General features: G+C 37.9%; 1 protein-coding gene across 6 annotated transcripts; it reads right to left on the bottom strand.

Annotated features, from left to right (window-relative positions):
* Window positions 1-59,211: 59,211 nt before the first annotated feature.
* On the bottom strand, window positions 59,212-160,547 carry NRIP1 (nuclear receptor interacting protein 1). 6 transcript variants are annotated; one of them, XM_015133110.3, is made up of 5 exons: window positions 159,344-159,599; window positions 138,491-138,572; window positions 110,901-110,982; window positions 109,594-109,716; window positions 59,212-63,509 (listed from the first exon to the last, which is right to left on the bottom strand). In XM_015133110.3, exon 5 carries the CDS (start codon window positions 63,177-63,179, stop codon window positions 59,712-59,714), a length of 3,468 nt encoding a protein of 1,155 aa, XP_014988596.3. In that variant the 5' UTR covers window positions 63,180-63,509; window positions 109,594-109,716; window positions 110,901-110,982; window positions 138,491-138,572; window positions 159,344-159,599; the 3' UTR covers window positions 59,212-59,711. The 6 variants fall into 6 exon arrangements, with proteins under 6 accessions (XP_014988596.3, XP_077852018.1, XP_001082571.4 ...); XM_077995892.1 differs by lacking the exons at window positions 110,901-110,982; window positions 159,344-159,599 and adding an exon at window positions 160,336-160,547; XM_001082571.5 differs by lacking the exon at window positions 110,901-110,982.
* Window positions 160,548-252,289: the final 91,742 nt, after the last annotated feature.

The raw sequence follows: 252,289 nt of genomic DNA, 5'->3' as shown, positions 1-252,289 counted from the left end.
GTGTGTGTGTGTGTGTGTGTATGTGTGTGTGTGTGCAAGTAACAGAAGAGGTGGGAGCCACGTAGATTCCTGATGGTGTTGGAGTCTCTGTTTCTAATGGTATAACAAGTCCAGCCATGTTTCTACCTTTGAGTCTTCTAAACCTTCCGTTTTGCTTAAATTAATTTGAATTGGATTCTGTTACATATAAGCCAATGGGTTCTTATGAATAAAATTCCTACCATCTAAACTTATCAAATGCAACATTAAGCCTCAAAGAGGTCGGTGCACTTGTCAGAAACATGTAGAAAGTAACTTATGAAAGAAAAATGAACTTATGAAAAGAAAAAAAATCACACATTAATTTCTTGTCAATGAATCTGACTGGCTAATTTTCCATTTCTAGGATGTTGTCTTCAGTGGCAGGAAGGTTTAAACCCATCATTCCCATTCGAGTTTACACTAGGAGCAATAATGAACCTTAAATGATTTTAAAACATGGAATCTGAGTGGAGTCAAGAACAGAATTATATTTAATTTTCATTTTAAAAGCTACGTGAGCCATATTTATTCTTTTAAAATGGAGCAAAATGTTCTGAAACCCAAAAAGAGGTGAGTTACTTAAGCAAGCCCAACATGACTAGGCCAGTACTATCAGTTCAGATGCTCATAGCCATCACAGGGACATAGAACACATTCCAAAGTGATTTCTATCAATCCTAGTTTCCATTTCTCACCTGAACTTTCTACACTCTCTTTGTAGACCTTGACTTTGGGTTGTGGAGCCAGACTGCTGGGTTTCCAGTCTCCTGTCTGCCACTTACTATCCATGTGACCTTTTCATGAATTACTTAGCATCTCTGTGCCTCAGTTTCGTGGTCTGTAAAATCATATGAAAACAGGGCCCCCACAAGTGGTAGCTGAGAATAGTAAATGAGTTAATAGATTCAAGGGAATTGGAACAAAACCTGGCAGATAATGAGCGCTCGATAATGTTAGCTCTTATTATTAAGAGGCCATGAATCACTTAATTTTGTAGCTTCAAATGAAGCACTCACACAGACACAAACTGGCTGGTTACTTAAAAAAGAAAGGAAACATAAATCAACAGAGTAAATTTTAATTAAATCAGTTAATGGCACATGGATCAGTTGGGAAAATGAGTTTACTTCAGAAATTATTTCTAAGAGTGTTCCTCATAAAACAATATGACCACATTAGATATATAGTTAAGAGAAACATTAAAAATATATAATGTGTAACCTCTCAATTTTCACTTAACAGCTGCCTTTATATTATTATTATTCAAAGTGATTTTTAGATTAAGGGGACTTATGAATGATTTTCTCAAAAAACATCAATAACAGTTTGATCAGTTTTGGGGATCACTGGGTCATAGCAACTACCAGTACTCAAACATTGGGGAATTGTTCAGGGAAAAGGCAGTGGCTTTGAAGTATCCTCAAGAATAAGAAGGGCATGTCGAAACAATTAATCATAAACAAGTCATTAAAATTAAAAGTGTATTCTTAAATAGTTTCTTGATTAAGAACAAATGCCTCATTAATCTGGAACATATTGACTTGAGAACACAAGTAAAGTCAAAGAGAGTAATGACTGACATGACATGGAACACAGCATGCTGTGTGTTCCCATTACAAAAGCTTTGCAGGAACAGATTCCACAGAAGGTCACTGGAGACAGTGAACTGAACAGAAAACCCAGCATCACCCAATGATGCAAAGGTAAATTTTTAAAAATCTAGAGTGCAGAGAACATTGGGTACCATTAGCACTGACACTATTTCCATCTATAGATTCTGAATATATTTCATTTATTTCAGGCATGCAAATAAGTCTAAACCCAAGATCTAAAAAATAAAAAATAAAGATATAGCTAAAAGAAATAGGCATCTAATTTTAAAGAAACTTACTGTCCTTCCCCCCACTCCCACTTCCCAAGTTTTAGTTAAGTATGTGACTAGAAGTTAAAAACCAACACAAATAACTTTGAAGAAAATTCTAGTATAATAATTAGATGATATTAGATTGGATATTCTTTGGATCACACTAAAGCTACATTTCTTAAAGGAGTATATATAGTACCTGGTAAATAAAATAACAGATGTGAGATGTGCATAAAAATCACACACATAATTTTTAAAAACAGATCAGACATTAAATGTTCATAGGAGGATGACTATGCAGTTTTTAAAGATTAAATCTAGTTTTGGAATAGTCGTCAAAATATGTCTCATGTTCTGAAAGGCTTTATGATTTCATCTTCTAGAAGGTAAGCTTCATGAGGAAAGGGACTTTTTCCCATCTTGAACAATACTATATACTCAGAACAGTGCTTAGGATGTAATAGATACTCCATATATATTTAATGAAAAAGTAGCTTCAACAGTGACTGAAATCATAACTTGGATATATCTGTTGTGATTACAGTTTTAACAATTGGCCCCAGGATTTTTTCTTGCAGTTGGCCTCTTATCCATGGCCCCCTCACACCTTCCCTGTACTCAGCATGACTTCCACCTAGATGTCTGCTTATGATGAAGAGGAAGAAAATCTCCATGAAAGATTATGGATGGTTGGGATGAATATTATGTGCAAAGAATTTCCCAAATTCCATTCTCTAAAATTACTGTCATATTTCCAATACCAGAATAAATTCTTCTGAAGACAAAATTTAACATAATTTATAGAGTCAGATTCTAGATATGACTATATCATTTTTACTTAAATAACATACTTCATTTCAAACTTCAAGACAAGGAAAAGAGAATTTTTTTTCTAGAAAGAAGAAAGCAGCATAATGAGAAAACAGGGAAAGTAGAGGTCCACCACTCTAAGTAGCTATAATCAGACTTTGTTTTCAGAAATGTTTAAACCTTATCACTCCCAAAGTTTTAATCTTGACAGCAGGATGGCAAAGGAAAATATTGGAAAATAACCAGGACTAGAACATTTCTTATTCATTTGATCTACACCCAGCTTGTGCTGGAATATAAATTATCATATCCCCTGCTCATGAAAACAAATAATCCAGTTAGAGGTACAAGGCTAGCAAACAAGAAACATAACTATATACTGCCTTATATTCACTCATGTACTACATTGTGTGGAACAAATCTTAATGTTATACAGCCTAGAGATGAGAGGTAATTCCAGCACCTAGCACAGTGTCCCGCACATATTAGACATGCGATAAATACTTGATAAGGAAATGAAAGCTTGAATGAGAGAATGAATAAATGAGTGCTTTTAGAAGAGGTGAATCTTGTTTAGAATCCTGGGAATGATGCTAAGCACTTGACTGGTATCTTCCACAAATGACATTTCAATGTTTCCGAACTCTCCGTCTTCTCGCACATGATAGAAACTGTATCAACCTTGTGCAGAAAATGGAAGAGAAGGAAGAAAATTCAATTGTTTTCTTTTTTTTTTTCTTTTTCTTTTTTTTTGAGGGGGGGACGGAGTCTCGCTCTGTCACCCAGGCTGGAGTGCAGTGGCGCGATCTCGGCTCACTGCAAGCTCCAAGAAAACCCAATTATTTTCTTAATAATATTAGTAGTCTTGGAGACTTGACCCGCAAAAACTATTTATTCAATAGGGTTGATTGTCCATAGGTCTACAGTTTATAATTAAATCGATTTACAATGGGAATACTATATCATAATGCAACCAGTAACAAGCCCATCAGAGTTAAATATTTGCTAGAATCCTCATTATAAATCCCTGGTTTCAATTATTCACAATTAGGTTGCAGAGGTTTTATTTTTTTCTTTATATACAATCATGAAGTTTTCATTTGGCAGATATATTTCGTAGAAATTTTCTAACTATAATGTGTGCTGCTCTTAGGAATTTTCAAAGAAAGCAATGAGAACAATTTTCAAGAAAAATGACTAAAACCAATTTTCAAAATTCTTAAAATCAATCCAAAGAAACTTTGCAAATCTCAATCTCTATATCAACGTTTTCCCCCCAGAACTCATGTCTCTACAGTTCTTTTGAATTATTTCAGAATCTGTAAAACCCCATGAAACAAACTCATATAAGAGCAATTCACTGTGTCTAGGAAACTGTATCCAGTAAGGGTCCTTGGCATACCAGGGAATATACTGGACTTGGAATTAAGAAACTTGGGTTTACTTCTACTCCTAATTAATTAGTTAAACTTTAACAGGGCCCTTTCACTTTTCTGGTCCCCTTCCTTATTTATTGAATTAGGGTATTGGAATGGATAATACATAGGTCCTTCCTAGCCTTAATTAAGTATGGGAGACAGTTGTCAATACAGCATAGTTAGATATTAGAAGCAATTGTAATTAGAACTAGAATCCCTCTGCTCATATCTGAGTTCTCTTGCCCGGCACATACTTTATCTCTCTACATAACATTTTCCTCATCTATAAAAAGGGAGTGATAACAATACATATCCCATGAGAGCTCATCATGATTAAATGAAATATATAGCACATGAAGCCCTCATCGTAGAATATGGCACCTACCAGTACTCAATGCTAGTTGGCAGTTTTATGTATCTATAACTTCCTTCGGTTTTCAGAAAGAACTGGGAGAATGAAGTCTTATCATTGGATGTCAAGAAATCTTTCAGCCAGTTGTTAAATTTGTTTACAGCTGGCAGACCTGCAACACCAATAATCAAGGTATTCTTGTATAGGTCCTCCATGATGCAAACTCTTTTTTGCCTTTAATTCTTTTGAAGGATCCCAGGTTTCAAAGTTCATATCCCTTTGATGGTTATAAATCCCTAATATTTTAGTTCCAAAACCCATAATGGGCTAAAAATTAAAACCTGTCTGGGCTGGGTGCAGTGGTTCATGCCTGTAATCCCAGCACTTTGGGATGCTAAGGTGGGCAGATCACCTGAGGTCAAGAGTTCAAGACCAGCCTGGCCAACATAGTGAAATCCCATCTCTACTAAAAATACAAACAAAAAAAAAATTATCTAGGCATGGTGGTGCACACCTGTAATCCTAACTACTCGGGAGGCTGAGGCACAAGATTTGCTTGAACCTGGGAGGTGGAGGTTGCAGAGAGCCAAAATCATGCCACTGCCCTCCATCCTGGGCGAGAGAGCGAGACTCTGTCTAAAAAAAAAAAAAAACCTGTCTGAAGTGTTGGCAGAAAATTCAAATTGTTCTTCATACTTCTGAAAGTAGGGGAGAAAAAAAAAGAATTAGGTCTCAGCAACATCTATATCTTGAAAATAGCCTCAATATGTAACATCAAGAGCAAGCAAATGAAGAATTTGATCTGCAAAACCTGGTTTTGGTAATCCATTCAAGTCAGCATTTTAATGGGGCTATTTACAATTTCCAAAATGTTTGCCCACTTCTGGCCATGCTTCACTAATACCCAAGTCACCAAGCAGATAGCACTATGTAACCAACAACTGGGGTCCTCTGGTAACCGGTGTCCCTGTACCAGTAACACATGCTGCCAACGTTCTAGGGCTTCAATGATGATGACAGAAATTAAGAAAAAATGGAGCATCCTTTTTTGGATGGAGAAACACAGATAGTTTTATGAGGGAGACACACTACTGAGGTAACCACAGAGGGCTAATTTAATAAGATGGAACTTATTAAATTCCAGGATGTAAGAACCCTGGATCCTATATTTCAAATTGTTTCTTAGTATTGACTGTTATCCAGCATGCATCAAGCATTTAAAGGGTGAGATGTGATTACCTTCTTTCTCAAAATGCAGAAAAGCCTTTGTTAAGAAAAACATCTCTACAACATTCTTGGTAATAGTAAGAAATGTAAGGTCTCTGTGTTTGTAACCACTTCTGTCTAAACAACCATGTTCTGTGAAAGGTGATCCATCCCATTTCCTGGCCATAGCTGACTGGATGTGGGGAAAACAATGACCCACCAAATGACTCATCCATAGATAAAGACAGCAATCTGTGACTCCTGTGGCCTAGCCAATCAGATTCTCCCTCTTAGGAATCAGTTCTAAGAGATTCAAAGGGCTATGTCCAATGAACTGTTTTCCTTTCATGAAAGGAAAGTTTGAGGCTGAGGCCATGAAAAAATCAGGGTAGGTGCAGCCATCTGGGGTCTGTGAATAATAAATGAATAAGCAGAAGCAGCCAGTTGGGATAGACAGAGTACTAGAAAAAAAGTAGATTACGAGGAAACATCCAAGGCCAGACACAGTGGCTGACACCTGTAATCCCAAACCTTTGGGAGGCCAAAGTAGGCAGACTGTTTGAGCCCAGGAATTGGAGACCAGACTGGGCAACATGGCGAAACCCAATCTCTACTAAAAATACCAAAAAATTAGCTGGGCATGATAGCCAGTGCCTATGATCCCAGCTACTCAGGAGGCCATCACCTGAGCATGCGAGGTCGAGGCTGTGATGAGCTATGATCCCACCACTGTATTCCAGTCTGAGCAAAAGATCAAGAGTGTGTCTTAAAACAAAACAAAGCAAAGCAAAGCAAAATTTAGAAACACATAGCCCTTGAAAAGAGACATCTGGAGAGATGAGTCAGTTTTGAGAGAAGGACTGATTCAGTTCTGTAGGTTTGGGGTTCAGTTTGATCTGGATTCCCGTGAGATCTCTTTCTCTCACTTAAACTACCTTGAGCTGGTTTATCTTCCTTATAACTTAAAAAGCCCAATTCAAACACTTCTCTTTCAGTAATATATTCTTTCTTCCCATTGGAATTTGTTAGTATTGTCTTTCCCGAGCTTTGGATAACAGAATCATTGGCTTAAAAGTTATTTTTAAAAATCATTTCAGCTATTTGGTTACCCTAAGAGAGTCCACGTACTTCTATAGGGTTTCACAGAAATTCCAAGAGAAATTGGAATCCAATTTTAAATTGTTATCAACCAAACTAAGAATTATAAGAATACTATCTATAATATTCAAGAGAATGTTTTGGACTAACAACTGAAACATTTATTGAAAAGAAATGTTTTATCAGTCTTATAGGGCTTTTTGTGTGAATTTAGCAAATTTAGCATGTATATAAGGCAGAAGTACCATTGGAAAAGTTCTAGAAAGAATTAGTTATGTAGTTATTTCATATCCACAATGCAAGGGCAAGGTTGAAAAGAACTGCCCAGTGATTTTCCTTTTTTTTTTTAGTGCTTTGTTGAAATGGCTTAAGGGCTCCACTGACTGACGTTAACCCCCAGTATGCATTGACTGTTGAGTGTTTTTTTGTTTTACTCACCAGTCCATGAGGACCGTGTTTAATCTGCACACCACAGTAATGCGAATGATCTAGGTTATCTCATATAATGGTTTGCTATAGGACACCCAAACCTTCATCCCAGGAATACTTGGAACAAGACCAAACAAGATGAGTCACTTGTGGTGAAGCCACACTAACCGTGCTGCCAGGGCCTTACTGTACTTTGCTCCTGGAAGACCTCATGAAGCAAAGGTGCCAAGTTACATGCTTGATGAGGAGATAGATTCTTGAGTCCTTCCTTACAAGCAGAGTGTCTGGGTAAGAACCAAAGACCTCTGAGTGGAACCTATCAAAAGTCATGCATAAGAGAGTCACAGGGTAAGAGGAAGTGAAATCTGAAGTGGCCTTTCGGTGACCTCTTCACCTATAAGAAAGAAAAGTCTAGTAGTTCTGTTCTTGGAATATTTGTTCTGTTAAGATTTAGCAAAACAGTATGTCCAATAGATTCTTAAGGTTTCTTGCTGGTTCTCAAGCCATAAGACTGCAAACAAACTCTCCTAAGGTCAGATATGCTGAGGTATTTATGCTACAGTCAAAAGGGTTGCTTATGCCTTGCTTAATATATGCATAGACAGATCCCAAATTACATCTATAATTTTCCATAGAACAAATCAAATTTGACCCATAAATAAAGAAGTCAACTTAGGAAAGTTACAAAATAAATTTGTAAAGTTTTAGAACTACTAAAAATATTGGATCTGGAAAACCAAGTCTAATTCCACACTGAGAATACTGGATGTACCACGTGTTTCTGGCTTCAAATCATGTGTCACTGAAAACAAAAGAAGGAGGTTTTTAACATTATGTTCCTGGTCGTAAATATTTGCAGATCGACATGATTTCTCTTTTTAGTTATTTTTTTCCATGTGATGGATGAAACACTGTACTTTTCCTTCTTTAGTCATGAAACCCCAATGTCATCAAGCCTCAGTTTGTGACTGGAATGAAGGCACATTAATATATGCCCACAAAGTTACAGCCTTCTTTCTGCTCCCTGCTTCTCGAAAAAACTTAGGATTGGAAGAGTTTCTCCCATCACCCAAGAAATTCTGGCACTTTCCAGAGAATGACTTTACTGGTGAAGAGACAGCTGGTTGTGCTGGTTTGAATAAGTCTCGTTTTTTGCCATGGTTCGTGGGAGATAAGTGGTCTAAGTCCACTGATCATTAAGAATATTACCGGTCGGGCGCGGTGGCTCACGACTGTAATCCCAGCACTTTGGGAGGCCAAGGTGGGTGGATCATGAGGTCAGGAGATCAAGACCATCCTGACCAACATGGTGAAACCCTGTCTCTACTAAAAATTCAAAGGTTAGCTGGGTGTGGTGGTGCATACCTGTAATCCCAGCTACTCAGGAGGCTGAGGCTACAGAATCACTTGAGTTCGGGAGGCGGAGCTTGCAGTGAGCTGAGATGGCGCCACTGCACGCCAGTCTGGGGACAGAGCAAGACTCTGTCTAAAAAAAAAAAAAGAAGAATATTACCTTATCCAGGACAGCTCCTGGTGTCCCCAGTGCTACACAGCAATGTGGCACCATCACGGCACTGTCTTTCCTTCAATCTTCCTTGCTATGTACGTGCTGGATTCCATCCAGAAATCAGAAAAAATATGTCTAGTTCCTGAATTCACAGGACTGGGCACTATTCATTCACCCCTTCCAGGAAGTCAGTGCCGTATTATCCTCTGCATTTCCTACATTCTCATCTCTCAGAGCCCTATCGGGCCTTCAGATGTAAAATGTTCGCTTTCTCCTCTCTTCTTCCTTCTCCAAATGTAAATCAGGCATGCAAATATATGCCTGGGAGAATTGCCGAATCCATAAAGCTGTTCTCAGTTTAGGCTAAGCAGAGATCACAGTCTATATCTACATTTGCTCTGTTGGAACATCAGCTTACAATAGTTAATAAAGATAAGATACAGAGTAACCTTTACACCTTATGCTTTTGTATTTTTCAGTAAGAAGAATGTCACAGTTCTTCCTAGCTTGCCACAGAAATTGAATAAAAATGTACTGAAGTAGGGGCAAAACTCTGTGCTGGCTAGGTAAAATGACATGTGATATTGTTCACAGGAAATAATGGAAAACAGAAAGATTTTCCATCTTGTCAAGCAGATGGAATGGGCTTGGATGGAAAGAAGAGAGGAAAATGTAGAATAAACACCAGTTGTGAACTCCAGTAAGAGAACTGGTAGGTTTTATATATCAAAGAGATGGGTTAAAGTGGTTTATAAGAAAACGTAATCTATTTTTCTAGTGTAATTTTACATCATCTGGTATTATACATGGCATATAGAGTGCAAGAAATGTGAAAGTGGAAAAAGTGAGGTTTTCAATAGAAATGTTGAGCTGGCTCATGATCCTGGATGTACTACAAAATAGTGAGATGACTCGGGAGCAGCTCAGGCCAAGGAGTGACCCACTGGAAGACTGTCAAAGTGGAAGCTGAGACAGAAGAAAGAAAGTAGATGCTTGAATGAAGGTCACAACAGCCATAAAGGAAAAGAGAAAAGGAAGAATACATATTGAAAAATGATGACTCCATTGACAGAAAGAGAACATTAATTTAGAAGACAATTTGTGTGCTCCGTAAATCTTCAATTGTCTCCACAAAGAGGAAAGTTTTCTCTGTTCTTTTTTTTCTTTTTCTTTTTTGTGGGTACATAGTAAGTGTATATATTTATGGGGTATGTGAGATATTTTGATACAGGCATACAATGCATAATAATCACATCAGGATAAATAGAGTATCCATCACCTCAAGCATTTATCCTTTCTTTGTCTTACAGACAATCCAATTATACTCTTTTAGTTATTTTCAAGTGTACAATAAATTATTGGTGACTACAGACACCTGGTTGTGCTATCAAACACTAGATCTTATTCATTCTATAAAACTATAATTTTGTGCCCATTAACCATCCCCATTTCCTTCCCTCACCCCCACCACGACCCTACCACCCTTCCCAGCCTCTGACAGCCATCATTATACTCTCTATTTCCATGATTTCAATTGTTTTCACTTTTCTCTCCCACACATAAGTGAGAACATGCAAATTTTATCTTCGTGTGCCTGACTTATTTCGCTTTACATAGTGTCTCCCAGTTCTATCTATGGCATTGCAAATCACAGGATCTCACATTTCATGACTGAATATTACTCCACTGTGTATACGCACCACATTTTCTTTATCCATTTGTCTGTTGATGGACACTTAGATTATTCCCAAATCTTGGCTACTGTGAATAGCGCTGCAAAAACACAGGAGTGCAGATAGCTCTTTGAGTCACTGATTTCCTTTCTTTGGGTATATACAGAGCAGAGGAATTGCTGGATCCTATGATAGCTCTATTATTAGTTTTTCTGAGGCAACTCCAAACTGTTCTCCATAGTGGTTGTTCCAATTTACATTCCAACCAAAGGAGTACAAAGGTCCCCTTTTCTAACCATTCTCATCAGCATTCATTATTGCCTGTCTTCTGGATAAAAGTCATCTCAACTGGAGTGAGATGGTATCTCATTGTAGTTTTGACTTTTATTTCTCTCATGATCAATGATGTTAATTAAGCACCTTTTCATATTCCTGTTTGCCATTTGTGTGTCGTCTTTAGAAAATGTCTATTCAGATCCTTTGCACATTTTAAAATCAGATTATTACATTTATTCCTATTGAGTTGTTTGAACTCTTCATATGTTCTGGTCATTAAGCCCTTGTCAGATGGGTAGCTTGCAAATATTTTCTTCCCTTCTGTGGGTTGTCTTTCACTTTGTTGGTTGTTTCTTTTGTTGTGCAGAAGCTTTTTAACTTGATGTGATCCCATTTGTCCATTTTTGCTTTTGTTGCCTGTGGTTGTGGGGTATGACTCAAGAAATCTTTGCCCAGACCAAGGTACCAGATAGTTTACCACATGTTTTTTTTAAGTAGTTTGAGAGTTTGAGACCTTAGATTTAAGCCTTTGATCCATTTTGATTTGATTTTTCTATAGTGATAGATAGAGATCTAGTTTAATTCTTCTGTATATGAATTTTTCGTTTTCCCAATGCCATTTATTGAAGAGGCTGTCCTTTCCCCAATGTATGTTCTTGGCTTCTTTGTCAAAAGACGGTGTGTCCTCTTCAATGTTTTGCATCAATGTTTCAGAGTTTACACTGTGGAGATGTTTCACTTCTTTGCTCAAGTTTATTCCTAGGGTTTTGTTGTTGTTGTTTTGTTTTGTTTTTGAGATGGAGTCTCGCTCTGTCGCCCAGGCTGGAGTGCAGTGGCGCCATCTCGGCTCACTGCAAGCTCTGCCTCTCGGGTTCACACCATTCTCCTGCCTCAGCTTCTCGAGTAGCTGAGACTACAGGCGCCCGCCACCACATCTGGATAATTTTTTGTATTTTTAGTAGAGATGGGGTTTCACCATGTTAGCAAGGATGGTTTCCATCTCCTGACCTCGTGATCCACCCACCTCAGCCTCCCAAAGTGCTGGGATTACAGGTGTGAGCCACCGCACCTAGCCATTCCTAGTTTTCTTTTTATCTTATTTGTAGCTATTGTTAAAGGGATTACTTTCTTCATTTCTTTTTCAGATTATTCACTGCTGTCAAATAGAAATGCTACTGATTTTTGTATGTCCATTTTGTATCCTGCAACTTTACTAAATTTGTTTATCAATGCTAATAGTTTTTATGGAGTCTTTAGGTTTTTCCAAAAATAAGATCATGTTATCTGCAAACAAGGATAACTTTACTTCTTCCTTTTAAATCTAGATGCCCTTTGAAATATTTGTCAAATTTTTCTAGCTAGTGCTTCCAGTACCATGCTGAATAACGGTGAAAGTGGGCATCCTTGTTTTGTTCCAGATCTTAGAGGAAAATCTTTTGGTTGTTCCTCATTCAGGAGAAGACTAGCTGTGTGTGGGTCTGTTGTAGATGACTTTTATTGTGTTGAGATATGTTCCAGCTATATCCAGCTTTTTGGGAATTTATAACATGAAGAGACATTGAATTCGATCAAATGACTTTTCAGCAACAATTAAAATGATCAGATGGTTTTTGTTCTTTATTTTGCTGATATGATGTATCACACAGGATGATTTGTGTATCAACATCCTTGTATCCCTGGGAGAAATCCCACTTGGTCATGATAAATGATTTTTATTAATATGTTGTTGAATTCAATTTGCTAGTATTTTGTTAAGGATTTCTGCATCAATGTTCATCAGGGAAATTGGCCTATATTTTTGTTGTTGTTGTGGTTGTATCTTTGTCTTGTTTTGATTTTAGCATAACACTGTCCTTGTAGATTTCGTTTGGAAGTATTCCCTCCTCCTCCACTTTTTGAAATAGCTTGAATCAGATTGGTATTAGTTTTCTTTTAAATGATTGCTAAAATTCAGCAGTGAAGCCATTGGGTCTTGGGCATTTCTTTGCTGGGAGACTTTTTATTACAGCTTTGATCTCATTACTTGCTGTTGATCTGTTCAGATTTTGGATTTCCTCGTGATTCAATCTTGGTAGGCTTTATGTGTCTAGGAATTTATCCATTTCTTCTAGATTTTCCAACTTATTGGCATATAGTTGCTCACAGTAGCCTCTAACGATCCTTTTAATTTTTGCAGTATTAGTTTTAATGTCCCCTTTTTCATCTTTGATTTTATTTATATGACTCTTTTTTACTTAGTCTGGCTAAAGGTTTGTTGATTTTGTTTATCTTTTCAAAAAGCAACTTTTAATTTCATTGAATTTTTGTATTTTTTGTTTCAATTTTATTTATATCTGATCTTTATTATTTCTTTTTTCTAGTAATTTTGGGTTTGATTTTCTCTCTCTTTTCTAGTTATTAAAGATGTATCACTAGGCTGTTTGAAGTTTTTCTACTTCTTTGATGAAGACACATATTTATAACTATATACTTCCTTCTTAGTACTTCTTCTGGTATGCTTTTTGGTATGTTGTGTTTCCATTATGATTTGTTTCGAAAAAGTTTTTTAATTTTCTTCTTTATTTCTTCATCGACCCTTTGGTCATTCAGGAGCATATTTTTGATTTTCCATGTGTTTGTATAGTTTCCTAAATTCCTCTTGTTATTGATATCTAGTTTTATTCTATTATGGTTAGACAAGGTGTTTGATATGATTTCCAATTTTTAAAACATCTTTTAAGACTTGTTTTGTGCCCTAACACACAGTCCATTGTTAAGAATGATCCATGTGCTAAGAAAAGAAATGTGTATTCTGCAGCTGGAAAAATTGTTTTGTAAGTATCTATTAATATTAGGTCCATTTGGTCTATACTGCTGACTAAGTCAAATGTTTCTTACTTTATTTTCTGTCCACATGCTCTATCTAATGCTGAAAGTGGGCTGTTGAATTCTCCAGCTATTATTGTATTGCGGTCTAGCTCTCTCTTTAGCACTAATAATATTTGCTTTAAATATCTAACACTCCAGTGTTGGGTGCTTATACATTTACAATTGTTAAATTTTCTTGCTGAATTGACCTCTTTATCCTTACAAAATGAGCTTTCTTGTCTCTTTTCATAGATTTTTGTCTTGAAATCTATTTTATTATATATAAGTGTAGTTAGTCCTGCTCTTGTTTGGTTTTCATTGGCATGGAATATCTTTTTCCATCCCTTATTTTCAGTCTATATGTATCTATATGTATCTTTATAGTTAAAATATCTTTTTTGTAGGCAACAGATTATTGGGTCTTGCTTTTTAATCCAGTTAGTCACTCTATGTCTTTTGAATGGAGAGTTTAGTACATTTGCATTCAATGTTATTCTTGATAAGTAAGGATTTACTCTTGCTGTTTTATTGTTTTCTGATTGTTTTATGGTCTTCCATTCCTTTGTTCCTTCCTTCCTATCTTTTTTTAGTGAAGGTGCATTTCTCTGGTGGTATGTTTTAATGTCTTGCTTTTTATTTTTTGTGTAACTGTTGTAGGTTTTTTTATTTGACATTATCATGAGGCTTGCAAGTAATATCTTATAACCTCTTATTTTAAACTGATGGTAACTTATCACTGATTATATAAAGAAACTAACAAACAAGCAAAAAAACATAAAAACCACATTTTAACTTTATTCCTCCTTTTTAACTTTTTGTTGTTTCTATTTAGATCTTATCATACTGTCTACGTCTTGAAAAGTTGTACATCTTATTTTTGATAGATTCATCTTTTGGCCTTTCTAGTCAATGTATGTGTAGTTTGCACACCACAATTACAGTGTGATGATATTGATGATATTTTGTCTTTCACTGTGTCCTTGTCCTTCTTTTTTTTTTTTTTTTTTTTGAGACAGGGTCTCACTCTCCCAGGCTGGAGTGCAGTGGCTCAGTTTTGGCTCACTACAATCTCTGCCTCCCAGGCACAAGCAATCCTCCCACCTCAGCATCCCAAGTAGCATGGACCACCACACGTGGCTAATTTTTTGATTTTTTAGAGATAGGTTTTGTATTTTTAGGGGAGATGGGTTTTGTGTTTTATGTAGGGATGTTTTTTGTAGAAATGGGTTTCCTCATGTCTCCCAGGCTTGTCTCAAACTCCTGAGCTCAAGTGATCTTCCTTTCTTGGCCTCCCACAATGCAGAGATTACACCATGCCTGGCCTGTACTTACTATTAACAGTGAGTTTTGTACCTTCAGATGATTTCTTATTGCTCATTAACATCCTTTTATTTGAGATTGAAGAACTCCTTTTAGCATTCCTTTTAAGACAGGTCTGGTGTTGAAATCCCTCAGCTTTTGTTGGGCTAGGAAAGTATTTCTCCTTCATGTTTGAGGGATATTTTCACTGGATGTACTATTCTAGGATAAAAGTTTTTTCTTCATCACGGTGAAAATGTCATGCCACTCTCTCCTAGCTTGTGAGGTTTCCAATGAGAAACTTCTCTGCCAGGCATATTGGAGCTCCTTTGTATGTTATTTCTTTTCCTTTGCTGTTTTTAAGATCCTTTCTTTATCCTGGACCTTTAGGAGTTTGATTATTAAATGTTTGAGGTAGTCCTATTTTGATTAAGGTGTTCTATAGCCTTCTTGTACTTTATAATTGGTATCTTTCTCTAGATTTCAGAAGTTCTCTGTTATTATCCCTTTAAATAAACTTTCTACCCCTATCTTTCTTGCTATCTTCTCTTTAAGGCCAATAACTCTTAAATTTGCCCTTCTGAGGCAATTTTCTAGATCTTGTAGGCATACTTTTTTCTTTTTTATTCTTTTTTCTTTTGTCTCTTCTGACTATGTATTTTAAATAACCTGTCTTCAAGCTCACTAATTCTTTTCTCCGTTTGATTAATTCTGCTGTTAAAAGTCTGATAAACTCTTCAGTATGTCGATTGCATTTTCAGTTTTAGAATTTCTGCTTGATTCTTTTTAATTATTTTAATTAATTTGTTTAATTTATCCGATAGGATTCCAAATTCCTTCTCTGTGTCATCCTGAATTTTGTTGTGCTTCCTCAAAACAGCTATTTTGCTTTTTTCTATTTTATTTTTTTGAGACAGGGGCTCACTCAGTACTCCAGGCTGAAGTGCAATGGTGTGATCATTGGTTAATGCAGCCTCTACCTCCCAGGCTCAAGCAATCCTCTTGCCTGATCCTCTGAAGTAACTGGGATCACAAACACATAATATCACCATACCCAGCTAATTAAAAAAAATTTTTGCTAGAGATGCGTTCCCACCATTGGCCAGACTGGTTTCAAACTGCTGGGCTCAAGTAGTCCTCTCGCCTCAGCCTCGCAAAATGCTGGAATTACAGACATGAGCCACTGCACCCAAACAAACAGCTATTTTGGATCATCTGTCTGAGAGTTCACATACCTCAGTCTCTCTGGGACTGGGCACTGGTGTCTCATTTAGTTTGGTGAGGTCATGTTTTTCTGGGTGGTCTTGATGCTTGTGGTTGCTCATTGGTATCTGGGCATTGAAGATTTAGATATTTATTGAAGTCTTTACAGTCTGTGCTTGTTTGTACCCATCCTTCTTGGAAAAGCGTTCTGAGAATTCAAAGGGACTTGAATGTTATGATCTAAGCCTTTGATCACTGTAGCCATGTCTCCATTTAGAGGACATCCCAAAGCCAGTAACACTGTGGCTCTTGCAGACTCACAGATGTACCATGTTGGTGCTCTTGGGTAAGATCTGGAGGAATTCCTCGAAGTACCAGGGAGAGACTCTTGTGCTCTTCTTACGTTACCCCAAACAAATGGAGTCTCTCTCTCTCTCTCTCCTTACTTTCCCCTAGACAAACTGGGTCTCTCTCTGTCTCTCTGCTAAGCTGCCTAGAGCTGGAGGAGGGGTGACACAAGCACTCCTGTGGCCACCACCACTGATAACTGTACCGGGTCAGACTTGAAGCCAACACAGCACTTGGTCTCATGCAAGGCCCCTAGTGATCACTGCCTGGCTACCACCTATGTTCACTCAAGACCCAAGGACTCTAAATAATCAGCAGGTGGCAAATTCAGCCAGGTTTGTGTCCTTCCCTTCAGGGCAATGAGTTTCCTGGGGCCCTGGGCAGGTCCAGAGATGTTGTCTGGGAGCCAGGGCCTGGAGTCAGGAATCTTAGGAATCTACCTGGTACTGTATTCTACTGCAGCTGAGCTGGCACCCAAGCCACAAAACAAAGTCCTTACTACTCTTCTATCCCCTTTTCTCAAGCAGAGGAGTGTCTCCCAGTGGCCACCACTGCCCCAGGCTGGTGGTAAGTAATTCCTGGTTACCTCCTATGTTGACTCAAGGCCCAAGGGCTCTGAAGTCGCTTGTAGTAAATGCTGCCAGGCCTGGGTCTTTCCCTTCAGGGCAGTTGACTCCCCTCTGGCCCAAGGCTTGTCCAGAAATGCCATCCAGAAGTCAAGGCCTGGAATCAAGGACCCCAGGTGCATGCTTGGTGCTCTACCCCACTGTGGCTGAGCTGGTAACCAAGCTGCAAGATACAGTCCCCTTTACTCATTCCTCTCCTTTTCTTAAACAGAAAAAAAAAATCTCTCCCTGTGGTCACTACAGCTGTAAATGTGCTAGGTCACACCTGAAGCCAGCGTAGCTGTGAGCCTCACCCAAGGCCTGCAGGAGTACTGCCTGGCTTCCACTATTGATTATTCAGGACCCAAGGGCTCTTTAGTCAGCAGGTGATAAATCCTGCCCATTCTGAGTCCTTCCTGTCAAGGCAATGGGTTCCCTTCTGGCAAAAGGTGTGTCTACAAATGTCAACGGGGATAGGGTCTGCAATGAGGGGCCTCAGGACTCTGCCTGGTCCCCTGTTCTACTGTGGTTCAGCCAGTATCAAAGTTGCAAGACACAGTGCTATTTACTCTCCCCTCTCCTCTCTTCAAGTGGAGTCTCTCCTGGAGCTGTGAGCTGCATTACCTGGGTCTGGGGGAGGGGTGACTCAAGCACTCCCTTGGCCTCACCAGTTGGTGTCTCACTAGATTGTGTACATCCCAAGTCCACTGCTCTGAACCAAGCACAACACCAGGACTTACCCAGGAATTGCAGTCCTTGTGGCCTGGGCTACCTTTCAAGTTTATTTAGGACCCCATAGCACACAAAGTGGTGGGGATTGCAGGAACTCAGGTTCTGACAACTAGAATGGATGATTTGCCTCTGGCTAGGGCTGATCTAAATGCTCCCTTTCATGGGTACTGGCTGATTTCTGCCCCCTTTTGCTTTCTGCTATAACAGGGTAGCACTGAGCTCCAGTGCAAAGTCCCACGATCAATACGTTCTCCCTCTCCAACATGCACAGATTCTCTCTCCAAGCCACATGGCTGTTGCCAGGCAATGTGGTAGGAGTGGCATTGGCAATTCAAGACTGCCTTTTCAAGACACAACAAAAAAAGAAAATTTAGGCCAATATCCCTGATGAACATTGATGTGAAAATTCTCAATAAAATGCTGGCAAACCAAATGCAGCAGTACATCAGAAAGCTTATCCACCACGATCAAGTTGGCTTCATACCTGGGATGCAAGGCTCGTTCAACACATGCAAATAATAAACATAATCCATCACATAAACAGAATCAATGACAAAACCACATGATTATCTCAATAGATGCAGAAAAGGCCTTCGACAAAATTCAACACCCCTTCATGCTAAAAACTCAAAACAAACCAGGTATTGATGGAACGTATCTCAAAATAATAAGAACTGTTTATGACAAACCCATAGCCAATATCATACTGAATGGGCAAAAACTGGAAGCATCCCTTCGAAAACTGGCAAAAGATAAGGATGCCCTCTCTCACCACTCTTATTCAGCATAGTATTAGAAGTTCTGGCCAGGACAATCAGGGAAGAGAAAGAAATAAAGGGTATTCAAATAGGAAAAGAGGAAGTCAAATTGTCTCTGTTTGCAGATAACATGAATGTATATTTAGAAAACCCCATCGCCGCAGCCCGAAATCTCTTTAAGCTGATAAGCAACTTGAACAAAGTCTCAGGATACAAAATCAATATGCAAAAATCACAAGCATTCCTACACACCAATAACAGACAAATAGAGCCAAATCATGAGTGAACTTCCATTCACAATTGCTACAAAGAGAATAAAATACCTAGGAATACAATGTACAGGAGATGTGAAGGACCTCTTCAAGGAAAACTACAAACCACTGCTCAAGGAAATAAGGGAGGACACAAACAAATGGAAAAACATTCCATGCTCATGGATAGGAAGAATCAATATCATGAAAATGACCATACTGCATAAAGTACTTTATAGATTCAGTGCTATCCCCATCAAGCTACCACTGACTTTCTTCAAAGAATTAGAAAAAAAACTATTTTAATTTTCATATGGAACCAAAAAAGAGCCCATATAGCCAAGACGATCCTAAGCAAAAATAACAAAGCTGGAGGCATCACGCTATCTGACTTCAAACTGTACTACAAGGATAGAATAACCAAAACAGCATGGTACTGTTACCAAAACAGATACATAGACCAATGGAAGAGAACAGAGGCTTCAGAAATAACACCACACACTATCAACCATCTGATCTTTGACAAACCTGACAAAAACAAGCATGGGGAAAGGATTCCCTATTTAATAAATGGTGTAGGAAAACCTGACTAGCCATATGCAGAAAACTGAAACCGGACCCCTTCCTTACACCTTATACAAAAATTGACTCAAGGTGGATTAAAGACTTAAACCTAAAACCTAAAACCATAAAAACCCAAGAAGAAAATCTAGATAATACAATTCAGGACATAGGCATGGGCAAAGACTTCATGACTAAAACACCAAAAGCAATGGCAACAAAAGCCAAAACTGACAAACAGGATCAAATTAAAGTAAAGAGTTTCTGCACAGCAAAAGAAACTATCATCAGAGTGAACAGGTAACCTATAGAATGGGAGAAAAATTTTGCAATCTATCCGTCTGACAAAGGGCTAATATCCAGAATCTACAAAGAACTTAAACAAATTTACAAGAAAAAAACAAACAACCCCATCAAAATGTGGGTGAAGGATATGAACAGACACTTCTTAAAAGAAGACATTTATGCATTTGATAAACATATGGAAAAAAAACTTATTCATCACTGATCATTAGAGAAATGCAAATCAAAACCACAACGAGGTACCATCTCATGCCAGTTAGAATGGCGATCATTAAGAAGTCAAGAAACAACAGATGCTGGAGAGGATGTGGAGAAATAGGAACGCTTTTACACTTAGTGGGAGTGTAAATTAGTTCAATCATTGTGGAAGACAGTGGTGGCAATTCCTCAAGGATCTAGAACCAGAAATACCACTTGACCCAGCAATGCCATTACTGAGTATATAACAAAAGGATTATAAATCATTCTACTATAAAGACACATGCACAAGTATGTTTATTGCAGCACTGTTCACAATAGCAAAGACTTGGAACCAACCAGAATGCCCATCAATGATAGACTGGATAAAGAAAATGTGACACATATACACCATGGAATACCATGCAGCCATGGAATACCATGCAGCCAAAAAACAGGATGAGTTCACATCCATTGCAGGGACATGAATGAAGCTGGAAACTATCATTCTCAGCAAACTAACACAAGAACAGAAAACCCAACAGTGCATGTTCTCACTCATAAGTGGGAATTGAATAATGAGAACACATGGACACAGGGAGGGGACATCACATACTGGGGCCTGTCAGGGGTTGGGGTGCTAAGGGAGGGATAGTGTTAGGAGAAACACCCAATGTAGATGACCGGTTGGTGGGTGCAGCAAACCACCATGGCACATATATACTTATGTAACAAGCCTGCATGTTCTACACATGTACCCCAGAATTTAAAGTAAAATAATAATAATAATAAAAATGCTGCCTTTTCTACCCTTTTCAGTGCCTCTTCCTTAGTAGGATGTGAAAACCAGGTACTATAATTGCTCACCTGATTTTTGGTTCTTATGAAGGTGGATTTCTGTGTGGATAGTTGTTCAATTTGGAGCTCCTGCAGGGGGAACAAACAGTGGAGGTTTCTATTTGGCCATCTTGCTCCACCTCCCACTGGAAAGTATTTTTACGCTAAGCAATTAGAAAATATTTAGATGAATAATTTTTAAATAGAGGAAAATCTCTACTCTCAAATCCAAAGTCTTCTGAGTCCATTCTGTTTTTTGTCATGCTAAAAATATGAGGCTTACATATTTTTTACACATGCCAAATTCTGCTCAGTTAAATACAGCAGATTGTTTAGATTGGTATCTTAAACACAAACTAGATAATCTGGTTCCGTTGCTTCCATGGCATCTGAATTGGTGTCATCTTCTTTTCCAGAACAAATATCTGAGGATGTTTCCAAGGCATCACAATATTACATTGGCCTAGTTAAAACAGAAGTGTCATCTCTAAATCTCACATGTGTGTGTGAATGCAAGCACGCTTACTGGTAGAGAACCAGGAAGTCCTTGGTCTGTAAATATCCCAAGAAAGAAAACAACTGGTAGCAATGTTATAATGCATAAACTAAGCATGATCTTTTTAAATATAATTCACACATCCAAGTGTGTCTTGCTGCTTTTACGGTATACATTTGGGAAGTTGTGCATTTATTCTAGTAAGATTGGCATTGTTCAAAACATGTTTTGGAGTTTCTTTTCAACAATGATCTTCATTGTCTGTGGCACATATTTTTGACTGCCCCTATGGTAAAGTATCTTTATCTTTTGTATGTAAACTTGATTTCAAAATAACCAAAAGTAAGTCAGAAGTAAATTTTAAGAACAAGAAGACAATTAAATTGGGAAATCCCATAAACAGGTGAGGCAGGCATTGCAGAAGCTTTATTTGGATGTATTATTTTGTATATATTTACCTTTTGTGAGTTATTAATTTTGCTATACCTCATACAGTCAAGTCTTTTTTGAGACAGTTTTGTTGTCTTTACCTTCAGAAGTTATATTAGGTTGGTACAAATGTAATTGTGTTTTTTGCCATTAAAGGTAATGTTATTAATAATATCCTGAATTTTACTCTTGACATAAAGCATAGGTTTTATATTATCTGTGTATATGAGAATGGATGAATGTATTTTCATAACAGAATGAAAGCAAAAATTCTATAGAATTCAACCTTTTATATTTAGCAAAAACAAATATTCCATATATTGTTTAATTCAGCATTGAATAATTAAGCAAAATACTTGCAACTAACTTGCACATAAACTTCTTAGAAGATATCACATCAAAATATAAGATTTCTTTAGGCTAGGTCTTCAATATTTTATGCAAAGATCTGCTCTGAAAGATGCTTTGGCAAGAATTTTAATAATCTATAAATATTTTTCTTTAATCTTTATAATAATCTTTATATAATCATATTACTTTTGTTAAATGTTTTTCTCCCTTTCAAAATATTGTTTTATAACTTCTCATGCTATTCAATTACAATTAATACTTATAAATTTTTTCTGTGATTACCTGTATGAGAAATCTTTGATACCAAACACAGTAAAATAATGTTTTCCCTTAAGTTTTAGAAACTGAAGTTCTTATAAAACCGTTCTATTAGGATTTAAATTATATCACATCAGCCAAACTTATTTATGCAAATGTTTTCTCCCTACCACTGTGCTCATTGAGAAGGACTGCTGACCCAGGTGTTTCATAACTTTAAAAATAATTGTTCAATATGATATTAGGTTGTAGAATGTGGTCACAAATTTCTCAAGTCTAGAGAAGCCCATTCCAGAAGTCTAGGATGTCTGTTCCACTGTGTCTCAACTTTATTATGCTCATGCTTGACTCTTATGTCTTTCCTAACTATGTAACTTATGTTATATAACGTAGAACATATGTTTTGAAAGTCAAACCATACCAAAGTCAAACCTGGGGGAGTACTACAACTGTCAAAAGGTGGAAATATTCAGTAAGCAGTCAAAGTCTGGCATGGAAATAGACACGGCTGCAATAAGGTACTGAACTTAAGGGCTAAGTTTCCTTGCTTTCATACTTGTATTTAGTGTAGCTAGTTTCCCAAAACACATAAAAGGAAGTTATTTCTCTGCAAAGCAGTCTTTAGAGGAGGGTTTTTCTACTTCAGCATTATTATTTGAGACTGGACAATTCTTTGCTGTGTGTGTGGATGGGGTTGAGAGGGCTGCTGTGCTGGGCATTATGAGATGTTTAGCGGCATCGCATCCCTGGTCTTTGCCCACTAGATGCTATTGACATCCCTCCTCCCCATTGTGACCACCGAAAGTGTTTCCAGACATACCTAAATGTCCACTGGGGGAACAAAACCCTCCTTCCTCACCATTTTTCCTCCTCTGTAGTTGAGAATCACTTCTCTAGAGTACCATTTCAAGATTCAGCGTAAGTTTCTGACAGTGCTGTGATAGACGGCCATTTTCATCATTGTTATTTATTATTTCATGTTAGTTTAGTGGTTTACTACAATTAACCTAGGGTCAAGGAAATACATCCAATTCATTTAATATGATTCTTAATCAACTATATTCCTAAGTTCTTAGGTTTCTTTTAATCTATGAACCTATGTTCCTACTGTTGCCTGAAATAGTCACAAGAGGAAAAATGTACTGAGTATAGACACTAAAAATTTTAATGTGGCCAAATATAGCATATATTTAACATTGTAAAGCATATCTCAAATATTTGCAGCATTTCATGGCAACAAAAGCGGCTACAGAATAAGTGGGTCAGAATTACCATCAGGGAAGTAGTACTCAAAATACCTTTGGATTATTATAGGCCAGGCCAAAGCAAAATAAAGCTCAATTAGATTTGTGAGGCATTCCTTCCAGGCTGCTAAAGTATCGCCAGTCAAACAGCATTTACAAGAAACCCAGGTCTGAGATAACCAAGTGAGTGCCCTAAATAAGACTTCAAATGTTCTGAGAACAAGCTTCACCGTATTTATGCTCGCAGAAATTTCAGATCTGTTCTTGCTCAGGCCTAGAATTTTAGTCAACTAGCAGCAAAAGAAGATGAACTTGAAATTTCACGTCGAGAAGTATTAGGCTTTATGGAATATAAAAGTAATTCAGGAGCATAGAAAACCATGAATAATAAACAAACTCTCATAGAAAATAAATAAAGGAACTCAAGGAATTGCCTTCCAATATCCTTGGCAACCAGATAAGCAATCAATGAGTTTTAAAACTCCCATATACACATTCGGTGCTCACAGATACCTGAATAATAAAGAAGACAATCATGCAGAGTGACAAAGTACAGATAAACACACTTCAGCATTGCAAGTACAAAACCAGTTAAAACCAGTTAAAACCAGTTATTCTACTCCGGAGGTTTCATGAGTAGAACTTTACACATGTACTAGAAGCCACAGTGAACTGGGTGAAATTTTGTTGGGCCCGGGGAGTGGGAAACTGGCTTAATAACACCAGAGTCATCTCAGCTTGTGACCCCTGGCAAACCATGCTCCTGAGAAGACAGCAGACGGAAAAGGTTGGAAAAGGTTGCTTTACCAAAGGTTAGAAATACAGGCATATAGAGTGTGTGCATGCAAGCTACGTGACTTATGTTGGCTGTTACATACCAAAGCTGCTTCCAAAGTCGGTGGGAGAGGCTGGTCCCATCAGCTGGATGAGCATAGCAAAAATAAAGATGGTTTGATATCCACATCTCCAGTTGCTTAAGTTGTTTACTCTGTTCCATCTGAATCACATCGCATCTTATTTTCAACTGAAACATGGAAACCTTTCTGACCTAATGCTTCTTTTCCAAATGATATTTATTTTCGTGTGGCATTCATCTTTTTGTACTAATTATTCTTGGGTGCAGCATATTTTGTAACCACCTAAGCACACACTGATCCAAAGCTGAACATCATAAATAGTTATAATCACATACATCAAAAAGTTCAAAGTGAGAGTGGGCTAAAAAATAAGTAGGAGTTAGAAAGAGAGAGTAGGAGATCGGGTAAAATGATAAAATAATGAGGAAAAGAAAGAATTTCTATGTATCGGGTAGGAGAGGGAAGCTATTTCCTAGGGCTGTGGGGGAAGTAAATTTCCCACACTGAAGATGGAGTAGATTGAAAAACCGATCCAGATCGCTCTTCACTCCTTCACTGAGATTCTGAAACTGTAGGCATTGAATGCTGTGTTAAAGATACATGTGCATCTTATTCCTCATAAGTAAATTACATTGTTTTACTACTACAGTGTGTGCCCAAAAGGCAAGCAATAATTTTTAGTGGCTGAGAAGAAATTAGTTTCACAAACAAGGGGCACTTTGAAAAAACAAATGTAATCAAAAAGAGAGTGTTGCTGTGGGCTTTACTTAGATTTAAATTCCAAAACACGCTCAAAACTGCAGAACCAGTACTCAAATTTGGTGCCCCTTCTGCTCATCCTTACTAAAGTCACCCTTCACACACAGATCTTTCCACCCTCCTTCTCCAGGCACTTTAAATAGCTGCAGGATTAGAAATTGCAAAACAGATGCCTCTGGCCAAAAGCACCAAGTTTTGCTGAGAAATTTTCCTGAAATCACACCAATGGAAAAAACGGAAGACAGAAGTGTACATTTTATATTCAGCCGCTAAAGTCTCAAATCTCAGGTTACAAGTAAATTATTTTGTGACTAAATCCTAATCTCGTCAATTGAAAGAACCAAAAACCTGGCTCAATAATCCACCACAATCTTACCTTGAAAATGTAATTCTCTTATTTGAATGTCTTCTTCCAGTGCTAATTCGATTTCTTTTCCTGAAAATTCTGCCACATGGTGCTACTTTCAGACATTTAATAGATTTCATTTATAATTACTCTCACGTGTAAATGGTATCTTTAAATAATATGTGCAGGAGTTAATACATTTTCACAACTCTCCTTATGAAGCGAAGCTACTCATTTTTAGACAGTTTGAATGTTTTGGTGTTAATTTGATAAATAACAGCTATTGGACAACGGAAGAGAATAACCACTCACAGGCAATCTTCTCTTTGTACTTGATTTTAAAATATTAATATTTCATTCATGGTGTCTTCTCATATTAAATTTCTCGGGGTCACTGGACCTCAGATACTAAAAGGACAAAGAAAAGGGACAGATGAGAACAGCTCCGAAGCGATAGTGAAAACATATGGTGTCCATCTTGCAAGCATAAGGCTCCCTGGTATTGCTGCCACTCTCCCTGTGTTGGGGAAAGCTGGAAGAAGCCAGTAGGCAATCTGGTGTCTCGTCAGAAGAGTGCCAGAAACAGGTGTTGCTGACCTAACCCCTTTCCTTCTACCACAGATTCTCTCAGTAAATCCTACACTTGTTACCATAGCATTGCTTTCAAACACGCTTATCAGATGAAAACCGAGTGTTCCAAAATAACAGTTTATATGGAGTCAAAATGCGGGAAATTGCTGTGATTGGTTTTTTTCTTTTTTTCTTTTTTCAGTTTTTACAATCGGGTAATTTTAAAATTACAATAAAATGCACACATTTTAAGTGTTCCCTGCGTGAGTGTTGATGGTTGTATACGCCGATGTAGCACCACCCAAAAACAAGATATAAAACGTTTTGGTCACTTCAGAAGTTTTCCTCCTTCTCCTTTCCAGTCAAACCACACTGTACTGATTTCCTTTGCCATAGACAATTTTGTCTGTCTTTGAACATAACATACTGTATATATTCTTTTTTTTTTTTTTTTTTTTTTTTTTTGAGATGGAGTCTTGCTCTGTTGCCCAGGCTGGAGTGCAGTGACCGGATCTCAGCTCACTGCAAGCTCCGCCTCCCGGGTTCCCGCCATTCTCCTGCCTCAGCCTCCCTAGTAGCTGGGACTACAGGCGCCGCCACCGCGCCCGGCTAGTTTTTGTATTTTTTAGTAGAGAAGGGGTTTCACCATGTTAGCCAGGGTGGTCTCGATCTCCTGACCTCGTGATCTGCCCGTCTCGGCCTCCCAAAGTGCTGGGATTACAGGCTTGAGCCACCGCGCCCGGCCCTGTGTATATTCTTTACATCTGGCTTTTTTTGCCAATATATATTTTTAAGACTCATTCTTATTGTTGCATGTATCACTAGCTCATTCCTTTTCATTACCGAGTAATATTTAATTGTATAAATATACCACAATTTGTTTACTCATTTTCCAGGAAATGGATATTTAGGTGTTTCCAGATGTTCTTGGAACAGTCTTATATAAGACTTTGTGTAGACATATGTTATCATACCACCTGGATAAATACCTAGGAGTGGAATTCCTGAGACATATTATGTTCAACGTTTAAGAACATGGCAAACCATTCCCCACAACCGTTGTAACATTTTACTCTACTGACTTGTTAGTATTTACCTTTCTCCATATCCTTGTCAATATTTGGTGCTGTCAGTCTTAGCCATTCCGGTGAGTGTGAAATGCTATCTCATTTTGATTCTAAATTGCATCTCTCTGATGACTTACGATGTTGAATATCTTTTCACGTGTTCATTAGCCTCATCCTATATAGGATGTCTTATTCCCAAATTTTCTTTTGCTAAGTATCTGTTCCAGACTTTGGCCCATTTTTTACTGAGCTGCTTGTCTTTTTATTGTTGGCTCGTACAAGTTATTTATATATTCTGGATATGAGTTATTCATGAAAAATAAGTGATGAGAATTTTCACAGTCTGTCAATTGCCTGCTCACTTTCTCTTAATGAGCAAAAATATTAAATTTTGATGAAAATCAAATATTCTTCGACAGGTGAAACGTTTTTAATTCTAATACATTTTTGCATATCCCAGGATTACAAAGATATTATTTGTTTTCTTCAAAAAGCTTTTTGATTATAATGTTTATATTTAAGTTTATAAACTATCTCTACATAATTTTTGTGTTTTGGGTGAGGTAGGATCAGAGATCATTTTTTGTTTTCTACTGGATATCCAATCTTTCTTGCATCATTTTTGTTTGTTTGTTTGTTTGCTTGTTTGTTTTGTTTTTCTGAGACGGAATCTCACTCTATCGCCCAGGCTGGAGTACAGTGGCGAGATCACTTCTCACTGCAAAGTCCCTGCCTCTCAGGTTCAAGCGATTCTCCAGCCTCAGTCTCCCAAGTAGCTGGGACTACAGGCCTACGCTACTGCATCCGGCTAACTTTTGTATTTTTAGTAGAGATGGGGTTTCACCATGTTAGCCAGGCTGGCCTTGAACTCCTGACCTCAGGTGATCTGCCCGCCTCAGCCTCCCAAAGTGGTGGAATTACAGGCGTGAGCCACCGTGCCCGGCCACATCATTTGTTTTAAAAAAATATTTTCTTTAGTAATCTAATTTGCCACTCTGGTCAGATATCAATGTATGTTTGTATGTATGTATCATATACGTGTGTATATATCACATATATCTGTATATATATGTGTATATATCTGTATATATGCCAATTTCTGGATTTTGTATTTGACTCCATCAATCTATTATTATGCCAACATCACATTCACTTGATTACTGTAACATTGTATTAAGTCCTGAAATCAAATAGTGTAAATCCATCAACTTTGTTCTTCTTTATCAATATTCTTTTGGTTAGTCTAGGTTATTTGCATTTTCTAACTCACTTCAAAAGAACCTGTTTCTAGGTATTTAGGGTTTTTGATGCTATTGTAGACAATGTTTGAAATAGCATTTTATAGTAGTTTATTGTTAGTAATTAGAAATACAATTGATATTTGAATATTAGCCCTGTGTCCAGAGATTTTGCTAAATTCACTTATCAGTTCTAGTAGGTATTTGTTTGTATGTGGATTACATGGAGTTTTCTTTTTCTTTTTCTTTTTTCTTTCTTTTTTTTTTTTTTTTTTTTTTTTTGAGACGGAGTCTCTCTCTGTCGTCCAGGTTGGGGTGCAGTGGCGCGATCTCGGCTCACTGCAAGTTCCACCTCCAGGGTTCCCGCCATTCTCCTGCCTCAGCCTCCCGAGTAGCTGGGACTACAGGCGCCGCCACCACGCCCGGCTAATCTTTTGTATTTTGTTTAGTACAGACGGGGTTTCACTGTGTTAGCCCAGATGGTCTCGATCTCCTGACCTCGTGATCCGCCCGCCTCGGCCTCCCAAAGTGCTGGGATTACAGGTGTCATCCACCGTGCCTGGCCCACATGGAATTTTTACACACAAGTATGTCATCTGTGAATAATGATGGTTTCACTTCTTTTTAATTTTAGTGTTTCATTTCTTTTTCTGGCCTCATTGCACTAACTAGAAGTCACAGTACAATGTTGAATACAAGCAACGACAGCTATTCAAATATTTATCCTTATCCATATATTTCCCTTTCTGGTGCTTTAATCCCTTTCCTGTAGATCCTGGCTTCCACATGGTATAGCTCCTTCTTAGTCCAAAGAACTTCTTTTAGTATTTGCTGTAGTATAAATCTGCCACAGACAAATTTAATCATTTTTCTTTTAGAAACAATTTTATCTTCATATTTGTAGGATGTCTTTATAGGATATAGAATTGTAGACTGACAATATTTTCTTTTAGCACTTTAAAGATATTGTTCTATTATTTTCTAGGCTTCACTGTTTCTGATACTAAGACAGCCATTATTCTTATCATTGTTCACTTACATGTAGTTATCGCTTTTATTTGTCTATTTATAAGATACTATTTTTTATTTTGGGTTTACAGTAGTTTGACTACGATGTACGTAGGTGAAGATATTTTTTATATACTACACCACTTGGGGTTGATTGCACTTCTTTGGTGCCTTTCACTTATTTTGAAAATTTTCATCTATTATCTCTTCAAATATTTCTTCTACCTCATTCTTTCTCTCCTTTCATGGGACTCCAACAACGCATATGGTAGATCATTTTATTTGGGCCCATAGGTCTTGGATACGCTCTTCCATTGTTTTCATTGTTTTAAAACATCTCTCTCTGTGTTTCCTTTTGGATAATTTCTACCGATCAGTCTTTAAGTTTACCGGTTTCTTTCTCGCTCCGTTCGGTTGTCAATAAGCCCATTGAATGAATTCTTCATTTCCCATGTTATGTATTTCATTTCTAGCACTTCCATCTAACTTTTAAAACACGTCCATTTCATTGATAAAATTGCCAATCTACTTACATATATTATCTACCCTTTCCACATGCTGATCACAATTATTTTAAAATTCCTGTCTGATAATTCCAACACCTGGAACATCTCTGCATTTGTTTCTATTGACGGTGTGCTCTCTTTAACACGGATTATATTTTCTTCTTTCATCACTTGTCATAACTTTTTATTTTATGGTGCATAAAGGAATAGTAATGACAAAAGAAAAACCATATTTTCTCATAGAAAAGTTATGCCCTTTCTTCTGTCTGGTTGTAAGTTTGTTGAACTGAATCAATCTAACCTATAGTAAAGCTGCGTTTGGACATTCTCACAGGTTTAGTTAGATTTAATTTATTACTGGCTTTACATTATGTGACAATAAGATCAGGAATTTCTCTTCAGTGGTGCTTTGGAATTCTAGCACCAGTGATACTCTGGAGATTTCTTTGTTCTTTTCATCCAGCCTCCAGATTTCTGAACCATGGGGCATCTCTTTATTTTTTATTTATAGCCTTGCTACTAGATTTTTGGTCACTGGAGAGTTTTCTTTGCCTTCATGCCAGATTTTCTGAATTTTAACCTTGGACCTATTAATGACTGATTGTCTAACTTGAGTGAACTCACTGAACTTTTTCATCTCATTACTAAAGTAGAATAAGAATCACTACTTCCATGTGTATTAAGGAGTGACCTGACATTCAACAGCCAACATGCATATAGGAGAAGCATGTGTGTTCTAGTTGAACTGAATGTGAAAGTCAAATTTGTTAAGAAAATAAAATACTCTTTTTAGCTCAATCTCTCTCTATCATTAATATTTTGAATTCAGTACTGTTGAACCAAATGCCAAGTCAGCAACTAATTATATTTTTCTTCTATAGGTCTAACATTTTAAAAATAAGACAGTATTAAATCAGCTTGAGTTATTAGAAAGGATAGTGGGAACACGTGATCAAATTAAAAATTATATAGATTCCTGAAATAATTTTATTATTTGCAACTTTCTAGTGACCTCCAGAACTTCATAACCCATGATATTTTAATGCAGAAACATACTGAAAGACAGACAGCATGTAAATTCACAACCTCTGTGTTATAGGCTGCACAAAAGGTAGATGAGAAAAGAAAGAAAAAGAAGAGAGAATACCATGAAGTTAATATTCAGCATTACTTTATCAGTCATCTGCAATGGATTAACATTCATTAATCCAGTATTGTAGCTAAGCAGAGTAGCACAGAGAGTTTCTGTACTCTCTCTGTAACAGTGTTTTAAAAAAAGAAGTTTGCATTGTTGAAATTAACCCATATCCACTGCCAAAAGTACATGATCCAGTGGCTAACATGTAATGATGCTATTTCTAAAAAATGTGTTGCAATTAAATGTCACAGTCTTGCATATATTTCAGACAACTCAGCGCTGAAGTCAAGTCAGGTCACTGATAGAAAGTTATTGGTCAATGATCCCATTAAGCATGTGAAGGGATGCTCTATATTCAAAATGACTTCATCTACTCTAAGGATAAAACCACCACCTGATCCCAAAGGGTGTATCCTTGTCCTCATGAGAACTCCATTAAAAATTAATATCTCCACCAATTACAGTAAGCTGGAAGGAGATTCTACTTTTATTGTGGTGAAACATTTTATAATGAGAACATTGCTAGGAAAAAATATCTCAACAAAGAAGAGTATAAGGTCAAAGAAAGAATTGAAAGCACTTTCCCTTCACCTTATCGTCTCACAATAAGACCTAAGAAAATATTTGTGGGCCAAGATTGCTTGTGATATACACTTTATTCTGAACATATTTGTAAAGCCTCATACTGAAGGCTAAATAAATTCATGAATTGAAATGTTTCTCCTTAACTTGGAGCAAATATTTTTCAGTTTTGTAAGTTCTTCTCATAAGGATGATTTTTGAAAATTAATAGACTACACATACATTTATATCTTCCCTCTCACTCCAAATCACACAAAGTAAAATATTCTATGCCTATTAAAAGTAGAATCAATGAACCACAAATTCTGTGAATTTCAGAGAGACAGACAGCGTATACAATCATGCCTTTGGCAAAATAAAACTGAATGAAACTATAGGCTAGAATACACCTAGAAGAAGCCTGTTGTTGAAGTGGGAGGTTTGAAAGTAACCAAGTCCAGTATTAGCAGTTTTAAAAATTAAGAGAAAAACCCTCAAACGTTTAAAGAGTAATTACTTGGAAGGCTCCTTTTGGAATAGCAGACTAGTTGATTTCTTTCTTTTCTGTCTTTTGTGCTATGTGGGCTTTAACAACTGGCGAGAGAAGAATATTGAGGTTGGAAAAGACTTACAGTGCTAGGTAGCTACTCACTTCCAGGAGTGATGAGAACTTCCACATTTGAAAGATAAGGCTTCCATTCCAAATGTTTCCCCCATTTGTTGGGGATAGATTCTGGTAATGCAAAGAACAAGTAAGCGGTGACTCTCAAATGCAAAGCTATAGGCAGCCAAGATGTGCTAAAGATTTCAAGAAAGTCAGTAATACAGAAGCTAGGCATTAACAAAAAGAGGAATGACCACCCCATCCTTAGAAAGAGTTAATAAAGTTAACAAAACGACTTAGAATAAATATGAACAATTGAAAGACTTGAAAGAACATTTCCTTTATGTAGAAGTATCTCCTACAAAATTTAATTTTAAAATTCTATCTTCTTAGAATTAAAAAAATAAGAAAATTTCAATAGGTAGGCAATAATAGCAGCAATACATACTTTATGGGGAATTAGTGAGTTGAAAGATTGAGCTGAAACATTTTCACATGGAAGAGAACACATGGACAAAAGAAAGGCAATTATAGGTATAGAGTTAAATGACATGAAGTGTATTATCTTGATATTCCCAAAGCTAGATTATAGGAATTCCAGACTGAAAGAAATGAGAAAATGCAAGGATGTATATAATCAAATAAATATCAACCCCCCAAAAATCCTCAGGTCTGAAGAAAGCATAAATCGTCAAATTAAAAGTGCTAAGCCAGATTTTAAAAGAGCCAAAGCTACATGCATCATTGTGAAATTTCAGAATTTCAAGGATAAATAAACTCAGAGAAAAACAACTCGAAAAAAAAATCGAACTCTGAAAATTCAGCCTACCATCAGCATAACTTCTCATAGAGACAACTCAATACTAGAAGAGAAGTAATCAATATCTTCCAAATTAAAGGGGGTGATGATTTTAAACCTACAATCCCATACCCAGCCAAACTAGCATTTGAGTGAAAGAGAATCTAAATATATATTCAGACAAGAAAAGCCTCAAGCTAAGCAATCTCTGAAAGAATTACTTGAGGATACGCACCAAAAAATAAGTAAGGAATCCAGAAAAGGACATCACGTAGTCTAAATATACAAAAGTGTAATAAGCAAATTCAAACCAAAACGTAAATAATTGTTGATGTGCATCACAAAACCAAAACATAATAAACACTTGGAACAAAAATTCCAGATAAACTCAGTATGAAATATGGTAGAATTAATGAAGAGGAAAAAATCAAAGGTGAGATAAGATTTTTACTTTTTGGGAAATAGAAGCAGATAATTATTAATCCTAAATATCAATAGAAAAATATAAATTTTAAAAAGTGTGAAAAATGTAAGAGTAAGTATTAGAAGTGTAAGATCTATAGCTTCTAAATCATAGTATTAAAAAATGGATCTTAGAAAAACATCCAAATTTTAAAGGATCATGCTTCCAGACTTTTGTGCCTTCATGGTGGTTGCCAAATGCATTTATTTTCTGCCAAGAATGCACTACCTTTGCTGAAGTGTTTTCTAGCTATTTGTCTATTAGTATATTATTTTACAATATGTGCTATATCTTGCCACAATGCCAAGAATTCTCCGACAATCTACAATTCTCTGAAGTTAAAGAAGATTATTAGATTTATCCATTACAGGCTGTCACATGTCTTCAACTTTCTTCAAGCTAAATTCAATCACTGGCAGTGCACAAAAAGCTCTAAAAAGCTCAAATTCAAATTCAAGCCATAACTGGAAGTTTGGGCCCTAGCACAGTTGTCCAGATTTTCCAAATGTCCAGCTTGTGCATTCTGGTATAAATTCCAGACTAAAAACATTCCACTGGATGAGGAATGTGTCATAATATGCAGAAACTAGTTTTCTCTTAAGTCCATTTAGACACAAAAACAACAAGTTCAGAAGAGGAAAATCACAAGTGGTTTCATTAGCATCAAATCATAAAACACAGCCATTTACAAAACTAGCTTCTGTCTCTTCCATTGGTCTTAAGAAGTATCCTGGGACAAGAGTGGTCTTGAAAAAAAAACTAACCCTCTGGGGTACCCAGAGATATTGTTCATTTAAGTACATTGTGTCTGGAGTTGTTTTCTTTTAACTCATTGACATAATTTAAATTAATTTTTTAAAGTTCTATGCTACTTCCCAGATATATGCTGTTGAAGTTATCATCACACCATTATTGATATTTTAATCAACTTAACTGTTAGCTAACTGAATATTCACAGACATTATTAATACATACAACATGAGTGGCAAAACTTGTTTTTCCAGTGTTGCCTCATTTGTCATCAAATCCATGTGGAGTGTAAAACAAAAGCTCCCCAGTTGATTTAATGTAATAAAGTTAAGACATAGGTGGTGTCTTCCTGGGACTTGTTGATGAAGTTGACCCAACACTCAGTTCTAGCATTTCCTCTCCGAGAAGAACTTTACTTCATAAAACAGAGAAACAGAGTTTGCATGAACGAACAAATACTCAGTTTGATCCAACAGTATGGAGAAACCTCCTGGAATAGAAGATTCTTTATATATGGAATCCAGGCCTTGAGAAAAAGGAGGTAAGGTTGGAAACTGAGTTGTTGATACTTCTAGCAAGACCCTTTTAATGTGCCCGAATATTTACTAACAACAGTAAACGAGAGCAAGAGCATATAGGTAGTGGTGCTGCCTAATATAATGGGGTGACATGAGGACTTGGGTGTGGGCCTTCTCTCAGAGAACCCCAGGGACTAGGAGGTTCAGCATTGTATCCCAGACAATAGCAATCTTTGAGATTCCTTGCTGTACAGAGAAGGAAAGCAGAAACTCTAGAGTAAGGCCTACTAATTTGTGGTGTAAGCCAACAGTATGCAATAAATGTATCCTTTATCAGAGCTCTCTGATGGAAAGATGAGAGTGTTTGAGGAAAAAAAAAATGAATACATTTGGGAATTTATATTTGGTAGGGTCTTGTTTTGTCTCAAACACTGGATCCATCATGTGCACAGGGACACACATGCTTACTCACACACATACAGACACAAGAATGCCTCATTAATGACTACCTGCATGCAAATCTATATTGCACAAATCCTGGTGATTACTTAAAAATAGCAATTACTTAGATTTCACTATGTGCCAGATACCATTCTAAGTGATGTAGGTATATTAACTCAATCTTTACAACCACCTTATCATGATCCTCATTTGTTTTTTGTTTTTTTTGTTTTTGTTATTTTTTTGAGACAGAGTCTCGCTCTGTTGCCCAGGCTGCAGGGCAGTGGCGGGATCTCCACTCCCTGCAACCTCTGCCTCCCAGGTTGAAGCAATTTTCCTGCCTCAGCCTCCCAAGTAGCTGGGACTACAGGTGCACGCTGCCACACCTGGCTAATTTTGTTTGTATTTTAGGAGAGACAGGGTTTCACCGTGTTGCCCAGTCTGATCTTGAACTCCTGAGCTCAGGCAATCCGCTCGCCTTGGCCTCCCAAAGTGCTAGAATTACAGGCCTGAGCCACCACTCCTCGCCCATGATTCCCATTTTTCAGGCCACAAAACTAAGATTTAAAGTGGTTAAGTCACTTATTCAAGTTCATACAACCAGTAAGTAGAAAATCAAGCTTTATACTCAGAAGGCAGCCTCCAGGGTCTATACTCATGCCCACTATACTCTAAAAATCTCTCAGTATGAGAAACTTCTTCTAACCGAGATTGTGAAGTGACAGAAACATACTTCATAGTTTTTTCCTCTTGGTCGTGGACCAGAATTAAGACAGGGCTTTTCCCATAATGGGCACCATTTCAGTGCCACAGTAACAGCCAGAGTGTGGATTTCTACCTTCCTTCTTAGAATGAGGACACTTTGCAATAACGGGACATGTCTGGATGAGATGCATATTAGTTTTGCTAGGTTGCACCATTGAAACAGGTTCTGAAAACAAGGAGAGTCAGAGCCAAGATCTGTTTAAATTTCTATATATTCATCTGATTTAATCTTTAAAACTGTATCTGTCCTGATGGAAAATTAGCTAATTAACTTAAGAGACTCCTCCCATCCCCTCTTCTCTTCTCAACCAACTGTAGCACTGTGGTTAAGCATGAAGCACAGAAGGTTAAAAAATCCTGGATTCCTTCCCCAGCTCTGCTACTGCATGACCCAGGTCAAATCATTTAACCATCCGTGCCTTGACTTCATCATCTGTACATTACAGACTTCTTCCAGATCAAAAACACTGATATTCTAGCTCACTGCATTCTGTGTGGACATTTCTGTAAATTCCATGAATATTCTAACAGAATAAGAAAAACTTCACGAGAATAGGGACCATAATCATCTTAAACACCATTACACATGCAAAACTTAGCATTTAATACGTGATCTTTAAATATTTATTGAAATTCAGAAATGTAAAAATAGTCCACAAATGTAAACACACAAAAACAAAAACTAAATGTCTTAGAAAGAAGCCCTACATTTGGATCAGTAAATGGGGGAATAGCCAGACATATTTAATGTATAATTTAGACATTTTTGGAGAAAGACCTGATAATGAGCCCCTTCTTTCAGAGATTTAACTTTTAAAAGCTTGCAAAAACCATTTCTCCTCCTGCAGTTTTAAATGTAATTCATTATAAGCTGAAGGTTGCCAAAAAATGTATCTAATGCACATAAGAAAAGGGCTATTACAGCATCATTGTCCTTACTCGTACTGCCCAACCTGCCATAATATAATGGAAAACCAAAATGCTATCTAGACTTATGCATTATCCTGTCAGTAAGCACCTTTGTCTCACTGGTACCTGTACTTCGTAGCACCTCACCCAATTTGATAGGCCAGCATTAAACTTGGGCACACACATACATATCCACATTTAATAGTATCTTTATCTTGGGAACTCAAAATAACCAATTATGGAATGCTGTGGAATCTTGAAAGTTGTTCTGCAAAATGTCTAGGTCAAATCTAAACGACTACAACCTACTTTTTGGCAAATTTTTAATTTTCTATTTCATTTTATTTTTTAATTTGGAAAGGAGAGCTTTATTTCCTATAAAGGGTTGCAGCCTACAGGGTGGCCATCCTTGGCAGATATTTTGAAACTGAAATTGTTAACTTGAGTTTATTATTAGCTTGGCCATAATGGCCAGGGTCTCCATTAAGTTGTACCTAAGGGGAAAAGATAGTGAAGAGGCAAAATTAAGAGGTTGCTATCGTCATGGTCTCATGAAACTTGCAATCTACTCTTTGAGCCAAAAATAATACAGAGAGAGGTAGAACAAGAGAAAAGTGGTTATGCAGTGCTTGTTTCATTGAAGCTCAAGGAAACGAAATAATTTAAATGAGCTGGATAGGTTAAAAAAAAAAGGTATCACAAAGAGGTGGTTCTTGAGTTTTTCCTTGGATAGGACAAGCCAAATAAGAAAGACATAAGGTTGAGAGTGGGAGTGGTATTGGGGTAGGTGAAAGGCAGAACCTCAACTCCACCATAAATGGTGATAAAATGTAAATCCATCAGTTACACAGTAAAGAAAAATTATGGTAAAGTTTTATACCAGCCCTTAAGGAAACTAAGCTACAGAAAAGATACGGAGAAGACAAATCATATGTCACCTAATATGTCCTAAAACACTCTACAGCTTTTAGGGGCACAGTTGAAGACCATCGATCTAATCCAATGTTTTCATTTTATTAATCATGAGAAAACTGAGTCCCAAAGATGTTAGCTGATTCCTCTAAGGTCACATGGTAGCTTTAATGGCCAAGACAGGACTGGAATCTAGATCATTCTATTATATCACTGCATTTCCTGAGTTTCATTTTAGCATGAATACCTCCATTGCCACATACTTATCACAAAATAACAAGATCCCATTATTCTCATCCTGACGGTACTGTCCATGTCTGGCTGAGTTGCTAATAAATAACAAAAATTGTTTCAAGATTTGAATAGGCCCTAGTAGAGAATAGTGCTTAGAGATGTAACAGCAAACTCACAGCGGGTAGGAGTAGGGGACTGGACAAGAAAAAGTCAGTGTTTACACAATTGAGTATAGCTTTCACTGTTGACTGGACAGCTGTTCAGTCTAGAGCTTCTTAACCCAGAAAATTACTCAATTATCAAAAGGGCACATTGATTCACCAGCTGTACATTGCTAAGACTTTCTAATATTTAAAAGTCATAAAGGTTACCATACTTCAAAAGATATTATTGAATGGTACTGTTGCTTCACAGAAATTGATCTTTCACTATTTATTCAACTATTCATTCAGTTGAACTCAGTGAAGAGAACTTCACTGCACTGTAAATATTTAAATGGCTCTTGTCGGAGACAAAGTGAATCAGCCTAAGTAGGCTGGGAGCAACATTGGCTCAATCTGAGAACAAATATTCCGAATAAAGAGCCCAACTTTGCTTTCAGGATGCTAGTCTCAAGCAACTCTATTCTCAAGAACACCTTCCAAGTTCACATTGTCTGTGCTTGAGACACGTGGATGTCCCATTTTAGACTTAAATAAAAGTGCTAAGAAAGTGGTGAGAGGAGTGTAGAGGAAAATAATAAACTCCTAATTCTTCCTAAATCTGAAGCATTAGGAAATAAAGTGACGAACCCGCTTTCCTTTCTGACCTCAAGCAAATGATTGACTTTGGAGCCCACAATGACCTGCTTAGGGCTATTTAGAGTGTCAAGGGCCACCTAGTTTCATGTCACTGAACAGGTAACAAAGCGCAGGAAAGGAGAGGTTTGGGTACTGGGGGATAAAGTTTATATCAAATTACCTCCTGAAATCTCAGCCTTTTCCAAACAAGTGTAAATACTTAGCTGCCTCTGAATCATTCATTTTGAAAACCCAACAGACCTTTTCCTGGGCAAGCAGGACAGATTAAAGCAACAATACCAGATGCTTCGCTCAACTGATTTTCTAGATGGAGCTGACAAAACTGTTCTTGTAGAAATCTAGTCTTGCCTCCTTTCCTTACAGGACTGAAATGCCTCTGTAGGTTACGGAGCAAAACCAACCCAGCGGAAGGGCCAGAGAAATCCTACTAGAGGTGACATACCTAGAGCTGAAAGGTCTGAGTTAGGACCACATATGGATTGGTTTTATTGATGGTACGATAATTTCAGGTTTAGTTTAGCTCATCATCTGCCCATGACCAACTTTACCTGTGACTGGCTCATCACCACGCTGCCACCAACCCACCTGGCCTTCATGTGTTACACAAATGGAGCGGAAGGTCCTAGGTTTTCTTTAGCTGTATTCACTTACTCATTTATCAAATCATTGAATCTCTTACTCTTGCATCCCCCATTTGTTCACCCAACAAGCCTTAATGAGTAGAACAGGCAGGCATGACGCTATAATGGAGATGAGAAAGACAAAACACTTTGCACAGCTAGGTGGTACCTGCCTCGCCAGAGATGGAGAAGGAGACTGGGGGCAGACTGGACTAACTGTAACTTTGCTTAGGAGAGCTGGAAGCCTCCACTGGATCACTGCCCTTGAGAAGTGGTAGAGGAACAAGACAGGAATTAATCCGGAGGAAGGGGCATTCCACACAGAAGGAATGGTAGCTATAAAAGCAAGTGAGCACTGAAGGTCTTGCTATGCTTGGGGAAGGGTTGAAAGTTCTGTATGCCTGGAGAGTAGGCCGAGATGAAAGGAAAGGCACAAGGAGTGGCCAGGGGGTTGAAAGAATTAAGACTAGTGAGATAAGTCACCGTCTAAGGGTGATATGTTTTCACCCCCATCACTCCTCTGAAACTGCTTTCGCCAAGATTACCAATAAACCTTATTACAACAGAATACATGGGTAATATTCAGCCCTCATTTTACTTATCATCTAGGCTAGTATTGTACCAAAGGATGGGAGATGAGAGTAGTTCATGTCAGGGGCAGGCAATAGGGAGTACATTGTCCCCAAATGATTTAAAGACAATAATAAAAACTGACAAAAATTGATCGGCTTTCTATTATCACAGTGCACCCGCAATTCCAAAAAATGTTAGTATAAAAAATTCCTCCCGAAACTCTCGGGTTGATCTTAGTTCTAACCAATTGCTATGCTTACTGTTACATTTTAGCAATATTGTTATATGCACATATTATGTCACATTGTATAGGTATGTATGCCAACTTCAAATAAGCACACTTGTATTACTTATCCTTTAATAAATATCATATATACCTGAAAGCTATTCTCAGGAGTTTGCAGTTACATAGTCTACTCTGGACACACATGGACTTAGCACGCGTCATTTCAAAAGCACACTTCATTTCAAAAGTAAATTCATAACGATTCAGAGTCATTCAAGCTTGCTTTGAGCACAGTTAGTGTTTCCATCTCTGTGCTACACGCCCTGCTGTAAACATGCTATGTTTAATCAGAGGATTCAGAATAAACAATGACAGCACAGAGATTGTAAAGACAAAGAAACTACAAGTGAGTTATTTTAATTCTGTCACTGTGTTACCACTAGGAGTTTTTATTTGTGTTTAAAATTGAAAACAGTGAAAGAGTGCAAACTGTGAGATGTTCATTATTGAGTTGGTTGCTAGGCACAAATTTTAATTCATATGTGAAATAATGTACTGAATCTGAATAATATCCTTAAAGTTGAAATTCATTCTTCTTAAGTTGTACTCATTTTAAAATTAAAGAACAAATTAAGAAAACAAAAATGGTTGCATGATGATAGTTGAAAACAGTTTCACCATACGGTGGAGGGAGTCCCTCTGAGTGTCAGCCACACCAGGTGCACCACAGATCAAGGCTGCATACCAGTCTTGTGCTCACTCCATCCTTCTCCGAACACTCTTTTCCTTTGGTTTTCATGAAACATGCTCTCTCCACTTTTTTCCTAGCTAGTAGTCTCTCCAGCAGTGTCCGCATCTCCTCATCCCTGAAAACATCATATTTCTCAGTGTTCTGTGCTAGCTGGGTCGTCATCTCTTCTTAACCTACAAGGCTTCTGAACTATCTCTTTGGCTCCATGGGTTCAATAACCAACTGTATGCTGACAACTCTCAAATCTATTCCTTAGCTCAACTCTCTCTCCTGAAATAAGCTGTTTATCTAACTCTCCACTGAGCATCTTCTTTTGAACGTAACTTAGACATCTCCAATCCAATTGTCTGAAACCGAGTTCATTAACTTCACCTCCTCCTTGATCAGTCTGGAAAACCAGGAGCCATCCTTTCCTTTCTCACCCCTTGCCCTCTCAATCACCCAGGCTGACAAATATCTCTCCTAAATATCCCTTATCATCCACTTATCGGCTTCTTTGTTGTCACAGCCATTACGCTAGCTGCACCACCACTGTTCTGCATAGCTCCAATAGCCAAGTTCTACGTTGTAGACAGAGCTCTTTCTGAAGAGTGAATTGGATCACATCACCAACCTGCTTAGCACCATTTAATAACTTCCATAGTCTTTATTTATAAGACAGAGGTAAAGAGGTCTCCTTTTACCTTTACAGCCTTATCTCTGAGCTGCTGTAATCTCACTTCAGTTACTTTAATGTGTTTCAGGTGGCTGGGCGCAGTGGCTCATGCTTGTAATCCCAGCACTTTGGAAGACCAAGGCGGGCAGATTACCTGAGGTCAGGAGTTCAAGACCAGCCTGGCCAACATGGCAAAATCCCGTCTCTCCTAAAAATGCAAAAATTAGCTGGGCGTGGTGGTGCTCACCTGTAGTCCAAGCCACTCAGGAGGCTGAGGCCAAAGAATCGCTTGAATCCAGGAGGTGGAAGTTGCAGTGAGCCAAGATCGCACCACTGCACTCCAGCCTGGGCGACAGAGCGAGACTCCGTCTCAAAAATAAATAAATAAATAGTATGTTTCAGATTCTCTCTTGTCTCCAAACCATTGCTTATGCTATTTCCATGTCTGATGTTCCAAGGAAAATATTATTTCCTCTAGAAAGCCCGACTGCCTCTCAGGTTTGAGTTGGGTGCTTTCCTACTGCACCCTGTCGGAGCACAAATTGGTAATCACAGTTTTCTGTCCCCCTTATGAGTCTTGAAATGAATTAGACTTTAAATTCTAAAAGCAGCTATCAGATCTGTCTTGCTCCTCATTGTATTCCTAGGACCTTCCTGTAGAGTGGGTGCTAATAAATATTTTCGTTAAGTGAATGAATGTATGTATGAATCGCTTTGGCTCTAACTAGAATTTGTCTACATCATGGATCACGGATGCTTTCTCAATGGTTTATAATATCAATTGTTCCATTTTGACTTATTTCATTCCTGGAAAACTTGTCCCATGCTTTGTTATTTACAATCACATCAATGATTTATTTCAGAATATATTGTAATACAAAAAATGATACATGCTAAATAAACTCTGGCAGGTATGTTTTTTCCCCACCATTAGGAAGGAAATGGAGGTGTAAATACATTTAAAATTCACCATGTGGTGATGGAATGCAGGACTTTTGGCCAACCTTAAAACTGTCCTTTCAATTTTTAATCCACACACCAACAGAGGGGATAATTTTAAGTCTCTCTTTGTTCAGAGCTTCAGGGGAGAGAGTGTAGAGTGGATTTTTTCTGATTCAAAATGAAGAGATACATGAAAACCACCAAAGTCAGGGCACTTCATAAAGAAAAATATGATGCTTTCATTGCTGAAGAGACCCAACTGAAGTCTAATGAGGAGAATGAGAAAGAAAGGGGGCTTGTCGTATTCTTCAGCCAGCACAACCTTCCCTTCATGTTTACATCAACAGCAGTGGCGCCTCCTGGTCTGATGTTTACATAAAGCTGAGAGTCAACTGGATACTCTGGCTCCATGCTTGCCCAAGGCAGAGCTGACCACAGCAGGTAACAGGCACCTGGACGGGGCTCCCCATGGGCCATCAGGGGTTCTCATCAGCTTCTCTTAGCCGGCAGATTTTGAACAGTGGGTATGTTCCAAATGTGTCAGGGCACATTTTTCAAACATCACTGCAGATTCATTCGTTATGTCTTGCCTGTTTTTAGACCTTGACAATAAAGGGACAGTTTTAACCAAGGAAGGGAAAGAGAAGCTCGTGCACACTGATATTTTATGACATGCTAGGATCCACAGTGAGATTAACCTATTTCTTTGAGATCTTTGGGGTCCTCTTATCTGTGACTCCTCGTTATTTTCCTTTCCACGGCGGCAATTACATCTTCAAAGGGGGAAGATTCACACAACACCTTCGTGTTTATGTGCTCTGAATTCCTATGTATTTCAAAGTGTATACCTCAAGGTAAACTTTGAAAAAACACAGGCCTCTGTACTCTGCTCCAGTTGTTTGTGTGTGCGTGTGTGTGTGTGTGCATGTGTGTGTGCATGTGTGTGCATGTGTGTGTGTCTCAACTTAGAATATGAACACCTCAAGCACAAGAGTCTTCTCTTTGCTTTATTATTCTCCACAGGAAACACTCGATACTAAAATTTTCACACGCACATAAAAAAGACAAAGATCTGTAACATATTTTGTGCACATATAGTGAAGCCTGTACTTACCCTAGGAAGATATTTAGATATGTGAGGAACAGAATTTAGAGAATTAAAATGGACTTTTTCGTATTTCATTATTTTCTATGTAGTAGCAAGTGATGTATTACATTCCTAGGGCTTCTATAACAAATCACCACAAACTTGGTGGCTTAAAACAACAGAAATTTATTCTCTCACTGTTCTGGAGACCAGAAGTACAAAATCAGTTACATGGGACCAAAATCAAGATGTCTGCAGGGACACATTCATTCCAGATGCTCTCAGAGAGAATCTGTTCCCTGCTTCTTCCAGCTTCTGGTGGCTGACAACATGTCTTGGCTTGTGGCCCCATCACTCCAATGTCTGCCTTTGTGGTCACATTGCTTTTTTCTCTGCTGTCTGTGTCAAGTCTCCCTGCTGCCTCTCTGTCATAAAGACTTGTAATTGCATTTGGTACCTGTCTGAATAACCCATGGTAATCTTCCCATCTGAAAATCTTAACCTTAATCATATCTACAAACTATATTTTACCATCTAAGGTAACAGTCACAGGTTCCAGGTATTAAGAGAGGGACATCCATTTAAGGACTATATTCAGCCTACCACAGGTGGTGAAGGCATTGTCTTAATAAAAACAAATTTCCTCTGGGGTGCAAGCAAGCCAAGAGAAATAGAAGATAAGAGGAACAAACTGTGATGGAAAGAACTGCCCTCAATAAAAATTTCATGCCGACCCTATAATTCAGAAATCAATGCAAAAGTAAGTTCCTGACTCTGGAAGAGGATTGTGTTTCAAAATTTTGTGAGTCGTGGTTTAAAGTTGGGATCTTACGTCACTTTTCTACAGAAATAATAATACTTAAGACAATTTTGATTCTAGTGAGCCACTAAATCTAATTAAACATAACTGAGGTATAGAAATCGTTTACTTTTGTCTTCTAAGAATCTATTCTATGGAAATAATCAGAATGCAAAAACTCAAAATGTGTTGCGAAGATGTTTTTAGCCACATTATGTACCATAGCATAAAAAAAGATAGAAGGGAGAACTTAAATATGCAACAACATGGAAAGGTTTATGCAAATTATAGAATATCCACATGATGGAATGTTATGCAACCATATTAAGTTGATGTAACATTGTTAAAGGCATGAGAAAGTGTGCATACAACATTGGAGTGAAATATTGACAATATTTTTTGCTCGTGAATCTGTAATTTGGACAGAGCTCAGTAGGGACAGCTTTTCTCTTCTCCATTTGGCATCAACGGCAGCAGCTCAGGATCTGGAATCATGGGAAGGCTCACTCACTCGCACATCCAGCAGTGGATGCTGCTGGTCAAAACACCCACAGACAGGCTCTCAGTGTGACCTTGCCTTCCTCACAACATAGTGGCTGGGTTCCCAGAATGAAAGCCGGACAAAAAACGTATCACCTTTCATGACCTGACCATTAAAGCCAGCCAATGCCACTTTTGTCACCTTCCATTCACCAAGGCAGTCCCAAGGCCTGGCCAGTTCTAGATGGAGGTAAAATATGACTCCACCCCTTATACAGAGGCAAGGTTCTGACACTAGAAATATTGTCTGGTCATTTTTTGGAAAACAGAGGCTGTCACACAAGGACACAAGCTGTATACAAAGCGAAATCCTGATAATGTTAAACACCAATTCATAATTACCAGCACAGTAGAAGGAAGTAGTAATATTACTTTATGTAAACGGAAATAACTAATTTTCTTTCTATCTTGGTGGTAGAACTATAGGTCATTTTTATTCTCCATGTGCTTTTTTGAATTCATCATAAATTTTAGGATCAAATATATTTGCTGTGAGTGAAAATACAAACAGACTTATTAGAACAGAGAGCGTGTGAACAGCACTTAATACAACACCCCTCTATGTAATATATCATGTAATCCTAGCAATAATCTGGTGGGCAAAGGGGAAAAATCTCATTTTCAGGCCAAGAATCTGAGACTCAGACAAGCTTACAGCTAGTTTGTGGTGGATCTGGACCTCAAATACCAGGCTTTTGACTCCAAAGTCTTACTTCCTAGTGTATTCTCATTCCATGGTTTCTCCTTTAAATGGGCTGGAAATTGCAGCTAATGTGTGTCATCCTTCAGGGGAGAATCTCTCTGCCACCTCCATGCTCTTCATTGCCATAGTCGTAAATGATCCCTCTTCCCTCTCCATAGCATCTGTTTGCCCTAGAGGTAGGTCTTGGGAAAGGGGAGAATGAAAACCTTGGAGAAGCTTCTGAAAAGGTTCAGGAAACAGAGAATGGGGAAAGGCAGAAGTTTGAGATGAGGGCTTAGGAGAATTCTCTTGCAGTGAGAAACGTAAGCAGGAGTATAGGGACAATTTTGGCTCCTGTGGAGTGTGGGCTCAAATAGCACAGGGAGGGATTGAAGCATGCCTTGATCCTTGACCACACTGATGCTGAGATAAGATAGATGAGAAAAAAGAAAGCAGGGACAACTTTCCGAAGGACGGCCGTTTCTATAAGGAAGAGGAGAAGTTTCATAGTATAGAGTAGCAAACGAGTGACTATCCAGTTCCAGGAGCTGTTCGTAAATAAATGAAGGATTTTCATAATGTGAGTGCTGGTAAATCAGAAATTGCTGCTAAATCTGGGGGAAAAAAGGCTATTTAGCTGAAGAATTCAATGAAATTAAATGAATTGAAACAACCCCAAAATTTCTTTTGAGTTGAAATTTGCTTTAGAATGTATTTAGGTTTAAATGGAATATCTCATTTTTTTTAAAAGAAAAAAACTTAGTCATATAAACAAGCTGAAATAAGAAAATCAGTAAATGTATATGGGTATAGAGTTATCTGATACTCTAAGCAAGCATCCTTCTGTTGTTATACTGAGCCTAGATGAAAGAACTCATCCTCATTCATTTTGAGTGCTACAGAGTCAGCAGTACCAAACTCCATCAATCCCTTATTAGACCTCGTCTTCAGACTGCTGCTATCTTCCTTCCAGTATGCAGATAGAGCTTATTTTACAAACTAAGCCTTTTTCTTTAGATTGGTAAATATTGTTAGAGCCCTTAAGCCCTTAATTTTCACTTCTAGCCTATTGTCCATAGTCTGAAGAGGGAAAGCAAACATTAAGATATAATCAAATTTAATTTAGTGATCGAAAGATCAGCATTCTATGCTCCAGAAAATCAAGGATTAAAAGAAGACATTTACTGAATGCTCATCAACGTTTCTGATTCTTCTTCTCCTAGGCCTACTATGTCATTACATTTCTCATCCCCTTGAGGTTGAGCAGACCAGTGCCTTGATTAGTGTAATGCAAGGAGAAGTGTTCGGTCCTTTAACAGTTAGGGCTCCATTCACCACATTCTTTCTCCTCTGCCGTGATAACCAGTGACATTTACAGATCGTGGAGGCTTCATCACCCTCGGCACCAGAGAGAGGATGAGGTGGAACAGAGTCCACTGCCAACCCAAGATGGGCAGGTATTAAAAATATTAAATAAACCTTTGTGGTTCTTAGTCACAGAGAGTTTAGACTTGTGTGATACTGCTACATGGTCTTTCACTGGATTCATACATTCAGTGAAACTGATGGGCTTGGAATTGGTGGCTAAGCATTTCTTGTTTATCAGAGGGGAAGGAAATCTAAATTACTAGAAGGTAAACTTCCAGCCTCTGAATATGTATCGAAAACAAGTGAAGGAAAACTTATCTCCACACAAAACCCTGAACACTAATACCAGCTTCATTCATAATTGTCAAATTGTGGAAGCAACCAAGGCATATTTTAATAAGCTAATGGATAATCCAACTGTGGTACATCCCATGCAATGGAATATTATTCAGTGATAAAAAGAAGTGAGATATCAAGCAACAAAAAGACTGGAAGAAACCTTAAATGCCCATTACTAAGTGGAAGCATCACTCTGAAAAGGCAACATACTGTATGATTTCAACTATGTCACAGTATTGTGAAGGGCAAAACTGGTGGCAGTAATCAGCCATTGTCAAGGGCTTATCGTAGAGATGAAGGTAGGGATGGGTGAATCGCAGGGGAGTTTTAGTGCAGTGAAACTATTCTATTGCCAAAACCCACAGAATGTATAATACAAAGAGTGAATCCCAATGTAAACTATGGACATTACTTAATAGCAAGGTATCAATATTGGTTCATCAGTTGTAATACGTATATCATACTAATCAATATGTTAATTTAAGGGAAACTGGGAGAGCTGGAAGAGGGGATATATGGAAAATTTTTACACTGTCCATTTAGTTTTTCTGTAAACCTAAAACTCCTCAAAAATTCAGCTAGAAAAGCAAATAAAGCATATCTTAACAAAATACCAAAGATCCATTTACATGATTACAAAGTGAATAGGTAAGGGGTGACAGGTTGTTGAATTGAGGGTTGGTCTGGTGGGCTTAATCGTGGAATACTTTGACGCACACACAGGGTTATACATTTGCATAAAATACAGAAGAGGACATTAAGAAAAATGAATGAGCTTCTTGGAAAGAAGAGCATAAAAGACTAAGGTAAACTGTGATAAGAAAAAATAGTCTTGAAAAGTAACTGTTAAGTGATTTTTGTCCTCATGACCAGAAATATACCATCCTATGGACAGAAACAATAACTGCATCAAAACACTGCTTAAGCAAGTTACCCTGCAGGAATGTTAATTCCAGTATACATTTATTTGGTAATCGGAAATAAAGGTAAGTAGGAGAGATTCACTTTGTAATGGCAAAGTAGACCTTTCCAAAATGCCTCCCAGTGGAAAGGGGGTTTGCAGCGTGTGAGGAACTCTACAAATACCCACTCAAGTGCAACAATATAACTGATAAAAATTATTTAAAAAAACAAAAACAAAACCACAGACCAGGCACGGTGGCTCATGCCTGTAATCCCAGCACTTTGGGAGGCCAAAACCAGCAGATCACTTGAGGCCAGGAGTTCAAGACCAGCCTGGCCAACATGGCGAAACCCCATCTCTATTAAAATACAAAAATTAGCCAGGTGTGGTGGTGCACGCCTGTAATCCCAGCTACTTGGGAGGCTGAGGCACAAGAATCGCTTAAACCTAGGAGAAAGGCTGCTGCGAGCTGAGATTGTGCTACTACGCTCCAGCCTGGGTGACAGAGTTAGATGCTGTCTCAAAAGAATAAAACGAAACGAAGCAACACAAAACCGTCTGTTTTGCTAAGGTGACAGGGCATATGAAGAAACACTAATCAAGAAAATTTCTTAAATCTTGGTAAGGAAAAGATCTTGGCACTAGATCTTGGTAACAAAAAAATCTTGGCACTAGAGCCATGGCCTGCTCCTACTCGCCCTACAGTTTAATGTGATGAAGCTCCACTCAAGTTGGGTGTGGCCAGGAAGATGAGGGTCTCGCTCCTCAGTCTCTGGTTAAGGGTGACAGTATCTCCTTGGGATTGGCAGGAATTTCTCATCCCTGTGAAGCTCCATTTTATAGGGGCTACATTCCAGGCAAATTTCTTTGAAAATCAGGGGCTGTCTTCGTCTACCCACCCCGCCTTCTCTTGCCTCCACTCTAGGTGTGCCAGGCCAAGAATACTTGAGTGTCATTGCCTTCACCCCTGCTCAATCTTAGGGTAGAGGTTCCCCACTGGAAAAACAAGCTGAAAAGACCAGAGGCAACTGTCTCTACCCAGCTCCCTGCTTCCAAAGCAGGGGTGTCACTCTGAGAGAAGTAGGCCACTATCTCTGTCCCCAGATCTCAAGCAGTGGCTCGGAAATTTTGCCCAGGGGATGTGGCAGGCCATAAGAACAGAAGGACATACTCTTTTTTCTAATTGCTAAGGCAATTTGGGTACCTAAGCATGATGCTTTGATGGTATATTTCTTAGGTTGCTCTTTGGTTTGGTTTAGAGGAGGGAGAATGTGGTTGATAAGGCCTCTTATCTCTCTGTAGTCCATAGTTTCATGTCCCAGTTCTACCACCATTTTACAGCCTTAACCAAGGGAAAAAAGATGCTGGGAGAAAAAAATTTGATTTTAAATATGCAGACTCAAGAAACTTCTTCTCTTCCATGAGAGTGAAAAAGTTTGACTATCCTCTATGTACTTGGGTTAGAAGTCTTCTTGGTTTGCTCAAGCTAGAAAGGAGCTTATAGGAAGAGAACAGCATAGGGAAGATCTCCCTCAGCAAAGCTAGAGACATGGTAATGTGAACTTCTCCGTCCTCCTGCTAAATACATCTAGCTGTCTCCGTGGTCCTTCTAAGTCCACAGATACCCACAAAATGACCCCTTTATTTGAGACACACAGCCTTGAAGCATGGCCTCATATTGGATAGAGATCATAATGAGTCCTCTTTCTCAGTCTTTCTTGGTGAGGGAAGAGGGACTATTCAATCCCCACTGTAAACAGATCTCCTCATCCCAGATATGCTCTATATTTACATTGTTCAGAGCCATCTGGAATGATCTAGAATATAACAAGAGTGATATCAACCCAGACCTTACTTTCTCTCTCTGGGGTGGGGTGGGGATAGGAAATGAGGTTTTTGAGGGGGGCAAATACAATGTAATAGTTAAAAAATAAAATGTTGATTACATTAATTTCTGGCATCAGAATAAAAGCAAATCATAACTATTAGCACAACTTCCCAGCTACTGGGGAGGCTGACGCAGGAGAAGTGCTTGAACCCAGGAGGCAGAGGTTGCAGTGAGCTGAGATCGCACCACTGCACTCCAGCCTGGGGGACAGAGCAAGACTCTGTCTCAAAAAAAAAAAAAAAAAAAAAAAAAAAGGCATGTACTAGGCACTCACTGAATGTAAGATTAAGAGGATACACTTTCTTGCCTTCAGAAGGAATACAAAATTACAAAGTATGGTGTTAACCATTGTAATAAGTACAATAAGCATTTGGTATTGCAAAGGGCTGAGAAACACACTCTATCCTACAATAGTGAATTAGGAAGGCAGGGCTTCTTTGAGGAAGTAAATGTGTTAGGTTTCAAAGATGAATAGGAGTTTACCAGGTTCAGAATGAGCAAAGGAAGGAGGTATTTTAGGCAGAGAATGTTATGTGATTGAAGGCACTGATGCCAAGAAAGCAGGAGCACTCAGGAAATAGTGATACAAAATAGATACACAAGAGATAAGCTTTTGCTTTCACATCAATTTAATAGACCTGTATTAAGCACCTACTGAATCACCGAAAACCTGGTGGTTTGGTCTTCATAGATAAGTTGCCACCCTCAAAGCCCTCTAATAAAGGAACACTCATGCTATGTGCCAAGTTCACAAGTGACACCGGTTTCTTGCATTTCCATACCCCCACAGACCCAGATTTCCTTGGGGATCTGAAATAGCTTAATGCTAATTCCAGCTTCTATGCTGGTGAGGGTCTTATCATCAAGGAATTAGTTGAACCATACTCGGCAGAAGAGTATATGCTCTGCTATGATTGATTCTGGATAGTTCAGGAGAATGCAATTCTATGAAACATGATATATTCATTGGCTGATTTTCAGGACAGAGCATGAATTCTGATCCCGGGCTTACCACAGTACTATCTTCAGCTTCCCTGCTAAAAGCAAAGCTTCTGAGATGCTCTTGCTATTGTTTGAGGAAGGTATGGTTCAGCAGATAATTAGGGTTTTACTGGCAAAATCTGCAAAGTTCCCATTCTCGTTCAAGAACCAGTTTCTCTTATCACGACTTTCCCAGTAGAGATCATATTTCTGCAGGAGATTTGAGAAGGCAGAAGGGAGAATGTCTGACCTGGCCCAGATAGATCATGAGCCCTCGGCTAGAGGTGACTAGGGAGGCTGGGACTTGCCTCAGGGACGTGGTTGCACCCCTACGTTATACATTACTTCGTTTCCTTCCAGACAGGGAGGGGAGCCTTTCATTTTTTTGTTTGAGATCACCTTTCATTCATTCCCTCATTCGGCATACATTTGTTGAGTAACTGCTATGTATCAAGATATGAACCAGGTGGCTCATGCCTGTAATTCTAGCACTTTGGGAGGCTGAGATGGGCAGATCACTTGAGGTCAGAGCCCGGCACGGTGGCGCATGCCTGTAATCCCAGCTACTGGAGGGGCTGAGGCAGGAGAAGTGCTTGAACCCAGGAGGCGGAGGTTGCAGTGAGCCGAGATCGCACCACTGCACTCCAGCCTGGAGACAGAGCAAGACTCTATCTCAAAACAAAACAAAACAAAACAAAAAACAAAAAAAGATATGCACTAGGTTCTCACTGAATGTCAGATTAAGAAGATACACTTTATCGTCTTCAGAAGGAATACACAGTTACAAAGTATGGTGTTAACCATTGTAATAAGTGCAATAAGCATTTGGTATTGCAAAGGGCTGAGAAACACACTCTGTCATACAATAGTGAATTAGGGAGGGAGGGCTTCTTTGAGGAAGTAAATGTGTTAAGTTTGAAAGATGAATAGGAGTTTACCAGGTTCAGAATGAGCAAAGGAAGGAAGTATTTTAGGCAGAGAACGTAACGTGACTGAAGGCACTGATGCCAAGAAAGCAGGAGCACTCAGGAAATAGTGAGCTCTTATTTGGGAATGTTTGAATATGGAATGATTGGTGATGATGCACAGAATGGTGTTAGAGGGTAGGAGAACGAGTTGAAAAGGTGAAAATGCAGGCAGAGCCAGAAGTCAAAGGAATCTGGAAGATATAGAATTAACCCCATGGACCCACACTGGACATCAGTAGTCATATCACTTTTGTTTGGCTAACACATGGATTTTGCTCATTTTAAAAATATTTGAATTAGAATAGCTTTACGTCCTCCATTTAAAGTAGATGCACCCCTTCCTACAGTATTCCACCAGAAGCCTTACATTCTTTACTACTCCCCCAGGCCCCTAAAGTCGCGTGAGTGTGCAATTTCATGAGCAATATAAAGAATTCAGAGGATTTTAGGCAGATTTAACAGATTTGTATTTTAGAATGATTGCTCTAGCAATAGTGGCTATTACAGTTGGGAAGGGGAGGCAGGCAGGCCAAGTAGATGCTAGAGCAATAACCGAGGTGAGGTACGATAACACTCTGGGTTAAGGTAAAAGATATGGGTTGTAAGCTACAGATTAGGAAAGTCTTCAAAAAGTGGCTACCATAAGAAGAGTCTGCTGAGGACCAACATTTTTAGAAATAGGCAACTTTCCAACAAAGGGATAGAAGAACAAATTGGGGAGAATGGCTGTATACTGAATTCAAGATTGGGGCATGTTGAAGTTTAGCTAATAGGTTGACAAGCTGGATATCCATGAGTGGTAAGAAACAGAAGACAACTAGATAATTAGAAGGAACTTGGAATAACGTGTGAGGTGTTTGAAGACATAGGGATGGCTGTTTCTGCTGAAGATGCAATGAAGGAAGAGACAGCTGTAAGGCAGAATATGGGCAGTTATGGGAAAACGAATCTGTTATGAGACCAGATGAAATTAGCATTAAGAAGATAACTAGGAGACACTGGGTTGTGAAAACCAAAGAGAAAAAATGGGTCAATGGCTTGCCCAGGCCAGAAATGCAAGTAGCAGGAGTTGCTGCTTCTGACCCAGGCCTGCCTGTTTTCTGAGTAATCTTTGATTGCTACCCTCCTGGTATGTATCATCCATAATAGTCAAAGTGGGCCAGACCTTCACCCTTAAGCATCTCAGTCTCCCCAGAACAGGCCTTTCCAGAGTGAACTACAAGCAGGAAATCTCCCCTTCAGAGGGCTGTCTATTCTTTGGCAGGTAGGCCTGGCTTTAGTATTAAGGCCACAAAATTCTCTGGGATGCAAGCAATTCCAAAGGGATCTAAAATGCCATCCCTGCTGCTCACTTTGGAAAGATTATCATGATTATCTTTATTAGCACAGAACTATGTAAAGTGAGATAGATTTTATTCTGGAGGTGAAAGTGTAAGAGCGGGTAGTCATGCTTTACCCCACCAAGCTCTAAATTCATCTACCCTCTGGTCATGTGTAAGTCCCCAGAGTTTAGCCATGTGTAAGTCTCCATTTTTGACTTCACTTAGGAGATAAAAATCTCTGTCGATGTTGTTGGGGGTGCGGAATGGAAGAAGTTGTTCCCCCCCCGCCCCCATATTGCCAACTGCCCTTAGAAAAGCAGGAAAAGAGCAAAGAGCTCTATGGATAAAAGCCCAGATTTTTATGCACACAGGGAAAGGCCACCGCAGCTTTAAAGAAACACTTTCTATGTTGAAGTGGGGTCGGAAATGTAATGGAAGTAGGCAGCAAAACCAAAGGCATGGTCTTATGAGAAAAAGTATTTATTTGTCATAGGAAAGCAATCAGGGAAAAGGGAGAGAAAGGCCTTCACCAGAGATCTAAAGCTTAGTGATCAGTGTGTGTTACGGCATTGAACCCAATGGTATTATTCCAGTACTTCAGTCTCTCCCACAGACTGGATTGAGCCCTTACTTTTATCCACATTAGGGTATCAGCACTCTAAGTGCCTTTTTAATGGATATTTTTCCCCCAAAAGTAAGGTAATTGAAAGGAGAAAGCCATGATTTAGAAGTTGGGGAAGTGGTTAAGGTTTATATTACAAGTTTGGTTTTTGCAAGTGACTACAAACTCATGAAGGGGAGAGAAACGGGATCTCTCCCAGTATTCTCTCAAGTTTTACCTAAGCATTTCTATATATTCAAAGACGCCACTGTGAATCAAACAAGAACATAACAAAACTCAGAAGACACGGGCAGAGAGGTAAAAGGGCTAGGTACGATGTAAAATGTAACGAGGCTAGCTGGTACATCCAACCCGGTGCTAAAAGTCTTTTAAGGACTTGGAGCTTGCTTGTGGAAAGATTAGCTATTAATTGTTTGCCAGAGGCAACCCTTCGGCCTTTAGAGAAAATTGCACTTTTCCAATTATAAGAAAATTACCCCATGGTTCTATCCTTGAATTATTTTATCAATTAGCTAAGGGAAAATACAATCTCAGACAACGCACTGTACTGCACTGCGGCTCTGTTGTGTGGCATAGTTCACGTAGCTTTCCAAAAATGCGGGCTATGACAACTGTAAAATGTTGGGTCATTTTCTTCTCCAGATGTGATCTCAGAGGTGAATGTTTATCAGCTAAAGCGAGGCAAATGAGTATTTTAAAAGGATTGCAGCTTTTCTTAAGGTTTGGAACACATACCAATGAAGTTTGGTAAAGACAACAGAGGGAAAGCAGAAGGTTGTCTAGGACTTTGTGTCAACATGAAGGCTGTACGAAGACTTTTGAATGTCTCAAAAATTTTCTTCTGACTGCAAAGGTATACTGTTTCAAAATTTGGTTTACTGATTAAAAGCTTTATATGCTTACTTTTAGACACTCGTAAGAGGGCATCAAAAGTGCAACAGCACCTCCAAAGGACTGGAATTTATGGGACTTTATTTCCTACTATTCTGCCTCCAACTCAAGTACATAAATTTTGGCTTTTAGAGTGAGAGTCAGTATTTATGAAGATGGAATCTGAAAAATGTTGTAAATAGTGTTGTACCAACCACTTATAGAGAATTGGAGTATTAAATGATGCTAAATGATGCCATAGCTTCCTCTACCAATCGTTATAAGGTGAGGTGGTACTAGATACAAGTTTTATGGAATAAACAAAACAATTACCAGTATGCTTAATAATGAACATTTAAAACCTATTTCCTACAGCCAAACAGGTCATAGTTTAGTGAGACCAGTGGCAGGAAAATAAATTTCAAAATTACTTTTGTTGATGATTTTCCATACTAACAAGCTTGAAATAGAACCTTGCATAGTATGAGTGATTTTAATCTGAATTGAGTTTTAAAGACCCTCCATATTGAAGTCACGGGCACTATTTTATAATCAAGAATAGCTAACTGGTGCTTCTCTTCATAAAAATCCCTCCTGGGTCACTGAGGCACTTGTCAGGGTTTTTCGCCATATAAATAAAAGACATGGTTGTGCATCTCTCATTCTGGTATCAGCATCTATACAAATAGCAAGATGCAATTTTTCAACATGTTAATGATGTACAACAGCAGGAAGTATTTTTATTACTTGAACATTTTTAGACATTTATAAACTTATTAAGAGAGAAGCTGCATGGATTATAATAGACCTATCTGGGTCCCAGGAAACAGAACTCCTCTTTGGGAAAATGTCTTTCTCATAAATTATCATTATTTGTAAAAATAAAAATTCCTAAGCTGTAAGTTTACCAAAGGTTTTTTTTTTTTTTCCCTTTGGAATCCACTGGTCTCTAATAATTACGTATGTATGTTGCTTATCAATTACTTATTACCTATACACATATAGCATTTATTTAAACATGTATATATGTGTACATACATAAATTTCTGGAAAATTATTAAACTCCTTTTGCTTTTATTTAAAATAAACCACACCCATTGAAAACTGTATAAAAGCCTTCTGATAAGTCTTATCCTAAAATGAAGTGTGTATGTATAACACAGTCAACATTAATTTTGAATACTGAGCAAACTATTTTCTAGTTTAAAAATTTACAGTGATCAACTAGTTACACACTGAATCATGGCAGGGAGCGTATAGGCTGATTGTCACTTTGAGTTCTGCCTTAATTACCCTGTTTCTAGTGCACTAACTTGCTAGCCACCTTCTTTTTTGTCCCCTTTATTTTTCTGAGAAGGGCAAAACATCCTTGAAGATCACTGTTATATTCACAGCAATCTGTTCTACGTTTATGGAAAACCTAAAAACCAGAGAAAGTCCACAAAATAACAGTCATTTCAAACCGGAGACAATGCATTTTTTTCTCATTTATTCAAATTCACTGCAGGAAGTAAACACTAAAAGATTAAAAAACAAAACAAAAAAATTCACACTGCAGTATGTACAGTTTCATGACATCATATGAAGAAATTAAATTTCTAATAAAAATGACAAATTATATTACTGAGCAGATCGCATCAAACTTGGTTGTGTAAACACCAGAATTCTTACTATGAATGGATTAATGTGCCTGTATTCCGGTACTGCTAATACCGGGATACTCTTGGAATAATGTTTGCAATGGGATTAAAAAATTCATGAAAGTAGTTGTGTGAATTCTTTATGTTTAAAAGTGGCTGACGATTAAAAAAACTGTTTAAGACCCTTGGATTCAAAGCACATTCTTTCACAAAGCTTAAACCACAGACGTCATGTCCAGAAATGGAATACTGTCATGTTGGGATGAACATCTGATCTGATTTGTTAAGACATTTTGCCAAATGCACAGATGCACAGGGTCCCCCATGCACTTTTCATGCAGCAGGTAATCACAACTTAAATAAAAGGTTTATTCTATACATTTGTCCAGACTTGCAACTGTATACATACATGCACAACTTTTAAACCTGTCTGATTATATTTACACTTATACATGGAATATACAGGAACCAAAGAGATTAAAAGGCTTTTCTGTTGCATTAGAACAATACAAAATATGTATTTTTCATTAAGGAAATCACTATTTACATCACCTTTAAAAACCGATTTTAACATCTTCATGTAACAAGTCAATATATATATATACATATTTTATATATATATATATAAAATATATACTCTCACCAGTTTACTCTTCTGTAAGATGCAGCAGAGAATAAACAGGTAATGAATGCTACCTTACTGATGTCAATGAGAGCTGTAGTACCCTTTCACAAATGACTTTATTAGAAGAAATTGTCTAGATATCTAAAAGAGTCCTTGAAAATGTGTGTATGTGCATCCTTGTATCTACATATGCATAAACAAAGTGAATCTGTGGATGTACACCCTTTCTCACTGTTCTTTAAAATCACCCTAAATTCAAATTGGGGACATTCTCTAGTAAATCAGAACAGCATTCTTTGTGGTCATGTTTAAGTATTACATATTCTCATTCCTTTTTTAACAACAACGAAAACCACCAACCAACCAAAAAGCAAAACAAAACCCATAAGAAAAAAAAAAAAAAAAAAAAAAAAAAGCAATGCTGGCCCTTGACAGTCTTTTCCCTGACCTAAATTTCACTCTCTTGTAAAAAGGCCATTTCCCCCTACCCAAGGGAGAATACCAACATATTTTTTCTGACATACCTCTAAGGCTCCAAATCTTTCACAACAATCAAGAAAAACGACTTGTTTCAAAGCTTATTTATATAGTGTTGACAATAAGATTGTCATAGTATGGACATGGAGTAGAATATATTCAACTGGCCAGTGGAATTTTATGTCAGAATAAGCCTATGCCTTCACTTCTCCATATGTTGCATAATACCCACTCCTATTACTGTATAATATTTCCAGTAGCTATTTACAAATCATTCTGAGGAAAAATAACCATTTAGGGTTTTAGATCATATTAGGAAATCACACCTATTTTTAAGATAAAAATCTTAGAAACCACTTCAAGAAGAACAACTTTAAATCAATATCCTTCTAACTAGTAGTGATCATAGAATAATTTTTGATAGGTCATTTGCTAACCAGGTTCACAATTAAAAACAAAATGTCTGGTGAATGAATTGTGGATTGTACAAACTGAACATAAAAACAGACCTGTTTCACAATTGAAACCCCATGTGGCTTCAAGAATATATGAAGTTCTTCTAAGACTGTATCAACATTTACTTTTCATCACTATTTTAAAATAAAAGATCCAATGGAGTGATTGTGTACAATTCTGTCATGTATATGTGCCCGTTGTACTTTTTATTTAGCCAATCTGAATTTAGTGCCTTTCTTGGGTTTAAACTAAATGTTGTAGCCTTTGTTGGCATTGTTCTTAGGACAATGGTTTTAATAAAGGTTAAGGATGTATTCGGGAGAAGTTTCCAAACCATCCTGGAATCACCTGAGTTTGGTAAGTGGCCCTGTTTTTCCATCCCTAAGGCTAACTAAGTAGATGTTACTCATTAGAACACATAAATAATCACAGATTTTCCTGAGATGTTGAGCCAGATATGAAAGTTATCCCCTCCACCCAATTTTTTTTGTCATAAAAAGTGTTCTGAACCCGATTTCCAAAGACATAACGGTAATATATGAACTACAATATTGCAAATTTTGAGCTGATGTGTGACTGTATTGGGGAAAATAGAGGCATCAAATAGTTTGTTTTGTTTTGTTTTGTTTTACAGTCTCATGTTCTGAGGAAAGTCGTAAGCCATGGTTCTCAAACACAAGAAACACCTAGGGAACGTGTTAAGATGCAGATGGAAGATTCCAGGTCCACTTAGCAGAGATTCTTGTTCTGTAGATCTGAGATGCTGCCTATGAATCTGCATTTTAAAACAAGTGCTCCAGATGGAGATGGTTCTAACGCAAGAGGTCAGAGTTCAGCTTTAAGGAATCCTGGTCATAAGACTCGCAGGTACCACAGGAATGGTGAGAATTAGCTTTTATAAGAGATGGTGAAAACGGTCCAAAGAAAAGCCATTTTGCTTCTGTTAAAAACAATTTCTTAAATATTCAACTTTTCAGGAAACCACCTAAAGATAAATGTTAACTTTTCTAATTCTGTAAAAGGAGGAGTATTAATTTAGTAAAGTAGTTAAAATACAAAAAATGGAAATCTGCCTTTTTTTTAAAGGATCTATCAAACTTCCCTCAATTGTAATCAATTTTTACTAAGTAGTACAAGGTTTAAAGAAATCTATATTGAAAAGGATCAGCGTGGGACAGACACACTGGGAACCACAAAACCTCTTCCAAGAGTTAAAAATAAACACTTTTTTTTTCTTTTTTAGCAAAAGTGAAAAAATGTAAGCATATATTTTTCTAATTTATTTTTGAATTGGATAATAAGCTGTGAATCAGCACTAGGTTTTTTCTTAATTGGATAATTATCCTTTAAAGAGTTGTTTTAACAGTTTGGACTTTAAAAAATGTGTTATGTAGGCTGACTTCTGAAGAGCAAAATAAAAGTACCCTAATAAAGGCAGCAAAATGCATTAATCCACTATGAATGGAGTTTTACATTTTAATTTATGCCTATTATTTATGTTTATAAAAGAATTTCATTCATAGGCTACTCACGGTTGTTATCTGATGCATACAGAAGTGTTAAACAACCAATTGCTAGTTCAGTAGTTTCCTCATGACATCTAATGTTAAGCAAAAATTAGTATGCATATTTAAACATCACCAGTAACCAATACTTTTCAAAATGAAAAAAGTTTCAATTATACCATGCTTTTCTCAAATCATGCTCTTATTTATACAGATCTCAAGTTCATACTCATTATGTTTTAAAAAGATCCCAAACTGGATGGCAGGTACATTTTATTCTGATTCTTTTTTTATTGTTAGCACGTTTCCCAGAAGTCCATAAACTTCTCCGTTTGCACTGTGTGGGCGAGAAGCATTATTTCCCATATGGCTATTGTAAGGGCTTCTTAAGTTAAAGAAAGCAGCTCTCGTTTCTGCAGTAGGAAGTAACTCTTCTTTGATTGTGACCTGTGAGACACTTTCAGCAGATGAAGGCTCCCTCCAAATGTCCTTGTCTTGTGTTTCTCGACTGGTAACAGAATTGCCTCCTTTCTGCAGCATATAATACAGTATGGGGTTGGTTTTGGTCAGTCTCGGAGAGTCTTTTTCGTATTCATTCTTCTCCACATCAGTGATAACCCACTTAATGGGTCCTTTCTCACTGGGCATGGAACACCCATTCAAAAGCCCAGATTCTGGTCTAGACCCTGCACAGCCCAAGTGCTCAGGGAAAGTAGGACTCACAGGAGTTTTTACTACTCCTGGGTATGAAAATGTCCTGTTATCCATGCAACTGCTGGGCTGAGTGGGGCTGTACATCAGTCCATTTAAAGAAGAAATGCTAAATTCAGGTTTGCTGTTGGTCACATTATTTTTGTGTCCTTTCTTTTTACTGTCAGCAACAGAGTTACTTCTGTGCGGGGACAAATCTCGCACACAGTTTTCTGAGAGAAGCAGCTGTTTCAGAACATTGAAGCTTTTGCTCTCTCTGGCCCAACTCCTGTGTTCACTTTCGCTGGCTGAGCCATGACCAGCAGGATATTTAAACTCAAGATCATTTCTGCTAAATTTCAGCTCTTCCTGGTTAAGCAAGGACCCATACAGTACTTCTGGGGCACTGTGATTGTTCGCAGCATCGACAACGTTGTTTTTCATCTTTTTAAATGGATTTTCTAATGGCTCAGTATAAAGCTTCCTTTTCTTAGGGACCATGCACAGATTCTTTGATTCTAGAAGTGCCATTTCATTACTTCTGTGACTCTTGTCTGAATCATCTGCCAGGTAACTATCTGGATTTTGTCTTAGCAATCGACTTAAGAGACCATTCTTTGAGAAAGAAAAATCCTGAGGTGAAACAGGCTCCGATTTAAAGTCTTCGGACACTGGTAAGGCAGGTGCGCTTCTCTGCACAGCAGGAGCCATACCCAAGAATGGAGCACTCTTGGCATCATGGCTCAAGTGCACATTTGTATTAGGAATTTGTAAGTCATCACAAGGCTCAGATTTTATTTTCACCATCAATATTTGTTCACTTAAAGCTCTCTCTGAGTGTTCCTGAGTACTTTCATCTCTTAAGGGAGTTTTCTCTTTCTTTTCATTTTTGCCTTTGTTGGGGTTTCCCAGGAGCAACTGGAGGACGGTACGTCTTTCAAGCAGATTTTCTATTTCAGAACCGGAAAGCCCCGGTTCAGGACCTGTTGGTTGACTACTAAATGCTTGACTTTCTTCAGCTGCATTCGTTTTATTTGAGAGCAAAGGGCTATTTAATCTATCAATCACACCTATCGGTTTATCTGTGTTTACAGTTAACAGCTGTTTGCTGGGTCTCTGCTCTTCCACTGACATGGAAGACTGCAGGCCACATTGTGCTAAATTTTGTAACAGCTTACTGGCACTGAAAGTTGCAGAGTTTTGTGCACCTTCGTTTTGGGCTGGTTTCTCTCCTGGCGTGTCTTTGCTTTTTGTAAGGTCCATTGAGTGGTTAGATGCAGTCTTTTCAGACTGAGTACTGCAGGCATACGGTGGGGAATTCCATTTGATGACCAGAGAGTGTTGAGAGAGATTGATGGGAGACTCTGCTTTGGCTGACGTAAGTAATGGTGGAGTGCTCACTGGCGTAGTCCGATTTGTACTGGGGCTTTCTATCACAGAAGTCCTTGCATAATTTTGTGTACTGAACTTGGTCACATCATTGTGTACTCCCTGAGGGCTGGTGTTTTTTTCTACATTTTCTTCATTCTTATGGCCAAGTAGCAATTGAAGAAGTGTTACTTTCTGGTGTGAGTTTAGCTTAGAATTCTTTGAGGTATCTTGATCTTCTTTGATATCTACGTCTGGGACTTTTGGATCCCAAGTGTTTAGCAAGGATTGAGTAAAGTTATCCAGGGAAACAGGCTGGTCAGATTCGGATTTTTCAGTTCGGTGTTTGCAAGACAAGTCTATGGGAACACAGCTGGAGTAAGAACTTTCATCACCACTGCTGTCATCTGTAAAACTAGGATTGTTATCTGAATATTCATCAATAGTTGTAGGTGTACTACTTTCCTCAAAAATGCTTCCTCTCTCACTGTGACTGTGTCCATTCATTGGCTTAGGTATAGTCTGGCTTTTAAGAAGATGTAAAAGCAAACTATTGTTAGCAGCTTGTTTGATATTGTTTCTTTCCAGTGAGTTCTTATAACCTGCATTTTTAGGGGAAGAAGGAATGATACCCATTGGATTTTGAAACGTTGTAGCACTACTTTTGCTAGCCATCAGTTTGCTTGATGATGTTCTAGCCTGACCATTAAGATGGCTTGACATGGCTTTGGAGAGCTGGAAACTGCCAACATCCTTCTGGCCATTTTCTTGCAATCTGGCCATAGCAGCAAGTCTTTCACTTGCTGCTTGATTTGCATTTTGTGTTTTTAAAGCATGTTCTCGAGAATACTGCTGCAAATGGGCTTCGCTTGACAGAAGTAATGCTAACTGGCTACAAGCAACACTAGGTTTAGGTGAGGTGGCAGGACTAGCCCTTTTTTCTACCATGCTTGCAACAGCCTGTAATCTTGCAGCACATGACAACGGTTCACTCATGACCTTTGTTCCACTTTGTCCAACGTGATGAGGAGATTCTACAAACCTATCTCTGATGAGGTTTTTAGTCACATCAGGAAGATTTGTATCAGGCTTTTGATCTTTAACTTTACTTTTCTTCAACAAAGTTTTTAAGTGACTTGATGCAACACCATAGCACCTTAAATCCTTCTCCACTTTTAAAGAATCATGACTGAGGGCATATCCTTGCTCCTTGAGGCTCTGCCTAATTTGTTGTGACAGAGCAACAGTCTGCAGCCTAGAGCTGAATGACTGAAGCAAAGAGGCCAGTAATGTGCTATCCTGTTTGCCTTTAGGCACACTGTCAACCATGCCAGCTAGCAAAGCTTCCTTCTTTACGTTTAAATTTACGATAGAATCAGACAGCCTCTTCCGCTTTGCTGCATTCCAGTCCTCAGAAGACTGCAACAGTCTGGCTTTTTTGAGGTGCAGCATGCCAGATCCCTGATATGTATGTGTATTGAAAACTGGACCATTACTTTGACAGGTGGGAAATGCACTGCCAGAAATGTTAAAGTTCTGATCCTCTTCATTATTCCCAGCAGACTTTTTGTCGACGGCAGTACCTGATCCCCCTGCTGCCTGATGCATTAGTAATCCTTCTAGGTAAGTTAAAACAATAGAATCCTGGTGCACATCAGAGCCAAGCTCTTCTCCATGAGTCATGTTCAATAGAAGTGTTCACAAGGGCTTGGTTTCTATTCACTTTAAAGAATGGTTTTCTGTGGTGAGTGAGACGTAACTTTAATAAGTGAGTATCAGTTTATCACCTTCCATAGCAATCAGAGAGAGACGTACTGTTACATTCTGTCCAGGATTTCTTCTGGCAATGACAAGATAAATGAGTCTGACCACAGAGCTGATCAACTTCTATGCAAGAAGAAGGAGAATTCCTTAAAACACAGGTCTGTAGCAGTACGCAGATAGAATCCTTAGTGAATATATTCCTTTTCCTTCTTCATCGTTTGTTCCCCATTAAATGCAAGTATCAGTGTTCTAAAAAAAATAAAAATAAGAATAGTTCAGGAGGCAGAACTAGAATCATGTTATACCTACAAGCAAAATAACATAGCATTTCTAAGTGTATATGTATATTACATATAAATAATAGACATATATATGGACTACAGTCACGTTAGTAATTTGTTTTATTGCCATTCCTATTCCATTGAAAATGTCTACTGGAAATCCTGTGGGTTAATCCATACTGTTAAAATGATCAAATCATTAGAGAAGAGAACATACTTTAATGTTATATAACCATCTTCCAAAGCCCGCCAAGTCTCTGAATTTTCATAAGCACCTTTCTGCAAAGTAATGTGAATATTAAGTCTCCTGTATAGCTTTATAGCTCTATAGGGGAACTAGAACCTGCTTCCTTACATTACTGAGCACTTAGGAAGAAACAAAAGTAGATGTGCAGAAAAAGGAAAAGAGATGCAGACTCTGATGAGTCTGATGTGGGGCTGAGGCCAACAGAACAGATTCATTTCTGACATCATCCCCCAAACACCAGACATTCCATAAGTAATTTTTAGAATTTCTGTTTTCAAAAAAATGAAACCACTAACAAGTTGAAGATTATTTTGTGAGTCTGTTCAAAGTGTGACCATCTTAGTCATATTCATAAACATTAAAATACAGTCATATGGAGGAGAGTGATTCTTTAGATGCTTGTTTGGGGCTATCAAGGGTTTAATGTAGTTTGTTAGTAAATCCTTCCTCATGTGCTCTATGGAGAAATCTTAATGTCAGGTCCATTCCTTAGAGATACAGAGGACAGGGAAGGCATAAACATATACAAGAAGTACAATGGAAAATGCCAAAGACATTTTAGTCACAGCTTGAAAAACATTCCAATGGTATTTATTATCTAAGAAGATACCAAACGATTTCCTATCACTAACACATACACAACAGAAGAAGCAAGAACTCATTGCATTTCTGCAAACTTGATAGATAAATGTCAATATTGACCTAAGGAATGGGGCCAGTACACCTTTGGAAGAGAAGCTAGAATAAATTCCAAGAATTTTGTTTTTCAAGATGCCAGAACATTTTGTTCAAGTTATTAGACCTGAAGCTATCCACAAATACCTTGGTCCCTATGGAACTGAAAAGATAAATTTTAATTGAAAGATTACCCTGTAGCTTTTTGAGTACAATGCTTAACTCTAAATCAAACTTTAGGAAAGAATTATCTGATTGTATCAAATTGTTGAATGTATTGATTAAAAGGATATGAAATGATAGCCAAAGAAAAAGATATAGAAAGGAGGCAGCAACAATTAATTTCAATTTGTGTAAGGAGTAGGATGAGAAGAGACCTTCTTGAGATTCCAGTGCCACCATTTTAAAAAGCTTTGCCATAATGTACTTAAGATGGATATTTTAAGAGGTTAATAATGATATAGAGATGAAATGGTGATGACGACTGCCACCAAATATCCATTCTCCCGTTTTCCTTTCCTAATAAAACCCTGACTTGCTTTTCAGGGAGTAGGGAGATATCCCAGCTAAACAGCACTTTTTTTTTCCCCATTGGTATATATCTTACAATTGATGGCATGTTGCTTAACTGGAGGCTTATTTTTCTTTCTTAGTGGTATAAAACGTAAGGACACATTTTACAACGATAACATCTTGGAGTTGAGGAAACAGTTTTCTAATTCTCTTCAAAAACTTAACATGGCCGGGTACCGTGGCTCACACCTGTAATCCCAGCAATTCAGGAGGCCGAGGCGGGTGGATTGCCTGAGGTCAGGAGTTTGAGACCAGCCTGACCAATGTGGTGAAACCCCGTCTCTGGAAAAATACAAAAATTAGCTGGGTATGGTGGCATGCGCCTGTAGTCCCAGCTACTCAGGAAGCTGGGGCAGGAAAATTGCTTGAACCTGGTAGGCAGATGTTGCAGTGAGCCGAGATTGCGCCACTGCACTCCAGCCTGGGTGACAGAATGATACTCCATCTCAAAACAAACAAACAAAAAACAAAAATAACAACTGCTAATAAACAATTAATTCTCAGCTAGTTAAGACATTTAACAACCATTTAATGGGATATGCAAATCTACTGTATTTCTCTCCATACCACTACCAACCTTTCTGTTCTTGGGTTGAGTCAAGAAAGTCAAAATCATATCAGCCATTTGAAAACTGGTTTGTAAACAGCCATAAAATATACTTTATTTAAGAATAAGAATGAAGTAAGGAGCACCTTTGAGTTCATATTACTCCTGTTATTGCTATTCTACTTTTTACTGTGTATAATATAATTTGCAAAGTATTATTCATTGCTTTAAAAAGACTGAATTTACACATTTCTGAATTTACAAAGCAGATTTGGAAGTTGATTTAAAAAAGAATTACCATAGTTTCTTTGCAAAGGAGCTCTAACACTGTATTTTACCATTTATTTACCTCTCTACCATTTATTTCCTATCTTCACAGAGAAAGTAGATGACAGATATTAGTAATAATCATCTCTTAATAATCCTTTTTTGGCAATCAGCTTTCTCAGGTTGAAAATAATCATTTCTTAAATATGAAAATTTTTAACTTCAAGAACAAAAATGACATACACAAATAATTTTATTAAGCTCCTTGGGTCTGAGTACTGTGCTAATCATAATTAGTACAGTGCAACACAGTCAACAGATAACTGAATCTTGGGATACATGAAGTTATTCAATGACCAAATTCCCAGTAGGAAGGAAAGATTTTGACATTCAAACACACACATTCTCTCACTCTCAAAAAATATATAGATGAGATACTAAAATAATTCAAGCCACAAATTTGAAACCACATACTGTAGCTCATCACTTAAAGGAATGACGAGGCAAAGGTCATCCTAAATATTCAATTGTTTATTTAATTTAGATCAATACAACACATTCTTACTGAACTCCCAATCTGCTTCGAGATCTGATCTGTCTTAGGATTGGTGAATTATGTTCATTTTTAAAAAGAGATGTGATACATAGCATCTAGAGAACCAGGCAAGGTGAAAGTCCACCTTTAGGTTTCTAGAATATCCCTAATAATAAAAATCTCTTCTCCCCATGCTATTTCTTTTCACATTTTCACATGACTGTTGTATCACCAAGCACAAAAAAATTAAAAAATTGAATGTGATTTGAAAAATCTTCTAAAGATTGTTTTAAGAGTTTTAAATGAAAATTATAAAATGAACATTTTTAGTTTAGAACATGTGGTTACCATAGTATGGATAAAAGTCACTATGTGTATGCTCTAAGCCGTCACACCTTCTTCTAGAAAAGTGGACCAGTAACACATTTAGAATAGATTTAAAGGGAAGATGAATAATTGCTTCCTAAATATTCTACGTCAAGGTGGTTATTTTTCAGCAATTTCTTTGAAAAAAAAAAATCCTATAAAACGTACCAATTACATGAAGCAGTGGAGAAAAAGGATTTTCTCATGGAGACCTGTTTTTCAAATGAGATAAACCTGCAAATCAAAGACTGTGGTCACTTGGAGAGGCTGCCTCAGGTGACACAGCAGCAACATCTACCACTTGTTCTAGCAGAAAATAAAGTGCCTATCCTAGGAAAGCAGGAATTCTTATACCCCTTAAGGCCTGAATGCACTTTACTCCTTCTATTGAAAGCTCTTCAGGGACCAGAGTGAGCCAAATTTTTTTAGATATCTTCCTTTTCTATCTCTTAAACAACTAGAGAGGGAGAAATCACTAACAATCCTTCTCACCTTTCCCAAGTCTTGCCTTTTCCTTCTATAGTATAGAATGTAATTGAGAAATATAGGAAAAAAAGAAAATGAGGCACGATACTTGGAAATAGTACAGCTTGTTGGGATCTATGGATTTAGGGTATAAGGTAAAATATGACCACTAGCTAATAAATGGACGTTTTAAGGTTAAAATGTTATTTTAAGTTATTCAATATTAGCTTAACTCATTTTCTTTTAGTGGAAGACAATCACATTATTCATGAAATTCCAACACATAGTTCTCTTGCCTGGTTTTATATAAACATAACTTAAGAGTGTTGCCAGGTATATACTTGAGTATATTTAGTTACAAATACCTAAATGTCAACACACATTTAATAATTAGGTTTCCTTAAAGCAGTGGCCCCCAACCTTTTTGGCACCAGGGACTGGTTCCGTGGAAGATAATTTTTCCATGAACTAGTGGGGTGGAGGTGGTTTCGAGATGAAACTGTTCCACCTGAGATCATCAGGCATTAGATTCTCATCAACGGTGGGCAACCCAGATCCCTCGCATGTGCAGTTCACAACAGGGTTTGCACCTCTATGAGAACCTAATGCTTCCACCGACGTGACAGGAGGCGGAGCTCAGGCGGTAATGCTTGCTGGCCCGCGGCTGGCCGCCTGCTGTGTGGCCCAGTTCCTAACAGGCTTGGCCTGAGGGTTGGGAACCCCTGCTTCAGAGAATTGCAATTAATGTATATTTCTGAAACTGGAATAGTTTATAAAATATTGAATCCACTGGTTTGTCATTTTCCTAATTTCAATGGTGATTTCATTAGCACTTGTGCATGTGTCTAAAGATATTAAACATTTTCATCACAGTAAGGGAGACTTGCCTTGTATGGTATATACTTGTTAAATAACTTCTAAGTAAAGAAAACAGAACTTTTCTAGAATTTGGCTTATGGTGGATGAGAAGAACCAAAGGAATTAAAAATACTAAAGGGACAGAAAAAGAAAAAAATGGGAAAAAATACTAAGAACAAATAAAGGCATCATAAATTCTGCAACTCTCATGAGGTTTCAGAAGGAAAAACTTAGTTTAGAAACTAAGTAGATTATATTACTAGCCTGTCTTTAAACATTAGGTTAGTAGATATGACAGGCAAGGTGAAGAAAGATTTCTTTTATGAACACTAAAAATGCATATATACAATGACAAAAAAGGAAAACCTATATAATAATAAAATAAAAGCTAACTGAGTGATGTTTGTTTCAACTTGGCTGTCATTTTTATAGAGTGGTTCCATAAAATTTTGGGGAAAAAATGGTTAATTTTAACAAAAAATTTAGTACAACATTTAGGATACCAAGAAGTGCTAAATTTTGATTTCAGTATTATCATCTTAAGTGAAAATCAGCTCACATAATTTTTTTTGAGACAAGGTCTTGCTCTATTGCCCAGGCTGGAGTGCAGTGGTGAGATTACAGCTCACTGCAGCCGCAGCCTCCTGGACTCAAGTGATTCTCCTACCTCAGTCTCCCAAGCAGCTGGGACTACAGGTGTGTGCCACCATGCAGAGTTGATTTTTTTTCCCCTGGTGGAGATGGGGGTCTCACTATGTTGCCAAGGCTCATCTGGAACTCTTAGCCTCAAGTCATCCTCCTGCCTTGGCCTCTCAAAGTGTTGGGATTACAGGTGTGAACCACCACACCTGGCTCTTCTACAATTTTAGTGAATTCATTTTAACCCTCAGTATACCAAGAAAAAGTCATCATCATTTATCATCTGGGTCCAACAGACATTTTATTAATATTTAAGTTAATTCATGAATAATTTACACAATAAGAATAAAGAAATGACATAAAACAACTTCATTAGATTTTGTTTTTCATAAGAATTTAAATGTACACTGTAACTCAATTCTTCATTCTCTGTTTTCCTGGTTTTGAAGGAATATACACCTGAAAAGGGCAAGGTGCTTTGAAACTGACAGCTCATCAACTGTCACGGACGAACCTGGAAATATTTACAAATATTGATTCCAGATTTCAAGTATGTGTTTAAAAGGACTCTTGGGTCTTCTTTTTGTACTTGAAGAATTCAAAAGGTGTTACTTTTGATAACTTTAATAGCTCATAATGATGTTGAAAAGATGACAGAAATTTCTGCTTCGTAATTGCCCAACATATTTCATTTTTAGAGTAACAGCAATTACAATGATCGATCCAATGAATTACTTCATTTCTATATCATCTCTTTCTTTACAATCTCCTTTATCAAACACCTGTCTTAAGTATTTGTCCACTTATGAACAGTTTCAAATAAATTTGAGTGTTCCAAAAATCATAAAAGATGAAAGAATACTATCACACACCCTTTGAGGAAAACAGAGCCATTGAAGTTTTTGTCACAAAACAGAGTGTTGAGAATAGTGAGCAATGAAATCTTTCCAAATGAATAACTAACTAGATGAAAATACTATACTTACTTTTTGTCCTGAGAACTATATTTTTGAACTATATTGTTACTCATTGATCCCTGTGTTTGAGAAAATTCACCTAGGGGCTGGGCGCAGCGGCTCATGCCTGTAATTTCAGCACTTTCAGAGGCTGAGGCAGGATGAATGCTTAAGCCCAGGAGTTCGAGACCAGCCTGGACAACATGGCGAGACTCCATCTTTACAAAAACATTAAAAAAAAAAATAGCTAAGTGTGATATTATGAAACTGTAATTTCAGCTGCTTGGGAGGCTGAGGTGGGAGGATCACCTGAGTCTGGGGAAGTCGAGGCTGCAGTAAGCCATGATAGCACCAGTGCACTTTAGCCTAGGTGACAGAGCGAGACCCTGTGGAAAGAAAGAACAGGAAGGACGGATGGACGGAAGGAAGGAAACATTCATCTGGGATGTAGCTGAAGACAACAGTCAGTAGAATTGCTTATATAATCAATAGCACCATAATGATTCGCGTGTAAAGTATTACCATCAGTTTTGTTCCATTCATCTTCTGGTTTATCTAAGTGAAATATCTTCGTATGTCAACTTTCTTCTCTTTGACATTATAGACAGAAAAATACTGAATCATCAATTTTTAATAAAACCTTAAAAGGGAAAGATAGTGTCTCCAGATTTTTTATTTTTTATTTTTTACATTCTTGAAAGATAATGTAGCATAATGGGCTCTAAGAAAACTGAAGATGGGGCTGAGTATAGTGGCTAGCCTGTAATTTTAGCACTTTGGAAGGCTGAAGGGGGAGGATCACTTGAGCCCAGGAGTTTGAGGCTACAGTGAGCTATGACTGAGTTCCTGTACACCGCACTCTAGCCTGCATGACAGAACAAGACACTGCTTCTTAAAAAAATTAAAAAAAACCAACAAGAAAGAAAGAGAAAGAAAGAAAGAAAGAAAGAAAGAAAGAAAGAAAGAAAGAAAGAAAGAAAGAAAGAAAGAAAGAGAGAGAGAGAAAGAAAGAAAGGAAGGAGGGAGGGAGAGAGGGAGAGGGAGATGGGGATGGGGAGGGGGAGGGGGAGGGGAAGGAGGGGGAGGGGAGGGGGAAGAGGATAGAATGATGGTGTAACAGTGATGACTTGTTTTAGCATTGCATCATCCTTCTAGGCACTTTCATTATTTTTACTTTTTATTATTTTAGCATTTTTTTCTTTTTTTAAAGGACAGTTGGGAATAAAATATGAATTAATTGCCAAAATGGTAAAATGCCAGAATACTTAAAGATACAGAAAAAATAAGATCACTAAGATCCATATGTACTTTTGGCTTCTAAAAGGTTCCAATGGACATGTATGGTAATAGCAAGATACTACGCTTGAGTCATTAAGGACACATTCACTAAAACTTAAAAATATGTGATATCGTCCTTCCTACCAGTTACAAATACATTTTTTAAACAAGCATTTGAAAACTAAAACTGAGTTCAAAGAACCCTGATAGTATACCAAAGGTTAATGTAGTCTTTTACGACAATAAAATTCATGTCCAACTACTTAACAATGTTAAAATTATAAACAGAATCTTCCTTTTATTAATTTAAAATTGTTTCTAAGCATAAAAATCCTTTAAAGTTTATAAAGTTAAAATTTTACTGGTCTACATCATGTGGTGGAAAAAATTATTATGGTGAAAAAGAATTATTTTAAAAGTAATAAAATCAAACGAAACTAAGAAAAAATTCCATGGAATCTTGACCATATGCATAGATTAATATGAGGAAAGTTTCAACACAGACTAGTTTAATGAAATATCTAATAAAATGCTTGAATTACACAATATACTTTAAAAAGAGCTACATTTACTTTTTTATAAGTAGCTGAAAAGTACAGAACTAAGTTGACAGGTAATTTTTTTAGAGCTTTTTAAATAAAAGGCAGTAGTAAATAATGTGTATACTAACAGTTCACAAATGGGTGCTATATTGACTCTAAAATAGTTAAACTATTTTCATTGCAATATGTTTTACATTTTCTAATAGGGAAACTTTGTTGAAATTCTAAACACGTTAAAATGATGAAATCCAAGTGATAAGATTTTACTTAGATAAATGAAGAATGCATCTAGCAGAATTCTTACATGTAGGACTATTTTTGGTTGAGAATAGAGAAATAATGACAACGGTCTTTCTCCAGCTGTTTTTAAGGATTCAGTATCTTCCTTGCAATTAAATACTCCATCAAAAACACATTTAAATGATTAAACATCTATGAGTTCACTTGGTATGCCATTTAAAGTATATCTAAGGACTACCTCATGACTTTCAATTGTTTCCATGAGATCTCCCCCAGTTTGTTCTGCAATATCAAGTAATACCTATTTGAGTACTGAATTTAAAGGGATTTCTAACATGCAGCTTTGACAATTAGGACACTTGGCTTTGCCTGGTTCCTCAAAATGCATAAGTAATCAAAGGGCTACTTAATTATGTCATTCAAGAATAACTCCTAATGGACAATAATATTATCTATATTCCACTGTGGATAATTTCAGGGGTATTTTTTATACAAATGGTAAGAAAAACATTAATATGTTTCATTAAATATTCGAAGAAAAATATCTAAGTACATACTAAGAAGATTCCAAAGTCCTAAGTATTGCCCCTTTTATTAAAAAAAAAATACAGATCCAGGTATTCAGAGAACTCTTGTTGTTCTCCAAAGCGGGGCTTTGAAAGGAAGTTTTAAGAGCTGAATGAGAAACAATACGCCAAAAGCAATTTACCAACGGGCTGTAACTGCAAACATTTCATCCGAAGGGATGAAAGCAGCTTTCCAAATCAAGGGCCAATGAAAAGTTAAAATACGTAAAACCCAACACTTAATTTCATATAAAAAGAAAGGAAAAGTAACATTTTCGGCATGGCTCCTGAAGTTTCATTTAAGAAGACAACAGTGAATCCTCTCTTATAAACTAAAAGCTAAAAAGTCGTTGGAAGAAAACATTTAAAAGGGAATACAAGAAACACTCAAGTGTTGACATTTCACAGCAAGGAATAATAAGACAACAAAAGAATATGCCTGAAGTTTCATTTCTTAAAATATATTTCTAATTACTTGAAAAACTTGAATCAAAATTAATATATGTCTTTTAAGGGAAATTGAATTCCAAGATGATAACTTTCTTTGAAGTATTATCTTTATGAAAAGGTAGCTGTGTGGTCGTACAGTTTAAAAGGTGCCAAAAATAATTATCTAAATACACTTTGCTCAACTGACGGCCTCAACATCTGAAATGAGAACTGAGGAGTTTCTTACTCTCTCCCGGGGGTTCCCATTTTAGGTGCAGATACTCCTCAGAGACAGGTGGCATGGAAGCCAGAGACACTGGCAAGGAAAACAGCTGCCCAGGCTGCTCTCCACTGCAACCTGAAGGACTTCATGTTTTGGCCCAAGGCCAAATTTGCTCCTAACTTCTAGGTCCGTCGGCTTTAACTCGCTGGTCAGCTGCTTCCATAGGAGCAAAAGAGTGTCATTCACATTCCCAACTAAAAAAGACTCATTAGGAGACACTCCTGCTTGACTAACTCAAGCATTCAATGCAAGGACACATGTATCCGAGGACCTCCCTAAATCTCACATTTTATTCCTATGATTCCAAGTAATTCGTCAAATTATAGCTGATGAAAATGACAAGCATTTTAACGAGAAAGATGATATGCTGTTATAAAGTTGTGGAAATAGCCCTGACCAATATGTTTTATTGTCTTTTTAATAAATTCTGGGGGAAGAAAATGGTTTTGAAATAGCTGTACACCCAACCCACCTAATGCCCTAAGTTATCTATGTTCATAGCTTTCTTCTGTAGGGTCACAGAATTGCAAACAGATGTTTATTTAAAAGCCAAATATGAGCTCATATTCAAACTGGAACTTTTGCTTATCTCATAACGGCTATCTACTGCATAAAATGCAGGATAATCACAAAGATTTAGGATCTTTGATGACACAGACACATACCCCATAATTGATACAGCAAAATAAAGAAGGGCTTCTTTGTTCGGAATTCTCCTCAGAAGGCCTAGGTATATGAATCGGATTCAATAAATTTGCTATTCATTTTACATTGCCTCTATAGTTATTCTGAAAAACATTTAATTTTTAAACAAAATTAAGTTGAGATGAAAAAGTTGGAGATTTTAAGTTAAAAATCAAAGATCTAGACAAAGGAGCTAGAGAAAGAGCTAAACTGCCAAAAAATTTCTATTTCAAAAATGCAATACATTTCTGGATGCTGTGCTGCAGTCTGTCTTGAAAATACTGAAACTGGAAAATCGTTAGATAAAGTTAATTTTACCTACAATTTTTAAAGCTCCAGAAAATTATTATATGACAGACAGTACATACCTATTTATGATTAGTACTAATGTCTATTCACTACCTTCTACTGTTATCAAAGAAACAATAGTTTCTCTTAATGAACACAAAATAATCATTAACAAATTACTTTGGCAGCACATAAGTATAAGAAAAGAGTGTAAATACAAAATTAACAGAGTGTTTGCTTCTCCTCACTTTTCTCAATAGCTCTTTGGAGTAACTGGTGCTTTCTATCAGTTTTTAAGAGCATAATATTTTCCAATCTCTATCAAAATAAGAAATGTAATGAAAAATGGATCTTTCTTCTTCTGGAATTGCTTGAGTGTTTATAGTATATATACAGGGATATCCTTTGAGATGGAAGCATCAATCCTATTAAACTCAACTATGGCTTCCCCATCCCTAAAATAGATTTGACATACAGACACAAGCACAAGGTCAAGGTCACAGATCAGCAAGAAAGATTACCAACAGAACTGATGTAACCAGCTGGCTTTTGATCAAAGCTCCTAGGGTTTTTAGTACATTTAGACACACTGCGCTTACTCACAGGGTACACTCTGTTTTAAAAATGTTCCCCATCTTTGAAGTCAAGATCTTCATGTACTTCTTATTATAAAGTATGTTCTGTTAAATATATTGTATTGGATCAAGAATAAGAGAAGAAACCAGTATGTGTGTTACAGAATTGTGAATTTTTTTAGTAGAGACAGGGAGGGTTTCACCATCTTGGCCGGGCTTGTCTTGAACTCCTGACCTCGTGATTCACCCACCTTGGCCTCCCAAAGTGCTGGGATTACAGGTGTGAGCCACTCCACCCGGCCCAGAACTGTAAATTTTTATGTGCTTGTATGCATGTATATATATGCTTGCACTTTTGTTTGCTTGTTATAACTGATTTTAAAATTTTAAAATTAACTTAACTTGCAGTTCCCTGAATGGATAATGCTCTCTCACAATTCCAAGCTTTTGACCCATCTGAAACTGAAATCAGTAGTATGTTCTGCAACGTCTTGGGTCACTTGTTCCCAAAAACAGATTTAACTTCTAAGTCACTGCTTCAACAGGAGAAGTTTTCTAATGTATCCACAGTCTTCCATAACAATTTTCAAATCACAGGGATCAAAAGAAACTTTAGTTGTCAATAGTGACAAAAAAGTGATTCTTAAAGGAATATATTATTAAATATATTAGTGCAGGCCAGATGTGGTGGCTCAACCTGTAATCCCAGCACTCTGGGAGGCCGAGGCAGGAGGATCACCCACGGTCAGGAGTTCGAGGCCAGCCTGGCAAACATAGTGAAATCCTGTCTCTACTAAAAATACAAAAATTAGCTGGACACAGTGGCATGCGCCTGTAATCCCAGCTACTTGGGAGGCTGAGGCATGAGAATCTCTTGAATCCAGGAGGCGGAGCTTGCAGTGAGCCAAGATCGCACAATTGCACTCCAGTTCGGTGACAGAGCAAGAGTCCGTCTCAAATTAAAATAAAATAAAATAAAAATGAAAATAAAATAATATATGTTATTATCTAACAAAATCATGCCTTTTGTTTTGGCTGTTTAAACAAGATGTTAAATTTATTTTAAGTTACATTTATGAAACCAAGAGTTATGCGATCAATGTTCTTACTGAAGCATGCTGGTCAAGAAAACATTTTGAAGGATGCATAAAGCTATTGGGGTAAATTTACACTACAAAAGCTTTCCTTGTTAAATCAAGTACCACCTGCTGTAGCTTTATACAATTTGCAAATTACTTATGACATATGTATATGTAAATGTTCTCAATTAGTGTTTTCTCATATTACCTTTGAATGAAAAGAATCCAAAATTTACTATCCTAGAAAGATTGCTAGTTTTTCAAAAACAAAGTAAAAAAGAAAAATTGTCAAATTATCAAATTAAATACTATTGAAATGACATATATGACATCACTGTGGTCATTACAGGCCCAAATCACAAAGATATCTAGACTGAAGTTTCCAGTCAAGCTGTGGAAGAGAAATATCACTACAGACACAATCCATGAACGCCCAGACATGGAGGCGATACCTGTAAAGAGGAGTCAATAAACCTGACTAGGTCCCATCCTACAGGATGAAGGAATCAAAACCAAAAATACTACATGCACAATGTACCTGGAGAACTTCTATGTCTTGAAATTCTCACAGGTATCATTCAAGTATGCCTGTCAACTTGGAAAATGAAGCTACCAGCACACCAGCAGCAGGCTACTCACTTTAAATGGTTTTACTTTTATTGAAGAAACTGCGGTGCGTGCTTTTCCCTGATCTCTTCTAGCCATACAACCAAGTGTTTGAAGTAGCAATCTCAGGAACGACAGCCAGTAAATGCTAATCTGAGACTCAGTTCTGCTGTTGTCCAGGTTTAGGGCACGTTCAGTCTGTGCAGCAGGGACAGTGACACATGCTCCCTGGCATGGCACCTGCCGCTCGTAGTCAGATACAGACCCAGGTCGGGGAAGAGTCAGGCGGCTTTAGAGGATGACTCCGGTGTGCTGAGGAGACAGAGGCAGATTAGCGGTCTAGGGACCATGGGTCGGGGCTTTTCTGATTTCAACTGTTGGACCAAAAATATTTCAGAACAACTTTTCTCTTAACAATAAAGATCATTAAAAACAACTACTTACTTCCTACTATTAGCATCATTTACTAAAATTAAATCATCTGAACAATGAAAACTAAAATCTTTAATGAAAATCTCTCATCATTTTTCTGTTGTTTTTTGTCTTGAGATAGAATGATGATGTGTGGAATGGCACATATATACTATATTGTTCTCTTCACTATTTAGTCGTTCATTTGACTCTTTTTTTTTTTTGAGACAGAGTCTTGCTCTGTCACCCAGGTTGGAGTGCAGCGGTGCAATCTCAGCTCACTGCAACCTCCGCCTACCCAGGATCAAGTGATCCTCCTACCTCAGCATCCTGAGCAGCTGGGACCACAGGCACACGCCACCATGCCTGACTAATTTTTGATTTTTGTAGGGACGGGGTTTTACCATGTTGCCCAGGGTGGTCTCAAGTTCCTGGGCTCAAGAGATCCTTCTGCCTTGGCCTCCCAAAGTGCTGAGATTACAGGCAGGAGCCACAGTGCCCGGTCCTAGTTCATTCAACTCCTAAATTACTTAAATCTTTACATAAGAATTCAATGTTTATATTTTGCTTTGTGTTTTGGTCTTTAACTTGCTTTCAATTATCGCATTTATATAAAATATATAATTTGTTCTATAGAAATTCTTGTCATTAAACAAGAGGTTGTAAGTAAGACAGCAGGGGAAAAACAGGGCGGTAAGAAGAACAAAGAACCTTCTGTTAGTGCCCTTCCCCCCATACCATCCTTACCATCCTCATCTTTTGAGGAAAAATACATCAGACTTAAAAATGCACAGAGAATCCTGTAATAAGCCCCATTTGTTTACAGTCAAGCTAAACAACTAGGACATCTCTTTCTTTCCGTAAGTCTCAGCTGACAACTCATCCTCTCTTTAGGCAGCCTTCAGCCTGAGGGTGGCTGTTCCTCTCTGTGACTCCACAGCACTCAGTAGATCTTTCAATCATCTTGCTTACAAAACTGTAAGGTCACACATCATTTTATTGTGCTTTGCTTCATTGTACTTTGCAGTTATTGTGGTTTTTTTTTTTTTTTTTTTTTTTTTTTTACAATCTAAGGATTTGTGGCAATCCTGTTGAGGAGTCTATTGGTACCATTTTTCCAACAGCTTGTGCCCACTTTGTAGCTCTATGTCTCGTTTAGGTATTTCTCCCAATATTTCAAGCTTTTTCATTATTATTGTATCTGTTATGGTGATGTGTGATCTTTGGTGTTACTATTATAATTGTTGCGGGGTGCCATGAACTACGCCCATATGACAGCATACTTAATAAATACGTGTGTTCTGACCGCTCCACGACTTGGCTGTTCCCATCTCTCTCCCTCTCCTCAGTCCTTTTTATTGCCTGAGACACAACAATATTGAAATGAGATCAATTAATAACCCTACAATGGCCTCTGTGTGTTTTGCATGTCTCGTACTTTAAATCAAAAGCTAGAAATGTTTAAGCTTAGTGAGGAAGGCATGCTGAAAGCCAAGATGGGCCAAAAGTTCAGCCTCTTGCACCAGTTAACCAAATTGCAAATGCAAAAAAACAATTATTGTAGGAAATTAAAAATGTCACTCCAGTGAACACGTGAATGATAATGAAAACAAAACAGCCTTTTTGCTGATATACAGAAAGTTTTTGTGGTCTGGATTTAAGATCAAACCAGCTATAACATTCCCTTAAACCAAAGCCTCATCCAGAGCAAGGCCCTAACTCTCTTCAATTCTATGAAAGCTGAGAGAGGTGAGGAAGCAGCAGAGGTGGTTCATACAATTTAAGGGAGAAAATAATAAAACTGTGCAAAGGGAAGCAGCAAACATGCTGACAGAAAAGCTCAGCAAGTTATCCAGAAGATCTAGCTAAGATAAATGATGAAGGTGGTTATACTAAACAACAGATTTTCAATGGAGACAAAACAGCCTTAAATTGGAAGAAGATGCCATCTAGACATTTCACAGCTAGAGAGAGGTCAATGTCTGGCTTCAAAGCTTCAAAGAAAAGACTGACTCTCTTGATCAGGGCTAATGAAGCTGGAAGTTTAAGTTGAAGCCAATGCTCATATACCATTCCAAAAATCCTAAACCCTTAAAAATGATGATAAATCTACTCTGCCTTTGCTACATAAATGGAACAACAAAGCCTGGAGGAAAGCACATCTGCTTACACTATGATTTGCTGAATATTTTAAGCCTACTGTTGGGACCTACTGGACAAAAACGAAAATTCCTTTCAAAATATTACTGCTCACTGGCCATGTACCTGGTACACTAAGAGCTTTGATGCAGTTGTACAAGGAGATTAATGTTGTTTTTACGCCTGCTAACACAACACCCATTCTGCAGCTCATGGATCAAAGAGTAATTTTGACTTTGTATCTTATTGGAAAAACAAATTTTCTAAGGCTTTAGCTGTTATCAAAGTGATTCCTCTGATTGGATCTGGGAAGAGTCAATTGAAAAGCTTCTGAAAAGGATTCACCATTCTAGATGTCATTAAGAACATTCATGATTCCTGAGGGGAGGTCAAATATCAACATTGGCAACTTTATGGATGACTTTGAGGAGTTCAAGACTTCAGTGGAGAAAGCAACTGCAGATGTGGTAGAAAAAGCAAAAGAACTAGAAGTGAGCCTAAAGATGTGGGTAAATTTCTGCAACCTCATAATAAAACATAAATGAATGAGGAGTTGCTGTTTTTTTTTTTTTTTTAAACTCCTGAGCTCAAGTGATCCTCCCACATCGACCTCCCCAAAGTGCAGGGATTACAGGCGTGAGCCACCACACCCAGTCTGTGCAGCTGCTTCCTAAAGATGGGTAAAGAAAGCAGTTTCTTGAGATGGAATCTACTCCTGGTGAAGATGCTATGAACACTGTCGAACAAACAACAAAGGATTTAGAATATTATGTAAATGTAAACTTAGTCGATAAAGCAGTGGCAGGTTTGAGAGGACTGACTCCCTTTTTGAAAGAAGTTCTCCTGTGGGTAAAATGCTATCAAACAGCAACAGATGCTACAGAGAAATCTTCCATGAAAGGACGTCAGTCAATGTGGCAAATTTCATTGTTGTCTTATTTTAAGAAATCATTACAGAGACCCCACCCAACCTTCAGTAACCACCACCCTGATCAGTCGGCAGCCATGAACATGCAGGCAAGGCATCTACCAGCAGAAAGATCACAGCTCTCTGACGGTTCAGAGGGTCGTTAGTATTTTTTTAGCAATAGGTATTTTTAGGTTAAGGTATGCATATTATTTTTAGACATAATGCCTATGGCACACTTAATAGTCTACAGTACAGTGTAAACGTAACTTTTATACAGACGGAAAAACCAAAAAATGTGCTTGCTCTACTGAGGTATTCACTTCACCGCAGTGTCTGGAACTGAACTTGCAATATCTCTGAGGTATGCCTGAGTTTTGGTTTGTTAAGGTCTGGCTCCCCACAAGAGTATAAACTCCTTATGGGCGAGAATTACGTATATTTATCTTTACATGTTAGCACCTAGCAGAGGCAGCATTCCGAGTAGAACATGTTGTAAATGGCAAGTAAACCTTTTGGAGCCTTAGTCTGCAAAATGACGAGTGGGTTGTCATAATTCTATGGGACCAGGAGAATTAAAATGGTACGACAATGTTAATTAAAACGATGGTTTCGGATCCAATATATCTTTCTCACTGGAATATAAATGAACAAAAAAGGCACAAAATTAAAGAATAATAAAATATTTTATCCTAGAGAGAGTTCTATGGGTTTAGAAAACATGCATGACTAATATTATGGTAGAAAACCCACAAGATTTAAGCTATCTACCTATCAATCAATCAATCAATCAGACAGAGTGTCCCCTCTGCCACGCAGGCTGGAGGGCAGTGTTGTGATCTCGGCTCACTGTAACCTCTGCCTCCCGGGTTCAAGCAATTCTCCTGCCTCAGCTTCCCAAGTAGCTGGGACTACAGGCCTGCACCACCATGCTTGGCTAATTTTTGTATTTTTAGTAGACATGGGGTTTCGCTATGTTGCCCAGGCTGGTGTTTGAACTCCTGACCTCAAGTGAGCCACCCGCCTCGGCCCCCCAAAGTGCTGGAATTACCAGCGTGAGCCACCAGGCCTGGCAAAGCATTTTAAAAAACACACTTTTAGAGTATTTTCAAGTTTTTGTAAGATGATCTTTATTTTAGCACTTGTTTATAAAGAAATGATCATACTAATTTGGTTTCCTTTAGTTGCTGTTTCTCAAGTCGAGGTTAGTAAGATCTGGTATGGATTTAGGTTATATCAAGAATGAGTATATGCTTCAAAATACCACTTCCATCAAGCTTTTCAACATTTTTCTTTTCAAATTACCTCGCCTAGATAAAGATGAAAACCCAGTTAACATTAAAATACTACTTTGTTACATTTTCTTTTGATGGAGATATTAAGAAATGAAGTATCACATCAAAAGATTTAGTCTCTAAAACCAGACATTCCTTCTAAAAAAATAGTTACAATGAAATGGGCAAAGTAAGCCTTTATGCAAGAAAGGCTTTTTAATGTATTTATTTTTTTACAGTATCAACCACAATTAAGAAACTATTTCTCTGTGCCCATTTTACACATCAATCATTGAAGCAGATAATAATTGTATGCCAAAGAATTTCAGCCCTTTAAATGTGTGACAAAGATTAAATCAAACTGGTCAAAGCTATTATTGGAATGATCTTTTAAACTTGAATCTGTGTTTGTTGAAGAGCTTCAAGTATGAATGTTCAACGAATATGGCTAAATAAAAACAGTATCTTAACATAAAGTGATTAATTACAATACATAAAAGTGAAATTTCCTTTTAAATAATTGAAACCTAAAAATCCAAAAACCAATTCAACAAAAACAGCCATTACCCAAGTAGGTCTTGAATACTGATGCAAGATGACTCTACATGTCATTGCCATGGCTTTCGACTTTTTACCATATTAGCATGTTGCCATTAGTAGAAACATAACATTAAGAAACACCACTCCTTTGACCTAAGAGCTTCAGATCCACTCTTGCTTTGTGGCACAGGATTAAACCTTAATAACATTTCTCAGGTCTGAGAAGGCGAAAAAGTCATGCGGGTCCAGAAAAGATCTCACTTTGCTGTGAATGGATAAGACTTAGAAACCCAGTGTTCCAAAATGCATAGTAAGACACTCTTTTATTTAGGCATTTGTTTAGGTATTTGTTTTAAATATATGACGCATCAAATCAAATTTCCTTGTCTATAATTAGAAAATGGCAGATTTTTGGTATATATTTTATTCATTTGAACTAATGACTTAAACTAAACTTACAAACATCTTATCCTTCATCATACCAGATTACACAAATTTAAAGAACTTGTATCCAATTGGAAAAGCAGCTAAATTTTTATGAGCTGAAATATATTTTCCTCTAACAATTTTGCCACTGGCTATTGTTTTCATAATAGTATGGCATGTAAAGTAATTCTCCAAACATGACAGAATTATAATTTAAAGGTTAGGAGGCAGTCGAAAAGCCATCTGCCTAATCAATCATCCTATCTGATGCTTAATCCCCTTTATAGCCCATTTGCTATCTCTGGTTATCTAGTTCATTTCTAAAAACCTCTAGTGACCACCAACTATCTTCCAAGGTGGTCTTTTGGAGACAGATGGCTCTGGCTTCAAGTTCTTCTGGCTCTACCATTTACCAACTGTTTGATCTTGGGGAAGTTGGCTCCTCTGGAAAGTTTTATCATTATTAAATGTGCAAAAGCACTAATACCTATTTCATAGAGCCCCTGTGCTGAATAAATGCGGTAATGCTCACATAGCCTAGCCACAGAGTAGCTGCTCAGTAAGAGTGCCTCGCATAACTGCAACAGTATGAAATTCTGCCTTGCACTGAGCTATAATCTGTTGAGGTTTAGTCTGCCTATTGGTCTTTTTGGGGACACAGAAAACAAGGCTAATCCATCAGTTATCTTTCAAACATTAGAAAACTGCTGCCACGTTCCACTGACCAGGTCTATCACCTTGTTAAGGTCAAGATAAGATAGTTAAAACCCATTGTTGACAGGGGCTTAGCAAAGGGCAAACAAAGGAAGACAAATGTTCCTGGGGCCAGTCTGTGGTGGGTGCTGCGGAGATGCAATTCTTTACAAATTCTTGACTGGGCAAAACAGTGTATAAAACCTCCTGGGAGCTCTTGTCACTGACTGTTGATTCCTACAAAGTGTATCATACATTTTAAAAGCCCTGCTTTGTCACAGGTGCTTTAAGCCATACTCACCCTTCCTCAAATGAAATACTAGGATAGAGTTGTCTTTGATTCTCCTCATGGGGTTGGTTAATACATTATTTATCCTCATTCCCATTTTACCAGGGCACTAAAGCTCAGAACAATTGAGTGGTTGGTTAATTGTCCAGTAAGTGGCTGATCCAAAACCACGTCAAGGTCTTCTGGAACATAGTCTTTCCTATCATATGCAATTGCCACAGACTGTAACAAATGTGGATTTGAAAACTTTTGGTAAAGCACATATTTATGCAGCACTCTGAGAATTCTGGATTACTTTTCCCATTCTAAAATTTTGTCTCTGCCAGTGTCAGTCTCTTGCTTTTATTAGGAAAGCCAAAAAGCACTGTGGTTAAAAGAACACTCTCTGGATTCCTGACTCTGCTATTCAGTAGTGGGTCACTTTGGTCGATTTACTTAACCGTTCCAAGGCTCAGTTTTTTCAGCTGTAAAAGAGGAATAATAATAGTAACTACCTTATAAAACTGTTGTATTAAATAAAAGGTATATGTAAAACACTTAGTATAAAATCTCATATTTTCTAAGCACTCAATGTTAATTGTTTCATTATTCACAGACGAAGCTTCAGCCCAAAGAACTTCCTCAGACAAAATTTTTTCTGACTTACTAGTCAACCTATATAAAGCTCTTTGAGGGTTAGGATTGTCTTTTGTCTATATATATACATGTGTAGATATATACAGACATATATATATATATATATATATATATATATATATATATATATCCTGAAAAACTAAAAAAAGAAAAAGCATTTGGATCTGTAAAATAATTTAATAATCTAGGTAATTAATTATTTCACTTATAATTTTGTGTGACAGGTTTACTTAAAGCAAAAAGTAATTTCACATACAAAAGATGCCTATAATTTCTTCTTCCTTCCCTAAACCTTTTTCTTAAATAACCTGTTCCCAAACCACAGACCTGAGGAGAATGGATCAACACCGGGAACCTAACTAAAATGGACCAATCATTTCCTCTCTTGACATCTGGAATTCAGAGGGAGACAGAAAGCTTCATTTTAGAATGGACTTCATGAGGCCACGTTTCAGATTAGTGCCTAGAGGAGTCAGTATTCTGAGAGAAAACATTGGAGTAGGCAAATAGAGAGAAGCAGAGATGAGGGAGGCAAAACCAGGAGAGGGAAGGGACAGCAGGGAGGTGCTGAATGAATAGCTTTCCAGTTTCAGGAGGGGCAAAGTACTCCTATCACCGGGTTCCTGAAGAGTTTGCTGCATGCCTCTAACAAGTCCTCCTGTACCTGAGCTTTGTTGAGGGGGCACCACCGCTAAGACCCTGCAGTGACATTATGTAAGAAAAAGTGCACATTTTAATTCATGGTCCTGAAGAACTCTGCAAACGTTCTTCTTTCTCCCTTTTCCTGTGGTGCCTTTACCTCACGTATGGTCAAAGAGCAACACGTGGCTCTGAATCTCAAACGGGGAAAGCTAACAGCACAAAGAGGTAAATAAGATGTCCAAGGTCATACTTACAGTTTGTAGGGGCAGAACCAACAACGGAATTTCGTATTTCTTATTCCGAGGGGCCTGCACTAACCAACAAACCAACTGCCTCCCTCGATGAAACTAAAGTATGCCAATTATCCAAACTGTGTAGGAAACGTTGACCAAAACAGGGGTTAATTGGACATTGGTTGTTTTAATTCCATAATCAGCTCTTTCCCTGAGCTACCCTGGGAGTGAATAACATATCTTTCGCAGGAATGGGAAGGAGGCCAGCACAGGCCATCTGGCTGAACGTGTCCTTTCCTCAAGTTATCCCTGCAGCTGTGTGAAACTTACTGATGTTGAAGAACTTGACAGTTTAATTTGTTTTATCATGTTCCCTCTATTCTGTTAAAATTAAAAGTAGACAAATCTTTATGTTCATATTAGCCACGCAGTTTCCCTGACTCCAGAGTTACGGAATGTACAGGAACATATATAGTCTGTGTGTGTGTGGAGGTGAGGAGGAGGGGAGCCTGAAATTTTTGGATGTCAAGAAAGATGTTTCATGTTCAAAAAGAGCAATTCATTTAGACTAGGGCCACTAGAAAAGAAACAAAAACTTGTTACTCTCTTCATACGAAAATGAAACTAAAATACTGGTCTTATTAATCATGAAAAAAAAAATAAAAGAAACATGAAGGAGAACAGGTAGTTTATTTCCTTGCCCATTTTCTCCACTTCTCCTGCTTTGTAAATTTGTAAATATGACAATAAACCTAGACTATTAAGTTGAAGAGTATTTCCCAATACTCTAGAATACTCTAGAGTCAGATGTGCATCCATCAAGTGGGTTCGAGTCACCATTCTAGTGCCACGAGCGTAAGAGCTGCTCCAGAAAGTGAGCATGTATTTTCTCCCGCTCAATTCTCTCTTCCTGCCTCCCTCCAACCCTCCTCTTACACGGTTTACTTTCTTCTTTTCTCCATCTTTCAATTCTCAAGTTTGAATGTATTTCTACCTGTCTTACTCATGAACGTTGCTGGCATTCAGATACTGACATAACGCCACCATATTCCTTATGCTGGGAACTGTGTACCGGGGAGGGATGGGGTGGGTTACTTTTAAGCAATGCAAATACTAATGCCCAAGTCTGGGTCAGACTAGGGCTGTCCAAGCCCTAGATGATGAGCCTTGAGCAAGGCTGAAGAGACTTGAGTAAGGATGAGAATGAATGAATGTAAAAAGGCAGTGTAGAGGACATGTCTTCACCCAACACTACGACTACTGATTAGAAGAAGGTAAGAGCCAGAGGGCAACAGTAAGAAACAGCCAAGAGGTAATGAAATCTTAAGAGAGATGCTGGTGTTCGAGCCGTATGTGTGAACAGACACGGAAAACGAATTCCTAAAGTGAAACTCTAACGCAAAGACTGGGTGGATGGTTATGTTGAAGCTGGCCAGCAAACAAAGACCAGATGGTTCCTCCTCAGAGGGCTAGATGGCAAAACATTAGATAAAGGGACCCTGATGCAGGAACTTCTATCATTTCTAGCACCATATGCCCGTATTTATAATAATAAATGGACACAGCATCTAACGAGTAGCCATCACACTGCCTGCAAAGTTCATTAGTGAAGTTGAGTGGGAAGAAGGATTACCCTAGGTCAGGTAAGGTCAGTTGTACCTAAGAGCTCTATGTGCTTCTCTTGTTTCATTTGCTGCTGTCAACTATTAGGTTTCCACATGTCTCTGATTCTTCTTAAATAAACTCTGATGGCTCCTGGTCCTAGATTACAGCCCTGGCCCAAATGTCTTGACAACAATTGCCTAAAGGAAGGAGTCAGGAACAACAATTATTCCATGGTGTGATGGCTAAGAAAAAGTGGCAAAAGATTGCACTGCTGTAGTTCTAACTACTTCTCACTTCATTTCTTTGTGCATATCATGTAACGTGCCTCTTCTTATTAACAGAACCTGGGCTCTGAGGGACTACTCTGAATCTGTCCATGCAAACCAATTTGTGGAACTCTGGAGCTATGAGATAATGAAGAAAGAAAACATGTTCTACGTGTTATTTTATCTTTGTTCCTCACTCCATTCATTTAAAAACAGAAAGCTCGACAAGATCCTCTTTGAGATTCTACTGCATTTTCCTGAGCCATAGTTATTTTACCTCCTTATATGAAAGGCCTTTTTGAGAATGTTCTTAGTTCAGCTAAACATGATGACTCTGCCTTTCTTCCTCTGCTCTATCTTGTAGGACTGATGTTCCTTTCAGGCAGAAGCATGTATTTCCACTCCTGACAGAGTAAGATGCCTTATTTCACCTCCCCATTACCCACAAAAAGGGAGACTTCAGTGTCACTCCAGAATTTCTGCCATTGAGTTTCAGAGATTATCGTGGCCATAAAAAGGAAATAAAATTATTTGCATAAGTAATACCAAATTTGCAAAAAGCAAATGGAATAAGATAAAGTACTCTTCTATAGAAAGGAAGAAATAAAAGGAAACAAGGTCACTGTTCCATTCATTTTCCCCACAATATTATTAACACCCAGGCATATGACAAAGATTTGTCAAAAGACTTCCTAATATTAAACTGGAAGGTGTCTACAAATATTGTCTATTTACATCTGAGGTGGCAAGAAACCTCATCCAGAATTAAAAAGCTGCTTTTCCTTTAATCTTTTTTTCTTTTTCCCCTTTCCCTGACCAATGTTTTCTCCTCTATTCTAAACATTATACGCAGCCTAAAGAAAGTCAGTCTTGTTTTGTTTTGTATGCTTTCAGACACGTCTCACTCTGTTGCCCAGGCCAGAGTGCGGTGGTGTGACCATGACTCACTGCAGCCTGAAACTCCTGGGCTCAAGCGATCCTCCCACCTCAGCCTCCGGAATGGATGGGACTACAGTCACGTGCCACCATGCTTGGCTAATTTTACCTATTTATTTATTTATTGTAGAGATGGGGTCTTGAAATGTTGCCCAGGTTGGTCTTGAACTCCTGGGCTCAAGTGATCCCCCCACCAGGCCTCCCAAAGTGCTAGGATTATCGGCGTGAGCCACCAACCCCAGCACAGTCTACATTTGAAATAAACCACAGAAGCAAGGATATCACTTAAACAATGTAACTACCAATTCAGTGTGAGTGAATTTTGTAGTTTATAACATATTGATGAAAACCGTTAAGTGTCTATGTTCTGTTTACATAAAAGAATACTATTCAAGCTTTTAAAATAAAAAACTTAAACTATTCCCCTTACCCCCCAAAAAGTCTAACTATAAAGATGAGTTTGCTACAAAATAATTGGCAAAAGTGATTTACCAAGTAAGATGTCCTCCCTCTCACTGCACCCACCCCCCCCAAAATATGTATACTGTAGAATTACTCCTAGGAAGTGACACAAGTGGAAGAAAAAATACTCTTTCAATATGCTTAAAACATCTGCAGTGCACTAAAAAACAGTCCCTAAATTTGGCAATACATTTCTTCCAAATATGTTATTCAATAACATAAACATTAGAAAGTAGAACTGGCTGTCCCATATGTTCAGAATAAAAGGGTTAAGCAGAGTCCTGCCTAACTAGCAAAGTGGAAGAACAAATGGTAAGATTAAGACATACACATACAAACATTAAAATCTAAATATCAGAACTAAATAAAAATTTACGTTGCACCTCTACTTTTAACTATATAATAAAAAATAGTCATTGGATAGCCGATACATATCCAATCTCAGCAAAATTATGACTGAGAATGGATAAAAATGGTTAAACCTTAAAATATCTGTTCAATAATCCGTTTTTAGTTATCAAAAAAATGTTGACATGAAAGGCACTTCTACAATTGCAAAGGGAAACCTTGTATTTTGCATGGCTATGTAGTTATACCTTTATGTTATCAGTGGTGAGGCTGGAGATAAAAGATGATCACACATAACCAACTAAAATCGAGACCAGTAATGACAAAAAAAAATCAAGGCTGAGAAGCTTCCTATACTTGACTTCATAAACTATTTTACTGTATTGGTTACTCAGAGGACTAGATACCACTCCAATCCACAAATTGTCAACCTCAACAACTTAAATGTACGAGTCAGATTTTCCACAGTTCACTGCTGAAAGATCTTCATTGATACAAAAATCCCTTCCATATTCGTATGTAAAAGATACCATAAGCCTTAAAAACAGTAACACTGGGCCTCATCCATTTGCTATGTAACCTCGGGTTAAATGTGTCTGAGTCTCAGTTTAACATGTATAACAACGTATTTAATGGAGCAGTTGTGAAAATTAAAGATGACAATGTGAGCCTGGGCAACACAGCAAGACCCCATCTCTATAAAAATAAAAAAATAGCTGGGCATGGTGGCATGTGCCTGTGGTCCCTGCTTCTCGGGAGGCTGACATGGGATGATCGCTTGATCCCAGGAAGTTGAGGCTGCAGTGAGATGAGATCACGCCACTGTACTCCAGCCTGGGCAACAGAGAGAGGTATGTCTCAAAAAAAAAAAAAAAAAAAAAAAAAAAAGACAATGTATATACAACATTCAATCCAACAAAGGAGGTCCTTAAGAAATGTTAAGTCACCTTTTTTTTTCTTTGTATTACTTATATCTACAGTAGCTATAGATCATGATTTACATAATTATTTTAATATAATCTTATATTAGGCAAAAATCTGTCCTTCCAAAATCAAGCACTACAGTGGAAACTAAAGTAAGTAGTACTACTTTGAAAATGTTTTGATACTCAAGTATCTTAAACAATTTTCTGTATAATACCACGTACCAAGTATCTGGTATTTCTAATTCCTGACAGATTCTGACATCTAGAGTTGGATCATGTATTTATACACTTTACTATGCCTTGGTACTTTCAATCATATGACACTGCTTAGTCACAATAAGCCTACTGATTCCTCTAACCTATTGTTTATAAAACCATCCATTAAAGGCAAATGGCAAGATTTTTTTTTGGGGGGGGGGGCGTGGGGGCATGGACTGAGTCTTACTCTGTCACCCAGGCTGGAGTGCAGTGGCACGATCTCAGCTTACTGCAACCTCCACCTCCCAAGTTCAAGTGATTCTCGTGCCTCAGCCTCTCGAGTAGCTGGGATTACAGGGGTGCACCACCGCACCTGGCTAATTTTTGTATTTTTAGTAGAGACAAGGTTTCGTCATGTTGGCCAGGCTGGTCTTAAATGCCTGACCTCAAGTGATCCGCCTGCCTCAGCCTCCCAGAGTGCTGGGATTACACGCAAATTCCAAGATTTTTATGCTATACAGAGAGCTTTCTTGAGCACAATCTAAACTTTTTATTATTTTCATTTAAGTAGAGAAAATAAAACTATTAGCTTACTGAAAAGGATCAGCCTTCTTAGTGATATGACATGGATCAACTTTAATTTCACTCAAGAAATGTAATTTTTAAAAATAAAAATTTTCATTGGAATTTCAAATCAACTTTGCTTTTTACAGTGAAAACCACTGTTGTCAACTGCAAACAATACACAACAGGCATTTTGTGAAGCTATTTCATTTCAAAGATACCTAAAAAAGTGGATAGCACACTGAAGCTAAGAGTACCAGCCTTAAAGTCAGGTGGCCAGGCTTTGAATCTCAGGTTCAGGCAGCAACATTTCTGAGATTCTAGGGATAATATTAACTATTTAACAGGGCTGTAAAAAAAAATTAAAGCACTTAACATTGTGTCTGCTGTCCTCTAAGTACTCAACAAGTTCAAGTATTCTATAGCAAACAAACTTTATTTTTCCCTCTGAAGTAAAAGCAAAATCCTATACTCACCTGCCTTGTATTTTATCAGTACTACAAAATAAATCCAAAACCTTTTACCATCACTCGATAGCATAAGTAACAATAAAAACCCCAAAGAGTAATAATTATTCCAATTTCATACACATTAAATGATGGTATTGCAAATATAGCTTCTGATCCAAATAAAACAAATGGAAAATGTAACTCACATTCACATAGACAGACAATCACATACATACTAAATAAAAGGAGTAACTAGATAAGCAGAAATCACAAGACATATGTCAAAGATCTGAGTTTTAGTCTAGAGACTGTCATTTGCTACCAGTATTAACCTTGGCAACTTGCATTTAATTACTTTAAGTCTCAGTTTCTTCATTTACAAAAGAGGGAGAAAGTGTCCTACTGCAGAGAATAGTTGGGAAGATTACAGGCTGGACTGTATGAGGAGGGTTCTTAAATCTGGGATAGAAGGCCTCCTGAGAAATGTTCATGTAGGCCTATGGGATCTGAGATTGTCAGTAGCTTCCCATAAATCATCAATTGAACCACAAAATATTATGAAATGTAGGTTTGTCAAAATGCTTCAAAATCTTTAAAGCTATAAATGATTTTAAAGTCGTGTTAAACTTCCACGAATTACAGTGTTCTGGGAGAATGAGAGATTTAATTTTGTAAGAATTTTAATATTTCATAAATATGGAAGAAAGAGAATTCTTATATATGTAAAACTAAACCACTGTCTATACCTACAGCCTAGGAAATTCTGTCAAACAAGACCGAGAAACTCACTGGTGATTAGAGAGACTATTTTTAATGTAAATTTGTCTGACAACTGTTGTGATAACTGGTTTAGCACTCTCTCTCTCTCTCTGTGTGTGTGTGTGTGTATTACTGTACTCACTTCCTAACTGGCCCGCCTCCAACATATTTTCCACACTGCAGCCAATGCTCTTTGTAAAAGGTAAATCTCTTGGCTAAAAACTTATAATACTTTTCTATTTCATTTAAGAATAAAGTCTGAATTCCTTTCTATGGTTTGGAAGACTGCATCAACTGGCTCCAGTGCATCTGACCAATGTTATCTCACATCATTTAGTCCTTTGCTCATTCATTACGCTCCAGCCAGGCGATGTCCAACAGAAATGTAATGGGAGCTACCTATATAACTTTAAATTTTCTAGTAGCCACACTTTTACAAAGTTGAAAAAAGGTAAAATTAATTTGAGTATATTTTATTCAACTCAACATACCATGGTATCAATATGAAATCACTATAAAATTCTTAAGATACTTTACATTCTTTTTGTAGTACTAAGTCCTTCCTCCAAGCTGGGGTGTATTTTACGCTTACAAACTACCTCCATTCAGAAAAGCTACAGGTGGCTTGTGGCTTGTAGCTTCTTCACTGGACAGTACAGCTCTAGCTACACAGACTTCCCCGGATCCCAGAACACCAACATTGCTCTCTGGTCTCTGGCATCTCTGCGTGTGGTTCTCTTTTTTGAGAAAGTTCTTTCTCGCTTTCTTATGGCTGGCTCCTTTGCCTCCTTCCCCAAACTCAGCTTAAATATCACCCGCTAAGATAAGTCTTTCCCAATGACTTCAGGCAAACCGTCTCCCCACTTCTTCCCTAGCAGAACACCTCGGAGATCACAGTTGTCTTAGGACTTCTCTCATTCTGTCATTTTTTGTGCTCGCTTTCCTTGCTTTTTAAATATTTGTTTATCTCCTGTTTTCCACCACTAGACTGTAACTATTGCTCCATGAGAACAAGGACGACTTTTATTCTGTTCACCACGGGCACATCTGAGATACTGAATTTTTGCTAAACATAATAATTGCATGCCATTACTCTTAGTTGCTCTCTGACCACTTCTATACATAATATTCAGAAACAACTGGGAGCATAATATACACACAAGAAAACAACAAATATATATACAATTATTTAAGTTATAAGCCAAATAAAGACACTTACAAGATATAATTGTTTGAAAAATTCTTATTTTCAAGATGCTTTTATAAAGATAAAAAAATCACTTTATTAAAAATTACAAGTACTATCCAATAAAAAATAAAACTTTACTTAAACTCAAATCAAATCATAAGACATTTCGAATATTTCTCCCTTTCCTGCCTTCCTGAGAAAGGTACTGTGTTAATTGCTATTCATTTGGCATTCACACTTATAAAGTCAGATCACCCCACTCTCCTACAGATCTACAAAAAATCTTTAATTGCCAAGAAATTTTTACAATTAAAGGGAGAAAAAAGTCAGGAAACTATGAGTGATACTTGAAGGAAGATAAAGTTTGGTTAAGATTTAAACAAATTAAATTTTACCTTATCTGCTCTTAACTCTCATTTTCCAAATCATTTATTATAATTCTAAACTGAGATTCACAGTTCCTTCAGACACATGATACTTTCAAGAGCAAAGGTGATCACTGACAATTATGCAGTTTTTGATACATATTTTAATAAATTCAGTACAAATAAAAGTCACATAACCGATCATGACAAAGAATATACACTTTGGGAGAGGAAAAAATATGACTAAAGTCACAGACCATTATCTACGTTAAAATCTGAGAATAAATTAATAGGTAAAAAATAGAAATAAATGGTTGGATACAGCTCCCATATTATGGTTACCTAGTCAAGTCATCTGTTATTAACAGCAGGATAAAAAAATATATCAGTAGAGGACATGGCACACTTACACGCAGACACACAAACCCACAAAAATAATCATTATATATATTATTTATATTATCCTTGAATATATATAAAAATATATTTTTATATTTATATGTACACATTTATATATATATACACACATAATTTATCTATAATTTGTATATACTCCAGGTATTATACATTTGTCTTCTCATTTAATCCTCATAACCTAAAGAGGAAGACACTAAAATATTCCCCATTTTGCAGATGGGGAAACTGTGGTATAAAGAGGTGAAATAATTTGCTTGCAAACTTTGCCCAACTGTTGAACTAAAGAACCAGGCCTGGAGATTTATTTTCCAGTAATTGCAGGGAAAGGGTTAGGAACAGTTTAACCACCATCCCTATGACTTGTAAGCTTATAAACTTAATTTTGAGCATGAGACAGCCATGGCTCCAAACCACACCGCTACTGTCTAGTAGCTTCTCCAGTATCTCTGTGTTTGGTCAATTCGGCTTTCTGATCATGTCTTTAGTTCCTCGTTCATTTCTCTACTGGAAATAAGACCAAGTCATGAACGTAGCCCATGTGGATGAAGACCTGACCCACCTATAGCTAAGTCTGTCAGCACCCTGAACTAGGCATGTGATTTTTGGATGGACCTTCTCAGTCTTTAACTTGAATATTTACCTGACATGTACTGCTGGGACCTATCTGCAAACCCCAGCTCCAACCCCACGAGTCTAATCTCTCCATGAACAATCTGAATTAGAATATTTCTTGAATTTCTTGAAAAGTCAGCATTTAATTATCACTGAAGGAGGCAAGCATTGCCCTTTGGTGGTCTCCACATAGCAAGAGCCTCAACTGGCTGCCCTCCTCTGCCAAGTCGTGACTATATTATTAAAGAAAACACTGCCACAGATATCAAATATCAACAGACTATATAATGTGTTTGTGACTGTGCTACGGTTGACCCTCGAACAACACTGGCTTGCACTGTGTGGGTCCACTTACAAGCAAATTTTCTTCCATCTCTGCCAATCCTGAGACAGCAAGACCAACTCCTTCGCCTACTTAATGTGAAGATGATGAGGATAAAGCCTTTATTATGATCTACTTCCACTTGGCAAAGAGTAAATATATTTTCTTTTCCTTATGGTTTTCTTCATGACATCTTCTTTCCTCTAGCTAACTTTATTATAAGAATACAGTATATAATACATATAACATATAAAATACATGGTAATCAACTGTTTTAATGTTATTGGTGAGGCTTCTGGTCAACAGTAGGCTATTAGTACTTAAGTTTTGAGGAAGTCAAAAGTTAGATGCAAATGTTTTAACTGCACAGCGGCTGGAGACTCCTAATCCCCACATTGTTCAAGGGTCAACTGTATTCACAAGTTTATTTCAATATGAAACGAGAGAGAGAGAGAGAGAGAGAGAGAGAGAGAGAGAGGCAGGTTCTTGCTCTGTTGTCCAGGCTGGAGCGCAGTGATTCAATCACAGCTCACCCACAACCTTGAACTTTTGGGCTCAAGCAATCCTCTTGCCTCAACCTCCCAAGTAGCTAGGTAATTTTTAAATTTTTAGTAGTGATACGGTCTTACTAAGGTTGCCCAGACTGATCTTGAACTCCTGGGCTCAAGCAATCCTCCTACCTCAGCCTCCCAAACTGCTGGGCTTACAGGGGCCTTGAGCCACTGTGCCTGGCCACTAATTTTACGGAAAGTTTTCTTCTCAATTTTTGACACTTTACTGTGGCTACGGGAATAAAATGTGACTAATATAAACCTAACAATTACTATTTCAGAAGCATAAAACTGAACAAAGAATTGATACCATGTTAAAAAAATAATCACTTTTTAAAAAGCTAGATGATTTGTGTTTTAGCCCTGGCTCAGGTCCTAAGCAGTTTTACAACAGTGGCTGAGTAGGAACTTGCCTAAAGCCCAGTGCTCTCATCAGTTAAATGAACTCTTTATAATAATTCCTAAGGTTCCTACTGCTCAAGAACTCCAGTCCAAGCCTAGCTAACACTGGATACCAAATACCACTGCACGCTCATTTACTGAACTTAGGGATGTGTCACCCACATAAAGTTGTTCTCATGAATGTCTTCCATCTCATGGCTTAAATTAATAGTCATAATAACATATCAAATGTTTTTCTCTGTAATTTAATGGACCTAGATATATCTGACTAAAATTAACAGGTAACTTTGCTGGATGTTTAAAACAATTTGTTGATATTGGTTAAGAAGCATAATGTACCTAAACTGACAAGATGAAACTCTTAAGAATTAGATTTCACAGCTGAACAAAATTCAACAACACAGTAGATCTGCATATGAGGGAAAAGAACAGAGGCAACTTGAGGTGAAGAAGAACTCGAAGCACACATTTGGAAGAAGTACACTTTAAGACTCAGTCACTTGAATTACTCCGACTGAAAAACAATTCCATAAACACCATTCAGAGGTTGATTCTAAAACACTGAATTCCTGTTCCTTCAATACCTAGAGTACTTTCAAAAGAGCAACTGATGTAAAACCTCACTACAATGAGCACTGCACAAATTGAAACCATAAATAGCCAAGAGAGAAGAAAACAATCTAACAGGGTGGGTGAGAAGGGAGGGCGGTTGAGTATTCCTTATTCATGTGTTCAACAAATATTTATTAAGCAGTTATTATGTACCAAGTACAGTGTTAAGCATTGTGGATACTCTGATAAACAAAATATAGTCCTTTCCCGTTAAAACAATCTTCCACTCCATCAAAAAATAAATAAGAAAAGGAAAAAAAAAGGAAAATATCAATTTTCTCGACTTGGTATCCTCTTTTAACTTCCCCATCTTACTTGGCTAATTATTAACCATGTGTATGCCATGTATTTCTTTTGAGAAAGTGAAAGATTCTAAAATCTTCAAAATTTGTAAAGTAATTACAAAATCAAAAACTATAAGTAAAAAGAGTTTAAGAGCATGTTTTATTCTGAAAAATAAAATATTCTGATTTTTAGTTCTATAGTTTACTTTTCCTCTACAATTTCTGATATGTTTTTTCAATAAGAAAAAAACTCACAAAACTAGGTGTACGAAAATACAGTACAATAATTTTGATGCCTATATCCAATTGAAACAAAATGTAATAGTCTGAATTGTGTGAGGCAGTTCAAAAGTTCTTTGAAAACATCCCCTTTATAGATAATATGACCTCAAATAGTTCATTTTAATCAATGTTTTATGTCACAGAGTGATATATTTATTATTGACAGGTGCTTAAAAATGCTTCTTCACTTGGTCATTTTCTATAAAAGTATCTGCAAGCCAGTCTAGACCAATGTCTATAGCTTGTGATTATACAGATCTGTACCGGAATGTCTTCAGGACATACAATTACTGTACACAGCACACTTATTCACACATTTAAATGGAAGTGAAATGTAATCTAAAAAATGTAAAGCTATATACTAGTTTCAAGAATACAAAAGTAAACAATAGGAAACAACTTTCATTTCATCAATGTATTAGTATGAGGTACTTTGCTTCCTCTCTCTCCTAAATCAAGTGTTCTGATTGTAATCGAGGATCAGAATGGGGACAGAAGAGGGAAAAGGGCACCTGCCGTTCACATGTGGCAAGAGGCTTGGACAAGAGGAATTTCTTTTCTCCCGTCGCAGTACAGATTTATACACAACTGAAAAAGTGCAGCTATGACCACATTTTAAGAATGCCTAAAAATGCCCAGGGGTCCAACTCCAATCACAGATATTTTAATCACTTGATAAAATGTTAAAGCATTTATTCCTTTCATATGAAGTAATTCCAAATATCCCAAACTGTACACCACAAGTCTCTATCTGAATAACATTCACAGAAAAAAAAAAACCTGTAAGAAATGTGCAATTTCCTTTTCTACAACAGAATAAACCATACAATGTTTATGTAAATCAAGCTAGCAAAAGAATAAGGTAAACAACACATTTCTTAATTTCCTTAATATAGCTGAAGGTGGTGTAGTGGCCACTCCACCTCTTTTCTTTTTTGAATGAAAATCTCTTTCCTGTCCTCTGCAACATGTTATGGAGGACCTTTAAGAATATAATGTACTGAAGCACAATTTAAAATAATTTACAATAATTTTCCAAACTATGTCCATAACCACCTCCACAACTGCTCCCACCTGATGGTTAAAATCTTACAGTATTAGCTTGAATTTCATCTCTGCCTCACATGTTTCAAGCAGGGAAGCAGATTTAGTGCCTCAGAACACTTTACAGGGTTTCATTATCAATCAGGTTATGTTCCCAGTGACGCTTTCAGTAAAATTATCTTATTCGAATGAACTCTCTCAGACTGAAGTAAACACAGCTGTAGCCCACTGCTCTCACATACTCTCCATTCATTTATTTCCTTTTTCTTAACTTAGACTTACAGCACGTGCCATAGAAAGAGTACATGTTAAATATTCCTGGAGTGTCACAATATGTAATACAATAAAACAGATTACAGCCCTACCTTTCTTTCACAGCAGTAGTGCCAAGCACAGGTACACCGGAGCAATCAATTTGTTCTGCAGACAGTAAGGCTTTCATAGAATACTAATGTAAAATCTCTTTTCTTTCTCCTTTGCCTTGACTCCCCAATGCCCAGGTCCCGACCAATACAAGGAGGAGGGCGGTATGTCTTCTGCTGAGATAACCACAACTACTAATCAAGTATACGTGTACAAGGGCACAGGATTAAACCTCCACCAAGCTTGAGTCAGGGTTTGAGAGCAGCTAAACACATGCACAGCATGGTCAAAATGAAACACACACACGCGCCCGTACACACACACGTGCCATGAAAATATAGATGTGTCTACTTCGGTGAACAAATTCATCACACTTTACCATGCCTCGTTTTTTTTTTTTTAAATCTCAGGGGCATAAAATTACCTCCTGTTGAACTGAGGACTTAGATTCAAGTGCCCAATGATTGTTTTTCCAGAAATGAGAACCATGATCTTTGTATTCAACTGTTAACCATTTTTAAAACTAGGCATTTTTCTTAATTGTACTATCCAGTGCCGTTTTACATGAATTTATCATTTCAGGTATTAACATAGGGTTAATAGACTCGGCATGGATTCTGAAGATTTTACACTTAAAAATGTATTGTAATAGCTCAAGTCGACTTTCTCAAGAAAAGCATGTGCATTACCAGTAACAACACATACAACAGATTTTCATGTATCTTGAAGTATTTACATTATGAATAATCCCAAGCTATTTGAAAAATATTTTCAGGTCTCAAAAATTATTTAAAAAGTACCTTTAACACTTCATAATTATGGCCTCACAGTGGTATGGCTGATCTTATAAATCTAGAGTTCTGGGGTTCTTTTCAATTACACATTTTCACTTGGCTTATTTTTCTTTTATTCAAAATATGAAAAGCTATGCCAATCATTGAGTAGGGGAATGACAGACGCTGTTAAATGTTTTTTAACAACATACATTGCCACATTTTAATTTGCCTGCCTTAATTTTCAAACAACTCTTGAAAAGTATTGATAGTTAAGGGGCTGCAAACTAAGCAAAAATTAAGAACAAAATACTCATAATACTCAAAATACTGAAGAAACTTACTAGGAGGCATCCTACACCAATTGTTTTCATGTAAACAATTGTTCTAACACTGCTAAAATACATGTGTCTCCTTTTGCACTTTTTCTATTTCTTAAAAAAAAATCAGTAGGAACAATTAAGAAATACTAGGGACTCAATGAAAAGTATTGCAATAACGTTTAATCGATACTGATGCATTTGTCCTTGACACACTGACCATGTCATCAGGCTACTGTCATGTGATATCATGTCATTTCTCCACCTGGCTCATGACCTTGTCCTCTAAATGACCTAACGCTTCCCTCAAGTAGCAGGAGGCCCCTCCCCGCTGTCTCAGCAAGGTCGAACGGGTCAGCGTGTCCTCATCTATAATCCACCACCATTTGTCAGCAGGGAGGCTGGAGGAGGCAGGCTTGCTACAAGGGGAGAATGCCCAATTAGGCAGCTGTCACACAAAGCAGAGGCTGCAAAATTATCCCCTGTCAAAAGAAAGAGCAGCTGCGGGTGCCAATTACAGCAACCTTTCAACCCTTTAGGTACTGGAAACTACACAGAAGTAAATGAAGAACAATTAGTGATAACAAATCGATGAATTAGGACAGTAAATTAGAAATTACTAGCAGGTGAGCTTGGGTCATACATGACATTTAGGGCACACCAGACTCCAGGCAAGGGCAGGATGCTATGAATCACACTAACCATTTCCTTGCATATAGATTTCCCCTCCAATACTTTCTTTTTGCAAATCTGAAATCTTTAAAATACCCTTATATAAAACTATGGATTTTCACGGACCGCAAAAATTGTTTCTCAATAGGAGAAAAATCCTTCAGAATAAGAAGTCTAGTTCATTCTAACTTGTTCTTACACAGTCCATCATGTTATCCCCTCAAACAAATTTCTTCAGTGCGGCCCACAAATCCAAAATATCAATTTAAATCATCACACTTAAAATATTGTACTTGTCCTGATTCTACTTCAGTCAAAAAGCAACTGGGTATAAATTCTGAGAAAATTGTTTTGCTAATATCATAATGTTGAAGGTAACTTTCTCTACACAATGTCATTTGGTGGACAAAAAAATAACTGCCACGTGTGCTTCTATACACAACATACATAAAGAAAATATCAACCACAAAATTACTCTTAGATTGTTCTGCTCCAATCCTGCAGAGGTGATACACATTCAGTCTCAAGCACAGAAAGCCAACGCACTTGGACTTTATCCAACTAATGTATTTGGTAGTTAACATTCGCAGGCAGCGAAGGAGGAACATGGGGAAACAAGCCGCAAGAACGGGAGCAGATCCAATATGGCTACTGAGTGTTCATGGACATGGTCTCATTGTGCCTTAAAATGTCATGCGTGTTCAGAAACAACTTTCTTAAAGTTCATTTTTCACTAAGATTACTTTTTTTTTTTCCATAGAAAAAAGATGGTCTTCCTACACCAACTCTTTGAAAGCTGAAAAACCTGAATGATATGTGCTGTTATTTCTAAAGAGGCAGGAGAAAATTGCTCAACTAGACTTCCAAATCACAAATGGATAAAAGTGAGGAAGAGAGAAGGTGAGGCAATAAAGAAGCACTTTACTCACCCACCTCCAACACATTATAAATAAATCACAGTTGCCAGAGGGAAGAGTGTGTAATTCCTAGTTCCTAAATCAAGCCATTTGATAATGCTTCTAGGAGATAGATGTCATGGGGAGAAAACATCTCCATTAAAAGTTTATCTGAGAATTTGATTTATAAATTATATTTCATCATTTTAAAACTGGGCATTTATAAATTCTCTGAAGTTTAGAATGCAACCCTCTAAAGTCAGACATACGGAATTCAAAGCAATGACAAGTAGATAGGAATGAAGGAGTTAATGCCTTTAGAATTCAGCTTCCATCATACATGGGTGACTATCTCTTTAAATAATTTAAATCCTCTCCATCAACTACAAAGCTGTTTTGAAGCCATTTAGCTTTGTTCTTTACATGTGCTCTAATTAAGAAATGACCTTGTCATCACACACACCAGAAATCCGGGATTATTTCCTACAGCAAAAATTCACAGAGCCCCCCCAAAAGAGAAAAAGGGGGGTAAAAAAGACTTCTTCCTCAGTTCCTCACTAAAGGAAGTTGTTGGTTGGTTGAACGCTGAGGCAGTTTCACCGCATAATTTTTTTTGTTGTTGTTGAATGTCACAGGGCGGGTTAGTGTGACCTTGAGCTGCATCAGCAGCACAGCAAGGGTCGAGATGCCTGCAGGCGCCCTTGTACTGGATTTGCAAGACAAAAACCTTCAAACTGGCTGAAGGACATCTTAAATCTCTTCAAAGGTTTTCCGAACTAATCTGGGCTGCTCTTAGCAGGATCTGTGCCAGTGTGAGAAGCAAAATTAAAAACAAGGTCTTTGACAGGATGTTGTCTCCTCTTAACCCTTCCCAAGCAGAAGAGAACAAACCACCAGCATTCTGGAGAGAGGGTTTACCTAGAAGCATTCTTTCATAACAAATTATGTAAGCAGACAATCACAAAGAATGGGGCAGCTATTAGTTCCCAAAAGTAAACAACCCTTCCATTGTGCTTATTAAAGAATTCAGGTCGAATTCTTTCTGGACTATATTTCAGTGTAGCGAATGTAAAACTTAAAGCTCTATTTGTATCTTTCAGATTTGTAGCACAGTGATAAGTTAAGACTAAAAAATATTTCCATCAATATTTATCTCTAGAATTTTCATTTTTTAAAAAATATATGGTTTTAGTTGGTTAAGTCATAAACTTCATGCATACTGCATACAGCTTACTAAGATTACAGGGAAGGAAAATTACATTATTGCATGTTTACTAAATTTCTTATTCCCAACGTGATGAATTCATTCTTAAGACAGGAAAAAAAAATCATTAGAACAGTGAAAGTGACACAAGTAAAACAAGGTAAGGTAATCTCGGTCTTGTTATAAAAACATCAGCATGACATTTGATGTTTTAGCATTACCAGGGCATGGGCCAAAAGAGAAAGTATTAATGCCAGTAGAGGGTGTTTGATTCCTCCCTGGCAATGCTCTCGAAATTCAATTTAGTAGCTAAAGTAGGCAAATTTTTAAATCACTACTCTAGAACAACAAAAGGAAAAAGATGGATAAAATAGTCCTGGCTCTCAAGAAATAAATAGTCTGGTGGAACAAAGAGCTGTAATGCTTAAATCGCAATATATCCTAAAATCAGTGTGTCTCCATCTATAACATGCTGGTTTGCCACCATCAGATATAAGGTATGTCATGATTAGTTCTAAAGAGTATTTAGTGTAAGTATTCCGTGTAAGTACAGAATTTAATAAGGTCTAAGAGGTTGCAAATTATTCCCTTTTAAAAAAACAGACTAAATAAATTCAAGATAACCTGGGTAATAACCACACTTTCACTCACTTGGATTCAGTTATGTTTTCCTAAACAGGACAGGAAAAGCACAGAGTAATAATACCTCATGAGTAAATAAGACCCGAGAGGGCACAGCGCTGGTGATTTTCTTCCTTAGTCTCTGTGCCAAAGGAGAGAGAGTATACACTGTGCTAAATGCAATGACCGAAATATCTAAAAAGTGCTCTGGGAACACAGATAGGCTGTAACTAGGTTTTTTGGTTCATACGTGCACGTGCAGGTGGTGATCAGTGATGGTTAAAAAATGAGTAAGGGCTAGCCAGGCAGAAGAGAATGGCAGCCATTCTAGGGTCCAGAAATAGCACTCAAAGGCAAGGAAGAGCTGAGTGTGACACAGGAAGCGTGGCAGTCCAATGGGAGTGGAGATTAGGCTGGAAATGCAACTGGGACCAAGGACTTTGAATCAAGGCCATGCCAAGAAGCTGGCCTTTATCTGGTGGGTTTCCTTACAAGCAATGGTATTATGAAAAGCATATTAGAAAAACAAAACCAGAAGCTATGGAGTTGTTGACAGCTTGGAGGGAAGAAGAAACTGTAGATCAGTCAGTGCACTACCATGGCCAAAATAAGGTAAAGGCAGGAGAATTGAAGAAAGAGACAGTTCTGGAAACAATGAAGGCTGCTTTGACTATTTAGAAAGCAATTTGTTTAACATAAACAGTGCTATAACATAGGGTGTTATTTCATAGCAACTTTATTAAATCAAAGATAAAAATGATAAAAATAATTACTATATCTCAAGCCTAGGTTTGATAAACACTGTGCTAAAAAATGATTTCTATAAAGTTTCAAAAAAGTAGTAATTCTTATAGGGGTGCTTTAAAGAGTCAGAATCAGATCCTGTTTGAAATCTGAATTCTGTACATTTCAACTATCAAGCTTCATTAAGTATTAGGTAAGGGTTTTGCTTACTAAGACAGTAACATGTACCTTTTCAGAACAGTATGAGAGCATATTTCCCTTGGCTATAAGACAGAGATGTCCGACTTAAATTATAGTGTGGTTCTTGGAGCTAAGAGTTCTATCCAACACTAATGGGAAAAAAAATTAACTCAGCAAACATTTATTGAGTCTCGACTATGTTTAAGACACAGAATTAAAAAATAAAAACTACCCAACATTCTATCAGCTTCATGTTTTTAGATGATCACTCATAATGATATCAAGTCCCCAAATTCCAGCTTGCATGACATCATCACACAATAAAAAGACTATGAGTAAAAAGAATATGAAGCTGTCAGTAAATCAAGTGTCGGAACTAGCAGCCATCTTGGTATTCCCATCCAGCTGAAAGGTACACAACACATTCCCAGAACTCTCAGGGAAGACCCAGTACCAATGTAATTTGAAGAGAGTCGTCAAATACTGTAGAGACTGACTGTCCCGCTAAAACCTCAGAAAGAATTTAACAGAGTATCAGCCAAGGTAAGAGGGCAGGGAGTAAAACAGAACAGGAGTCACCAGGGCCAAGTAAATATCTGCCAGAGAGCAGACTGTACTCTCAGAAAGGGACCGCCAGCATCAGGGATCAGGTTGAGGCAAGTGGAGGGGAAGGTCACGCAAAGGAGAGAAGGAAAGACTTGAGGGGAAGCCTAGTCAATCCTGCAAAATAACACATCAACTTCATTTTGTGAAATTATTTTTTTAAATGACCAAACCTCTGAAACCTCTGGAGTTGGGTTTCAGAAGTATTAGAAGGTACACAAATCATAAAAAGGACTTGACAGTCAGGGTTATTGACAGGGCACAACTAGGAATGACCTTACCGAGTATCCACAAATAAAATGACTTCTCCTTGAGTAAGCATCTCTGTCTTACAGCTGCCAAGCCAACGCTGGCAATAAGTTCCAGCACATTCTAGGTCTAGACATTAATAGAAAAGTGGGTAATATGATATGCCGTGCAGTTATTAAAAAAAAACTTATTAATCTACAAACACAAAAGCAAGGTTAACATTATTGGAATAGAAAAACAGAAGATTCTGTTTGCAATTAGACAAGTGAATTGTCATAACACAGCAGTTCTCAAAGGGTGGTCCAAGGATGCCAGGGGTCCCCATGACCCATTCAGGAGGCACACAAGGTAAAGACTACTTTCATAATACTAAATGTTATCTGGTTTTTGGTATCATTACTTCATAAGTATACAGTAGAGTTGTCTAGAGGCTATATATATGGAATGCATCCTTGTGTAACTCTTGTCTCAAATTTTTTCTCAGTTTAAATTTCTAATATGATAAACATCAGTTGATATGAATCTCATAAATAAATCTCTCTTGGGTCCCTGATAATTTAAGAACATAAAGGTGTCCTGAGGCCAGGTGCGCTGGCTCACGCCTACAATCCCAGCACTTTGGGAGGCTGAGGTGGGTGGATCATGAGGTCAGGAGACTAAGACCATCCTGGCTAACATGGAGAAACTCCGTCTCAACTAAAAATATAAAAAATTAGCCAGGTGTGGTGGTGGGCGCCTGTAGTCCCAGCTACTCGGAAGGCTGAGGCAGGAGAAAGGTGTGAACCCGGGAGGCGGAGCTTGCAGTGAGCCGAGACTCCACCACTGCACTCCGGCCTGGGCCAGACAGCGAGACTTCGTATTAGGCGGGGGGGGGGGAAGAAAAGTGTCCTGAAAGCAAAAAGTTTGAGAGCTACTGCTAGTAATAGTTAAAAAATGCAATGCTGCTTTTCTTCAAACATAATCTCTTCTTTCTAATTTCAGGAATTTCCACTATAATTATGGTAGATAAATATGGTTCTCTGTGCAGAATGTCCCTAAGACCAAGATGAGGAAAGAAAAGAAAGAACTTTCTAAAAAGATGAGTAGACTAAGGAGGATATGAAAAATCTCCCATCTCTGTAGTCTCTATTATTCTGAATTTACCATACAAGAAGTAACAAATGTACAAATATTTATAAAGAAGCTGCTATGTTGTTAAGAGCTGAAGTTACAAGGATAATGAAGTGATAAACCAGCCCTTAGTGGGCTCACGATCTCATCAGGAAAAAACAGAATCAACAACATAGTGAGATACTACTGAAAAGAAGGCATGGACAAAGTGGAGAAAGCACTGAAAGACATGATTTTTGGGAGAAGACTGAGTTATAAGGCAGGGAACACCATTTTTAGTGAAGGTGCTCTACAGAGGCTGCATATGAAGTGACTCTAGGGACAATCAAGGCTTTCCCAACAGGAAAAGAAGCTTCAGTATTCTTTAGAAAGTAGGAGGACCATCGGCCCAGTCCAGGAAGCACAATGGCACAGAGTATGTTCTAGAAACTTTAAGTAATCCCCTCCAAGAATAAACATTGCCAGTAATGACAAACGTTTATAGAACATGACAAAATAATTTGATGGCATGTTCTATAAAAGTTACAGATAATTAAATTTAATGATGAAAGGTATGGACTTAGATTTTGTAGTCTTTTTAAAAACTTCTAATCTGTCATAGAAGCTTTTTAAAAAGACAATAAAAGTGGGTTACTAAAGAAAATAAAATGGAAACAGACAAATTATTGGCCTTTACTGCAGATATTTTGAGAAGCACTAGCTTGGAGGATGGTCTACAAGATGGCAGGTGGGGAGGGGGTGCAGAGAGGGGCAGCAACAGCAGGAGACAAAGTTTCAAGCTAGAAGCTTACATAGACTTTACTGTGAACAATTTTTTAATAAATAAATGCAAAAAGGAAGCAAACAAGGTTTGAAAATTACTCATATACCTCTAATCCAGAATGAAGAAGATCTAAATAAAATGCATAAGCTCTGATGTTAGAATCAAACAATTTTCAGATATGCAAACCGCAGGCCACACTGTTGAAGGGCAAATGTAGCAGAGAATCAAGGAGACTATCAGGTTCATAGCAGTTAATTTCAGTGAAAAAAGACCTGAAGAAGAGAAAGTAAGAAGAGAAAGTGTATTGACAGTCTGATCAACACTTTCAAAATTATTTTGATTACTTCACTTGAAACCTTGCATGGAAGAGAAAAAAAATTCTGAGTTGATATGGAGGCTTAGAATACAGGAATTTTGTAAAATCTAAGTTGATATGGAGGCTTCGCATAGAGGGACTTTATAAAATCCGAGTTGATATGGAGGCTTAGTCTAGTAGGGATCTTCCTCCCCAAACAACGTAAGTTATATCAATTAAGATACTGAGTAAAAGACTTAAAGAAAAGTCAATTCTTTAAAGATATCAAATTAAAAAAAAAAGTTAATTGTATTAATGTTTCCCATAGTAACAGTAAGCTAGGATTAAGGAAGGTCTATTACTTTTCCGTGTTTGTTATGCTATTGCAGTTGCTACATGATGTTTGATCAGACAAGTAACACAAGCAAGCTGGAGTTTCAGGAAGACCTGGTGGCTGTGAAAGACTGGAGCAAGGACGTCAGTGAAGAGGCCAGCACAAGAGCTCCAGATGAGAAATGGTAAGACTCTGAAGTAAGATGGTTGGCTGTAAGAAAGGGAATTAAGAGTGGATGGAAGCAATGCTGGAAACTAACAATGACTCATTTGAGCCAAGCATACAGATTTTCTTACCAGGGTTATCCACAAGGCCAGGAAAACACTAGTGAGAAGGACAAATTGGTTTACGGCAATTAATTCCAACTAAGACAACTTACCCACACTATAAATTGATCTTTGTTTCACCAGTATCATGTTCCTACTAAAAATCTGGTGTGAAAGTTTAAACACATTTTACAAAGACTTATTTCTTAAATTTTAAAAAATGACTTTGAGGAGTATTTTATGAAGTTGGAAAGGCATTTCATGTACACAATTAGCCTACTTTACCAACCTTGTAACCCAACTCATCAGTACTGGCCCTTTTTTAAAAACAATTTTATATACATACTTTATGTCTGACATGAAAGTTTTAAACTCAAGACATCTATTCTACTAAAATAGTTGTCAAAAATTTAATCAAACTAGAATAAAAGTACAGTAGAGAACTCTTCCTAGTGGAAAATCGTGACATATAACAATAAAAATTCCGTTAGAGAAAATAGTATATTCAAGTGTTTAAGCTAAATTGATTTACAGTCATTCAGTTAACACTACCCAAGATATTCCCTGTTTTGGTATCAGCAATTTCTATCAAAATTAGCTAATAAATACTAGACACTGAGATAAACAGCACAGAAAGTACATAAAGTCCTATAAAATATAATAAAGGGTGAATTAATTTTGTTAGTTACTCCATATGATGATTGTATCTCTTTCAAAAGAAGGAGCTAACAAAAGGGCAAGAGAAACATGGCCTAAGACACTAAAAGGTTTTTGAAACACTTCATTCTTTATTTAGTTTGCAATATTCAATTAATTACATCCTTTTTCCTCCCAACCATTATCTTTGAGCTTTCAGTCAAAAAAAATTACTATACTTACAAATATAACATGAGTGTTTTGCAGGGTATGACAAACTATAGTAAAAACCTCATAAAACATTAGTTTAGAATCCTCAACTTGTCAAATACTACTCATCTCCTGAGATATACCAGATCCTCCTTTTGGAGAGACAGTCCACTGGGTTAATGAAAGGCTTATTGAAAAGACATTCTATACTTTGACTCAACATCTCCCAAGCTTATTTGACCATGGTCTGCTCGTTCAAAAGGAAAACCTATTTAAAATAACACATTTTAGAAAAAACACATTTGACATAATCATCTTTAAAATCTAAAAACATTTAAAAATATGTGAAAGGAATATAGAAAATCACTACTAGCAATTTGTTTTTATAAATTTTTAGTTTTCAAAGTTGTTCACCATACATTATAATGTCTTTTTTTTTTTTTTTTTTTTTTTGAGACAGAGTCTTTCTCTGTCGCCCAGGCTGGAGTACAGTGGCACAATCTTGGCTCACTGCAACCCCAACTGCTGAGTTAAGCGATTCTCCTGCCTCAGCCTCCTGAGTAACTGGGACTACAGGTGCGTGCCACCATGCCTGGCTAATATTTGTATTTTTAGTAGAGTCAGGGTTTCACCATATTGGTCAGGCTGGTCTTGAACTCCTGACCTCATGATCTGCCCACCTCAGCCTCCCAAAGTGCGGGGATTACAGGCATGAGTCACCATGCCTGGCCGTCTTTATTTTTTAATTTGGAAGAAAAACCTAAATTTGACAACTTTCTAAGAACTCATTGGCTGTGTATATTTACCAGATGGCTACCTATAATTTACTCATCCTACTCTTAGTTGGATCCAGTGAGCACTGCTTATCCTTCTGGTTACGTGGTAAAACAAAGGTGTTGAAAATTAAGAACAACAACAAACCAATTATATCTTGGGGGGGGTGGTCACAGGAATATGCATGATTATAATATTAATTTTAACAAAATTAGAAGTTCGGAAGTGGGGTTCAATATCAACTGTTTCATCAAATGTAAAAGCAGATTTCAGACTACCAACCAGTGATTAACACATAATTATATCTGAGTAACAATTTTAGTATTTACAAATAATTGCCCCGTTGATTTTAAATTCCAATTTAGAGGTGAAACAATATATGAATATATGAAAAGTGACTTGCAACCAAATAATTATTAGTAATTTTATGCAGTCTTTTAAAAAATAATGTTTTAAAGATTTTCTTGATGAAATTACAAGAAAAGCTAAGCATTTAAGTGGGTGATTAAAATAACTTCATTACTAGGTTTTCTGAACATTATCAGAATAGTGAAGACAAAGCAGTTAGGATTATCCTTGTGACAACCATATGAGGCCTACAGGTAAAGAGCAAATTTGGCTCAAAGTTGCCGTTCCATTTTGGAAACACTGTGGTCAGCTAAAACATGGTGAATTTCAGCACACTGTATCTGCTCTCTCTCTCTGACTAGTTTTTCAGTTAGCTAGATGAAACTGAACTATTCACAACTGATTATGAGCACAATAATCAATCATTATGCCTTCATCTAGTTCACTTGGATTTCTCCTTCCCAGAAATAAGCAGCATAAGGTCCAAGAGCTTAAGACATGACAAATTCATTTAGGTTGTAGCTATACTAGAAAACAGGAGTGTTAATCCAAGTAGAATTAACCACTCACTCATCGTCTTTTTTGTTGCTCTGCCCACCTACTTGTGTTAATTTAATCCAATTACTTTATCATTTCTCAGAAATGCTAATAATGCTCTTTCTTTTGTAAGAGGAATTTTACATAATTCCAAAAGTAATCACTGGCCTCTACTATAATAAACACACAATAATCAAACATGCTTTCTATCTTTCCTCGAAACAGTAATTAACTTTTTATCTGAAATCAGGGATTGCTGTTTTAGGATTTGTATTAACTGTCCATTTTCTCTGGTTTTTGATCAATCAAATTAAGTATTATCAACAAAAATACTATTTCTTCTTTCAAGCTTCCCAGTTCCTCTCTCTAGAAGTAATCTACACACTGAATTCTCAAGAATATTTTTCTCCATTTCTCTTACGGCATTTAACCTCTTTTACTGTTTGATTACATTATTTATCTACATTTATTCTTTCCATATAAGTTCCTTAAAGGAAGGACTGTACCTCATTCATTTTTTAAACCACATTGCCTGATGAAATAACTTGCACAGATGAAGCACATAATACACATTTTGAATTAGAAGCTAATTTATAACTGAGAAAGAATTGTCTGAAATATATTAAAGTCATAATGATTAAGCCTTAAGAACTCAGGAAAAAAATATTCTCACCGTCTGTCTCCAAGCTCTGAGCCTCTGCTTTCTGAGAAAGAAAACTGAGAAGGCTGTTGAAAAGTAGCCCTGATGTCATCCGGAGTCTTCAGATTCCCCGTCCTCCTTCAGTCAAGTATGCATCTTAACAAGAGGGAAAAGATAGTTTGGCATCTATTCCAAACCAGATTCTGGAACACCTTTTTGATGAAGTTCAACTTAGCCCATTACCTTTTATTGTTCAAGTTCGATGCAAAAGTAGTCATTTGACAGAAAATATCAATTGTTTATGAATGCTGGTTCATTAACAGAAAGCAACAGATCTTTGCTTTCCAGATAATAATTGATAAAAGTAACTGCTTCAACAAAATAAGCTGTGAAAAAGGTTTATAGTTGCTAGGATGTGTTTATTACCCTTGGTTAATTTCAAATTTCTTAGCGTGCTGTGCTAAATTAATTTACGTACAAAAAATTATAAATCCTCCTAAAGATGCATTTCTAAAAAAAAAAAAAGAAAGAAAGAAAAGAAAAGAGTAGCTATAGTTTTCCTTTTTCTTTTTTTTTCTTTTATTTTTTGAGACGGAGTCTCGCTCTGTCTCCCAGGCTGGAGTGCAATGGCCAGATGTCAGCTCACTGCAAGCTCCGCCTCCGGGGTTTACGCCATTCTCCTGCCTCAGCCTCCCCAGTAGCTAGGACTGCAGGCGCCCGCCACCTCACCCAGCTAGTTTTTTGTATTTTTTAGTAGAGACGGGGTTTCACCAGGTTAGCCAGGATGGTCTATAGTTTTTCTTATATGGAACTTTTTCAGTTTCGAAACACCAAGTATGTAATCTTTGCAGCAAAAAAATTGGCAATAAATATCAAATGCCCTATATCCATAAAAAGATTTACACAACATGTCTACAGCAGATTGATTTTTAATAGTCAAAAACTGGAAACAACTGGAATGCCCATCATCAACAGGTGAATGATCATATGGTATATCCATACAATATAATTTTACTGCTCAGTATCAAAACAGAATACACACACACATATGGAAAATAAACATGGATGAATCTCAAAATAATTACCCTGAGTGCAAGAAGCCAGACAAAAAGAAACATATTTTGTGTGATTCCATTTGGGTGAAATTCCAGAAAATGCAAATTCATCTATTGTGAAAGATAATAGATCAGTGGGGTTGCCTGGGGATGAAGGATGCCAAAGGGGGGGATTACAAAGAAAAGTTATCTTAATTGTGATGATGGTTTCACAGGTGTACACATATGTCAAAACTTGTCAAATTATATCTTAAATATGTGCAGTTTATTATTCATCAACTATACCTCGATAAAACTGTAACAAAAATTAAATGCCTTAACATGTTACATGTCCCTCGATGCAGCAATCCCATGTCTAAGATTTCTCCTAAATTTAAAAAATCATGGAAGATAGGTGTAAATATTTAGCCGTAAGGATGTTCAAAATACATACTATTATATTTGTGCAGTGCATTGTATACAGCCATAAAATGTCAAAATGAAAAAATTAGAAATAGTTAAATAAACTACAGTATATTACATCACGGAATATTATGTAGTCATTAAAGTATTATACAAGAAAATTAAATTATATGAAATTATATACTATATTAACTGAAAAAAACAGGAAACAACATTATTTCAGCATAACTGAATTTTTGTTTTAAACAAAAGTAAATGCAGTTATTATTTCTGCATTTAGAGGTAATTATTATTTTTTCTTTTTGATTTGTATTTTCTAATTTCTCTACAGTAAATATGTACATATTACTTTTCTAACAAACACCACAAATAAAATGATGCAAATAGGAAAAAACTAAAAGTGTCCACTCCCTAACACAAGTACAAAACTCCTGAGAGGCAGTACACATTACAGATGTAGTTCTGAGCTATCGCACGGCCACCAGCGGCACCCTACCAAACAGCTGTGGGAAAGAGACAGGTCTGACACATAAAAGGGAGCATCACTAAGTGAGTAATGCTTTACCAGTTACAAAATGCTATCATGGATATGACTGTATTTGATCTTCACAACTCAGTGAAATCAGCAGAGATTCCATTTTACAGAGGAGCAACGGATGGTGAGCGGGGCTGGTTAAGTCATATGCCCTGAATTATAGACCTTGGACTCAATCAAACTTTGACTATAAATTCAGATAGGAATTGTACGAAGAGTTGGAAACAATCACTTGCCCTGATTATATATACCTAGAAGGATGCTGATCACACATCAACTTAACAATAGCCATATTTGCAATTACATGAGTACTCTTATTAGAACATGGTAGGGACCTTGGGAATTTCTTAAGTCTCCCATCCCCAATCTCTGAAGCAATACTCAAGACACGCCCATCTTCCCATTATCAACATTATCTACCAATTCACTGAAATTCCAGTAGAATTTAATTGTTCAGTTTTCAATTACCTTTTTTCCTTCTTGACAAAAAGATTATAATCTTTTATTTTACAGTTGGAACAATAAAGTAACCATAACTATATTTAAGAAAGCTGGCCAGGCATGGTGGCTCACGCCTGTAATCCCAGCACTTTGGGAGGCTGAGGCGGGCGGATCACGAGGTCAGGAGATCGAGACCATCCTGGCTAACACGGTGAAACCCCCATCTCTACTAAAAATACAAAAAATTAGCTGGGCATAGTGGCAGACGCCTGTAGTACCAGCTACTCTGGAGGCTGAGGCAGGAGAATGGCGTGAACCCGGGAGGTGGAGCTTGCAGTGAGTCAAGATTGCGCCACCGCACTCCAGCGTGGGTAACAGAGTAAGACTCTGACTCGGGGGGGGGGGGGAATAAAGAAAGAAAGGAAAGAAAGGAAAGAAAGGAAAGGAAAGGAAAGGAAAGGAAAGGAAAGGAAAGGAAAGGAAAGGAAAGGAAAGGAAAGGAAAGGAAAGGAAAGGAAAGGAAAGGAAAGGAAAGGAAGGAAAGGAAAGGAAAGGAAAGGAAGGAAAGAAAGGAAAGAAAGGAAGAAGGAAAGGAAAGGAAAGGAAAGGAAGAGAAAGGAAGGGAAAGAAAGGAAGAAAGAAAGAGAAAGAAAGAGAAAGAAAGAAAGAAAGAAAGAATGAATGAATAAAAAAGAATGCTGCAAATAGTAATCTCCAAATTGATTACTGGATCTTTATTAAAATATGAACTTGTGAGCTAAATCTTTTTTTGGTCTAGGTTCATAGATATGAAACCCTACAAACTGGCATATTATATAAAGAAAACTACCAACTCCTGAGAAGAGTAAAAGAAAATACCTTTAGAGGAACATTATTATTATCATTATTATTTTTATTTTTAGAGATGAGGATCTCACTATGTTGCCCAGGCTGGTCTCAAACTCCTGGGTTCAAATGATCCTCCCAACTGAGCCTCCCAAGTAGCTAAGTGCACCACAGTGCCCACTTAGAGGAACATTATTAATGAACTGGTCATTATCTGTTGATGACACCATAAGGCATCCTTACAGCTCCTACTCTTACCAACACTCCCAGAACTAAAAGACTTAACAGGTAATGTTAACTATAGTTTACTGAGCAATTACTATGTCTCAAACATAACAATCAGCCTTTTACAGACATAATCTTTAAAAAACACTATAAGGTGATTATTATTATCCCCAGTTTGTAGATGAGGAAGCTGGGTTTAAGTTATCCCAACTCAGAAAGCCAATAAGGGGCTGAGGTGGAATGCAAATCCTAGTATTTTGGAAAAAGACAGGGCCTTGGCAGTTCTCTGGAACATGAATTCTGATTTTTCTCTACTACTGTTCATCTACAATGGTCTCAATTCAGGTACTGCAAAACACTTGGCACTAGCATATCAACTTAATGAGCCTACATTTTCCATGTAAAAAGTTAAAAGTATTCCAAGCCCACAATTTGTATTTGATATTTTGTCACATTCTAGAATTGTTTATGTTAATGGTTGGTCTCTACTAAAACATTATTATACTCCTCCTTTTGAAACAAATATACTACCACACAAAAGATAAATCAAAAGAATATTTAAATAAAACCAACAAAAGTTAACACAAAATAAACTACTGTAACATTAATACTTAAAGTTTTCCTACATTAATAAGTGGGTAAACTAGCCTTCAGTTCAAGTCAGTGAAACTGAATATGCCAGATGTGTTTTGAATCATGACAAAAGAAGCATGTCTAATTAATAAGAAAATGTTAAATAACTTCATCATATTACGATATATTATACAATCTTTAAAATGCATGTTTTCAAACACATCTATTTTTTTTAATAATGTGGTAAAATTATCAGAATACAATGCTAAGAAAGCAAGATACTATTCATCTGAGTTGAACAAACTGCCAAACAAATTAGAAAGGCAGACGCTACGCTAGGCGCTGGAATTACAACATGAATAAGACAAACACAGTTCCCATGGGAAAGAGACAAGAAGGAAACAGAAAATAAAATAATTGAAGATTTCAAACAAAGCAAGAGGTAGAGAGGAAGCTACTTTACATAAAGTGATAAGGAAAAGCAAAAGCTTCTCTGAGAAAATGACATTTAAGCTGAGAAGGTCCTAGTCATACAAAGAATAAAGTGAAGAGAATTTCCAATAAAAGCAATAGCGTATGCAAAGGACGTGCCTGCTCAAGGAACTGAGAGATGACCAAAGTAGGTAGTAATGAGCAAGGAGAAAAATGGTAACAAATTAGGTCAGAGATATGAGCATAAAGTACGATCTCAAATTTGTTTTTTAATGTGTTACCCCACACACATATACACACACCATACTGAAGGGACAGAGAACACAATGTTAACAGTGATAATTCTAGATGGTAGGAAAAGGAGTTGGGGTTATTTTCCCTTAATATTTCCACATGCTCCAAAATAGGCTGCATAAACATTACAATGAGAAAAAATATGGCTAGAACTTCCAGTCCAGTGTTGAATAGAAGCGATGATGGCAAACATTCATGCTTTGTCCCCATTTTACGGAGAAAAAAAATCCATCTTCCACGATTAATTATTATACCGCTATAGTATAATACAGCGGTTATTCCCTCCTCCCTGTGTGTAGTTTTTGAGTTTTGTTTGTTTGCTTTTATCACTGATGTGTTGGATCCTGTCAAATGATTTTTCTGTATCTATCGAGATAATCATGTGAGTTTTTACTCTTTTATGTGGGTTTTTGGTCCTTTATTCTATTAATAATATACATTTTATTAATTGTTTCAGTGTTTAAACAATCTTTCCTTTCTAAGATAACTGCCTACAACTAATCTATCATACTAATGGTGAAAGACTGAATGCTTTCCCCACCTAAGATCTGAAGAAGACAAGGATATCTGATGTCTACTCAGTGCAACAATTATAAAGACAGATAGATTGAAAAAGAAGTTAAAATTATCCTCATATGCAGGTAACATGATCTTGCTTGTCAAAATTCTAAGGACTCTACAAGAAGCCCACAATAATTAATAAAAAAAGGTTTAGAAAGGTTTATGATAAGATCCACAATCAACTGCATTTCTTTTTTTTTTTTTTTTTTTTTTGAGACAGAATCTTGCTCTGTCGCCCTGCCTCAGCCTCCCAAGTAGCTGGGATTACAGGCATGTACCACCATGCCTGGCTAATTTTGTATTTTTAGTAGAGATGGGATTGCACTATGTTGGTTAGGCTGATCTCGAACTCCTGACCTCAGGTGACCACCCACGTCGACCTCCCAAAGTGCTGGGATGACAGGCATAAGCCACCACACCTGGCCATTAAATTTATTCTTAAGCTTTATTCTTTTTGTTACTCTTTTGACTGAATGGAATTTATTTTTGGATGGTTTGTTGCCAGTATATAAGAAATGCAGCCGGGCGCGGGGGCTCACGCCTGTAATCCCAGCACTTTGGGAAGCAGACGCAGGAGTAAAACATGTGCACTCAAAACTACAAAACACTGTTGAGGGAAATTAAAGAAGACTTGTTTATTGGAACGAAGATTCAGTTGATTGAAAGATTCAGTATTACTAAGACATCAATTCTCCCTACATTGATCTACCTAAATGCCATCGTAATCTTTTTCTAGAAATTGGTCCTAAAATATATATGAAAGTATAAAATACCAATAAAATTGAAACAACTATGAAAAAGTATGAAGCTGCAGGACTTAAACTTATCTAATCTCAAAGCATGCTATAAAGCTATATGGTAACCAATAGTGTTGATCCTGGCATAAAGATACACATATAGGTAATGGAACAGAATAGAATCCAGAATAAACTCCCATTCATAGTAATTTAATTTTTGACAAATATGCCACTGCAATTAAAATAATAGTCTTTTTAATACATGGTGCTGGTACAGCTAGATGTCCATATGTGAAAACAAATAAATAAGGGTAAACCTGTATCTCTCAACATACAAAAATAACAACTCAAAATGGATTAGAGCCTGAATTGTAAAAATTAAAACAGAACTTCTAGAAGAAGGAATAGGATAAATTCTTATGAACTTAAGTTACAGAAAGATTCCTTAAATAGGACAACAAAAGCACAATCCATTTCAAACAATGAAAAACGGAATGTCATCAAATTGAAAGACCATCCACAGAATGGAAGAAAATATTTGCAAATCATATAATTGATGAAGTACAGTATACAGCATATACTAAAACCCTTTGAAGTCAGCAATAAGATAAACTGACCAAATTTTTTTTAATGGACTAAAGATTTAAAGGTACTTCACCCAAGAAGACATGAATGTTTAGTAAACACATAGAAAGATGCTCATTGTTATCCGTCAAAGACATGAAATATTAGTAAAATCAGAATGAGATCACATGTCACACTCACTAGAATAGTTACATTTAAAAAAAAAAAAAGACTGAAAAAACTCGAAGGTTGCGGAGGACAGGAAGAAACTGAAACCCTCCTCCATTGCTGGTGAGAATGTAAAAACGGCATAACCACTTGAAAAACAGTTTGGTGGTTTTTCACAAGTTAAACATACATGAATGTATACCTTTGCAATGACTGACTAATTTTACACTGGAGTACCTAACCAAGAGAAATGAAAATATATGTACACAAAAAATCTGTCTACAAATGGCGATATGGGCATCAATCATAATAGCCAAAAACTGTAAACAAACCAAATACCCACCCACTGGTAAAGGCAAGCATAAAGCGGGAACCAACAAAAAAGGGAATGAACTAAGGATTCATGGAACCAAGGATGAACCTCAGAAACTTAATAGTGAAAGAAGCTAAATACAAAAGATATCTATATTGTATGATTCCAAAAAGATATCTATATCGTATGATTCCGTTTACATACGAAATGTCTTAAAAAGCTGAATTGTATGTAGAGAAAGCAGATCACCTCCTGGGGCAGGAGAAGACGCAGAGATTGGAAGTGGGAGTGAAGGACTCTGTGGACACATGAAAATGTCCTAGCGCCGGACTGTGGTGATGGTTGCAACATCTGAGTGCATTGACTCAAAACCTTCAAACTGAACACTTACAGTGGATGAATTGCTTGATACATGTAAATTGTACCGAAATAAAGTCATGAAAAATAAAAACAACATATTACATACAAAATCATAAATTGATTTAAAATGAGTCTAATGTACTGACAAAGGTCTAATATCCAGAGTTTACAAAGAGTTTAAACAAATTTACAAGAAAAAAAAAAACATTAAAAGATGGGCAAAGATATGAACAGACAGTTCTAAAAAGAAGACATTCATGCGGCCAGCAAATATATATATATATATATATTTTTTTTTTAATAAAATTTTTATATATATTTATATACATATATATAAAAGCTCAACATCACTGATCATTAGGGAAATGCAAATCAAAACCATAATGAGATACCATCTCATGCCTGTCAGAATGGTGATTATTAAAAAGTCAGAAAACAACAGATGATGACAAGGCTGTGGAGAAAAAAGAATACTTTACATTGCTGGTGGAGTGTAAATTAGTTTAACCACTGTGGAAGACAGTGTGGCAACTCCTCCAAGACCTAGAGGCAGAAATACCATTTGACCCAGCAATCCCATTACTGGGTATACACCCAAAGGATTACAAATCATTCTATTATCAAGACACATGCACGTGTATGTTCACTGCAGCACTATTCACGACAGCCACGACATGGAATCAACCCAAATGCCCATCAGTGATAGACTGGATAAAGAAAATGAGGTACATATATACCATGGAATACTATGCAGCTATAAAAAGGAATGAGATCATGTCCTTTGCAGGGACATGGATAGAAGCCATTGTCCTCAGCAAGCTAATGCAGGAACAGAAAACCAAGTACTGCATGTTGTCACTTAAAAGTGGGAGCTGAATGATGAGAATACAGGGATACACTTCTGGGGAACATTACACACTGGGCCTGTTGGGTGGGAGCTGCGAGGGGAGGGAAAGCATCAGGAAGAATAGCTAATGGATGCTGGGCTTAACATCTAAGTGACGGGTTGATCTGTGCAGCAAACCGCATGGCACACGTTTACCTATGTAAAAAAACTAGCGCATCCTGCACATGTGCCCCAGAACTTACAAGTTGAAGAAAAAAATGAGTCTGATGTAAAATATGTTGCCACTTCTCTCATTAAATAACAATCATACTTTAAGACAAACCTAATGTATTACAATTACTCTTTGGAGAAAACAAAAGTAGAATTAAGATGACTATTCACCTTCTTCATACACTTCTGGTGGGAATGTAGAATGCGGTGTAGCCATTCAGGGGAACAGATAGTTCCCTAAAAAGCAACATCAAGTTACTACCTGACCCAGGAATTCCACTCCTATGTATATACAGAAGGGAAACAACCTAATGTCCATCAACTGATAAGCAGATAAAATGTGATAAATCCATACTAGGAAATATTATTTAGTCACAAAAAGGAAGGAAGTGCTGACACATGCTAAAACATAGACAAACTTTATTATGCTGAGTGAAAGAAGCCAATCACTAAAAATCACATGTGATCCCATTTCTGTGGAATGTACAGAAGAGGCAAATTAATCTAGACAGAAAGATCAGCAGTTATCCAGGGCTGGGGTGGGAAAGGATGGAAATGGAGAGTGACAGCTAACAGGGGTGGGGCTCCTCTTAAGATCACGAAATTGTGAAAAAAGACTGTGGTGTTGGTTACACACCTATATGAACATAAAAACTGCGGAACTGAACACTTTAAACAGGTGAATTTGTGGTATGTAAATTATATCTCAATAAAGCTGTAAAAATGACTATTCACCTGATATTTATTAAAACATCAAAAGTAATTTCAGGGTAAAAACTAGATCTCTAATCTTGTTTGCTTTTGAAGTTATGTCACATTTATCAGAAGTTTGCTAATATTCAATTAATTCTGGCTAAATATAAGAATACTTTTTTTAAAAAAACTGTATTTTTATACACCAGCCACAAACAGAAAACAACATTTAGAAAATATCCAGCAGCAAAGCATACCTAAGAATAAAAGTAACTTGTAAATACTGCATGTTCAATATAAATACAATATATTGGAAGGCATTAACAATGAAACCTGAATAATCCAAATAAATGGAATGACATAGCATGTTCATTATATAAATAGTATCATAACATGACAATTCTTCCCAAATTAAACAAATGCTTTTAATGTAATGCCTATCGAAATGTAAATGGTTTAGTAAGTTAATTCTAAAATTTGCATGGAGCAGCAAAAGCCCATGAAAGAGAAAAAAATCCTACCACCAAAAGAAAATAGTAGGAAACCTGCCTTGTTGGATACCAAAACGTATCATAAAGTTCTAACAATTAAGCTAGTGTGCGCCTGGAAAAGAGACAAATAAATTGATTGCTGGAGAACAAGAACATCGCACGGAGAAAATATTTGACAAAAGTTACACTTTAGATGCCCAGTGAAGGGAGACATCATTCAGTAGTGCTGAAACAACGGGTTATCCACTGTGTTATCCACTGAGGCAAAAGTGGACTCCTGCGGTCTAACATATAAACAATTCCAGAGGGATTAACGTTTTAAATAGAGAACGCACGTCTTCAGTATTTTTAATATAAAATATAAGAGGATATCTTTATGATCTCATAGTAGGAAACATTTCCTTAAGACACAAAAAGGGTTAACTATACATAAAGTATTAAGATTAATAAATTCAAATGCTTTCAAACTGAAAACTTCATTCATCAAAAATACAACAGCAGAAGATCTGCCGAAAAAATTGGGGGTTGGTGTGATGGCTCACGCCTATAATCCCAGCACTTTGGGAGGCCAAGGTGGGTGGATCATTTGAGGTCAGGAGTTCAAGACCAGCCTGGCCAACATGGTGAAACCCTCTCTCTACTAAAATACAAAAATTAGGTGGGTGTGGTGGCGGGCACCTGTAATCCCAGCTACTAGCGAGGCTGAAGCAGGGGAATTGCTTGAACCCAGGACGCAGAGGTTGCAGTGAGCTGAGATCGCATCACTGCACTCTAGCCTGGGCGACAGACAGAGATTGTCGCTCACACACACATACACACACAAAACTTTGGTATCCAGAATATGTGTGTGTGTGTGTGTGTGTGTGTGTGTCCTATAATATTTTAATTAAAAACGGCCAGAACAGAGAGGGGGTAGCCCTAATAAGAGGTATGAGAGAGCTCAAGCAGGAGGAGGTGAGTGTCACTGTGGAGTGGGAGAAATTATGTGGTACGGGGAATTCAAGCCTAAGCTCCAGATCTGTATTGCACTTGTTATTGGATGTGTTATTTTAAAATTTTTAAAAATTTACGACATAAAAGTATTTAATGTAAAGTTTTAAGTATACAATGGACAAAAGGTATGAACTTGCATTTCACGAAAGAATACACTAATGGTGAATAATCACATGAAAAGATGTCTAACCTTATTAGCAATCACAGAAAAGCAAATCAAAACCAATAAGATGCCATTTTGCATTCAATAAATTAAGAAAAGGGTGGTATGCGGTGAGCAGGATGACAGAGAAGTCCTTGCACAGGAGTGGTCCAGCACTGGGTATCAATGCCCAAGCTGGAGCAGAAGGGCGTCCACAAAAAGATGCACTGTGGTATGCAATGTAGAAATCAATGTGGGCTGAGAAGGGCTTCCACAGGAACGGGCTTTGAGGCTCAAGTAAAACTAGGGGGCAGGGTGAGGGACAAGAGAAATGGCAGATTGACTACCTACAGGGAGAATGATCAAATAAAGTAACACTAAGGATCACGGTAGTCAGGTTTCTCACTGTAAGAGGAGGTACAAAAAGGGAAGGAAATATAATTGAAGCCTATAGGATTGGAATGAAATTAGAGACATCAGTATGATCAAGCGATGAAATGTCAAAAGGACACTGAAGGGGGTTCCACTGGCAAAATCAGGGACAAGATTAGCACCAAAATAAGTAACTATTATAATGGATTACACCTCCCTGAATAAAATACAGGCTCATGAGCACATACTGATACAAATAAATTCACTAAAACTGTGATCAGGAAAGGGATTTTACACAGTTTCAAAGAACCTGCATGCAAAATAATTATTAATTACAGAGGGAAAATGAGTAATTTCACAGTAGATAAACTTAGCAGACACCATCTTAATCAAGTAATCCCAGTAAAAATCAACAGTAATAGGTCAAAATGAAACTGTATGCCACCGCATAGGATGCAAACAGAAGACACAGTATCACTTCTGTGATATTCCTGCTCAATATTCATAATAGGGATCTAATCATGAGGAAACAGAAGACAACCCTAAAGGAAAAGATATTCTCCAAAATTACGGGCCGATATGGTCTTCTAAAATGCCAGCGTCTTTAAAGTCAAAGACTGAAGAACTGTTCCAGACTGAGGGAGACTAAAGAGATGAGATTAGTAAAAAGCAAAGTGTGATTCTAAACTGAATCCTTTGCTAAAAAGGACATTATTGGGACAACTTGGAAACTGGAATGAGCTCTGAGGATTAGACAGTAGTGATGATCAATGACTCTGATGGTTTTGTTGTGGTTTCCAGGACAAGGTCTTGTTTCTTCCTGGGAAACACATACTTGTTTATTTATGGGTAATATGTCAACAGAGGAAAAAAGTTCCACTGTATTGTACGTGTAACTTTTCTGTATGTGTTACTTTAAAACTAAAAATACGTAAAATACAAACGTATAAAATAACAGTTGTGAGTACATAATGGGCATAGGACATAAGAATTTCATAAAATAATACACCAATGATGGAAAAAACACATGAAAAGATGTTCAGCCTCATTCGCTATCACAGAAAAGTAAATCAAGATCACAATATGATGCCACTTTGTATCTATTAATTTGGAAAAAGTTAAAAAGTCTTACAGTTCTTAGACCTGGCAATGATGTAGCTCAACTGAAGCTTCTGACATATTACTAATGAAATGTAAACTGGTCTGATAACACTGGAAACAATTTCATATTCTTTCATATAATTGAGCATTCTCTGCATATCTAATCTTGGGTATATACCCCAGAGTCTTGCACATCTTCTTCAGAACACACATAAAAGAATGCTGACATCAGCAATGCTTATAACAGTTATACATGTGTGTGAATATAAGTACATCAATATATATGTATGTAAGTATATCAACAGGTATATCAAAAACAAAACAAAACAAAACAAAAACAAGCAAACAAAAGGACCAGCAACCATCCAAATGTCCACTCACAGGAGAATAAACACACACGATGGAATATTGGCCAGGAGTGGAAATAAGTGAACTATACCTACATACAGCAGTATAAATAAATTTCAAAAAGTCATGATGAGTTGAAAAAGCAAGTCTCAAAACTGTACATATTAAATAACTTAAAGAGTGTAAGTGGACTGTTTGCAACTCAATGGATAAATGCTTGAGGGGATGGACACCTCATTCTTCATGATGTGCTTACTTCACATTGCATGCCTGTATCAAATCATCCCTGTACCCCATGAATATATACACCTGTGTACCCACAAAAACCAAATTTAAAAAAATTTGAAACAGCGAGTATCCGAAAACTTCACACAGAATGCTACCATTTTCACAAAACAAAAACATAAAGTAACATATTATTTAAAGATTAATGTAAAAAACAGTATTATTTAAAAGACAATAAATGATTAACACCAAATGGAAGACAGTGGTTGCAAGGCACCAGGGGCAAGGAGAGCAACATACCGACAGACGCAGCTGTGGTAGTTAAGTCTGATTCGAGGCTCGATGGTAGGTTCTTGGGAGATCACTTTCATATTGGGCCTCATAATTCAAATACATTCCTGTTTACACCAAGTGTTACTTACATGACAGAAAATAAGTGGCTATACTGTGGTAAATCAGAGCTCTGACAAGTATCTTGTTTAGGTAAGCATCTTAATAATTTTCACACGTGAACAAATGTTAACTGTTAGGCAACAGATTTTCTTTATTCTCCTTGTTAGAAACAAAACCAAAGGAGTATATAGAGAGATACACTCAAAAGAATTGAAAAACTGATGGGCAGACAAAAACTTAGAGCTTGGTCAATCAAAGAATGAAGCTAATTCATATCTCCCACCACTTTGGTCTCCAATAAAGCTAACATAAATGCTCGCTTAATTACTGCAAATTTCACAACTGTCTGATGAAAGAGGGTCATTTTGCAAAAATTACTTAACACGAGAAATAGGTAAACTGGAGTAATTCAATACACTTTAGGTTCTTAACAAAATGCCTTTTCCCTTTAAATCTAAACAGGCCTTTTTCTCTCTAGTTGGTCACATAGGTCGGCAATCATATATCCACCATGACAGCCAAAACTGTGATGAGAAAGACTTAAGCCATCTTAAAGAGCAAAGTTTATTTGCACAATAAATAACTCTTTATATTTAGTATATGGTACTTCCATCTCAAAAAAAACTTACAATTCAATTTTCTCAACAACCTTGCATTACATATAGAGCACACATTATTAAACAATAACCACTGCATGAAGCATAATATTTAAAAATCTTTTAAATAAGTTAGAAATGTGAAGGATATTCTAAATCAGATTTGCTACCCAAATACTTCTTGAGTATCTAGCATATGAAAGGTACTTTATAAGGTGCTTTTTGGCATTCTATGTAATGCACACGGATTGAAAATCTTAGCTACGTGCTGCATTCTTGTTAAATGCAAATGAGTACAATAATCTGGTTAAAAGATATCTTACACTAATTCCTCTTCAAAAGAAAGGGAGCAAGAAGCCATTCATCCTGATAAACTCACATAAGATATACTGTACTGATTCTTTCTCTGGTCTTGGATTTCTTTTTAATGATGTGCTTGCACATTAACTACAGGCTACACAATACTGAGGAAGTTGGAGTGGGGTAAGATCACCTATTTAATAACACATTTCCTTTAGAAGGATCATTGCTTCATGTTACAGAGGAAACAGACATAAAACTAAATCCACACCATTAGTCCTTGTGGTGTATTTCTTTTTGTATGTATATTTTTACAAGGTTTGGGGCTGAAAAATGAGGCACTGATTCAAAGAATAAATATATTTAATATGCAATTTTTAACACTAAAGTGGGCACTAAATAAAAGTACAGTGTACAAATGTTTCTTTGAATACTCTATTTTAAAATTGCTTCCAGTGTTTCCCTGTGTTGTTCAATGGAAATAAAATATCCACTCCATATAACACTTAATTTTTCTATTTCCTATTCTTTATTGTTACTATTGAAATTATATTCTTTTAAAAGTCATTTCCCATTATTAATGGTCAACATCATTCTTTTAAAAAATATACACTGGTCCAAAAAATATTTATATAAACAAGTGCTTATCTGACATCATTTGGAGGTCTCCAAGCATTTCAAGTTTAATATGTCAATAACTGAGTCCCTGTTACTCCTAATCTCAGATCAGCTCCATTCTTCCAATTGTTCAGGCCGCCATCTGAGATACCTCTCTTCCTCTCACACCCACATACAATCTTTTAGCAAATTCTGTGGGCTTTACCTTGGAATCCAGAATCCAGAATTCAGTTACTTCTTACTGTCCCCATTCAAGTCATCTCCTTCTCTCCTGAATTATAATAATGGCGTCCTCACTGGTTTCCTTGTTTCTGTTTTTGATACCTCTTTGGTATACATAACACAACTGCTGAAGTGATTCCGCTAAAGCATGATATTGGGCCACTCTTCTGCTCAAAATTTTCTAGGGGCTTCCCCCTCTGACCTCATATCAGGTGACTCTCCCTCACTCACCCTACTCCAGCCACAGGAACTTTGACTGGAATACTCTCCTCCCTACAGGGCTGCATCACTAGCTCCCAAGCTGACTCAGCCCTTACTCAAGTCCATCCTCTGGGTAAGGCCTTTCCTGGTGTCATCTAAAACTTCATGGACATCTCCCCTGCCCCTGCCCTCAAGACCCTCCATTCTCCTCTCTTTGCTTCAATTTTTATTTAGCACTTAATAAGATACCATAAATTGAATTGCTTTATCTTATTTGTCTATATCACCAATAAAATGTAAGCTCCAGGAGGGTAGCAATTTATTTTCCTCTTTTGTTCACTGTTCTATCTCCAGGACTTAGAAGAATAACCAAAATACAGTAAGCACTCAATAAGTATGACTGGGTGGGGTGCACAGTTCACACCCATAATCCCAGTGCTTTGAGAGGCTGAGGCAGGAGATCGCTTGAGCCCAGGAGTTAGAGGCTGTGGTGAGCTACGATAACCCCACTGCACTCCAGCCAGGGCAACAGAGTGAGTCCCTGTCTCCAATAAAGTAAAACAAATAAACAAATAGTACACGTCTGTATTTTGTGATCTCACAAGAGAGTCCGCAGAGATGAACAAAACTCATATCCTCACCAGCTGTGACAAACGCTGCAGTGACCTCCTCACACACACAGTGTCCTCTTCCTTATTTGCCTGTAGAAACTCTTCCCCTCAGGAGGTCGATCCCAATTAGGTAAAGCCACTTGTGGCACATCATGTCTATTCTGATAATACGAGGCAGGGCCTAGGCATGGGTATATGATGTCATTCTGACCAGTGAAGGTGACCAGGAAATGTGGGAAAATTGCCATCTTTCAACCGTGAAGAGTGACATCACCAAGTCACTCAAGACGGCAGAGGAGAAAACAGAAAATACCTTGTGGGACACTGATAAGATCATTATGACAATTCATTAACTGCCAAGACTCCAAATTTTTTGTTGGGTGAGAAGATATACCCTTACTGTTTGTTACTTCTAGTAGCCTTCTATTACTTACATTTTTATTAACACAGAAAAATTTTTCAAATATTCACACAGTTTCGCACAATGGGTTAAGTCAAACTAACACTAAGTTGGATTCATTCACCTGGTGGAAGTCAGGTGGTTTCCCCTTCATCATGCTGCATGCTCAGAGAACGGGTTACATGATAATGAAACAAGATCTTTCAATGGAAATCATATTTTCTCATAGGAATAATATGTTATAAACAGGGTTTTCTCTTAATTAAGAATTGAAAATAAACATATTACCAAAACAAAGGCAGTCCAAATACAGAGCTTTAATAAATTAAATGGTAAAATTGTGCTCCCAATGACTACATATATAACAACGTTCTGCAGAATGGTAAGTGCTCATTCAGAGGGAGGAAAACACGGAAGGAGGGAGAGAGAAGGTTGGGTGGTAAGGAGGGAGGAGGGGAGGTCCCAAGTCCAAATAAATTTAGGAGATGATGATTTAAGTTAAAATAGATCACTACATTCCCTTTCTATGTGTATACACTCTGGAAGGCGCTTGGAGGACCACCACATTCCCTTTCTACGTGTACACACTCTGGAAGGCGGTTGGAGGATCACCACCTTCCCTTTCTACGTGTATACACTCTGGAAGGCGGTTGGAGGATCACCACCTTCCCTTTCTATGTGTATACACTCTGGCAGGCGGTTGGAGGATCACCACCTTCCCTTTCTACGTGTATACACTCTGGCAGGCGGTTGGAGGATCACCACCTTCCCTTTCTACGTGTACACACTCTGGCAGGCGGTTGGAGGATCACCACCTTCCCTTTCTACGTGTATACACTCTGGCAGGCGGTTGGAGGATCACCACCTTCCCTTTCTATGTTTGTACAGTCTGGCAGGCAGTGGGAGGATCACCAAATTCCCTTTCTATGTGTATACACTCTGGCAGGCGATTGGAGGAAAACGTCATTAATCTGAGATGCTCCCATTCATCTCTGAAATAATCCTAGGTTCAAATGGAGGAAGGAAGTAGGTCAGTGATAGTTTGACCCAAAGGGGTAATTTTGAGTCAAAGGGTTTTGATTTTTAACTCAAAGCCAAGCCGTTAGTAACAAAGCCAGAACTATGACTATCCAAAATGAGAACTCTTCAAATTCTCACTACAACCACCTAACAAACCACATACTGCCTCATTACAAAAGTCTTAAAAACTTTGAAAATTCTAATAAACTCCTTGTACTATCAAGTAACTTACTATAGACATAATGGGAGCAAAATAGAAGATATTTTAAAAAGATTTTCTATAGAATAAACCTAACTCTACACTTAACACAGTCTCTGTAACATATAGTAATTGTTTAGTTATCAGTAGTTTTATTAGCTGTCATTTTTGAAAAAATATTTGAATGATGGCTCTGAAAAAAAAAAAAACCTTTCGAAGTCACTGAAAAAAGGTAGGAATGTCCTTCAAAACCTTCTCACCATATTCGCTAATAGTAAACAAAGGTATAGAAGTTATTCTGTTGGTAAAACTTCAAAAAGCAGTAACTGAATCAATTTAACTTAGGACTTTAGTCCAGAGAGGATATCTGATCATTGTAAGGTTGACTACAGAGGTCTGCTGATCTCAGATCCAATCCTTGCTTCCTTCTGCTCTCCCTTGCTTCATCTCTGAGTCACTCTACATTCAGCAAATGAAACAGGAGAGGCAGCAGAAGGGTGAGTTAAGACTGGAATTAAAAGTGTGAAGCCACAGAATGACCAAAAGATGTGTGTGATGTAAAAAATGTTTTTACAAAAATATAAACTAGTCTGTTTGATTTCAAATATGGTTCCTTTAAATAATGGGCCACTGAGAAAGCTGAAAAATTAAAATGATCATCTCTGAAGTACCTTATCTCAATGTAAGTTAACTGGATAAGCATTAGTCAAATAAAAATTAAAATGTATCTAATCCCAAAATTCAAACATTAATCATTACGTAAAAAAAATTCAGAATTATATTTCGCACAGGTAGTCAAGGTCATTTCTAAAGAGGTATCTAAGGAATAATACAAAAAACTAAAAAATACTGCATACCGGCCAGGCACAGTGGCTGACGCCTGTAATCCCAGCACTTTGGGAGGCCAAGGTGGGCAGATCACGAGGTCAGGAGATCGAGACCATCCTGGCTAACACGGTGAAACACCATTTCTACTAAAAATACAAAAAATTAGCCAGGCGTGGTGGCGGGCGCCTGTAGTCCCAGCTACTCAGGAGGCTAAGGCAGGAGAATGGTGTGAACCCAGAAGATGGGGTTTGCAGTGAGCCCCAATCGCACCACTGCACTCCCATCTGGGCAACAGAGCAAGACTCTGTCTCAAAAAAAAAAAAAAATACTCCATACTATGTCAGAACTGCATTAAATGCTTTATGCAGGCTTAATTTCTATATAGTAATTCTCAAATAACTCTATGAAGTTATCCCCATTTTATAGATGAGAACACTGAGCCTTAGGGAGGTAAGGTGATTTGCCCATAGTCAGCAATAGTAAGTAAGTGGCAGAGTTGGGGTTCATACCTAGGTTATCTGGTCTTGTTCAAAACCACCACATCACAAGCCTTTATCAACTTCAATCCATTTACCCATAAACACTACTTTGGCTGAAATGCAGTTTATTAAAGATTTTAAGTAGCCTCAAGTATACTTCTATACTCTAATGGTGACTTTCAACAAGAAATGTAGTTTTAAAACAATCAATGGTGACTTTCAACAAGAAATGTAGTTTTAAAACAATTATCTAGTGGGTTATTGTCAGTTATCACGATTAACTTTTATTCATTAGACACAAGTAAATACCTGTTACTGACAATAGGGCTAAGACATACATTATCTCATTCAATCATTATTTATAAAATAGATAGTATCCAATTTCACAGATGAGGCTCAGAGAAGTTGAGTGACTTGCCCAGTTAAGGGGTAAATCTGGGATTCAAACTCAAGTCAGTGTGTTTCACAGTAAGGCATTCCACAATCAATCCCCAATAAACGTCAGCAGTGTCAGATCAGTTGCCTTGGTCAGCTCGTCTCCTGATCATTTCATGAAAAATTACCCATCTGTTTATAAATCATTCATCAAATGTTTTGTTCCTAGAGCTATGCGAAAGACATACATACAATTACAAGTCTTTGCTGGACCCCACTAGACTCTTTAAATAAAAATATGTTCCTGGGGTAATCTAGATTCTGGCAATTTCTATTGCAAATTCACCAAATCCATTGCTTTTGTTACTACCACAGCATAAATACCCTGAATTTTCCTTGCTGGAATAAAGCCTGTTAAAACTTTGTGCAGGAAAATCTCCAGGACTTTTTAAGTATCAAAAAGCTGAGGAAATGTTGGTACTTTAAAATAAATCCTGACCCAGTAAGAACTGGCACTGGGCCTTTTATTTTCTTGCAGTCAGCAAAACTACAAACCTACAAAAATTCAAATAGTAGTTAAGGGGCATGCATTTTGAAGTAGTTCCATATGTGGTGAGTCACTTCCCAACTCATGCTTTATACTGAAAACTTTTTTTAACCTGGATATGTAGGCAGAAATCCCTTTTAAAACCTATCACAGCCACACTATGAAAGGAAAAGCAAGTCCCCGTGGGAGTTGACTAATTGTTTCCCCTGAAAACTGTTTTCCTGGGGGGAAAAAATGAATATTATTATTGACTCCTATGTACCACCTTGCTTTATAGTTCAAACAAATTCAGAAACTGTTTTTCCTAACCCTGTATTGATCTAGATCTTTGCAAAAATGAAATGAAAGACAGGTTAATCATCCAACAAACATAATACGCAAGTGTGTATGAGGAGAGGAGAGCAGGAGGAAGTGGAAAGAACTAGGTCAGTAGGTGGCAGATGTTAAGTGGTTCAAACTTGAAAGGAATCCTAAAAGCATGGACCGAGGTTTGTGGAAACTCTTAAAAGTAACTCAAAAGTAAATGAAAAATAAAAATAAAATAAAAATGTGTGGAAGAAAGGTCCTAATTTAGAAGGACGTGTTACTAAGTAAAAGAGTGATCATCTAAAGACCTATTTTCTTTCTTTTGAAAAATACATTATAATTAACAATATTGTCCATAACACATTATCTTTCTATAGCATTACACTGATATCAATGCACTTTATATATTTCATCATTTATCCTGCATAATATTCTTATGATGTAAGATGTATCCTCATTTTATAGATCGAAAACCTGATGCTCAGGTTAAATGATTAACTAAGAGTATATGTGAAGATGTGAAGAGTATATGTAAAGATGCAGAAGATACAGTATATGTGAAGAATATAACTCTTAGGATTCTAAAGCCATCATTTTCCATACCATTGTATTTAACTGTGGCTGTGACAGTAGCAGCTCTTAACGCCTACTCAAGAGGTAAAAGAGAAATAAACCCTTTGTTTTAAAATTAAAAAAAAACACAATTACCTCTGCCTTTTCTCAAGAGAAAACAGGAATCCTTATATCTCAAATAAATGTTTTCTTTTAAAATACAAGTTTACAAGGTAATAAGGAGTATTCACGTGATAAGCCTATCAGAAACAAGTCTAAATGCCTGAGCCAATTTTAAATAGTTCACATTTATTCATTTCATACAATGTTGCTATAAAAACAAATTGTGCATGATAATTCCCATTTGACATTAAAGTAACCAAGATGAAGAGAAGTTACACTAATAAAAGGTTTAAAAGCTAAGAAAATAGCATTCTGTGGTCACCAGATTAAGTTTAAATTGTATATGACTTTTTTTTTTTTTTTTTTTTTGGAGACATAGTCTCGCTCTGTCACCCAGGCTGGAGTGCAATGGCGCGATCTCGGCTCACTGCAACCTCCATCTCCTGGGTTCAAGCATTTCTCCTACCTCAGCCTCCTGAGTAGCTGGGATTACAGTTGTGCGCCACCATGGCCGGCTCATTTTTTGTATTTTTAGTAGAGACGATGTTTCACTGTGCTGGCCAGGCTGGTCTCAAACTCCTGACCTTGTGATCCACTGGCCTCGGCCTCCCAAAGTGCTGGGATTACAGGCATTGTGATGTATATGACTTTGTAACAAATACTATTATGATGCTTTTCAACCTCAACAGAAATTCATGGGAGTATTTACATAATATAATAATGTTATCGATTTCTTATTTTCTGAAATTACTGTGAAAATGGCAAATTAGCAGTAACTCAGTAGAGGAGTATCACTATTAATACAAACTGCATGCCCATGTTTTTAAAACGCTTATAAAAGTAACTTGAGTAGCATTCCTTGTGACATTATATCCATTTCTATGGCAATAAACAGGCTGTCTTTCAGAATTTTTGTACGTGATATAAATAAAGCCAAAGGATCAATTTTTTTTAACTAACACTGGAAAAAAAGGCTGAATATTTTCTAAACTTTATGCCCTAGATAATAAAGTAAGGGCTGTGTATACTGCTCACATAATCTGGGTGGCCAAAAATGTTAACTTCCCAAACATATTTAGTTGCCAAAAGGATATCCCAATCGCACATCATATTTTGTTACAGTAAGGAAGATTTAGAAACTATAATCATTGTTTCCTCCTCCCAAATTCAGTTTCTGCTACTACTCCGTGTCACCACCATCTCAGCATTTAAATACATAAAACCACAGTCAGCCCAAATGCTCAGGGTCTATGTATGACGACAGAATTCATCTTTGTTTATGCTGCTGATTCTATGAAACTCATTTCCTCCTTTAACCTTTTACCACTTCTTTCTGCGAACTAATTTACACCCACAACCCAGATACACATGATCTTCAGATTTGGGGTTTTTCTTGGAGGGGGCATAGATCTGAAAGTCAGAAACTTATTTCATTCCTAGATACTATTCTTAGCACCAGAACAATGCCCTAACCAAATAAAAAAATATTCATTATCCCAAATTCAGTCCCATTTAGAATCTCCACTAGCCAGGCAGACTATTTAGCAATATTTTAAAAATATTCCTAAGACATAGAATTGAAAAGGCTGGGGTTATCTTTAAGAAATTTAGGGAAATCTGTGAGATGATTCTTTTTAAAAAATATATTTTACCCCAATGTGAATTAAATATGGAAAATTAAAGATACATTTTGGGAAGTTAACAAAACTTTGATCTTTGAAATTGTTACATTCTAAGCAGGTAATTTATTACTTTCATCAAAAGCTTTTGTATTTTCTCTCTTGATGAACAGCAAAGAATATTAAGTCTATAGTAAGCTATAAGGAAATAATAAGCAAAATTTAAGCAAAATAATAAGCAAAATTTATTTAGCTAACATATTAAATAAATTTTGCTTATTCAGGTAAGGAACATTAAAAGAGCATTCTACATATCGCAGTCAGTTAAGTCAAAGAAATGTATGTATTCCACAAAATAAAGTCTGGGTACTGTCATAATTACTCATATTACACTTCGCAACCTGTAAATTTCTAAAACACATGCTATCATTTCATCTGCATACAAAGTATATGAAAAAACTGTTGCACAAATGTAAGCAACCTGCATAATGTAATAAAGATGAACTTTTATCCTTTTTTGATCATTTCTAAAGCTTTAAAATTGTATCAGGACATACTCTGGAGTTTGGTTTCACCAACGGTTTGATTTATCACCCCATATGTGTGAGGCATCAAGTTGAGTGCTTTGTAAATCACAAATTTACAAAAGATACAACCCCTTCCATTTAGAAGTTTATAATTTTGCTGCAGAGATGAATGAAACGATATGAAAAATAAAGGCAGTGTGAGTGGCATTCGTCAACCACTGTAAGAGAGTAGATGGGAGCACATGTTCCCTTCTGTCCGAGTGGTCATACAAATCACAGGATGGATGGCCTTTGGTAAAAGAAAACTAGTAGGGATCACAGGACATCTGAGCTGAAGATAGCAAAAATAATGTGGCAGAATAAGAAATGTGCAATTAACACGTTTAAGGAAGGGGCAAACCAAACAGATGATCCTGAGATATGCAGGAACCAAGCAGAAATAGGACCTGTCTTATCTTGGGAGCAAAGGACTTTGTTCAGGGTCATAATAATTTTCTTCAGAAAGTTTTACTTTGCTGTGTAGAATATATTGGGTAATAAAACTAAAAGGCAAAAGACCAAATAGAAAGTTACTGCAGTAACTATCTAATAACCAGAAAGTAACAAAGCCTGAATTTGGAAAATGGCAGTGGAAAGACAAACCAAAACTCATAATTCTTCCTGTCCCAATGAAATGATTATTGACATAGTCATAATTACTGCTGACTGCAATCAAATGTTAAATACATAAAGGTATAATATAAAACTGAGAACTTGCCTATAGACTTTTAGGAAAGACTTTGATCACATTTATCATCTCACACTTATCCTAAAATGTAATAAACATTATAATGTCCCCTTTGAATATTTTCTAGGGTACCATATACCATAACTGAATATGTCTTTAATTCAATTTTTGTACTATTTTAAAAACATTTATTGTAGTTGACCTAAAAATAAAACTTCAAGAACTACAATTAGATACCATCTGTATAAAATGAAAGCCAATCTATACTTCTCTATACAAAATTACTTTCCAAAACCTTTTGAGCTGTGCCTGATCTATACTAAGATACCAAAATATAATGTATGTCTCCTATATTTTACAGAAACAGAAATCTTTTATAAATGAACTTCTCAAACTGATTACCAACATAATTTTATTATCCAAATGAAAAAAACACATATTTATATCTATAAGAAAAATTACCTGACTATAATAATAAACCCTATTTTTTGAAAAGTTCATTATTTACATATTACCTTTCAAAGGGATGTGTATGTCGGTTTGATGAAAAAAACTATTTTCAAATTATTCAAATTATCCAAATGTATGATGATGCTTATAACTTACAATTTCTGTTTTCATTTCCTGTAAATATTCCCTGCCCCAGAAAACCTATAAAGGCAAATTTTCAGAAATAAAAAAAATGTGTATCTTCGCCACGCATTCAATAAATAATTAGTCTATGAACAAGTATGTCCTCCTTCCAGATGCTCAGCCTTCCACTAGCTTTTTCAGATTTATTAGTAATGAACACAACAGAAATTCTTGCCTTCAGGGAGTTTCAATTTTAGAAAGATTAAACAATAATTTAAAAAGAAACACAAATTTCATTGTATTTTTAAAGCTGTTAAGTGCTGTGGAGAAAGGGAATAGCATAAAGGAGAGAGGAAAAACAGGAGGTTTCCGTTTTGAATCATGTGGTCACCAGGGTGGACTCCACTAAGAAGATGCCTTTTCAGCTAATGAAAGGACTTTAGTTTTACATCAAGTGAGGTGAAGGCTTTTAAGCAGAGGAATAATTTTCCTTTCTTACTACTCAGTAAGAATTGAGTGTCAAAAAGAGTACCAATTTCATTTAAGAGTGTGGAGGTAGTATTATCAAAAATGTGTTGGGGGTAAGCTATAAAACAACCACTGTATGCCAGATCTGGGACCCAAGGCAAGCGCTGAAGTGTGAAGATGCCATCTATCCCTCAAAGGGCTGTTCCCTCCACGATACGCCTCCATATTGACTGTCTTCACACGCCAAGAGTCCCTCATCCACATTCCCAATGCTGAATATCAAGAAGTTTTAAACCCAATTTGGTGGCAAAATCAAACCCACATTCATGTGAGACGGTTTATAGCCTTGATTTATCCCATTTGGCGAAAATAAACATGAAGAAACATTAACCCTCAGAATTTAGGTAACTTTTAAATATCCTACGCAATGAGAAGTCATAGGCACATCTATATGTACACACACAAACTATCTGCAAACTCCCCTATTTTATTGACTATAGTGGAGTTGTATCATATAGCAATCTATCACATTCAATTAAAACAGCCATGCTTTTAAAAAAAGAGAAACACACTTCCCCCAAAAGTAAAATTCTACCTAATATAACTTGGAGTAAGATGGAAAATATGAATCTACTGCCACAGATTTGGATTTTATAGTTTAAAGATACATATCTGTCATTCGACATGTCCCCTAAACACTGGCTAATTGATTTATCTGATGTTCAAGGAAAGAAAATGCTACTTATTCCAAAACAGAAGGAAAAATAGGCTGTTTGAAACTTCCTTAAAGAGAGTACTTCAGCATTTGACATGGCCCCTTTCTCTCGGATTTTTAAGGGTGATTTTAACTAGTCATGAACCTGACTGAAGCACTGTCTTTTAAAAACCCAAAATGTAACTCTATAGCTGTGCTGTCTAATATAGCAACCACTAGACACATGTGGCTCCTGTGCGCTTGAAAGATGACTAGTCAGAATTCAGAGAGCCGTGAGTCAAAGCACACACCAGGTTTCAAAAACTCAGTATAGATTTACATTCTTTTTGCATGAAAAATATCTCATAATTTTATATTGATTATTCACTGAAAGGATAACATTTTGCAGATATTGAGTTAAATCAAACATATTATTAATTTCACCAGTTACTTTTAACCACAGCTACTAGAAACTTTAACATTTAAAATGTAAAGTTACATAACGTAGCTCACATTATACTTCTAGTGAACAGCACTGCTCCATAGGAAAGACCTAGAAAAAGATTAATTTCTCAAATACTTATCTGCTAGAATGAGTAGTATCAATTTTTATCACCAGAACAATAAAAACACAAAGGTCACAAGAAACACTTGTCAGGAATGCTGAAATAAGGGTTTTGTAACTCAAAAGTATCTATTACTTTAAATATTCAGAGAGGTGTCCAAATATTCAATAATTTTAAAAAGCCTTCAATATGTGTTATGTCTGATTTGCTTCAAAATCCGCTTTCAGTATTTCAATCATACGATCACAAGTACATAGAGGAGGGTTTTGTGTCCTAGTTTCCTTCACTAGGGTTAGAACGAACCCAGGTTTTGTGAGCCAAACACATATTATAATGGAATCAGAAAATAGGTAACTTATTTTTTAACAGATGGGAACATTTAAATAACTCCTAAGAAACAACTTTGGAGTTTACACTAGGTCAAAGAAAAATAAGTCTCTCTAATTATAAAACCTACCATTAACAAAAGACACACTGATTGACATTTCCTAAATATTCTTAAAAGCACTGTAAGTACCTATTACTCTAAACACATGCACGCCCCTCCACTCAGCAGCAGTTCCATTCCCGTGCTTACACTGTACTCATGAGAAATGAATGTTTATTTCTACCAAAAGATCCAAAAAAGTTCACAGCAGCCTTATTTGTAGCCACAAACTCGAAAGAAAACTAAACGTCCATTTACAGCGGAATGGATAAATGATGGTATAATCATAGAATAGAACACAGACAATTTAGGGGGAAAAACAAGTAACATGCACAACATGGATGACTCTTACAGACATAATGTTGATTAAAAAAACACAGACACGCAAGAGTTCATATGACATGCTTCCAACTTTATACAGTTTAAAACAGGCCAAACTAATCTATAGCAGAAGATGCCAAAGACTAGCTTCTGCTGGGTACAGGCAGGATTGATTAGAAAATACACAAATATAATAAGCCTTCTGGAGTAGGGTGCTAGTTACTCAGACTAGACTTATATAAAAAACAATCAAGTTAACAAATAAGTGTGTCTGTTTGATTACGTGAAGTTACACTTCAGTAGGTTTTGTATAAAAAGAAGAAACTTTTTCTTAAAAGGACCTTATGCATTACGATTCCTTTTCAAAATAATTACTTAAAACTAATTCTTACCTTGAATATACATGAGAATTTGTCGATTTAATCCTTCAGCTAAACTTTCAATTTCTTTGCAGTTTCTTTTTAATAACTATCAACTCTATTGAAACATACATTTAATTCTGAGACATGACAACATTTCATGAATTGATAATTCATATTATCATTAAAATTATAACTTCCATCTTTAGAGCTAAGTGTGAATGTTTATACGAAATATTTATAATAGTTCATTCTCATCTTTAATTTGAAAAGATAACTCTAAATTCCATAAAATCCAGTTTCTGATTATATAATTTATTTTACTGGATAAAGTGTATATTAAATTTAACTTATTTTGGGGGTTCATTTACAAGTCCTTTCACAGACCTAATTTGCTTGTTTAAATTTCTTACTTGCTTTTGCCTTTCCCTCGTAACTGACAAGAAGAGGAAGAATATGCTGGTTTGCCAATAAATAATAATCTTAAACACAGAGTTTCCATTTTAAAAGTTCAATGCAGCGTGCTGGGGAGACTTACTAAAAGACTATGTTCAGCTAATCCTAGAAATTCACACTGCTTGATGGTGATTAAGAAAATCTGTAAAAACTGACTTTTGTGTTATTTCATATGAATAAAAATCATGAATATTCAGCTAATAAAGTTAAATCTGTATTACAGTAAAGTTAAATCTGTATTACAGTAAAAGAAGGTGGCCAATTCACTACAATCTTAACAAATACATTATTTTATTAAATGTATTTATGCATCCTTCCTTCATCTGTTTCTATTCCAAGCAAGACAGCTGGCAAAAGTTTTCGAGAAGGAAAACACAAGATACAGAGGAGGTATGAGGTTGAACATTAAGAAAGATGCCTTGGATATAGATCAAGAAGACTATGTTCACCACTGACATTAGTCAAATTGGCTGGCAGATCCATATGTGGTCTATGAAGTATGCTATGGTCTGAATGTTATATCTCCCCAAAATTCATAAATTGAAACCATATTTGCAATGTGAGGGTGATTTGGAGGTGGGGACTTTGGGGAGTGATTAGATCATGAGGGGAATGCCCTTATGAACAGGATTAGTTCATAAAAGAGGTCCCAAGAATCCTCTGGCCACCTCCACCCATGTGAGGTTACAGCAAGAAGTCAGCCGTCTATGAGGAACAGGCCCTTACTAGACCTTAAATCTCCTGGCACCTTGGTCTTGGACTTCTCAGCCTCCAGAACTGTGAGAAATAAACTTCTGTGGTTTATAAGCCTCTCATCTATGGTATTTGTTACAGCAGCTCAAATGGACTAAGATAAGACAAAGCACAAAGTGAGTAAATTTCTCAAAAGATGATTTTAACATAACCTTCCTTCCTAGTAATACATCGCATGTCCTGACACTCTGGGTCTACAAGCAGATAAATTATTATGCTGTTCCAATCTATCCACAAATGATCATGCAAAGAGGGAACTTAGCAAATGGATGTTCAGAGGCAAAACCAGGTGGCCTGGCTGAGTCTGTCCATGGACCCTGATGATAGACTGATCCAAATGCAGATGGCAGCTGATCCCTACACTAGAAGGTAGAGCTGTTGCAGGCAGGAAGAATTTTAAGACTGCCTGAATGTTTCAGGTATACTTCATACTGTCTTAGGTAAAAAGGAACTTTCTGTATCTCATTTTCAAATCAAGACATTCTTTAAAATAGTTCTATACTAGTAAGGTAAAACGTAAATACCTCGTGTTTAAAATAGGTAAAACTGGTTTACTCTAAACCAGACGTTTTATTCGATTACACAACATTTTGATTTACCAAAATTGAAATATAACCTTCTTTGTGACAAATGGCAAAGTAGTTTATCAATATCTAAAAATTAAAGAAAAATAACAAAATGTGACACAACAGTCTTACTTTTCTACAATTGGAAAGGCTTGATGACATTTAAAAAAGTGGGGCAATGAGACAAAAGACAATACCTTCTGGCCGTGTTTCTCCCAAATGTTAAAATAATGAGTCCTGAGAACAGAGTTCTGAAATAGCTCACAATCCAAACACTTCCTGAAAATTAAGAGAAATAAGTGTTACTTCAAGTGCACCTTATCTCAAAGAGTTGTTTTACAATGGAATTTTAATTACTAACTAAATCATCTCAAAAAACAACAAAAAGATGTATTACAAGGTAAAAAAAAGTATTTATATTCTTCATGATACATGTTTTCTTTGGACACAGTTGTAGACCACATGTAACAGAACAACATTCATTACAGAATTATTTGCCAAAATACACTACTCCTTTTTTTTTTTTTTTTTTTTTTTTGAGGTGGAGTCTCCCTATGTCACCCAGGCTGGAGTGCAATGGCGTGATCTCAGCTCACTGCAACCTCCCTCCGCCTTCCAGGTCCAAGCAATTCTCCCACCTCAGTCTCCCAAGTAGCTGGGATTACAGGTACCCAGCACCACGCCCAGCTAATTTTTGTATTTTTAGTAGAGATGAGTTTTTGCCATGTTGGCCAGGCCGGTCTCAAACTCCTGACCTCAGGTGATCTGCCTGCCTCAGCCTCTCAAAGTGCTGGGATTACAGGCGTGAGCCATCATACCCGGCCAACTATCCATCTGTGTTTATTTTACTGTAAAGACTGTCCCTATTGTCGATGATGTAAAAAGTTAATGTCAAAGATAAAGAGGAATTTCAGTCAAGGCTTCTGGGAGAAAAAGTATTAGAATTATTTAACAGTCACTGCACAGTTTGAAACACCTCATTTCTTTTCTGTACCACTAGGAACAGAAAATGTTAAGCTCAGAATTAGAACCATACCAGATACAGAATGACACTGACGTGGAAAAGTTCATACTACCAGGAACAAAAGAGTGGATCAAAGTTTTTGGCCAGCAAGGGATGGAGCAAACAATTTAACATTTAAGAAATTTTATTTTGGTCAACAGGCCAATGGACAGTGCCTGAGTACCATGCTGTTTGGTACAGGATGTCAGACAGCGACACCAGAGTCCCAACTCATCTGGGTAGAAAGGACACCTACCACCCAACCAGGCTGATTGTCTGGGCCGGGGGGATTAGGAGAGCATTGAAATAGATACTGGAGGAGCCTTAGTGATGAAGAACTGACAGTGAATGAGTGGATGAGAGAGAGTGTGCATGTGTGTGTAGTAGTAATTAAAGGCATATTTTTTCATTGCAGTTGGTCCATCTAAAACTACCATCTTCTCTTTTATGATATTATTTTTACTTAAGCTTGGCATGTTAATTGATTAAGGCTCTATGATTAATTGATGTCATTTATCAGACATTTACGGAGTATCAGCTGTATACCTTGCACCATGCGGGGTATTGAGGGTTCACAGACACAGGCAGAATAACAATAAGCAAGATACAGCCTAAGTGACCTACAGGTATAGTGGTGAAGAGCCTGCTTGGTTAGGATGTCGGGGAAGTATTACTCTAAGAAATTTGTTACCTTTATGTGGTTTTAAGGAGACTGAAGAGCCCCCAGTAAAATGAAATGAAATGAAAAAGAGCTATTTTGGGAGGTTAGAATTCAGGTTTACAGATTATTTTTATTCAAAGCTATAATCCTTGAGAACTGATCACAGGTTATAGGCTAGGAATTGAGAGTTCTAGAAGTGTAAGTCAGATCTAAGTGGCGTGCCTGATAGAAATGGAATGCTGCTATGGTGGTATCAGGGAGTTTGCATGGTACCTCCCTTATCACCAGTAGCTTCACTGTCCATTGGCCTGTTAGCATTTTACCCACAGTAGAACATCTTTCAAGATGGGAGTCAATCCTCTCAAACCCTGCCACTACTTTATCAATTAAGTTTACATGATATTCTATATCCTTTGTTGTTATTTCAACAATGTTCACACAGTATCTTCAATCAGGAGTAGAACCCACCAAAGTTATCCATAAGGGGTGGAAGCAGCTTCTTTCAAACTCCTATTAATGTTAATATTTTGACCTCCTCCCATTAATCACAAATATTCTCAACAGCATCTAGAATGGTGAATCCTTTTCAGAAAGTTTACAACTGCCTTCGCCCAGATCCATCAGAGGAATCACTACTTATGGCAACTATAGCTTCACAAGATGTATTTCTTCAATGGTAAGACTTGAAAGTTGAAATTACTCCTTGACCCACAGGCTACAGAACAGATGCTGTATTAACAGCTATGAAAATTAACATTGATTTCCTTGTGCATCTCCATCAGAGCTCTTGAGTGACCAGGTACACAGTCAATAAGCAGTAATATGTTGATAGGAATCTTTTTTTTTTTTTTTCTGAGCAGTTGATCTCAATAGGGGGCCTAAAATATTCAGCAAACCATGCTGTAAACAGATGTTCTGTCATCCATGCTTTTTCTTCCATTTATATAGCATAGGTAGAGGAGATTTAGTATAATTCTTAAGGGGCTTAGGATTTTTGGAATGGCCAAACATTGGTTTCCACTTCAAGTCACCAGCTGTATAATCCACTAATAAGAAAGTCAGTTTGTCCTTTGAGGTTTTGAGGCCAGGCATTGGTTTCTCCTCTCTAGCTATTAAAGTCCTAGGTGGCATATTCATCCAACGGAAGGCTGTTTCATTTACACTGAAAATCTGCTGTTTAATGTAGACATCTTCATCAGTGATCTTACCTAGATCTTCTGGAAGCTTGCTGTAGCTTCTACATCAGCATTAGCTGCTTCATCTTGCACTTTAATGTTATCCAGGCAGCTTCTATCCTTAAACTTCATGAACAAACCTCTGCTAGCTTCCAACTTTTCTTCTGCAGTTTCTTCATCCCCCTTCAGCCTTTGTGGAATTAAAGAGAGCGAGGACCCTGCTCTGGATTAGGTTTTGGCTTAAGGGAATATTACGGCTGCTGTGATTTTCTATGCAGACTACTAAAATATTCTCCATATTAGCAATAAGGCTGTCTATTAGTCTGTTCTCAAACTGTATGAAAAAATGCCCGAGACAGAGTAATTTATAAAGGAAAGAGGTTTAATTGACTCACAGTTCCGCATTGTTGGGGAAGTCTCAGGAAACTTACAATTATGGCAGAAGGTGAGGAGAAAGCAAGGCACCTTCTTCACAAGGCAGCAGGAAAGAGAAATGCTGAGCAAAGGGTGAAAAGCCTCTTATAAAACCATCAGATCTTGGCTAGGCGCGGTGGCTCACACCTGTAATCCCAGCACTCTGGGAGGCCAAGGCGGGCAAATCACAAGGTCAGGAGATCGAGACCATCCTGGCTAATACGGTGAAACCCCGTCTCTACTAAAAATCAAAAAATTAGCCAGGCGTGGTGGCGGGCTCCTGTAGTCTCAGCTACTCAGGAGGCTGAGGCGGGAGAATGGCGTGAACCCGGGAGGCGGAACTTACAGTGAGCCCAGATCGCACCACTGTACTCCAGCCTGGGCAACAGAGCAAGAGGCTCCATCTCAAAAATAAATAAATAAATAAATAAATAAATAAATAAAACCATCAGATCTCGTGAGAACTCACTATCACGAGAACAGCATGGGGGTAACTGCCCCTATGATTCAATTACCTCCACTGGGTCCCTCCCAGGACACATGGTGAGTATACAAACTACAATTCAAGGTGAGATTTGGGTGGGGACACAGCCAAGCTACATCAGGCTGCTTTGTGTTCTTATCATTCATGTGTTCACGGGAGTAGCACTTTTAATTTCCTTTAAGAACTTTTCCTTTTACATTCACAACTTGGTCAACTGGCACAAGAGGCCTAGCTTTCAGACAAGTTTGGCTTTTGACATGCCTTACTCACTAAGCTTAATCTTTTCTAGCTCTTGATTTAAAGTAAGAGACCTATAACTTTTCCTTGCACTTAAATACTTAGAAGCCATTATAGGGTTATTAAATGGCCTAATTTCAATACTGTTTTGTCTCAAGGAACAGGGAATCCCAAGGAAAGGGAGATGAGATGGGGGAACAGCCAGTCTGTAAAGCAGTCAGACCACACTTAACAATTAAGTTCACCAACTGATATGGGCACAGTTTTTGGTACCCCAAAACAATCACAAGAGTAACACCAAAGATCACTGATTACAGATTACTGTGACTTATATAATAATATGAAAACGTTTTAAATATTGTGAGAATTATCAAAATGTGACCACAAAGACACAAAGTGAAAACATGCTGTTGAGAAAATGGTACTTGCTCAACGCAGGGCTGCCACAAACCTTCAATTTGTAAAAAACAAAATTATCTTCAAAGAGCAACAAAGTGAAGCACAATGAAAGGAAGTATGCCTACACACCAGCAACACCAAAGCTATCCTACATCATTAACAGGGTATGTCACCTATGTGTATAAGTCAAAGATACCTGGAATCGTAACTACGGGCAGCATGTTCCAAAATCTTAGTTGACAGAAGGCATCTCCTCAAGATAGAGTTTGTAACTATCAGACAACAACAAACAGAACCTGAAGAGACCTCCAGGTGATTAAGAAAAAAAAAAAAAAAAAAGCATTATCATTTCCTATTAGGACATTACTTTTTCAGGAGCTAAATAAAAACATTACCAAATCATTTTATGTAATAAAATTTAACTTTATTTTGACCTTTCTCATAAAGCAAATAAACCTCTCTATCCAATAAGGTTTCATCTGAACTATGTAAGATGATAGGCAATACCTTAATTGCATTCATTTACATGACTTTGAAACTATTCTGGGCTGAAGTCACTGACTGCAAGGTCACAGAATACAAAAAAGTAGAATGCATGTAATTTACCAAGGAGAAATGATCCACTTAGACAGTGTGGCAGCACCTTTTCCATCCTTCATTAGGGGATACTAAATACTTAATGCAATCAACAGGTGCAGACATCTCCATTTAAAATATATCACACAAATACATACACACACACACACGTATTCATTTTACAAATATGTAAATAACATTAAAATATATATTTAAGTCCATCATATATTATGGTTTTCTTCTTAAAATTAATCTGCCTAAATAGAGGTAAAGCACAATTCTACACCCTAATAGCATTTAGAACCAAATACAATATAGGGCCACTATTTCTCCATTGTCTTGTAAAATTTCTAACACCTAATATTCAGGTTACAAATATATAGTTTTAGGACAACAATTTAAAACACAGGAGGCCAAGTATGTTGAGTTCCTGCTTTCATTTTTTATAGCCTAAACAAGAATATATTCAACTAATTTGCTTAGAGAAGCACAGTTTACATGTCTCAAATCCAATAATACCATATTAATAAAAGACAAGAGGTACAATAGATTGAAAGATTAACTAGCATAGATTACAGGGGATAATGTGTATTCTCCAAAACCTCAAGAGTATATCAAAACACACACTCAAAAAAGTTAACCCTACAAAATATTTCCCTTTAGCTTTGTAAAAAGGAATTGTAACACAAACTAGGCACTACTGGCACTTGAAGTTACTGGAGAAAAGGGAAGGAACTCAAAAGAATACGATTTAGGGTACCTTTTAAATATTTATAATAGTAGTACATATGCAGAATGTGAAGTATTTGTCTCAGGTTTAATACATCACCACAAGATTCATTTAAGCAGTTTCTACCCATTACATCAGGTAAATCTCTCACATTTAATTTACTATCCAAGCACTTTTACACTACTCAAGCCAATCTTTTGCAACTTACAAATGATTTAATGAAAGAGAAGCAATGATATTATAAAATTTATGCTTCTTCACCTTCTCTCCCTACAGAGAAGGGCAAAACTTTTTTCACGTAAATCTATATTAGATCCAAATCATTTCAAGTGATGCTACTCCACAAAGAACACAAGGATGGACACATATTTAATTAAAATATTCCTAAATAAACTTCAATACATGATGTCACTTTGTCCTTTGTAAATGAGAAATAAAATTTCTCAATCTTTTTTTAAATTAAGCCAATTCACTCTGGATTAGCTTAGTTTTAAAATAAATGCATACACATATATAATAAAATACTAACTACTATTACTGTCTACATATAACTTTCAGTGACCACATCTGGGTATTTTAATTTTCTTTCTGTAAGAAACAATTCAGGGCCAGACATGAAATATATAATCTGTGTAACTAGGTAACGGGCAGTTAATGGTTCACATTCTTTGACAAGAATAAGCTATTGACCCCAATCAGAACCTTCCAATGTATCTCCAATGTTCTTGGCTACATTTCTATTTGAACTCAAACCTCAGGAAGAATATAATCTTCTGTTAAGATAACTTTTGTTTTCCTCAAACATTCTCTCTGTGCCTATCCCAAAAGAATGAATCAACGCTATATGTTCCTAAGTTCATTGATTATGAGGACAATATCTGAAGATTTCATACACATAATATTGGGATCTTTCCTTTCCTTGAATATCAGAATATGTTGGAGCCAATTTCTATAACCGCAACCTAGTATTTGTGTATCTTTAAATGAGCTACAATCCAGAACTGAAAATGAACTACATTAATGGCATCGCACTTAACAGCTTTCAATGAATAGGTTAGAGTCTAAGTTCAAACATACTGTTATTTTTCCTTCCATTTACTTCATACAATTAGAAAAAAATGTTCTTACCACTCTCACTGTGGACTCACGTGACCACAGTACATCCTACCCTTAAAGCAAGTACACATGTGTGTATTGTTTACCTTTCTTGTTTTCCGTATATTATGACGGCTTTGACTCCTTTCTGGCTGGGAAGAGACTGCCCCTCCAGGCGCCAGCCAATGCTTAGAAAAGGCAAAGGACTCAGCGCGCCTTTCACATGCAGACTGACCAATCCACAGCCTACCTCCTCCACCTGGCCCACATACCCAGGAGGCAATATTCCCCTGCCTGGTATCTACCAGGCAAACTAGGGACCACTCTTACAGTTCAGAGCTTGTATACCTATAACTTATTCAAAGCTATTATATTATACACCTATAGCTTCTTAGTAGTAGTCGCAGTAGCATTTACCTACAGCAAATGCAAACCAGCTAATCTTAAACTTGGTTACCTGTCCCGCCTTGCCTTTCGCACAGATACTCCAGAAACGGCTGCAGCCTGTTCTCTCTCCTAGCTCCTGCCCCTTTGGCCCCTGGACCAACGCTGGGGCTTTCTCATGTGGCCCTGAGTGTCATGCTGTGCCTCCAAGAACTCACGAGTACAATAAACTTTGTCTTCCCGAGCCTCTCCTGTGTCTCCTTTTCACATGCACCTGACTGACCACATAAAAGAACACAGAACTCTGCGTGTGTGCGCACGTGTGTGTGCGCGCGTGTGTGTGCGTGCGTGTGTGTTCTTTTCATTTTATTTTCCCTTGTTCAGGACGTCAATAAAAAATTATTACACCTTTAAAAAGAGGTACCTAAATAAACAAACCTACCAATTCTGTATGCAAAATGAAATCCTGGACTGGCAGTGGGGCTCAGATAACACTCAGAAAAGAACAATGTGTCTGAAACTGTAAGGAACAGGTCAAAAACACTCCATTTAAAATGTGAACACCTGCTACAGACTATGTTAATTCACAAGTCCATCTAGGAAATGTTTTTCTTCCTCCCTCACCTGTTCCCCCACCTATCTTGCATTCAACTCCATAAACAGCAGTTCTCCCCCATTATAAAACAGTTGACGGTTAAAACAATGAGCCAACCAAGAAAGGATAATATTCTATAACTGACATTTACTGCATTGGCCTTGGACTTCTAATCTTTACCAGACGGGCACACAAATCAATCCATCAGCTCATAAAGGTGTGCTTTTTTAACCTCTAAAACAGATGGGATTGGCCAGAAGTGTCTGGCATGTCAAACTGCTAATCACTGCTGCCCTTTGCACAAAATAACCCACTTAAGTTGAGGCATGGTTGCACTGTCACCGACATTAGTCTGTGGGAAACCCATTTAACTGTCACACACTCCTGCCACTCCTGCTCTCCCTTAATTAAGCCTAATGCCTTATGCTTTGACCTTTTGTTCTAGCCTATTAACCCTATCTAGTACAAGTTCAATTATGTTAAGCTAAAAACTTTGCTGTAAAATATTAAATGCCAAGCTCAAAAAATCATAAGGGACATCCTCCCAGCCCTAAGTTCTATTCACCCTGATACTCAATACATTCGAAAGTAAAACCTCACTTTCAAAGTAACACTGATACTGAAGAGAGGAGACGTTAAATGACTCACCCATTTCATAGCTTTTCCATGGCAAAGCCTCACTAAAACCTATCTAATCCCTAGTTCCAATTCTTTAATCTCCATGGTGTTTCTGATTAATGGTTAAACCACCCGGAAGTGTGTTAAGGACACTAACATTTTCACAACAAATTATTATCCTTCAACATCCTCTAGAATATGCTATGCAAAGAGGTCTAAAACAAAATAAACTGTGACTTCAGTAGTTGAGAAGTAATGATTCTTTTCCCCTCCCACACATCGAAACTTCCTGTCCTATCCCCTCACTATTTTTCTTTTTTCCTCTTTAAAAGTAACAATGGTCACTGAGAACTACTAAACCCTGTAACACTCACAAGGTAGTATGTACAACCACTATTTTTCCCCCTGATACTTCACTGAAGTATTAATACAGCCAATGGCTTAAACTACAGAAAGCAATGACAACTTGCTACTTATCCTCACCGGACAAATTCACGCAGCATATCTTTTCAAATATGTCTTTTTTACACCTATATGCATATGAATTGCCGTTCACATCTACCAGAATTCCAAAAAACAGAACCAAAACACTTTCTATTTCACTGTAAAATAAAACAAAATGTAGTCCAAACTAACATGCTATCATTAACGATATTTTATTTTACCACAGTGATGTATACTGTTATTTTTCCTTTCATTAACTTCACACAATTAGAAAAAAATGTTCTTACCGCCCTCGCTGTGACACATAAACAACTTAAAGATCAGTAACATACAACAAAATTTGAATTTCTGATTGGTGTGAAGAAATCCATATTAATTTTAGATTTTCAAAAGATTTAAAATCAGATTTTAATTTTACTTTTGCTGACTGCCCAAAGGTCCATTTTTACCTATTCTCAATCTTCACAAATATTGTCAGCTTTTGCCTTTAGCAACCCTAAACTTTACAGGTTTAAAGTAACATGCCATTAAATAGAACATACAATGATTTTGCAAAAGCAAGATCATTTAGAGTGCTGCCAAAACAATGAATAATCTCAATGAGATAACTTATTAAAGGAGGAAAAAAAGAGAAAAAGAGTTTAAAATTCAAAGTGAATGTGTTTATGTTATTAGAATGATGCCTGCAAAGGAAAGCATTCCTTGGCATTATCGGGAAGAATACCCATGGATGTGTAAAATGTAAAATAAACAGATTGATGTATGGTCAAAGCTAAGCAAACACTTGTATCGGGGCAACTACCAGCAACTTTAGTTTTATTCACCCTTTTCATTGCAAAGGATAATAGTGTTAATTTCAATCAGACGTTATGCCTTACTTACAACTTTTAGTTCATGAAACAGAAATTAAGTTTGGGTGTCTGCTGAGGAAACCAACGGTGGGAAATTCACACTCACAATTAATGTAGAGAAATTCACGCATTTCTATAACATACTGACTGACACTAATGAACAATGAAGGAAAAGTTGTTCAGGAACTCAGGATAAGTAAGCACTGGTGGAAAGCACGCCGTAGAACACAGTGCATAAATAGCAAATGTGCTCATTTTTCTGCCTTTTTACTTCATACATTAGTCCACTAAGCTTGTTCCTTTTTGCTATGATTTACAAGCAGGTGAATACACAGACATGTAAGCCAAAAGAAATATAGTGTCAAACACTCATAAAGTTACCTTTGCTTTAAAAAAAAAAAGAAAAAAAAAAAAAAACTTTGCCTTCACAAAGCAAGAAACTGAAGTTATTTTAAGAGCATCTGTTAAAAATCAATGTTATAAATATATATCCACATAATTCATTTATTTTTATTAGCATTTTAAAATAAATTTCTTATCTAGAAATCTCTGAGCTGCATTTCAAAATAATTTTATTTTCTGTCTCTTACCAGCAGTTATTAATAAAGTTGAATATGATGGTGTTCTAACAGTCAGGAAATTCACCTTTAGTGAAGAGCAAATCCTAATTTTTAAAATACAAAAGGGCTTCATATACTGCTTAATCCTGTAACTTACCAAGTTCTGAATCATCAATTGTTCTTGACACCCTCTTAACTTTTAAGGTTACTGCACACCAAAATTAACTCTAGATGTGAAATGTTAAGATTTCCACCTTCCCAAGCCATCAAATCCAATGCAGTTAAGTGTGCCCAGCTGGGGGGTCCTTCTGACTACTGGAAGTGATGCTAAGGAAACTACCTAGAAGGCTCTAGAAATATTATTATTCATTTTCTTACAAAAAAAAATGTTGCCTCCAAAGATTTTGCTAAACATGTTTTCTAATATATTATAATTTGTGTATTACTGCAGAAATGTAGTATTACAAAACAAATTATTTCAAGTACCAATTAATCATAATGTCACTAACAGTCAGTTTCACTTTTTCCCTCATAATTAGTATGCCTGGAAAGAAGATAATAAATTTTAAGGAAAAAACTATCATTCCTTTTAAAAGTCCTAATTTAAATGGACTAAAGAAAAAACGTGGAAGAGCTTCCATTATTCATAAGTTATACATAATAATTAACAGCTGCTATGCATAAATACATAAAGGTCCTATCGCTGACCCAAGTGAGCCAAATTTTGCCAATGGTTGGGACTGGTACAGTTCAATTCAACAAATGCTTACAGACACCCTTCTGTGTGCCAGACACTTACAGGACCAACAGTACACTCATGAATAAGCTCCTATTCATGGAGTTCTACCAAGGAAAACAGCTATAACACAAGTTTAACTTTTACAATCAGGGTGTACACAAAACCGTGAAAGAAGATCTGATCTTGTTAGAGGCTTGGGGACAGAAGTAAGCCTACAAACTCCCTTGCCCACTGTCCCATGAGGGAGAATATTCCTTTCCAATTTGTTTCACCAAGGTCAGGAGCATGGCCGGTGTGTGGTCCATGAAAAGGTCTACATATAGATTTTTTCTCTCTTGCTCTCTTTTCTAAGGGTGTAGACCAATGTGCACTTGGTTCATGGCACATTATCACCACTGGTCCACACAGTGCCCCCTTATCTTATTTGTTACCTTTCTCAAGAGAATAGAGGAATGGGGTCCACAACCTTTGAAATATGTTTCCAGTTGAACCAACAGACCCAATCACCTCTGTTAATGGTATCAGAAGACATCAGTAAAAAGTAGAGATGGCCTGTGAGTGCTCTGGTCAACTAAAGGTCTCTGGCTTTGTTCATCTACAAATAAATAACAAGTCTCCCTATTTCTTTTTAAATAGAATTCCAAATGTATGTAACATGTAAAACAATGCCACTGTATTAACATGTACATAGCTGTACTCTTTGTTTTTTTTTAATTCTCAGCTTGGAAATTATATTTCAAGTAATAGAATATTCAACAAATCCTAAGACTTCTATGAAGACCATGAGAAGAAAATAAGGTACTAGAACAAAAGTGAGGCACCCAGCCATTTCTCATTCCACGTCTCAAGACCTTGTTCTTATTATTATAGATCCCTTCTTGGGGTTAGCTTGGATTTTACTGCAGGATCCATCACCAAAGGTTATTAACTATTTCTTACCACCTGGGACATGAACCCCTCTTTCTGAGACTGCTTTGACAAAAATAAACAAAAAAGTGTGAAATAAATCAAGATTTGACTGGTCATCCTAGGTCCACCCAACTGCTAGCTGAATGACTTTCAAAATGTCTTTAAATTCTTAAGGACTCAATTTCTTCCTCCATAAATGCAGACAGTAACTGTTTTGGACATTTTAACTTAATGGCAGTAACAAAAACTACAGGAAGATAAGTAATCGTTTACCCCATTGTATCACATGGATCCCCTGGCAATTAAAAAAAAAAAGATGAATGAGATATTAAGAAATAAAAAGGAAAACAGAGTAAAGACGAAACAAAAATAGAGAAAGAAGGAAACCCAAGAGAAAAGAAAATGGCACATAAGCACTAAATGGTAGCATTTTATCATTATTTTATTTACAGTCTACACTAGCTGGGTGCTCTTCCATACACAAGATGCATCTAAACCCAACTTGTTTGATAAATGGGGGGAGGACAAGGTGCCTCTAAGATAGGTGTGCTTAAATCCAGAGCAGCCATAGCTTTTATCAAATTCTCTTCCAACCTGAAGAATCTAACGATTCTATGAAATCACTTCAATTTGTGATCACTTCAATTTGTGAAAGCCCAAGCAAAAGAAATTCAAAGTTATTTCAAAAAAAGAAAAGAAAATGTAACTTTGACTCAGGTCAGTCAAGTATTACCAGGATAGATAAAAGCAGATTTTTAGCAATAGTTAACAATTCATTGCCTTAGGGTTTGCCACAATAATAGCAAACATCCAGATATTGGAAAGGAATCAGATGGTAAATTAAAAAAAGACTGTTTTCAATCCTTATATTTGGCATCACATAGATTCACTGTATTTTAATTCTTTTTTTTTTTTTTAAGAAAAGCATGGATCAGTTAAGGAAACAATATAAGTTCATTCTGATCTTTAGGAAGACATTCTTCTCCCCATATTGTTGACTTTGACAATTCCTCTTTTTTCTTATTTGGCCAAAATACAATGTATTCTCTAAACAAAAGATAGATGCAAAATGTTTCCTTTGCAGCTTTTATACAAATCTCTTGCTTTTCCAACATGATTTGGCAACTCAAAATCTAAAGCACCATAGAAAATATTATGTTTACGAGTCTTATTATTCATCCTTGTGTCTCCAATATAGTTTCAATTTGACTATACCTTTCAGTGTATAGGGAACCACTCAGCTTGTATCTTTTAGGTTCAAAATTCCATAAATTTTAAATGACGCAAGTAAAAGGAGGTGGAGAAGCTCATAACTCCATTTCTTATGGCTTTAACAATAAAAGCCCGTACCTGGTATGTACTTAAAAATGTACTATGTGCCACAAAGCTCCCCAACTCAACAATCTCCCTCCTGACCAGTCTACTCTCAAAATAAAGTCAGCTACTCCTCACCTCTCTACTTCCACTTCCTTCCATTTCACAAATGCATTGTCAATTTCCTCTGTATTTCAGAGACCAGTTTATCGGCACAGCATAGTCTTGAACAAAATTATTGTGAGTGAAGATAGGGTAATTAAAATAAAATAAAAAATCATGTTAAGAACTGTAATAGTCAAGAGTTGTAACTTTTCAACCAGGAAGAGCTACAGTTCTGAATTTGCTACAACTGCTCCTTGAAGTGGACAAACAATTAGCCTTGGGAACACTCAGATTAAGACCATGACAAGCTATTTTCATGAATTATATCAAGAAACATAGCTGCTTTCACTGCCTCAAATAACACTGCAGTGTAAGTACAACAGCTAGCATTGGAGTGAAAAGAGCCTGTGCGGCAGCCCTTGGTGACTACACTTCCCTCCAGGGCAATGCAGGCAGCAGGACATCAGCGCTTTGAGTGCTAGCATAAACTGCTGCAGAATCATCGACTGGCAACAATGTGCCTTCCCAGAGAGCCTGGTCTTGCAGAATCCAGGCTATGAGGCTTGGAAATGCTGCATGAATTTTGTGGCTACCAGGTTGGGAGCAAGGTTTTTTTAACGGCTTCCTGAAAATCAGACGGCAACCGGTTTTCTCTTCAAACAATGGTATATTCTTAAAGAAAATCAAATAATGAAATTAGCCATGTGCCCGCAGGCAAGTTAACTACTCTTGCATTTCTCAGACTAGGTTTCCTTATCTCTAAACTACAGACAATGATACCTAGATGTCACAGGGGAATTGGAAGGATTAAAAGACAAAATGTGTGTAAAGCTACAAAACGGCTGCCCCAAAAAGTTCAATACTCTTCCTTTCCCTGCTCCCCCTCCCAATAAAACAGGAAAAGGCAAGAGGCAAGTAACTAAACAACTTCTTAGTATTCCAAGTTTCTACCCAATCATCTCTTCTTCTTTTAAAACCACGGGCTTGAAATCTTTACTGTTCACTGTCAACAACAGCATACACTGCTGTATAGTCAGAATTTTAGAATTTAGAAATTAAATCTAACCCCTTATTCAACAGATGCTGCCGGGGAAAGAAAAGGGCTTTCCTTTTATCTGTATCATCTTGATTTAGTAGCAGAACTTAAAGTCGAAAAATAAACGTGGAAGAACAAAACAGGAATACTATTTTTTAATATGTTTTTCAAAAGTCAAACCTGAGCCTACATGACCCATTGTGCAAACAGTCCCTTTAGGAGAAAAACTGCAACTGTGATTAATTTCTCTTGAGAATATTTCTTACTTCCCATTTGGAGAGTTTCACATGTTTCCAAACATATTTTCTTGATGTCCTCCATTTTATTGTGTACTCTCTCCTTCCCTTAATTTGTTTCTTTTCCAGTGTATAAACCTATTGCTCTATTATAGATTATTATAATATAAACTCATAAATTCAGGAATTAAAAAAAAATCTTGAAAAGCATGCTTTTCAGAAACCATTACAATCTGTTAAACAGTTGCTCTCTCTCAACTTCTAGAAAGATCCCTCAAGAGAGAAGTCCCTTTTTCATTCCGAACTTCTAATTCTCAAATTTTGATTATGTCCTGCTACTTACCAAAAACTCCATTATACTACTACTCTCATTTCAATATTGTACATAAACAATTTCCCATCCTACTAATGAAATGCTTTATGAATGCAGTAACATATTTAACATGTGCACGTTATGAAGAGTACAGGCAAACTCAAACTATTAAAAACATGTAACTATTAGGAAAGCCATCTTAGTCACTATATGTGACTACAGCTAAGCTTTTCTCTTAAGTATCTAAAGCAAATCACCAGACTTTTACCTAGTACCCTCATATAGCTAGATAAGAAAGTAAAAGTAAAATAATCAAAGCAGACTACTTCTAACAGCAGAAGCTCCAGACTCCTTAGTTTCTCTGTGGTGCTCAATCCTTTAGCAAATTACAGGCTTGAAAACAAGGAGTAGCTCTATCACTTAACAAGTGACTAAGAAATGACTTTGTTAATTAGAAGTCCAAGGGTGAGAGGCTCCTTTCCACCGAAGCTCTGAATAAACACCAACATCAGGTCAACCAGAGCTGTCTTGGTCCCAGGAGTAGCTTAAGCTGATGACTCAAATTCCCAGCAGGATTCTAGTTTAATATTTATTGAAACTCTGAGCTTAGTCACACAGTGACTTGGAATTTAAGGCACATGGGGTCTCTTCTTTCCATCCTTAAAGATATTTTTGCTAAGTGACACAAAGTTAAAGAGGCAAGATGGGTTTTAATTTAAGAGTTTTTATTCCCTGAGGTGTAAAAAGTTAAAATTTTATTTTCTGGGGAGAGTGAACCATACTAGCTCTGAATTTCAAACACAACTATTAACCCTGTCAAATAATTGTATCATCAAGTTTTACAAAACTGTTTATTTTTATTTTTATTTTTTTTCCTACCCCAGCCCTATGTATTGAAAGTGGACAGAAGGAAGGGAGGGAAGGAGGGAAGGAGAGGGGGAGAATGGATGAATGGATGGATGTCACAATCACCTTTCTAGCCAAAGTTGCAACATATGCTGGAGTTCTTGAAATTATTTCAACCAAAAAAAAGGATCATATGACTCATAATTTGTTTAGCAGGTAATTATTCACCCCATTATCTTCAAGAAAAATCTATCTTAAAATTGTGTATAGCTTTTTAAAAAATCTTAATACTAAGAGGATCCTTTTTTTCATAACTCCAAAGAGTGGTTTTTTTCCTCTATTTTCGAGTTGCCAGCCTTCTCAATTCTTTAAATCTGATTCACATTATACTACTTTTAGAGTTCTAGGCTAAATGTTTATCCCTAGCATGATTCAAAGTATTAATTTCAACAAAATCCTAATATAATGATAAAATGTATCACATTTATTTTTAACTCTTTCCTATTCTCCTAAGAACTTAAGGAAAACTATTTTATGTTTCGGGTGCATTTTGATAAGCTAAAATACCACAAATTTTGTAATGCTTCATTTGTAATATTTGCAAGATAGTGTAGGGATCAATTTGAATTTCAAGGTTCATGATATAGAGTATATACCAGAACTGTGAGAAAAGTTAGTATAAATTCCTACTCATCTCAGTTTGTATTATTGCAACAAATTAAAACTGCATTTCACAACTCGTAGTAAAACAAAAGGAAAGTTCTGATCTAAATAAACTCCAATCTTCAGAATCCTATACATTCAGTATCCATCAACCTGAACACTAAATTTCAAGAAAAAACAACAGATGGGCATCCATATGACAGTTTGCAAAGAAACCCTGATAAGACTTCAGGAATTTCTGTGGTCTCTATTTTCCCCCTACCATGAATCATAGGTAATGTGCTTAAATAAAGCATTCCTTCTGCAGCTATTTACATTGTTTATCTTTATCAAAGATCCTATAAAAGAATTATCCAGTTCACCACGCAAACTTTAGCACTCAGAACACTGTTTTCCCTGTTGATGAAGACCCTCGGAAAATTCCAGACGTTAAAAGATTAAAGAAAATGTGATCTAACATTAATTCATTTTCCTCCAAACAAAGTATAACTCCTGATTCCATGCTGGTACCCAGTTTTGATCCTCTCCTTTAGAGATATCTCAGAGGCATTCAAAACAAAGTGTGAACATGCACAAATGGGGGAACTTGTCATTTTTCACCCTCAAACAACCACTATTTATATAATATTGCTGGCCTCATAAAAGGGAATAGAGAATCCATTACCATCAGCAATTCATGCCTCTGCTTCAGCATCAGATGCAAACAGGATACAGAAACTAGATCTCTCTCCTCCATTTACTTTTTGTTCATTCCAACCTCTCGACATAATCTTTAGTTCCATTCCAATGGCCTGCTTCATCATCTGACACTCCTGGTTTTTTACCTTCTCAAGTCTTAGCAACCATACTGGTGTTACATTTCTCTAATTGTTGTGTTATCTAAATATTACAGGAGGAGCCTGCTCATTCCCCCTCCCCCAAAAGTCCCTGAAAAAACTACAACTTAAGGAAATGCAACTTGAATCTTTTTAGTTCACAGATTCAGACTCATACATCCTGCGAGCCCCCTAGCATATGTTGCTGAAATTTTTCTTTTGACTTTGCAATAGTTGTCAGGATTATTTTAATGAAAATATTTCTCCAGTTGGAAGACATGGGTATACAGGACTTTGCTAGAACGACAAATGCTTTTTCCCAGTCTTCATCCGCGTTAACAGTAAATCATTACTAAACAAACACACAAAATAAAACTCACTCTGAATGTGTATCAGTCACCTGAAGGGGCAGAAAAGCACAAGAGTGAAGAAACTTCACCCCAACCACAGCCAAGAAGGAAAGTTGCAACCAAGGCACTTTTCACAGAAGAAAATATCCAAAGATGTAGATGCTGTTTATTTTAGAAAAGGGGAAGAAGGCAAGGGAGGGAGGGAAAGGGTAGGGAAGAGACTAGAACTCCTCTTCTCTTACTAACCTACATTAAAAACTAATTGTATCAAGCAATCTCAATGCAAAACTGACCCTATCACAATTTAAAGTGAATAATGCTTTCCTTGACAAAAATTCGGTATTTTAAACTCATTCTGAGCAAAATTATCTTTTAACCTGATACACCAAACTATTAGTTTTTCCCAAACAACAGTTAGAACATGAGCTTTTAAGTTTCTTACACTCTCTCTGTTTTAAAATTAAAAGCCAAATTCCTTTAACTTCATATATCCTAAGTCACTCTGATTTAAAATTACTTCTATGTCATTGTCTTCTAGCACTGGTCTGCAATAGAATCTGTGCAATTAACAATAATCATCTTCCCTCTGATCTTTCTAGAGTCAAGGATGGCATATCTCCTTATCTTATTTGTTCCATTAGATTGGCATATTTTGCCTCATCTGTCACCTTCTATCAAACTCTGCTTTCAGATATGCGTTAATTCATTTTTAGTTGTCCTCAATGTTCTAAAATAGTGATGTCTGACAGAATTAATACAGTGCTCTAGTTCTTTCTGTTCAACCGGTATTTAATTAAAGATCTTGGAGGCTATCTTTCTCTCAGGCTATACCACTTAAAGGAGGAACATTACTTCCTCCATGGACAATGTGATAAGCCACATGGCAACAAAGCTGCCTCCCTAACGTCTCTCATTTAATACACTGCTTTACCACATATAAACTACCAGCAAAACAGATTATCACTTTAATTCACATTGATTTTGCTTTTCATATCCCTGAACCACAACTCTGCCATGGGCTGCGTTCTCTCAACTTCTGAATTTCCCGAATTTCTGTAGTTGTAATGCTCTCCTATCTTTTTGCTTTTGTTTCATCTGGACTTCAAAAAGATCTAATGGCATCTGATTTGGAAGAGTTCTTGAATCTCTGAAAACAACGAAGAAGTCTTTAAGCAATCAGAACTGCCTTGGCGCACACTCTGAAAACTCCGTTTCAAAATCTTTTGAATTAATATCTTTTGGAGAAGAGCCCACTCAACTTGAGATGTCATAATTTTCCATTCTAAAGGTGGCATGGATAATTTAAATGGGCACTTGCTATTTATTACTTAAATAATTGTTCGCTTGGATGGCCTTTCGAAAGCTAGTACTTCTTAATCATTTTCGACTGTATCAGAACTATAACAGGCATGTCAATTTAAGCAAACTTCATGAGCAATAAACTAACAAACAGACTCTAGGTGGTGGTATAGGTTATTTTTTATCATGATGTTTTGCACTTACAACCGCAAGAGTCAGAAAAGCCTTTAGTCTCTTCACACATTTCTTTAGTGCAAAGTTAACAACATTTTAGGCTGTTAAAATTAGCAAAATCCAAGTTCTACAGAGTTTGCAAATGCATGTAAAACAGGCATTAAACCTGGTTTTCAACTAACTTCCCACAGGCATTAAACCTGCCTTTTTCACCTAACTCATTTGAATAAAATCAACAACGAACAGTCCTTTTTTTTTTTTTTTTTTTTTTGGATGTGTATTTTGCTCACACTCCTAGGGCACTTCCCAGGGTAAGTTTGGAAAGAGGTCTTTCTCCACTAGAGTATGACACAGACTAGAGCAACCAATCCTGTAACCTGCAGGGCAGTAGCTGTTCCACTAATTGATTCTCCTTCTTTGTCTCTAGGAACTATGCCCAGGCAGAAAAAAAGTTACTATAGGTGATGAAGCCAGCGCTCCCCTGAACCAAATAAACCCTATCGACATTACCAAACTGCTGGGCAAAAGCAGAGCAATTCACTTACTTCGAAGGTGAAAACACTTCAACATACACCAGGCGGCAACCGACACTTAGGGGCTAAGCAGATGAAACACCATTTGTTTAAAAAGTCTATTATCTCACTGTCTCTTCCACAAAGGTGGAAAACTGATGATTAAACATTGAATAATGCCACCCACTTACTAAACCTATGATTCACTAATAAGCATTCAATGCAATTCATAACTTTAAAGAATGAATTACCGAAGCCCCTTGCTTCACAAATTTTCCCAAGAAACAGAAAGAGCATTCATCACCTATAATCCGACAACCATTTTTACTACGGACACCTACAGATGGCTTCTCTTCCTCTAACGACACAATTTCCTTCACAATCCCACATGTAATCATTTACAATACCAGAGACAAACTCCACCTCAGTTCCACCAGCCGAGTTTTTAAAAATCCTTGTGCCTAAGAACGTCTTCTTTCCCCAAAGTAAAATGTGCCATTAAAAAATATTTTTAAAAAGCAAAAGTGCTTATCATTCCGTACTTCTTTTACTACCTTCAGCAGCCAATTACTGACGTGATAAAAGGTAGAAACTCCTGGAATGCTTCAGAGATCAACATGTGTCACAGACTCCCAGCCTGTCCGCCTCTAAGACACAGTTGGTTCCTTTGTTCCTTCAGACTGAACACCAACTCCTGATTAAAATTGGGAAACTACTTTGGAAGGGATGTGAGGGTCTGCAGAATACGTCCACGGAAACCTTCATAAAACAATATGCAATAGTAGTAAGGTGGGGACAGCAGAAGGGAGAAAGGGCAGCCTCCCGGACTTCCACGGGGCTCACCCTAAATGGGGGCCGGCCCCTGGCTCCTGGTAAAATGATGGCTGAGGCCTCGGGTCCGTGAGCCACGCCATCCGGGGGGGACGGCGAGTGCGGGCAGAGCGGGCCTGGGGTCCGTTGGGGGCCGGGCGAGCTGTCCGTTTTCCTATTCACTTTCCCAGCCGGGTATCCAGCGAGCACGGAGCAGGCAGGCACCCAGGCGAAAGGCGCCGCCCAGGATCCGGCTGGACAGCAGGATCGAGAGCGGCGCGGCGAGCGGTGCCCGAGGTTCGCGACCGAGAGGGCAGGCGAGCGAGGGGCAACCCCGACCCGGCCCCCCGAGCTCCAGTGTCCGACCCCGCGCAGGGGCCACGCGACGGCCGCCCCCTTGCCCAGAACTGGCACGGACGGGCGGGCCGACCCGGGGCCACTCCACAACTTGCCGGCCCGCCGCCCCGGCCCCCCGCGAGAACCCGGGGAGACTCGAACCAGGCAGCAGAGGCAGGATTTCCCCGGAAACGCGCCCTCCACGCCGCCCCGTGCGCGCCCGCGGCCGGCCGCGCTGCCCCCGCCGCCCCGACGCCCCCGCGGCCCTGCCCGCCAAGCCAGCGCCGACCCGGGCCGCGCTCCGGGGCCGTTTCCGGCGGCGCCGGCGGCCGCTACTCTGGGCGCCCTGGCCGCGGCCGTCACTCACCCCAGGCCGCCGCGGCTCCCAGCCTCCGGCTCCGTCAGGCTCGGTCCGCGAAGGCGCCTGCCGCCCCGTCCTGGCCCGGCACCCCGGCGAGCTCTTCCCTCCGACCAGCGGCGCTCCCGGCGCAGCGGCGGACGCGAGGCCACGGGCGGACGGGCGCGCGCGGGTGGCGGGCGGGCGTGGGGCCGGATCGTCCCTGCGCCTCGCCGCCGCCTCCTCCGCCGCCGCCTCCCGAGTTCGGGGCTCTGCTGCAATGTCTGCGAGGCTGACTTTGAGCGCCTCGCTCGCCGCCCGCCCGCCCGCAGCCGCGCTCCTCCCTCCGCCGCCGAGTCCGCCGCGGCCCAGTCCCTCCCCTCGCCGCCCCACGCCATTCAGCTCTTCAGCCAAGTTTCTTAACCCTTTTCTCCCCCTCCCTCCCATTGTCAGCCGGTCAGGAGGAAGCCGTGCGGGTCCGGGCCGCTCGCGGGAGCTACGGAGCCCCCTATGGTTCGTGGATTTCCTCCTCGCCTGCTCTCCGGGTGGCTCAGACGGGGCTGCAGGGCCCGGAGGCAGCGAAAGGACCGCGTCCCCAAGAGAGGGGCTGCTCGGCGCGCCCGGGCCGTCCTCCGGGCTCCCAGCTCTGTCCAGCCGCCCGCGACCGCTGCAGGCGCCTGGACAGCTCCTCCTGGGAACCCGGGGAAGCGCTCTCGGGACCCAGGCCGAATGCTCCCGTTTGGGCAGAGCCTGGGGACCGGGGCACCCCAGACGCCCCAGGGTCCCCGCCTGGGTGCTGGCGCCTTAAAAGTCTACCTCCTCCCCTTCACCCCACAACACGCGCTCCCTGCGCCCCCTTTCACCCCCCCACCCAATTTCTATCTCCTTGTAATCTCTGTGTCCTGCTTTAATCTTGGGGGGCGCGGGCGCGAACTCTGGGTCACTTTGACCCCACGCCCAGCACGTAGTAGGCACCCAGCCCTCATGTGGAGCGACTCCGGGAGGAAAACTAGGAAGGAGACCTGAGGAGCGCCCCGCTCAGCTCCCTGGACAGACGTAGGACCCAGGAGCAGGGTTAATCCTCGGCTGCTTTGTCACTGCGAAGTCTCCAGCGGAGTCTGTCAGCCAATCTACATCATCCCCGGGAAGGATCTGACCCAACCAGACAAGGCAAAAGGAGCAGAGCTGCTACTTCTTCAGCAGCTCTCCTCGGTTCAGTCTCCGAATAAGAAATAACAATTACATCACGAGGCCGGGGCGGCAGCGCGGTGGAGCCTCTTGGTTTCCTGCAGCCTAATCTCGCTGAACCCGCCTCTAAATTGGGGGGGCTACAGACTGGTGAAACGAGAAAGTGGAGGGAGGAGAGAGTCATACGAAACCATAATTTCCCCTTATCCGTGTATTTGCTGTTTTAAAAATCGTATCCTCAGCGCTCCCCAAACATCTCCCTAGAACTATTAACACCCCCTCAACACCTCCCCAGATGTCAGGTTTCTTTTTGACTTGAGCATCCAGCATTTAGTAATTCGCCATGAAAAAAATTACCAGGGGAAACCAATGTTGTTGCTGAAATTGTTTTTGCTTGACACAAAAAAGCTAAAGTATAGCTTAGTCTCACCCGAAATTCTGAAATGGCATGCCTGTGTTAAAACACTTATTACATAAGACAAATGAGCCGATGAGGCACTCCATTCTTACATGTAGGTTTTTATATCCTGAAGAATTTGATAGCATTTGAAAATGGAGTTGCTAATGCGCTTAAAAAACAACAACTATCCAAGTCATGAAACTGTATTCTATGCCTGTTATGTAATGGCTGTATTGTGTACTGCAAATTTCACTTAACCTTTAAAAATATGAATGAGAGTTTTAGAATACTGTCACAGTCTTGAAAGTGAAAGCAATTTTTCAAATTAATGCTTAATAAATTCAGCACCTAGCACAGTGCCGGGCACATGGTACCGATGTTTTCCTTAGTGACAATGGCACTTTTAAAAACAATTATTTTACATCACCCTACTGATTGAACTATGCAATCTGTTGCCATTTTAAAAAGTTAAACCTCATATAATACCATATTATTTGCATATACCACAATTCAAAATCTGCTGTAGGCAAATTAGTAAAGGCTGCTGTTTTTTAGTGCATCATTTATTCAAAATTGATACAAAGCAAACCGTTTCAATGATGACCAGCGTAATTGGAGCTTGGCCCCTTAGTGGGGGTCAAACTTTTTTTGCGAAAATTATTTTTAACCATAATACAAAGATTTTTCTACAATGTATTGCAAATGTTTCTCTTAAGCGGTTTATTGAACATCATTTAGCATTTTCTTGACAATTCAGTGTCAATTTTATTAAAAGTAATTGTTGTAGTAGGTTGTAGTGGATTCAGGAAATATATCCAGTTCCTATTCTATATTCTTCCTAGGTGTTAGGGATTCTCCCAGGAGGTCCAAAAGCTATCAGTCGCTACACCAAAGGACTGTAGGATGCCATGACTTAATGATTATCTCTGCCTTTTGTAATTTCTCTCTCTCCCCCTTCACTAACTGACAATCTGTTTTGCTTACTGTTACTAGCACAGCTGTCACTAACATTCTCCTCATCTTCTGATTGGTAACTTCCAGTCTAGTGCGGACTGGGAATCCAGATAGCCTCACTTGTCACAATTCTGTCTAAAGTAAACTTAATAGGTTCTGGGTAAGGGACTAATGGCTCACCAAGGAGTAGGGTGCACACACACCTTAGTGCATAGACTATGGAAAGATATTTGGACTACTCAAATCTATCTTTTAAATGCATTCCTCTTCTTAACCAGGTTTTGAACCACGGAGATTGCCCAACAAGCCAAGAATTTTCCAGCCCTCCAACATTGGTGTTAAAAAGTCCACTGCTATATGCTAGATGACTTCCCAAAGCTGTTCACTTATTATTATTCTGTTTTCTCAACCCCACAAAAATCCAGTCACTGAAATCCTGAACTCTTTTGATAGTGGCATGAGTGTTAAGTTAATTGCACACCTCTTGTGGAATTCATTTTCACTTAATCTTGCTAATTATGTGGAGACTATTTTGTTTGTTGTTGTTCTTTGTTTTTTAAAATAAATCAATACCTAAATTTCCTGGCTAACAGAGTCATTGCAAGGATACTAGGGCATTATATGTAATATAAGAATGCCTGTTTGGTAATTTGTACTTCGAAGTCAATTCTCATTTGAATCATTTGTGATGTGAAAACAATGCTGTTCGGTTTATATACTTAAACACCTAATTATTGTTTTACGTCCAGGGTTCCTGTGGGACCACATGCTTATAGTTGAGTCTCAGTATACCTATCTGCCACAAAGATGTAGTCTGGGAGGGGTGTGCCTTTGGTGTATTCTCTAAATCTCTCTTGTATAGCATTTTTCAAAACCATTTTGTGAGTGGGTATTTGCTTGTCTGTATCCCACTGTAGAATGCAAGCAGTACAGGCACAGGGTCCATATCCCTCTCATTCACATTTGGGGACTTCTAGCTACCTATCCCTGTGCCCAGCAAGCAATAGACATTCAGTAGATATTGGCCAACATACTGTCATACTCCAGAGGACAGAATGTATCTTTCTCTTGGGGTCCTGGCTGTGAGGTAAGGAAGTTCAGAGAACATTTTGCAGAGAAAATAATGCTTCCACTGGCCATTAAAAGGTTAAAAGGATTAGCCATGTAGGCAGAGTGGGAAAAGGGGTTCTCAGGAGAGGACGTAGACTGTTTAACAGTAGAGAGATACGAGAAAACAAAAATATGCATTGAGAAGTATTGAGCCTGCATTTATACTGTGGAGTGAACTATGACACTTGAGGGGGGAAATATGTGTAACGTCCTAGATCACAGACAAATAGAACCCCAATGCAGTTACCTTATTAGCCACAGTCCCTTAGCCTCTGGAGCAGCACTGACCAATAAAAACAAAGTGAACCACAAATGTGAGCCACATATGGAATATTAAGTTTTCTGGTAGATATATTCAAAAAGTACAGAGGAACAGGTAAAATTAGTTATAATAATCCACTTTAACCCAATACATCAAAAATTACCATTTCAATGTCTATACAACATACAAAATCATTAATTAGATATTTTACAATATTTTATAGTCTTCAAAATCCAGTGTGTCTTTTACATTTATAGCACATCTCCATTTGGATTAGTCATATTCCGGGCTCAACAGCCACGTGTGGCTAACAACTACCGTATCGGGTAGTGCAGCTCCAGAGAATGTAGGAAATATGTAATAATATCGTTTAAGAAAATTTTCCTTAAGAGGAAAATCTAAATCGTGTTCACTCTAAGAGTTTATTTATGCCGATTATTAGTGTTGAATTATGTTAGGTTATAAAGACCACCTTCTTGTGTTTAGACATTTACACCCATTAGATAATCAGTAAAGTTTGCGTTTTATGTACTGTGTCTTCATTAATGATGCTGTAGTTACAACTATTTCTAGCTCTATTAACTGTGGTGGTGGACTGTAAATGTAAACTGTTTTTATGGCACAAAGAAAATGCTATAGATTTGGGGTTGACTAAGCTTTAAAAAAATTCTCTCTACAATATGAAGCCACCTCTTCTATGCAGTTACCGCCAAGCGTCTTCCTCGCTGTAGAAGTCCAGGGTTTTGCTGTCTAATTATTTTATGCCCAGTTACTTGTAGATGACAAAAACCACCCCGACCTTTGTTTGAGGCAGTCGCCTACCTGAAGCTGCAGTAAGGGTTTGCTGCAGCTCCCTGAGTACCAAGAAAGGTCCAAAGAGCTAACGTGAAGACGCTTAGATACCCTGTCTGCAGGTGACTGTGCAGCTTTCCCCAGTGAGATTGGAGACCTTTTGGTTTCATTGGAATTCGAGTGCCAAAGATCGGCAAATCCACAGCGCTCATTGTCTACGCTAAAATGAATCTTGAAAACGGTATCTTTTTTAAAAAACAGTCTGAGAATGGTTGTGTACAAGTAGCCAAACGTGTGAAAGAGAAAGGCAGATACTTTAATGAAATGCATATGTGGTTGATGCCGTCTCATTCCTTCTCAAAACAAGAAAATGTCTAGTATAGTTAAGGGGTTAGAAAAGCCAAGAAGTCTCAACGAAGCAAGGAAAACCTGTCAGTTTTAATGATGTGTCAGTTGGATATGTCTAAGTGATTGAGAGTAAATATTACATGAAACCTATCCTTTTATGTGGAAATGGTGTAGCAGCTCTCATTAGGCAGTCCTGTCGTAAATGCATGTGAAAGTTTCCTTTAAGGGATTTCACAAACATAGGACCATATTATGAATCAATTCAGTAAAAACATGATCCTATTATTTTTAGAGATATATTTAGACAGACTTCAACTAAAGAAAAGTGCAATACACATATATTTTTCCAAATTATTCAGGGTTCTGAAGGGAAGAAAGATGTAAAGAAAGCATGATGTAAACTTACTATTTGTATAATTGCTTGACTCTCAAAAGAAGACATAGACACTGACCTGTCCGTTTTAGAGAAGTTTAAGAAACATAAAAATCTCATGTAGTTTTTCTTTTCACAAAGAATTTGAGCACGCACACACACACACAAGATTTCACTCAATTCAATGGTGGAAAGAATCATGTTTTCAACAAACGGTGCTAGGGTATCTACATGCAGAAGAATGAAATTGAGCTCCTTCACATCATATACAAAAATTGACTCAAAATGAAACATAGACTTAAAGTAAGAACTAAACTGTTAAACTCTTAGAAGAATATATTGCAGTAAATCCTCGTGACCTCTGTTAGGCAAAAACTTCTTAGTTATGACACTGAAAGCATGAGTAACGAAATAGATATATTGGACTGAAGTCAAACTTAAAATCTTGTGTGTTTTAATGGATACCATCAAGAAAATGAAAAGATAACCCATAGAATAGGAGAAAATATTTGCAAATCATATATCTATCAGGTAAGGAACCATAGGTAGACTACATAAAAAACTCTTACAACTCAATAATAAAAAGGCAAAAACCCGGTTTTTAAAATGAGCAAAGTATCTGAGTAGACATTTCTCCAAAGAAGATGTACATCAAGCACATGAAAAGATACTCCGTAGGATTAGCCATCAGGGAAGTGCAAATCAAAACCACAGTGTGATGCTACTTCACACTCAAGACAAATGGCTACAAAAGGAAAAAAAGAGGAAACCAGTGTTGGTGAGTATGTAGAGTCATTGGAACACTCATCTGTTATTCCTTGTTGATGCATAGCAAATCACTTCAAAATTTAATGGCTTAAAACGAGAAACACTTCTTATCTCACAGTTTCTGGGGGTAAAGAATGCAGGAACAGCCTAGCTGGATGGTTCTGACACAAGGTTTCTCCTGTGGCTGCAGTCAGGGTATTGGCAGGGCCTGCGGTCATGCGAACGGCTTGCCTGAAGGATCGAATTGCACGAAGGCACCCTCACATGGTTGTTGGCAGGAGGCCTCGGATACCTGCCACATGGGCCTCTCCTCAGGCTGCTTGAGTATCCTCATGATGTGGCAGCTAACTTCCACTGGAGCAAGCTGTCCAAGAAAGGGCGACAGTGGAGCCAGAGTGTCCTTTCTGACCCGGTCTCCTAATTTACACATGGTTACTTCAATTTTATTCTATTAATTAGAAGTGAGTCACTAAGTTCATTCCACACTCAAGAGGAAAGTCATCTTGAAGGGAGGAGTAGCAAATAATTTGTGAACAGGTTTTAAAAACACCACAGCAGGCAATTCACATTTTTGCCTGTGGTCTGCCTCTTCGATTTCCTAAACCAACTTGCATATCCTTGTTTCCACACACTGAACAGGCTCACTGCCTCCCTCAAGGGAACAAGACTTAAGCGTCTTCTGGTTACTGCATCAAATCTGTTGCTTAAGAATTCTGGGTGACATGCAGCACTCCCCAGGAAGGCCCGATGAGGCCCCTTGAAGGCTGGTAAACAGACATGCTTTCAGCCACAGCACGTTTACATTTTCAACCATGAAGAAGGATCAGGATTAGTGCAATAAATCTGTCCATTTGGAAAAGGAAGAATGAGGAACTCGCATTGGTCACCATTCCATAGTAATTATCAAAACCTACTAAGCAGGAATAGCCAGGACTCCTTTTCTTGGCAATACAGGAAGTTCCTTGATTGACCAACCTGGTAGCCTCTGATTCGTTCTCCTGAATGTTCTCTCTAGTGCCTTGCCCTCTGCTGTTCCTGGATCTGCCTTTGGAAGGTTCACATTTGACAGTTTTCCTCAACAAATGTATCTGAGACAGATACAGGGGACGCTGTCCTTCCTAGAGACCTCTTAGGTTTTGAAATATTTCAGCACAGGGGTTATTTTAAAGTTTTAACAATGAGATTATTGCAGACCAAGTTGGGGGTTTCTTTGGGATGTTAACTTCTTCAGACACTTAGAAGGCTTGATTTGTTTCCATTCCCTTCCATGTACAGGTTACTATAGCCAAAAGTCTTGCCCAGACATGGTTTTCAAGGCTGCAGATTCTCAGTTTTTATTTACTGGGCTCTGTACTCTGCCCATCCCTCTGGCCCTTAAATTAATGGTGTCTACCTTGAGATCATCTGAAATAATAGGCTTAGGTGGGGAGGCAATACAATTTATCACCTCTTGCTAGCAATATCACTGCTGCTTTATGACAAAGCACAAGTCTTACCTCCTGCTAAGCCTGCAGTTTCATGGCCACAGCTTAAAACTTCCTCAATTTCAAGTACAGAGTAGATGACTTTTTCAACATTGCAAGGCCCGCATCACTGGACTCTTCATCAGAGTTGTTAGCAAGTATCGGCAGAGAATGTCTCCCTTAGCAAATCTTTGCTTCCTTCCACCTCTGTTTTCAGAATGGTTGATTCTAGTCTGAGTTCACCTAACTCAGAAGACTTTGCTGAAAATAGCAAAACTATACCAACACCTACAAACAGTATGAATGTATCTTTTATTTCCCTTAACACTATGGCCTCAGTCAGCAAAGAGTCTGCTTTTCAAGGTAAGCAGTTGGCAGCTTAACCAAATAGTTTGCCACCACATTAAAAACAGAGTCCTATCACACACAGCCCAAATCTTTCTGCTAAATCAGTGGTACTTGTACCACGCAGCATACCATTTCTGGTACCAATTGGCCATGGTTCCTGGTTACAGAAACAACATTTACTCTTGCTAGTTTAGGCAGAAATATCTTCTTTTTTTTTAATAGCAAAATAGTTCACAACATTTCTTCAAGGACCCAGAAACCAGGCTTGATAATACATGAGAGAAATATTCAGTTGCATAAAGGGACTGCCGTATGGAAATTCCAGTCACCTACCATCTGCCTCTTTGAACCAATAAGGATACAGACTAAATACTAGAACCTTCATTAAAACTGTACCGAAGAACCACACACTTCAACCAACCACTTTACTTGCCAAACAGCCCTATAGATTCTGCCTTATGATGTTCCTATCTGGTTTCCATGTCTTATGTAGGTGCATTTGGTTGGTGAAGACCAGGTCACATGTGAAACCTTAGCTTCACCTGAGTCTGAGAAATGTCACATTCAGTCTTCCAGTAACCTGGAAAGTACGCTAGGAAGAGATTAGAGTAGTATTTAGGGTGTGTCATTCTGCAGTATCTGGCACAGTGGTCAAAGGTTTATTTCTGGGTTTTCATCGTATTTTAACTGACCTACTAATATTTGAGGAAAATCATGATAACATATATAGTAAAATTAATAAATAGCATGAATTACATTGACTTACTATGTTTCCTTTTCTCTGTAGGATTCTTCTTGGGTTTAGTGTTTGTATTAGTCGGTTTTGTGTTGCTATAACAGAATACCTGAGGCTGGGTAATTTATTAAAAAGAAAAAAAGGTGTTTATTTAGCTCACAGCTCTGTAGGCTGGGAAGTTTAAGGGCATGGCCCTGGCTTCTGGAGAGGGCTTCTGGAGAGGGCTTTCATGCTGCATTATTACATGGCAGAAGTCAAAGGAAAAGCAAAAATGTGTGATGAGACAAAACCTGAGGAACTTCTGATATTTATAACAAAGAGCTCTTCTGGGGACTAATTCATTCCCAGGAGGACTAATCCAGTCCTACCAGAGGGAAATCTCACTGCCAAAATAATGGCACCAAGCCATTCAAGAGGGACCTGCCGCCATGAGCCAAACATCTCCTATTAGGCCCCACTTCCCAGCACCACTACACTGGGGATCAAATTTCTCCTTTCTCTCTCCCTCTTTTCTTTCTTTCTTTCTTTCTTTCTTTCTTTCTTTCTTTCTTTCTTTCTTTCTTTCTTTCTTTCTTTCTTTCTTTCTCTTTCTTTCTTTTTCTTTCTTTCTTTCTTTCTTTCTTTCTTTCTTTCTTTCTTTTCTTTCCTTCTCTCTCTCTCTTTCTTTCTTTCCTCTCTCTCTCTGTTTCTCTCCTTCCTTCCTTCCTTCCTTCCTTCCTTCCTTCTTTTTTTTATTGAGACAGGGTCTCACTTTGTCACCCAGGATGGAGTGCAATGGCACATGGTTCACTAAAGCCTCAACTTCTGGGGCTCAGGCAATCCTCTCACCTCAGCCCCACAACTAGCTAAGATACAGGCACATGCCACCACACCCAGCTAATTTTTTTGTACTTTTTGTAGAGATGAGGTTTTGCTACATTGCCCAGGCTGGTCTTGAACTCCTGGGCTCAAGTGATCTGCCCACCTTAGCCTCCCAAAGTGCTGGGATTATAAGTATGAACCACCTTGCCCAGCCTAGAGATCAAATTTCAACATGAGTTTTGATAGGGACAAACTTAAACCATACCTAAGCCATAGCAGTATTATTGCTGCTGTAGTTTGTTTGGCCTACCTGTCTATTTTAAAGACACTAATAGGATTCCAGAAATGTTTGATATATATCTCCACATGCAGATAAATCAATAACTGCTCAGTTCATATCCACAATTTTTCATAGTAAGGTGCACGTCTTTGTTCCAAGTCCTTCCCTGGTGAAGACACAGGAGTGGAACATGGTTGTGGGGCAATAGTGAACAGTGAAGTGTGGCAGTAATTATGCCTGAGGATCATAACTGTTCAGTGGTGAGAGAAAAATATCAGTTGGAGCTAAAAGTGGCATGAAATTAAGGGAGCAGGAAAGGTCAAATATCCAGTAGAGAGCAAAACCCAAGTTTCTGAAGCACAGGAAGTGTTGTAGATTGTAAAATGAACAATAACTCACCCAAGGATCATTAAATTTGGGTAAATTTTGCATTAATTTTATTTCACTGTATTCTAGTTCTTAGAAAGTTGGCTAACACTGTTAACCAGTATATCATATATTTGTTGGGATACAAAAAGTGTGCTTACTCTTGGATAAGTGGATAAGACACTTTTGGTTGTAAGGAAGAGCGACTTATGCCAAATAACTTGAGAGAAAAGGAACTTCTAATTCATAAAATCCAAGGAAGTACTGTCACATCAATCCTCAAGAGACCATAGCTCTTCATCCTGGCACTCCACCAATAATATGCCTTTTTACTCCACTTACTCAGACCCTATTGGTCCAATTCTCCAAAGAGAAAATTTGATTGGCTTTTGGCCAGCCAATGGACTACTTCTTTTATGGTTAGATGTCCAGGCCTTGTCAGTTATACTGAATGGAGGTGAGGGCAAGTTCACTTAATTCAAAGGATTGACATTCCCAAGGCTGTGAATAGGGCTGGTAAAACTAGCAGGGTAAGACGAGTGTGGTAGATCAATAAACTAATGACTCTAGTACAGTTATTGTCTTTTACACTACATAAATTAAGACTTGTAATATTGTAACGGCATCATTAATCTTATTTACAAACTGTCTGCTTGCAAATTAATGCTTGTGATTCTTATATACAAAATACATTAAACATATTCATTCTTTCACTAATTATGTGCTCGTGCCTACAAGTACCCTGTGGCACAGTGTATCAAGTTCTCATGATGCCAAATGGACAAACCATGGATACATTCTTTGAGGCACCACAGGAGGAGACAGCTAATATTTACTGTGATGTACTTTTTAATCCAGGCATAAAGATGAGTATTATAGAGAAAGGAGGCATTGGTTCATACATGGGGGATTGAAGGGAAGTTTCCTTCCTTCAGAGAAATGATTTTTGAACTAGATCATGAATGATGAATTTATTAGTGTGCTTTTTTCTTATGGTCATCACTGATTCGCATTTATATACTTACTATAACATCTTACTATCAAATCATATTTTACAGGTATTATTTCCCTTTTAGGAAGTTTCGTTGATTCTCAACAAGTCAATATATAGAACTAGAACTGTATTTTGTCAATTGAAAGCAAATTCAGATCCCCTCACATGGGGTAAAATTGTTTTATTTTTCTTTCTCCTTGTGATTTTCTTTCCCTTTTCATAGGCATTGAAAAATCGTTTTCTAATAACATAGCTTTCATGAACATGAGAAATTTTCAGGTGTCTCTAGTAGTGGTGGTGACTGTCACTTCCATGGCCTCTTCCTTGGTATCAAGGCCATTCTTTTTTTTTTTTTTTTTTTTGAGACGGAGTCTCGCTCTGTCGCCCAGGCTGGAGTGCAGTGGCACGATCTCGGCTCACTGCAAGCTCCGCCTCCCGGGTTCACGCCATTCTCCTGCCTCAGTCTTCCCAGTAGCTGGGACTACAGGCACCACCACCACGCCTGGCTAGTTTTTTTTTGTTTTTTTTTTTTGTTTTTTTTGTATTTTCAGTAGAGACGAGGTTTCACCGTGTTAGCCAGGATGGTCTTGATCTCCTGACCTCGTGATCTGCCCGTCTCGGCCTCCCAAAGTGCTGGGATTACAGGCTTGAGCCACCGCGCCCGGCCAAGGCCATTCTTAAATAATGCTGTGAAATGTGCCAACCATACCTTTGGTACCAATACGTGCCCTTTCTCTAACCCACTTTTAGTGCAATGCCCAGTAACTGCATGATAACATTGTATATTTAGGGACCAAATCTTTTTCCTCTAATGCATCATCAATTGTTTCATGTACTGTTAAGAAAGAAGATTGTAACCAACCAAATAAAGGCACAACGCTTACTTATGATACAGAATGCTAATTTTATACCTATTGAAAGAGCCCTTTTACACTTATTTATACATAGATTTTTAATCCTCTATCACTCACATGTATAAATAAAAGGACAATATAAGTGAATCACATCCTTTAAGATATTTCTAAACATGTTCACTCTGAGTTTGTCCCGCAAGAATCACTTTTTGACTTCATCATCAATGTTTATTTTTAACAAAACACAATTTACTCTTTTGTGCCATCAAGCAGTGTTGTTGATGCAGCATGCCTCAAAAGAGTGCTCGGCTACTACGTCTGTAAATTTTTTTCCAAGCTGCTGATCTCCATTGTACAGGCTTCGATGTAAATGCACTAGCAAATGACACCCACAGACAGGGACACAAAGACACGTTCCCATTTCCAAGATGTTAAAATATCAAATGATGAATCAATGGCATATGACATAGAATTAAAGAGATATGACACTGCTTGATAACTCCAAAGTATTAGTGCAGACCTTATGTTTCTGTAGCATTATCATATGTAAGACAAGTTAGGTAGTCATGGATTCTTATTTTGCGAAGAAAGTACTGGATGTCCCCCAATTTAAGTAATCTACTTCCAATGACACAAAGATAACAAATAGTAGATTTGGTACTATGCTTGATAGTACTGGGGTATTTTATTTATAATCCAAGGCTTTTTCCACCAATTCATGCTATTTTTGCCATATAAGTACTCCGCACTAACCAACTGCACCCTTGGAGCACCCCAATTTGTGCTGTTTCCCATCATGCTTCTTAGATATTCACAAACCTACACTGTAACTCTCAGTCTCTGTCATTTATCCTTGCTGATTGAAAAATTTAATTCAACAGTTCACAAACTATGCCCCCCAAAATACTGTCGTTCCAAGATTTTCTGTTTTTAAATCAAGTAACAGTCATCTTTTCTCAATTTGCAGGAAAAATTCAACTATCAAATAGTCTTCTAAATCAAATTTTTTTCCATATTTTTGTTTAGTCCTAGTTTCTGCTATCATTTGATGATACTAGAATCTTGTTTCATATGATATTGCATTTACACAAAACATGATCATTTTTAGTTTGCCATAGCAATATTTTAAGATATTATAAAAAATTTTCCACAAGTGTTACATTTCTTGAACAAATATGAAAACCCTTGATTTTATTCATTCTTTTGGAAGCCTGCTGTCTTCCAGATACACAGATATACTAATGGTTCAAATACACGAATCCTTTCTATTCAATTGGCAAGTTACTCTGTTAGACTCCTCAGAAGAGTCCTTAGAAAATTCACACAGAGTGAACTGAAGATTAGGAATTTGAGACCCTTCATAAGACAAAGGAGTCATTTTTTGCCAGTCAGACTTTTTCAAATTTCTTTAATTATATAATGTGAACAAGATATTCTAATTTCAGGACAGCCCTACCTGTGACCAACACTTTTTCCAGCTAATTTTGGGGGAAGTAGCTCAATCCTGCATCAAAGAATCAAATTTACAGCTTCTTTCTACCCAGGAAAGAGCTGATGCACTTAATTAATCTTTCCAGGAAGCTAGGCTGACTCTCATTATTTCAACGCATTGTATGCTTAAAGCATGTATAATTTAATCCTGTTTGAAAGATATGTGAAAGAGAATTGACATAAAATAGCAAGAAAGCTCTGAAGTGAACTGAGCTATATAATTTGGGCATAAGCATTCTTAATATCACCTTTAAAAGAACTTGAAATATATTTGATGGTGGGAGAAATTTTAGTATAGATTGGAAAACTATCAAACAGCATCTGTTGCCTTCTCCATTTTGATTAAAACGTGCTCACAGGGAAAATAGTGGTTTGTCTGTTAAGTCAAACACTAATGAAACATTTGCTAAAATAATCTCTTTAATTTGGACAACATTTGGCAATAAAGTGCACTCATTGGATCATTTGTCTGTATTCCGAGGCTTCCGAGTTAACTGAGCACAGCTAAGTCTAATATGGTAATGGGCTCTTTGTTAAAACCTGGACATATGCATTTCTCATGCTCGGTTGTGTTCTCCTCTGGTGAAGAGAGATAAGAAACGTTATTGTGATGGCATTAAAGGTTTCTCATTGACGTATCTAAATACCATGAGCCTGAACTGTCTCATTTCATCATGTCTCATTTCTGTATCTCTTTTGAATCAAAGGCACTATGGCCATAAGGCTCAGGTGAGGAATGTGGATTAGTGGTATTAGTCAAGTCACCAAAAACAGAGTTAGTAATTAAGGTACAAAAACTGTAGAAATGCTTTTTGATTAGCCTATGGGAATTCATGTGAAACATAATATTGCTGGCATGTGAAACAAAATAAATCTAGCAGGTAATGTCAGTAGAAAATAGAAATAACTTACCACTACATACTATTGTTTTATAGAAATTAGACTGTTTTCAAATTCAGATTGGTTCTTGTTTCTAAATTACTGTTTTAAATTTTACGTATGTGTATGTTTGCGTATATATGTATGCAGTACATACAAACACGCGCACACAGAGCACTCCTGCACTCTACACACATAATGTGCTCTGTGTTAACATTTACCACTCAGAGTCAATTAGGCAAGTAACTAGTGGACATACACACACACACACAAAAGTATACCTTCAGCTTTGTCTTGCATCCTGCAAAACCAAAGTCTTAGTTGTCCATGTATACTTGGAAGAACTGCCCTGAAATGCCCTTTCAGAAGACATATGTGTCTAGGTCATTATGTTGTCACCCTTCATTAGTTTTGAGTTTTAATACTATTAAAAGAAGAGCAAAGTGATGACCTTTTTAGTCTTTTATTCCATTACCATAGCTGAAAAAGGGCTTCCTTTTATTCTTCGTCTATAAAAATATTCTTATCTACCTGGAGAGTCAGACCAAATACCACTCTCTACATAAAACTTTTCTTCCTGTATAATATGTTTCTTATACTTCTTTGTTAGTATTTCATCCAGGCTTGAATATGGTCATATTTCCAGATGCCCTTTACTCTGTTGGACTGTAAGGTCCTGGAAGGCAGGGACTTTTGACAAATCTGGGGGCAGTTAAAGAGGCATGGTCAGTAGAGGCGGCATTTGAGGTGCTGACCCATGACAGGAGGAGCACGGGCGACAGCAGAGGACACACTGTTAGCAGCCATAACAGTGGCAGGGGTTGAACAAGCAGAAAAGATGTAACAGATGTGAAGCCAGAGGAATAGTCAGCGACATTGGCCTGGGTCCTTCCGTGAGGAGCAGACTCAGATGCTAAAATACATTCCCATGCCTCTTCCCACAGCACTGCCACCAGCTAGAATTAAATTTTTGACAGTAACAGCAACTGTGTGTTTTTAGGATGTATTCTTTATTACTAAACTTTATCATCTAATACTGTTTCTCTGGATAGATCCTTCCTCATCCCTAACACTGGATTCTAGGAAAATAGTTTCCCAGGAATCTTCTCAGTTGAGGGTCAGGGACTCTAGCAGATTGCTATCAAACAAGTAAAATGTAAGTGACTATCCTCACACATGAGTTCATTGTTAAGAAATGATTTCTCTCCTTTTGACCAAGTATTCTCAGTGATCAGCACAGTTACAACTACACATATAGGCTTCAATAAATATTTAAATGAGTGACTAACAATAAATAGCATTTACTTGGGGCTTATGTATGTCAACATGGTACAAAATACTTCACAGATATTGTGTCTTTTAATAGTACTCTTATTCCTATTTGATAGATAAGTAAACTGGACCTTGAGAGAGTAAATAATTTGTTCTAAGGTACATAGTTAGTAGGTGACAACATTAGGATTTGAACCAAAGAAACCTACATGCATTGCCATAACTCTTAACCTGTATACTGCATTATCTCCCAATACTGAAAACATGCAGGAATGAATGACTGAATATCCCATACTTGATAAGAGACAGTCATTCTCTGGGTTAATTGTGCACCAAGAATAAAAAGCTAATTACGAGTACAAAGATGCAGGGCACTGCCCATTCTTACAAACAATTTGTTTTGGTAACAGTAACTAATTTTTACTTATTTTTGTACTTGAAATGGGATGGAGTGGGCTATCAATTTTTTAAACATTATTTTTAAACCTAACATATCTACATGATAAAAAGAGACTTAAGATGATGACTACTTCAGCAAAGAATGATAAGCGAAGCACCAGATGCTACATATTTTCAACTGCAAAAATATCATGGGAAGCCAGCTGTATCTTCTAAAATTTCATGATGTCATTGTATGGCTTCAGGATCTATTTAGCTGCTTTATAATCTTATTAGCTTATCTCTGCTTCCAGTCATGCACTAGGCCTTAATTGCATAGGTTTGTTTATAATATTGTTAGTGTTCTGGTCTCATATTTCATGCAAGAAGCATCTTGCTTACAGGCTAATGCACAAAAACTTGCCACCCTGAGCAAAACCTAGTGATCCATTGCAAACTGATATCACTGTCCCATTTTTCTGAAGAGGTCATCGTTTCCTGGCATTGAGCTATCACGCTAGTGACTCAGAGTTTTTTATTTTATTCAACTTTTCCCAAAAGTTCGAGTCTAGGATGATGATTTCAAAGTGTGATGGAAGCGAAGTGTTTCAGTTCAGCAAGTTTCAATGTTACAGTGAAATTTACCTCGTTTTCCAGGAATCGGTTACACTACCAGGTTGAGAGAGATTTCAATTGTATTAGAGATGGAAATAGTTTTGGGTTTCTTACAGTTCTACTCTGAATTTCACTGTCCCATCTTTTTGCCCTCCAAATTTATTCATCATTTTATTGTCTCCAATCTACATTCTGTTACAGGTTAATATTTTCTTGTTACAGAATTTTAGATAAGCCATTGCCAGATATTTTCTTGGAGATCTCGTAGAAATAATTGGGTTGTACCATTTTCAAAAGTTTCAAAAGTGGAACCACTGGCATTTACTGCCCAATAGCAGAGGATACTGCTCATGACCCTACCAGAACTAACTTGCATCTTCATAGAGAATGGGTGGCAAATTATCTTCATAAGACATTGTCTCTACCTATATCTCTGGTTAGTTGGGCAAAAATGAGGCCATCTTTCTTTCCCTCATTGCCTTCTGTGAGTAAAACCTATTCATGAAGACTCTTCTATGGACAACCAAGTAATTCCAACTGGTCTGGCTGTTTGGGGGATGGGAATTGAACTGATTTGCTTCTGTAAGTGAGAATTCCAGGAGTTTCAGGGATGGCTTCAGCTGGGGCTGGTTTAGGCCAGAGCTCAAGCAGTGCCCTGGTTTTCTTCCTCTCAGTCCACTTCATGGCAGACTTAGCTCTCCACCCTTGGCATGTCAGCATCATTCTCAGCTTCATTCACACAGAGAAGTGGCAGAAATCTCCAGCCTTTGAATTTCCCAAATTTCTAGACCAGTAGAAAAGGACAAATGATGTTCCTCGTAAGGACAACATAAAATCCCCCCGAAATCAATGTCACTGGCTTTGATTGGCCTGACTTGGCCATGAGCTCACTGGGAAGCAATTACTGTGGCCAGGAAAGCGTGATGCTCTGATTGGCTCGTTCTGGATTCCAGGCCACCTCTGGAGTCCTGGTTGTGTTTTCTCCACAGGGGCCATGAGAACTGCAACTGGAGGAGCCAGTTCCCAAACAGATCAATTAGAAACAGTGATGAACTGAACAATGAGATCACCTGGACTCAGGAAGGGGAACATCACACACTGGGGCCTATCATGGGGAGGGGGGAGGGGGGAGGGATTGCATTGGGAGTTATACCTGATGTAAATGACGAGTTGATGGGTGCTGACGAGTTGATGGGTGCAGCACACCAACATGGCACAAGTATACATATGTAACAAACCTGCACGTTATGCACATGTACCCTAGAACTTAAAGTATAATAAAAAAAAAAGAAAGAAAGAAAGAAAGAAACAGTGATGAGAAGAGGATGAATGGATAGTGGCATCCACTAAACAGTGCCGTTTCAGGTATTCATCCAACTTATTCATCTGTTTGAATATTTTCTCTTTCTCTTTCTAGTTCTTTTAACAAGCATATTACACAGTCGGTGTCTGTGGGCCTCTTTGCTTCGGAGCTGTCATCCTACATCTGGCCTTTTTATATTCATTCTTGGGTCATGTCCACATTTTGTTTTGTCTTTTTTACATATTATTAAATTTTGTTATCATTGTTTTCTTTGGTTACTGTCCTGAAACATCTAATTTCAACATCTGCTAATGTATTCACTTCTTCATATTATATTGCCCGGATTTGGGGTTAAATATTGAAAAGTTGAATGAGTGGCCAGTTAGCATCTGAGTAGTCCTTTATGCAGATAATATTATCTTTTTGATAGCAAAGGAGAAAAGTCAGTGTTTTGTAGTAAGTAGAGTGCATAGATGTGAAAGAATTAGGAATGAAAATAAAGAAATAAATTAAAAATATTGAAACATCTTAATTACTCTACTCAACCTTTTCTTCATAAAGCCTTTCTATATGTGCAATTAATAAAAATAAATTTATTTGAATTTTGCCTCCTCTTTATGGCCATGCCCACTGGAGCTGTTGATGAGCAGGAAAATGATTAAGAGGCAGGTGGCAGAGAAGCTAAGGATGTGAATCAAAGAGGCTAGATAATGCACAAGCTCAATAGTGAGTGCTAAATAATTGATACACAGGTGTATATGATACACAAACAGGACACTGATACACAGAGCAAAACACTATTGTTACTAATGGTCTCAGGTTAGCAACTGCCATTCACCAGGAATGACTTTTTATATTCAATTCTTACAATACTACAGTCCATGTTTTTGAGCCAGCAGATTCTAAAATGACTTCTTCTAGAAGTCTTTGGATATATATTTTTCACTTGATAAAATAGCCATTAGACAATAATAGAATGGATACTAAAATCTGTCATGTATTTGCTTCAACAAAACCATCATATATACCTATTGTTAGTAGAACGCAGTTTTTGAAACCCAGAATGCCTGCATATGGTACTACATTCAAGAGATAGACAGGGCACACAGGGAAGGTAAGTCCCTCTCTGTCCTTCAGCTACCCAGTTCTCCTTTCCAGAAAAAATTGCTATTACCTGTTTCTTATGTATCCTACTGCAGACAATGTTAGCATTTGCAAACATGTGTACCTCTACAAACATAAATGAATTTTTATATACATACTTTGTAATACATTATTAAGCACCTTACTTTTTCCACTTATTAACATATGTCAGAAATTTAAAATGGTTAAATTACAAACAAGGATGTTGAAGACCAGGTTTCCAATATAAATTCTGACATTTTGAAGAGTAATATTGAAATTGCTATGATAGTAGGCATAAAATAAGCCAAAACATTCCCCTTGGCCCCCGGAATAAACATATGAAAATAAATGTAAATTCAAATTCACATGAGAAAGTCATTGTTACCTATCAAATAAGCAAATAATAACAACAATGAAATAGTTGTTATTTCAATATAAAAGATATAATGCCTATGGCCAATTGCTGAAGCCAGAAACCTGAGAATCATTTCTAATTTCTTTCTCTGCTTCATCCACTTTTAATCTTTCACTAAGGGCTTCCATGTCATCCTCTGAAATATACGTATTAAATCTCCCCGGAGAACATAGCTGAGTTGCACTCAGACACTGTAAGATAATAATATTTGCTGTTTTAACCCACCATGCTTTGAGCTAATTTGTTTCACTATGATATGTAACCAATACACCTTTAATAGCACCTTGTTTTTTATAGTTATGGTATTTTTAAAACTCTGTCATTGATTGTTGTGATATTTATTATCTCATTTTTAAATGCATACCCCAGAGGGTAAGAATCTTGTGTATTTGGTCCCCAAAGCACCTGTGACATTTATTATAGTCCTGAAATTCAGTTGTTGAATAAAAGAATAAATAAATGAATCGATATTCTATATTTACTGCCTATGGGAAAATGTAAACTGGTGTAAGCTCATCGTCTGCAAGTGAGTTTATCACTGTTATATCAAAGATCTTAACTTTGCCAACTCTTTGATCCAGCAATTTCATTGTTAGAAACTTATCCTGGAATATGAAAATTTAGATAGAATAAAGTTTATTGCAACTGTGTTTACAATAGCAGAATAGTGTAAACAATCTGTCCAACAAAGTTTCAATTACGGTGCATCCTATGTATCCATTAAAAATAATGGTATAGAAAAATATTCGTTAACATAGAGCATATTCACTATATGTGCCTGAGTGGTGCAAGCAGGTTACAAATCATAAATAGAACAATAGGTGCTGTTTACTGAGTGTTTAGTGTATGCCAGTCACTGTGATACACATCTTATGTGTGTGATGTCATAGGTATAACATATCCAGAGGGGTGTGTGTGTGTGTGTGTGTGTGTGTGTGTGTGTGTGTGTAGATTCAAAAGCATCAGATAGCTGCTTTTTCCAAACACTGATCTACATACTTGGAATATGTATATAGAAGGTTGTGTCACTAAAATGCCTCCAGTGATTATCTCCAAAAGGAAAGATGGGACTTGTATTTTTGCTTTTTGTTTCTTTCCCTCATTTTTCTACAGTGAGAAGGAACCTCAGGCCAAAATGCCAAAAAAGGAGAGTTGCCAAATGATACGGGGTACAGATACCAAACCTAGAAAAAGGAGCCAGAGAGACAAAGAACCAAACAGTAGATCAGGGTTTGGGTCGGAATCCAGGACATGCCTAGAATAAGGAGCTATTGTTAATGGTTCTGCTGGGATATGCTGCCACTTCTCTAAGATAACAGGGATCCTGTACAGTCTGGGAAGGATTCTGGGTAGTACCTCTGCTAGGTACTGACATAATTAGGCATTTATGTGCTGCTCAAACTGAATGGTCTGTCAGCTGCAGTATGGCCCGGCTGGAGAGAAGGTCGCCAAGTCAGAGGACCTTTTAAAGAGGTGTCTGTTCTACTGAGCCCTGCTGGTTTGTGAGACCTGGTATCTTCTTGGTGCTGACTGCTCAGGACTGAGACCTTTTGCAGGTTGAAGCATTCGAAGAGCATAGCCCATTTCACCTATGTATTCTGGTTGGTTTGGCTCTCCTAGTCTGCAGTGTTTAGATGCCTTGTCATCACTTGCCTGAAGACCTGACTGAAATTTGGAATCAATTGCCAGAATTGTCTATTCCTTGAGCAGTATTGATTTCAAGTGAAACAAAGTTTCTAGAGATATGGGCATGGAGATTTTGTTTGCTAGGATGCTCTTTAAGTATTAGCTGCAATGGTGATATCAACATAAGAATCAGAATTTTCAACTGTTCGGACGCTATAGGTTCTTTCATGGACCAGATTACTCATTTTAATTCCTGAGCTCTTTATTGGGGTGGTCAGAGTGAAAAAGTACGGCAAGAACCACTGTTTGTAGGTAGAAAATCATAGACATTGTTAGACATCCTTGATCATCCTTCCTTTCTATAATACTTGTGTTTCTAGAAATTCTACCTCCAAACTTAATATGTTTTATTGGCATTAGCGCAAAGAAGGTATATTCATATTATGTTTAGAATAGTCCTGATGTTTAGAGTTGAGGAAAGGAGGTTCATACGTATCAAGAAGATGTCAACATTTATGATTCTGTTTGGTTCAGAATCTGTAGAATCGTCTCTTGGGACACTTAATGGAATTACAGTGCATTCAAAAGTTTGGAAAACTGTTGTCCATTTGCCGTGCTCTCATATCAAGGGTTTAGCCTGCGAAGACTCAAGAGTCAGATGGAGTCAGATGATCCCAGCCTCTGTAAAGATAATCCTGGTGTAGGTAAGGATCCTCAGAGAGGATCTCATAATGGTTTGGCAGACATGGAAACAAACAGATTTTTCTGTTCTTTTTCAAAAGGGATACCATGGGGTCTAAGGAGTTTTCAATACAGAATATGTCTCTATATAATCTTGAGTACCTAGAAAGTGAAGATATGTGCTGAACAGGCACTTGTATATGGGCAAAAGAACCTGCACAGAGTAGTCCTGATTCCCAGTTTGTGTTACCAGGTTTTCCACCTTGGAGCCTCCGTGATGTTGCCTATCACGTGGGAAGGGATTGGTTTTGGAACAGTTGCGAGGTCCACTGGATCAGTGTTTGGCCAAAGCAGTTATCTGATGCCTTTCAATTTACCAAGGATCAGAACAGGATGCGACTCCACTCTGCCTTTAATTCTACAGGGTGCAGAGCATTTGCCTCCCCCCACCACACTCCCATCCAGAATATGAACAAGGCCTAGCCTGCTCTCTTCTTCAGGGGACTGGGTAACTCTTAGATTGGGCCCCTGAATACAAAGATGCTCACAATCATGAGTTATCCCTTCTACCTTAGACATTGAGTGCAGCCAGCACTCTTTAACCTTCAAATTTTGTCATCTAGTGCCACAGTCCACAGGTACCAGGCATAAAGACTAGCTATGACCTCAGGTATCTTGGAAGGATGGGGAGAGGGTAGGTCAGCAAGGTTCAGTGGTTGTGGACAGAATGGGTGATGATGCTCACACAAGATTGGCACAGATGTTTAACCCAATTGTTAATTTAAGTATTATTTATGTCAACAATGAGTTACTAGTTAAGCATTCAGTACAAGTTCTTCAACCATTTCAGGAGATAATACCACTCAGTGTAAATTGCATTTAAGGACAAAAGAGCAGGTCAACAGACCCCCTGAATTATATATTTTAATCTGAGCTCAAACTGGAAGCAAAAAGTCATCTGTAAGTACAAGTGTTTATTTCCATAAATGTGTTTTTTTCATAAAACACAGTAGTAGCTAAAAGTTAACAGTTTACTTATAAAGCTATTAAAAGTTAAATAACTTTTCTATAGAAAATTAGTGCATCAGATATAGACCTGAAACTAAACCCCCAAATATCCAATATTGAGTCTTTTACCTGGCTAGATTATTGACCATCATATGGCTTAAATTTATCCTATTGATCTAGTAAGATAAAAAGAGATGAAATTTCCTGGAAAAAAGATGGCTATTTCTTCAGTATCAATATTTTTATTTGACATCTGTCAAGTCAAACCCACATTTGTTTTTAGTTATTCTAAGTTATTAAAAACTATTATTTCATGCTATCATTTTGGAAGGCAAAACCATCGATCTTTCCGGAAAAATTACAATTAGGCGTGTTTGATCACCCTGTTCCATGGCCCAGCTCTATCCATCTTGGAGGTAAAAAAAAACTATAGAAAAGATGTAGGTCATTATTAAGAAAAATGGTTCTTCAAAGCTCTATTGATTGCCAAAAAAACTATTACTGTGAAAAGAGAAATCTTCAACTACTCCTAAAATAATTGACTGGACATATGTTATATGTGACCCAATGGCACGAAAAAGAATTTCATTTAATCAACAAAATAGATCTTTCACATAAAAGTTGGCCTCTTATAATGACATACAATAATCACCAATTTTATAGTGGGCTCCAATATTAAAGAAGCCCTTCTGAAAGCAATTGACTTTAAAGTGGTCTCTGTTTTAACATCATGAGATTCACCTACTATCCAAACTAAATTGTCTCGGTCAGTTGCACGGTGGACTGGATGACCAGAAGGTGCCCAGGTTAGAAGAGCTTTCAGAGAGGCGTCTATTCCAATAAGCCCTGTTGGTTTATGTGATGGTGGCATCTGCTTGGTGCCGACTGCCCAGGATTTGTACACAAATTGAACAAAAAGGACAGCTACCTACAATTTTTTTAACGGATTTTTTTTTTTTTTGAAGAAAAGAGTAGATTGAGATTTAGAAATTATTGGCCACAATCTGAGAAGGCCATTTTTTTAACCCTCAATTTTTTAATATAAAAAAGAGGAGGGAATTGAATTAATAATGTCTAATTCCTTTCTTACCTCTCAGATGCTGTGATTTTGTTAATGCACACTAATGCTTGTTGATATGTTACTGATGACAATAGTTCATGTGTGTTCATCTGTTGAAGCATTTTCTTTCTCATCCAAGGTGAGATCACTTTTATCACGACTTTCAGTCTGTTTCTTTTATGAATAACTCTTTTGACTCAGTTTTAGCTACTCTAACCTTTCACTTAAAGTTAGCCGAAATGAAAATTTTGTGAACAAAAATTATTTCAATGTCAATAAAAGTAAAATAATGTAGGGCAATGGTTTTTCCCTTATTTACAGGAAATTTTTTGAGGAAATGGCATTTGTGACCCAGCTGAGAATTCTCATGGTTTATGTAGTGAGGGAGGGAAGAGACAAGAGATGCTATTTGCTCAGAAGTAATTAGCAATCTGCAACCACTCATCAGTGAAGAAATGAAACTAAAGCCACCTGTCAAAATTAGAACTATAAAAATACATTAACTACCATTAAGTATTATAAATAAATGGCGAGTTTAAAATAGAGTAGTTGCTGTATCGAAAAATCAGGATAGTCTATTACTGTTCCCAAGCATATTTAAATAAGTATTACACAAGTATTCCCTTGATTTTCTCATTATCTTCACCCTGAAATTGATTCTGTGTCTACATGTGGCTACTGGATCAATTACTTTTAGTCAAATCTCTTTTAGTCCATCTTGATCATTCAGTTATGCCCAGCTAATCACACTGGTAACCTATTCAATGTGAATGACTCAGTGGAAAGACCACTGGAATCTCAAAGTCAGCTGTTTTCTCCGTGGGTCTTCCTTCATATAAACACAGGACAAAGGTACACTTTGCATTCATTCATTGAAAATTACCAAAATATCTCTAGTGTTCATGACTGCAGACTATGGAGTACAGATTTCAGGTAAGCTAGTTTTCTCTCAGATTGCCAAAGAAATGCAAAATTGCCTTTACTATTAAATTACATTTAACCATTCAATCTATCTCTAACTTCATTTCTTTCTTACATACACATGTTTAAAGTTATTTAAAGTAATATCTGCACAACTGATATGGTTTGGACGTGTCCTCACCCAAATCTCATCTTGAATTGTACTTCCCATAATCCTCACGTGTCATGGTTTCCCCCATGCTGTTCTCAAGACAGTGAGTGAGTTCTCATGAGATCTGATGGCTTTCTACGTGTCTGCCATTTCCCTTGCTGCCACTCACTCTCTCCTGTCACCTTGGGAAGAAGGTTTCTGTTTCTGCTTCGCCTTCTGCCATGATAGTAAGTTTTCTGAGGTCTCCCCAGCCATGCAGAACTGTGAGTAAATTAAATCTCTTCTCTTTATAAATTACTCAGTCTTAGGTATTCCTTTATTGTAGCATGAGAACAGACTAATACAAGAACTGTATACAAATTTCAGAGAAAATTTTAAGAAAACAAAATTTACTTGTAATCATATTATTCAAATAACCATTAATATTTTACTTTGTTTTTTATCCTGACCTTTTTCTAAGACATAAACATATTCAAACGCATGCAAATACAAACAAATGTCTCCTGTCTATCATATTTCTCTATCCATGTTTATCTGTTTGCATATATGGATATGTATGTGCATGTATATGCATTGTATTATGAATGTAGTTTATTATTTTTCTTTTACTCCTTTTAGAAAATTTCAACACAGCGTCATGGGCAAGCCCCTATATTTATTAAGTAGTCTTCAAAAATCTAATTACATAGTCTGTGTAATATCATCAAAGTATTCACGATATTTTTAACATATTTCTTTATTATAGAATATTAGAATTTTCATTTTAGAATTTACATCAGTTCAATTCAATTTTCATTTAGAATTTACATCATTTTTGAAGACTGCTCCAAAGTTACATATCTGATAATTCTGCAACCATAACCAAATATTTACATCCTAATCTTAATATTTATTATATTTAATGGCTCTATTATCTCCTTAATTGTAGTCATCTGGTCAGGACCAGAATGAGGGGATGTTCTAATGTCATTTCATTTTGATGACTCTATATATCAGTAAGAAAACAACTGTTCTTTTCTAAGCAAAAAGTTCTTTTCTCTTTAGTGCCCAACAAAGAATCCTCAATCTGCATATACTAGACGAGAGAGAAGTCAGTGGATTGACCCGTAAAAGAAAAAAAAATGAGCATTTTCCTTTCACTGTTACCTGGTTTATAGAAAATTAGAACATCTGCCAAAGGCCATGATAGCTTAGTCTATTTTAATATGGAAGTAGCATATATATACACACATATATATGGCTTTTGTCTTTTTCTGCACTAGAAAAATGAAATGTGGCACTTCTTTTCTGGGGCTGTTGTTGAAGTTTAATCCCTCCCTCCCCTCAAGGGAAGGAAAATTCAATTTCTCAGTTTCTTATGATCTGGTATCTGAGTTTAATGAATCATCAGGTTACATTATACAAGGGTTGGGAAGACATGGGAAGATGGGAATTTGTATACACCATTGGAAGAATATAAATTGGTACAACAACTTTGGAAGTTAATGATGTCTATTCGATTTAAAGGTATATATTCCTTATAACCATCAATCCCATTCTCGGTCAGGTACAAAAGGAGCCAAATATATTAATGGTGTTCATCTCAGCATTGTATAATAAATAATAGCAAATAATAAATAAATAATTATTGCAAATAATAAATAAGAAATACAATACAAATAGCAAATGACAAATAACAAAAAGTTGAAAAAATAGCAAAAAATAAATATAGTAGCAAATAATAGCAAAATTTGGAAATCCTAAGTAACTACAAATAAGAGAATAGACTAATTATGATGTGTTTGTATAATAGAATTCCATACAGCAGTTACAAGGTATAAACTAGATGTGTAGGCAACAATATGGACAAAATTAACAAGTCATGATGAATGATAACGGTAAATCGCAGAAGTATATATGCACAATGATTCCATTCATATAATGTTTAAAAACAATACCACTTCCGGATTATGGTTATCCCTGAGGAGGCGGGGAGGGAAGCACAGAGGGATGGGAATAGAATGAGGGATGATATAAAGAGGTGTCAATCATGTCTCTAAAATTCTAGTTCTTAAAAAGAAAACAATTTCAGAAGCACATTTGGCAAAATATTAACATTTGTTATATCTGGGTGGTGGGTAAACAAATATTTGTTATATCCATCTCTGTAGTTTTCTGTATGTTTGAAATGTTTTATGATTTTAAAATGCTTAAATATGATTTAAAAGTTCTCCTGTAAATGTCACGGAGAGGAGACTTAAGCATTTGTTTTGAGGTGTCAGGGGAGAAGGTAGGAAGGTGGAAATTGAGAAAACTTGGGAAATGGTGGGGAAAAGCTTTACTGCCTGTCACAGGAAATTGGCATCTCTTCAGGAATGGAGAGTACTTACGCACTGACACTTTCATTAGTCAAAAGGCAGGTGTGAATGACACGGACTTTGCTTAGTCTTTGTCTGCCTGACTATGCCAGGTGGACATCTCCGATAGTACCCCAGGATGGCCAGAAATAGGAAGGCCCAGGTTGTTTCATGCAAATGCTGTTGGAAAGTACATTCCCCTGGGCCCTAAGACACCTATTCCCAAACCTGTTACCACTGGCACACATGCCCACACAAAGTTAGCAAAGAATATAGTACAAATGTTATTTGTTGGCAAAAAAGAAGTTGCTCATTTTATGCACAGTATTGGCAACAGTGTTAAAACTGTCACTTTGCTCACGATGAGTGGGATTGCAAATTGGGACAATTTGCCAATAAGTGTCATGAGCCTTAAAAGCACAAAACTTTCTGACCTTGTGTTTCTTTATTCTAAAGAATCAGAAATGTGAAGGAGTTGTTCACAACAGTATTATTCATAATACACACTGTTAGAACAGCTTAAATGTCTGACAACACTGAAATGAACAAATTATTGTCATTACTGCAATGCAATGGAACATTGTTAAAAATATTAGAATTGTTAAAAATACTTTGCAGCCATTAACAATTATAGTATTGGGCTGGGTGTGGTGGCTCATGCCTATGATCCCAGTACTTTGGGAGGCCAAGGTAGGAGGCTCACTTGAGACCAGCAACTTGAGAGCAGCCTGGACAACATAGTGAGACCACCATCCCCACAAGAAAATGTTAACAAATAGCTACGTGTAGTGGCATGTTCCTGTAGTCCTAGCTACTTGGGAGGCTGAGGCAGGAGGATGGCTTGAGTCCAGGACTTTGAGGTTGCAGTGAACTGTGATAGCACCATTGCACTTCAGTCTGGGTGATGGAGTGAGAACTTGTCTCTTAAAAAAACTAGAAGGTATAATACTGAAACATATTTATCTACATGAGGAAAATATTCACAATATATTTTGTTCAAGAAAAAAATCACAATAAAAAATGGAATATACATAATAATGAAAAGTTAACAAAATATATATGCATATTTATATGCACAAATGACAGAGGAAATATTTCAAAATGTCATTACCTTCTGATTTTTATTGTTCAGTTGTTTATATTTTGCATGTGTCCTACAATAAACATGTTATAATAAGAACATTTAGAAGACAATTGGACACTAAAATAATAAACATTTTGTAGTCCTCCATTCACTTTTATAACAGACATTTTATGTAGAAAGAGAATTGGTCTAGGAGTCTAAATACGAGATCTTTCCTTCTTGTAGCATTTGCTTTGTATGTCTCTCTGGTCCCCAAACTTGTCATCTGTAAAACTGAGCCATATTACATACCCTACCTAGTGAGTTAATATGCTGGATTAGCACTCAGCATATGAAGGCCTGTGAAATCTGTGCTTGCTTCTTGTTTTAAGCTTTCTCTTCTTCAAATCCCTCCACTGCAGCCCATGGGGCTGCCTTTTCCACGAACTTCATTCGCCTATTCCTTTTCCTGCAACCCTCTTCCAACTCATGTGAAAAGCACAGTCTCCTCTTCCACAGCACTTGCCTCTGGTATTGCAATATATTTTTCCCATCGCACCCACTAGACTGTGAACTCTTGAGGTTGTTTATGTTGTATTCTCCTTTATCCCATTAGTGCCTAGCACAATTCCTGACACATCATCAGTAAATATTTGTTGAGTGCATAAGTAAAAGAGAATATGTATTGTAAAAGCAATTTGCAAACTGCAAAGTGCTGTAAAGTATTCCTTATTTCATATGTGCAAAGATCTCAACATTAAGCATGTATTCGTAATGCAATGCAATATGTAAGGATTGAGTAACAAACTCAAGATTATAATGACCATTTGTAAATTTGTAAATTTGACTAAATCTTCTGGAGGTGTTAAAATGAACCAGAAATTTTCCTAGGCTGCACTACAAGGAAAAGTCAAAACAAACAATATTTTTGAGATATGGTTAAAAAGAAACCCACTAGGATCCAATATGAATAGCATATAATATGAAGCATTTAGAGAGAGATGAGCAATATCCATACTACTTAGTGAGAAAGGCTTAGCTGGTGCCACCAGCATGATGTCATGATTGTTAAGCATCCTCACAGTACAGGAGTACAAATTATAGCAAGTCATAGAGTGGGGTCATTGGTGCCAGTCTACTGTTATGAAAGCTAATATAACATGGGGATATACCACTAAGCACAACATCCTGCAGTGGCCAGCAAACCATCTAGAAGCTAAAACTAAGCCAGGTCCACAGAAGGCTTTGTCCCACTTGGGGCCCTATATTTTTTAAGTGATTTGGAAAGTTGGAAATGAACCAGGGAAGAGCAACAAAAATAATTAGTGTTGGCAAATGGATCTGTGGGGAACAAAAGTGAAAAGAACTTGGAATTATTTGAGCTGAAGAAGAAATTGCTGCAGGGTGACCTCATAATCACTTTCAATGGATAAAAGGGTATCATAAGGATAGTAGGTGCCGGGGTTGGAGGGAGCCAGTTCATTATTTCCCTCCTGACTTCTGGTTTCCACATTTCTAGAACGAAATTCAAAATGGGTCAAAACAACCAGGTGAGACATCAAGGATACAATCAACTTTCCTCCCCCAAAGAGTCATGGTTTCTATGTCAGAGGGTGCAACTTGGGCCTGAGGTCTAAGTAACATTTCCTGTTACTTTGCTTATTTCCTTTTCTCCACTCACAGCTCGGCTTCTACTACTCAACTCCACAAATCTTAATGCAGGACCCAGTCAAGGAGAGAGTTGGGTCTAACAGGTGAGATGCTTACCCACTGGCCCATGTATGCTTGTAGTTTGCCTCACATGTGGTTCAAGGAATAGAGAGAACCAAGCGAGCAGTTCAGGAACAAGCAGTGATTCTGCCCCAATCTTTCTTTTCTTTTTTTTTTAATTTAAAATAGAGAGCTTTATTCTTTTTTTTTTTTTTAAACTTTTTTTTTCTTTTTTATTATTATTATACTTTAAGTTCTAGGGTACATGTGCATAACGTGCAGGTTTGTTACATATGTATAGCAAAAGCCAAAATTGACAAATGGGATCTAATTAAACTAAAGAGCTTCTGCCCAGCAAAAGAAACTACCATCAGAGTGAACAGGCAACCTACAGAATGGGAGAAAAGTTTTGCAATCTACTCATTTGACAAAGGGCTAATATCCAGAACCTACAAAGAACTCAAACAAATTTACAAGAAAAAAACAAACAACCCCATCAAAAAGTGGGCAAAGGATATGAACAGACATTTCTCAAAAGAAGACATTCATACAGCCAACAGACACATGAAAAAATGCTCATCACTGGCCATCAGAGAAATGCAAATCAAAACCACAATGAGATACCATCTCACACCAGTTAGAATGGCAATCTGCCCCAATCTTAACAAAAAGAAAAGTAGTAACAAAGACAAAGAGAGAGATAAGAAGTGAGTTTCTTCCCCAGCAGAGGAGCACGGCTGTTTTGCTATCTATAGAAATAATAGGGAGCTGTGTAACAGACATCACCCTCCATCCACAACAGGAGCCAGGGGATCTCCATTTTCTCGGTCATAAACCAGTTTTCCAAAAGGAAGATTTCTCTTGAAAACAAAAATAATGCTGAATCTTTCTGAGAGAATGAAATAGCTCTCTGAAGGACAATTTAAAATTTCCTGTGGAGAGTTCTGGCAATTACAATCATTGGACCAACATTGTTCAAAGTGGTTCCATGGAATATTAACAGGGGTCACATGAAAAATAGGGTTCTGTGGTCAAATCCTTTTGTGAAACACTAGGTTAAACCAAGTTAAATCATTTTCTATACTAAAGGTCATAATAAAACTTTTAATATTATAATATTTATTGTGAGGCTCCATGTTTTCCAGAATCTTTCTTCTTTTTGGCAGAGTATATCCTTTGGCTTGTGTTTCATAAAATATGCTTTGGAAAATGTAGCCTTAGATGGTTTCATTAACTTAACGTGGAGACAGAAAAGTTGGATCTCGTCTACAAGCCTGTTCTAGCTCTACTATTTCATGACTAAGTTTGGTGCAGTGACTCATCTTATTAGAAACTGTAATCACCACGTTTTGCCAAGCTTAAACCTACAAGTGATTGGTGCAACTTTTTTTTAATGGAAATGAGACTTGGACTCAGCTGACTACATCTCACTGGGAGACAATACAGCTTTGTATTAACAGCTTATACTGATGAAACCATGAAAAAACACAATCCACATTTATTTAAGAATGTTTTGTTTATCTATACTTAGCAGCAACATGGTTGTTTCTCAGAAGGTCAGGATAGGGTGCTCAGGAACTTAAGTTTAATATTGGGCATTGTTACTTTATTTTATTGCCATTTACAATGGTACTATGCCTTTACCTAGGAGGGGCACACAGCAAAAGTGTGGATAGAACAGAGGAAACTCATGGTTGCTTGTGCGTAACAAATAACATTATGGCTTTTCTTATAGTAACATCACACCACACTAACGAAGAAGAAAGACTTTCTCTCACAAGAAAAGGACCAAAAGGGCCTGTGGTATCTTCTGTTTTGTGCTAAATAACAGCCTTATGTCAATTTTCAGATCCTGAAAATGTTCCCTTTAAAGTTTTCTGTTCTTACGGATAATAATGAAGTGGCATCTGAAACAACATACTCCATTCAGTGCGGTGCTTTGGCAGGAAGTAGCTGAAAGAAATTGCTTCCATAGGCAGAGAAACCTGCTGAGGCTGCAGGACAATTGTGGAAGGAGGACTCTCTCAGCTGCTTTAAGGGTTTTGCAGCTTGGTTGGTTAGTCCAGAAGATGGTAATTAAAAGATCCCTTCAAGGGAAAGAATAGCTTCAAGAAAAGCAAGATTTATGTGTAAATTAGGAGAGCGTCAGGATTCAGGTGCCACATGCTGTATGTAGCTAGGAGTGCAGCCTCTTCTATGACTCACAGGCGTACCTGAGTGCTTCTGAGACAAACCAGTCTCATTTTATTTCTGGTGCAGAGCTCCAAGTTTCTTAAAAGTTGCTCCACTGTCAGTGGGTGTGTGCACCACCTTTTGCAAGAGAGCACGGAGAATGAGAGAGCATATTATATTTCCAGGTCTGATGTACTTGTCTTAGCTATATTGTTTTGAAGATTTATCAGCCACCTTGTTAGTTATGTCAGTAAAAGAGTGGGTATGAAGCCCATCTTGAATGAAATGATGAGAATGAGGCATCTGACAGATAAACGAAAATTCAAGTGTGATTATAGGCACAGGAACAAGCAGTGGTTTTGCCCCAATCTTAACAATTAGAAAAGTAGTAACAAAGACAAAGAGAGAGAGAGAGATAAGAAGCGAGCTTCTTCCCCAGAAGAGGAGCTCAACTGTTTTGCTGTTGATAATGAAATTAAATGAAAATTCAAGTGTGATTATAGGCACAGGTAAAGGCTGGCCTCACGTTGCTAGGAGCTGAGATAGCCAGGTCTGTGATCTGAAGTTTGTCAGAACAAACAGAGCTAAATATACACATATTTCTCTCGCCCATGTAACCCTCAAGCCTTCACCTACTTTGCTGAGAAACTTAATGCTTTCAAACAAAACTGTACACCTGAAACATAACCCATGTCTACACAAATACTAAACTTTCTACAGAACTGGAGTTCATCTAGTTACCAATGACCTGGAATAAATGAAAAGAACTGGGTCATGCAATGTCCTCTACACAGTCTATTTGCAACAAACTGACAGAACTGAAGACCACCAGGTTGAGAATGAATCAAGGATATATTCACCACTTATTCTAGGACTTCAGGGAAAGAAATTATTTTTCTGTTGTACTATAAATACGTAGCCAGATAAATAAGAAATATAATGTTAAAAACAACAAATAATCCTTTTCTTCCCAAAAGTGTTGTAATCTATTCATGACTACTGGTACAGAGCAAGTCTCCAAAGCCAAGGGAAGCAAAAACTGTTTTCACCCAAACAAGCTGTCCCAATAGGAGGGTTTGCAGGGTCCTCAGTGAAAGAATAAAAATGGTTGAAGAGACAGCAATTGACCAACGGTGCTATGTGTAAGGAGTGATGAGAACACAAGATAACATCAAGAAAGACAAACGTAGGAATCACAGTATCCTTCAGGCTCATCAAATAACCATCACTGTGGGTTTAAATGGTAATGTAAAATTAAGGTGACCCAGAGAAAAGTATGTAAAGGAAATTAGTAGGCATTTTACAGATTAGAAAATCTAAATGGCCTACAAATTTGGGAAAATATATTTCATGAACCAAATTAGTAGTAAGGGAGATGAAAAGCAAAGTAACCATGAGATATCACTACTCACTCATCAAATTATAAAAACAAATGCTTTATGGCTAGTTGCCAGTTGGGTTGTGGGAAAAAGGTCACCGTTAGAAATTGCTGTAGACATGTGAACTGCTTAGGTTATCTTGGGAAACACTTTGGCACTATCAATTCACATCAAATATATGTATTTTTAGACCTGCATGTATGAACTTCTCACTCAGTAATCCTACTTTGAGAAACTTTGCTGTATGAACTTCTCACTCAATAATCTTACTTTGAGACACTCTGCTATAGGAATGAAAGCACTGGCCGGGAGTAGTGACTGATGCCTGTAATCTCAGCACTTTGGGAGGCTGAGGCAAGAAGATCACTTGAGGTCAGGAGTTCGAGACCAGCCTGGCCAACATGGTGAAACCCCATGTAGACTAATACACAATCTAGACTAATAATACAAAAATTAGCTGGGTGTGGTGGTGCCAGCTGTAATCCCAGCTGCTAGGGAGGCGGCAGCGGGAAATCGCTTGAACCAGGGAGGTGGAGGTTGCGGCAAGCTGAGATTGTGCCACTGCACTGCAGCCTGAGCGACAAAGTGAAATCGTGTCTCAAAATAAATACATAAATGAATAAAAATAAAAATGAAATGAAAGCACCAACCGTATAAAGGTGTTGATTACATCACTGTTTTTGGTAGCAAGTGAGAATGTTTATATACTTGCAAATATGTATGTTTACAAATGTTCGATTAAGAGAAAGAAGTGGAAAGAAGGAAGAAGGAAAAGGGAGGGGAGGTAGATAATATCTAAAAATTAAATTGTTCATGAAATTTTAAAAAGTCATGTTATTATGATCATATACCATATAGATCATATACCATATAGATCGGTCTATATAAACACAGAAATATTAGGAGATGGAGATGGTTACTGAAATGTTCATGGGTTTCCAAGAGGTGCAACCTTAGGTAATTTTTTTTCTTTTTCTCATGTTTTTGGATTTCTTTTTTTAAACAATCAGCACATTATTTTTACATCAGAAGAATAGAGAACGGTGTGCTTTTGATTAGCTAAAAATTTTAACGTAAGATTCTAATATTGTGTGTATAAAATGTTTTATATGGAATAGTATGAATTGTGCAAATTACCAGTGAAGGCAGTGGAAGAGGGCCTGGGGAGAGGAGTGTTTTAGCCAGAGTGTGCATTCTTTTTATTTCCTGCACTCTGGATCTATTCAAATCTCGTCTCCTGCCGAGGGATTCAGTGCAGAACTAAAATATGATGACTTACTTGGCAACAGCAAAAAAAAGAGCATTTACTCAAATGCAATAAAGATAAGCAATAAGTTTCAGTGATGCATATAGTATGTTCTCTGCTCGCCTGCTTGTTCTTTCTTCTCTCAGCAGAAGTTCAACTGAAAATAAGCTCAAACAGCAATTTGCCAAATTAGCTAGTCACCTCACTTGTGACCAAATCACATCCTACAGAGATGCTGAACCCCAAGTTTTTGCTCTCTGGAATACACATAATTTGGAGTCTTTTCACTTAGTAAATGAAGGGGTAACCTGGTAAGTTCAAGTTACTTTGAAATGAGACGTAGAAATAATACTTGTGTATAATATCCACAGATAATTCCCAAGTTATTGTTCCCCAGGCTACCACCCTTCCAAAAACAGCCATGCAAGAAATATACATTTTTCTCTTTCTCTGTCCTTTTCCCAACCTCACAAGGAAGTAAAATGATAAATGCTTATTGAAATCCTAAAAAGCAAATTGCAGGAAAAAATTTAAAAAGAGGACATAACTTAGATAAAGCAGTGGATAGATAATTAAGAATTTGATGTATGATGCCATCAACCTTTACCCAACAGAGACTAAGCACATTTCTCTTTTGTTTACGTGCTTCTTCTCTTTTTCTGATTAATCCCCTGGTTGACAGTGTTTTGCCACTCTAAACAGCGCTGACCCAATCACCATGCACAGAAGTCACTCTATGTAGAAGTCTGGGGCATTCTGATTGGCCAGCATGAACCCATGTGTCAACCCTTTGGCAGAAGAGACTATGTCTGTAAGCTTTGCCATCAGGGAGATGGGCAGCTCCCAAAAAGAAAAAAAAAAAGCGCTATGCAAATCAAAAGTCTTAGGTGTTCCCTGTGTTGAGGTATACTTGAGAAGTAATTTTCTGGGTGTTACCACCAATGTAATAACCTTCTTATTCTATCTTTTAGCATATTTGATAAGTACAAACAATATGTAAATGCAAAAGAATTAATTCTTTTCATAGGGATCCAGAGTGAAGTTTTATCCCATGCCCTTATTTTGAAAAGTGATTTCTAGTGGTGATCCCTATTGTTATTCTTGTTGGCCACCGGTAGCACAACCATCTATCTTCAGAAGGGTTGACACTTGATTTTTATGATAAATGGTCTTTGGATTATGCTGTTAGGAAAATCAAAATATTACCCGTTAGTACTCCTATTTATGAATTAAAATTCTCCTATAAGATTTCTCTCCATGTGAACACAAAAAGTGCTTTCTTTTTGAAAATCTATCCCAGCAATTAAAACAGTTATCCTTTCCAGATATCAAGCCACCCCTCAGACTGCCTGTATTAGTTACTACTGCTGTGTAATAAATTATCATAATCTTAACAGATTAAAACAACTCCTATTTATTATCTCACATTTATAAAACTCAGTAGTCCAGGTAGACTTTGTTAGGTTCTCTAATTGGTTGGTTTCCAAAGCTGAAATCAAGGTGTTGACTGGCTTGGCTGTTACGTCGAGCCTTTGGGCAAGAATCCACTTCCAAGCATGCAGGTTGTGGAAAAAATCTAGTTCTTGTGGTTGTGAGACTCAGGTCTCCATTTCTCCATTTCTCTTTTTAGCTGGGAGCTACTCTAGTTCCTTGAGACTGTTCCAGATTTTTTCTTACGTGGTTCCCTCCATCACAGAGCCAGCAATGCTGCAATGTGTTAGTTTTCATGTTTTGAATCTCTCTGACCTTTTTAAGTGCCACTTGTTGGAGAAAGTGCTTTAGTTTTAAGGGCTCATGTGGTTAGATCAAGCTTACCCAGATCATCTCCTTTCCTTGTCAACTGTGCCATATCATACAGCATAATCATGGGAATGAAATCTCATGGCCTTTCTAGAGATGAAGGCAGGGAATCTTTGGGGACCATTTTAGATATTCTGCTTATCACCTGCCTACTACTAATACTACTACAAGCCAACATTGATTCAATGCTTGCTAAGTGCTTGCTAGGTGCTTTGTATGGATTATCTTATTTAACATCTGTAGTATTTTTAAATTGGGTGCTGTTGTGAGTTCCATGTTTGGATAAGGAATCAGGTTTAGGGCAATTAAATCCTTGTTCAAGATGACAAGCCAGGCCTGGCGTGGTGGCTCATGCCTGTAATCCCAGCACTTTGGGAGGCCATGACGGGCGGATCACAAGGTCAGGAGATTGAGACCATCCTAGCTAACACGTTGAAACCCCGTCTCTACTAAAAATAAAAAAAATTAGCGGGGCATGGTGGTGGGCGCCTGTAGTCCCAGCTACTTGGGAGGCTGAGGCAGGAGAAAGGCATGAACCCGGGAGGCGGAGCTTGCAGTGAGCTGAGATCTGGCCACTGCACTCCAGCCTGGGCGACAGAGCGAGACTCTGCCTCAAAAAAAAAAAAAAAAAAAAAAAGATGACAAGCCAGCAGGAAGTGGTACCAGGACACGAACCCAGGCCTGGCTCTCAGGATTTTACTCTTAATTGCCTCCCTTGTTGGTCATTGTATCTTTGATCTCCCAAGAGTAACCTTTAAAATTATCAAATTATAAACTTACATAAAAATGTCAATTACATTTTGTTAATATGTAATATGTTATTATTATTAGTTATATTATCTTGCATGGACAAATATAATAGATTCAAATAGTTGTAAATCCCACAATTTGTTTTAATTTTCAATAATAAGTAAAATTTACCATATTTTCAATGCAAAGGAGAAGGTGTTGTTATTTTTATGACATGCATTTTTGAACTGTGCTGCTATTAGAGATAATTGTTTGCATCCATCCAAGGCCACGATTGGCAAAACATCTTTGTGTATGCATTATTAAAGGCACCACATTTGACCTATGGACCGATCGTTCACAGCAAGAGGGCCTCTCTGGGTGGATGAATTAGAAAAAGGCAACTTGCCTTCTGGGCTGACACTTGGAGAGTAAAATGTGGATGGCTTTCATCACCCGCTACATACCCGTGGTAGGCTTCCCCATGCACACAAAGCCACTCTAAGCTGTGCATATTCTCCAAACTTCATCTTGCAAACAACGGCACTGATTTACAAAACTTGGATACACGATGCAATCTCTTGCTGTGAGCCTACAAGTTTTGGTCATTGCAGGATCCAATGTCTGCCCACTTACTTCCATTAGATCAAACACTAAGAAGACTGGCCCAAGATACCAACGAAAATGTTTCACAAATTAAACTGTAGTTAATGAAATGAATTTTATGGGTATCGATTGAGGAAGATGTTTGTGCTGTATCTTTGATTAGACTTCACATTAACCTTTTCCATTTTATGACATAAATATAGAAAAACAGAGATGGGAAAAAGAAAACTGCTCTTCTGAGTACTTCTAAATTGCCCAGTTTACATTTTTATAGCCAAGACTAAGAATTAAAACTCAAAAGACAGGAATAAAAGATTTACTGTTACAGAAGTCCAGTATTATAAACACTGTCATTCAGAAGTTGGGCTACTTTTTTGCGTTTAATGAGGAATTTATGAATTCTCATACACCATTCATCTTTCGCTTAGCACTCTTTTGAGTACTAAAACATTTGTTTTCATGTGGCGTATTGACATATGAAGCAGTAATAACACAACCCACACATAAACAAATCCGCGAACTTGAAAAAGTCATTGCCTCCAAAAACACATCCCTTTTCTTCAACACCCTCAGTTTGTGACTTTCATTTACGGTGTTTTTCTTTTAATCTCAACCTTTACTATAACAGTTATACATGTGGTATATGAGTCCTCGGGGGCCTAGGTCAACATCCAGGCCAACAGCCTGGTCCACCTGTTCCCTGGGCCACAAAAAAAACTCAGTGCTTTGTCACAGCATGCAGTACTTACACCTACTTTTAAATAGGTGCTTTAATTTGAGTTCAAGCTCTTTCCACACTAACCTGTTAGTGACACAAACATTTCTAATTTGATTTTTAAATTCTGTTTCTTTTATAGTTGGTCTTTAGAAGCATGTGATTCATTATTTCTTATTGATTACATTTTAAAACACCATAAACTTATTACAGATGACACTATCGGCCAAAGCTATTTCACTGCTCACTCATGAAACAGACCCAACACTGAAACAAGGCCAAAGATTCATCCGTTGAAATAGAAGCACCCAGCATATCATTTTAGGGTTAAAAAGCACGCAGTTGATTAATTAGAAATCTTAGGAGGAGTTTGTATCCTCCATTTGACAGGTAAAACAAACTGTTATCAACAGTTTATTTTTTAAGCCCCTCTACTGAGGCCGTATCAGTCATATACTGTGATCATTCCACAGTTAGATTCATCTTCCACACCTTCATTTGTTGTGGTAGGTGTTCAATAAATATTGATGCTCAGAATAGTGATGCAAAAGTGCTGCCAACTAAGCACCATCAAAGAAAGGCTCAAGGATCCGTGAGTCCAGGGAGTAAATAAAGTAGAACAACCCATTATAGGAGCATCTCACTTGATGAAGGGGTCAAATTCTTTGACTGTTTTCCTTTAGACCAGGTGAAGCGAAAATTTTGCAGATTCCCAGACAATAAACATCTTAGCCAAGAGTCACTGGACTCGTTTAGATTATGGATCTATGCTGATTTAATTCATCAACTAAATGCCAATTATCCACATTGTACTATGTGTGGTTGTGGGCTAGAGCTTCAGTGTATAAGATGCATTCCTTATGTTATTCATTGGTATTTAAGAGATAGAAGGTAGTGTGGAAACAGGGTATAATGCAATTTTCCTTTTTCCTTTTCTTGTTGTGGGGTTTCCTGCCTTTTTTTTTTTAATCCTAGAAAATACTTCAGGAAACTTTCTCCAGATTATACATTACATTTCCTAAGGCTGTAAAGGTGAAGACAGGGGAAAACGGAAATCAATTTGTTACAGCTTTTGGTTTTCATACTAAAGTGGCAAAAAGAGAAATGAAAGACATCACTATACAACCTAAATTGAAGATCACACTAACATTTGGATAACTCAAGAGTGACTACTGGTAGGCCAATGTTTCTAAATCCAGTGAGAAATTATGCAATTTCTTATTTTCTTATTTCTTATTTTAAAGCTCTGTGAACTTGGGTTTATGACATTATGCTAGGTCATCATTGCTCTTAGGAATACGTTGTTTTCATTTACTGTTGCATTTAGGATTCTTTTCGAAGGTCCACAGGTTGATTTATTACATGTCATAAAAAAATTAAACTCTAGAAAGAAAATCGGCAAACTGATATTAATCTCTCAGGATAGAAAAAGTGTGATGTGAAACTGAGCTGTAACTTGCAAAAGTGTCAGGTAGCAAGCACTGAAGCTAATTATTAAGCCAACAGGTAGACCAGGTTCCAAAATGAATAGATGAGTGTTTTTTAAATAGAAAAAAAAGTATGTTGAATAGAATTGTTTGGGCTTGAGTGGATACTTATTTTTCTTTCATACAGAGAGAAAGTAGAATACCAAAATTAAAAAAAAAAAGATATACTGACAGTAAGAGGGTTATGGATGCTACCAAAAGATTATGGAAAAGTTGACTTAGATGATAAGTAGTGAGGTAAATAACCTAAGGGAATTTGTTGCAGAAAAAATATATAGCATTTGCGGTTTCTGGGTTTTGTCACCAAATCATTTTATTTTCAAGAATGATTCCACTAAATGATTATTGCATTTCATTATGTAGCATACAAGTGACCAGGGATTAACACAAAAGAAAAAAATATATGTTGAAAAATATGTAGTAATGTCAGGTGCAAGTTTGATGTGGTTTTGACAGTCAAGTCCAAAGCTAATCAGTTATCTCAATATAAGACCAAGCATGCAGATATAACCGGTATGGAAAAAAATTAACTACAATCATGATTCCAAGCAGCTTACTTTGATGACACATAAGTGGGCAATATTAAAAAAAACACTTCAAAGGAAATTTTCCTATATTAATTATCAGTTGTAAAGATGAGAAAATGTTAATTCTGTCTAGTGTGTAGAAAAATGTTGAGAAATTTTAAAAAGCATGACAGCAATCGCTTTTGCACACTACTCTACCACTTTCTTTTTTCTTATTGTCAGTTTATTTATTTACTTTTCTTATTGTTTGGGGACTGTCCAAAGTACAGTGGTTACACCACCACCACCTCTGACAGATGGAACACAACTTGTTTGTCTGACATAATGGTCACTGGGAGAGGAGACCAGATCACCCTAAAGACAGCAGAGAAACTTGGAGCTCAGACTTGAGTCTGACTGCTAGACATCATAGCTGTGTGAATTCTGGGAGAGTTTGAAAAATCTTCTGTGCCTCAGTTCGCTCATCTCTAAATTGAGAATAGTAATTGTACATACACTTAGGGTTAATGAGATGATTAAATAAATTAAGATATAAAAAGCACTTAAAATGCTTGACACCTAGAAAGTGATATATGTGTTGTTACCTATTATTATGGTTATCAATATGATAAAACAATTTCAAAATGCCACTAAATTTCCACTTTAAAACGTGGATTCTATAATATTAATAGCTTTGTATACTAGCTCCCTGCAATGCAACAAGAGCACAATTAATTAAGGATGAATTCCAATGAAGCTAAGAACGCCAAACCAATGCAAATGTAGGTTCCCCCTAATTTAGAAATTCCTCTTTCACATGGACTTACTAGCGATCTCTCACTCATTTATTCGCTCAACAACTATCTATTGACCACCTAATATGTGCCAGGGGTTATAATAGTGAGTAAACATTACCTGAAAGGGCGGGCCTTTTAATCAATCGGTAGATAATATTTTCCTACGGAGCATGTGGTTCCTGAGGACAAATCTGTCCAGCTTTCGTTAATGCGGGTCTCATGGAAATGTGAGGGTACAAGTGCCTGAAAACCGAAAACTAAAGTTATCAATGTGCGGTCAAAGGCTGCACAAGGGCAATGGGAGGAGGTCAAAGGTGACCTTTCTTATTTTCAAAATGTGCTCAGGCCTGTAATATATTAATAGATGGGAATACACGTTTCCTTTTTCACTCCCTCTTCTTCCTCTTCCCTCTTCATCCCAGAACCCAAACCACGTTATATAAAATGATTTACGCGATTCTGTTTGAGGTGGACTAAATAGGCATCCACAGAATGCCTGAGGGTCCTAACTATGACACAGAACATTATCTCTATGATAAGTGTTGATACTCTAAACAAACCTACTTGCAAATAAAATTTTAGAGCACAATCCATTTGTTGGAGTCTGTATTTTTATTATTGCTGTGATAATTTCCTTGCTCTGATAATGAGTGCCATGAATGCAGTAGAACAGATGTTGAAATTTTCGTCTTCTTTATGTGTCCGATGCTTACTTTTTCCTGGGTAGTTATTACATAGGTTAAAGCTAGTAACTTTGTTTTCCATAGTGACTTCCAAAACAACTTAAAGGAGAACAAAAGGGACAGATGTGTGATTTGTACTTGAAAATAGATGAATTTGCTTGAATAGTACATGGCTTCAAATTGGAGGGACAAGGTTTGCATATAATCGAAAGCAGAGAATAAAACAGAGGAATATAGTCTATTCCTTTCTCCTTAATTTGCTACCACAGTGGGTCAGTACATGGCAGTACTTTCAAATGTAATCTTTGTCACATTCAGAAGAAAAATGACAAGGAACAATGAAACATAAAAGGATATTTTTTATTCCAGGAGGAAAAAGAATTTTCTGGAAAATCTTAATTGGCAAATTATTATTATTATTATTATTATTATTATTATTATTATTTATTGATAGAGACGGGGGTTTCACCATCTAGCCAAGGCTGGTCTTGAACTCCTGGTCTAAAGTAATCCACCTGCCTTGGCCTCCCAAAGTTCTGGGATTATAGGCCTGAGCCACAGCGCCTGGCCAGGAAGTTTGTTTTGATTCAACAGTGTTGTTACTCTAACTTTAGCCTTTACCAGGTTCTACTACTGTCTGAAATGACTACGCAAGTAGTTGAAAATAAAAATATTGTGCAATTCTCATAAACAAAACAAATATATACCACAAAATGCTCAGTTGATGATGTTAAAATAATGATATCTGAGAAAGCAGTAGTATGTAATGGCCATTGTTTTGCAATGACTCTAAACCAAAACACAATAAAATAAAATCAAATCTTCCTATTTAAGAACTTACTTTAAAAATATTTTGATGCCCTCCTTGACTTTGGCTTCCTATAGAATTTCCCCAGTTCTGTTTGGCGTTTGATTTCTGCTACTAGCCTTATTCTCACTATGTATCTTTGAACTAATTTTGTGAAAGAGACTGAGATCACATACTGGTCTTTTTGTGTGCTTGCTTCCAGAACATGCACATTAGCATTGCAAAACTTTGCATGTCCAGATGTCTCCTAGACTTTTCATTCGATTTGCGGCTGAAAGGTCGGAAAAATTACAGAAATGAGCTGCCATGTTCCCACGTTTCCTGTTCTTCTGGTGTCTGATGGGGGAGTGTGGACAGTGAGATGGATTAGATAACCACCACCTCTATTCAAAAATATCTTCTCTGCCCTGTTTTAGGGAGTTAAGCTTTTCAGTACTTTAATCAGTGTAGTCAGATTCTTCCTCCTATAGGTTTACTTGAACACTGAGGAATTGGAGATGGGAGAAAAGGAAGGAGGGACAATTGTGTGTGTGTGTGTATGTATGTATGTGTGTGTGTGTGTGTGTGTGTGTGTGTGTGTGTGAAGAGGGAGAGAGAGAGAACATGAATGCATGGCACAGTGAAAGTATTTAACAGCCAGAGGAAAGTATTAAATAATAAAATATTTTGAGTTGAGAAATGTAGGTTCCACAAGAAGATAGGAGAGAAGTTGAAAAGAAGAAGGAAACCATCAGACTGTCAATGATCACTTGTTTCTTTGATGCTTTATCTAGGCCCCCATAGCAGTAACAGCCACTGAAAACCAAACTCCCAAGTACCTTTACGTGAAATGTCCTCATGATCAAACTTGTTCTAATGTGTGTTACTGGGGAAATACCCAAGAGAACAGAGAAGATGGATGTAGACTGCATTTTACCAATGCCAAATAAAGTAGTCAAAATGTTCTTGACAAGATGGAAGTAATCAAATAACCACCTTTGATTGATTTTAAATGAACTGACTGTCTTGCATGGTGTGCATTAATATTTATACTCTGTGGTTCCAGACATCTGTATAAAATGTGATGAACTACTTATTAGCTATGTGCTGACTTTCTCCATGATCTCATCTTCATATTCCAACTAAAATTTCTCCAGCTATGACTTACAGAAATGCTTGCTCATATGCTCTGTCATTCTTGGTCTTTATTTCAACAAAAATTGCCTGGGCACCTACTGTGTTTTAGGTAATACATCAGGTGCTAATGACACAGTGGTGAACACAAAGGTGTGCCTTTTAAAATTTAGTCTGGGGAGGGCAGGTATTAAACCTTATGATACACCAATGGAATGATGTAGTAGCCATTGTGATGGACTGGAAGAAGAAACGTGAAGTACCTTGAGAACACATGGCAGTGGCCAACACAGTAAATTTGGGGAGACAAGGAATACTTTTCTGGCGAGGGTCAAAGGGTAAGGCAAGGGACTGATGGTCCCAGCAGAGGGGAAAAGATGGATGAAGACCCTGATGCATTAAGATAAAAACAGTTCATTTTGAAATAAGTATCGACTTACAGGAAGTGACAATAATAGTACACAGAGTACTGTGAGCTCCTCACCAGTTTCTCCCAATGGTGGCATCTTCTATGACTATGGTATAATATCGAAACCAGAAAGTTGACATTGGTACAATACTAGTAACTAGACCACAGTCTTATTCAGTTTTCATTAGCTTTTACATGCAATGTGCTTGTGTGTGTGTGTGTGCACGCACATGTGTGTGTTTTTATAGTTCTATACAATTGGACCTCTCGTAGAGGTTCATATAACCACCACTACAATCAGGGTACAGAACTGCTTCGTGACTACAAAAGATCTCCCTTATGCTTTTTTTTTTTTGGAAAAGGACCAACCCCTCACTCTTGTCCCTATCCCCCAGTAACCACGAATCTGTTCTCTATCATAGAGATGGAGTTTTGTCATGTCGAGAACGTTATATCAATGGAATCATACAGTATGCCACCTTTTGAGATTGGTTTTTTTCACTAAGCATAATGTCCTTGAGACCAATCCAAGTTGTTGTGTGTTATCAATAGTTTGTTCCTTTTTTATTGCTGAGTGGTATTCCATTGCATGGATGCCTTTGTGTTTGACTCATTTCTGGACATTTGGGCTACTTTTGGTTTAGGGCTATTACAGATAAAGCTGACATTAACACTTTGTACCCGAATGCATTTTAAGGAATGGGAAAAAAGGCACACAAAATGAGGCTTGTTGGGGGCCAAATTACGCGAAGCCACAAATCCTTTCTGGGTATACACTATAAAAGTACAAAAATGAATGAATAAGTAAGAGGAAACTGAATGTAAACATGGAGTGTTTTAAGGACTCTGACTTTTGGTGTTATATCAGTATCCAGATGGCTGCCTTTTATTTTCCATTTTTTAATCTAACTGTTTGCACATAATGAGGTGGTCAGATTTGAATACTAGCTTGCAGATGGATTGGGGGTACTCTATACTTGAGACAGCTAATTAAAACATAATTCTAAAAACAGGCTTGCAAAAACTTTTCTTCCCTCTGTTCACTTAGAAAAGACTTATATTTAGCATAAGAATGTTATTGGAAGCACCAAATTGAAAACTGTCAGCTCAGATTCTGCAATCTAAGGAAGATTCTGCCTACTGGTGTGTTGATGAAGAATGTAGAAAAACAAATCAAGAAAGCATGAGCGTACTGGGTTTTCTTTAACTCAACAGACATATAGCGTAATGGGCTGTGAGAATTCTGATCCAAGCCACAGGTCTGCCACCAAATACAAGGTATGAATACCACGTTATGTGAAGTGAAAGAGGGAAACCACCAAGATGATTTTAGAATAAAATCAGCCCTATCTGATTTAACCCAACCTATCAATACAGTTTTTCCTAAAGGACGTTATGCTCATTTGAACGTCTGGGCCTCTGCCTAAGCTTTTCCTGTTCCTAGTTTGCTGTCTCAGTTCCTTTTTGCAAATCTGAATCTTATAAATCCTTCAAGGTATAATCTAGAGCTTATTCTTCTTTGAAACTTGCCCTTACACTGATACATTTCTTGACTGATTTCCTGTCATAGAGCTAGGGTAGTACAGCTTAATACTTATTGGCTGTGCAATTATTGTATTATTTAATCATATATGCTGAACCAAATTTCTTCCACTTAAATGTAAAAGTAAAATAACAAAACATAAAGCTTGAAAAGTAGGGGGTGGTGGTGGGGTGGAAAACTCATAATATCATTACCCATATATTTTCTTCCAAAAACTCTTCAATGTAATAAATATGCTTAATCCTTAGAGGGTTCAGGTGAAATAAACATGGTGATGTAGTCTTGATAGGTATTTTAACTGAGACTAATCTTTGAGGAAAACCATTTAGACTCTTCTTTTTTTTTTTTGAGACGGAGTCTCGCTCTGTCGCCCAGGCTGGAGTGCAGTGGCCAGATCTCGGCTCACTGCAAGCTCCACCTCCCGGATTCCCGCCATTCTCCTGCCTCAGCCTCCCGAGTAGCTGCGACTACAGGCACCCGCCACCTCGCCCGGCTAATTTTCTGTATTTTTAGTAGAGACGGGGTTTCACCGTGTTAGCCAGGATGGTCTCGATCTCATGACCTCGTGATCCGCCCGTCTCGGCCTCCCAAAGTGCTGGGATTACAGGCTTGAGCCACTGTGCCCGGCCTGGACTCTTAAAAGAAAGTTTTTTTTTTTGGAGATCATGTCTTACTCTGTCACCCAGGCTGGAGTACAGTGGTACACTCTCCAGTCACTAGAACCTCCACCTCCTGGGCACAAATGATTCTCCTGCCTCAGCCTCCTGAGTAGCTGGGACCACAGGTGTGTGCCACCACACCCAGCTAATTTTTGTATTTTCGGTAGAGATGGAGTTTTACCATATTGGCCAGGCTGGTCTTGAACTCCTGACCTTGAGCGATCTGCCTGCCTTGGTCTCCCAAAGTGCTGGGATTACAGGTGTGAACCACTGCACCCAGCCTCTTAAAAGTTTTATATATCTTTGGAACCAATAAGCCCACTTCTAGGAATCTCTGCTAAAATATTCACTAGAGATGTAGACAAAAAGTTACATACAGGATTATTCTTTGCTGCATTATTTATGAGATAGAAAAGTGGAAATGATCTGAAGAGGAATTTAATAAATTAATACATTTCTTTGCAGGCATTAAAATTAAATATTCAGGAAATATTTAACAACATCAGAAAATACTCATGTTGTAATAAAATATGGGAACACGGAAGACCCACAACAGTTCTTACCCTGTTTAAATCAGACTGTCGAATCCTGGCTTTTTTCTATTCCTTCTCCCTTCCTGCATCTGTTAGTATTTTTGCAATAAACTGTTTGCATATGGGAAAATGGGGGATTGTTTTGGAAATTCACATTCTGTGCTCCAAATCTAATGTACACTTATGATTAATTTCTAATAATTAGAACAAAATACATTGGATACCAAATACCTGTAAATTTAATAACTAGAAAGAACAGCAGTTAATGTTTTATCAGCTATATAACCCAATTATTACTGTGCTAGTTAGAAGAGATTTCCACTGGTAAAGTAATAAATTAGCCAGCTTTATTGTACTAGGGTCAACATCATATTGTATATAAAGCTGCATTATTCCTGCATTTCCTGCCTGTCGCCTTGAAAATCATGGTGTATCTGTAGTTGTTATAGCTCACGTACTTCCTGGACACAGTTTTCTCACATTAGAAAGTCTTTTTAGCTTTCTGGATCTCTGTCTTCTTATGTGTGAAATGAACATAAGTGGCTTGTCAGCCTCCAATGGCTATTTATGTGTTTGTTGACTTCATAAGTTTTTAATGATATATTAAAAATTTGAAGCATATGACCTCTAAGGACCTTTCAAGATGTACTTTTTGACTGTGAGACTTCATGACATTTAATTTGTCTCCTGCTATATTGCATATCCTTTTGTAGTTGGGGACATGTCTTCTGCTGAACTCCCTCCAGGTTGTTTTAGTGAGCAAAAATGTTTGTGCATAAAATGAAGTCCTATCAGACTGGCAAAGGTTTAAGAGTTAGAGAGCATTCAGTGTTGCAAAGCATGTGAGGAAACAGGCATTGTCAAATACGGTTGGTGGGAATGGAAATTGTTTCAACTCTTTTGGAAGGCAATTAGGTAATAATATACCAAAATTTAAAATGCATATAGCCTCTCTTTAGCCATTCTACTGCTGAAAATATCCCACAATTATACTTGTAATGTGAACAGATTTATGTATAAGGATATTCTTTGTAACATACTTTATAATAGAGAAAAATAATTGCAACCTAAAATGGGTACTAGATGCATAAACTGTGGTGTGGCCATGTAATGGAAAACTATTTAGTCATTCAAAAGAAATAATTAGGTCTGTATGTACTGAAATGGAAAGATGTCTAAGATATTATGGTAAGTGAAAATAACAAATTGAAGAACAATTTGTATGGAGTGAGCTTGAGTGAAAAGCAATGTGCGTTCATCTAGATCTGAATAGAAAAAGATGGACTCCTTTTACATCTTTCTTATACTGTTTTCTCAGTCTATGTCTGAGAGAATCATGGAGCCTCAGACGATAATTCTACACACGACTATGATGAAATACAATACAAAACAAAAATGTTTCTCCAGTGACCCTAAAAAAATGTAAGGTAGAGTCTACATTGCTCTAGAAAACTATGAAGGTATGAGTAAGTTTCCGCTGACAGTTCCCCCATATTTGGGAAGCAAAGCAGTGATATGAATACCTACTATTTTGACGGATGATTAAAGACACATTCCTGTTTCCTCTATAAAAGGTCACGACTGGTGATGTTTGAGTGAGGGCCATGTGCTGACTCATGGAACTGAGAAAGGTACTAAATACAAAACGGTTAATACATACTAGCTTCAATTTCTAAACTTATTTATCAAAATGGGCAAGAAAAGTTTTGCAAATTAGTTGTAGGATTATTTTGTCTCAGAAACCTGCAGTTGTTTTCTAAAATATGTGAGATTTTCAAAAGAAAGAAAAATAATTATATTTGGGAGTAGGGCTAGCCAATGGGAGGACTGACAGTGGAGTTTGAATAAGGAGATCCCTTCTAAAAGTGAGTCAAAATAATAGCTAAACAATGAGAGGGAGAATCAATCCCCAGAGTCTGAAGTTCATACTATACAATATGGTTTACTAGCGTAGAAAGAATCAGAGGTATGCCCCATCTGAATACATACGTATTCCATTTGCTAGGAAGTTGATATAGAAAAATCTGGCATTGCCGGCCGGGCGCGGTGGCTCAAGCCTGTAATCCCAGCACTTTGGGAGGCCAAGACGGGCGGATCACGAGGTCAGGAGATCGAGACCATCCTGGCTAACACGGTGAAACCCCATCTCTACTAAAAAAAAAAAAAAAAACAAAACTAGCCGGGCGTGGTGGCGGCGCCTGTAGTCCCAGCTACTCGGGAGGTTGAGGCAGGAGAATGGCGGGAACCCGGGAGGCGGAGCTTGCAGTGAGCTGAGATCCGGCCACCGCACTCCAGCCTGGGCAACACAACGAGACTCCGTCTCAAAAAAAAAAAAAAAAAGAAAAATCTGGCATTTCCTACTATAATTTAAGAGATGATTGACCTCCAAAAAGCTTCACCACAGTATCAATTCTATGCTTCATATATTTTCTTTAATTCATAAGCAGCACATTTTATTCATGGCATAATCACCTCTTCCTGTATTCCAAATGCTTTCTTTTCTTTGTTTCCTATCATTTTACATATAATATGCAAATACACTAAAATTGAAATATAGTTTGGCAGTTTGTAATACTGTAAAACCATAAAATATAATATATGACCACAAAATATTTTGGTTTAATGGGCCTGGTGTTCTACTATATATTTATTTTAACTCACTCTTAAAATGTCAAATAAAACTCAAAAATCTGCTTTAGTTCCAAATGTAGAACTATTAATTTTATGGCTTAATATCTGATTAAATTTAACTATGCTTCTAAGAGCATATAGGTTCCACTCATTAGATGGGCTGACTGTTTAATCCCATCATTTTAAGTGGAATGGAACCCCATCTTGCCAAATATGCTAATATCCTGAGGGAGGGAGAGAGGGAAGAATGGAACAACAGAAGATGTTTGAAGGCACTGTGAATTTATGTTCTTCACTTGGGAGGCTAACCAAAACATTTCAATACCTCCAGTATCCACATTCTGGAGTAGAGAATATAAAAGTCAAAAGAAAAGTGTTTTCAGTGATTTCTCTGGCATCAATAAACCCATATAAATGTGAATCGACACAAATAAATAGTTAAAACAGAATGTCTGGATACCCAGGTATACAGGCTGCTTGCTGGGCTCCGAAGCTGTATCATTTCTATTTCCCAATTGCTGGCTTTTGAGGTAACAACACTCTTCCTCTGAGAAAAAGGGCACAGACAACCTTACTCTCATGATTCTCAAGAACCCTGCTGACTTGTTCATTAAACAGAACGGGCAACTGACTCCTAAGATAAAAATTCTTGAAAGCTTTCCAAGCAGAGGGAAGGATGCTGAGTGACACATATAAATATATAAGTGAGAAGGAAGGGTGAGTTCCAATGGCAGTGACGTTTTCGGGAGCAGTTTATGGAAGAGGTACTCGTTGTAAGACACTACATCGCATTCTGTAGAATTCGTTCACCACTAAGCAAAAGGTGAGACCTCCCTACCAGAATATCCGAAAGGAATTTTGGATATCCTTTTAAAACTTCTGAAAATAGGGTGGTCTTAGAAACGGTTCACTCTACTGGACTACTTGCATATGTTCTTTTTTTCAGTTCAACTACTGGCTTCATCTGTACTACAGAGACCTTGGAAACATTCCTTGAAGACCCCTTTTTTAAGGGGAATAACCACGTCCATCATTTTATCTCTGGGTATTCTGTGAGTATCAGTTGTCTCAATAAGTATTTCTATATCAGGTATGTTATGTATATTAAAAAAAAACCCTTGAGTTCTTCAGATGAAATCTATAATGCAAATAAATGATATTCAAATTTAGCTATTCTTAAGATATTAAGTAGGTAACTTCTAAGCAGTGACTACCATTTTTCTATTTTTTTCAGAATAAATTCATCTCAAAATCTACATTACAATAAATTATCTCAATAATCCATTTTCCTACCTTTGATTCAATTATGTAATTAAAAACATTTCAGTTAGACATTTGAAGAGATAAAAATATTGTAATAAGCCCTATGTCTTCTCAGCTTTTAAAAAATCAATATGAATTGTTAGTATCAAAAATGTTTGGAATGCATACTTTGAAATAAATTTTTCGAAAAAAGTTCTTGACATATAATGTTTAAAAGTCAAACTTTCTGTGGAAGTAACATTAACATCCATAATAAACCATTAATACTATGATAGTGAACCTTATTTTTATTTAACAACATTTAATCTTTGTTGTCTGCCACCAAATTCTGCATTTTAGTTCTTTTCACTAAACATTATTGTGTTTTTAATAAAAGCATTATACTTTGGTTACTAGTAATTGTCATAATTTTGTTATCTTTCCAATAGGTATGTATCATATGTAAAAAAATCTTGTCTTTGAAATAACCTCATTTCTGAAAGATAATTTAAAATGATTTCTAATTGCTTTTGCAAATTCAAATGTTTTTAATAAAAATTTTCATTAAAATATGTTCATAAAAATATTTTTCTTTTATAATTTAAAGAAGAAACAATAATTACGTTGTATGTTTCAACTCCTTTTGACAATGATTCTCATAAACTCTTCCATGTTTCCCTAAGTATAGAAAATAACTGGCTTAATAAATTAAATTTTAAATGATCCTAATGGAGCATTTACATAACCTTAAGATGACTATAACAGAGCCAAAAAGTAATTAAAGCTTCATAAATGCAGAGTGACATCATCCAATCGACTATTTGCATTTGTGTAGTTCAAAGTAAGAGGACCTGGGAAAACTCTAATTCATATAGGGAGAGCAAATAGAAAGAATAGAAAAAAAAGAAGAGAGCTTTAGGGAAAAAAATAACAGCAGATAAAGTTAGAGGAATAGCTTTAAGAATAATTTCTCCTTAAGACAGAAAGAATATGAGAAATATGATGTTTATAAAATATTTATGACAGAGGTAATTTTCTTTTAATAGTAACAATAAAAATTATAAACTGAGACAGATATCACCATATCAAAACTGTATCAACTTATTTAATATATAAATATGGGAGCAAATTGTTTTCATCAAGTCTCACATTAATGTGTAAAATATTTTTCTAAAAATATATTTTATCCTTTGGGTGGCCAAGACAGGTAGCACTTGAGGTTAGGAGTTCAAGACCAGCCTGTCCAACATGGTGAAACCCTGTCTCTATTAAAAACACAAAAATTAGCCAGGCGTGGTGGTGTGCGCCTGTAATCCTAGCTCCTTGGGAGGCTGAGGTGGGAGAATCACTTGAACCCAGGAGGTAGAGGTTGCGGTGAGCCGAGATGGGCCACTGCACTCCAGCCTGGGCGACAGAGTGAGTGAGACTCCATCTCAAATATATATATGTGTGTGTGTGTGTGTGTGTGTGTGTGTGTGTGTGTGTATGAAATAATAAAATATATATTTTAGAAAAAGTTGCAAACAATGGAACATTTTTGCTTTCTTTAATAACTGATTGCCAAAAGAGAAGGGATAGAAAGGAAAGTAGGAAGAAGATGAAGGGAGGAAGGTAGGGAGGAAGGAAGCGGAGGAGATGGAAGAAAGGGAAGCAGGAAAGGAGGAAGGAGAATGGAAGAGAAACATAAAACTCCATAAAGGGCAATATGTGTACTGTCTATGTTTTTGTCTTACTAACTCTCATACTGTTGATGACAAACCATCTTTAGCCATACACACAATCTCTTAGTGGGCATTTCTACTAAACTCCAGCTCAATAATTTCAAAGTCAGCATATTCCTAAACTAACTCCTCACTCCTCCTCCTCTCTCCTTGCCCTTCTATATTGTCTATTGCAAGCACCATTTTTCAGATCTAGTAACCCAAATACGTAGGTGCACTTCCTGACACCCCTCTTTGCTTCAAACACTACTTTCTATTGGTTCAAAGTGAGGATTGCCTCATCATCCCACAGTCTCAAATGACATGCTGATAAGTTCTGTGTCGAAAAGTAATTTGGCCAAGCCAATCTCTGATTTAGAAAACTTGCTATAAGCAGAGATTAGGTGTCTCCTTTCACACACTTGACTTGGAGATGAAATTGGCAAAAACTCTTCCTCTCACTCAATTCCATGGCTTGCTGATGACCAAAACCTTTCCCAAGGCTTTTAAATACACCTGTAGGAGCAGAGAGATGATTACTCTTCAAGTAGTCTTCCTTTTCCCTTACAGCGTGGACATTCACTCTTCTTGTTTATGAACCTACTTCTTTCTTCTCTTTATCTTGTTAGGTCTTCTCTGTATTTCATTCCTCTGCTTCTGATCCCCTTCATAAATAAGAACTCCCAATTCTTCTCCTATATTTCGGAGTAATTCAGCTAAACCTCTCTCCTGCCTCTTGTACAACGAAGCCCATCCAATGTGTACAATAAAGCCCATTGAGGCACAAAGCGGCCCTCCATTTGATTTGCTCCTCTGTCTATAGAAAGCAGATGTAGTCATAAAAAAGAACATTCATGAGTTTAAAAATAAATACTATAAAAATAAACAATGACAATGATTCCTATCAGATAAAACCCAGATTCCTTAGTTTGTTCTGTAAAAATGTACTTTGTGGCTGGGTGTGGTGGCTCACGCCTGTAATCCCAGCACTTTAGGAGGCCAAGGGAGGTGGATCACCTGAGGTCAGGAGTTTGAGACCAACCTGACCAACATGGTGAAACCTTGTCTGTACTAAAAATACAAAATTAGTTGGGCATGGTGGCACATGCCTGTAATCCCAGCTACTTTGGAGGCTGAGGCAGGAGCACCGCTTAAAGCTGGGAGGTGAAGGTTGTGGTGAGCCGAGATCCCGCCACTGCACTCCAGCCTGGGCAACAAGAACAAAACTCCGTCAAAAAAAAAAAAAACCAAAAAAAACCCTCACCACTTTTGTGCCATGTGTGGTTATAGCAAAAACATGGTTGTCTAAGAAGCAGGCCCTCACCAGACACGGAATCTGCTGATGTCTTGAGCTTGGGCTCCCCAGCCTCCTGAATTGTGATCAGTAAATTTCTATTGTTTGTAAGCTGTCCAGTCTATTTTGCTATAGCAGTGTAAACAGGCTTACAGACTAAGATACGTGACATAACCCCAGATTTAGTTTCCAGAATCTCAGTCTCTTGAAAGAAAACCATTTAATTTTTTATTCGTATGTTTTATTCTTTGGTGGAAGAATTATATGCTATCTTGGAGGTCATCCTCTTCAGAGCTTCTCAACCTCCTTATATCTTGTAGCACACCTGAGGGTTAACACGTTTGTGCCACATACTTTCTCTGGCTGTTGCAGCTCATGATAAAAGATATAACCTAGGGGGCTGGCGCTGCACTTTGTGCCAGAACTGAAATGCCATAGTCCGCCCTGAGATATGCCAGATGGAACTGGCGGTTGCTGCTCTGGTCCAATCCCCCAATTTTACTGAAAGGGAATTGAGACAAAAGAGGTTAGCTGACTTGGCTTCTGTTATCCAGCTCATTAGAAAGTAGCAAAACTTGATCTAGAACTCAAGTGTTTTGAGATGTAAGCTTTTAGATAAGGCAGTGAGACCCGTGATGGGTGTCAAGAAAACCCTTGCCTCCACTGTTTAGGTGATTGCACTCAGTCACTTATACGTTCTGAATTAAAACCTCTCTACTTCTGAGAGCTGTCTTCACATGAAAACTGTCTTGGGTGAATTTAGTCTATAAAAAGTAGAATTCATGAAAACATATTTTTCCCAGACCTGATGCAAAATTAAGGCTTTGATAATTTTTTTTGTTTTTACTTCGTAATTAGTTGTTTCAGATTTACATAAACTTAAGGCAAGACGCTGTGAACCAGAAACTTCAAAGAACATAGGAGAATATTAGCTATCTTCGGTGTTAAGGCAGCTGTGTTTGTGGCCATCTCTTTCAGCTGAGAGGCTAGTGCCCAGAAATAAACATGGAAAATAGGCTGGGCACGGTGGCTCACACCTGTAATCCCAGCAATTTGGGAGGCTGAGGCAGGAGGATGACTTGAGGCCTAGAGTTTGAGACCAGCCTGGACAACATAGAGAGACCCTGTCTCCACACAGAAATTTAAAAATTAGCCAGGTTTGGTGGTACACACCTGTGGTCCTAGGTATTTGGGGGGCTGAGGCGGGAAGATCGCTTAATCCTGGGAGGTTGAGGCTACAGTGAGCCATGATTGCTTTATTGTGCTCCAGCCTGGGCAACAGACTGAGATCCTGTCTCTAAAAAAAATAAAATAAAATAAACACAAAACAAAAACAAACACACAAAAAACATAGAAAGTAGTTGGGGCTCCAGCTACAAAGGCAAACTTGTGGATCACAAATAAGTATTTAAAGGGGATCTGTTTGTTCACCAAAAAGGTATAGTAATGCTATAATAGCTCAGGAACAGTTGAGTATCTCTGCACTACTCGCTGTAGACAGTGGGGATGTTGTACAAAACAAAGGTTTATAATCAGTCTTTTTGCAGATCAATCAACCTAGCGTTAGGGTATCTTCTCCTAGCTGGGAGAAGATACAAGCAAGAACAAGCCATAAGCGTGGTGAAATTTACTCGTTTATTTCAACTGAACACTGTAATATTTTAATGAGACATTGAAAATAAGACACACAACCTTAAAAATAAAGGCAGAAAAATATTTTTAGTTGGTGCTCATGGGATGAATTTTTAGGTCAGAATAGAAGAGCTGGTAAAAAGAATTGCTTGCTTTAAATTGAATAGTTTTTTTTTTTAAAAAAATGGCCAGGCACAGTGGCTCATGCCTGTAATTCTAGCACTTTGGGAGGCCAGGTGGGCAAATCCATTGAGCCCAGAAGTTCGACCCCATCGCTACAAAAAATACGAAAATTAGCCAGCATGGTGGCGTGTGCCTATAGCCCCAGTTACTCAGGAAGCTAACAGGGGAGGATTACTTGAGCCTGGGAAGTAGAGCCTGCAGTGAGCCATGACTGTGCCACTGCACCCAGCCTGGGTGAAAGAACAAGACCCTGTGTGGAAAAAAAAGAAAAAAAATGGATGCTTGGGAGGCCGAGGTGGGTGGATCATGAGGTCAGGAGTTCGAGACCAGCCTGAGCAACATGGTGAAACCCCTCTCTAATAAAAATACAAAAAATTAGCCAGGCATGGTGGTGCGCACCTGTATTACTAGCTACTCAGGAGACTGAGGCAGGAGAATCGCTTGAACTCAGGAGGCGGAGGTTGCGGTGAGCTGAGATCACACCACTGCACTCCAGCCTGGGCAACAGAGCAAGACTCCATCGCAAAAAAATAAAAGGATGCACACCTTTGTATCAGTACCAACTTGCAAATATGATGTAAACAAAATACTGTTAGAAATCACTGGCTTGGTTGAGAAATAGATTTCTGAGTTGTCATAGGCATGAAACCAATACTGTGCCAGTGAATAGATCTACCCCCAAGCAACCTTGGTGAAATGAGCAAGATCAAGGCCAGATTGTAGTCCCTTGAAGCATTGATGATAAGCACACTATGGTTAAAGGACACGAATTACCCTTGGAATCATAATGCAGGTACATACACTGAATGTAAGAATAATGTGATTCAAACTAATTTAGGACTGTGCCAAGCAGGAAGAGAAAGTCCTTTGGGCATTCAAAAAGAACATTTAGACAAAGCAAAACAAGAAGGAGAATTTGTGGTTAGCAGGAAGCTGTTGCTCATTTATATTTTATCAAAGATTTAAAATGTTGGGCAAAAGAGTGTGGCTGTAGCAAGCAGAAAGAAATTTGGAATGTATGTGGTTTATAACTGAAATAATCAACTAGAAGAAACAATAAGCATCAGGAGGATTTTTTTAAGTGTTCTCTTTCGTTTCCTAAAATTATATATTTTGGAAACTCAGACGGGTTAGAAATATCAACAGAGATTTCTCTGGTATCTCATTATGATGTCTCATATGACTTACACTCTTCTATGTTAATCAAGTGAATCTCTTCCAATTATACAGATTGCTATGAAAAATCATGAGACATCACATTTTACTAAGTGGGAAATACTATTGATCTAACAAGATCCATTGAATAATGAAAGGGGCCCATTTTTATATGTTACTCCCTCTAGCAAGGTTGAAGAAATATGCCAGTGAAACATGGAAGAATGGATTTTTATAGTTTCAGATACTTACATAGTTTTAGATATATACAGGACAATCTGTTAGTAGCCTCAGAAATAATGTTTTAATTGCCTATATCCCCATAGTACAGTGCTAGACAATGTTTAGGATATGTTTAACAAATTACTAATTCTTCTTTTTAGAAGTTTAAAATAAGGGGCTAATGACAATGATACAGACAAATGCATGAAAATGTTGTAAACCACAAATAAAATAATGTTCAAATATAAGTACTTTTGGTCGCTTACAAATGTGGAAGATATGTACTTATAATGAGGGGATAAAAAGAAAATACCTTAACTCTTATTATGAAGTAAGTTCTTGATGCTAACATAATATATTGAAAAATTCTTAAATATATATGAGAAGTGAATCTATGCATGTATGTATGTATGTATGTATGTATGTATGTATGTATCTATCTATCTATCTATCTATCTATCTATCTATCTATCTATCCATCCATCCATCCATCCAGTAGTAGAAGATGTAAAGCGAAATGGCCATAGGAAGAGGGTAGTAAGCATACAGGAATTGTTGGACATCAGGAGACATGACTGTGATTCATTCAGAGGGTATTCAAGAAGAAGGGAGAAAATGGTTAGAGTAGTTCATTAAAAAGATTATAATGGAATACTTTGCAATTGAATGAGAGGCTCTAACATATGAATTATAGGGCAAATTTAAAAAATTATATGGCCTCAAAAAAATCTGGCATACACAAAATGACAGGTGAAAAAGATAACTTTGGCAGAAGAACTGAACACTTACAGGAAATAAACGCTGTAACTTGGGATTCTAGGAAGATTCGTATCCAAACAGAGAATGAGGGATTACACATAAACCATCATAAGACAAAATTCACAGTTTATGGAGTCAAATTGTTATGTTACATTGAAATAATATTTTGCCTTACTTCCAATTATGTCCTCCAAGTTGGTATGATTTGGTCATGAAAATGACAAAAATAAATAGACAATGAAACAACAAATTCACTTGTTGGACCACCTTAATGATCAAATCAAGAAACAATACACAAATTCCCTTGTTTGTGCAGCTATCATTCAATAAATATTAATTGGCTACTCTTTGCTATACATCAGAGCAAATAGTTACCATAAAAAATACCAATTGAACACAGAGTACTTTAAAAAATTATTCTGCAAAAATATTGTAAAAATCCATCGAAGTGTTGAAAGGAAGGCAAGTCAGATTCAAAAAATGTCGTGAATGAAAAAAACAGATTTAATTGGGAACTGTAAATAGAAATTGAAAAACAACCAAGAGTCATGAGGAATTTTATTTGGGAGCTTCATTATTTATGTGTTCTTTACCGACACAGAGAAGTTGGAGGTGGAAAAAGTTAAAGACAGATGATAAATTTCTGTGTTAATAGGAGTTGGTCATGCAACTTGTCTCACAGCCAGATGCAAGTGCAGGTCTGAAGTGAATATAGAAATTGACCTGTGAGATATGTGCATTCATTCAACTTTTTTCTTTGAGTCCATGCTATTTTGCAAACACTGTCTAGGCAATGGGGTTCTAACATGAGTGAAGCATGGCCTCTGCAGTCAGTGAGGCAGCCATGCAGGAAACAACTAAGTGGCAAGGCAATGGGGGTAGCCCCATGGAAAGCGGAAGCAAGGGAATGAGGGGTGGAAGGGCCTCTAAAACACATGAGATGAGAGGCAGACTAAATGAGGAAAGAGGCTCAGAAGCCAAGAAGAGAGAGTTGTGTAATTGGTTATCAGCAGTGTCAAATTCTGTACATAGGTCAAGGAGCATCAAGATGGAGAAGTGCCATTTCGTTTTGGCAGTGAGTATGTTACTGGAGACCTTGGCAAGGCTGGCTTCTGGGAAGTGGCGTGGGTTAGAGCAGGACTGGATCAGGTTCAGGAGCATTTTCACTGAGGAACTGAATGCATCTGGTGCACTCTAGGAGTTGGGAGAGGAAGGGTGGGGAAACAGTTGTTAGAGGGTGTAGGGATTTCTTGAGACCCGGGGATATCTGAGACTCAGCAGGATCCAAACACAGACTTTTTAGCTCTGTTTTGTGAAAAATAGAGCTTTTCCCAGCAACAAGGAAACAGCATTTACATCTTGAAGCAGGCTTTGTTGAGCTTGTTTGTTCTATCTGGCAATGAGTCACTGTAACACTGACCCTGCCATTGAAGTCAGCAGATTCTATTTGGAGAGCTTTGTGATTGTGGGGGAAGTTGTTTAAAAAGTTAACAGAAACATCTACTCTCCCCGATCTGCTAAACACCTGTGTGTATCAGTTTTGATGACTATTAGCTCCGGAGCCTGGGAATGCTATTTTTGAGTCCAAAAAGGGAAGTCTCACCAGAAGAAGTTAAATGTACATGACACAGGAAAAAGTCATACTATTTGCTATTTTGGTTTCCACTCATTTGAAAAGAGTTTTAAAGAGAAAAGTGTAATAGTTCTGCCGACCGCCAACCTCAATTAAAATGCTAAGTACAAGTTGCAGTTTCCCTACCTCTGCCAGAGGGAATATGTCCAAAGTGACCAGCCACCTGTTTCCTTTTGTAAGAGCTCAAGACTGCTGCCCCGTTCAGCATACTCTTCCCTGACACTAAATATCAGCGTGATGATGAATCAAAAGTCAACAGCAGCAGAGCTTTATTTACCAAGAAATGACACTTAGTAAGGTCATCGCTTTTCGAGAGGACATTGCAACCACTTAAGTTGATAAAGATATCAGTGATTTATCAACCTCAAATAAGGCATGAGGAACATGCATGTTAAGGGGTACCCAACTGGGCTGTTTCCAACTTGCTTAAATATATACGCCCACAGGCCGGCTGACGGTGTTTGAGGGATAGTAATGGCATAAGGTCTGTGATGGCTTAGCTAGGCACAGTGAAGGTCATAGAACTAGAAACTTAAGAATCAATTATGAAACAGGTTAAAGTTGCAGTCTACAAGAGAGTGGCTTTGGAAGCAGTAAGACTTGGATTTAATGATAGCTGTGCCATTTACTAGCTGTGGGACATCAGTCAAGTGACTTCAATTTTGAAGGCTCAGTTTTCTCATCTATAATATAAAATGGAAATAATACTAGTGCCTCAGGGCCGTTTTAATGATTAAATGATAGCGCGTGGAGCATAACCCAGGACCAGGCATATAGTAAATGCTTCATAAAATGATAGCTATTATATATCTTAAATCAAGCATCCTCAATTCCTTGTTGATAAGAAAAATACAAACCACTAGCATTTGGTTAAAACCATGAGAGCTAACGTGAAAATGGATTATTAAGCAGCTTGCCATAAAAATGCTACGTTTTTTCAAACAATTGAGATATGTCTAAAATCAAAGGAGTGAGCACTCTAAAATTGAACCTAATCTAAAGGGATTGAAGCAACAGCATTTTAAACAGCAAATAGAACCCAGAAAGAAAATCCTAAAGTTATAAAAGTTTTATACACTTCTAAAATTTAATAAGATTCTGATTTTACTAACGTTAAAAAATAAAATCATCTCTATTAAATGTAAAATTAGCTTTATTATTCATATAAAGAGTCTCAGTGCTCTTGTTCAAATTAATAGTAAAAAATTATTCCAAGTAGGTTCTAGGGGACATATTAGCAACATTCAGATAATAGTGCCCTTCTCGCCACGTATAAAATGCCCTACTTCATTTTTAGAATAACTTGATGGCCGAAGCTCTTCATCACATTATCTCTTTTATAGTTCCTAGTTCACCGTTTAGTATGGAGGCCCTAGAGCCCTGTCTTCCATCGGTTCCAGGCTTTCTGCCAGTTCTCAGATTCCATGTTTAATCGGAATGCCGGGCTCTCCAACCCCAGTCCGTATTATCCATTTTTCCAATTCTTAGAGGGAAATTTGTCACTTTGAAACACGTTATCTGCAAATAGAACCCAGAAACAAAGATCTTAAAGTTATTATAAAGAAAACGTTGGTAATGTTTCAAGGAATGAATGATAAATAACGAAAGCCCTTTGAATCTCAGCAAACACTGGGCTTCAGTTACACCCTTAAGGAGAACCCATGAATTCATCCCGCTGGCCCCCAAATGGACTTGCTGAGGAAAAAGTGGACTGTTTTATTTGTACCAAAGGTAAGCTCTATTTTTCTAGATAAGAAAGAAAACTGCAAAGGCAAGGCAGCGTGGCAAACTTCCCACTCACTGGGGCGGGTTGACGGAAATTCAACTTGACAAAGCCTTTCTTGGCCAAACCACCCCAAAGCGGCCTCTCCCTCCACTCGTTCGCCACTTACCATGGTTTCCCGTTTATGTTCATGCCTCCTCAGATGCATGAACGGAGGGTAAGCTGGCAAACAGAGGTAAGACGGCAACAGAGGGTAAACCTCCGCTAGAGCTACGAAGACTTTCTCTCCCTTTCTCACTCACCTCAGAGTCTAAGCCAGATCTCACTCTTCCTGAAAGTCCGGAAGTCCAGGAGACAGGGAAGAAGGAGGGGGAAGGGAATTTGGGGTTCTGCTCCTTGCCTTTGTCAACCTCCTGTAAGTCACTCAGCCTCACTTGCAGTTATTCTTTGGTATAATGGAGATAATTATAGATACTGGTTTGAGAAGTGCTTTGATATCCTCAGATAAAAGAGGCTCTAAAAGGGCAGAGGATAATTATTATTAGCAGCTCAATGGTTCATAGGTTTTTCCATATGCGGCTTCCTCCAGGGAAGCTAAATCCATCAAAATAAAACCAGTTTGAGAGAAAAGGTACAATAGAAACTATTTAAACAAGGAAAATGACTTCAAAAAGATGAGCCAGATGAAACATAAAAGCGAAATAAAAAATTAAAGTGATGACATGCTTCTAAAAAAATCTCTGCAGTCTTGTCATGAATGAACTTAACATCACACAAAAGTCGTGCTGGTAAGAACAGCATCTTGCATTTGTATAATGTCTTTCCCAATAACTTTACAACTCTTTTGTGACATCAAATGATACTTAGTAAATCTTCAAATTACCATCAGTCTCGTTTTTAAGTGAGATCATTGAAGGCTGAGCCACCTCACTGTTCTATAATGAACAGTGAGAATTACAATCCAGTTTTCCCTGTTCTTCAACACAGAAGAAAGACATTGGAGTATCTTCCACCTCTTGGAAACAATAGAGAATTTCCTTGTTGGAATCTAGTCAGGTAAAGCATGCAGATGGGTTTTTCAGCATTTGTTCTGATTTTTGTCTTACTAAGTAAGATACTTGTTTTCAGCAAGTATTAAAAAAACAATTATATATGAAGGGCCTCCCAGGCAGCTAATCCTTGCTAAGAGAATAAAAGATAGGGAATTGAAGCACAAGTATTATATCAGTCTCCAGTCACAAGAAGATTATGGTGTAGTTGAGAAGATAAGACATACACACAAAACAATTAGTGGTCAAAATATTATTTTATACTTTAGTATTAAACACTATCTTCTCTGAAGAGCTTTCCATAATTATGCTAATGAAAAGTAATCTTTTTTTTTTTTTAATTCCTGTAGTAGTCCTAGAACTATGTTTCTTAGAGCATTTATTAGAGGCATATATCATGCCATATCTTCCCTTTGGTATCAGAGTTTGAGCTGGTCAAAAGTAGAAACCATGTTTTATTTTATGTTGGATTTCATTCGGTGCTTTACATTGTTTTGGACATAAAGGAAGGGCTCAGCAATATTCGTTGAAATGACATAGTGATATAATAATTTCAAAATATAGGTAATTAACATATAAGGACAATATGTGCAATAACATTGCTGAGCATGTTTTCACTGATAATTCAAATCCATTAGGCTCTAAACAATTAGGAAATAATCACTCCAATCCTGATATTCTTTTAGTTCCCTGGTAGCATTTACAAATTAGAGTTGAAAAGTTCTTTACAATTGTTTTTTGCTATTCTTCAAAACCGTATGAGTGACTGGGCACAGTGGCTCAAGCCTGTAATCCCAACACTTTGGGAGGTAGGGGCAGGCAGATCACCTGAGGTCAGGAGTTCGAGACCAGCCTGGGCAACATGGTGAAACTCCATCTCTACTAAACATATGAATATTAGCAGGGCGTGGTATCTCATGGCTGTAGTCCCAGCTACTCTCGAGGCTGAGGCAGGAGAATTGCTTGAACCCGGGAGTCGGAAGTTGTAGTGAGCTGAGATCGCACCACTGCACTCCCGCCTGGGTGATAGAGAGAGACTCTGTCTCCAACAAAAATAACAGCAACAACAACAACAATCCACAATTTAGTTTTCTTTCCTCAAGAAACAGATGACATAAAAAATAAAGTAAGAAACTTGCATGACCACCCTACCCTCAGGATTTTTTTGTTGTCTTTGCAGTCCCTAACTTCTTACCTTAGGTTTTCTTTGGGGCTCCAGGCAAAGGAAATAGTTAATCTAGAAGTGCTGAGACCTGGATAATGGAGCCAGCTGCCACAGAGATAAGGGGAGAGAGAGCAGAGGGTAGGAGAGGGGATTTAGGAATCCCAGAATGTACTTGGGAAGGACAGCTTTGTATCCCACTTAATTTCTTCTGCAGGCACAAATGGAAAGGCTGGCTGTCTATGTGCCCCTGAAATAAGGCCAGGGTCAAAAGTGGGGCAGGGACCTGGAGCAGAATTGCAAGATGGCTTTTCCTCCCCAGCATAAGAGAGAAAAGGAAATAATTGGGTGATAGCTTACTGCTCCCTTTCATCATTTCTTTCCTCTAATAGTCTGTCCTTCATGGAAAAATAGCACATACTTTCCATTCATGGAAATATCACGTGTTTATATAAAATGATGCAAAATTAAATTTAATTTTCTTTTTACTCATTGGGTACAAAATAATTTATATTCACATACTGAATACTGACCTAGTTAGAGAGGTATCCATACACAGTTAGGTATGTAATTCTCTTCTTTTAAGATGCTCTCAATCTCAGAAAGATTATTTAACAGGGACACCCAGGCCTTTCCCAGAGAACTACACCAGTAATTAAACGGATTTTTAAAAGGATCAGGATGTTTTTTCACATTATGCATGAGCTTAGGAACAACTTTGCCACCTCGCTTATCTCACTTTTGAGAGAGGGAGAAAAAAGAAAAAATAAGTAAGGATTTTTCTTCCTAACAGGATACTTTTCTTGAGAAGTTCTAGATGTATTTTGGCTATCCAGTGCCATGTCCTACGCAGGCAACACTCCACGTTGTTTTTTGATAACTTCCTAAGAGAAGTCACCATGCCCAGGCTACCAGGGGTCAGACAAGGTCAGCTCCTGTTCCCACTGTAGGGAGGGAGACACAGGAGTTGGCTTGGCCCAAAAATAGCCTGTGTCCATGCTGCGGAATGAGCTGGGTATCACCAAGTCCACAACTTGGAGCCAGAAGTCCGGCTTTCAGAAAGGACTTCCAGCCCTTGAACATTGCTGCTACTCAAGTTTTTAATTAGTTGTGAGGTCACTGGTAGCCAGCGCACTGGGGCAGTACCATGATGATCAGGGCGGGTGCCTCAGGAGGAAGCCAAAAGGATGAAGACACCACCTTTATGAGAATATTTTCTTTCTACCAGTCCTGAAAGGAGTCTAAGTAACAAGATCTTGGATTTCTACTGGTAAAGGGTCATTTGTCCTAAATCCCTATAGTTAAGCATAATTTGTTCTGTCATTTCCACCTTCCTTATTTTACAAAAAGCTGATCGTTTCAACAACTTAATCCAAGTCATGACAAATTTGATTGATAGACAAAACCTCCATTAGGCAGATGGACTTTATACTTTGAGCCTTCTCTGGCACGGAGTACATGCATCAAAATTGGGTAGATGAAATTTTATCTGTAGGAGAAGAGATAAAATTCAGTCTACTATGAACAGAATGCTTATTATTCTCCTGAATTTGTATTCAGCAAATATCTTATTTTTAAAAAAATACATTTGCTAAACTATTAGTGTGCCATAAACAATGATTTATAAATCACTTCCCTGGCTCACAGCTAAACATTCGTATCTCTTTTGTTTTTACAGATGGACAAAATGAAAGTCATAGATTAAATTAATGGAAGGAAAGTGAACTACAAACCATGCTTACTTCTACTTTGGCAAAGTGAATTATTCATGAAAATGCTGTTGCAAGCCTACAGTGCCAAAGGTAGCCCTCAGGATGATTTTTCTCAGCCTCTGGGCTCAGGGAGTCATTGGAAAGTGGGTAGCAATTACTTTTGGCATCTTTCCGTTTCATATCCAGTGTTCTTCTCCCAACTACTTTTCTGGAACCAAGTATGTGGTAACCCTATCAAAGCCTCATGGCTTTCCAAACTCTTCTCAGAGTTATCCTACTCATCTCTCTGCACTGAATGACCTGGGGTTGTTATAGTTGGTATATAGGTCCATAGTTGTTATATTCAGCTGCATAAATACACACACATACACACGCACACACCCCGCAACACACACAATGGAAGGAAGGTTTTCTTATTATAGGCCCAAGATCATTTATACTAAGGTTTCTGGATGTTAAGAGAAGTTTGTTCATTAAAATGAACTTTAAATGGGTATGACATGTGGAGGAGGCAGTTTCACTTCCTTGTCCCCTCATTTGTGCCCTACTGTCTTCATGTCTAACTCACCTTCCAAACAATACTAAGAAGAATTAGTTGGCAAAGGGTATTCTGCTTCTGAATGTTTTCTTTATCCCTATTCATGAGAATATAGACTAACAAGACTCTGCAGACCTCAGACAATCTTAAAACAATCTCCTAAAATATGGTGTGAAGACGTGCTAAGAATTTAACTCCCTGCCCCCTGACTCTTGGTAGGCAATAAAGGATAGGAATTTAGAACAAAGACCTTTGGGTCCAGCTTCTGGAGTATGAATTCTGGCTCTGCTACTTGCCAGCTATATGACCCTAGACAATTTCCTTAACCTCTTTGTAAAATGGGGCTATGGTTTAAAGGATTCACAGTTCCTCATGGCTGCGGAGGCCTCACGATCATGGCAGCAGGTGAAAGGCATGTCACAAGGTGGCAGACAAGATAGAATGAGAGCCAAGTGAAAGAGGTTTTCCTTATAAAACCATCAGATCTTGTGAGATCTCTTCACTACCACAAGAACAGTATGGGGAAAACCACTCCCATGATTCAATTATCTCCCACTTGGTCCCTCCCACAACACATGGGAATTATGGGAGCTATAATTCAAGATGAGATTTGGGTGGGGACACAGCCAAACCATATCAGGATACTCATGCTATTACCTTATCACATGGTTTTAAGGATTCATTGACCTAATAAGTATACAGTGCAGGACCTGGCATAAATTGTTTGTAATTACTGCAGGCATAGTCATTACTATGCACTATACCAACATCTAACAGAGAATCCCCATGTGGGCAGCTTCAGTACTTACCTGTGGTCACACCTCTCTCTGAGTATCCTGGCTTTAGCACTTCATCTCATTTTTCTGTCTTTAGTTATTTTTGTGGGAATATTGTGCATCGGGCATTATGCTAGGAGCTAGACACTGCCTCAAGCTACACAAATAAGACTCCTACCCTGAAAAAGCTTTCTGTGCAGAAGGGATAACAGAACTAATTAAAAAAGCAATTTCAATGATGATAAGTGATGATAAGCTCTGTAGAAAAAAAAACAGTGTTATGGAAGCATGCATGGTTTAGGGGGAGGAAGACTACAAGAATTAGGAAAAAAATTCATCATGAAAGATGAATAGGAATGAGATAGTGCAGGGCTGGGGATGTGGAGTAGAAGACAAGTAGATGTAAAAATGGTAGAAGCATCCATGTGAATAGATGGAAGGAAGTCAGTGTGGTTGAAGAACAAGAGAGCAGTGGATGTGATGGGGGCATATTGGAGGAGTGGTGCAGAATTCGGCTGGAGGCAGGGCACTGTCCAGTTAGATCAATTATTCTCAATGAGGGCAGACATTGGCAATTCTTGGTTGAGATTTTTGGTTGTCACAACTGGGAGTGGAGGGTTCTACTAGCATCTAGTGGGTCAAGACCAGGAATGCCGCTAAGCATCCTGCAATGCAGAGGACAACCCGCACAACAAAGAATTATCACACTAAAAATGCCAATAGAGCTGAGGTTGAGAAGCCCTGGGATAGATAGATCATGCAGGGTCTTGAAGGGCTGATTAAATGCATTTTGCTTTACTATAAGAGCAAGGGGAGTCCAGGGGATGGTTTTTTTTTTTTTTTTTTTTTTTTTTTTTTTTTTTTTTGAGACGGAGTCTCGCTCTGTCGCCCAGGCTGGAGTGCAGTGGCGCGATCTCGGTTCACTGCAAGCTCCGCCTCCCGGGTTCACGCCATTCTCCTGCCTCAGCCTCCCGAGTAGCTGGTACTACAGGCGCCCACAACCGCGCCCGGCTAATTTTTTGTATTTTTAGTAGAGACGGGGTTTCACCGTGGTCTCGATCTCCTGACCTTGTGATCCGCCCGCCTCTGCCTCCCAAAGTGCTGGGATTACAGGCGTGAGCCACCGCGCCCGGCCCAGGGGATGGTTTTAAGACCAGCTGTGATGTGATTACATTTGCAACTGGTAGAACTTTGCAAAAGTCGGGTGAGAGATGAGGTTGGCTTGGAACTAGACTTGCATTAAAACGTATACCCCAACATTTCCTAAACTTTGAGCTGAGTGGGGAATTCAACAGACGTGGAGGGGAAGCAGAAAAAATAATTGAACTCCAGAGAAAAAGAGTTGTGTTGTTTTCAGGATTCTCTGGCTCTTGTAAACGCACCTCCTCTTTTCTTTCCTGGTATGCAGGAGTCACTGCTGACTCTGTAGTTACCAGACAGGCCTTGACACCTCTTCCACCTTCTCCACCCACCTTTCTACCTCCACTCTGCACTTGCTATTGAGAATCGGCCTTTGTGGGCTCCTCTGCCTAGTGACACTCACGTTGGAATCGTGTGCCAATCACTGCTCCATGGATTGGCAGAGCCTTTCCCCCACCCAGAGTGAAATCTTATGTCTGTCAATTGTGTCAAATGCCTTGAAAATGGAACATCTGTTTCCTCCTTCAAAACTGGGTGTCTAACAAATTCCACAAAACAGCAGTACCCTGTGTCTGACTTCTGCCATGCACATGGTACCAATATGGCCAGGATTTTTTGAAGATGATTTTTTGAAGATGATCTAGATTTATATGTCATTTGATGGTTTTAAATGAAAATAATTCATCATCAATCTTTACAACTTCATCTAACAGCTGTCTTCAATCCTTTCTGGGGAAAAAAAAAAGAGACAAGGTAGAAGTATATCTAATTGTGATTTAAATTTTAAATTTGTCAAGTTTTCTTCCAGTACATAAATATATAAATCAGAAGTACTGATTGGGGAGTGAGAAACAAGGTAGTTGCACTGATGAGTCATATTCTTCCTCCAGGGGAACAACAGAATAAACAGTCTGGCATCCACATATGAAGACTTCTAGACTTGGATGTCCCAAGTTGCCCATATCGACCAGGTGTAAATCAGACCAGAGTCTAACACATTCAGGGCCAAAAAGATTGGGAAAAGTAAATGTGTAAAGCAGCCAGATTAAGAGAATAGAAAGTGCTGGAATCTAGTGGGAACCAGATAGGTCCACCTAACAGTGTTCCAATTAAAAACATTTTTTAAAGCAATGAGTAGCCAAACAAAACTGTCTACAAGCATCAGTTGACCAATAGCTGCCAGTTTGCAAATTCAAGTTAAGGAAAATCAAAGGCCTAAAGAGCTCCACTGGAAACTTTAAATACAGTTAAAGAGAAAAAATGCTAAACTATTAAAAGATGAAACTAATGAATGTATGGTTCAGATATGGCAGACAAATTTTAAAACTCCTTCCTCTTTTTCCTCTTTCAATGTATTATTTATAGGGATCATATAAATACAAAATAATTTATCTTGGTCTCTTTCACTCGCCACTTCCTTACCATCTCTCTCTTTGTACCTTACACACAACACATCACCATAACAGCAGGGGCGTGATGGTCAAATCGACGTAAGCAAGGAAATTCACAATCCTTGCGGAACTGCTGTCCTTAATGTGTGCAGCAGCATCTGTAAGCTCTGCAAAGTAGGTCATCAGAATCTGAAGGGACATATTATCTGTAATGCCTGGTGCATCATAGGGCACGTTAAAGACAAGCTTTCAGCCTTAATTCTTCATCTCTTTTCCAGCTTTGGTAGATTTAAAAATCTGATATTCTGAGCACAGCATTATTCTTCCCAGGGCTACAGCTGTGCATTGCTTTCTATCTTGGGAGGAGATGTTTTTGCACAGGTCTAAAGAAATGCAACACAAGGGAAATGCCATTTTAACAAATTTCAAGGGAGGGGGAAGATTGCTCTTCTTTTTGCTGCAACAGAATTTTGCTGGTGGAAACGTCGTAAAAGTGGAATCTTCAATATAAGGAAACTTGTAGTTTAACATTTATATACTGCCATTTATTCCTTAAGAACTCAAAGACCTTTACGTATATTAGGCGCTGTTCTTATCACACAGTTCACATTTTAGGGATGTCCAGACCACATTCTCTTAGATTTTCTCAGCCCTGCTCTGTGAGTCAGGTAAAGACAGTGAAAGAGAGTCAAAATGGGGGGAACAGACTTTTATTGTTTTTGTTTGTTCATTTGTTTGGTGGTGATATCATTTGGATATTTGTCCCCTTCCAATCTCATGTTGAAATTTGATCCCCATTATCAGAAGTGGGGCCTAGTGGAAGGTGTTTGGGTAAAGGGGGCAGATTTCTCATGAATGTCTTAGTTTCCTCCCAGCAGTAATGGGTGAGTTTTCACTCTATTAATTTATGTGAGAACTGATTGTTATAAAAAGCCTAGCACTTCCTCCCCTCTCTCTTGCTCTTTCTCTTTCACCATGTGACATGCCATCTTTCCTTGTCTTTTGCCATGAGTAAAAGCTCCCTGAGCCCCTCACCAGAAACAGATGCTGGTGCCGTGCTTCTTGTACAGCCTGCAGAACTGTGAGCTAAATAAACCTCTTTTCCTGATAAATCACCCAATCTCAGGTAATCCTCTATAGCAATACAAAACTGACTAATACAGGTGGCAACAGATGACTTTTGCAATGATTGAAAGATGATGAAAGTATATATAGTGTAAATATGTTGCGGCCCCTTTCTATAAGATTCAGATCCACTGAACATTTCTTGTGTTCCCTAAGTCCTATATTCGATTCCTGTCGGTGAGGCCAGTCACTATTCTAACTACTGCAAGTGGAGCAGTGATCATGAAAGGCAAGGTTCTTGTCCTCATGAAGCTGACCTGATAGAGAAGAAGCAGTCAAGAAGCAAATAAACTGGAAATATGACACGTATGCACGTGTGCTATGCAGAGAATTAGCTGAAAGTCTAGATGGCTCTGTAGATTACATGGTCAGAGAAGATGACACCTAGAGACAAGAATGACAAAGAGGAGCTAAAGATTCCAGGGAAAGGGCATTCTAGGTACTAGAAACAGCTAGTGGAAAGGCCCTAAAGTGACAAAAGACCCTGCTCGCTAACTATGGCTGCTGTAACAAATTCCTACAAACTTGACGGCTTAAAACAACACAACATTATTATATTGCAGTTCTGAAGACCAGCAGTACAAAACTAAGTTTCACTGGGCTAAGATTAAGGCGCTGGCAGGGCTACCTTCCTTTCAGATGTTATAGGGAAGTGTCTGTTTCCTTGCTTTTCCAGGTTCTAGAGGCCACCTGCAACCTGCATTCCTTTGGCTCATGGCCCCTTCCTGAGTCTTCACAGACACAGTACAGCATTTTCAATTCTCTCTCTGAACCTGACACTCCCGTCTCTCTCTCTAACCTATAAGAGCCCTTATGATTACACATTTGCCCCACCCGGATAATCCAGAATAATCTCCCCATTTGAGAACCTTCACTCAATTATACCTGCAAAGACTCTATTGCCATGTAAGATAACATATGCACAGGTTCTGAGGATGAGGGTGTGAGCAGCTGAGGAGCTATTGTTTTGTCTACCGTGGTGGAAATGAGGTTTTCTGTTTGCGGGACAGAAAGAGCCAGTGTGGTAGCAATTGGTAGTGGAACAGAGAATGATGGGATAAGGTTCTGACTCTCCAGTGGCAGTAATGATGCCATCGCCATCATCACGCCATTCGCTGTTCAGTTGGACTTCCCCAAACTTCTGATACTGGCACAGGATCGGGGAGGACATTCAACCTTTGGGGTTTCTGAGGTCTGTTGATTAATAGTAAATCAGTGCTGCAATTCCTTAGTCTAATTTTCTGGTTTTAAGTACAGCAAAGTTTTAGCATTTATTATAAACACTTTTATATTCTGATTCATCAAATCATAGAAATTCAAACCTCAAGAAAATGTAAAAAATTACCTATATGGGCTTTTAATTTTTACAAAAAACAAAACAAAAAACAAAACAAAACAAAAAAAATGGACATTAAGACAAGTTACATGTCTTTCTTAAAAAGACGGACTTAAGACCAAACCTCACCGTGCAGTGTCTCCATCCGTTGCTCTTGTGCATTCTTACATTTTAGTGGTGTGTCATTTTTCCTAATTGCAGCTGCCTCGTGTAGGCATAGGGTGTTACAATGGTCTGGATGTTCTCCAGGCCAAGCATGCATTGCTTTGCTTGCACAGAAGAGTATATGGTAAATAATACTTGTTGACTGAAGGACTGATTCAGTCCCATTGCCCCTTCTTGCCCCCCTTCCCCAGAACAGATATGGTAAAATAGAAACATCTCATTTACAGGATGTCCAAAAGGTATGTAATATTTTTATCAATTGCAAAATACTCTAAAAGGCTATCCTGTCTTTTGATGAGTCTGTCATTTGTGGACATACTTGGGACTTTGTCAAGAACACTCAGATGAGGGTACTAACCAAAACTTGCTACCAAAACATTATCCATCTGGAATCTATGAGCTATTCAGATTAATTTATTTTGGGGTTTTTCTTACCTCCGTAATAGATTTTTGACATAAATGTTTTTGTATTTCAGAGAAGTTTCAGACTTTCTAATCCTATCAGCCATCTCCACCACCCTCTAAATTTGTCCTATAGCAGACGATATGTAGATAAAAACAGCAAAAGAAACTCAAAACACTGTGAAATAGAGGAAATTGCCTCGATGATTAATAGAAATTTGGTCATATAGATTAGAAAGATTGACACTAGCGGGTAAATTTTACACTTCAGTTTTTGGCTCTGGGCTTTGTAGATAACTACCAGTGACTTCCAACTTGCTCCTAAACATAATCTATTGAAATAACTTCTGAAAATGCAGGAAATGGCGAGACAAATTAATCCATATCAAGAGGAACAAAAGACTTTCTTACAGCGTGTCCTGGGTAAGAAAGCTGGTTGGGGCAGGTCCCAGAGGCACAGCTGGGTGTGCCTCTTGGGTTCAGACCAAGTCTATAAAGTTCAGGCAGGAAAGTTTGCTAATCTCTAAGCAGGTGGGTCAAAACTGATCTGCATTCTGGACTTTCCGTGTCACTGCCCTGCGCTTTTCTCAAGATTCCCACAGCAGAAATAAAAATCTTTCTAGATACTTCTTTAAAGGGTGTAAGGTAGCCTGCACTTTAAATCGTTAATGTATATCTCACCAAATGTAGTTTATCATCTTGCGTGTACTGTGTAAATTACTATGTTGGACCAAAAGCAAACCACAAGTTGTTTATACACAAGACCAGGTCCCAGAACATTCAGTTAATTCATTTCACTTCAGTGACAGGAGGAAAACACGCATGGGGAGCATTTTTATGTTTTGTTTTGTTTTGTTTTGTTTTGAGACTAAGTCTCGCTCTGTCGCCCAGGCTGGAGTGCAGTGGCACAATCTCGGCTCACTGCAACCTCTGCCTCCTGGGTTCACACCATTCTCCTGCCTCAGCCTCCCGAGTAGCTGGGACTACAGGTGCCCGCCACCGTGCCAGGCTAATTTTTTGCATTTTTAGTAGAGACGGGGTTTCACCATGGTCTTGATCTCCTGACCTCGTGATCTGCCCACCTCTGCCTCCCAAAGTGCTGGGATTACAGGCGTGAGCCACCCCGCCTGGCTGGGGAGCATTTTTTATGATAATCATAGGGCTTTTTGCATTGTTCAAAGGAATGGAAAAGTGCGTCTCCAGTGTTTTTTAATTCTAAGCTTAGAAAGTTTTTATAACATATAAATTCATATTTTCGGTATTTAAAAAGCAGTTTATTAGAGTTGCCATATTACAATGTTATATTTTCTGTGATAACCGCACTACACGTAATTTTAACTTCTTTAAAATTAAGAGCTTGTAGCAAGTTGAGTGTTGCTTAACTTTAGAAAATACGGTCCCAGAGCCCAGGAAGCTCGATAAGTGCAAATGCTCTGGACAGGTTAAAATTCTACAACAATTTACTGTTGATTACACATGTGATCGCAGCCAAAAGCTGAGAAATGATTATTTTACTGCTCATTTATGATAGCCTCAGAGCTGTGTTTTAGCAGAGACGTATGCATTCAAATAACTTAAGATCAGGTTTGTGGCACACGGACTAGTACACGATCAAGTATGAAATCATATGAAGAAAATAAATCTGTCGTTTTGAACTAGGGGTGCAAAGATAGTTTTAAAGAGAACTTCATTATTAAACTGTTGATTGATGAGTGACATTTAGAAGAGGGTGGATGTGGAGAAAACATTCAATGCTGACCATAATGACATAATAATAGTTCACTGCATGCCTTGTGCATGCCAGCTACGAGGCCATGTCTTTCATGGGTAGTATATCTAAGACACATTTATTCTGCATTCCCATTTTAAAGATGAAGCAACTGAGGCTTAAAATGTCACAGTTAACTCATGACAAAGCTGAAATTCAAATACAGACCCAGCTGGCTCCAAAGACTACAATTTTCTACCATAAAATAGCAATAAGCACGGGAATAAAAATTTTCTGATGAGCTGGCTTGAGAAGAAGATACCTTAGGCATACTAACGGACAGTAAATTGGGATGCGTCATATGGAGCTAAATTGTGGAGGAATTTGAATGCCAGGACAAAAAGCTTAGATAGCCTCCATGATGAAGTAGAGAACCACAAGAGGTTGTTGGCTAAATCTATAATTCTGGTCAACATTATATGCTCTGTGCAGATTTCTGACTCGGCTTTCTGTCTCCAGGGCAAAAGATAAATATAAACTTCTTTAGTCTATTACAGGGCCTCTAAAATACGCTTAATAAAGGCCACGTTTCCTGTCGTTCTGGAGACTGAATTCCTCCTTTTGTACCTCCCTTTAGAGGTCTTTGCAGAGAAAGTTGGTCAGTGGTCCATCTTTTCTCTTCACCAGACACAACAGCCTAAAACTCAGATTTTTTTCTCTCTGCATTCTTTTCGAGAGATTAGATGAAGCCTGAGCCAAGGGACTTTTGCTACTGCAACCTTGATCCATGAATCTCAGGTAAAGCAATGTCTACCAGCACGGAGTGGAAGAGTTAAACCTACATTTGGAAGTAGGATAAAACTATTCCAAGAATTACATCAGCAAGTAAATGTTTTCAGGGCTTGAGGTGAGCAAAGGAGGCACTGAAGGGACCAGAGCTATGACCTACCTTTACAGAACTTAGAAATGGAAGAAACAGCTGGGAAAGAGAATAGACAGCTCAAGAATGAGGATGGGAAAACAACATAAATAGATAAGGTATGAGTAGTTAAAGAGGTGACTACACATACATCAGTTCTGGACCTCTTAGATCAAAGAGTTCTGGAGTGCTATTTTAAGCGTAGGATAAGGAATATAAAAGGTGATAACTGGCCAGGTGCCATGACTCATGCCTGTAATTCCAACACTTTGGGAGGGCAAGGCAGAGGATCTCTTGAGCCCAGAAGTTTGAGAACAGCATAAGCAACATAGTGAGACCTCATCTCTATGGAAAATAAAAGAATTAGCCAGTTGTCGTCACACACACCTACATTCCCAGCTACTCAGAAGGCTGAGGTGGGAGGATTGTTTGAGCCAGGGAAGTGTGAGGGTGCAGTGAGCCATGATTGTGCTACTGCACTCCAGCCTGTGCAACAGAGCGAGACCCTGTCTCAAAAAAAAAAAAACCAAAAAACAAAAAAACCCAAATGTGATAACCAGTAACTAGGCTGTGAACCAGCAACTAGATGACATTAAAAGAGTCATGTTACTCTTTTCATCCAGAGCAATTCCTCTTAGATAATCAAAGGCAGTTAACCTTAATTTATGCCAAAGATAAATACAAAATTATCACCAAGAAGAAATTGCGGGTGGAAATTAGAAGGTTTTGCAGTTGATTGATTATATCGAGCAATAATTTGTTAATCTAACTCTGTATCTAAATATTTTAATATTAGGCCATATTTACCACTATTCTCCATTCCTGTTTTTTTAAATCGTAATACTACAAATAAGAAATCAGAATGTGATTAGAGGAAAGGACATTTGACCAGAAATTGCAGGAGAGATTGGTGTGATGGTCCAGAGAAAGCCAGCCAACAGCAACTTTCTTAAAGAGTCTTCCTGTCCCTCTTTATCACCTCCCTGCTTTCACTGTGGCAATGCCTCTGTCCTTGCTAGTTTCCTTTTATTCACTTTTTTCTTCAATTTTACACTCTGGGAATTAATAACTATTTCCTCCAAAGCATAAAAGATAAAAATATTGGTCCCAGAAACTCTACGGGAAAGTTTCTGTCACTCAGGTGGTTGGTACAGATCTTCCTGCAGACACTTGTCTTTGCTGACCCTGTCCAGTGCTCCTTCTCTTCTACAGCAAGATTATTACCTGGTTTTCCCATCACTTCTCTCCTGTTCGTGTGTGTGTGTGTGTGTGTGTGTGTGTGTGTGTGTGTGTGTGTACTGGGAGAAGAGATCAAAAGATAAGGAAAATTAAAAGGAATTGTTATTAGGATGTCCATGAAACACTGAACTCGTGTTTATACATTTTCACTCATTGGTCAGGAATTAAGAATCAAATGGATTAATCGTGTTTGTTTCATCGAATTCATCCTATTCAAAAAAAGAAATTCAACAAACCCTGCATTTCTCATCTGTAAGCTAGATCATTGTAGTGGATATGATATAGTTTTATTCTTGTATCTTAGGGCAATCAGCTATGTAAGCTACAATCACCTTTGCTTGCACTTTGTTAAAGCTACCTGGAGCAGGTGGCAAGATTCTGGGATTGAGAGGCAGGTGGAGGAGTTGGAAGGGGGTAAATCAAAGGCCAATTACTGTGTTCTGTCTGGGGTAACTGAGACTGAATTTGGAGGCCATGTCTGCAGCCCTGGCTGTCCTGAGTGTGCTGCCAAAGCATCCGACTGCATTGCTTTCAGGGCAAAGGTAATTACGTGTTCTGGAGAAGCCCTACTACTTTTCGGTTTGAGCAAATCCTAAACAGGTGCAGCCCTAATCCAAGGCCTTGGGAGGAGCTGCTGGAGACCCAGCTGCGGGTGCTGGCACGCTTCCAGAGGAAAGCAGGAAGCAAGAAGACTGTTGCGGGAAGAGCCAAAAGTGCAACGTTTTAGTACCAAAAACATCGTTGGCACAGAAACAATGAAATGCACGGTCTGGCCTTTTATGTCTCCCTGCCATCTTGCTGTAAAGTGAGGTGGTCCCTGGAAAGCCAAGCACAAAGAAAGCTAGATATATAGAGTGTGTGGATCATCCAGGGATGACGCTGAACATAAAAGCTGGAGATGCGATGTTTCCAAATAATTTATATTTGTTTTAAATTTCCCTTCTCTTCTTATAAATAACCCAAATCCAGATACTAGGATAAATGGCTGGATTGCATCCCCTGGTCATGGCAGGCTTGCAAAAATATATTAGGAATGATGGAGGGCAATGTGCACAGAGAAGCCAGACCTGCTCCTGTACCTTGTAATTTGTACTCCAGCGAAAAATTTCTAAACTATGTATTTGAGCGTATTCATGAAAAAGAAAAGAGCAAAGGGAAGAAAAGAGAAGGGGAGAGAGAGAATGACAGAAGAACAGAGAGAAAAAAAAACACTAGGAAAAAACAAAAGGAAAATGAGGCAGGAATATTAGACTGGCTTGCAAAGTACGTTTTGGTCAACCAGCTTTGGCATAAATGGACTTGCTGCCTGGGAAATAAAGCAGATAGGTGAATGGGGCACTGAACCGCTCTGGAAGGTCTAGATGTAGTTGGGGAATGAGGAATGGTGAGAGAGAATTAGGGGTTTTTATTGCATGGTACCCTAGACAGGGCTGACTCCAGGGCTGACCCGTTGCTGAATGAGAGCTAGACACAACAGGCATTTTTTCAGATAAAAAGAAAAATGAGAAGAGGGTGACTTGTTGACTGAACTAAGCTCAACTACTCCCAAAATAGACAAAATAGCCCAGTGGCGAAAGGTTAATTTCTTGGGCCCCAAACCCTCAAGCAAAGCTTCAGAGAGGGCCACTTTGGTCTTTGCTGGCTACTAAATGAAGAGCCTGTAGTTGCCAGAAACTCCTGGGTCCCAGAAACCAAAGACTGCTTATTGATCAGTATTGAACAAACTTTGGCAATTGAAATAGTAGCAATGTATTCTCTGGTTTGTGGTGGGGAGGAGGGATGGAAGTCTGAGTATTTTCACTAGGACTAGTATGGATTTTGTAGCTGTTCACTAATGCTTAGCTCACTAACAATCTCACTCTCCCTTTTCTAGAGCTCAGACCGTCTCTTTAAATAGCTAACCCTTCAAGCTTACTGAGTTATCAGTTACTGATCTGTTGAAGTTAACTACAATGTGTTTATTTGGAAAGGAGGATACTTGAACGTGCCCTTAAATTGCTTTGACTTCCAACTGCAACAAAACACAGCTTGGCTTCTCTGGCTGAGGGGATGATGTGTGTGACAGGGGGCACCATCATTTAACTCCAGTGCCACTGTGAGGCTGAACGTGGAGAAAAAGAAATAAGGACAGAAGGAAAAACATGGTAAAGGAAAAAGAATGAGTGAAAAGAAAAGATAAAATATAGAAGAGTTGACATGGTGGGGAGAGGAGAAGTGACACCAGTCACTGCCTGATGTGACATTTAATGGCATCAGGACCACGGTTAGCTTCTCTGGCTTCTCTGAGGGTAAACCGGAGAGCACTGTGCCACCTCTGGAGTCACAATTACAAAGTGGCATCTCTGCAAGGGCCGATTTTGAACAGAGAAAAGCCCTCCCCCAGGGACGATGAGGCCGTGTTAGGGGCAGATAGTGCAAACAAGCACAAATGCCCATCCCCACGGCAGGCATAAGGGGGAGATGGATCATATTTTAAAGCTCCATTAACAAAGAACTTTACTCAAGGAGGAACTGTTAATAAGTAATGAAACAAAGTGCCTGTTATGGAGATTAAATGCCCCTGTGTCGAGGTACAAAGTTCAGGCGCAAAGTGCAGCTGTCACCCTGTCTATAACCCCACGGCAGCCTTAGAACCCCTGGTTCAAAGTGTGTCTTGCTGCCTTCCTGTTACTAGGCTGCCCAGTGCAAGGTCCAGCCAGGGTTCAGAGTTCAGCGTCTGAGGCTCTGCTGACTGCCTTCTTTGTTTAACTTGGGCGAGCTTTCGATAAGCCAGGGACTGCTTATTTAAGGCGATTATTACAAACAACTGACAGATTATTTTCCCAGATTCTTCCACTTATTCTTTATGTGCAAGTTTAAACGGGTCCCAGACTATAATTTCTTGAGGATTCGTGTGTGTACAAAAGCAATCAAGATAAGGACGTGTGAAAGACTAGGTAAAACATCTATTTCTACGGAATATGCTTGAAGCAGACACAGAAAACCAAGGTCCTTTGAAGTAAGGACTTGTGAGGGCAATTTCAAGGCAGGTCAAAGAATTCACTTCTCTAACTATCAAAGATCAAATAAATACTAGATTTTCCCTTTAAAATCAAGCAAACCCTTTCCTTGTATAACAGTAGAACAGTGTTCATTCATTTCTGGATCGAGTCTCCCTCTATAATTGTTCTTTTCATTTGTCTGCTAAAGACTCAGAGGGAAACTCACTTTTTCAAATAGTTTGCATTGCTTGACCTAATTCTAGCAAAAGCCTCAGGAAGGTGGAAAACCGATAATTAGTATTCCCATTATGCAGATGAGGAAACAGACTCAAAGAGAGCGGCAATTTGCCCAGGGTCATCGAGTTAGTATCTTACAAAAGCAAGACCACAATCCATCTCTTCAGCCTTTCCTCTCAGAACTTGTTTCAAAAGCCCACTGCTGCCTCTTAAGTCCTGACACCAAGTCTATTTGAATGGCAGTAGTTCTTTTACATTTCTCACTTTTATGGAAGTGAACGGAGTCTAAATAAAACACCAGAGGCAGGCAGTTTGGGAAATGTGATATGAAAAAGCACTCCAGGTAAGGTTCAGGGAAACAGGGCTTGACTTTGCGATGGCCTCGTGCCAGGCACTTGTTATTCACACTTCTTCTCCTGACCACAAGTGCCAAGGGGGCAGGATTTTCGACTAGTTACCCAGTGGGTCGTCCAGGGTGCTGCTCCTTCTGGAGATAGCATAGATTAATATTTTACCTCGGAGAGGAGTATAGCACGTGGTGATACATGAGTGCCCCACGGGCTTAGAATTTAGAATAATATTTGCTTGTGATGCATAAAAGCAAACTCAGATTTCCTTGTCTCATATTTTCTTTACATTGGAATAGAGTTGAAAAATCATCAGTAGTTTTTTTTTGTTGTTGTTGTTTCATTTTTGAGACAGGATCGGGCTATGTTGCCCAAGCTGGACTGTAGTGGTGTGATGGAGGCTCACTGCAACCAACCTCAACCTCCCGGGTTCAAGCTGGGCTCAATCGAGCCTCCCACCTCAGCCTTCTGAGTAGCTGGGACTATAGGTGCTCACCACTGTGACTGGCTAATTTTTAACTTTTTTGTAGAGAAGGGGGTCTCACTATGTTGCCCAGGCTGGCCTTGAACTCCTGGGCTCAGGTGATCCTCCCACCTTGGCCGCCTAAAGTGCTGAGATTATAGGCATGAGCCACCACACCTAGCTGCAGGTTTGACCCTGTTGGTGGATACATATTAAGGCCTACAATGTCCCAGATATTTACTACTAATTTGTAGATGTTTACATACCTAAATATTTTATAGTTATTGAGCCCACACTGTATGCCATTAAGAAGGCATAGATAGAAATTCAGATACATCTTACTTCTGGTCCTCAAAGAGTTTGAACTGTAGTAGGAAGAAAAAGGCAAAAATGTACATAGCAGGTGACACAAAGAGATACAAGCAAAACACTAAGAGATAGAAAAAGGCAGTGAGAGAGTAGGAAGTGAGTCTCTATTTACTGAGTACTTACTTAGGGCCAATCTCAAGAATGAATGTTTGACCTATTTTAGGCTTTTAATCCACACAACCACACCAGGAAGTAGATATTATCTCCGTTTTACAGATAACTATATTGAAACTCAGAGGGGTTAAGACACTTGTCCAAAGCCATAGAATCTATAATGAACAAAAGTGGGTTTGAACCTATTTCTCCAACTGAGCTTCATGTAGACATGTAGATGTTGGAAAAAGAGTGAGAAAAGAGAAAATACCTTATTAGAAAGGAAGGAAGACAATAGGGATTTTATTGTATCCTGAATGGCAAGATAGAAGGGATTCTCTGGATGATGGCAGGTGTGATAGAAGCATGAGGGCCAGAAACTAATAAGTGAGGCCAAGATGAGTGGCAAAGTAGAGGAGGCACAGTGGAAGGTCCGAGTGTGAACTCCTAATTCTTTCAATACATGGCAATGGGGAGAAGGGATTGAACAAGATGCATTATTAAGATCATCCTTTATTGGCTCCCTTTTCTCTGTACCCAGCTAAAAAAAAGACTATTTTTCTCATGCTGTGTATATGTTCTTATGTTCTCGGAGGACGGCAGCTATCACCTGTACTTGGAAGACACACCCTAACCTAGATCTCTTGCTACGATCTCTCTCTTTAGATACGGATTTGTATTTCCAGGTGCTCATGCAGTGTGTCCAACTGGTCAATTCAGAGACATCTCTATCTGCTCCCACAAACCTGTTCCTTCCCTACATCCCCTACCTCACACCATGGCATCCTACCATTTTAGTCTCCCATGCTATCAATCCTGACATTATCTTTGATGCCTTCCTTACCCCTACTCTGTAAATGCAACACATCTCCAGTCCTCATGGTTTTAACTCTGAAATGTCTCCAAATACATCACCTTCTCTTAACACCCCTGCCCATACTATGCATTTTTATACCATAGTCTTATGTCATTGCACATGTGTAAGAGATATACTTTTATATGAGGCTTTAGGTCAAGTCTCCATTATCTCTTGCAGTGATAAAAGCATGGTTGATCTAATCTCTGTTCTTCACAGTTATACTCCACTCTGTCTTTCCGTTACTACTATTACTAGAAATGATTTGTAAAGTGTAAAGCAAGTGGAGTCAAATCTGGCAATGCCTCTTTCTTGCTTTAAAAACATTGATAAAGCCAGAGGCTGGGTTCAGTGGCTCACTCCTATAATCCCAATACTTTGGGAGACGGAGGCAAGAGGACTGTCCGGTCTCTACAAAAAATTTAAAAATTAGCCATGTGTAGTGGTGCACTTCTGTAGTCCCAGCTATTCAGAAGGCTGAGGCAGGAGGACCTCTTGAGCCCAGTAGTTCAAGGCTGTAGAGCACTATGATTGCACCCGTGAATAGCTACTACACTCCATCCTGCACAACATAGCGAGACTCCATCTCTGAAAAGCAAATAAACAAGCTCTAGGAATTCCTATATCTTTACAAAAGAGTTAGAGTTAGCAAACTGGTGACCATAGACCAACATTGGCCCACAAATTTATTTTATTTGGCTGACACAAGTATGGAATCATCGCGTTTTAAATTTCAATTAGTTGTCAATATTTAAAAGTTGAATATTTCACATAAACGTTGAGATTTCTGGCTCTTTTGAGAAATCAAGATCAGTCAGCACTGGGCAAGCCTCCCACAGAGCAGCCACCAGAATTCCATAGCAGCTGTCTGTTACAGAGGGGCATTCGCTCTCCAGTGTGACCCGGTCCTCACAATCATAAGTCTTGCTGATAGTGCATACTCTCGATATAATGGGATGAGAGTGGCACTTTGCCTCTGTGATGTTTCTCCCCAAAGCCATAAAACCCCAGTCTAATCACAAGAACAACATTAGAAAACTTCCAAGTAAGGGGCATTCTACAGAATTCTTTCCAGCATTCCTCAAAACTGTCAGTGTCCTCAAAAACAAAAAAAAGTCTAAGAAACTGTCACAGCCAGGAGGAGACTTAGTCAATAAATGTAATGTGGTATCTTGGATGAGATCATGGAACAGAAAAAGGACTCTGGGTAAAAGCTAAGAAACTCCAAGTAAAGTATGGACTTTATTTAATAATAGCGGATTGTTATTTGTTTATTTATTTATTTATTTTGTGACAGTCTTACTCTGTCACCCAGGCTGGAGTGCAGTGGCGCGATCTCAGCTCACTGCAACCTCCACTTCCTGGGCTGAGCAATTCTCCTGCCTCAGCCTCCCGAGTAGCTGGAATTACAGGCACGTACCACCATGCCTGGCTAATGTTTGTATTTTCAGTAGAGATACAGTTTCACTATGTTGACCAGGCTGGTCTCAAGCTCCTAACCTCAAGTGGTCTGCCAGCCTTGGCCTCCCAAAATGCTGGGATTACAGGTGTGAGCTACCTACCGTGCCTGGCCTATTTGTTTATTAATTGTAACAAATATACTATACTATTGTAAGACGTTAGGGGAAACTAGATATATGGAAATTCTCTGTACTATATTCACAACTTTTCTGTAAGTCTAAATCTTTTCTAAATTAAAATGCTGTTTTTCAAAATGAACTAATGGCAAACATAAAATGTAGGCAAGCTATTTGTTGACCTCTTTCCATTTTTCTAATGCCTCAGTTTCTCTAGTCTGTGTGTTTTAGTGACTCAGTGATAGTGCATGATTGTATTATCTTGCACATATATCCACATACACAGACATATCATTTCATATATTAGTTATCTTTCTTGCATATGTATAAGTACATACATGAAAGATGATACTTTATGTATTTTCACTGAGTCATTATCTATATAGGTATGTATTTGGAGATTACTAAAGAGCCAAACACCTCTGATACCTAAATGAATAACTTTCTACTGGTAAAGATTTAAGTTGTTGTCATATCTGGATGTGGAAGATAACTATGGTTGGAGTAGAAACTTCCTAATCATAACAGCAGCCCTGACTGTTATTAAAACATTAAAAAAGGAAAAAGACACATGGAAACAGCTAACTTTGTAGAACGTCCAGGATCCAAAGCAAGAGATACTGCAATTAATCTGTGAGGAAGGAAAAGGAAAACTATTTCTGTGATCCTCACAAAGGCTCACAAATCACTTTCACTTTATTAATTTTATTTTGGAAATCATTCCCTATGGTCACCTCAAGGGGTGCATTGTTTCTTTTCTCATTTTTTTCAAGGTGAAGAAATTTTGGCTGAAAGAGGCTCACTGACTTTCCAGAGGTTATCTAGGGATTCATTAACAGAACAAAAATTAGGCTCCAGATAATGTCACTAAGCCATTGCTATCCTCTGCATCTTCTTGCTTCCCTCAATCCAAAGAGGTTCTAAATAAGGAGATAATGTAATTACATAACTTTAGGGAAAATGCAAATGAACCAAATCCGGAGAAAAGATGAAGATAAATTAATCAGAACGAGAGAGAGAGCTTAGGAATGCATGGTGTTCAGGAGAAGTAAATTAAATTGCCATTTGTAAGTAATAAGATAGGGCAATAAGAAAGGCCGGAGATATTCTGTTCTGCACTCAAAGAGGGATCACATAACCCGAAGACAAAGTAAGGGCACCGTGCTAGTATTAGGTTGGTGCCATTACTTTTAATGGTGAAAACCGCAACTACTTTTGCACCAACCTAATAGTAAATGTGCTGAGATCGCATCTATTCTGGGGGACTCGTTTGGGGGTCCATGAACACAAAATGTGCAGACTTTTTGGAAGAACTCCAAGAAATAACATATGTAGATATGTGAAGGACTCAGGCTGCTTTCCTCACTGTCCATCAAGTTCTAAAGACAAAATTATGCCAGATGGAACTGGTTTAGCCGGCTGAATTACTCAGGTGGGAGGTCTGTGTAGACATGCTTTATTCAATTTTTGTTGCCTTCAATTTTTGATATGGATGGTTCTGTTTGAATGGGGTAACCCTACATGTGTATGAAATAACTGACTTACTGTCCACAAGGTATAGCCCCAAAATTTCTGTCTTAGAACCCACAGTGTTATCATTTTCTCTGTGACCTGATAATCTCACATGAGAGAAGGAAAGACTTGGGAATAAAAAAAAAAAAAAAATCACTGCAGAAAGTGTGATTTCCAGAAAGGCACAGGTAAAATCTCTTTACATTACTGGAGCAAGACCCTCTGGTGCTCTTCCTCAGAGCATCTTCACAAGGTTGTTTATGAACCGCTCCCATTGACATCCTGGGATTCACAGAAGAGTGCTTGGTATAAAGAGATGCCATTTGCATTATGCTCGGGTGATTTTTAATCAATGTTTTTTCTGTCTGACAGAAGGGGTATCCATCTAGAGAAGATATCCATCTACCGCTAAAGGCAGGAAGAGCTGAGTGATGTCATCATGAACTGATGTCAGTAGGTAGGAGGAATCTATCCCAGGCACAGGTGATACCTAAGACAGTGAGTGAAGCCATCGTGAACTGATGGCAGTAGGTAGGAGAAATCTATCCCAGGCACAGGTGATACCTAAGAAAGTGAGTAAATTCTACTTTTGTAGACAATGGCTGCTGAGTGGAGACAAGGGAAGTTTGTATTGAATACGGTAGGAGAATTGAGAAGAATCTAACTTTACCTGCTTTACTCTGCCTTCACCCTGATGACCAGGTATGTGACAGCCATGTTTTGCTCTTCTTATCTCCCCTTCCACCTTTTAGTATCAACATGATCTCCCCTCAAAGCCAATGCCCACTGAGGGCAATGACTCAGTCCCTACTCTGCTATAACAACATGAAAATTTGTCAGTAAAATTAATATTCTAAATGGATGGATCCATGCCTTTTCTCTGCCCCTAGCACTGTTGGAATAACAGTATCTGGAAAAAGTAATGTAAACAGTCAAAAGAATTATTTCAAAAAAGAAATACGGAAATTGCCACAATCTAAGACATTTTTAGTTCAACCAGAAAGGAGACCAAGGGTATTAAAAAAAAATTGAGGCTGAATTGAATGCTTAAGTCTTGGCAAATGTCTTTTGATACCAGCAAGGATGTGGGGAAAGGGAGTTTTAAAGACGACTTGCAGTTAGAGAGTCTAGAGTGAGAATTAGAGGTTCTGGGATGAAAAAGGGCATGAAGGATTTGTCAAAGCCGAAGGATAAATGAGTTGCTTTGGGAAGGGAGAGGAAACTCTCTACTTCTTTCTTTGTTCTTTGCTTTGGGCCTGGAATGAGGCAAAAACCCATCCTCAAAGAATGTGAGTGTAGTTCTTTCATGTTTCTATCACATTTTTTGTCCTTTTTTGGATGAACCATTTGAATGCTTACAAAAATCTACTTCTGCATTGCATAACTCAAGATTTGAAACCAAAGATGTCTGGAAGCCAAGAACTCATTTTCTTATTTAGGACATGAAAGCCCCAGGTACACAAGATCTCACATCTATGATATGGAGAAAAGTCTATAATGCTTATGGTTATTATTTGATTTCTACCGTTTCCCAATTTTTCAATTTTAATTGCCATTGGTGTGATTTGACATGACAACAACAAGGGACTGAGTATACCAAACTAGCACTTTGCTTAGTATTAGCGTGTGTAACCACAGTGGCTGTAGTAGCACATTGCCTCAGATTTAGTTGAGAGCTGAAGAAATTCTCTGCAGCTTCAGAACAAGAATTTATTAAATCTTTTTTAGAGGGGTATTACCAGGCACAAATGTCAAGTCAAGGAACAAAGGGACTAATCCAACTTCACAAAGAATTTGATTGGCTATGTCTCCTGAACCCGTGACTTCCTCCAGCACTTCAGATGTGGCATAGAGCATGAGGGATTTCCTAACAATGCAGATGAACTAGAAGGCAGAGGGTCAAGGAGGCCTCTTCTCTCACTGGTGCTTGGAAGATTTCCATAGGTAACTCCTAGTGCTACTCATGAGAACTACAAAATTTAAGCCTTCAGTTCAGGATAGAACCCAGACTTGTAGCTGAGGGCGTACTCAGGACAAAGTGGCCTCTGAGTATGCTTAGAACTCAGAATTCAAGGGCAGTCAGAAGAAGGGTAGACACATCTTAAAAATGTGTTGGAATCCATTTGCAGTAGCTGTCAATAGCTTTATATAACTAATTTAGGCAGCTCATTATTAGCTAGTAGCTAAAATATTACAGAAATGCCCTTATAAACATATTTCCAAAATCAATTTGGGAGCATTAATTATGCCTTGTTTATTGAAAGAATGTAGTGAATTGTAAGGGTCAAAGACAAGATGACTTTTGTGAGAAAGTGAGTAAGCATTCAAAAAGGAGGGCAGATATCTAGAACTGGACTGTCCAATAGAGTAGCCACAAGCCACATGTAATAATGTAAATGTAAATTAATTAAAATTAAGTGACATTTAAAGTCCAGTCTTTAGTCACACTAGCACATGTCAAGTGTTCCATAGCCGCATGTGCAGAGTGCAGAGAGGAACATGTCCATTGGCCTTGAAAGTTCTACCACACTGTGCAGATCCAGATCCTTCTGCCTCTGTCCCCACCCCCACCCTACAGCACATGTAGCTTCCAAATCTCCATCAGTGCAATTTTAAAATTCAGAATGACTCTAGAAGAAATCAAAAAATAAAAGTCAAAAAACTAGAACAAGGCTGTTGCCACTATCAGCTGACTGCATAGCTAATGAGCTCATGGCCATGGGGGTAGGCATTACTTTGGAGCCTAACTTTTTCTATACATATGAGAAGCTCTGAATTGACTCCAAGGCGTTCTAGCTAAAGTCACCTTCCTCTGGGTTGTGGTCATGTGTTTATAGGGTCTGTCTACATTTCGTATCTGCTCCTAGCTATTCGTCTAACTACACAGCTGCCCAGCACAATCAGAGGATGGTTTAAGAGAAACAGTCTTTCATGGACTAAGCCCATGCCTTGCCCAAGTCCACCCATATCACTGTGGTTCCCTCATTCATGTGAATATTATAGGTTAAAGTCAGGGTTCAGAGTCTAGATGCAGGACATGAGCTATAAAGAGACTTCAGAATTACTGGAACACTAACATATGAATGAGTACGTAGAAATGCTATTATATGGTGAGCAAACATAAGAGAATTCATTTCATGAAATAAGCTTAGTTGCCAAAACCATGTTTAATCCGAACCTTTTTTTTTTTTTTTTTTTTTTCAGCCATGTGATTTTTCAAATAATCTTCTATGGGAGTATCAATAATTTTAAAAACCAGTCAAACATTCCTTCTTTTGGACTTTACCCTCCTGTAACTGAAATGCTTGATCTAACCTTTGACATAAAATCGAGCTAGTGGCACAGAAGGGGGCTGCACCTACTGTTTTTTAAAAACATCTATAGAGAAGAGTGGTAGAGTGCAGTTATTTCTAAAACGGAGAGACTAAAGAATTGGTTTTAAAATAAGCACAAGTTAGTACTACTTTGCTTATTTTTGTTATAATTGCATAATAATATATGTGATTGATAATATGATAATATAGATAAATCAGGAGCATTCTACTTAAATGAGTCTCTTCCCCAGGAATAATTACTTTCTAAAAGGTTGTACCTGAAAAGGTTAGTGTAGTTAGGTGCTGTATTTCTCCTTCCTTCCTTCCTTCCTTCCTTCCTTCCTTCCTTCCTTCCTTCCTTCCTTCCTTCCTTCCTTCCTTCCTTCCTTCCTTCCTTCTTTCTCTTTCTTTCTTTCTCTCTTTCTTTCTTTCAAGATGGAGTCTTGCTCTGTCACCCAGGCTGGAGTGCTGTGGTGCAATCTCGGTTCACTGCAGCCTCTGCCTCCCGAGTTCTAGCAATTCTCCTGCCTCAGCCTCCTGGGTAGCTAGGTTTACAGGCACATGCCACCACGCTTGGCTAATTTTTGTATTTTTAGTATAGACAGGGGTTTCACCATGTTGACCAGGCTGGTCTCAAACTCCTAACCTCAGGTGATCCATTCACCTTTGTCTCCCAAAGAGCTAGAATTACAGGCATGAGCCATAGGTGCTGTATTTCATCTTAACTTCTGTTTCTGATGACCAGGTAAAGATGACATAATAAGACAACTAGGGACTACATTGACAATAGGGTGTGAAGAAAATTCTTACACTCTAGCCTTGCTCATATTGTTGCAATAAAAACAAACAAACTGAACAATGTGATATGTTTCTGGAATAGGTGGAGGAAAGACAATGGCTTTTTTCAGACAGAGGTGTTGCATTTATTTGAGTTAATCCTAAAGTTCTCTGAAATTTGGCAATGGTAGTTTTATGTTTCAATTCAGTGACTGCTGTTTAAACTGCAGGGTTGAGGCACAAATGATCCATAACACATTTTGGCATATTCAATCATCTTCACAGTTCTAATACACCATGAAACCCAATTTACATATAACGTAGGCACAGAGGATGAAAAGCTGAGAACAGACCCCTGTTTCAAAAGGCATCAAGCACACTACTTTATTTTCTTGAAGCGCCAGTAACTTCTATAAATCCGTTGCTGGAAAAGGTTATTAAACTGCCAGGCCCTTCTTCTTTCTTCTCAATCTTCAATTCCCCTCCTCTTTTCACACGCCATATGGAAACTCTTCTCTCCCCCTCCCATTTTTTCCCCTTTTTATTCCACAGCTCCTTTCCCTTGAGCTGAATCTCTCAAAATCATGGACCATGACAAACGTAATTCTTCTCTTTCTGTTTAAACTTGTAATGTATTTGGATTTTAAAATTTTATTTTTTTGTCTATGGGGGCAGTGACATAGCAATAAATATAGTGGACGAGAAGGCAGCCTCATCATATTCTGGATCTGACCTTAAAAAGGTAGCACCTAGATAACAACACAAGGCCAAAGTGTGATCAGTAGGCATGATGTGCCATTATACCATAATATCAATTTCTATTGTCATTATAGACAATAGACTTTCAGCCTACCATCCAATTATTATGAGCTGTAAGGTATATAGCCAAAGACATCACAGGATGGACAGAGTGCAAAAACTGGCTTCCGCCACATCTCAGAATAAATAATTTCTTTGAGTTAGATCAGCAAATACTAAAATATTACTTAATCATGTCTCTTAGAAAAAATAATGAGAATGTTTTATGTTCTATTAGAATTAAAATCAATGTCCTCAACCATCATTGTCAGTTGCTTGGCACTAGATTAAAAAGGCATTGTGTCTGCCAAAATTTTCCTTTCCTCCAGGGTCCTTAGATCAGGGTTTCTCAATTTTGGCACTATGCATATTTTGGGGCAGATCATTGTTTGTTTTGGAGGTTTGTTTGGAGGTTGCAGAATAGTGAGCGGCATGCCCGGCCTCTGCTCCCTATGTGCCCGGTGCAGCCGCTGTAGCTGTGACACCACAAACTCTCTAGACATTGTCAAATATCTCCTGAGGGACAAAATCTCTCCCAGCGGAGCACCACAGTCCTAGATCTATAAGGCATGGATCTTTCATCTCCTATTTCTTTTTCTCCTCTTGTTTTATGCTCCAGGCTAATCCCTGCCCCGAGCAATATCTACCTATCTCCACCTAATAGCAGACCCTCCTCTCATCCTCTTGGTTCTCTGAAATAGGTTATTGGTTACCTGAAACTATCTTTGCAATGCCCGTGTAAACCACAACAGATTCCCTTGGGCCTCAAGGGAGTCATAGAAAAGTCTGAAGCAATGTAGAAAAAAATAAAGTAGCTAGAAAGTGTGAGGAATGTCTGTCTAGCTATCTAGGTTGCTGCATTGGGGAATCAAGTGTACATTGGCTGCTAAGGTTTGACTATCTGGGACAATTTGAAAGTAATATTATGGGGTTAGCTTGAAACTCCCCTGAAGAATAAAGGACCCAAGTTTATAACCCACAAAACTTTCTTCTTGTGGAAGCTTAAAACTCTTATTGATTTCCTGTGAAAATTATTCATCATGGATATTCCATAACATTTAAAAATTATCTAAACCCTTTAAGTCCCACCCTGCTTGGCCTACTTACTTTCAGTGGGTGACCACATCTTTGATTTTAAACTATGGAAATTGAGGAGAAGATCCGACTCACCCTGACATCAGCTTTCTTTTTAAAACTTTTTCCTTTGTTCCTTAAAATATCTCTTTTTCTTCTTCTCAGCTACACTTGTCATTTCTCCATTCCTTCCCTTTCCTTCTTATGGTTGTCTCCGGTTTCATCGGCTGAGATTGTTCTCCTTTTTAAAACTAGCCCCTTGAACTGTGTCTAAGACCTTGAGTCTCTTATTATCTACTTTCTTTACATCTTCCAAAGACGGTAACTTCTTATTGGTACCTTCCACTGTGTCTACAAATATCACTGCCCACCTTACCGATTTGCCTATCCATTACCACAAGCTTTTCTCTCGTAGTCTCTCCATCTCCTTTCTGTCTTTTCTCTTTCCTTTCCTTTTCACCCAACAGATGTCTCGAAAGAAGAACCTATGCTCCTCACTTTAACTCTGTGCCTCCCACACCTTGAATCTCTTGCATGGTTGTTTCCGTCTTCACAAATACGCCAAACTTGTTCCTTCTGTTTAACACTGACAATTCAACCATTGAACCTACCGAATTTTTGAAACTTAACATTTGGGGATTTGACACTGTGATCACGTTCTTGATTTTTCAAACGTTCTTGCATTCTTCTGAGTTTTTATCTGTTACCTTTTCTGTTTCTTTTCCCAGCTCTTTTCTCCTAGTACTCTAGGCAAATTAACTCAAGCTTCAGATGCCTGCTTTTCTGTCTAATGTATCCAGTCCTGAACAGCACTTCCATTCAGAGATGCCAATGTTGCTATAAAAATAAATTTAGTGACTTCCTCTTAACTTAGAAGTGGCATCCATTCTCCTCTTTATATGATTCTTTTTTCAGAGTGGGACAGTGTCTTTAATCACCTAGAGTGGAACCTTTGGAACTTAGAGACCAATTTGGCCCAAGCAGCAGGGCTATCATTTCATGATCCTACCAGGCCCTTTATTATAAATACTGATGCTAATCTCAAAGGAAGTAGAAGTTTTGGGAGCAGGGCATAGATTAGAGCAGGAATATTTGCCAGCAGGAGTCTATTATATAGATATAACAGTGTGCCTGTGCAAGGGTGGGTGATGGGGAAGAAACTGGCAAATCATAAGTGATATTTAAAAATGTAACAGTCAAAAGTAACTATATATAATATCTGGAAATTTATAGATCAGTGCAAAAATCATCCAGAAGATTGAAATTGGCTCTGGAAAAAGAAAAATGGAAGGATCTGATGAAGCCTGATTTAATTGTCGTAAGTATTTAGAATTAATCGGCCCTTTAAACTACGCACGTGTAAATAAAATCCGCATACATACCTAATAAGCAATACCATCAGCATTAATAGTTAACTACGAGAAATAGAGAAGAATGCAGGATGTAACATAAAGAAAACTTCTTGCTGTGTTGAAGTTTCTGGGCTAGATGGAAGAATCTGAAAAATGAGGGAGGGAAGAACAAATGAGATGAGATGCCAGCTAGGTGCTGATTCTCTTGTTCAGTCTATATATTTGAAAGCCATGGGGATGGGTGGAGACCATGAGATGGCTTGGGAATCTTAGCACTAAGATTATTAAGTCATTAAGAAAGAATATGTTCCATTTTCCACTGGGAACTTTGGTTGCCTCCCTTCTACCTTGGCAGCCACAGCAAAGTAGAAATGGTATGTTAGGTAAAGAACAGGGCCTTAAGATATTCCCTCCACCTCAGATGGCATGGTATTTTGTAGAAAGAAGGAGAAAAGTTCTTACCCTGAGATATGTTCTAGGCCTCACTGGGCCTCATATTTTAGGGGGGTATATATTGATCTTTTTCTGACCAAGTCCTGCCCTACTGGACCAGAAGTCCATTGGAACAAAGGGACTTGCCCATACAGAACTTAACTCCTTCCCACCATTCTAGGCCATGCTCTGGATGCTTGAGATCCTAGATACTCTGCCAAGACTGCTCTCAGCCTATATCTGGACTTTGTGTGTCTCTTCCTGGGTCTAGTTGCTGGAGGGTAAGTCATAGCACCAGTGTGTAAACTCCTAGATCTGAGGGATGGCCAAGAAGGAGTTATTTGTGTGTGTGTTGGGGGAGGGGAGGTGGTTCCATGGGGTAAACATGGGAGCTTCAATATGTGGGGGGTGGGGGGAGATTTCCACACAAGTGTGCTTAGGGTCATGGGGAAAAAAACTAGAGATGGGAAATGTATTAATCTGTTCTCACGCTGCTATGAAGAAATACTCAATGGGTAACTTACAAAGAAGAGAGGTTTAATTGACTCACAGTTCAGCATGGCTGGGGAGGCCTCAGGAGACTTAAAATCATGGTGGAGGGCACCTCTTCCCAGGGGAGCAGGAGAGAAAATGAGTGCCAGCAGTGGAAATGCCAGACACTTATAAAACCATCAGATCTCGCGAGAACTCACTCACTATCAT

This window comes from Macaca mulatta, chromosome 3 (genome assembly GCF_049350105.2).
Source record: "Macaca mulatta isolate MMU2019108-1 chromosome 3, T2T-MMU8v2.0, whole genome shotgun sequence".
NCBI classification, from domain to species: Eukaryota; Metazoa; Chordata; class Mammalia; order Primates; family Cercopithecidae; genus Macaca; species Macaca mulatta.
The sequence above is the reverse complement of the archived record's forward strand: the minus strand, read 5'-3'. Positions and strand labels throughout refer to the sequence as shown.

Bases quoted from the DNA above. Each gene is read 5' to 3' on its own strand.
- NRIP1 (XM_077995892.1), bottom strand. From the start codon at position 63,179: ATGACTCATGGAGAAGAGCTTGGCTCTGATGTGCACCAGGATTCTATT.